The 288358-nt window shown below is 34.7% G+C and overlaps 6 protein-coding genes and 1 long non-coding RNA gene across 10 annotated transcripts; 4 read left to right on the forward strand and 3 right to left on the reverse strand.

Moving 5' to 3' along the window:
- Positions 1 to 2651: 2651 nt before the first annotated feature.
- On the forward strand, positions 2652 to 14917 carry LOC123564852 (uncharacterized). Of its 2 annotated transcripts, none has more exons than XM_053537477.1 (7): positions 2652 to 2703; positions 4361 to 4500; positions 6021 to 6205; positions 9519 to 9642; positions 10314 to 10439; positions 12087 to 12791; positions 14389 to 14917. In XM_053537477.1, the coding sequence occupies exons 2-7, from the start codon at positions 4440 to 4442 to the stop codon at positions 14475 to 14477; spliced, it is 1290 nt and encodes a 429-aa protein (XP_053393452.1). In that variant the 5' UTR covers positions 2652 to 2703; positions 4361 to 4439; the 3' UTR covers positions 14478 to 14917. The 2 variants fall into 2 exon arrangements, with proteins under 2 accessions (XP_053393452.1, XP_053393451.1); XM_053537476.1 differs by having other exon boundaries at positions 2654 to 2703; positions 6021 to 6250.
- A 3779-nt stretch (positions 14918 to 18696) lies between these two features.
- Positions 18697 to 22074, forward strand: LOC128555332 (uncharacterized). 2 transcript variants are annotated; one of them, XM_053537478.1, is made up of 2 exons: positions 18697 to 18917; positions 20259 to 22074. In XM_053537478.1, the coding sequence occupies exon 2, from the start codon at positions 21030 to 21032 to the stop codon at positions 21981 to 21983; it is 954 nt and encodes a 317-aa protein (XP_053393453.1). In that variant the 5' UTR covers positions 18697 to 18917; positions 20259 to 21029; the 3' UTR covers positions 21984 to 22074. The 2 variants fall into 2 exon arrangements, with proteins under 2 accessions (XP_053393453.1, XP_053393454.1); XM_053537479.1 differs by having other exon boundaries at positions 20722 to 22074.
- A 13468-nt stretch (positions 22075 to 35542) lies between these two features.
- On the reverse strand, positions 35543 to 65790 carry LOC123562961 (uncharacterized). The gene is made up of 8 exons (XM_045355540.2): positions 65682 to 65790; positions 59882 to 59941; positions 56688 to 56756; positions 56111 to 56185; positions 44092 to 44160; positions 39772 to 39840; positions 37494 to 37551; positions 35543 to 36381 (listed from the first exon to the last, which is right to left on the reverse strand). Exons 2-7 carry the CDS (start codon positions 59894 to 59896, stop codon positions 37501 to 37503), a joined length of 348 nt encoding a protein of 115 aa, XP_045211475.1. The 5' UTR covers positions 59897 to 59941; positions 65682 to 65790; the 3' UTR covers positions 35543 to 36381; positions 37494 to 37500.
- A 3585-nt stretch (positions 65791 to 69375) lies between these two features.
- LOC123562962 (uncharacterized) lies at positions 69376 to 77912 on the reverse strand. The gene is made up of 5 exons (XR_006688690.2): positions 77812 to 77912; positions 76678 to 76746; positions 74095 to 74163; positions 73425 to 73482; positions 69376 to 71425 (listed from the first exon to the last, which is right to left on the reverse strand). It is a non-coding gene; the product is annotated as an uncharacterized LOC123562962 (long non-coding RNA).
- A 20472-nt stretch (positions 77913 to 98384) lies between these two features.
- LOC123564853 (uncharacterized) lies at positions 98385 to 226373 on the forward strand. 2 transcript variants are annotated; one of them, XM_053537480.1, is made up of 11 exons: positions 98385 to 98714; positions 123324 to 123486; positions 154992 to 155791; positions 157768 to 157926; positions 160882 to 161188; positions 161379 to 161639; positions 161948 to 161992; positions 183001 to 183051; positions 183699 to 183850; positions 184291 to 184507; positions 223667 to 226373. In XM_053537480.1, exons 3-11 carry the CDS (start codon positions 155225 to 155227, stop codon positions 226072 to 226074), a joined length of 4167 nt encoding a protein of 1388 aa, XP_053393455.1. In that variant the 5' UTR covers positions 98385 to 98714; positions 123324 to 123486; positions 154992 to 155224; the 3' UTR covers positions 226075 to 226373. The 2 variants fall into 2 exon arrangements, with proteins under 2 accessions (XP_053393455.1, XP_045214670.2); XM_045358735.2 differs by lacking the exon at positions 123324 to 123486.
- On the forward strand, positions 143912 to 150390 carry LOC123562441 (uncharacterized). Its single transcript, XM_045355078.2, has 3 exons — positions 143912 to 144110; positions 144319 to 144413; positions 144680 to 150390. The coding sequence occupies exon 3, from the start codon at positions 144680 to 144682 to the stop codon at positions 149273 to 149275; it is 4596 nt and encodes a 1531-aa protein (XP_045211013.2). The 5' UTR covers positions 143912 to 144110; positions 144319 to 144413; the 3' UTR covers positions 149276 to 150390.
- Positions 226374 to 259265: 32892 nt separating the features above from the next.
- On the reverse strand, positions 259266 to 264764 carry LOC123564854 (uncharacterized). The gene is made up of 6 exons (XM_045358737.2): positions 264562 to 264764; positions 263400 to 263886; positions 262601 to 262775; positions 262067 to 262235; positions 261204 to 261301; positions 259266 to 259661 (listed from the first exon to the last, which is right to left on the reverse strand). The coding sequence occupies exons 1-6, from the start codon at positions 264604 to 264606 to the stop codon at positions 259511 to 259513; spliced, it is 1125 nt and encodes a 374-aa protein (XP_045214672.1). The 5' UTR covers positions 264607 to 264764; the 3' UTR covers positions 259266 to 259510.
- Between the last annotated feature and the right edge of the window lie 23594 nt (positions 264765 to 288358).

Below are 288358 nucleotides of genomic sequence, written 5' to 3' on the forward strand. Positions count from 1 at the left end.
AGCAAACAGATTTATACAAGATTTGATAGAATATACAGATCGTGAAAATCAGGAGGGGCTTATCGTATTTCTAGATCAAACCAAAGCTTTTGATGGATGCGAATGGCAGTGGATCGACATGTGCGTTAAAAAAATTGGTTTTGGTTTGAAATTTCGGAACTGGATAACGACACTACTTAAAGTCTCAAAATCAGCAATTATTACAAACGGTTTTCTGTCTGGGTTCTTCCCTATTTCAAGGTCTATAAAGCAGGGCTGTCCGTGCGCCCCAATTTTATATATTATTCAAGCAGAGCCAATGGCATGCTGCATAAGACAAAATGAAAATATTCAAGGCATAGCGCTACCGTCAACAGATCTTACATCATCGGCGAAAATAAATCAGTTTGTGGATGATACACAATTTTTTGCTAAAAATGAAACGTCGCTGAAATACATATTCAAAGATTTGACATAATACGAAAAAGCATCCGGTGCTAAACTCAATAAAGATAGAAAATTTGGACTATTTATTGGCAAACTAAAAGGAAAAACGCCGTCTTTCAAGGAAATCATCAATGATGCAATACGGCGGGCTAAAATAAATAAAATAAAAAGCTCTTTACAAGTCTGGAAATCCAGAAATCTGACCGTACAGGGTAAATCTTTATTGACAAAAACGCATGTTTTTTCTGTATTAAATTTTGAAATTGAAAGTAGAGGTATTCCGGAAAAATATGAAAAAGAACTTGAAGATTTGATTTCTGACTTTTTATGGAACGGAAAAAAGTCGCTTGTTGCTAAACTGACGTTGAAAAAAGGGAAATGGCAAGGGGGAATAAATTTATATAATATTTCAGATATACGAGAATCACTTAACATTAAAATGATTTATAAAATCATACACTCAAAGTTAGATAACTGGAACTCAACTGGTAAATATTATTTACAGTCGTTAGATAACATCTATTCACAGACATTCTTTCTTTGCAGATGTTCATACTTAAATAATATCGATTATTGTATATGTTATGTATTGTTTTGAGGGCCTCATGGAAGATTGATGTTGTTCGTCAAATGAGTTTTCCTCGTTAAATAAAGGCTTTATTATTATTATTATTATTATTATTATTATTATGAAAGAAGAGTGTCTTCTTATTATGCACTGGCAATAAAGCACTGGAGTAAACTACTTCAAAAAATAAAACCAGTGACGGTAGAAGATATTTTAGATACTTCCTTATTTAATAATAGAGATATACTTTTTCATATGAATCCTTTTCTCATTAAATCATTTTTAGAAAGCGGTATTACAAGTATTAGACATATATGGGATCTGGGGAAAAAGAAATTTATATCAAGTAATCAGATTTTTCAAAAGCTAAAGAGAAGGGCAAATTGGATATCTGAATGGTCAGTTGTAAGAAGTAGTATTCCAGCAGAGTATTTATCTATTTTAAAGTCAAATGAAGACTCAAAAACAGTAAATAAACCCTTTTTTAAGTTTAAAAATCTTGAACTTTTGACAAATGGATGTAAATTGGTACATCACTCGAACTTGCATGTACGTGATATAATGAAACAGTTAGTATACTGTAATAATAAATCACCATTAAAAGTTGAATTGAAATGGGAACAAAATTTAAGTCTTTCCTCTCCAAGTTGGGACAAAATTTGGATGAACATTTACAAATCATATTGTCCTTCGAGCACGAAATATTTTCAATGGAGATTTGTTCACAATGTTATTTTCACGGAACACAAATTATTCTTAATGAACACATCTAACGGGTTATGCAACATATGTAAAGCGAAAATGGAAACATTAAAACATCTTTTTTGGGAATGCTGTGATATTAAACGATTATGGATTTTTGTAAACGAAATATTCCATTTAATTCTGCCCGAGGAGCACATTACTCTTGATTATTCCAAGATAGTACTAGGTATAAGGACAACTTATTCGAAAAACTCTAACGTTTTAAATACTTTCGTTTTTGAAACGAAATTTGTTATCTGGAAGCACAAAAACGGATTAAAATTTTCAAATGTAAAGCATGGAAGTGCAGTGATGGAAAGAAAAATCATATCAAATGTAAAAGATTTATTTAAATTTCAAACTTTAAACAAAGAAGATATAAAAGTTCTCAACAGAATCAAGTTGATATGATTAAAGGGGTACAACTCAAACAGCTTGACGAGTGCGTGCTATGTTGATCTTACATTCTTTCGGGTATATATACACATGTATCTAACTTGTAAGATCCGTATTTTTATGTTGATCTTGCATTCTTTCGAGTATATATATATTTGTATGATCGGTACTTTAAAACGCAACAGGTCAATATACTTTTTTAAAACTGTCCTAAACACAGAGATCTTGTTTCGAACTTGTTTGAACTCTATGTTAGGGAAAGTTTGTTTGTTTTAGTGTTTTTCAAAAACAATACACAATATAATGCTAGATCTATCCATTTGACGTGTACTAAGACATTTCATTGTAATCTATATATGATTTATGATGCATTGCTGAACGTAAACCCCTTCATATTTTGTATGTCATGTTATGTTACCTGTTGTTGAAAATAAAAAAAAAAATAAAAATATCTGGGAAAGTCTGTGTTATAATTTTAAGCATTGGGAAAATGTTTTGGAACAATCTTTATACTGTACAATGTGTGACGTAAATGTGTGTGACGTCACGCGGCACCAAAGTGGTAACTTGTAAGTACTGCTATGTTTGGGTTTGTTTTTTGTTATTTTGAAACGTTAAATATATAGAATATTGTGGCATTTTTTGTATTTGCTCCATGCAGAAAACGAAAACGGTCAAAATAGAAATAAAAATTTACGAGGTAGGCAAGAAAAAACATGGATCTTCACTGTTTATATTTGTGGCAACAAAAGTAGTCACGATATCCGACGCAGAAAAGTAAAGGGTTGTTTCAAAAGTTTAGAATGGAACTTGTTGCGTTTTCCAGGGCCGTAGCTACACTGAGGCATATGGAAACCGGTGCCTCTCTGTTTTCTGCCAAGATTAAAGAGAAAAAGATACGAACTGTGGAGGCAATTGATATTGAAATTAACTAATAATAAGAAGTTGGGGCACTCTAATTTCGTATTGTTTTCTGTTTACAAGTAGGTTGATACGGTACCAATCTAAACCCTTTACCTTTGTCCCTTCTCTCCCAGAGCCTATCCACACATAACTTACTTTAGCAGCGCTGTTATTATAGCAGCTAGTGTTCCGAACTGAAATTCCAGTCCAAAACTAGCTGTTATTTCCAATGTCTGAAAAAAGCGAACAGCATGGATCCTGACCAGATTGCGCGGATGCGCAGGCTGGTCTGGATCCATGCTGGTCGCAAAGCCACTAGTATGTTGGTTTTCTCATGGCGCGGCTCATATATATATTCATTCCAGAGTCGGTCAAAGTCTCTCAAGAGTTAAAGTAAAATTTGTACTCTGTAATAATGGCAGCTAAGACTACTTTCAAAGTTTTACAGGGATTTCAATGAAACTTTATTATACATGCTGACATTTATGTCGCAGGTAGATGTAAGATATTGTTTTACGTTTCTTGTCGACTATGTGGCATTTAAAACAAAACTTAAAAAAAAAAAAAAAAAAAAAATCTTCCTGCATCTAACAATTTTAGCTCCTGGGTGAAATTACACTGGTGAAAAGAATCATTTATTTTATGCTAACTAATGAAATACTGTCTTCTATCAGTTAAATATTTTCATATTTCATCACTCACACTGTGAAAATATGAAATCTATATTTTCACACTGTGAGAGATATAGCTCCACCCCCTCATTACATTTTGTATTAATTTTAAATTATTTGCTTAAAACAGGATGAAAATTGTAGTCGCACTTTGTTCTTTATAGTTTATTTCCCGATTCAAATTATTTTACTTAAAGATAATTTCATAACGTTATGCAGCAAAGAATAAAATAAAATGGAACTTTATGTTGTATGCGTCTTTATAACGTCACAGCACGTCTGACGTCATGTCTGTTTACGCGCGTCTGTTTCCCGCTCTGAGATTAAAAATAGTTGCAAAATGCAAATCTCAACGTAATTGATCATAAAATAAAAAGAAAATTTGTTTGTTTTCGTGAATATGGAATATATCTCACCTCGAAGTGAGAAAAGTTTCACATTTTCACTCGCGCTACGCGCTCGTGAAAATATTTGAAATTTTCTCACTTCTCAGTGAGATATATTCCATATTCACACAAAACAAACAAATATTCTCTATATATTGGGAAATAGCGATTCGGTTAGAGGACTTATTAGTAAAAATATTGAAACAGATGCAAGCATAATCAAGTTTTGTATATTTGAAAATAAAACAAATATTCACTGTTTTCAGAGGAATCAACAGCTGGAATTAAAATGGAAATATGTCTGCTTGAACCGGACACACCGTGATTCCTGGTGACGACGCCATTATGACTTGGCTTTTGTTGCTTGTTTTACTACAGGCTATTATGTCGCAAGTAGCAGACGCATGTAAGTCATTTGTTTAATTTTCGTTTTAGTAAATGATCTTGATGATACGAGTGTGTGTTGTCCTTGATAAATTTGCATAAACATTGAGCTAAGTTTTCTCTTTAATTTCAAAATAAATTCTACTTATCTAGTCGGATGGATTATCGCCATACTGCAACAACTGTATGTCATATGGCGACTTTCCAGCCTTGCATGGTGAAGGAAAACCCCAGGTGTCCCTCCGACATAGGCTGGCACCTGGGTAGAACAACTGACATTCCGCAAGCCAGCTGGATCGTTTCTTCACTCTAAATAATTCTACACCGAGATTGATTGATGCATTACTTGTCCGATTCCATTCTGCAAAAGTCGTTCAGTTTTGTTATATAAAATTGCACGCGTCACCAAACTTTATCTTTGACATTGATTTTGAACGCAACATTAAGTCTTTTTTGAAAAAAGATCTAGGACTGAAAAGGTAGCATCATACTCTGTACGCATGCATTTTCATTGTTAGACATGTATTCAAGGTTAACGGTACACGCTACAAGATTCAAGTAATATCTTTTGAATAAGGAAAAGAAGCTGGACTAAAATCAAACTAAATCTGTGACATTTTGATTAAAGCAAAGAGCATTAATCAAAAAACCAATTTAGTCACTGTAACATACATGTGCTCAGTAAAGATGTCTTCTGCGTTAGTCACACAGTAAAATGATTTGAAACGGAATGTAGATCAAATTTGTGGATACGTCAAATAATAATGCAAATTTAGATAATATTCATTCTGGGTTTTGATATTTTATAGACTGGAATGTATATGTAGAATAGTAAGAACAAAAGATTAAAATCCTACCGGAAACATTGAGAAAAAAAAGTTCTTAATTTTGTTGTTTTACTAGATCTACCGACTATTTTAGGTAATTCAATTAGAATTTAATAATCAGTATTGTTTCATTAGATGACTTGTAACATATTTTCGTAACTTCCTATTCCTAAACAATAGGACTTTGACTGCTGTTTTGTTCAGTACAGTTACCGCTATATCAACGTGCTAAATTGGCAATTCTAACACGATCCGATTCATTTTCCTATTAAACAAAGAAGGAAGAAAGCAATGAATTATCATACAACAAATCACTGTTCTGACGTCACATTTATTACGTCACGGCGTCAAGCGGCATAGCGGCGCGCTGGAAAAGAAACCGATTGAAAACGGGCAAATATTTAATGCATGTCATCAAGGATGTACTTTAAAATCCTTTATAACGTGTTAGAATCGAAATAATATATCTCATTTAGTGATTTGCTCTTGAATAAATCACTGCTTGTCGTTCAGATGCGTATTATTATATCACTCGGGCTACGCCCTCGTGATATAATTCCTTCGCATCTGAACTCCAAGCAGTGATTTATTCAACGACAAATCACTGGATGAGATATATTATTTCTTAAATATACCATTGGTGTTTTTATTGAGCCTAAGAAAATGTAGAGAATATTTGTACAAATGGAGTCATGTCCTTAAATTACCTTTTCAGGCTTAGATATAGCTGTTAAGGATTCATGTGGTGACTTATTCAGCATGGAAGTGATAGAAGATGCCTGTGTGAGATATAATGGAGGGTATTTAGGTTCCTGTACACTTGAGTTCACCAATAGCGATACACGACAGCAACAAATCTGCATCAAACCAGAAACTTTGCAACTAAGCTGTAGTACTGAAGTGAAGTATTACAAGAACTTTGCAAGCGATTTCTTTGGTGTCGAGGTTTGAATTTATCATCCCTTTGCTTCCTTGATGTTGATGTGTCGGTGTGTCGTCGGCGTGTCGAGCTAAGATACCAGAATGACAAAATAAGCACGCCGACACGACGAATAGAAGACCACAGGCTACTCTCTTTTGATATCAATGTTATCAGGTCGAGGTTGGTATGGGCTGGAAGGGGTGAGGTTCACCTTGCCTCATCCCCTTCAGTCCATATCTGCCGAGCTTGATAACACTAATGTCAAAAGACTATGGAAACGTATATGGTACACACGGATGATGTGTCTATGTAGGAGTATTTATGTCGACGTAGTGTGAAATAACACGGTATGTCGTGATTTATTAAGATGTATTGTCTACATAATTAATATAGCTTTACCAATAAATTTTATCCGACATATCTACATAAAGTGATCTTTTCGACTTAAGTTGTTTCGACTGTGCCATGATTTGTACCTTCAATGACTGAACTTATTAAAGTGTAATTTATCTTTTGATTAATATAAATGTATGCTTAAGGTAATAGAAATTGAAAAGATTTTTTGAGGCAAAATTGTATGTCACCCCTCTACCTCCCTCTGTATATATTGGTGCACTGACTTTAATATGGACAGGGATCATCTACAGATCAAGACTTTAGTCAAATCCAAACGTCGTCGGACCGACGGCCTGACCAACGGACGCGCCCGACGGAGGTTGCTTTTTCGTCGGACAGCAGTAACCAACTAAAAATTGGAGAACCTGCTTTGAAAAAATGTTCAAAAAGTTGTCAAATTTGCATGTGTTTTAGTTCCGTTATACTTTACTTTCACTGATCAATTTAATAATTTTTACTAATCTAGATGTAACAGTACTTAATTAGGCAATGCGTGTCATATTCGTTCGCATTCTGGAATTTATTCCTTTACGTATAGTGGTATATTTCTGCCACGAGATGGCTCACAATCTGGAATTATAGACGGAAGTTCAGACCACCGGATTGTTCCCGTATTTTTACGATAATTAATGACAATCATTATCCATAGGCCATAATAAATGCAGTTACAAGTTGCCCACGTTTCTTTTTTTCTCGAATTTCATAATATCTGTGTCCGGTGGAAGTTGGTCGGGATATCCAGCTGACACAGTTGTCGACTGAGTTAATATTGTCTACTCTGACGATGTTGTCTACTCTGACGATGTTGTCTGTTATGATAATGTTGTCGTCTGTGATAATGTTGCCGACTGTGATAATGTTGTCGTCTTTCATATTGTTGTCGACTGTTAGACATTTGCGAATTAAGACGAAGTGGACTGTGGACACCTAGGACGATCGATATTTTAAAGGGGACATCTCAACATTTAAGTATTATGTGCAGACGACAATACATGCCCATAAATAATGATTAGGTATGTCATATTATCCTCTGCCGAAGGCGAAGGCACATTGTTTTGGTTTTGTCCGTCCGGATGTTTGTCCGTCCGCGCGTCCGTCCGAAAGTGAAAATGCTTATGATTCAAAAAGTGTTAATGCTAGAATTACTAAACCTAAAATATTTATAAAAAGCACGTGACCTTTGCTCAGTCATAGAATTCGCCCCCATGACCCTGTAAAAATAGATTTTCCATTTGATTTGTTTGTAAAAAGAAAATGAAAACGTATTTCGGCTAAGTATTCCAGCTAGAATAACCAAACCTCACATAATTATTAATTACACATGACCTTTGCTCACGCTTAAAATCATCCGACTTGGCCCAGTAAAAGAAGATTTTCCCAAAATAGAAAATGCTTATGATTCCAAAAGTATTTCAGCTAGAATCATCAAGCCTTACGTAATTATTAACATGACCTTTGCTCACACATTGTATTATACCTTTTTACCTGGAGTTTTTCCCCTTGATTTGGAAAATAAATGAAAATGCTTTTAATTCAGTAAGTAGTTTGGCTAGAATCACTAAATCTCACATAATCATTTATTGGTACATGATCTTTGCTCACATATAGAATTACTCCCCTTTACTCTGTAAAAGTAGAGTATTTCCCCTTGATTTGGAAAAAAAGTTATTTCTTATGGTATCTAAGTAACCTATTGAAGGATCTTCATGAAACTCTCCACAAATACAGATCACTATAGGGCAATGGTGCACACGCAGTTTTGTCAGGATGTCATTATTAACCAGAGTTATTGTCCTTTAATTATTTTACAATCCATAAATTCCAACATAGCAAAGTAACTTATAAACGGATCTTAATGACATTTAACACAAATATATATCATTGTACGGTGGTGAAGCAAACGTATCTTTTATCAGAATCGTTTCAGTAACTACAGAGTTAGAGCATAAAATATTTCCATTAAACAAAGTTATCCATTGATAGATCTTCATGAAACTTGTAGATCACTACCTAGATTTTCGTTACATTTCAGCCATACATTTGATAAAGGCATTATTCTGACCCGGTTTCATAAGTTCCAGTAGAAAATATTGAGTCTACAGTATTAACAATGTTCTATTTTCTATAATACAGCCTCGTGATCCCGTTTCTAATCACAGAAAATCAAATTTCAAACTATATCTAGACTTTATAAAGTCAAATATTCTTACCAGGTTTTATAAAGATCGAAAATAAATCATGGCCTCTAGTCTGTAAATGATGTTTTCTATAACTTCACCTAATGGCCTATAGATAATCTAGTTTCAAACTTGATGTAGATTTTATTAAGACACATATTTTGACCAGGTCGAGATATAGATCCTGTAGAAAAATTGGATATATAGAGTTTTAACAACTTTTTATCTACGATCTGGCCTAGTCACAAAGTGACCCGGTGTCAAACTCGAAATATTCTACACAACATTCTGACCAAGTTTCATTGCGATTGAACTAGAATTGCAACCTATAGAATGTAAACAGTATATTGTGAACGACGACGGATGAAGACGGACAACGAACACATAGCTCACTTTGTGCCCAGTTTCGCTAAAATCTTGGGTGCACAACTCTTAATGTTGAGTACATTCCTACACAATTTCTTGACGGTCGTTCAATACTTTTTACAAATTTTCTCTGACGGACAGACGGACGGACGAACAGACGAAGCCAAATCTACATGTTGGCATAATAAGCCAGGCATTTCGCTGTTAACGCAGTTTTCCTACCACACGTAAAATAATAAAGTAATGTTGAAATGGTCCCCGTGAAAATCGACCGTCATAGGTGTTCACCTCTACTTTGTCTTAATTCGCGGATGTCTATTATAATGTTGTCTCTAATTCGAATGCTTTACAGAGAAAGTTTACTTGTGGACAAATATCTTACGACGAATGGTGTGACGATTCTTCGAGTGTTTTTATAAAGTTAAGATCTTCGGGCGGAAGTGATAAAGTAACACTGAAAGTTTATTTAGAAACAGGTGAGTGATATTGACTTTGACTATTCTAGATTGAAAATATGAACAATTGTTACATATAGGTTATGTGATAGCATAAAATTAACATGTTTATATATGTCAACAGTAATAAGAATCAGCTTTTTAATACTACACTCTTAAAACATGTATATTTTAACATTGCATAAAGTAAGAATAATGAAATGATTAAAAGCTGTTATCATCAATTGCGTAGGACAGTTTTCTATGGTCATTTGTTTCCTCTTTGGAAATTTGTCATATGTTTTCGCGATCTCAAACATACGAAAATTACTTTTAAGGCTAAATTGACCCTTTTTGAAACTATTTACTGTTGTTTATTATTCTTTATAATATCTAGTACAATTTAAATGTAGAGTAAAATCTGATTCAGGCTAAATGCCTTTTATTGTTGATGTATTTTTGTGTTGTATTGTATGTCCATATCATTCTGTGATATGTAGTTTGTACAGCGCTTTTGAACGTTTATTTTATGGATGAAAAGAGCGCTATAAAAATCTGGTAAATAATAATAATAATAATAATAATAATAATAATATTGATTGTGAAAATGATAATAATAATATTATAATAATAATGATAATATAGTAACAGAATGAAACTGTTTCGGGATAAATCCCTGAATATTACTATAATTGAGACTTCTGATATTTCAGGCTCGATCTCCGTCGCAATATTGGTGGCGATATGTGTTTCCTCAGCAGTTGTACTATGTTTTGTAATAAGCTGCGTAACCATGGTATGTTGTAAGCGTCACAACCGGAATGTGCGCGTTTCAGCAGGTTAATATACATGTATATATCATTTCAATATTTGTTCTCCGCTGCACAGTTAGATTTACTAATAGAAAAACAGCAATTTACGCCCGCCAGTATGTCTGTCTTTCCCTCTATGTCTTATAAGATTGTTGGAAAGGCTCTCTTCATGTTCACAATGCCCGTTCCATAGCTCATATGACCTATACAGGATTTTGATGACATCGATTGATGTGGGAATGCTGACACACTTTTGTTATGCGTATTGCCAACAGCTATTTTCTATAATATATCTAACTCAGCTACTAAGCTGAAATGTGACTATGTTCGAATTATGATAAAAAAGATAGTGTTTCTCAATTAATTTCAAGTACGATTAAAACACGAGGAATATCTCCTGTTCACTGTATAATATCTCCACATTCTTTTGATTCGACATTGCAGCTGAACTGTTATTTAGAATTGGTATTCTGCTATTGTGATGCATAACATGGTGTTCAGTTGGGACATGTCTGATTATAATGTATCTTGATTACCAAAGTTTTCAAAGTGTATTGAAGTCAAAGCCCTTATGGACTTCTGACATAAACATAACATATCATACAAAAACATGGCATATCAAACAAGATGTCATTATTGTGAACAGTGTACGAAAAGGATGAGAAATGTTATTAAGGTAGTGGACCCACAACCACAATTGGTAAACGATAAACTCCCTAAACAATATACACCCAAATAATGCCGAGCCGCCCAAGAAGAACAAGCAAACACTCAGTTATTACCAAGTTTGATTACGGGTCCATCACACCAAAACTAGCAAATTACTTAAAAGCAGACATTATCAGACGATTATCCTTACATGTAGCTTACTTTTGTCGTTATATTAACACAAACAGACAAATCATTGCACTGTAATTTAATTCATTTAGCCTTACTAGCTATTGAAATGTTGTGAAGAGCCTTATATACATGATAATATCTTTGTATATATACATGTAGAAGTCATATAATTAAAATCTAAACTGACGGATTGTCCTTCTGAATCTGTACTGCAATAGCTCGAAAAGTATGTAGGGTATTTTAATGAGCCTTGGTAAAGTGGCATATGATTTTAAAGAATACTCGCCGCATTACTCACTAAAATTGTCCTAAAACGGCGCCTTTTGGAGGTACATTATATATCCTTCTGTTTGAACGTAAATTGTGATCACTGTGGGGACTCTGTCGCCTGTGGTTAGGACCACAGACTTCGAATAATTTGTATCTTATCTCTGTGGGTTCGAGTGCCTCTTGGATCATCGTGTAAAGGAGTCATTCAACAGGCTTGCAGAATGATAGTGGCTCTACCACGCTCTCTCTTTTTTTTGCCCAAAGTAATTCCCGTACTGGCACCTGGAGGTTTCCTGGACTTGAATCTGGGGTCTTCCTGGATTTATACATGAGGTTTTCCTGGTCTGGCACTGGCTCCTAGTACTGACTGGTAGCTGAGGTCTTCCTCCACTATTAAAATATGTAAACTCTCTTGTGACCTGAACTATGACGGTGTAACTTCACTAAAGGAAATCACTGTGACTACGTTTGCACCACTATACATATATATACTAAGTAGTAAACTAAACGTTATAATACTTGCTTCATTCTGTGTATTTTTTACTTATTTCTGTTGTATTGCAGGTCCAAGAAATGTAACAATGCATACTTCGGCTGGATACTATCGGACGGGATTGTCTGGGAACCAGCAAGCCGTTGTAGGTGGTTACCAGTCATATCCTACAGGTATCCACGCTCCACCGGAAACAAGGCTTCGGCAAACACCCCGTGGTCATGAGAGTATACCGTTGCAGCCTGTCTCCCATATAAACACCTCGCCGCGACAATTTGACAATCAGAAGCAGTCCCCTGTTACCTTTCATACCGCTTCGGGACAGTCAGGAAATCAGTCAAATGTTTTAGTCGCTAGAACAAGTACTAGACACCAGTCTAACACGAAAACACCAATGTTTATCAATCCACGACAATTTGGCAACCAGTCAAGCCATCAAGCCGGAAGTCAGTTACATCCCATGCAGGCCACAAGTCAAGTTCATACCTCTCCGCGGCAATTAGGCAACCAGTTTATCCAGCAAGCCAAAAGTCAGTTACATCCCATGCAGGCCACAGGTCAAGTCCATACCTCTCCACGGCAATTAGGCAGCCAGTCAAGCCATCAAGTCGGTAATCAAATACATTCAAGACAGGCCGCCAGTCAAGCGCGTACCTCTACACGTCATTCACAAGCCCCCTCACCAGTACCAGGTGCCCGGATGAACAGTCAAACTATGGGTTACCAATCTCTTACACCAGGCACCTCAGATTACCAGCCACAGATGTCACCTTCAGGTACATTAGTTACAATTCACTTGCATGGATTTACTGTTCCATCTAAGAATTTATAGGTCGTTGCTTGTAGGTCAGGATTTAATTAAGTAAAAAATTAAGGAAGACAGTGTTTGGTCAACATTTCGAGATTCAAAAGGCTGCTTGACACAAATACATTATCATATAAGTTTCAGGGCTAAAAGGTCAAAGGCCAAAAATATACGGCCTTTCATACAAAGTCAATAAGTGCAATTGCATTAGGTAGGACGATATAAAACTTTCATGTTGACAAGCATTATGTTGTATTCACATTAGAATTAGTTTTTTCTTCGAAACTTCAAAGAACGACATCACGACTTAATTTACAAAAAAAAAGAAACTTTCATTTTCGTGTACAATAAAAATATGACTTATGAATGAAAATCTTACCAATACTTGGAATGAATTTGCAATAATCGATAAATGAGGGACGAATGTAAAGTCGTTTGACAGCCAGTATTTTTTTGTAAGAGCAGACGATGAATATTTTTCGTTTTCATTCTTTTTTAATACGAGTAGATCCAAATTTTGCTTCATTTGATATGAATCATTTCTACAACTCGATGTTATATCGGCAAAAAATTCTTTTGAATTGAAGTTACATTAAATTTCAGGTCGCCAGTTCAACAAAACATTTTGAGCTTTATTCCTTACTTTCATCTTTTCAAAAACATTTTAAAAATCCACTCATGTCTGGTATCGTACTCGTCGGTTCTGAATCACGGCGCTCTGTCCATTGGCTTGCTATACCGGTGATCCTTTCCGCTTTTCTGCGTTATGGTTGGTAGTTATGCGTTCTGCACGTGTCATAAGTTCAAAGCCTTGAGAGAATGGGTTATTAATTTGTACATCTTGGTGATATTTTGGTATTTTTCAAACATTTGTCACATTTATACAGTTCAAACTTTTTTTTAACAGACCTCCCTCATCAACCAAATCAAATGCTTTTCTAAAATCAATTATGATGAATTTATATCTAAACCACAGACCTTGTACATATACATAAAAAATGTGTGGCACGAAAATTAATACTTGATCTGTATGCGTAGACAGGCTTTTGACCGTCGGACTACAGACATACCCTGTGGTTACCATCATTTTTATTTATGAAATAAATAACTTATTGAAAGCTGTCATTACGTATACTTATGAAAAGTGAGAAGTGTGCGTGGCGTTAACGTAACGTTATTAGCTTACTATTCAAGACAAGTTGCGGATTCGAACTCGCTGAAAGTAATATTTTATCTGAAGGGTGTAAAATGGTATGAATATTGTATGGCTGATGTAAGCACGACCGCTTTCTCAAATTAAATGTTGAAATAAAAAATATCTACTTTTCTTTTACATATTTTTATTATGTTTGTGTATTTGTGTAATTTGAAACATAAAACGTGTAGTGAAAGAGTGAAACATTTTTTTCAAATCTGTAAAAAAAGACGGAAATTAAGAGCTGTCTTGCTTAAAAAACGCAACGTTTCACAACACAATAAGTCACAGCTCAACACTGGCGCGGTGACGTGTGAGTGCTGTGACGTGTTGGTACGTCTGAGAAATATGAAGGTGTTTTCTTTTATTGCAGGTGCACCCCCGTCGTACGAGGCTGCCATGAGTTCCACCTATGATGAAAGAATGAAAGAGTACAAGTTGGAATGGGATAGCAAACGATGATAAAAACAGTTTTCTGCTCTCAGATTAAATCAAAATACCAAAACTCCTTAATTTGACTTTATGTGAAAATATCATTTTAGCAGATTAATTTATTTTTATTTCTAATGTGAAATAGCATTTATTAAACTTTTAACCAGACTTTGAAGTCACTTAAAATACAGCTTTGTCAAATTTAGTCATTTCCTGAACCTCATCAAATCGTACACTCTTATAGTGCAAAATTTTAGACGTGTATGCGATATCGGAATTCTCCAGATTTTATGCTCACAGATTAGATTAAGATATTGAACATCTTAATTTGACCTTATATGAAAATATCAGTTTGCGAATTTGTAATGGTGATTTATTTGTGTTATCTAAAATGTGAAATTGTATTTATAAAACTTTTTAACAAACACTGAGAACATACAAAATCCGAATAAATTGTTTGAAATACTGTACTTTATTGCTCATTCTAACATGGCTCAATTTAATTGCCAATTAAACAGAGGAGAAAGTCAAGCTCTGTGTATTCTGCGTATCTGAACCCTGGTTCATGATAAATAAAACGACAAAGCACTCGAAGACCTTGATAATGTGATAATCAAAAGCATAACATTATTTAAAACTGTGGTATCTTGCATACGGCAACTGAAATATCCCCGCATATAAGAAACAACATGTGTTTATAATGAAACTCGCAATTTAAGCTTTTTTGTTTCTTTTGAAAATTAGAAACATTATTTAAAATAATATAAATTGAAGCAATACCTTTTACAAAAGCAGTCGTTAAAAAGATGGGTAATTTAAACACTTTAACCTTTAGCCTGCTGGCGGCAAGTGATTCGTCCTTTGCGACCAGTGCAGACTAAGATCAGCCTGCACGGAAGGCTGCACATCCGTGCAGGCTGATCTTGGTGTTGCACTATTAGTTACACTGCTGAGCCTGATATGGATTTTCGAGACAGCGTATATCCCGTATCCTGTCACCAACAAGCAGTGTAACGATTTTATCTTGCCGACTACCCTTTAAGTACATGCTATAATCAACACATTTTGTAAATTATCAAAGCTACTTACTGCGCAGACTGGAATCCTACAATCATTTGTTTGGTCATCACGTTTTCTTTATAGTTGATTTACACCAGCCATAAAATGCACAATGGCCTGTGTTTTGATTAAATCACAAAACACAAAAGCTCATTTACACAGGTTATGAACTGGTTTAGATCAGAAACACTAGTGACTAAAAAACTTCTTGTTCCATCCCTTCGAAAGTTTCCGCATTCCACGATGTCATAAATGTCTTGATACTTCAGCTTTCATCCCGTTTCCTGTTAAATCATTTATCTTGCACGTAGATTTAATGATCCTACAACAAACAGCTGAGTAACAAATATGTCAGTTCCTTTATTGCACGATGATTTAACTGTTTAACTTCCAAAACAAGATTTCAACTTCCGTGTATCCCATACAGAGTTATTCCGCTTTTACGGCTAACTTTTGGCAAACTTCAAGAAGAATGAAATCTGCAAGAAAACACTAAATTTACTCTCGGAAACGATACTATCGCTGGAGCTAATAAATAATCTGACTTGATTCAATTACGCCAGAAGTTTGGCAGCCATTTTGTTTTAATCAAAATTCATATCTGAAATATACTAGCAGGATATGTCTCCACATTAAACCTAAAACAAACAAACAAAAACAGTTTTGACCAAATCTATTCTTTTTACCAAACTATATGAAATCGTACACATAATAATTACAAAATTTTAGAAACACTCAAAAAAAGAAAAGATTTTAATAACGATTTTTGTGATTGTCATAGCTACCTGTAAATTACGTATTGTCCATATTCGATTTCGGCATTCTCGGGAATTTTACGGAAGATCATGAGCACGTACAGCTATGTTTACGGCCGCAGAATGCCGATGATACGTAATTACAGTGTCATAAGGACTGATTACACCAAACAGGAAGTGACTACTCAGTGTTACATGTGAAGTAGTCCAAAATCTAGTTCCATGCTGTTGATGAAATCTGGTATAATGAGTGATATGAGGATGTGGCAGTAATATTTTTGGCTTAGTTTTAGTGATGATTGTTGTATTGAGAAAAGATCTAGACCATTTTCATTGTGAATTTCCGGGTTTTAGTTTTATTTATAGAGAAAATGTCTACATACTCGTAACTGCTAAACGGCTATTTTCATGAGAGCATTTTCAGAGGGTGATATTTTTCAGAACAGAATTTTTTCCTTAATGAAATATGTGTTAAATAGCATGTCATGCAGTATTTTTCTATTTTTGATAAGAAGACATTTCATACTTAATGACCAAATTTGGTTTTTCATATAATTTAAATGCTCTAAAGTACTGAAAATGATGTCTTAATATTTCATTGTTTATATGAAATTATGAAATAAAGAAGAATTGAATTGGTAGTATGTAACCTAGACGTGTGTGACGGGGGTCGGAGAACGGACGTGGACATCAGAGAGAGGAGTATATTGAGGGGATGGGGATCTCAAAACATTTTAGAAATAAGTTATCGTATAATGAATACCATTTTTAAGCTTGGATGAATAGTTCGGTTAGGAGGAGTATCCATGTCCGAGTGGTTCTTTGAATCACTTGCCACTCACTACTGTGGGTTCAAATCCTCTCTTGGTGAGCAGAACTCTAATGTGTGGAAGCCATTTGCTGACTTGTGAAAGGTCGGAGGTGCTCTCAGTTGCCCGTACATTAATTAGTGCCCGGTGGTCACCTGTGGTCTTATTCCACCTCGAAAAGTTGGAAAGTCGCTATTCTTGCATATAATTTTGTCGTCGAGACGTTAAACCCGGTTGTCCGCTCGTGATGAAATAATGCACAAAGCGGCATTTGGGGATTCCTCCGCCATCAAAAGCTGAAAATTAGCTATAAGGTGTGCATAAATTACCAGTATATGACGGCATTTTGATTCAGAAACCATCCACGTTTTCATTAATTCAGTTCTCCGACCTTCTCCCACTTTTAACAGCCGAAAGTATTTTAGGCTATTTGTTTCCAGCAAGCCGTTTTTCAGTTCAGGAAACAAATAAAACTCGCAGGCGGAAATGCCTTGGCTGTAAGGAGGGTGAGACAATTCTACTGTAGATGAGGCAGCATGAGAGAGGGCATTGTCGTGCAAAAGAAGTACATTTTTCTGGGCTATCCTGGGACGTATTTTTTCAGTTTTTCTTTGAGGTTTTTTTTTTCTAAATTACTTCTTAAAAGTATCAAGCAGTCACAGTTTGACCTTTTGGCATGAAATGAGCCAGTATTATTCCACGTGAATCCCCAAAAAGCAACAAGCCTAACCTTGCCAACAGAAGGTGACAGATTAAACTTCTTGGGCGGTGGGGAACGCCTTTTGGTCTTCTGTCAGCTGTTTCGTCACCCACCTAGTACTTACCTTGCTCACACCTAATTTTGTTAGTAAAATCTGATGTTCAGACGCTTTACCGATTCTAAACTGATAAGCTACTTCCTGCAATGTCACTTGTAGGAATAGCATTTGGTCGTATGTGTAGAGCTATCAATCATTGGCTTCAAAAAGTGATCAAAAGTTAAGCTGAAGAACAAGTACCGGTAATTCTACATAAGCGAAAAAACAAAGTCTTTCGTTAATGCTAGGCAGGGGACCACATTGCATACTGTAAATGTATTTTCTTATAATATTATGTTAGTTTATAAAACAGCCAGAAAGCTGAAAATGGCTATATTTTTGTTTGATAAATTGATAAATTTATCATGTACATGTATACTAATTTGGCAAATTGATAACCTTTGGCGACAGAAAACTTTCATATATACCCCCAAACTACGGAAGCTCCAAGGTGATAAGCATCGAGACACAATCTCGTTTTCGAAAGAAAATATCTTGTGGCCACGTGATAACCAACTTGTGACCACAAAGTAGTATTTCCCGGGAACACAATAGTTATTTCGTGACCTTGAGGTACTAACACGTGGGAACAAGATACTTTTTCGTGGCCACGGGTTAGTTATCTCGTGGTCACATGTTACCAAATCGTGGGAATGTGATACTAACTTTCGGCAACAAGATATTTAACTCATGGCCACGAGATGAAAGAAATGCACACCTAGCTTCCGTACAAAACATTGATAACGTAAATTAATGTTGGAAGATAAATGTTTTTGAAAGTCACTGATATAAATTACAATCTTTAAAGCGATATGATAGTGATGAAAAGTCGTGTGTATTAAACTTACAATTTGAAGTGAAGTTAACAGTTTAACATACAGTTTTGTTCTGTGATGTTTCCTACAAGTGTATGAAGTATTAAGGAAATTTTGTAATGGTTTCTCAAGACCGATTTTTAAATCATATTTTGGAAGGCGGTGTTAATCTAAACTGTGAAAAGAAAGTTCGTAATAGTTGGAAAAGTAAGTCGGCATAACAAAACAATGAAAAGTAAGACATGTTTAGTTTGTTTTTTTTTTCAGTCATAATAAATGCTGATTTCTAGACATAATGCCACTAAAATCAAATTTCTTTGTTGGAGAAACTACAATGTATTATTTACTCTAAATTCATAAAATGTCAACTTTTGAAAGTAATAAGCTTAGCTTTTTTAATAGCTTGGATACCAACATTTTCATTAGATCTTTAATCATTGTTGGTATAGTACAAACTGAATTACTATATTGTAAAACGATGCAAACTTTGCAAACTGTTTATATAATATTTTGCAACATATTGCTATTTCTAAGCCTGCAAGTGAACTAACCTCATGAAATGTAGCGAAAAACGCTACAACATTGTACATGTACGAACAAGGCAGACTGTAATGAAACTAATAGAGGATATTTGTTTGTTTTGAGTGAATATGGAATATATGTCACCTCGAAAGGAGAAAAATTCAAATATTTTCACAAGCGCGGCGTAGCATACACAATGTACAAGTAGATCGGCATTTACAGTGAGTGATATGCAGTGAGTGGTATGCAGTGAGTGATAAGGATTGTATCTCACTGACAAAACTGTATTTCCATCAGTTAGCATAAACATTTTAGCCTTTCTGTAAATAATGGACTTTTCTTATTGGTTTTTATCTATCAATAACAGTATAGCCGTTTGCTTTACTGGAATGGACTTTTTTTCAACCCTGTATCATCAAATGGCAAATAATTAAGATAATAATAAATATGTGCCTATATTTTATTTAATATTCGCATCCGAACGACTGCCCATATTTTATTAACTGATAAAATTATTGGAACATATTTATTATTTCGATTTTAGCTCGATATGTCATTCGGCTGGCCATATGCTATTATAAAAACCTCCCCACGAATGGAAAGCGTTGCATAAAACGGAATTTTCCGATATTCAACAAATTTTAATTAAAGTATTAAGTAGTTACCTCGGTTAAAATGTTATTTTCAATAACATCTAAGGTCGGATATAGAAATCAGAAGTAAATACTTCGTTCAATGTTTATATATGGAGTTTCTAAAAATAGTGCACGTCACCTACATGATGGCACTGAAACATACACGCCAGAACATTGCGGCGGTATATAAACACGTAAACACTTTAGTCTGGAAGATTGGAACATGAATTACAATTTATTTACTGTCAAAGTAGAATCTAGTTGACATTTGTGGTGCATACAGCGCAGAAATTGTAAAATACAGACACGACCAGACATAGATGCACTGGTGTTGAAGTTGAAACTTACCGGGCTGAAACATTTACTTACGGTAAAATTAAAAACAAATAAATTCATCAGTTACAAATTGTTTGTTTCAGAAAATTTGATGTACTTTTTATAACTAGTCTACTAGATCTACATATCACTGAGAAAGTCGAGTATTTAGTCGGTATATAACAGAAGCAGAGTAGAATCTCGCAGTCGTGTGACAATCGTAGGGTGGAATGGAAGAGCTATATTTTATCGTAGATTCATGTATAGGCGATTTCGCTATATGTTTATATAGCAACTGCTGCGGATCGTGTTAGAATATGATATACAAAAGGGAATAAGTATTATTTGAAAAACAAATAAGCGGCGCCATGAGAAAACCAACATAATGCGTTTGCGATCAGCATGGTCAGGATTCATGCTGTTCGCTTTCAAAGCCTATTGCAATCAGAGAAACTGTTAGCGAACAGCATGGATCCTGACCAGACTGCGCAGGCTAGTCTGGATTCATGCTGGTCGCAAACGCACTATGTTGGTTTTCTCATGGCGCGGCTCAAATCTCATTTTCAGAATAATCTCCATGTCAACAAAATGGATGCCCTTACAGAAAATGACACGATTCGTTTCAAATGTTCAGAATCGCTTATAACGTGCCAGATATGTATGGAAATATTTGAGAGTCCAAGAATTCTACCATGTCAACACAATTTCTGCAAAGCATGTGTCATTTCTCTTGTTCGAAAGCATTGCTTGTACGAAGATGGGAGAGCAAATGGAAAGTCTTTCCCGTGTCCCATCTGTAGAAAGGAGTGTAAAATACGTCAAAAAGGAATGATTTGCATAGAGGAACATTTAAAATTTTTCCCGAGAACCTTTTAATGAAATCTTTACTAGAATCGGTTGAAGATGCTGAAGAAGAACCTTTGGAAAAGTCGGAACTTGGTCCTACCAATGCGTATACCCAACACGGTGACGGAACCCAAGGTGTTCTGTATATGTTACCTGATGATGAATACTTTACAAGAAATATCTTCGAGAAATACATTTACTTTTTAAGTACAATACAATATTTTATCTCTACGGCAAACCATAGTCAACCCTTCACGGGACGATGGACATTAAACAGGTTGCGACGTTCGGAACTGACCGACTTGGTGTATGATTTATGCATTATTCCTACTGGGATATATAATACATTCCGTTTCAGAAATCTGCCAAATCTAGATCGAATGACTTCATTTAGTTTTAAGTTATATCAAACGCTTGGAGACAGCAATTTCAGAAGAAGCTGGGGTTGGTATGACGAACCCGAAGGCAGCTTTGATGTGAGAAATGTACAAACACAGACCGAAAACATGTCTGGTTACTATTTCTGTTCATTGGAATTTATCAAAGATTTTCTAGAAGCAGTTATAGCTGTGCTGTCAGGTTACGATGAGCTCCCTTACGGAACAGCTGACCTTATTTTTGCTCTGGTATCTCAGTTAATTACTACAGTTTTGACATTGTGGCTCTTGCTTGAATATACCTTCACATCTTTGATGAATTTGTATGGTGTTTCATTCATTATTGTGCTGTCGTATTTCCTCATTTTTGATCAGAGACATATCTTCAGGCGCAATTTTTTCTCTTCAGCTACATGCATAATTCTATGTAGTTGGAAGTTTGCCATAGGCCTTTGCAAAGTCTATATTCTACGTATTATGCCTTTAAGAGAATATTCACACACTTTGAATTCTGGAATTTATTTAAGGTGTTTTGTCCAGATATTGGTGCAATTATTTTTCAACTTGTGTATAATAGTGAATAAGTTCGCTTTGCATTGTTTTTAAAAAATGAATAAACTTTCTTAAAATATATCAATATAATACTCTTTTCATGGCACAAAACCTTTGAGTATCAACTGAAATAGAAAATAATATCTAAACAACAATTCGAGATATTTTTATAAAACACAGAAATGTAAATTTATTAATATATTAGACATATTCCCATCACTTATTAAGCGTAAAAAATGGTTTATTTCCGGTATCCCGACCTACCCTAAATTTTTGGCCCGACCTTAAATGTTTTTGGAGAATTTTTTTCAACTTTTTAACAAAAAGTTGCAAAACTACACTTTTTATGCTTTAAACATGGTCAGTGATGTTAAAAATCAATTTACTGATGCTCCAAAGTCATAACCCCCTTATTTGTATTCATTTTATGATACAAAAAAAATCTGAAAAGTCTCACTAAATTAAAAAAAATCTAAAAAAAAAAAAAGAAAAATTTCCAACATACCTACCCTAATTTTTTTTAGCATGTTACCGGAAACAAAGAATTTTTTAGGCCTTAGTGTCGTATTTTGCAATGTGTAAATAAGATAGTATTTTATTAGAATTTGAGTATAGTGCATTGCATAGGACATATAAGAACTAGGAAAAGTCGTTTTAACCAACACGCGACCGACAAAACACTAACAGATCTGAGACTGTGTCCACAGGAGCGGTACTAAAGTCTGTTCCATTCCAAAGGTTTACCCCGACTTTGGAGTCATATGACAAAACTACGACACTTACCGGCAAAGTAAACATGGTTTGATAAACTAAAAAAAAGTCACCCTCGAGAAATTTAACGATTTTTTTCTGCTTTGCCAAATATCCAAATAAATGACAAATTTATATTTTCAACGGCAGTCCCCCATTGTAATTTCTTGTCGCCATTGGAGTTTGCTCTCTAAATTTGAAGTATTGCGGGAAAATTCTCGTGAATTTTATCGGGAGCGACTCAAAACTCATTTCGTTCACAATTTCCTACAAGTGAATGCATGAGTGAAATGAAATTTTGTGTTTAAAAAACATGTTATTTAGATCTAGAAAAAAATGTAAATTGACTCACTTTTAACCTATCAAAGTTGTAAACACTCCAAAATTCTTCCAAGTCTTCAATAGCTCTATTCAATCCTCAATGAATCAGTTGTAAACAAACAAGCTCTTTTACACATCGATGAAATTCAGGCATCAATCGCACCATGCCCTTGAAACGATGACTTGTTCAATTTAACATCATTTCCAAGCGCATGGTTCAAAGATAACCTGTATTTTAGCATCCTTAATGAAGTATTTACATTCCGCCACATATCCAATTTCTTTCACAATGAACACAATATTCACGCCATCGAGTCCCAGTTGTGTATGCTTCTTTTTCTTTGAAAGAAACTTATGACGTACGAGATAAATGACGTAGTATTGCTGGCACTATGCAGATTTATATGAGGCGCACAAGGGAAAATTTACATAGGTGTACAATCAGCCGATAGAAGATAGAAATCTTGACGTGTGTCATGCTATAATCATATTTTACTTTTTGAAATTTATAGATCTATTTAAACAATGATTTATTCTTTATCATTTCGTCAACCTATCTGTTTTATTTTTTTTTTATAATGTTGCAGTTTATATTTTTAAAAGCGAAATCGGATCGTGAACCCATTCTCTGTTTTTATTAAATTATTATTATTATCTTTATTATGCGAGATTTACATTTGACTTAAATAACTGGTAAAAAGTCCAGAGAGCAGTCATAGAACGTAAAATATTGTTATTTATAACCGCCGATTTCAATTATAAAAAAATATCCCCGAACTATCATTTATCAACTTTTATTGTCCATCAGAGCTACGATGTCCAGAAACAGATTTGAACATTTACAAACTATTTTCAAATCATTCATGAATAATTAACGCTAATGCGAGCTGAGACTTGTTTTCTTTCCGTTAAAGTTTTGCTTTAGTCTTACATTACTCCAGTCAGGGTTTTTTTTAACAAAGGTTTGATATTTTCTTTTTGTTTCTAATCATTATTTTTATATATCCTATATTCCTGTTGAATTTGCAGTCTGGAGTATGCTTTTAAATTCCACAAAGGTATGAGCGCAATCGTCGCAAGTGTTACGTAACTTCAGATTTTTTTCTGGATTTAACGAGCACAGATTAATTATTGTCTCTGGCACAAAGTCTTGTTAATAAGGTCCACGGAGACAGATTGATAATTCTTTTCTTTTCGGTCGGTGCTCACACGTGTAACATTTGGCACGTGACGAGGCGCGCGATCGAAGAAAATATGATAGAATGATCAAACTGATAAGCAAAAAGTGTAACATAGGCGTAGGAGCAGCGGGACCTGAAGGACACCCGGTGTACAGCATGTATTTTGCCCCCCCCCCCCATCTTACCTCCCGTCGTTTCCCGCACTTTTAATTAAAACAAGAGGTTTTTTCCTAGAATTAACAGAAAAAGCCCATTTGTGAGAGCATTTATATAAGAATTTAGACTGACCAGGGGTGTAAAAAAAATTTTCACATCACTCGCCCTGCAGGACTAGTAGCCAGTAATATCTACTCGACCTTAGTGAACAGCCACTCGCCCTAATAATTGACACTTTTAATACTGTCACTTTTATGAAAGGAGTATTATGTACAATAGTATTATTTCCCGAAAAATATTTATTTTGAAAAGTGTCTAAAAAATTTGGACACAATAATCATCGTCCATCCACCCGTGTTGAAAGAGATGAAAAAAAAAAAAAAAACGTTAAAGATTATCGGTAATTATTCAGTTGATAAACTAAGTAATTGACCTTGTTTTCATGATCAATTTACACCCCCTCAAAGAGCTAAAAGAAGTGTGTCAGTATCTTGACATCTGAAGTGGAGATCAAAGCGGTATTTTTGCTCGAGATTGTCATGGCATTACGTCATGTTTTCTCGCGCCATGTGACACATCACTGTCTGATCTTACCGCATCGGTTCTTAAAGGGAGTCAATCACATTAATTTTGAGGAACATTTTCTGACATTTTTCAGTATTTATATATTCTGTTAGAGATTTATTTAAGGAACGAAAAGACCCATTACATAAAGTTAGATACCTATTGGAAATGTATGATTTATTACTTCTTAAGAAATTTTGTAATTATCTCCCTTTAATACAAAAGTGTTTAAAAAGTGGATTATTTCTTTTAATTTCAATATAATTTCTAGTTTTACATTTGCATTTGATATATATTGGAATATTACAACTATCTGAAACAGAAGGCAAGTTTTGAAACAAAGTGTAGCTTTGGAATTGATTTATTTTAAATCTATCTGGGTTGCGCAACCAAGATAGACAAAGGGAGGTAATAATAATTTTATAAACTTGCATTTCTAATGAATTTGGCAAAATATGTTCTTGTCAATGCAAATCGTTTACAACTCTAATACAGTAGTGCTTATATTCATAACATTCCTTAGGCAATCTATGTTGGTTGGGCAACCACGATAGGAAAATCATAGTTTAAAAATTCTTCCAGTGAAAATCTGATGTGTATTAAGAACTTGATAAACACAAATAAGTGTAAATTATCAGTTGGTAAAGTTTTTTAAAAAATCTGAAAGTTGACCAAAATCTGATTAACCACCTTTAAAATTGCTGAGAAATAGAAATCAATAAAAAGTTTCTTCTTTAATTTGTTATCAAAAGCGAATGTGCAATATCCCGTATAAAAGGTAAATGTCTCAAACGATAGTTACTATAGCGGATATCCTACCTCTGTAACCTATTTGCCCTCAAGGAATTTACATTATTGTTTGACAAAAAAAAACTTTTAAATTGTTGGTAAAAAAAATACATGTACAAAGATTCATTTAAAACTTATTAAAAACCGCAATGACATCACATTGCTTTATTTTAAAATCGCATTTCTATTTACGTTCACGAGGTCACGTAACCTATTCTGCCGCACTAACAGAAATCTGTTTGCCAAAAATCGTTTTACTCTATGTATTGTAATTGCTGCCGCTTTTTCATTATTTAAGTTTTTTTATTCTGTTTTTTGTTCTTTCTGGTCAAAAGTCTGAATTTTATGCCCAGAGTATTCATTCTTTATTTACTTTTCGAAAGAAATAAGTAACTAAGATCGCGCTGTTTGAATATATGAAAATTCGACCGTTTTTATAGAATTTTGCCTACATTTCTGTCGATAGCTTATTAAAATCATTATAGCATTCAAAAAGTATTATTTCTCAAGAGGTGTTGAAAACTTGAAGCGAAAATGTTAAAAAATGAATGCACTACGCACGGTTTTTGTGTACGTGTCGATGTAAATTAGATATTTAATACGACAGGTCGCACGTGCTTGTGGAATGGAAAATTACCGGCATGACGTTTTGATATCTTTACGATTCGCGGGTAAATTCCAGTCAATCCAGGTAGCGACTTAACCATCTCAAAGTTTGTTGAGGTTTTGGAGTTGTAATTTCTGAATTTTGGTAAAGTAAGGACGTAAAAACCCACTCGCCCGATCGGTCGAGTATATAGCGAGGTCCACTCGTCCTACTCAGACTTTAACTCGCCAATGCGAGCGGGCGAGTGGAATTTTACACCCTGTCAGTAAAACGTTAAATTGTTACCTTTGAAAAAGAGGCCATTGTCCGTCCTACATTTTTTATCCACAGTGGTGACTAAAGGAGTTTACATGCAACATAAATATGGAGTCTTAAAGAAAAAATTTGTTTACGTTATTACTTTTCTGTATGTTTTCCGTCACTGGTCCAATATAAAAATTTGGCCTTTCAGTGGAACATTTACATAAACTGATATTTCTTTATAAATTAGATCTGGGTCCTAAATATAACTAAAAAATACAGAAATATTAACAAAATTATTTAGGAAAACCCAATATTTCTATTTCTAAACGGTCAAGATAGTTTTTGTAACTATGAACATATTTCAACGCAAATATTTCGAGTAGTAGACATCTAACCATTTTATGTTTAAAACATTTTTTCCTTGTCCTGTCCGTTCAGATTAATGTGACGTGACTGAAAGGGAATATCCTGACGGACTGCGAAGTTTAGTTTCCACTTTTATTAATTAAATCCATAAAAATACTTCCGGGAGGTAATATCTATCTAGGTCACATCCACAGAAGTTAAGTTATATTATAATTTTCCGGTTTAACAACAGAAAACATAATATAAGAAGAATACCCATGTGTTATCAAAATATCGAGACGCTCGCACGCACATTTGTTTTTAGAATGTCATTGATTTTTGTGTTTGTTTCTTTCTATTTTCTTATTTATTTATTTATTTATTCATGTTGAGGTGGCCTGACATGAATTTCCCAAGAATTAGCATAATACGATAGCAAACACAGTATTTTCAAATATTAACTCGGGCGTTTTAATTTTGAGTTGACCCCTAGTTTGTTGCGCTACGGACGCCGCCATATTGGAAAGTCGACGTAACGTCATATAGCATTACGGCCTATGGGGAAAAAAGAAAAATCCAAGATTATATCTTTAAAATACACTTTATTGAAAAAATGAAAAAAAGGTCTAGAGATATTGATGTATGGTATATAAATATGTTTTTTGGACGATTTTATCGATACTGATAATTCAGAAACGAGGTAAACGTAATAGGTGGAACAGACTTTAGGTAAGGCGAGAAATGGTTAGAAGATGAGTAAAGTCTCTGTTTTGTGTTGATATATGTCATGGTTTTGTAGGAGTCGGCTGATAGGAGTCTTTCAGTTCGGCAGTCTGTATATATTGTTTAAAAGGTATTAAAGGGTCAAACATCACACACATTGTTGATAAATTTATTACGATTTCCACAAGTAAGTTTTATAAAAAACGGTTTTGCGTAATGAACCAAGTAACCAGGATGACACGTGTATATAGATAAACGTAACAAGCACAAAATCAAAATATTTGTATATTATATACACTTCAACCCAAACACCCACAAAAGTACGCTGTTATCTATTATTTACCTTGCGATGTTTAGTTGTATGTGTATTGACACTAGTTTCATAGGATTATTTTCATAATATTTGCATTTAGGCCTAAAAAAATAATTCTTTGTTTCCGGTAACATGCTCAAAAAAATTAGGGTAGGTAGGCCATTTTTAAAGCATAAAAAGTGCAGTTTGGCAACATTTTGTCAAAAAGTTGAAAAAATTATTCTCCGAGGCCATAAAAACATTTAGGGTCGGCCAAAAATTTAGGGTAGGTCAGGATACCGGAAACAAACATTTTTTTACGCCTTAGTTAAGTTTTTGTTATGATCCTATGTAGGATATGATATTAATTGTCACTTGATACAGAGAACATCTTTAGAATGCAAAAACGTGGTGAGAAGGCCTATACGTTTTAAGATTACTTCAGATTTCTACTTCGAGAAATTTGATGACCGCAATCTGTTCACAACATATATCAGACACGTAGCTGGGCATATGTACGCACGGGCGTATCATCTGTTTTCATCAAAAACAAAGGAAATGCCGAATCCAAATCCAAATCCGAAATATGCCTTGAAGGAAGAGGGGGTGAAAAATGACAGTAAAATGAAGATTTAGAGATGGCCACGTTTTGCACTCAGTAAATTAATTATAGTCAATAGAAAAGTGATCGGGGTACCTCATTTGGTTTTATTTGCTAAAACGTAGAAACGTTATTGTTCAGAATAAAAAATACTAGGATAATTTTCTTAAATATGGCCAACGTGTTAGCCTATCATACTTGGCTCTGATACTGGAGCTTATTTGAAACCGAGTAGAGAAGTTGACATAGGTCTGAATCTGTATCCCACATGGACCTCTTTAATTCAATAAGAAGTGCACATAATACTTTTTTCTAGCATGGTCACTTTACAAATTTGAATTTAAGAAATAATTTATAGCAAAAGAGTGTTTTAACCCTATTTTTGCACGACCGGCGGTTATACGTCGGACGTAATAATTTCACGAGGGCGCAGCTCGAGTGAAATTATTTGTACGACGTATTACCGTCCGAGTGTATAAACAGTGTTAAAACACGGTTTTGCTATAAATTACTTCGATTCTAATATGCTCTTAATCTAAAACAGTAGATTAAATATGGCAGCGCTCTTTTTTGGTCGCAACAAAAACATTGACTAACAAAACAAAAGCTATGGACTATTATGTATTGACACATGATAGTGGTAAGGTGAACTCATACCAGGGTTTACATGGTAAGCTTGGGGCGCGGTTTGGTGAGCACGAGTTGCCAGTTGCGGCTCAATTGCAATTTCATCCAACAAAGCATGTTTTTCATCTACTTACCACAGATACCCATTCTATGAAAACGGACGTTCTCTAGCTACTGAGTGAACAGTTTTAAGTCTGAAGATGCGACCTTGACCTTTGACTTGGACTATAGACTTACACCTAAACCCACTGGCGCCAGACCAGAAAGAAAATGCCTCTGTACATGTTATACCCTACCCCTAGGTATTCTATAAGAACCAAAATGCCTCTGTATATGTTATACCCTACCCCTAGGTATTCTATAAGAACCATGGTTCTTACAGAATACCTAGGTATAGGGTATAACATGTACAGAGGCATTTTCTTTCTGGTCTGGCGCCAGTGCCTAAACCAATAAAATTCACCTATCACAGACATGAGCAACGCAAACACTTCCCTAAAATATTGGCTGTCACTTGACATGATATTTGTTTTGTTATGTAAGCTACAAATGCTCAAACTCTCATTAGAAGTATCATTTTCAGGAAAAAAGTTTTGAATAACTGTCAATAGTTCAAATTTCCCTTCACTATTGATTGACAAATCTTGAAAGGTCATGACCTTCCCATTAGTCATCTAGCTCATCATGGACCTTTTACATATGGCGGGAAAAATTAACCAATCTGTTTAGTGTATCAATTCTTACATTTTAACAAACGTTATATGTTATGTAGTGGTGTTATTAAGGCTATTCGTATTTTGCTTAACGGAACGTAACAAAGTTTTAAGCAACTTATGGGTTATAACTGAAATGTTACAAAATGTTGCAGTAATGAAAGTAGTGCTATTTTAACCATGTAATTATCATAACATCTATTTGGACAGCTGTTTTTATCTGTTTTAACATAAAATTTAAAGCCTTATGGGACGTTAACGGAACGTAACGGAACAAGATATATTCATATTCAAATTATTTAACGTACAATTTATACCAACTATATGCCGTATAGTTATACATATTTTTATTGTGAATATGACTTTAAAATGATGGATGTTAAGTGGTTTGATACGTGAAATGTCTATATTATTTCTCATGTAAATGCTCTTCAGCTATGGAGGAAATAAAGGTAATAAGCATAATAATGTAAACATTAACGCTAAGAACGGGCTATCATGTTTTGAAAAATTTTATGTTATCTGACTGAGATTATATATCTAAAGTCACATTTCTCCATCTATTATATTCATGTAAGAAAAATGTATGTTTATGAAGAACGAGTTAATGCTGTGGATCCCAGAAAAAAAAACAATAGGTAAGCTGATCACCAATACACTACTGATACATATTGAATCAAAGTATTCAAGTACTGAAAGGCTGGTTTTGTTTACCACTCTGACAAGAAAACATCTGAAATGAAAACTGCGGAAGACAAATTTACAGCATTTAAAAGAATTTATAAAAAAATTCCAAACTTAGGCTATGGTATTGTGAAGTGTAATGAAACATTCAGTAAAAACATATGTGTATACATATAAGAAATGAATATGTGTCTAGTGAAACGCTTGTTTTTAAAAGTAGTGATGATATCATATGTATAAGAATTAATGGTCTTAAGCTGTCATTAGAGAATGATCTGTTTATCTGCTTATGTTATGTTGTGCCGGACGACAGCAGCAGACAATCTATGATAGATTCTAATGTATTTGATAGGTTAATAGATTATATAACTAGTTTAGATGCAAAATATAAAAATGATTTTAATCTTTTACTTTGCGGGGACATGAATGCCCGTACCTCAGATTATCCTGACTATGTAACAGATGATAATTTTTTACATATGAACATGTTGCCTGATGACTATGTTATTGATACTGAAATGAAACGCTTTTCTCAAGATACTGGTCGAATGTATAATAATGGTACTTTACTGCTTGATCTATGCAAGCATACTGGATTACGTATTTTTAATGGCCGTGTCGGTAGTGATAAAGGTATAGGCAAATACACGTTTGTTGGGAACAGAGGTTCCAGTCTAGTAGACTATGTAATAGGGACACAAAGTCTTTTCAGATTTATTAAATGTCTCAGACCCGAATCTTTTGTCTGATCATTGTGTTGTCTCTTTTACTTTTGAATTTGAAAAGCCATGTGTTCATGAAACAAATACTGAGTATGAAAACGTGAAATACAAATACGTATGGTCCAATGACCTGAAAAATGATTTTATTGATGGTGTTTCATCACAGTGTATTGTTGATAAATTAAACAGTTTTAATGAGCATATAAATGTTGCGGAAAACAATCAAGATATTGATGAGTGTATAGATGAATTTACAATTTTGATAGAAGAAGTTGCGTCCCCTTTGTTTAAAAAGTATATAAATGTCAAATCTGATAATGTCATATCCTCTTATAATAATAATGCATGGTTCAATGAAGAATGTTTTGAAAAGAGAACTGTTTTTTATAGAATGTTGAATACTTACAGTTTAAATAAATGTGACGAAAACAGAATTAATATGGTACGTGCAAGATCTGATTATAAATCATGTATTAGAAAATGTAGATTTGAATACGATAAAGCTGAATCATTAAAACTTGTTCAAGCTAGACATAAAAATGCAAAACTTTATTGGAATATGTTAAAGAAAAGTGCTGGCATTCAACGGTCTAATGTACATATTGAAACTTTTGAACAATACTTTAAAGCTGTCAATAACCCACAGAGTCATTTTTACTCACCAGATGAGGATATTACATATTTTATTGAACGTTACGAAAATGATGAATTTGGAGTTATGTTTGATGAATTAAACATCACAATTAATGAGTATGAAATTACCAAAGCTATAAAGCAACTTAAACCTGGTAGAAGCGGAGGCCCAGATACCCTTTTGAACGAATTTTTTATTCACGGTAAACATGTATTTATGTCATCATTAATATTTTTATTTAACAAAATTTTCGAAAAAGGCTATTTTCCAGTAAGCTGGTCTGAAGGTTTTGTAATTCCATTACATAAAAAGGGCAGCATTAATGACGTAAATAACTATAGAGGCATAACGTTACTAAGTGTATTGGGTAAACTTTTCACCCGCATTCTAAATAATAGATTGTCTCATTGGGCTGAAATATATGGTGTATATGTAGAAGCGCAAGCAGGGTTTAGACCGAATATGGGAACTACTGATAATATTTTTGTATTGCATGGCCTTATTACTCACATGCTTAACCAAGGCCGACAACTTTTCTGTGCATTCATTGATTTTACTAAAGCTTTTGACTACATTGTGCGTGATAATTTATGGTTTAAGATGATAAAATTAGGTGTACGTGGCAAAATTTTGAATATAATACGATCTATGTACTCAACAGTGAAAGCAAGAGTAAAATATTGTAACAAATTAAGTGATGAATATGAATGTATACTTGGTGTAAAACAAGGTGAATGCTTATCTCCCTTTCTCTTTTCAATGTTTCTAAATGACTTAGAAGATCAATATATTAAAAGTGAAATTGAAGGCATTGATGTTAATATGTTTAAAATGTTTTTAATTATGTATGCCGATGATATTGTTATTTTTGCAAATAGCAAAGATGAATTGCAAATTGGTTTAAATGTTCTGTCAGATTATTGTGATAGATGGAAGCTTACCGTGAATACGTCTAAAACTAAAATCATGATATTTAGAAAAGGAGGAAGATTACCTAGAGATATGAATTTTTATTATAAAGAGCAGATTATTGATATTGTTACTAAATTTACATATTTGGGTATCGTTTTTACTACAGGCGGATCTTTTGCAGAAGCACAAAATACAATTGCAGGCCAGGCAATGAAAGCCATATTTAAAATGAACAAATATCTTTATAGATTTGTAAATATTTCTACTTCTCATAGGTTGGATCTTTTTGATAAGCTAATAAGTTTTATTCTTAACTACAGCAGTGAAGTTTGGGGTTTTGTACATGGCAATGCAATTGAAAGAGTTCACATGCAATTTTGCAAACGCATATTATGTGTTAAGAAAACTACTCAAAACGATTTCATATATGGTGAACTCGGTAGATTATCTTTCCAGTCAATGCGTTATTATAACATCATAAAATACTGGGTAAAAATATTGCATACAAATCAGACATATTGCTATTTTTAAGTTTCTAAGTTAACCATATCTCAGTTGTATAAACATCAAACGTTTTTGTACAGATTTTACTAAGTTAAGAGTTTCTTCTCACAGACTGCATATTGAAACTGGCAGATGGACTAAGCCAAACAGTACACCTCTTAATGAAAGGAAATGTTTTTCTTGTGATGTTTTAGAAGATGAATACCATTTTGTATTGGAATGTAAAGTATATAATAATCTAAGAAAACGTTTTATTCCCATGTATTACTGGAAAAGACCAAATATGCCAAAATTTATTGAACTGTTAAATTCTGAAAATGTTTGCATAATACGAAAGTTAGGGAATTTTGTGAACAAAGCTTTTGCTTTAAGAAAAGAAAGGTTATACCCAGTTGCTGTCAACGAAAATAATGTTAATGTTTCTTAATATTAGATACTCTCTTTTATTACAGACGTATGTATTTCGTTACTGTAGTATGTATAGATAAATAAATGATTTAATCAATTTAGTAAATGAACATAAATGCTATATGTACGCCTAGACACGGTATACTGTACGCTTTAAACTAATATTCTAACCTCTCATTTATAGTCATTTTAACTGGTATTTTCTTAAGGCAAACTGCCATAAGAATCCTAGTTTAATTCTTTTTTTGCAGTGTATTTTGTTTAACGTAATAGTATCATGATAAACTATAATTTACAGTTTATTTGATATGTTGAGCTTGTGTTTCGTTTCGGCAAGGTCAACTTTCATATTGTGTATATATAGTATACATATGATGTGTATATGATTGAAAATGTGTATATATGTGTTTGTATAAGCATACAGGATATAACATATCTATTGATCGAATGCTACCGGTACTACATTTACCCACATAGTATAAAACAATAATATAACATATGTATTAGTCAAAGCTATTACATGTATCCACTATTTACAAAACAAATATATATGTAAAATGACGAGATTCTGTAACATGTGTAATATTCAAAATGTGACACTAGTAAGTTCTGTTAAGCACTAATTCATATTACTTTAATGAAATCATTATTTTTGTATCATCATGTGTTCTTAAATGATTGATATGTTTGTAATTGATATGCAATTTATTGTATACCTTCTCCGATGAACCATATCATTGTATACATTTGTTAAACACTGTCCTGCCATGTATTATGTTTTGTTCTTCCTCATGGGCTATTTTGCCTTATGGAACTTTGAAAAATAAAACTATCAAACTATCATAAATATCTAGAATTATCACATATGCTCTGTCGTTAAACAATTTTAACAAGAATGTAGCCTGAATTTTATAACAATTTAATGAATATCAGTTAATCAAAAGCTGTTTATTCAAACAAGGTGCTAACTAATACGACCAATGGCAATGGATCGCCACGACTAACTGCACTCAGAAATCCTACATTGTATCTGTAGAAATAAAACTGACCAGATAAAATATTTCATAATTCATTTATTCATTTATCATCAAAGTAACACATCCAAAATTTAAATATTTGACAAGTCCAACAATGATACATATTTAAAATAAAATAGATAAATAATTACAATAAAGTCTATCTGCATGCAAAATTAATTATTCAGTATGTTAAATTAAAAGCATGACACATTATATGAGTTTTAATAGTTTTTTATTTCTTTTAAAGGGAATTCCTATAGTTTTTTATGCGCATCTTTCTGCACAGCCGACACTTTCTATGGAAAACTGAACTGGTCAACATTTGTTGAAACATGTTACAGACAATCTTAAATATGAGGAATCTTGAATGAAATAACATTTTTGATAAGTTACATCAGTAATCAAATGTTGATACTCAATTATGTTGTATTGACAAATATCATGCCTGACAAGTGTCTTGCTATTTTTGTGGTTGTGTTTTCACACCGCATTTTAGAACAAAGACAGTGTTGTTCATATAATGTAAGATAATTGACTTAGTTCTGATAAGACAATATCACCTTTCAGATTATTTAGTTTTTAATTATAGAAAGAATTAAGAATTTTTAAAACTTTTTTTTAACTTTTAGCAGACATACATGTAATCAATTTGGCCAGGTTCGCGCCATTTCCGTCCGAACAGGTGTTGTATTCTAGCTGTCTTATCATAAAATTTAGCCTGGTGACTTATACATTTTTAGCCATTTTTATGCTCACAATACAATTATCTATACACAAGGAAAACAGGAAAAAATTCTATGAAAGAGTTTTTTCAAAATTTAAAAAAATGTTCTTCACTATGGGTATTTTCTTTGAAAAAAGTTCACGAAAGTAAATATGAAACAATTTGTTTTTTCATTTGTACCCATTATTGTAAGGATAGAGTATTACAAATATGACTATGATATCAAATAAGTATATAATAAAATCTGTAAAAAAAAAAAAACCGTATTGTACTGTCTTGATGTATATTTTGGTTGGTATTTATAAAAAAGCAGAAAATTATGAAAATGTTGAAAAATCGCCGACAGTTTCAGCAACAGTGGGTGTGTTCAAAACAATTTTTCACAAAAACAAGCCTGTTGACCTATTGTTTTTATTTGTTCATTGTTTTCAGCACAAATTTTCCTATCATACATGTGAATTTAAAAAAAAATCTATGAAAGGAAAAAAACTATAGGAATTCTCTTTAATACAGCGCTTTGTTTTGAAAAGTAATCTAAACAAATATATGACATGTAAAGTTAAAGCAGTATACTTTAATCTATAGCTATTTAAAATATGAAAAATACGGGGAAAAACCTTGAATACATTGTCTATAATTTTGACAACAATAAAATTTAGCATTGAGAAAATATATGTTATTGTTGTTTCCTCTTGTACCGCTATACAAGATTATGCGATCAAGATGAAGTAATAAGTATAAACAGGACAGGTAACGAATGATGTAGAAAAGTTAAAAATGTCGTGTCGATGCGAAGTAATGACAAGAAAGGTATAATTAGTATAATGAAATGTAATAGTAATTCATTGTGTCCAGATCAAAATGGAAATCAGTCGATCACGGTCGTCAGTGATTGTTAGCTAGATTAGTCACAAGCTTCCATCCGTTTGCATTCTGGAATAAGAAGAAGTTAACAGTTAGATCTGTGACATCAATATACATGTATTCCCTGTGCGGTAAGTTCATTAATATGAACCAAGAGGTTAGGACTTAAGTCCAAGAGCGAAGTAAGATTTGAAAGAATTTATTTTATCATATATCTACGCATTTTCTGTCTCAAGTACAGTACTATCAGTATTTTTTCTAAGGAATACAAAACCCTGTAGTCAACTCATTGGATACGGAAAATATTCAATCGAAAATTACATAATGACGTCGTCTCGACGTTCGTTATTCATTGAAAATTCTATTCAATTTCGACTGATATAACACTAGAAATAGATATATGTATCTAATAGTAGAGTTGTTAAAACAGTACTTTGATCTGCAATGATGCATTTTTCTCTTGTGAATATTACCAGGCCGGATCACACTCGGTACAAGCAAGCGTCTCGTACGATCCGGCCCTGGCAAATTCCACTAGAGCCGAATACAACATTGCAGATCAAGGAACTGTTATAACAACATTGTTAATTTGTTATGTCTTACCCTTCACATCTGTACCATGGCGGTAAGTTACCAGATGTATGCGGGTGATGTATATCAGTCCAGGATCATTAGTTAGGAAAATGTAATCAGTCATATTACCAAATCATGTTGAAATAATGTCAACCACTAAAAGAACAAGCAAATGCATTACCATCACAAGAAAAAATAATCAGTGTAGGGAAAGTGCATAAATGTTCGTGTTATAACATCTGCAGAATCTCGAGGGATTGGTTTGTTCCCTAACCCTTTTGTAAAAACAGGAAACTAACATGCGTTAACACTGTTCTAGCTGGTAAGTGTAAAAGGCTAAATGCGTTAAGCGTTTAGTTCCGTTCAGACTTGTTTTAATTATGCAGTGTAGGGCCGAAAATACACTCGTGCTTTGCCACGGATTGCGCATATAAAGAGATGCGTTAGCAGACGCGCGTGATCATCCTGTTGGCTCGTTTATTCAACATTTAAAAAGCTCTTGAAAACGAAATAATTTGTTACAGCAGTTTTTGGTCAGAATAGGAAATTATTTGAGATAAAATTTATGTAGTAAAAGGTGTTAATTTCATGAAATGATAAAGCTATACCTTAGTTTTACATTAATCTGTCAGCTGCGTCGTTTCTTTTCCATGAGGAGTCGGACATCTGCAAAAAAATGATTTTACATTATCATAAATATTCTGTTATTTATGTAATCATAATCTATTAAAATCTTCAATATGTGTCTCCTAATACATGTTAAAGAACAAGGACAAAAGTCAAACATTGAGTCTCCAAAAGGCAAAACCTCACAGCAGTGTGTACATAAGTTGTTTGTTTCTTTCTTTCTTTCACCGATGGTCTTTTCTTCTGTCTTCTTTTTTTCGTAGTTTCGTTCAAATACTTCTACTACCGTAACGATAGAGAGACGGTGCCATATCGTCGTCTGCGAAAATTGTTTTGTTTAGTTCTGTCATGCCACATTTCTCTCTTTGGCGGGACGACAGTTCAAAGAAATGAAACAGGGCGAAAAAATAGTGAAATTTCGTTGTGGCATAGTGGCGGGCGATAGGACGAAACTGGCAGATATCAGTCACCATAGCAATAGGTTTATACGGGCAATTCTTGATTTCCTCCAAAAATTCTTTGTAGTCGTTATTTTTAGAGCAAAGTGCGTGATTTAAATAAGGCGCTTTAATTCCAAAAGCTTTTTTTTGCAAATGATTTGAATACGGCGCTATAATTCTAAGAGAAGCCTTGTGAAAAAAACCTGTGACCAGGTCAAATCTGCGAAATCTAACCTGAGTGACTGTCGGTAATTTTAGGCGCAAGATTGGAGACTTGTTTAAGTAGCCGGACCACACTGGCCACTTTATAGTAACAAAATACAAAATTGATACGATCCTATGGGGGCTGATTTCTACCAGTTCCGCTTCGTCACACGTGACGAAACTTCGTTTTTTCGTTTGTTGCAGCTTTTTAGTTTTTCGTGGTTTCATTATGTCAATATTAGACAATAATGACTGGTGCACGATGGAAGATAAATAACCACTTGTTCAGTTTGAATAGTTCCCTTTTGCCGAACTGTGCGTGGGCGATTGAAAGGGTCAGTACATTTCCCGTTCATAACAATGGTTCTTATTGTGTACCTTGGGAAAGAGTATGACATGTCCAGTGACATTTTCTTTCTGGTCTTGCGCCAGTGCTAATTGTCACCTTTCATTTTTCAACAGTCAGTTAATATATAACACATCTAGAAATTGTACATATATAAGCGAAACTTGATATGTGCACGATTTTCGTGATATGTATACAAGAATGTCGCTTGTCAAAAACAAACATTGCACTGTACAGTGAAGTACATGTAATTTTGACATACTGTCTAAAAACATAAACATGTTAACATTTATTTTTGTATATGATTAATAATTAATTCTAACACGATCCGCAGCAATTGCTATATAAACATATAGCGAAATCGCCTATACATGAATCCACGATAAAATATGGTTGGCTGTTACATTTCACCCCCCTATGATTGTAACATAAGATATTCTACTTCAGTTCCATTACATACGAATTATTTCAGGGCCAAACGGTTGAAAACAGGATTTCAAAAACATAAATATAATAAAAAGTCATACTGACTTATGTGTAGGTCCGTAAAACACGTTCTGATCTCTACGAGCGAATTCAATTAGCTTAATTATGATTCAGCGGTGACGTCATAAATGTATGACATAAAGTATGACGTCATAATGATGTGGCGTCATATAAAAGCTAAGCTCGTCACTCGTAACACAGTACACAGGGTCAACTTGCCTAACTTGATGATTCTGTTCATAATTAGTTTACGAGCTGTTAGATTACTAATTTCTCAAAATTCTGATAAAAAAGAAACAAATATCTATACGTTCTATTGGCTATGCAACACTTTCTAACCATAGGAGGTAAATTGTAATAGCATATGACCCGAATGACGTATTACACTGAAAATTTATGTAGTACTGTAAAATGCGAATTATTTGCATTGTTAGAATCGAAATAATAAATCTGTTCCAATAATTTTATCAATTAATAAAACATGGGCAGTCGTTTGAATGCGAATAATTAAATCACTCGTGTTACGCACTCTTGATTTAATTATTACGCATCCAATCTCCTGCCCATATTTTATTAACTGATAAAATATAGGAACAGATTTATTATTTCTTAAATAATTAACTCGGGAAATTTTTAGTGTTTGTTAATTTTGTCATTATTATTTCTATTCCTGAGTCTGTTTCACGAAGTATACTTCTGACAAAGCTTAAACTAAGAAGAAAGATGTTTCACGAAAATTATGTCCCTTTTAATTTTGGCGGTAACTGTAGCCCATAGTTATACCTGGAGCAAAGCAGTTTGCCCTGTCAATCTCTCAGCAGCAGCATTTTGCTTTATTGAATCATCGGAACGCTGGAAATAAATTGATGACGTCATTATCATATCTATCATATATTATGCATAACAGGAAGCTCTAAAAGTCAAACTAAACATCAAGCAACATTAAGTAATGACGTCACCGGTATGAAAAATCTGTTTTTCTTTCCATTATACAACGAATCAATGTATTATATAGGACCGTTGGCTTACTGAAATAAAACCCTATACTTCACACTTTACATTTCAAAATTGTTTTTAATATTAGTCATTCTCTGAATTACAGTAAAGTTGTAAGTTTATTACAACACGTCGGAAATGATCTACATATTACGGAATCCTGTTGGGGCCATTTATAATGTCGCCGTCGCGTTTGCGGGGTCGACACACGACAACGCGAAGTGACATAGCGACATTACGAAGTGACACCCGACAATCGCAAACGACGGCGACAATCCCAAACGACAATGTCGCGGTATCCACTTTGAAATGTCGCCTTTCAAAAGCACGATATATCGCGATGTCACTTCGCGTTGTCGAGCGTCGTATCGCATTGTCGCTATGTCACTTCGTATTGTCGCGATGTCACTTCGCGTTTTCGTGTGTCGACCCTGCAAACGCGACGGCGACATTTTCAAACGACATGCGATAATCACAAACGACGCTCGACAACGCGAAGTGGCATTTTCCAAATGTCGTATCGTATGTCGCGTGTCGCGGGTTTTGGTGAGGGTCGACGCGCGACAATTCCAAACGATACACGACACGCGAAGTGACACTCGACAATACGAAGCGACATTTTCATAATGTCGTATCGCATGTCGCCCGTCTACCGGTGAAAGGGTAAAATAAAAAGCTGTATTTCCGTACTTTGCCGTACGTAAAATGTCCATGTTTTCTTTAACTTCAAATAACTGTAGAATGTTCCAAACACAAGATATTTTAATGAAATAACTTTAATAAATTAAATTCAAACATTGTCTAAACGGATATTTAACTTGTTTAATTTTACCCCGACGATTTCGTCGGAGGACCGTCTCAAAATGTATCATTTTTCGTGAAAATATGCATACTTCTTCATATATTAAAAAGAGAGGTGGTCCTTGTCTGAGGAGCCATATCTTCATAACCTGATGTCCGATTTTAATAAATGATACCTTGTTGCAAAGGGCAAGCCAGTACCTAGAGAAAAGAGGCCACGTCAGGTTCGAACCCGGTCGGCTAGGGGTCATGGTCAAAATCCGGTAATATTCTCAAAATATGAACTTGTCAGAGCAGTCAAGACGGTCCTGAAAACCCAAGCACTACCTTCACTGAGTCCAATGACACCATTGGAGCAATTTTCATGGCTCCCCGGGTCGAGTCAGCTTAGTCTTGGCCAGCACCCTACCACATATAACAAAAGTTTGATCATTGTCTGATACCTGTCCTACTTTTTTTAATTATTATTATTGTAATTTATACTGTATTTCAGTTGATAATGACACTATGTTAGATTTTGACCCTTGTTCGAGTCTCTACATCCCAGGTACCTACCTATACCATATATATATATGAATATGTTCGTAGATGACTTGGCTTTACATTTAAGCTGCTTACAAGTCCATATGAGGCCATCAGAGCTCTGGACAGGTATCAGAAAATGATTAAACTTGTTATATACGGTAAGGTGCTGGCCAAGACTAAGCTGACCCGACCCGGGGAGCCGTGAGAATTGCTCCAATGATGTCATTGGACTCAGTGAAGGTAGTGCTTGGATTTTCAGGACCGTCTTGACTGCTCTGACAAGTTCATATTTTGAGAATATTACCGGAATTTGACCTATGGCCTTGACCCCTAGCCGACCGGGTTCGAACCTGACGTGGCCTCTTTTCTTTTGATACTGGCTTGCCCTTTGCAATAAAGTACCATTTATTAAAATCGGACATCAGATTATGAAGATATGTCTCCTCAGACAAGGACCACCCCTCTATTTAATATATGAAGAAGTATGCATATTTTCACGAAAAATGATACATTTTGAGACCGTCCTCCGACGAAACCGTCGGCGGTAAAATTATATAAGTTACATACCCGTTTAGATAATGTTTGAATTTAATTTATAAAAGTTATTATTTTGTGTTTGGAACATTCTACAATTATTTGAAGTTAATGAAAAACACGGACATTTTCCGTACGGAAAAGTACGGAAATACAGCTTTTTATCTTACCCTTTCACCGGTAGACGGGCGACATGCGATACGACATTATGAAAATGTCGCTTCGTATTGTCGAGTGTCACTTGGAGTGTCGTGTATCGTTTGGAATTGTCGCGTGTCGACCCTCACCAAAACCCGCGACACGCGACATACGATACGACATCTGGAAAATGTCACTTCGCGTTGTCGAGCGTCGTTTGTGATTATCGCATGTCGTTTGAAAATGTCGCCGTCGCGTTTGCAGGGTCGACACACGATAACGCGAAGTGACATCGCGACAATACGAAGTGACATAGCGACAATGCGAAACGACGCTCGACAACGCGAAGTGACATCGCGATATATCGTGCTTTTGAAAGGCGACATTTCAAAGTGGATACCGCGACATTGTCGTTTGGGATTGTCGCCGTCGTTTGCGATTGTCGGGTGTCACTTCGTAATGTCGCTATGTCACTTCGCGTTGTCGTGTGTCGACCCCGCAAACGCGACGGCGACATTATAAATGGCCCCAACAGGATTCCGTAACATATGGCTTACCCGGTATATTATGGAAGGACTTATTTTGCACTTTCACCTCTGTCATTCGGTATATCAATTCATTAGTTGCAAAGTTACTTTGCAGAGAACAATGAATTAAAAATACCGTCATATCAGTATTGACAGTTTTTGTAAAGTAACTGCACGTATTGCTCTGATTTGACAAGTTTATTATTTGGAGGAAGGGAGATGAATTGGATGGGGGAGGGGGTGGGCACAGTTCGTTTAAAAACTCTACAATGTTATGTAAAACTATACAGAAAATACATTCAACATATGAACACCAGACGCAAATATTTTACGAGTAAAATTTAATACATTGTATATGATGTTCATGAGTGAAAGATATTTTGATCTTACACATATAACACTTTTCATATCAGTCGATAAATATAAATATATTACAAAATAGCAAAACTAACAAGAGCTGTCCGTAAGACAGCCAGTGCTCGACTATTCGAAATATTGTCCGAGAAGCAGGAACATATTACCCTAAATTTTAAATATCTTTGAGTTTAAATCCAGTATTTGCATGAGTTTTGGAGTATCTTGCATGCAAAACTTTAACCAGAAGTTTTAAGTTCAAAAGGGCACATAATTTGAACAAAATGCACGTCATAGTTATAGGACTTGATGCAATCAACTTGTTTTATAACCCCAACGGCACAAGTGAAGTTTCAATTTAAAATCTGCATTTGTTCTGCTGATATTAACTTGCATGTAAAACTTTAACCAGGATTTTTTAAATCCAACAGAGGATATAATTTGCCCAAAATACAGGTCAGAGTAATGGGACTTAATGCTATCAATTAGTTTTTTTTACCGCGAAGACATATGTGAAGTTTCAATGCAATATATGCATTAGTTTTGGAGATAGTAACTTGCATGTAAAACTTTAACAAGGATTTTCAAGTCCGAAAGTGGGCATATTTTGCCCAAAATACATGTCAGAGTTATGGGACATGACCCATCGAGGTTGGTGTTTGACCTAGAAAAAGAAAAAAATACGTTTCAAAGCTATATGCCTTTTAGTAAAAGTTGTAAGTACTTGCACACAAAACTTTAACCAGAAGTCCAAAAGGGGGCATAACTGGGCGAAAATGCAGGTCAGAGTTATGGAACTTGGTGCTATCAGCTAGTTTTATAACCCCGAAGACATATGTGAAGTTTCAATATTTAATATCTGCATTAGTTTTCGAGATAAAAACTTGCATGTAAAACTTTAACCAGGATTTTCTAAGTCCAAATGTGGGCATAATTTGCTCAAAATACATGTCAGAGTTATGGAACTTGACCCAGTAAGGTTTTTAATTGACCTAGAAAAAGAAAAAAAAAAGTTTCAAAGCTATATGCCTTTAAAAGATAGCGGTATGTACTTGCATGCAAAACTTCAACCAAAGTGTGACGCCGACGCCGACGCCAGGGTGAGTAGAATAGCTAGACTACTCTTTGAATAGTCGAGCTAAAAAGTCAAAATTTTCTTCAATTCTGTTCCTTATGTTAACGCAGGGGAGATAATCAAACTTAATGTTTTGTCAAAAACAACTTATACCTTGCAGTTATCAGTTTTTCCGACCAGTAAGTCAGCAGCAGTAGACAGAAGTTTTAACGGATTGGAAAACTGAAATAAAAAAAGAGAAAAAATATGAGTTCTCAATATTATATACATGTATTAACATACACAAATGGAAGCCCTAGACAACAAACAAGGCATCAAGTAACATAAAGTAATGTTGACACGGGAATAAAAAAAAATATACTTATTTCCATTCATGATATGACAGAACTAAGCGCATCACAGGGTCGTCGCTTACTTAAATGAAACCTTATAATTTCATTTTGATTTCATGCCATTTTACATAACAACACTGTTTTTCGGCGAACGCCGTCTAAATTCGTTTTCGTTACCTATGCCACGTGACTTCAGTTTGCCAATCAAACTACTTGATAACGCATTATAGATAATTTATCAAAATGGAAGATTTATGCAACACTCTGCCTGATTGGACGGGAGTGTCAATTTCTTCACTCTGTTGATTGTGCTACGCTGAGTGAAATGTAGACAAAGCGTTTATCCTAAACGACGCTGTTCACAGTTTTAAAGCTAACTTTGGCTCAGTATATTTTGCAAGAATATTGATATATCTCAAAATGATAAGTAAGTTTAATAAATATGATAAAAACCTGTTCAAATACCAACATATATCAGATTAAAGAAAGAGCTGAATACGGTCTGCGTATCACATGAATAAGGGTGTGATAAGAGTCTTTTATGTAGAGAAGTGCTTTTTAAAAGATTTTCCTTGTTACAGTTGTCGTCTGTATATGAAAAGGTTTCTTGCTTTTGTGACTTATTCAGATTGCATATTAAAATGAGTACTTGTTTGCTTTGATATATTTGTTATAAATTATTTAACTGATTTATTATATATGAATATTTTTCTTTAGTATGGTATGCAAATATTGAACTCAGTTGAAATCTGTTTTATTATATATATATACTATATAATGACTGAATCTCATGAATCTTCATCAAACTACTGCTGTAATTATTCGTCTAAGGATAAACGAAACAAAATTGCAACCCTACGAAACCTTTGCGAAAAATTAAAAAAGAACCATTTAAATTATTAAAAGTGCGGTGTTTAGTTTTGCAATTTGAAAAATGTTAGATGGAAGATGAATGTTAGATGAAAAATTCTTTCCTTTAATATTACAATTCGCCGACCATCATTTTTAAAGATATTTCTTGTTAATGTTAGTCTGTCATCTCCTGAATTACAGTAAAGTTATCAATCAATCAATTAGAACACGCCGGAAACAGTCTACATACGGCTAACGCCAGACTGTATTTAACCCGGTAGATAATGGAAGAGCCCATTCTGCACTTTCATTTCTGATATTAGGCTCTTTCCGATATAAGCAGCTAGACATGATCTTACGTTGAGTGTTCACACTTGAAAAACATGATCGGACAGATCAAATAATCATTGTATGTACATGGCATATAGTCTTGTTTCCTTTTTACTATCTACTTTCTCTTAAATTAGCAACCAGTCAGACAATTATATAGAATATCAAATGACCAATCAGAAAAACTTTCTCGAAAGATTATAACAGCCAGTCAGTGTTCCGTCAACTGAACGTTTCGTAGTAAAGTTTCTAAAAATTGATAACAATGGCCTTTGTAGCACGATCCGCAAAATCTCTTTAAGTTAAAAAGTATATGACTTATCAGTCCGTAAATATAGAGATTATGTATAAAAAAGCGAAACTAGATAAGTGCACGATTTTTCAAGATATGTATGCAAGAATTGGAGATAATACCTATTTTTTCTAAACATAGATATGAAGTTAAGAATGTTTTAATGAAGGCAAATGTCCATATATTTCTCAGAAATAGATAGATTCACAAAATTTAACCAGAAGTGTATATAGTTGTGAGCATTTAACAATATGATAAAAAATCTCAATCTTCTCGTTCACGTGGTCAGTCCTGCATTGCTTTCGCTACGTATCGGACTTCTGAAAACGATATTTATAGTCCAGCCAATAAAAGCGCTTGTTACAGAATTAACGTAGGCTCGGCTTCCCATTTGTGCTTAACTGTTTTGGAAATAGTTGAAACAAGAAATATCTTTAAAAATGATGGTCGGCGAATTGTAATAAGGAAAGAAGTTTATGAATTTTTCATCTAACATTCATCTTTCATCTAACATTTTTCAAATTGCAAAATTAAACACCGCACTTTAACAATTTAAATGGTTCTCTTTAATTTTTCGCAAAGGTTTCGTAGGGTTGCAATTTTGTTTTGTTTATCCTTAGACGAATAATTACAGCAGTAGTTTGATGAAGATTCATGAAGCGGTTCATGAAAAGAGGTCATTAAACGTGTTTAAATTTTTAGCTAGATTGGTCCCTATCCCCATTTGTAACAAAATAGCAGGAGACCTTACGATATTGTTACACATCGAGTTTGATAAAAGTCCATTACATTTTAGTGGTTAATGCGAAGAAAGGCATATCTACTTTTAGCTATAGTGGTCCCTAATAGGGCCCAAGTTCCTATATAAACAAATTTGGAATAGGACCTTATAATGATGCTCCAGACCAAGTATGACAAAGACCCACCAAGCTGTTCATGAGACGCTGTATAAAGGCATTTCTAGTTTTAGCTCTAGCAGCCCCTAAAAGGGGTCAAATGTCCCAGCTGAACAAAGTTGGCTGTGGGCCTAATAAAGATGCTTCAAATCAAGTTTGATTAGAATACATGAGAAAAAATCAATTAAAGGATTTTTTTATTTATTATTTTTATTTATTTCTAAAATAGGCCAACTGATCCCGCTTTAACAAATGCATTTTCGCTATTCATGAATCTTTGGACAATGACGTCACACCAATAAAAAAGTGAAGGTCAAGCAAAACATACAATTGTAATTATTTCAATATTTCTGTTTCATAGGCAAAGTTTGACCGTAGTCATATCACATAGATAAACTGTATGCAGAGTACCTTCATTTCAGTGTAATGAGATTCAGTCATTATATAGCATATATATAATAAAACAGATTTCAACTGAGTTCAATATTTGCATACCATACTAAAGAAAAATATTCATATATAATAAATCAGTTAAATAATTTATAACAAATATATCAAAGCAAACAAGTACTCATTTTAATATGCAATCTGAATAAGTCACAAAAGCAAGAAACCTTTTCATATACAGACGACAATTGTAACAAGGAAAATCTTTTAAAAAGCACTTCTCTACATAAAAGACTCTTATCACACCCTTATTCATGTGATACGCAGACCGTATTCAGCTCTTTCTTTAATTTGATATATGTTGGTATTTGAACAGGTTTTTATCATATTTATTAAACTTACTTATCATTTTGAGATATATCAATATTCTTGCAAAATATACTGAGCCAAAGTTAGCTTTAAAACTGTGAACAGCGTCGTTTAGGATAAACGCTTTGTCTACATTTCACTCAGCGTAGCACAATCAACAGAGTGAAAGAAATTGACACTCTCGTCCAATCAGGCAGAGTGTTGCATAAATCTTCCATTTTGATAAATTATCTATAATGCGTTATCAAGTAGTTTGATTTGCAAACTGAAGTCACGTGGCATACGTAACGAAAACGAATTTAGACGCCGTTCGCCGAATAAAAAAATAAGTAAAACCAAAAAATGTTGACATTTTCACTAAATAATGAGCGGGGAAGATTGTTTGACGTTACCTTCAATGCGGTCGTCATAAGAATTATAAACGCGTGTTAATCACACTTAAAAATTGGGTGAGGAAGCCATCCAGGTGGCTTACGGAAGGTCGGTGGTTCTACCAAGGTGCCCGCTCGTGATGAAATAATACACGGAGGGACACCTGGGGTCTTCCTCGACCATCAAAGCTGTAAAGTTGCCATATGACCTATAATTATGTCGGTGTGACGGTAATCCCAACAAAATAAATGAAAAATTTGGATCCCAGGCTGTTGTGGCTAAATATAGATTTTTTGGACTTCTACTGTCACTTTCAAAAACTTAAAGGGGGATGTTCATTAGTCATTTCCCAGGGAAACAAATTAGCACTCCAGCATGTCAATAATCAATAGTCATCTGCAAATTGGATACTCAGTTAGTGGTCAGCCAGATATATTTATCTTGCATATTAATTACCATCACATGTGTTTTATGGTTTGGCTTGATATGTTATCAGTCCTTTCTTTTTTCAAGATAAAAAGAGATTAAGGAAACATGATTTTTGCTGCTGTAGTATTATTTTCTTTGCAATGCCATTCTCGCTATTAATTCTTTGAGGTCGTGTAGTCACAGTTAGTAAACTTTATTTTTTTTTAATTTTTTTTAGTATATGACTACTGAAACAAAATGTAAGTACCAAGTTGGTTAAAGGTGCAAATTAAAGACAAATGAATAGACATAAATCTTAAAACAAGACTACACATTTTGAAATATACTACTAAACATTACGATAGCCGTTTCTGTATTTTCTTAGACTGACATGGGTGGTCATTTTTTCCTACTTTCGTGTTTATAGCTTTTCCGTAATCGGTCGGAAATTCTTCGGGATCAAGTGATTTTAAAATTAATTCAAACGAATATTGTTTAAAGATGCGCGACAAAATAACTGTATTTGTATGATGGTAGTTATACACGATTTGCATGAAAAATATGAGATGTACAAAATTTTAGTTTCAAATTGACAGTGACATATATTAGGCCAAGACAATGTGTTTAATGTCTAAAATGTTATTGAATTAATGTAGCCATATGTACATAAATCAGTGTATTTAGGTAAATATCAATCACATTTTGTTTCTAAATTGTAAGATAATTATTCAGTTATATTCTTAAAACTACGCTGAAAAGAGATTAACTGAAAAGGTTTGCAGACGGTGTTGTGGAAACACTTTTATTCGGGAAGGGCCTAAATTGGCCTCCCGAAAACTTGTAGTATAGCTGTTTCACACCCTATAAACGACTGTATTCCCCTCTTCCTCTTGCGAGTGATCAAAACAATAATCTGACAGCTAAAAGTTGAAAAACAGCATTTAAAGTGACTGATTTGCTTTGAAGGTATGTATATTTACATTTTATTGGAAGCTAAACATGATTTGTTTCTGTATATAATGCGTTAGTCTGATGACAGGTAGAATTATAGCAAAAAACTCGATTGATCACTGGTTTTGTCCAGAAATTGTACATTGTCGGCGTCAGAAGTACTTATTTTCTTGCTTGAAGAATGACCTGCATGTAAATTCTACTGTTTCATGGATAAAGAAACAATACTAGTTTGGTAAAATAAAATAAAATCATTGATAAATTCTCCAATTTGTTTATAACCGTAAATGAAAGAAGATTCGGTGTTATTTCCTGACTGTATGCACGCTTGCTTAATTACTGTACAAGTGCTTGCGAGTTTGGTAAAACGACTGTATGCCTGTTTGTGAGTGACTTCTTTATAAAATATCGGCGTTTCCCATGCTCCTGTAGTATTTCTTCATATTTAGAACCCGCAAACAATGTTTGATGGAGGGTGGTATAAAGCAGTCACCACGCGGTCTGTCTGTTCGGTCTGTTTGTATATGTGTCCTCATATATTTGGTCGTGCAATTACTTCAATGCTATTGCACCTGCCTCTCTCAAAGTTTACATACAAACATCGGCCATATGTAGTTAATGTCCATCTTATCATTTTCCTTTTTCTTTTTAAAGAGACACTTAAAGGTGAAATATGGTCTGTTTTTCGTGTCAGTGCCATAACTTCTTTATGCAGTAAGAGATTTTGAAATAACTTGGCACAAATGTTCACCATCATGAGACCGTAATGCGACGATGTATCGCATACAAGATTATATTTTCTAGAATTTCAAACCATTGAAACCAATATATAATCGCAACTGCAATTAATAAGGTGTGAAAATATTAACAGTAAATGGGGTGATTTGGAGTGAAACGGCGCAAGATTGAATCCACTAATCCTTTGTGGATCGCTTTCTTGACAGCGTCGCATAGTAAACAGCTCTATTTTAGTTTTGTCTTTGTATTTGCCATAAACACATGAACTTTAACATGAAACTTGTCTTATTTTACTGAAAATACATTCTGCGAATTGAATAAGTCCCCATTTTACAAGCAGAAGAGCCAGGAAAAAAATGAGGGTTTATTACCTCACCTGAGCAAGAAGTGCTCAAGTTGAGCTTTTGTGATCACCCTGTGTTCGTCGTTGTCGTCTGTTGTCAACAATTTGACTGTTTACACTGGGAGGTCACACTTTCGGTCCAATCTTAATGAAACTTGGTCATAATGTTACCCTCAATAGCATCTTGGACGAGTTCGATATTGGGTCATCTGGGCTTAAAAACTAGGTCACCAGGTCAATCAAAGGAAAAGGTTGTTAACAGTCTAGAGATCGCAATTTGGTCCAATCTTAATGTAACTTGGTCTGAATATTACCCTCAATAAAATCTTGGACCAGTTCGACATTGGGTCATCTGGGTTCAGAAACTAGGTCACCAGGTCAAATCAAAGGAAAACATAGTTAACACTTTAGAGGCCACATTTATGACCATTTATTAATGAAACTTTTTTTCAAAATGTGTTTTGGTGATATTTAGGTCGAGTTCAAATCTGGGTCAGATGGGTCAAAAACTTGGTCACCAAGTCAAATCAAAGGAAAAGCAAGTAAACACTCTAGAGGCCACATCTATGAGCATATAGTAATGAAACTTAATATTAATCTTGATAATCTGTAGGTGACTTTAAATCTGAGTCAAGTGGGGTCAAAAACTAGGTCACCAGATAAAATCAAAGGAAAAGCCTGTTAACTCTCTATCGGCCATAAATATGGCAATATTTCTAATGCCTACCCACGACTACCCGCTGTGATTTAATAATCATTTCCAATACATTTATACTTACCAAATAACATACAGCTTTTGATATAAATGTCGGAATTTGCCGATCATACTGAAACAAAGACGAGGTAAAACTCACGGCATTTTTAAAACCACGGAAGTGGATTGAGCAAGGCCTAGCAATAAAAACGACCAAATCCGCAAGGACAGATTCCCGGCGTGTGTGCGTTATCACTATCAAATATAAATTATTCGTATTAACATGAGAAATAGCGGTAAATCTTGACAGGCAGTAAACACGACGGCTGTATTTGTAACGATAACATGTTTATTTTATTATTGAGGAAGGGGGAATAGGGTAGTTAAACCATTAGGCCATTCAACTATTTTGTACTACTTTTGAATCTTGTTGACTGATTTACCATGAAGTAAACTCTGAATTACTAATAAGGACTTAATCGACTTTTCCGATAATGTTTTCGTTATCATTTTCTATTTATACGTCCATTTGCAGGATACTTGCGGGTGAAATAGTTTTATTTTATTAAATCAGAGGATCATTTTGCTGCAGACGGACAGACAGACGGGGTCAGCCTATAGTCCTCTCCTGTCTCATCTCATCGATGTTTTGAAATCGTAAGGTAACATTTCTTCGTGTGATTTCCATAGGGAATCGACAGTTAATTTCTTGCAAGACATAGTAGGGACCCTGTGTATACATTCAGTTTCTAATTCGTGTTTTATGATAGTATATGTGTGTAAAACCAACACTGAACACTTGCATGTAAACGATGCTGAAGCATTCAATTAATTATTTAATTAAGTAGGGTAGCAAGTCACAGACACTCCACCCCACCCCCAATGGATTAGTACAAGCATCGCATGGGGGGTTCGACATTATAAACATGACGACTGATCAAAAGAAACAATTTTGTATGCATATTTTTTATTTCATTTACGTCTTTTAAGGACATAAATCGCCTATTGTACTCGCAAGATGGAATACAGTATCACTCGCAAATACGCATTCAGATCAAATATCAGAATTGGCAAGTCGGCATACAGTAAATGTTTTTTTTACCGACTAGATAAAAATTAATTTCATTCAAAAACGAAACATTTTCTTTACATATATTTATGAAGTATGCATACTTATTAGAGAAAACATCATGGATAATTGGATTACAAATCAATTTGGCGTGATATTCATCAGTTTCGTGACTTGGTCGAGTGAATTTTCATGCAATGAATGTGATCAGTCAACATTTTTTAAACATTACCTGTCAGTTTCATCTATTATATCACTATATACACATATCTATGTTAGACTTATCATTTAACTTAAATACACATACAGTGTAAAGCCAAATAATGAATTTGAAGACGATTCTTACCTTTTGTGTGTCTGTTTATTGTTTTGATCACTCGCAAGAGGAAGAGGGGAAATACAGTCGTTTATAGGGTGTGTGTTTATTACCTGTATCATAAGAATGATTTTCATGAAGTTCTTGTGAGTTACAAGAATGTTGAATTCCCTGTGCTAAGTTTGTAAAAAACATGTTATCGTTTGGGCATATAATATATGTTGCATCTATTTATAAATTATAGTCTCGTTTTGGATGATTCTTCCGGAAAAAAATCCGAAGATGCGCGACGTGTTCGTAAACAGTCGGAAACCATACTTTCGGTTTGAGATTGGCAATCTTTTTTTGTTGGTTATTCTTGAACATATTCATGACTCTTAGTCAAATCCGATGAATTGGATCATATTTACAGTAAATAGGAAGTCTCAGCTACAAACTTTGGTTTTCATAAATTATTCGTTCGGGTGTTAGTTGTGGACCTTTAAAGTTCAATTTATTATGGATGCATTTAATAAGCATGATGTAATCAATGATTAATTGTATCAATTAATTATGAGATTACTGTATGTATACGCTGGTTAATATCAAATTATAAATGTTATGTGCGCTGTCTGCAAGTGTTCCGTATATACCATTTTTTAACGGTTAAATCAAAATATCGTACTAGATCACTGATAAGTTGACGTATTCTTTTGAGGATGAGAATGGGCGGTTCAAACTTTGAATTGGAATCACGCTGACTGGTAGGCATTTGATTCTGTGTCCATGTTAATAATGCAATACTATTTGGTATTCCTTTTTACAATATTATGACGGCAAATTTTGTATCTTTATAATTAAATGAGTTCTTATGAATTTTATTTCAGAATAAATTTGCAGTATAAAATCCATAGAATGAATTCAATACATTGTACACTCAAAGTGATGTGTTGGAATGAAACCTGACCTGGGATTACAACAAAAATTACTCTCACTCAACACTCGAATTTCAAATATACAAAATGCGCTTATGCAAATGTAGATGAGAAAGACCTATGAAAATGTTATAAGTGTACTGAAAACAAATTTTGGTACCTTTTTGCTAAATGTTTACTAGTCATGAGGTGTCTAGATATAATTATTCAAACTGAGAGCCACATACTGCACTCATATATACATATATAAACACTATATAATTACAATATACTGAACTATACTTAACAAGAGCTGTCGAATGACAGCGCGCTCGACTATTCGAAGAATTGATTGAAGAATGGGGTCAAAATATTTCCATAGATTTTCAGACAAAAGAAAAAAATGGATTAAACAAAAAATGTTCCTGTATTTGTGGATTTCGATTAGTCTTGCACTAAGTTGCAATGTGTGACCATGATGGCAAATATGTTATTAAGTTATATGTTAGGCAAAATATGGACTTGTATGAAAAGTTTAACTAATTTCCAAGTCCAAAAAGGGTCATAATTCAGTCAAAATAGTTGACAGAGTTATGTACACTTGCCTACAAATGGAAATCATGTTGATATACTAGTGTTAAAAGTTTCAAAGCCACAGTTCAAACAGTTTTGACAAAACATGGACATATACGAAAACAGAACCAATTTCCAAGTTCAAAAAGGGCCATAATTCAGCCAAAATAGATGACAGAGTTATGTACTCTTGCCTATTGATAGAGACTATAATGCTGAACAAGATATAAAAGTTTCAAAGCCATATGTCAAACACTTTACACAAAATATAAACTGGTACGAAAAACTTAACCAAGATTTCTAAGTCAGAAGGGGCCATAATTCAGCCAAAATGCTTGATGGAGTTATGTACTCTTGCCTACAACTGGACATGGTGATGGTAATAAAGTGTTGAAAGTTTCAAAGCTTTATCTCAAAAGACTTTGTCAAAATGTAGACTGGTACGAAAAACTTAACCAAGATTTCTAAGTCAAAAAGGGGCAATAATTCAACCAAAATGCTTGATGGAGTTATGTACTCTTGCCTACAACTGGACATGGTGATGGTAAACAAGAGTTGAAAGTTTCAAAGCTTTATCTCAAAAGACTTTGTTAAAATGTAGACTGGTACGAAAAACTTAACCAAGATTTCTAAGTCAAAAAGGGGCAATAATTCAACCAAAATGCTTGATGGAGTTATGACTCTTGCCTATAACTGGACATGGTGATGGTAAACAAGTGTTGAAAGTTTCAAAGCTTTATCTCAAAAGACTTTGTCAAAATGTGGACTGGTACGAAAAACTTAACCAGGGTGTGACGCCGACGCCGACGCCGAAACCGACGCCGACGCCGACGCCGTGGTGAGTAGGATAGCTCTACTTATTCTTCGAATAGTCGAGCTAAAAATGTAAAAGACCAATGTAACAGTCACATATTCTTGCTCTCAAAATAGTGTCATTATGCACCTCAAAAGAGGTAATTTCACATTTTATTCTTGTAGCTGTATTAATTACAGGATTACATGTACTTGATTATTAATGACAACTCCGTAGGTCAATTTGGAATTTTCAAAACTGGGTATTAATTGAAAAAAATGAATAAACTATCAAATAAACAATAATGAGAACAAACTATTTCTGATAAAAACCTAAATATTCGTCTCTGTAGAAATTGTTCTTGAAATCCATAAAATAAAATGGAAATAACTCACATATTAGTGAACAGTTTGGTCCTTGATCCATGCGTTCTGGCTGGGTACATACTGACTACTTTGACAATTACCAGTTAGTATATCAATGTACTTTTGTTGTTCATTGCAAATATATAGTATACATGTATAGTACATATTCCTGAGTGAGAGATAATCACAGCAGGCCAGATGGTCAAGCTGGAAATGGATGGTCATGTTTGCTTCCAGTAATCACTGGGTAATAAAACAAATGAAACGATGATTCTTAATAACCTGACAATTAGCTACATGCTATGACCACCTACCGCTACCAACATCCCCCTTTAAAAGCAAGGCGTAGATTGGTTCGTGAAAAGGTCACGAGAAGGTGACCTTCAACGGGTCACTGTTAGATCCTCATGCTTAAGCGTTTTTGAGGAGATCATTTTAAAAACTTAAGATAAAAGCATTGAATGTTTTCATATTAAAGAAAATTTTGTAAAAAAGGAAATGTAACTCTACATGAACATGTAGAGCAGAAACATCAATGGGACATAATATATTGGATATTTTCTATTTGGATGTATTTCATTTTACATTCAACAGCGATCTAGTTTGCTGAACAATGTTCCATTATACTGTTCGCTAAAAATATAGAACATCTGGAATAGTCTGATAACATTCAAATACATGCCGTAAAAAATGCAAAATATGTAAGCTCTGACCGGGACATGATCCCAGGACCTTACACACGTGAGGCATACACTTCGCTGTCATAGCAGTATCTATAGCTAGGCAGCTAGGCACCCTTTATCTCTACCCGACTACATTACGTGAACTGGAACAATTTTGTGACAATAGCGTGTTCGGAGTAGGCTACTCCTTGACTTTGTTAGCTAATGGCAATTCTTGTGTAAAGAAAAAAATATAATCTAATTTTGCAAACATTTGAAATCTGTCAAAACGGACGTTTTTAGAGTATGAACTTACTAAGTGGCAAAACCAGTGACTTATAACTTACGGCATTTCTTTTATATTTGCTCCTTTAGCAGCAGGCGAACTGCAAAGACTGCGAGCTAGATCCAAATTTTAGAAATAATTTTACAAGTTTCGAGATGATTTCAATCGACAGGAAATTACAGTTACAAGCTAAAATAGAAGTAAACTTTTACTCTTGTAATGTATCTACAGGAGTCAAAAACAAGTTATACCTCGACCAGATTCAGAGCAGTTTTTCCTATCAAATTGTCAGCAGCAGCATCTATAAGTTCTGACCGTTCGGCACGCTGGAACGAAATGTAAGACGTCATTATATCATATATCCATAAGAGCAAACAAAAATTAAGCAACATTAAGTAATGATGTCACTGGTATAAAAAATCCATTCTTCTTTCCATCATATAACGAATTAATATGCATAGGACCGTTCGCTTACTCAAATAGAACCCTATAGAGCTACTTTACACTTTACACTTTACATTTCAAACTTCAGTTTTGTTCGTTCGTTATATTCACGCAGGAGAGATAATCTATGTTTTGTTAAAAACAAGTTATACCTCGAACCGGTCGACTTCCCCTATCAATCTGTCAGCTGCAGCATATTGCACTAATGTTTGGAACGCGAGGATGGGTGCAGGCCTTTTTAAAACAGCAAAATTATCTTAAACCATAAACTTTTCACATCAGTTCATAAATACAGAGATTATATATAAATAAGCGAAACTAGATAAGTGCACGATTTTTCGTGATATGTATACAAGAATGTCACTTTTCAAAAACAAGTTATACCCCGAGGTTATCCGTTTTCCCTACCAATCTGTCAGCAGCAGCATTTTGCGCTATTGAATGTTCGGAACGCTGGAAGGAAATATATGGCGCCATTATATCATATGCATTAGAGGAAGCTCTAAAAGTCAAAACAAAACATCGCACAACATCAAGTAATGATGTCATCGGTATGAAACCTCTTCTCCTTTCAATCATATAACGAATCACTTTATACAGGGCCGTCTGTTTACTGAAATAAAATCCTATACTTTACACTATTTACATTAAATATTAGTCACTTTCTGAATTACAGTACATATATGGCTAAGGACCTATTCTACACTTTCACCTCTATAATTCAGTATATCAATATACCCTCAGATACCAGTGAATTACAGTAAAGTTGTCAGTCAGACATAGCCTACATATGGCTAACCCGGCTAACCCGGTATATTATGGAAGGACCTATTCTACACTTTCGATATATCAATTCATCATTTTATTTTATTATACCTCTCTTTTGTCTGCAATAATAAAATCCCATTACCCGAGAAAGAGATATTTTGACTGTCAAAAACATTTTCAACCTTTTTGACACGTGACCAAGCGAAAATGACTGTCAGGTCATGTGACCGCGCTGATATTTTGAATGTCATATAAGGGCAAATAACTGCTTCAATTTTTTAGCCAAAATGATTGCTTCCCTTGTACACAATGTCATATTGTAATGACGTCACTATTCAATGTGTACACAGGTAATTACCGCGCTAAAGATGCAACTGTTGATTTAAATGAATTAAAAACATTTTTAAAACTTTTTATGTGCTTAATTATGTTCGGTATAATAAAATAAATATCATATGACAGCGTGTGTGACACTGATATTGTCAACCCTCGACACAGAATGTCACCACTCGGCTTTCGCCTCGGGTGACATTCTGCCCTCGGGTTGACAATATCAATGTCACATACGCTGCCATATGATATTTATATAATGTCATATGGCAGCGTGTATGACATTGATATTGTCAACCCGAGGGCAGAATGTCACCCGAGGCGAAAGCCGAGTGGTGACATTCTGCTTCGAGGATTGACATTATCGATGTCGCACACGCTGCCATATGATATTTATGTTATTATATCGAACAAAATTTAATACATAAAAAGTTTTAATGTTCTTAAAACATTCATTTTAGCGCAGTAATCGGCTGTATACACATTGAAAAGTGACGTCGCTACTATATCTGTACAAGGGAGGCAATCATTTGGCTAAAAAAATAAAGCAGTTAATTGCCCTTATATGACATTCAAAATATCAGCGCGGTCACATGACCTGACAGTCATTTTCGCTTGGTCACGTGTCAAAAAGGTTGAAAATGTTTTTGACAGTCAAAATATCTCTTTCTCGGGTAATGGGATTTTATTATTGCAGACAAAAGAGAGGTATAATAATATATAAATATCATATGGCAGCGTATGTGACATTGATATTGTCAACCCGAGGGCAGAATGTCACCCGAGGCGAAAGCCGAGTGGTGACATTCTGTGTCGAGGGTTGACAATATCAGTGTCACACACGCTGTCATATGATATTTATTTTATTATACCGAACATAATTAAGCACATAAAAAGTTTTAAAAATGTTTTTAATTCATTTAAATCAACAGTTGCATCTTTAGCGCGGTAATTACCTGTGTACACATTGAATAGTGACGTCATTACAATATGACATTGTGTACAAGGGAAGCAATCATTTTGGCTAAAAAATTGAAGCAGTTATTTGCCCTTATATGACATTCAAAATATCAGCGCGGTCACATGACCTGACAGTCACTTTCGCTTGGTCACGTGTCAAAAAGGTTGAAAATGTTTCTGATAGTCAAAATATCTCTTTTTCGGGTAATGGGATTTTACAATTGTAGACAAAAGTGAGGTATAATAATTATATAATATTCTCAGATACCAGTATCTGGGGGCTGTACTGGATTTCGGTCCGTGCGTGCGTCCGTCCGTATGTCCGTCTATCTGTAAATGCAATTGTCCGGGCTATTTCTGATCAATGATATCCCAGATATCCATTAAATTTTGTAATTTTTATTAGTACCAAGCCCAGATGTGCATGTGCGAAGCGAGTTCCATTTGGATGATTTTTCACTTAGTTATGGCCCTTCATTAACTTTTTCTTTATAAATATATGGAAAATATTATGGTATTTATTATAAGTACCAAGCCTAGTTATGCATGTGCGAACCCGGTTCCATTTGGATGATTTTTCACTAAGTTATGGCCCTTTATTATCTATTTCTTGATATGTATGTGGAAAAAGGTTTTCCGCGCTCTTCCTCCGTTCTTACATGTCAGACTTTTATCAAACCTTGTAATTATCACTGGTACCAAGTCAAGTTGTGCATGCACAAAGCACGTTCCATTTGAATGATTTTTCACATAGTTAAGACCCTTTATCAATTTTTTTTTACATATATATGATATATGGATAAAAAGCACTATTTCTCAGTCATTGTATACCAAACTTTTATCAAATATTGATATTATCATCGTCGGTACCAAATGTAGCTGTGCATGTGCGAAGCACATTCTATTTGAATGATTTTTCACGAAGCTATGTCGTACGCACGAGATAAGATATCGAGCGCTCGAGATAAGATGTCATGCGCTCGAGAAAAGATGTCGTGCGCACGAGCTAAGATGTCGTACACACGAGATAAGATGTCGTGCGCACGAGATAAGATGTCTGAACTGTTTGTCTATGAAACATTTAGTACGAATGCATAAATTTAATTGCTTACGCCATGTATATTTTATGTACTTTTATCACTGATGTCTGTATATATTTCATTCTCACTGTACGAATATGTAAAAAATTACTGCATACTGTATATAGTCATGATAACGAGGAACTTCTTATGTTCAAGTTATTTATGTATGAAGTACTGTTCAGTTCTGTTCTGTTCAGTTCTGCATGATAATAAAGATAAATTGCTCTCAACAGCGAACCGATTGTTTGTCATTGAAATTGCCGTTTTAGTAAACTGAGCGTAATTTCTTTTTAGTTCTGGGTTTATAGAGCACATCGTTTAGCTATAACTTTCAATTTTACTAACTTCAGACTAAACCATACCAAAATGCCAAAATAATAAATACGAAAATGCGGTTTAGTATCGCCATAATTTTATTTTAATTTACAAACGACCTACCACATCCTTTGACATTTTCCTGTAAATAACGCGACTGAAGCACACAAATCTAGGAGGCGTCTGAAAATAGAAAACAACGATATTAGGAACTTTGTTTTAAAGATTTAAAGATCACCACATTCTTTTATAAAACTGCATTAATTCACCCTCAACTTTTACGGCTCTAAGCTTGATTATTTTGCATCCCCAAAATAATGTAGTCGTGTCTAGTACAATAAGCCGGGAAGCAGAATATATCCAAGCGGCAGGATGTAATGAGTCCACCGACTGGTCACACGTACATGCTTTGGTCCAACGGGCGTTTGCGTTTTATGACAGCCTATTATTGATTATGATAACAAAATGTAAATCAATTACATATATTAAGATTTTATTGAAAATGAAAATCGTTTCAATTCTGACTTTACATATTTCAGTTATTTAATTTACTAGTGTAAAAAATATAAGGACACTTACACCTGTTATAGCAAGCGCACCCCTGAAGTAATGTAATCTGCCAAATAGGTATGTCAAAGGAATTCTTAGACTTATAAGGTTTGTTGAGATCCAATAATCTGTAATAATATTAATTTCTTCATACCGACAATGATACTTTCTCAGAAAAACATTTTCTGTGTAGACTCATCTCAACAGTTAGAGACAGGGGCAAGAGATATTGCAATTTTTTTCAGAAAGTGGTATCAGAGAGGATTGATATTATGGCCAGGTGCTTTGTATTTAATGACTCTAACGACTGATACCAGTCTAAGGAATTCTGTGCTTACGTTGTGGCCGAATCCATTAAGTGTTTTAAGGCGTTTTTTAATGAACAAAACGTAAAAAAACACTTTATACAAATTGAGCAGAGTAGTGTATTATTAGGTTATTTAACATTGTTCTGTACAATAGGGAGATATATTTGGACTCCAGATATATCTCTAGGCTCGTCCAATATGGTTTTCTCAGCTGGATACGAGTCCAAATATATCTCGTACTGTACAGTTCAATGTTAAATAACATTTTTTTTCTTTATCTATTTTATTTTAGTTTAAATTAAAGATTATTCACTGAATATTGTATTTCCATCTTCCTGATTTCAAGACGCATAAGGTAGCAGGGTACACGTTCGAATTTTGGCCCCCGTCAATATTTGTTATAAAGAGAAGATCGTGATTTTGGATGTCTGTAAATTAAGGTGAGAGATAATGATTATTAATTCTTTAGAAAATTTATACAGCCGATACATGTAAAATTCTGATGTCAGTTGGAAAACTAACTGCTGGTAGCTTTGTATGATAAATGAGACACCATTTCGCGGAAAAATTCAATTCACGGAAGGGTTCTGTGCTTGTTGATTGATACTCAGGAACATTTTCGTTATTTTCCGAAAAAAAAAAACGAGCTGGATGGGCCCCCATTCCGTTTATGTCCTGACGTTCAGTAAGGACTATTAAATTAAGAAATGCAATAAAATTGGACAGTGTTCTTGCAGCGGGATCATTGTAGACTGTTCAAAAGGTGCAAAATTGATGATTTTGGCACGCTATTTTTCATGGATGATGTAAACCTTTCGCTTTGATAACTTTCTTTATTCTTGTATGAGAATCCTGATCTTGCCATTAATTAAAAGCACAAAACATGCACGCAATTTATAAAATAGTCACCCAAATTTTGCTCATAGGGGAAGTGCAATATTGCGACTCGCTACATGTAAGACCGTCCGTGCCCAAAATTTTCGCATCTAAGTGTACCTTGCTACCTTAAGGAAAATCTGCCAAAATTAAATTTTGAAAGAAGTCTTAAAATTGTGCAGTTTCAAATAGTTTAGAACCTCTTCTTCGATATTCTAAACTTTCTGGGCACTTAAGGTTTCGATGGAGGCCTTGAGAAACAAAAATCAAACAACACCAAATCATAGAAAGAAAGAGTTGTTTGACATGAAAATTGAACAGCATGTAAAACATGTATATTACTTTACGAAACAAGTGTCAGTATACTAATATAAACATTGAATTCCGGAAAAGGGCTGCCTAAAGGGGCTCCACTTCCGGACAGTTAAACGCCTTTAAAAACTCACCATTTTCAAAGAACTGTTACACATGTTTGTTTTGATGCATTTGCAATAGCGTGCGAGTGGTGAAATTTCACGTAACAAGGTGGAACATAGTTTTCAGCAATTGTTTATCTTTTTTTCTTTACAAATGGCATTCATTTTCAAAGGGAGACAACTTTTTCTCAAAGATTACTTAAAATAATCGAAAAAAGTTGTTTCCCTTTGAAAATGAATGCCATTTGTACTTAAAATAATCGGGAACAGTTGTCTCCCTTTGAAAATGAATGCCATATGTAAAGAAATAATGATAAACAATTGCTGAAAACTGTGTTCCACCTTGTTATGCGAAATTTCACCACTCGCACGCTATTGCAAATGCATCAAAACGAACATGTGTAACTGTTCTTTGAAAATGGTGAGTTTTTAAAGGCGTTTAACCGTCCGGAAGTGGAGCCCCTTTAGGCAGCCCTTTTCCGGAATTCAATGTTTATATCAGTATACTGACACTTGTTTCATAAAGTAATATACATGTTTTACATGCTGTTCAATTTTCATGTCAAACAACTCTTTCTTTCTATGATTTGGTGATGTTTGATTTTTGTTTCTCAAGGCCTCCATCGAAACCTTAAAACGCTACCTGACGGCACAGCAGCTCAAAAATGTTACGGTGAGGACACATAAAAGCATAAAAGTCAATATACACGCATACGATTTTTTTGGATTCTAGCTCCAGTAACAATGTTCTGGTACAGTAAAAACATCTTTTTTATCGTTATTAACCCACACAGCGCATATTTGGCCCACCAGCTATGCAGTTCGTCAATCAGGGGGATGGTCGGACGGTGGAGACCCCATGAAATAAGAAAATGAGGGGTGGAGACATTTTATTTTCGCAAAATGGTGCAGAATTGCCCTTATATCATTCCTAATGACAAAATACGTTAAATCATGTCAGAAAATGGTAAAAACGGATGTATTGTACGTTCTTTGTCTCGTAGCGACGATTTGTAAATTTTGGCTAAATTTGTGCATTAGGGGTGGGCAAGTTTAGAGTCTCTCATACAGACTTCTTTTCATGCTATTGAAAACATTTTTATTTGGTTGAATTGGCGAAAGACATATAAAAGGTCAGAACAAGTAAAACCCTATTTTGTTCATTAACTAAAAAATCTTAAGGTAGCAGGGTACACTTTCGAATTTTGGCCCCCGTCAATATTTGTTATAAAGAGAACATCATGATTTTGGATGTCTGTAAATTAAGGTGAGAGATAATGATTATTAATTCTTTAGAAAATTTATACAGCCGATACATGTAAAATTCTGATGTCAGTTGGAAAACTAACTGCTGGTAGCTTTGTATGATCAATGAGACACCATTTCGCGGAAAAATTCAATTCACGGAAGGGTTCTGTGCTTGTTGACTGATACTCAGGAACAATTTCGTTATTTTCCGAAAAAAAAACGAGCTGGATGGGCCCCCATTCCGTTTATGTCCTGACGTTCAGTAAGGACTATTAAATTAAGAAATGCAATAAAATTGGACAGTGTTCTTGCAGCGGGATCATTGTAGACTGTTCAAAAGGTGCAAAATTGATGATTTTGGCACGCTAGTTTTCATGGATGATGTAAACCTTTCGCTTTGATAACTTTCTTTATTCTTGTATGAGAATCCTGATCTTGCCATTAATTAAAAGCACAAAACATGCACGCAATTTATAAAATAGCCACCCAAATTTTGCTCATAGGGGAAGTGCAATATTGCGACTCGCTACATGTAAGACCGCCCGTGCCCAAAATTTTCGCATCTAAGTGTACCTTGCTACCTAATCAAACTCTGTACTTCACCCGATTTACATTCGGAACATTTTCACGTGTTTCGGACTTTATCGTATGCTTAACATGGGACTTTTTGAACCGTCCAAATACGGAAAAATACAGGTTTTTGTATGCACCTGCGTCCAGTAAGGTAATATATTGTACGGTCACGTGTTGCAAATGAACGTTCACGATTGGATAGATAAAAAAAGATACAGAATAATTCAAATTATTGAACACTAGGTATTTATTCTGGCTTGCGAGTTCGGCCGCAAACCATTCTGGTTTTAGACTGATTCTGTGTTTAGTCATCTTGAAGTCGACTACTTCAGGGTTCGTCGGATTTAAATAGTTACAAACATTCGGAGTATAAATAGAAAACATTGACGACATCCCAACCGAGAGCTATGTCGTCTACGGATGCTTTTACACAATGTTTTCGGTTCTATGCGACCTGTTTTGTTTTGATCATAAGATGCCATACTTGCAGTCTTTAATAAAGTTCCTTGTTTCCTTTTTAATTAAAGGAAACTTAATTGCTTTCAATCAAGGGGTATCAATTCTTACTCATTTTTTTCCTCCTATTATGTCTAGATATTTAGCTTGATAGGTTTGACCATTCCGTGAGTTTGCAGTTCATCCAAAAATAATAATAATAATAATAAAATGTAACTAGAGGAACTGCTAGGAGTGGTCACCATTTTTTTCCGTGTTTAGAATTTAAGTAATTTCTGTAGAATTCTGGCACCAACTCAAACCTATTCAGAATATGTACTATGAAAAAGGTAAAATGGCCAAAACATTTACGTCAAACAATATCATGAAGTCCCTGGTACCCAGCTAAGAAACTGAAATACCACGAATATGAAACAAGAGCTGTCACAGGAGACAGTGCGCTCGACTATTTCGATGCTGGGTAGTGGAACTGGGCACATCTGAGGAAACTAGAGCTGTCACTGGAGTGTTTAATGACTCCATTTGTGGATGAAGATATTGCACAATAGCCTGAGTCTATGTCAAAAATATCAACTTAAAGTAATAAGAGAGGTAAAGATAAAATGTATCAAAACACTATATAAGAATATCCTAAGCAAAAAGGGGCATAATTCATTAAATATTGGTGCCAGAGTTATGCAGCTTGTGTCATATAGTGTGGGTGATGATGTTGAACAACTGTTTTAAGTTTGAATCAAATCCATTTAGTAATAACAGAGATAGAGTGAAAGTGCATCAAAACTTTAACCTGAAAATCTAAGTGAAAAGGGGGGATAATTCATGAAATATTGGTGCCAGAGTTATGGCCCTTATGTCAGATGATGTGGATGATGATGAGGAATAAGTATTTCAAGTTTGAATCAAATCCATCAAGTAATTACAGAGATAAGTTGGAAAAAGAGAAAGTGTAAAAAAACTTTAACCAAGGTGGGGACGCGGAAAGACGCCGACGCCGGGGCGAGTAGGATAGCTCTCCTAATACTTCGTATAGTCGAGCTAAAAATGCTTTAAATAAACTTACACGTAAGTCAGATTACTGTGGAAATGAAAAAAAAACCCACTTTTTGATCAATAAAATCTGTATAAAAATCCTTTGGAAGCAAAGAATGCAACAAAGAATAATAGCAGACTCGGTTTGTTTAAGTCTGTTCATGAGAGGTAATGAAATATGCAACACCTCTCACGCGCCTAGCACCGGCTTTGGTGGAACTCTATTACATATATTATATATATTATATATATTATGTTAAATGGACTCTATGATCCCAAAGGACCAGAAAATATAACAATACTGAATCCAAGTCATTCCTTCGAAAACTTTGTCTTCTCGTACGAGTGATCAAGATTTATAAATTACTTATGAATATGACATCACCTTTGAACACAATATTTTACGATTTCTAAACGGATGTCATTTTAAAAGAATGTACTAAAGATTGAAATAAAGTAATTTCTTACCTTAAATAATGTCAGGAAAATAATTCTTGATCACAAATTTAATGAATAACAAAGCTTAAGTTAAAAAGTCATATAACTGTATAAGTGGTGATGGCAAGTTCCATGTCAAGGTCTCATGGATATAAATATTGAATGTGGTGTAAGCGATCTATTGTATGTGCTACAAAGGGGTAATTGAATTCTATGTACAGTCAATGGCCATATTATAAACACAGGCAATCGGATTTTCATAATGCATTGCCTTCGGTCATCTTACAATAGTGTAGTGCTAAACAAATGAATAAAATTACTTAATAATACTTTAATGCTCTTTGGAATACACACATTTCAATAACATCCATACAAAGGATAGAAAAGGGTATTGTACTATTAACTGTCAAAACCTGTCATATTTATAAGGGCAATTAGCTGCTTCATTTTTTTCAAACTCCAATGCATTGATTTCCCTTGCCGCTTTGCCAAACACAACATTCACGTGACCACGGTTCATCACGTGATGATCGGTTTAAAAATAAACATCTACATCTCCGGAGATACTAATAAACTTTGATAATGTGGCAGTTGAGTCCAATAAGTCCGGGGATGTTCAAGGATAATCCGCCATAGATCTATTGCAAAGCAATTATTGGATTTACCTGTATTGGACAATAAACAGTGTCGATTGTATTCAGGTCAACTGCCACATTATCAAAGTTTATTAGTACTCCCAACAATCAATTGCTGATTATAACTGGGAGGTCAAACTTCTATATAAACTTCTATATTAATAATGATATACCAAACTTTTGACAATAACGTACCTTGGCCATCAGGAAAATATTCAAAAGCCTCCATCTGCTTCTGCTTGGGTCAATGGCATCGTTATAACCGTGAACCGCGTCAAAGATTAATTCGGCACACTCGTTTGTTCACTTTCAGTTTCGTTTCAGAATACTTACCAGTCGTGTAAATAAATAATTTTTTTCATTCAGAATCATTTTTTTAATATGGAACATTCTCCTGTGCTAAAAGAAGTGTAAACTTCGAAAACACTGGGGGAAAAATAACTAAATAATTATATAACTAAAAGTCCTCTTAGCTGAATTTTAGATAAAAACATTGTTTGCAGCGATCAATGAGCGAAGCGGAAAGGGAGATCACTGCGTTGGATTTTAGATTTATTCAAGAACTAGGCCCATATAGGCATCAGCCTTGTAAAGGCAACATTTACATGCAAATACATGTACTAAAACAAAACGCATACATGTAAAAAATACATAGCAGATACTGTATCTTACTGTAGGTATTTAACGGAAGATATATGCATATCTGACGTAAATCAATAATTTCTGACTAGCACCAGATTAACAGATTCACTGAGTAACATACATAACTTTTTGTGTAAATAATGCCAACTTCAGGAGAAGGGTTTCATCACAACTTTGAAACAAACATTGAAAATTATTATCATTTGAAATCCGGTGATGAGTTTGTATTTTTTAGTCATATGATTGCCTCCCTTCGACACATAGTAGTGACGTCACTATTCAAGGCGATTACCGCGCTAAAGAAGAAACTGTTAAATTAAATGAATTAAAAACATTTTTAGGTTAGAGACCACCAATTGTTTTTCCATAGACTTACATTGTAACATTATGGCGTGTACGACCTTCCATACTTCGAAACATGTATATCTAATTACAAGTTTTTCAAGAACTATCTTAGTTCTACCAAAATATCGGACGAAAAACATATGAATAGTGATACTTTATGTAAGTAATTTTCGTGTGAATGAGATGACCCCCTGTTTACATCATTGACATGGCGGGAGAAATTCGTATGATAAAACTTTTTTTCAATACACATAAAATGTAGCACATTTTGTCAAAATGTATAATAAAATACTGTAAATGCAGTGAAAAAATATCAATTTTGAAAAAAAATAATCACTTCCTGGGTTTGTTTACATGACTGACCAGTCAGAACGCACAGACGTTACCTTATTCCCAGGTATACACTTACCTCTTTCCCAGTAAGTTCCCTGTACTTTTTGAATTGGTGGTCTCTGACCTATAGATGAATGTTTCGGATCACATTTTCCAATTTTACAGTGATATTGTGAAACATGATCCAATACCAAATGTCTTACAAAGTTTCATCAAGAAATGTTCAGTTTTAAGAAAGATATGGACAGTTTACTGAGGTCACCCCCTGTCGATTTATATGGCCAGACTCAGTTCCTGTCGTCATCAGATTGCAATTTTTCGTGAAAATTTCAGTTATCTGCATTTGATTTGACTTGGAAGCTGAAATACGATTCATTCCGTAAAAAATACTGATAAGGTCTAATAATTTTGATCATTCTCTAACATTACAGTGATAAAAATGATCCTTTTTGACCTACAAACTCAGATAAAAATGGGCACACCTGTTAAAAAAAAAAAAGAGGCCAAAATTTAAAAAAGAAACCAAATTTCACGCTCATTTTTGCACTAAAACGTCTTTCAACATCATTTACAACAGATTTGTGGCCATTTACATTACCTGTGATGGCTTCCGACGAAAGTAATGTTTTAGCTCTATTATAGGTTTGAGACCACCAATTGTTTTCCCATAGACTTACATTGTAACATTATGGCGTGTACGGCCTTCCATACATCGAAACATGTATATCTAATTACAAGTTTTTCAAGAACTATCTTAGTTCTACCAAAATATCGGACGAAAAACATATGAATAGTGATACTTGATGTAAGTAATTTTCGTGTGAATGAGATGACCCCCTGTTTACATCACTGACATGGCGGGAGAAATTCGTATGATAAACCTTTTTTTCAATACACATAAAATGTAGCACATTTTGTCAAAATGTATAATAAAATACTATAAATACACTGAAAAAAATATCAATTTTGAAAAAATAATCACTTCCTGGGTTTGTTTACATGACTGACCAGTCAGAACGCATACACGTTACCTTATTCCCAGGTATACACTTACCTCATTCCCAGTAAGTTCCCTGTACTTTTTTGAATTGGTGGTCTCTGACCTTTAAACATTTTTATATACAAAATTTCAAGCCTTTTCACAAGCTTTCCTAGGCTAACTGCTAAATCACCGGCTGTTTCAAGCTTTTTCACAAGCTTACCGATGCTAACTGCTTAGTCACCAGCTGTTTCAAGCTTTTTCCCAAGCTTTCTGATGCTAACCGCTTAGTAACCAGCTGTTTCAAGCTTTTTCACAAGCTTTCTGATGCTATCTGCTTAGTCACCAGCTGTTTCAAGCTTTTCACCAGTTTTCCAATGCTAACTTCTTAGTCACCAGCTGTTTCAAACGTTTTCACAAGCTTTCCGATGCTAACTGCTGTTTCAACTTTTTCACAAGCTTTCCAATGCTAACTGCTACATCACCAGCTGTTTCAAGCCTTTTCACAAGCTTTCCAATGCTAACTGCTATGTCATTTAGTGTTATGTCATCAGCTGTTTCACGGTTTTCCACATGCTATTCAATGCAAACTGGTCAGCCAGTGTGATATTACCAACTATTTTATTCTTGATTATAAACCATTCGATGCTGACTAGATATTAAAGTTAAACCACAGCCACTTCATAAATTTTCGCAAGCTACTTGATGCAAACCCGTCATTTATTTAGTGTCACATCTCGAGCGATTTTATGCTTTTCCAGAAGTTATCCATTTGATAACTTGCCGGCTTTTCAACGCAACTCAACTTTCAACAAACCATATACCGTGTTGTTATACATTGGTGCCATTGAATATGACTATATAATGAATGATGTAAGACATTTGTTATGTGTAAATACTCTTAAGCTATAGGGGAAATATAGATAATTAATATAATGAGAATAATGAGAATAAAAATGAAGACTAAAACAAGAAAATCAAATTTTTAACAAATAATCCCCGCAATCCGACTAAAGTTACATTTCACCATCTGTGATTCATGTGAGAAAGTTGTACGTGTGTGGAGAAGAGAAAGAGTTAGTGCTTGTCTGGATTCAAGAAAAATAAGTAGGCTAACCACCATTACACTACTGATACATACTGAATCTATATATATATAACTGAAAAGATACTCATATTATATTTATTCACACTTATAATCAGAGTAATATATATCTGAAATTTAAAGATTTGACAGGTTTAAAAAATGATATACATTAAAACTAAAAATAGATAAATACAACCCAATCTGTCTGTATGCAAAATTAATTATCTAGTACGTTAAATCAAATGCATGACACATATATCAATTCAAATACTTTTTTTTAATTTCTCCTTTGTTTATTACGAATACAGCGCTTTGTTGCGAAAAGTAATCTGAAATTTAAAGTTACTGTAGTTTATATCTGTTTAAAATATGAACAAGAGCCGTCCATAAGCCAGTCAATGCTCGACTATTCGAATTGTTGTCCCAGAAGCAGGAATATTTCCCTAAATGCTAAGAACTCTACAGAGCTTCAATCTAGTGTCTGCATTAGTTTAAGAGATAGTAATTTTCATGCAAAACTTTAACAAGAAGTTTTAAGTCCGACAAGGGGCACAGTTTGGCCAAAATGCATATCAGATTGACGCTGTCACCTAGTTTATAACCCCGAAGATACATGTGAAGTTTAATTCAATATCTGTTTTGGAGATAGTAACTTGCATGCAAAACTTTAACAAATATTTTATAAGTCCAAAAGGGGGCTTAATTTGGCCAAAATACAAGTCAGAAGTATGGGACTTGACCCAGTGAGGTTGTAAATTTTCACAAAATCATCACCTAGTTTATAACCCCGAAGATACATGTGAAGTTTAATTCAATATCTGTTTTGGAGATAGTAACTTGCATGCAAAACTTTAACAAATATTTTATAAGTCCAAAAGGGGGCTTAATTTGGCCAAAATACAAGTCAAAAGTATGGGACTTGACCCAGTGAGGTTGTAAATTTTCACAAAATCATATGCCTTTAAGTAATAGCTATGTTTACTTGCATGCCAAATTTTAACCAGGGTATTCTAAGTCCAAAAAGGGTAAAAATTTGGCCAAAATGCACGTCAGAGTTATGGGAATTGATGCTATCACCTTGATTTATAGCCCCGAAGACACATGTGAAGTTTCAATTCAGTATCTGCATTAGTTTCGGAGACAGAAACTGGCACGCAAAACATTAACCAAGACTTTTAAAGTCCAAAAGGGGGCATAATTTGGCCAAAATACAAGTCAGAGTTATAGAACTTGACCCAGTGAGGTTGTAAATTGACTAAAAAAACAACGAAAAAACAAGTTTCAAAGCTATATGCCTTTAAATCATAGCCATATGTACTTGCATGCAAAATTATAACCAAGGTGTGACGCACGGCGCCGACGTCAAGGTGAGTAAAATAGTTAGACTATTTCTCAAATAGTCGAGCTAAAAATGTGGGTAAAAACCTTGAATACATTGTCTAAAATTTTGACAATAATGTATCTAGCATTAGGAAAAAATATATCATTGCTGTTTCCTCTTGTACCGGTATAGAAGATTACGCGATCAAGTTGAAGTGATAAGTATTAACAAGGCATCTGCGTGATTAAGGTAACGAATGATGTAGTGAAGTTAAAAATGTCGTATCCTTACGGAATAATGACAAATAAAAGTATATAAATAAAATGAAATTTAATAGTAATTCAATGTGTCCATGTCAGAATGGAAATAAGTCGATCATGTTCGTCAGTGACTGTCAGCCGAATTCGTCACAAGTTTCCATCCGGTTGCAATCTGGAATTAGAAGAACTGAACAGTTAGATTTGTATCTATGTATTACCTGTCCGGTTAGTTCAGGACTTTGAACAGAGATGTTGGAACTTCAATCCAAGGGCGATGCAAGTTTTGACAGAATCTGTTTTTATCATATAGTTATGAATATTCAGTATTTCACTAAAGAATACAAACCATATATTCAACTCCAAATATTTTTTTTCAATCGGAAATGACGTAAAGATGGCGTCTCGACGTTCAATGCATTAAAAAGTTCGCCGTTTCAAACGAGTTGTCAGTCTTATTCATCTAAACTTATATCAAATTTTGCGTCATGTAACACTGGAAATAGGAACATGTATCTAATAGAAGAGTCGTTAAAACAGTACCTTGATCTGCAATGGTGCATTCGACTCTTGCGATATTGCCAGGCCGGATAACACCCGATCGAGCGCCTCGTGCAATCCGGCCCTGGCAAAAATCTAATAGAGTCGAGTACAACATTGTAGATCAAGGTACTGTTATAATAACCTGATTATTTCTAACCCTTCACATCTGCATCATGAGGTTAAGTTATTACATGTATGTGGAAGATATTTATCGGTCCAGCAATATTGCTTAGGAAAACTGACTTAGACACATAAATGAAATAATGTTAAAATCATTACGTCAACCACTAATCAAACGAGCTAATGCATTAAAATCAAGAAAATATAATCAGTGTAGGGGAAATGCATGAATTTTTGTGTTTTATTATCTGCAGAATGCCGAGGGATTGGTTGGGGCCCGTGCCCTTTTAAAATAACAGGAAACTAACATGCGTTAGCGTTAGTGTAAAACGCTAAATGCAATAACGTTTAGTTTCTTTCAGACCTATTTTTAATTATGCAGTGTAGGGTCGAAAATACACCCGTGCTTCGTCATAGATTGCACATATAAAAAGATGCGTTAGCACACGCACGTGATCCTCGTGTTAAACTCTTGTTTATTCCACTGTAAAACAAGAGCTGTCTGTTAACAGCGCCCTGGCCTATTCGAAGAACTGATGAAAGCATGAAGTCAAAATATTACCTGAGATTTTGAGACAAAAGAAGAAAATAGATAAGACAAACAATGTGCCTATGTATAAATTTAAGTCTTGCACTTTATGGGCGACCATGATGGTGAGCAAGTGTTCTCAAGTTTCAAAGCCAAATATCAAACAAAGACAAAATATGAAATGGTTTCCGAAACTTAACTAATTTCTATGTCAAAAACAGGCCATAACTGAGCTAAAGTCCTTGTCCTAGTTATGTAGTTATGCCTGCTATGATGGTGGTCAAAATTTCAACGCCATAAGACAAACAGGTTCGGCAAAATATGGACTGGTATGGAAAATTTTTACTCACTTCCAAGTCCAAAAAGGGCCATAATTCAGCCAAAATAGTTGCCAGGGTTATGTACTCTTGCCTACTGATCGAAATCATGACGATAAACAAGTGTTCATAGTTTCAAAGCTACATGTCAGATAGTTTTGACAAAACGTTGACTTGTACGAAAACCGAGCCAATTTCCAAGTCTAAACAGGGACATGATTCAGCCAAAATACTTGACAGATGAAAATCATGATGAAGTGTTCAAAGTTTCAAAGCTACATGTCAAATAGCATTTTTTTACAAAACATGGACTTGTACGAAATCTGAGCCTATCTCCACGTCGACAAAGCCATAACTCAGCCAAAATACTTGTTATGTACTCTTGGTTGAGACTGTTATAATAAACAAGTGTTCCAAGTTCGAAGTAAATATCTTTGATGGTATATAAGATATTACTTTTATATAAATTAACCAATGCCGACGCCGACGCCGACGCCGACGCCGGAGTGAGTAGTATAGCTTTCCATATTCGAATAGTCGAGCTAAAATACCTCTTGAAAACGACAATATCTGATATAGCAGTTTTAATCTAGAATGAAAACTGGTTTGAGACAAAGTAATGTAATTATAAACTACTTCAAAGAAAATTAAAGCTATACTAGTACCTTTGTTTTACATTAATCTGTCAGCTGCGTCATTTCTTAGCTGTGAAGACGTGGAAATCTGCACACAAAAATGATTTTACATTGATATCTTATTCTATAATTTAAATGATCTTATTTTATTAAAAAATTCAATATGTATCTCGTAATACACGTGAACGAACAATTTGTTTTTGTTTTTGCCGGGCTTAACGCCGCACTGGCACAATTATAGTCATAAGACGACTTTTCAGCTTTGATGGCGGAGAAAGATACCAGGTACCCTTCCGTTAATTATTTCACCACTGGCGGGCACCTTGGTGGAACCACAGACCTTCCGAAAGCCAGCTTGGATAGCTTCCTCACATGCAGAATTCACCGCCTCGAGATGGGCTCGAACCCACATCGGTGAGGGGCAAGTGATTCAAAGTAAGTGGGTTCACGCAGCCACGGAGGCCCCGCGGACGAACAAGGACAAAGGTCAACATACAGCAGTTCCCCAATTCACAGCAACTGAGCGAGGACGGGTGCATTTTAAAACAGTCTGCTAATGTTAAACCACATTTTTATATCAGTCTATCAGAGATTATATATAAATAAGCGAAACTAAATAAGTGCACGAAATTTTCGAGATATGTGTACCAAGTCGCACAGGGGAGACAATCTGTGTTTTATCCAAAAAAAAAAGTTATACCTCGAAGTGATCAGTATCGCCTATTAATCTGTCAGCAGCATCATTTTGCAGTATTGAAGGTCTGGAAGGCTAGAAGAAATGAAAAGTTTTACATCATTTTATCACGTTTGACGTCGCGGGAGTGTAATAAAGCCATTAAATAACAAGAGGACCATGATGGTCCTGAATCGCTCACCTGTCCCCACACGACCCAGTTTTAAACTGAGTATGACTTCGTTTTTTCTATAATTTGACACTGTGACCTAGTTTTTGAGCTCATGTGACCCAGTGTTGAACCTAGATATCATCAAGATAAAAATTCTAACCAATTTTCATGAAGATCCATTGATAAATATGGCCTCTAGAGAGGTCACAAGGTTTTTTATTATTTGACCTGACCTAGTTATTGACGGCACGTGACCCAGTTTCGAACTTGACCTAGATATCATCAAGATGAACATTCAGACCAACTTTCATACAGATCCAATGAAAAATATGGCCCCTAGAGAGGTCACAAGGTTTTTTATTATTTGACCTACTGACCTAGTTATTGATAACACGTGACCAAGTTTCGAACTTGACCTAGATATCATCAAGATGAACATTCTGACTTACTTACATGAAAATCAATTGCAAAGTATGGCCTCTAGAGAGGTCACAAGGTTTTTCTGTTTTTAGACCTACTGACCTAGTTTTTGACCACAGTTGACCCAGTTTCAAACTTGATCTAGATATCATCAAGATAAACATTCTGACTTACTTTCATGAAGATCCATTGAAAAGTATGGCCTCTAGAGAGGTCACAAGGTTTTTCTATTATTAGACCTATGACCTAGATTTTGACCGCTGTTGACCCAGTTTCAAACATGATCTAGATATCATCAAGATGAATATTCAGACCAACTTTCATACAGATCCCATGAAAAATATGGCCTTTAGAGAGGTCACAAGATTTTTTTTGTTATTTGACCTACTGACCTAGTTATTAAAGGCACGTAACCCAGTTTCAAACTTGATCTAGATATCATCAAGATGAACATTCTGAATTATTTTCATGAAGATCCATTTACAAGTATGGCCTCTAGAGAGGTCACAATGTTTTTCAATTTTTAGACCTACTGACCCAGTTTTTGACCGCAGTTGACCCAGTTTTGAACTTGACCTAGATATCATCAAGATAAACATTCTGACGAACTTTCATAAAGATCCCAGAAAAATATGGCCTATAGAGAGGTCACAAGGTTTTTTTTTGTTATTTGACCTACTGACCTAGTTTTTAATGGCATGTGACCCAGTTTCAAACCAGACCTAAATATTATCAATATGAACATTTTGACTAATTTTTATGAAGATCCATTCAAAAGTATGGCCTCTAGAGAGGTCACAAGGTTTTCCTATTTTTAGACCTACTGACCTAGTTTTTGACCGCAGTTGACCCAGTTTCGAACTTGACCTAGATATCATCAAGATGAACATTCTGACCAACTTTCATAAAGATCCCACAAAAATGTGACCTCTAGAGTGGTCACAAGCAAAAGTTTACGCACGCACGGACGCACGGTCGCACGGACGGACGACGGACGCTGCGCGATCACAAAAGCTCACCTTGTCACTAGGTGACAGGTGAGCTTAAAACGATAATACACTAGTGTAATAAAGCTTTGACGTCGACGTCGTTTATAGTATAGGAAACGTTGGTCAAACTGACTTGTTTATACAGTAAAAGAGTAGAATTGTTTATGTTTCGGCAGGAAAGGCTAAAATGTGCTAAAAAGAATATTACATTTGTGACTTTCCACATTGAATTTATTAAACTCGTTGAATAAAATTGATAAAATGCTCGGCAGAGCCTCGCATTTTATCATTTTATTCAACTCGTTTAATAAATTCAGTATGAAAAGACACTCATGTAATATCCTCTATATGTCTCATAGTATACGTGCACAAGGGGAAGCACTAGACGTCAAACAAAACATCAGGTAATATTAAGTAATGATGTCATCGGTATGAAAAATCTCTTCTTGTTTCCGTCGTATAACGAATCAAACGTAAATAGGGTCTGAATTACAGCAAAGTCGTCACTTTATTAAAACGTCGGAATTAGTCTACATATGGCTAATATGAACCTGCATTTTACCCGGACCCATTCTACACTTGCTTTGTAGCATTCATGTTTTTCTATTTGATTTGCAAAGCTACTTTGCAGAGAACAATGTAGATAATAACGTAGAAGAGAAGGCAACTGAAAATTAGTAAGGCTTTTGCATTCCGTATACTTCTTCTCCAGTAACCTCATATCAGTATGAACAGTTTTTTTGTAAAGTTACTGCGTTTGACAAGTTTATTGTCTCGGAAAAAGGGAGATAAATCGGAAATAGTCTCGAAGAATTTTTAGTTCTTCTTGCCGTTGCCACCATTCATCTTTCACTTCTCAGTACTTAGATGCATCGGGAGGGGCACAGTCCGTTAAAACATTTTTAATAAATACGTAAACCATAAAATTTTCATGTCAGTCATTAATATAAAGAAGCGCAGTTTTCTCCCATCTTGTACATTATATTTACGTAAGGGAGACAATCTACATTTGTCAAAAACAAGTCATACCTCGTTTGGAGTACTTTCCCCTATCAACCTGTCAGCAGCAGCATTTTGAATTATTGAAGGTCTGGAAGGCTGCAAAGAATTGAAAAGTGTTACATCAATATGTGCACACGAAGAAGCTCTAGACATCAAACACCAAGCAAGATTTAATACTGGTGTTTTATAGAGATAAAACTATACTGCTTTCATCACATGTCCGAATAAAGCGTATGTAGCACTGGCTTCAGGCCAGAAAGAAAAAAAAAACACTGTACATGTGATACCCAACCCCTAGGTATACTATATGAATAATGGTTATGAACGAGAAATTTAATGTACTAAACCATTTCAATCGCTCGTTTTTGACCCGAAACGAGCAATTTGGTAAATAGGTACAACGCATATTGAACAAGTTGTAATTTATCTTCCATCGTGCACCAGTCATATAATCTCAATATTTTACATCGTAGAGATACTTCGCATATTAATGGCAGCGTCCTGGACCAGCAGAAATATCTAAATTTGTCTTACGTACGACTTAAAAATGTACTACATGCGCGGATCCAGAGGGGGGGGGGGGGGGTCTTAAACGCTCCAAAAATGACCCAGATTGCAGGAAATTAAGCTGTGAATTTCAAAATATTCCGGGGGTATACCATCGGATACAGTTAGTATTTCCTACGTAGACCTTAATATCTCCTACATAGGAGTTAGTTTTTCCTACGTAGGACAAACTATCTCCTACGTACGTTTGCTAATGAACGTGTTTCCCCTCACTGCCCCCTGTCATTATCACAAGTTTATTTCATAGGAAGGAAGATAAATCGGAAATCAAGGCTGTTAACTATAAACTTGTTCATATCAGTCTAACATTATAAAGATGATATGTTTAGACAAGCGAAACTAAATAAGCGCACAATTTTCTTTGATCCCATAGGGTAGTCCAAAATATTAGACGTGTACATGCTCATTTTACCTTCAACATTCATTATTTTATTATTTTACATTTTATTTTCAATCTGCATTGTAACGTCTAAAAGGGCCCTAATCAGTAGAATGTAGCATTTTCTCACACGAAAAATATACGATATACGCAGGTTTAGACAGTCCAGCCTACCGTTATTTATCATATTCTAGTAATATATCGTTTAAATTTACCTTTAAAAGCCCTCATATCCAATATATGTCAATTGTGTACAGTTTTCAATACACATTCCGCCATTTTTCAAGCATATTCAGCAGGTTATAATATATTTAGAATCGACTCAGACGAAAACAATTTTCCACGTGAACTATTTGCCAATTGATCCAGAGGGAAAATATTTCGTCTAAAATTGATTCTCAAAATAAACTGTGTTTACACAACATTCGGAATAGACCGGCAATGTTGCACACCATAATACAGATACACGGCAATACATACAGTGGAAAGAAACAACTCGATATTTATATATGAAAAGTAACTTTTATTTTATAATTATTCACATGTGCAGTTGAAAAAAGGATTATTTTCGGTGTAAGTAGTGTTCTTTCACTTCGGATTGGGTTATGTTGTTCAGAATTTGAAGATTAGAGGCGACATGAAGTGTGTTCGCTTCTCACTACATGTTATACATGGCGATCCGATAAGACCTGACATAACCGATAGACGCCAAAATGTTAAAATATGTTATGTCAGGTCTTATTGATAGGACTACCCATAGGGGAGACAATCTATGTTTTGTCAAATACAAGTTATACCTCTTCTGGAGTAGTTTCCCCTCCTAATCTGTCAGCAGCAGCATTTTTCACTATTGAAGGTCTGGAAGGCTGGAAAGAAGTGAAAGGTATGACGAAATTATGTCTTACATGCACAAGAGGATGCTCTACATATCATGCAACATTAAGATTTGATCGTCACTTTACAAAACAACACTTGTTTTTTTCCGTTGCCTATCGTAGAGACCGTACAAGAGTTATTCGCGTACTTTGAATTTTGTAAATATAATAGTATTTATAAGTACCGCACAGTATTGTCCGTAAGTATTGACCTGGCACTCATTAATCTTCGCCAATATTTTCGGGCGTTTTCGTTAAATTACGCAATATTAGTATCCTGAAAGTATCCATATTACTAAAGTAACATGTAAAGCTAATCGATGACACGCTGGCGTAGAGGTAAGGTGTCTGATTTCCATGCACGTTACCACAGGTTCGAAATCACTTACTGAATAGATCTCTTTTTTTCAATTATTGTTCTGCAATGTTATCGTTTACATTATTTTATGTATCATATTTTATGAATTTTAGTTGTTTTCTCTTGTTATACTTTTTTTTGGAACGCTGGCGACAGGTAATTTGTCTTTTTTATCTAAGATACTTTTAAAACAATTTTATTCCACATTTTTACAACGGGAAAATATTATTACTCTTAATAAATGAACCATAAACATCAAGATACGTTTGATCAAATGAGTAGTAAGTCTGCATATAAAATCTGAAGGAAAAAAATGGTATGGCCAGACGTAGGACTCGAACCCACAATCCTGATATTGTGGTATTGACAGGTAAACGCTTTGTCCATACAACTACCTGCACATGTGACAGTTTATCAATTAAGAACGATATATGTAATATTTAGTTATATCGCTATCTATGTTCGGACACCGAAAATTAATTTACGGAAATATACGGAATATTCATGTGTGCCAGGTCAATACTTACGGACAATATTATGGCGTTTTTATTTTTGGCAACATGTAAATAAACAATCAGTACTTAGCAATCTCTTTTAAAAGAGAAGATATTGGGAGAAAGATCAACAGTTGGCTTGATGGCGCAGTAGGTACAGTGGATAGATATGTAATCATTTTGTAGTGATAGTTTTGATGGATCGAACCTTGCATCCGTCATTTTTTTTTTTTTTTTGCATTTAATTTATATTATTTGTGTATTTTTTTCTCTGGTTTCTAATTTTTTCAAGAAAGCCTCTTAAAAAATTAGATCATATTAAAGACGAAGCTTATTTAAACATAATTATGTGTTAACAGTGACATAAATAAGTTAGTGAACAAGTTAGCACTAGATTAACAAACTTGTGTTGTTTTCGTTGAACCGTATTAAAAAAAAAAAAAAAGAAATTAAATACACTTTTCAAAGTACTATTTTACGGGTCCGGGAATCGAACTCCCGACGAAAAAGTATAAGACGGATACCATTACCGCTCGGCCAACGAGGAATTACTATTGTCAGCCTAAACGTTGTTTACTGACTTAAATTTATGCTATTGTTTTGTTTGTTTACATTTCAAAGCGCCTTATTACTGTGCGATACCTATATACACCCGTAACGAGTAAAAAAGTAAACAATGAACTCAGTGTAAAGAATGAATGACATTCGATCTTCGTCATGATACTTATAAACAGCAAATGCTAATGATTTTGTGTGATGCTGAAATATATTTAGTTTGTAACTGTAATCTCCTTTCGATAGAGATCCTCTCAAAACCTGTAGAATTATAGCTGAAATTCGGACAAACCCGTTGTCTTCGCCGTTACAGGGTACTAAACCTACCAAACTGCAAAAAAATATGTAAATACGACGATGCGGTTCACCACCGTGAATTTATTTTAATGTTACAAAAGACTTTCCTTAGACTGGCATCAGTCGTTAGAGTCATTAAATTCATTAAATGTAAAGCACTTGGCCATAAAATCAATCCTCTCTTATAGCACTTTCTGAAAAAATTTACAGCATTTCTTACCTCTGACTCTAAGATGAGCCTAGAGAGAAAATGGTTTTCTGAGAAAATATCAGTGTCAGTATGAAGAAAGAATAAACTTTATTGCAGATTACTTGATCTCAACAGACTTTGTAAGTCTAGACTTACCTCAGATCCTGACATTTTCATGCAAATAACGCGACAGAATCACGCAGATCTAGGAGCAGTCTGAAATCAATTAAAATGGCAATATTAGGTATTTTGTATTAAAGATTACAATTTTTATATAAACTGCATTAATTCTTACTTAATTTTCTTAAATGCTTTCAATCAAAGGACAGCAATTCTTACTCAATTATGTCTATGTAACTTGATAGGTTTAACAATTCCGCGAGTTTGCAGTTCATCCAAAAAAAAAAGTATGTAACTAAAGGAACTGCTAGTAGTGGTCACTTCTTTCTCTTTTTTTCCGTGTCCAGGATGTAAGTAATTTCAGCAAAATTCTGGCACCAACTCAAACCGAGTCAGAGTATGTACTATGAATAGGCGAAAACGCCAAAATATTTTAAGTCAAACAATATTCAGAAGTCCCGATACCCAGTTAAGAACACTATAAAAATATAAAACAAAAATCGTTTAACAATAGTTAGATCAAACAATATTAAGAAGCTCTGGCAAGCAACGTAAAATACTATGAATATGAAGAACTGGTATTTGGAAGTTCTGACACCCAACTCAGATTACTGTGAAAAGGGACAAATGCTTTTGAACAAATAGTATTTAGAAGACCATTATCGCTTCGATCACTAAATTACTTATGAATATGACATCAATTTCCAAAACAATATTGTACAACTATTTCTATACGGATTACCTTTTGAAAGCATGTATTTCTTAAACGTGCTCAGAATTGGGGTTTAAAAGTTAAAATATAGAATCTTCTTACCTTAAATAATGTTGGAAAAATAATTCTTTGAACATAAATAATCCTAAACCACTGCTATAAGTTTATGTTAAAAAGTAATACTGTACAAAAATGTTTGGATAAGTGGCATTGACAAGTTCACCGTCAAGGTTCGGTGGTAATAAATATTGAATGCGATTTCGGACGCGTTTATACTCCAGTAGGGATCTATTGAATTTTATGTACAATAAATGACCATATTATGAAGACAGACAGTCGGATTTTTATAATACATTTCCTCCGGTCATCTAACGATAGATCATACTGAACAACTGCTTAAAATGACTTAAGTTTAATAATATTTTATTGCTCTTTGGAATATACACATTTCTAATTCCAACAACATAATCACACTTTTACAAGGAATATTGGATTGGACAACCTGTTATGATAGCAGTAAAAGAACAGAACAGAACAGAACAGAACAGAATTTTATTTAAGACTTGTACATGGTACATCGTCATGCATAATAAACAACATATTTTGATAATACAATGTCACGTTAACATGATCTTTCAAACATATGATAATTATGAATAATATAATAATTAAACAACAAAAAGTAATGTTTAATGATGGAGGATGAACAGTTATAATATAACATTCATAATATATTTATAATAATTCTATCAACAAGTAGGCTTAAATGTGTTGTTAAAGTTGCTAATAGAAGACGCATATGTTAATATTAATTGTTAGCATTCATAATCATATTTCTAGTTTTAACAGATTCTTTAATATACTTTGCAAGATTTAATAGTATACTCTTTTTATTTGTAGTAATAAGTTCAATGAATTTGTACATCGATGGTCTATTATAATAATACTTCTTAATGTATTTTCTTCGAATATCTATATAACATGGGCATATTAAAATGAAATGATATTCATCTTCAATATCTATAGTGTTACAACATAAACAGTATCGTTCATTACGTGGTATTCTATTTTGTCCGTATCGACCAGTTTGAATTCTAAGAGTATGTGCAGATATTCTTATTCTTGTAACAAAAAATCTATAACTTTTAGGTAATAAATCTAAGTAACATTTATATGTGAGAGTTGTTATACAATTTTTATAAAGATCTAACACGGCACTATTTTCAACAGATGCAAACCACTCTTGCATGTAATTATCAATAAGTCTTTGTTTAAAAATCTTTGGAAACATTTTACAATCTATCAAACTAGTATTATTGAAATATTCAGAAAAGCCATACATATCTAATACGTTTTTAACATTCGATACCCAGTTTTTTTTACCTATATTACAATCAGATACACCTAGTTCATAGACTTTCCTTAATATAATATTATCAGTATTTATTAATTTGCACCAATATTTTATCATTCTCACATATCTATCAATATATAGAGGGTGCCTACCTAACTCACCATAAACACTTGCATTACAAGTGCTACTTCTAACATTTAAGATTCTTTTACAAAATTTAATATGTACACGCTCAATATCTTTTGACTTATTGTGGCCCCATACTTCAGAACAGTATGACAAAATAGAGCCTACAAAAGAATCAAACAACTGACATAATAACTTTGGTTTAAAATCAAAATCTTTACAGTTATACAATAAAACGTTTAAAGCCTTTAATGCTTTACCAATCAAATGTTCTTGGTTTAACACAAAACTCCCTGTATAGTTAAAAACTGTACCAAGATAATTAAAATAATCTACAGCTTCTATCGGTTGGTTATTGTAAAACCATCTTTCTCTAGCGAAAGTAATTCCCCTTTTCCTAAATACAACAATTTTAGTTTTCATAACATTAACTTCTAATCCCCATTGTATACAATATGTGTGTAATAAATCAAGACTATTCTGCAGATCTTCCGGAGTTTTACCCATAATTGCCATATCATCGGCAAAAAGTAATAGAATTAATACAATGTCGTCAATCAATAAACCAGAACTAAAATTGCCTTGTAAGTACAATTCAAGGTCTTCTACGAAGAGAGAAAAGAGTATAGGCGAAATTACCTCCCCTTGACGTAAGCCTATTGCATACTGGAAAAAATCAGAATATGAATTACAGCATCTTACGCATGATTTTACTTTATCATACATATCCTTTATAATGCGCAGAATTTTTCCTTGAATGCCACACTTGTACATTTTCAACCATAGTGAATTTCTACAAATACTATCAAAACAGGATTTTAAATCAATAAATCCTACATATAAGCGTTTGTTATTATTTAAGTAATGTTGTATAACAGACTGCAGAATAAATACAGCATCAACAGTAGACTTTCCTTTTCTAAAACCGAATTGGCAATCAGAAATTACTGAATAATTGTTACAAAATGTTTCAATTCTATTATTTAATATTGTAGTAAATAACTTATACAACTAACTAGAGTTATTCCCCTATAATTATTTACAACTTTGGGGTCACCTTTTTTAAATACCGGTACAATAATACCCTCTGTCCATTTGTCTGGGAAAAAACCAGACTCTAAAATAGCATTAAACACATCACAAAGATGTGAACACAATACGTCTATAGATTCAATAAAATACTCGTTTAAAAGACAGTCTGAACCTGCAGCTTTGTTTGACTTAAGCGACTTTATAGCCTTCTGTATTTCTTCACATGTAATGGGGACATTCAATTCTTCATAACTACAGTCCGAAGAATTAAAATCATGTTCATTACAAAAAGCTTTACATTCATCATTTTGGGACTGAAATACATTGTTCGACAAATTTTCGAAATAATTTTTAAATTCATCTAAAGATATATCATCTTTTGTACCAGTATATTTTTTTTTCTTAAAATGTTTCCAGAATTGCTTGGGATTACAAAACCGTAATCGTTCAATTTCAGAGTATTTCATTTTAATATAAGCTTTCTTTTTTCTACGAATTAAATCTTTATTTTCCTTTTTACATCGACAAAAATATTGCCTACTGGCTAAATTTTTACAACTATTAAAAGCACTCAATGCATCTAAGTATGTATTTTTTAATAATCTACAATCAGCATCAAACCAGTCTGCATCACTTACAGAGTAACTATCTGCAAATGTAACACGCTTTTTACTTATATAAGTTTTGGAAAAAAGTGGATCTGCTACTTCCCTAATTAGACTTGTAAAACTATTTAACATAGTATTAATGGACATGCGATCATTTTTATCAATATCGCTCGTAAGGCGATTAAGGTCAGGTAATTTTGCAATCAGACCTACCCGGAAGGTATTTTGTAGGTCATTTACCCATTTATATCTAGTACTAACACTTTCTTCTAAAACAGGTGTGCTATAATTTGTGTATAATGAAAAAGTAACGGGAGCGTGATCACTCCATTCGTTTATACTTTGTATACAAAAAGAACTTATATTTGAAAAATTAATTTCATTGGTTATAACATAGTCAATAACGGACGCCCCGTTTTGCGAAACATATGTATACATTCCAGTATTACAATCACTACCTAATCTCCCGTTGACTAAGCGGAGGTTATTTGATCGACACAGGTCAATTAATTTAACTCCATGGGTATTACAGGTCTTATCCATTGAGGCCCGGTCTATGTACTTGTCGGGAACATAACAGTCATCATCGAATGACTGATTTATACGATCACAAATAATAAAATCATGTTTATCACCCACTCGGCTATTAAAATCGCCTGCTAAATATACCGAACCTAGGGTTTCATAAAGACTAACATCATTTTCAAGGCAGTCAAACAGATCAACGTTTACTGTATTGTAAGCCGGGGAATCTTCTCCCCAGAGGTACACACCACATATATAAATATCGTTTTCTGTATGAAAAAAAGTTTTATCTAGTTTAATCCAAAGTAGAGTGTCATATTTATTTTCAACAATAGAAATGCCATCAGCAATTGATTCCCTATAATATAATGCAATTCCACCACTCGGTCTTTTTGCTCTACGATGCTGGAATTTTCTATAAAAATTATGAGTTACATAATCAGATAGAGCAATATTACTGTTTTTGGTAGCAAAAGTTTCATACAGAAAAATAATGTCATGTTTTGATAATATATCTACAAGCTCAATACTGTCTCTTTTGGCTTTACCTAGCCCATTTATGTTCCAGGAAAGGATCTTAAGTTCATCCCCAGCGAACTCCTAGTCTCTGACAGGTTTACCGTCGATGTAAAGGGTGTCGTAGGATATCCATGAGGTCTTACCTTGTTCCCGGGCTTCTTTCATCTTTGGGACGAGTTTCTTTCTCTTGTCGACAACTTCTTTTGGGAGTTGTTCGTTTACAAAGTATGGTGTACCAGATAGGGCCTTCCACGTACTAATTCCTTCTCTTTGTACAGAGTGAATTTCGCAACGATACTACGATAGCGTCCATTTGATTTACTGCCCATACGGTGTACTCTCTCAAAAGATATACTGTCCACTAGATCCTGTGCAATTTTAAAATACCATGCCCTTAAGCAATATAAACCAACAAAGAAAATTTTGAATACATAAATGGACAATAAAGACATGAGAATTTGATTTTCTTGTCAAACAATATCTACAAGTACCGTAATAATGAGAGGTCATGCCAATTCAATTCAATAGTTTATTTACGTCTCATCATATGTATGTCACAATAAAACATAATAAAGTCTTATTAAAATACATATGCCATTCTTAACAGAATTATAAGAGACGGGTAAGCATAGCTTACTTTAATTAATAAATATAGCTGCTATTTACATTATACAGGTCATTTTATTTCTAAAACATTTTTAAAAAAATAAAGTAAAATATGTTGTGAACCGATCCATTTCTTGACAACTGGAAAAAGGTAATTATAAACCGAGATCCGAGAGGCATTACCTTGGCTTTGTTCTATAAGACTATTAAGAACAAAGAAAAAAATCCTATCTATTGCTTCCAAGGTAATCAAAATTGATGCGACATTGAATACATTTGACCAAGAAATTCAAATCTTTGTTAAGTACACATAAAGGGCCATAATTTTGTCGAAACGTATGGAAGGATTATGGTCCTTGATCTGCTAACTCATTTAGTGATGGTACACTAACATTAACGTTTGAGAGCATAATTCTTCAAGTTGATATAAACAGAATTCAGAACTAACGCAAATGTTTAAATGTCAACCGCCTCTCGTAGATTTTCATTTATTTCCTCCTGAGATCAGACAAGCTGAAAAACAACTAAAATAGTACTTCTATAATGATTTAAAATAAATTCTCCTGTCAAATCAAATTTGATATAAGATGTCAGATTCACAACATCCTTTTACTACCATGTACATATAAAATATGATAGCCCTACTATAAAATATACATATTATCTACAGTAGACTAAACTTCTTCTATGTTTTAAAGTATTAAAGCAGGGTGTAAACTTAGCAATACAATGGTTTGCAAAGAGAGTATTTAATTTCTCATCATCAGATAAGTTATCAAAATTACTAACAATAGTTCTGATAGATGCATACAACTCTTCCCTAGATTGCATATAGAGTGGACAATGTAACAAGACGTGTTTTTTATCTTCAACGAGATCAATACAGTTAAAACAGCTTCTTTTTATGCCCCCGGCATCTACTGAATCGGGAGGCATATAGTGATTGTCCTGTCCGTCCGTTCGTCCATCCGTACGAGGTTAACCAAATGGGACCGTTTCGTCTAGCATCAATACCCCTTACTAGAATTACTTGATACTAATGCAAATGTAACCTGTGACCATTCCTCATCTTCAGACATCACCTAACTCCAGTTTGACCTTGACCTTGACCTCATTTTGGACTTAGGTTGCTTTATATGGGCCATCTCTTGGTTAACCAAATGGGACCGTTTCGTCTAGCATCAATACCGCTTACAAGAATGAATTGTTACTAATACAGATGTAACCTGTGACCATTCCTCATCTTCAAACATCACCTGACCTCAGTTTGACCTTGACCTTGACCTCATTTTGGACTTAGGTTGCTTTATATGGGCCATCTCTTGGTGAACCAAATGGGACCGTTTCGTCTAGCATCAATTCCGTTTGCTAGAATGAATTGATACTCATACAGATGTAACCTGTGACCATTCCTCAACTTCAAACATCAACTGATCTCAGTTTGACCTTGAACTCGTTTTGGACTTAGGTTGCTTTGTACCGACAAGGATGCCATCGGGGCGGGGGGGGGGGGGGGGGGGGGCATCAAACGTTTATTGAACGCAGCTCCTTGTTTGTATAGGTATGTTTTCATACCTCCCAGTCTCTAGTCGAACTGGTGCTACACCGCACCTAAATAAAGCCATTGCTGTACAATAATGGAATGGTAAACGCTATTTTACATAAGTTTCAGTCTCAAAGACGGACTTAAAGTTTCTATAAGTTCTTAGCTTATTTCTACCCTTTCCTGTAACTGAAGATACTCTGTCTAAAAAAGGTTTCCCTTTAACAATTTCTATCTCAAACAATTTCTTTTCAACATTTTCTATCACTACTTTTGTATTCACCCGTATTCCATGAAAGTAATTGTGATATCCGAGGTTAATACTATTAAGCATTTCCCTAATTCGTAAAAAAAACTATTCTTACATTTGGTGCCTGATGCTGATTTAGACGAATTAAACACTTTTTTATTCAATCTTGTTTCAGGCATATTCAGAAATCTACAATATTGTCTAACAATTAGTGGCTTCAAGCCCATCTCCCCAGAAACGGCGGAATTCGGCGTATATTTCCCAACCCCTAAAAAATATCGCATTGCCCTATTTTGAACTGCATTAATACAAGAATATGACTTCCCTCCCCCCCCCCCCCCCCCCCCCCCCGCACACCCCATATAGATGCTGCATAGCTTATAACTGGCCAGACATTAGAATCATATAGTTTTGTAAAGGTCGAGTACTTGAAGCCACTAAAGGTTTTACATTTAGAAATAACTAGGCCCAGCGCTCTTCCTGCGGACAATGCTACAGTCTTAGCCATTTCAGCAAAATCTAAAAATTCATTTAACATGACACCAAGGTATTTATAACTGTGTACCACTGATATGGGGATTAAACCTATACTAAATTCATGGTCTGTTACAATACAGCTATTTGTTCTAAAATGAACTACATTTGACTTATCACCATTATTAGTCATTTTATTTTTAATACACAAAGTGTTAAGAATATCATGTAGCTTTTGTAACTCCCTAGCAGATTCTGCAACAAGAACAATATCATCTGCATATAGTAGAATACCAATAATATCGTCACTGATTTTAATCCTAATACCTAATACCTGATTCCTGAATAGCAGTAACTAAATCATTGATATATAAATTAAATAGGACAGGCGACAATGAGCAGCCTTGCTTAAGACCGCAATTCACTTCAAACCACGAAGACCCAAAACCATTTAGTCTGATACAACACTGTATATCTTATAAAGTAACACAACAGCACCGAAAAGTTTGCCTTGTAGACCACACTTATTAATTTTTGACCACAACATAGACCTCGCGATGAAATCGTATGCTTTTCTGAAATCAATGAAAGCAACGAACGTGCTCTTTTTCTTAAGTTTCCTTGTTTCTATTATGCTGGTTAAAGTATGTACATGATCAACTGTACTTTTACCTTTAATAAAACCATTTTGTTCATCATGAATTATTTCATTAGACATACACCACTTACTAATACGTTCATTCAAAATACTACAGTACACTTTATACATGGACGAGGCTAGTGTAATACCCCTATAGGACATGGGTCTCTAGGGTCGGATGTTGACGATTTAGGGACTGGTGTAATAATTCCTTTAGACCATGCAGATGGCACCATACTCCTATCATAACACTGATTAAAAAGATTTACCGGTGTGTGCATGGCAGAGTCATTTTTAAGAAGATCTGCGGGTATATTGTCAAAACCAGGAGATTTACCAGATTTAGCTCGTACAATAGCATGGAGTGTTTCTTCAACTGATATAACAGAGTTAAAATGTAAACAATCATCATCTTTCCCATTGATATCAAAATCAGATACTAAAAAATCCGAAACAGAAAGTTCACTCCCATCGTTTGTGTTCAAAAGGCAGGAGAAATCGTGCGCCCATTTGTCTAGGACTTGGTCAGCATTTCTATTTATAGAACCATCTGACATTATAATTTCGAAAGGTATATCTTCTTAATTCTTTCATTTCTGATTCCTATCTTACCCATCTCCTTCCAAAATTCATTTGGTTTTGTACTTACAAGATCTATATCATTTTGTGCCCGAGTAACATATTTTCTCTTAGCCCTTTGAACACATCGATCAAAATGCCTCCTCTTTTCTACATATACCTGTTTAAGCTTCTTTTTTCATGAGAGGCACATTTTAACCAAGATTTTTTCAGCCTTACTCATGTCATTCCACATACCCGACAATTCACTTGTCCACCATGGTTTAGTCATACGTAATTTCTTATTGGTACGCCTAGAAGTGGTAAGCTTTTAAACCGGTTTATGATCTGATCTAGTTTATCTGACATTACACAGTGAAAGATTTCAACAAGGTTTTCATAATTTGTATCCAGCCCCTTTTGTGTATTACTCATACTGTCTAGAGAAATAATGACTTCTTTTAACTTTTGAATAACTTCACTTCCTAATAAAAAAATCCTCAGGACAATTCTTGGTATCATAAACAGTTTTGGCTATAGTAATATTTCTTTCTGTAAAACCATTATCACAAATTTCTGCAAAAATGTCAAAAGACAATTTCCATCGTAAAAATGAATGGTCAGGTTTTATAGTATTTAAGTTAACTTTAGAGAAAGTTTTCGAGTCGGACATTAAATCAAGTGTTTTAATAACTTCAAAAATGTTTAACTTATTGAGTTTTTCATAGGGAACAAGACAAAAATCTACACACGATGCTCCTTGTGGACCAATGAAGGTGAAGTCATTCTTGATGAAATTTCTACCATTTAAAATTCAAAAATTTGTATCAACTAAAAAAATTCAGTTAAAAGGTTACCATAACTGTTAAGAGTAAAATCTACGACATTTCTTTCTTGGATGTTATCTACCCCAGGTATATAATCAAGCTTATCTGAACAGCGACTGTTGAAATCGCCACATATGTACATAAATGAAGAATCAGACTGGTAAGCATGAACTTGTCATAACAAATTTTCATAAAAATCATGTACATCAATCTGCCTTGAATAATATTGGGGATGAAGATAACAAACACATATATGCATATATAACATACTGTCATGTTTACATACAAGTTTTAACCATAAAATTCCTTCAAAATTATTATCTAAAATCTCGTAGTTAAAATCTTTAAAAACAGCATTTCGTATTAAAAATCCCACACCACCAGAAAATGTTTTGGACTTTTTGTGGAGGTTATCTCTATTTTGACCAATGCATATATAAATATCTACATATAAACATTCATCATTTTTAAGGTGAGTTACATTTACAAAAATTTAATCATGTTTCTCTTAATTTATAGTTACCTGATGATTCACTGATGTTCCAACCCTTAACGTTCCAAAAGCCGCATAATAACTCCTAATGTCTACTAGCCCTTGTGGACGATCTCCATCCATTGTCATTTTGCTGTCTGTTCGAGTTTGGTTTTCTCCCATTTGAGAATTGATTATTGTTCTTTTCACCGGAAAACCTATTATTGGTTCTTTCATTTGAATAATTATTACTGTTCCTTTGATTATAATTACTGGTGCGACTAGAACTGTTACCGGTACTCTCATTCCCACTTGTATTTGAAACTACTCTTGAACCGCGCATTTCCAGGTCACTAACATTACCATTTTTCACACTTTCAATAATTCTTTTGAAATTACTTGATTGAATTCTCTCCTCTTTACTTTGATCCGCGTGGATAAACACTTTTGCAAATTGACTATGACCTTTTAAAACATGTTTTTTCTTCATAACAGATGAATTATCTTTATTGCACGCAAGGCGTGCCACAATAACACGTGACCCGGTGTTTCTATCGGCATCCAATACACCCTTCCTTTCTGCTGCAATGGCCTTCACTCCAAACCATTTTAGCTCGACTATTCATAGAATAGTAGAGCTATTGGACTCGCCCATGCGTCGGCGTCCGCATCGGCGTCCGCGTCCGCGTTCCGATTGGGTTAAGTTTTTGTATGTAAGCTGGTATCTCAGCAACCACTTGTGGGGATGGATTGAAACTTCACACACTTATTCACTGGGATAAATTGACTTACATTGCACAGGTTCCATAACTCTATTTTGCTTTTTTACAAAATTATGCCCCCTTTTTTGACTTAGACATTTTTGGTTAAGGTTTTGTATGTAAGCTGGTATCTCAGTAACCACTTGTGGGAATGGATTTAAACTTCACACACTTATTTACTGTGATAAACTGACTTACATTGCACAGGTTCCATAACTCTATTTTGCTTTTTTACAAAATTATGCCCCTTTTTAGACTTAGAATGTTTTGTATGTAAGCTGGTATCTCAGTACTCACTAATTGGAATGGATTGAAACTTCACACACTTATTCACTGTGATAAATTGACTTACATTGCACAGGTTCCATAATTCTATTTTGCTTTTTTACAAAATTATGCCCCCTTTTTTGACTTAGACATTTTTGGTTAAGGTTTTGTATGTAAGCTGGTATCTCAGTAACCACTTGTGGGAATGGATTTAAACTTCACACACTTATTTACTGTGATAAACTGACTTACACTGCACAGGTTCCATAACTCTATTTTGCTTTTTTACAAAATTATGCCCCTTTTTTGACTTAGAATTTTTTGGTTAAGATTTTGTATGTAAGCTGGTATCTCAGTACTCACTAATTGGAATGGACTGAAACTTCACACACTTGTTCACTGTCGTGATCTGACATGCACAAAGCAGGTCCCATAACTTTATTTTGCTTTTTACAAAATTATGCCCCTTTTTCAACATAGAAATTTTTGGTTAAGTTTTTGTATGTAAGCTGGTGTCTCAGTATCCACTAATGGGAAAGGATTGAAACTTCACACACTTGTTCACTGTCATGATATGACATGCAGTGCAAAGGGTCAATAACTCAACTTCGCATTTTACAAAATTATGCCCCTTTTTCAACTTAGGAGTTTTGGGTTAAATTCTTATATGCAGTAAGCTGGTATCTCAGTACCCACTAATGGGAATGGATTGAAACTTCACACACTTCAAGCACTATGCAGGTTCCATAACCCTATTTTGCTTTGTTACTAAAGTATGCCCCTTTTTCGACTTTCGTATTCATTCAATCGACAAGGCTGTTGAATAGTCGAGCGTTGCTGTCGTCCGACAGCTCTTGTTTAATATATCAATTACTTTTTGAACCGTGCTCTCAGTCGATGATTCATGTACGTTTCTTAGCACTAACGATTTGCCACTTTCCATGCTATTAGGTCCTTGCAAGGGTAGTTTGGATATCCTCAATGGATTGTTTTTTTTTCTTCAATGGAGCCATTGACTTCTGCTTGAATGTCTTTACCATTGTCTTCAACATATTATCTTAATTTTGTTATCTCTTTGTTGAAACGTTTATCAATACTATTTGTGATCTTTTGCCCAGCACCTTTAATTTTCTGACTTGCATCCTTTTCACCTGAATCTATTCGCTTATGCACATTGTCTATCATACTTTTATATCAGTGTTAATGCGGTGCATGTTCAGGGACATTAATTTCATATCACATGTCATGCTATATATCATTTGTGCAAGATCGGGTAGTTGTAGATTTTGAAAGTCTGGTTTATCCGACTTCATTCCATTTATTTCAGCAACCACCACTACATCATTTTTAGCAACATTTGGACTCACCTTCTTCTTTTTCACTTGAAGCGAGTGTTCAATGTTCATAATAATATCATCTGGCAAGGAACTGTTTCTTTTCCTTTTATTTGGTGTTGACACCTTATTTACCTGCACAGACATAACTTCATTCACATATGTGTCACTGTCAGTAAGTTGACAACGCAATAAAACATCATTTGTTCCACCTTGAACATCAGCCGCCACCCTCTGGGCTGTATCTGCCGACTCAGACATCCTAAGAGTCCAAAATCAAACACTGCGACTGATTACAAAAGATTATAAACGGTGATCAAGTACATAAACACCCCGCAAGATCATCCGCCTCCAAGCGGCAAAAGTTCAAACGCTCTGTAAACACTTCAGTCAATATTCCGCCACGTTATACTCGGCGAAAATAACAAGTCTCTCATGAAGTCTCTTTTGGAAGGAAAACAAACTCTTCTCTCTTCCTTTAACAGGAAATAATAATGAAATAATTCCATCATGTTATAACAAAGATAAAGAGAAAGTTCATCAAAACTTTAACCAAAGTGCGGACGCGGAAGGACGCCGACGCCGACGCCAGGTCGAGTAGGATAGCTCTCTATACTTCGTACAGTCGAGCAAAAAATTCTACTGGTCTGGAAATAGTCGTTTATGTTGGAAATTCCCTTATTGCTCATGTTTATTATGTAATACCGAGTTTCGTTTCAACCAGATGTAAACTTAAGGAGTTCTGACCACAACGGCGGACGGACAGAAGGACGGACAATAGAACATTTGAAACTGTTAAACATCATATGCCTCCCCGATCTTCGATAGCGGAGGAAAAAATATTCTGACTTGCCTGTGTAAGGAAATGTACTTGTTTAAACTATAATTTAAATATGAAAAGTCCATACCTCTACAATATATCGGCACATCCAATAGTTCAACTTGTGAGCTGTCAATTTGTTTGATAATGGCGGAACTAACGTATTCTTTAGTACTTGGTCATCCCAATAATCCCAGGCTTTAATTCCCCAAACAGTGTTTTTTTTTCAGTGTTCTGCGGAACACTTGACTTCCGTAAAATGTTAGTCTCTGTCCCGCTTGATAATTAATCAAATTTTGCTCGCCGACTTATCAGTTACTAGTATGTCGCTCTGGGAAAATTTATATTCTTGTAGGTAGTCTTTTTCAGTGACAGCTTCCATGTCAAATTGACTAAATATCGGGTCGGTTACAATAGCGAATGCATTCTCGTTTGTCCAACCGCCAAGATCGATTTGACTAAAATAAATTAAGTCTCCCTGTTCGTCAAATATATTATTTGCCATGCATACATGTACAAGTGTCCAGCCATATATATATGTTACAGGCATTTTCTAAATTTAGGTATTTTGTATAATGTCTAAAATTTAAGGCATTTTACAAAATGACTAAAGTTGTTGGTCATTATGTAAATTGCCTTAAAATATTAAGGTATTTTGTATAATGCCTAGAAAATCAATGGCCAATTTAAGATATTGCCTGATAATACTCCGGCAATTTGTTAAATTTTGTTAGATTGACTGTCATTATAGTAAGGCTTATTAAGGTAGTTCTGCATGTTTGATAAACCGGAAGAGATGCCGTAACGTCATTTATCCGGAAAATGTAGAATAAAGCCTGGATTCGGCGTACGGAAATGAAAAACCATTTTATGAATTAATGACCATCGTGAGTACATTTATTAAAATGACACTGTTACTATATTTCTATAGTCAACATAGGACATTAAAACATATGACAAGTTAAACAATTCATAATAATGTCTCAAAATTAGCCTGAAATATTCGGTTCACTTTAATCAAGGTCAAATATCTTAAAAATAAGCCCACGGACCTATACATTTTATTTCACCACATTATAGGTCATATGTTTATTTACAACTGTGAGAAGTTTCATCAAAATCTACATTGTAGAAAAATTACTATTCGCGAAAATGTTATGAAATTATGATTTTCCCATAGACTACCATTATGAAAAATTGCGCGAGGTCCATATTTTTCAAATCAGTCTAGCAAAAAATCAAGCACACGACCATATCCTTTTTAGTTGCTGAATTTTCTAGGTATATTATGAAGTTTTGAAAAATCGGAGATTGATCAAATTCTACATTGTAGAAAAAATTTCGATCCAAACGTGCAGAACTACCTTAATTGGTATCGATAGTATGTATGACCCTTTTTATATCGATTATAAGATTTTAATCCTCGTTAATGACCTTTGTATACCTGCTGGTCATTGAGTGAGATGTTTTCATGGCAGATTTCCCCTTACATGTGCATAATGTAAAATCACATTTACTGTTAAATATTTAATTATACTGTAGTTTCTCATTCTGACATGTTCAGTGCTAAACAAAATGGCACAGGCACAGATTGGTATGTCTAATGAACAAAAGTTTACAATTAATTTATTTAAAAACATAGAGAAAAATAACAAGAGTGTTGTATGGCCTAGGCCGAAATACGATGAAGTTGTAGCAAAACTTCTCACCGGAAAGAAAACTTGTGCATCGGATTATTATCACAGTCAAAAGTAAGTATGCTTCTATTTTGTATTTGCCTAAAAAGTATAAGAGTAAATGTTCTAATTCCAATACCTTCAGTCGATCGCGGTAAGGGTGATGCAAAGAATGTGATGGCTATAATTCTGTCAAAATCTGAAACAGGTTATAAACTTGGTACGAAAGAAGGTCAATTGATTGGAAAATATACTAGGAATCAATTTGATGTCGCTGATAGTATGTTTTTGACGCCTACATCTGTGAATATGCACAATGAAATTTTTCTGAGACAGGCTGTTAAGTCCGGTTCATTATGCGATGGACAAGGCTTTGCTAAATGTGGATGTAGTACAAATATAAAGTCTCGGTGTAACACTAAACGGTGTTTATGTCGGAAGTCAGGACAGCTTTGTAACAGCAGGTGTCATCCTAATTTGTCATGTAAAAATAAGTGACTCTTTAAAAGCAGTATCCAAAGGTCGAGAAATGTGTGTAAACTGTGTTATTTCTATTTTATCTCAATTAGGTAATTTACAAAATGCCTACAAATATTTTCAGGCATTCTGCAAAATGCCTTGAAAATTCAGTCATTTTGTAAAATGACTAAAACTCGCAGTCATTTTACAAAATGCCTAAAAGTTTCAGGCATTATACAAAATGCCTAAATTTAGAAAATGCCGGTAACATATATATATATATATATATATATATATATATATATATATATATATATATATATATATATAATAGAAAATATTAAAAGTTACTCCTGGACAAGTATATAATAAATAAAAAAGAAAAACATCCAATGGGTTTCCTCTATCTGTATTTCTGTCTACCTACCGGTTTCATATCATAATCATCTGGCCCCGGGTGCACGAAACATTTTTCGGACTCAGCTGAGTTTGAGTTGGAAATTTTAATATCAATTTTATTAAAACTTTAGGGTTAAATTCCAACTGCTTCTGACCATCAATACTGAATAGCCACTTGAAAAGAGTTATTAACTTAAAGTTTTGTTTTAAACATGCTATTTAGATATAAATGACAAATAAAGTTTCATTATCAAACTCAACTGAGACTGAAAATGTTTTGTGAACACGGGGCCAGGGCTGACAGATGATTATGATATGAAACCGGTAGGTAGACAGAAATACAGATAGAGGAAACCCATTGAATGTTTTTCTTTTTTTATTTATATATATATTCCTTATAGCCGACGTACAAGTAAGATGCACGTACTCGTTAAGCTACAAAAGTGTCAGTTAACAGTCATTAAACGATCGGCTACGCCTCGGAACGATTTGTTTTTAGGTCAACCAAACTGAACGTTTAACGCCTGTTAACCGACACTTTTGCAGTTAAACCAGTACGTGGTATGGTAAATCTGTAGGCACGCTTCGCTGCCCACAAAAACCATGTAAATAAACTAAAATTAGTCACTTTCAAGTGATCGACGTTATATATTTAACCCGCATCTTAGATACCTGTACTAAAGTTTTCATTTTGTAGAATGTCATGTTATGCCATTGCAATGCAATTCCCACTGATTCTTTTTGTTTACATTTTTATCAAGGAGAAAGATAGCGTCGATCCCGAGTTGAGATGACGGGGCGTGAAATTTTGTACCTGTTTAAGCAAACCTGGTACCTTAGAAAGAAAATCTCAGAAGTACAACATTACTTGTAACATTGCTATTGTATAAAACCTGTTTTTCCTTATACAAAAGCTTAATATTTTGTGTTGGATATACTTTCACGAATACCTCCGTTTTCTTATTACATTCATAGTACCACATCCTAATCCAAAGTACGGAATATAACAGGTGTCCATGAGTATTATAATTATAAATTTAGAAATATGTTTTTTATCTTCCCACCATCAATTTATTAAAACTCCACCCCTTCCTCATTTCTACATGAAGTGTGAAAGTAGCAATATACGTCCCCTTAAAAAAATCAAGATTTGGCCGTGAAATGCGTTCTACTTATATTACATTTATACCCTATACTAGTATGTAAAATCCATGGTGTGATTTACAAATGTTATCAATATCATCTTTCAAGGTAGACGGTTTATTTTATGACATACATAATCAACCATACTATTCAACGAAACGGGTGTTTCGTGGACCCTGAAAAAATCAATGTCACAGGAGTCTGTTGCCTTTTCAAGCATTTTGTACTAGTGACAGTTCAACTTTTACGTACTGTTTGCAAAACTTGAAATTATTTTATGGGTACATGTAACTTTGTCATGGCTTGCGATACCTTGAAACATATGTAAATTATATATTTTTATTTAAACATCATGAAAAATACATTCTAAAAAGTAGGGGTTTTTATGTTCTCGTTTGAAATAGATCTATGATAGTCGAACTATGCATCGAACTATGCATACATGGACATTTGTGTAATTAATGAAGGATGTCCCACACGTAAGAGGATGCTGTTCACAACAAATGGCGTCATTCGACAGAAAGCATTCAAAAGAGACATTCACTAAAATTGAAAAAGAACATTCCTTTCAATTGAAACTAAAACCCAATTTCGACACGTGTATGTATTATCTATTGGAGTCATATATTTGTTTATGAAATATTTGGTATGGGCGTAAATCATACTGAATGTACATCTGTCATTTTCTATGTTTTTCAAAGTAATACTGTATTTAACTGAGAAAGACATTTTACTCGAGCCCCTGTGCTTTTTACATAAAACCGATGTTTAAATGAGTATACATACGGTAACAATCTAATAACATTTTATGTTTGATTTTAAACTTGGGAGTGTTTACGAAGTTGAAAAATGTTTTACCACTGCTATAATTATTTTACTGAAACAAGTAAAAAATGCATATAATGATATATATTTGAATATTTTTTGTAAAAACATAAGTAATTCGTACTCATAACCTTCTATGGTATTCAAACTAAATGTCTTCATACAAACTGCGTTAACATAAGGCAAGTTTTTACGTGTTGTGAATACGTGAATACCTGAAGACATTTATAAAAAAAAACTCGACAATGGATTGGAATTTTTGGAGTCTCAAACAACGGGAATAGACAAACATAGTTAAGGTAATTTTCGTTTTACTTCTATTATATCAATTGACTAATAAATCTGTTTTGGATAGTATTCAATTCAGAAAGTGTAAAGTGTTTCATTGCGAGTGTATATTTTAATTAGACTTTTGAAACCTCATTTCGGGTGAATTTTTGTTTTCGATTTTTTTACGCCACGTAGGCCTTGGTTTATTATAAGGAATACACCATAATAAGTATAAAGAATACACTTCATAGTATTAAAGTAGGAAAATCTTTCAAGAGAGGTTATTTTCTATTGAACAACACATTTTGTCTTATATAACCAGGTCGGAGACTTCCCCTGGATTGAGAAACAGTCTCTCGATCTAAGCACTATCTCGCATCTGTATGACAATTAAGATTAGCCTAAGACTATTTTTGCGGTAAACATGTAACCATAACTTGTTAGAAAACCATTCTTGTCAGTTAAAAAAAAAACACTTTAAGACCGACTTTATACATCAATCACTGTTAATCATTATGATTATACGTCTAGCATATTACCTCGCACAAGCTACAAAAATAGCAGAATAACTCAAGCAGAATAGTAGAACATTAATTTTAATTGTCATATAGATGCGAGGTTAAATAAAAAAATGTTATTCTGCTATTCTGCTGTAGTTATTCTGCTATTTTTCTAGCTTTAGGCTATTGTTGATTGTGCGAGGTAATATGCGAGACGTGAAATGTAAAAAGTCGGTCTTAAAGTTGTTCTTTGACTGACAAAAATGGTTTTCTAACAAATTATAGTTACATGTTTACTGCAAATAGTCTTAGGCTAATTTCAATTGTCATACAGATTCGAGATAAAATGAAAAATTATTCTGCTATTCTGCTCAAGTTATTCTGCTATTTTGCTGGTCTGCTGTTCTGCTATTCTGCTTGTCTGCTATTCTGCTGGAGTTATTCTGCTATTCTGCTGGAGTTATTCTGCTACTCTTCTAACTTAGGATAATGTTAATTGTGCGAGGTAATATGCGAGACGTATAATGTTCAAAGTCGGTCTTAAAGATGTTCTTTTAACTGACAAAAATGGTTATCTAACAAATTATGGTTACATGTTTACCGCAAAAATAGTCTTAGGCTAACTTCAATTGTCATACAGATGCGAGATAAAATGAAAAAAGTTATTCTGCTATTCTGCTGATCTGCTATTCTGCTTGAGTTATTCTGCTATTCTGGTGCTATTCTGTTGGAGTTATTCTGTTATTCTGTTGGAGTTATTCTGCTATTCTGTTGGAGTTATTCTGCTATTCTGCCAACTTTACAGAGACGCGCCCCCTTTTCGTCTAGTCCCATTGCCTGCTTATTTAGAATGATTTGTCAAAATGCATAACATATGCAATAAATAATTACATAGGAATTTAACTGATTGATTTCTAAAATAATGGACTGACCAATTGACATTATTGCTAATTATTCTATACCTATTTTATATATCCAATCGCGAACGTTCATTTGCAACACGTGACCGTACAATATATTACGGTATTTGGATGCACGTGCGTACAAAAATCCTGTATTTTCTGTATTTGGACGCACGCGCGTACAAAAAATCCTGTATTTTCTGTATTTGGACGGTTCAACAGTCCCATGTTAAACATACGATAAAGCCCGAAACGCGTGAAAATGTTCCGAATGTAAATCGGATGAAGTATGCGTCTTGAAATCTGGATTTAATTTGAGTTTTTTTTGTTTGTTTACAACACACAAAAACGATTCAAGGGATAACAATGCTATCTGATTTAGATATTAAAACGTTCGTTAATAATAAAAAACTTAAAAATACAATAAAAAGGATCATCAGATGTTGGAATATTTGAAAAGTCGCTAAAAGAAGCCGTTCAGGACGAAACCTAGAAATTGGTATCAGCCCTGACTGTCTGAATAGCTACCTCAGCAGTTTTCATTTAACGGTTAAGAAACAAAATGGAGAAGATTATGAATGACAGCGGACGGGCGGTCAGCATCCAAAACATGTCTGCTCTATAATTCACTTTTCGTCGGATCTTCACCAAACTTGCTGACAATGTTTGTGGGCATTACATCTCGGCCAATTCCGATAACCAGCCAAATTGTACCAGGCACTCTTTGATTATAGTCCTTTAATTACTAAAAAAAAAAAACAACGGGGAATTTAGCCTTGGCCGCTCTTTTAAGTCGAACAGTTTTCATCCGATCTTCACCAAACTTGCTGACAATGTTTGTGGGCATAATATCTCGGCCAAGTATTATTACCACCCAAATCGCCAAATGGCTGTTGTAGGGAGGTTGCACCATATACTTTTTTTAATGATGATTTGCAGAAAAAAAACCATTCAAATTGAATGAATTACGCATATTACGTATGAAATGAAATAAATATAGAATAAAAAGGTTATTTAAGGTCTAACATTATTCTGTGTAATATATATTTGCACTCATACCAAGCTGGGAAAAACTAGAAAAGGCAGGAATACAATATTCAGTGAAACATTTTTAATTGAAACTATTATTATGATAAGATAAAATAGATATAGAATAAAAAGGTTATTTCACATTGTACTGTACAATACGAGATATATCTGGACTCGTACCCAGCTGAGAAAACCATATTGAACTCGCCTAGCGGCTCGTCCAATATGGTTTTCTCAGCTGGGTACTCGTCCAAATATATCTCCGTATTGTACAGAACAATGTTAAATAACCTAATAATATTATATTAGTGTCGCCTCAAATCTCTGCAGACAAGAATATCCATTTAATCTTTAAACGAAATTATTCATTTCATTACAATATAAAACCATATACATGTACATTTACAGTACAAGTACATGTATTGCGCGTTATCAAGGCAGAATTATTATACATTGTAATCGATAAGAACAAAAAACAAAGCAATTTATTTACCTTATTTTTATAGTGTAAATTGTGTGTGATTTAGACTAAAGAATCCTACTGAGTTGTATTTCTGAATGAACTTATATTAATCAGGTTAAATATAGAAAAGACAATACATCTTGAATCTTAATAAAGTACAAGTCTTAATATATCAGACCAGATGTAATGGCTGCAATAGGGCATGTTTACTTTAAACAAGAAGCATAATGTCATCATGGAGTCTGTACAATAACACTGCAACAACAAAAATAAGTTTATTAATTTTATTGCTTATCATCGTATACCAGTGCCAATTTCTTCAGTGTATGATAAAATAAAAAAGAAATTACATTAAATTGAACATAATCTTAACTTGGTTCCTTAGGTAGTATATTTGAATAAGTTCCATAGTACGTAGTATTGAATTTGTTTCATAAAACCTAATGTTTAATATGCTCCGTTATATTTAACGTTGATTTAGTTTCATTGTACGTAACGTTGAATAAATTATGTTGTACATAATGTTGCATTATTTCTATACTACTTAATGTTGAATTAGTTCCTTGACACGTAACGTTAAATTAGTTCCATGGTAGGTAACATTGAATTAGTTCCATGGTACCTAAATAGTAACATACATTGAATTAGTTCGGATAGTTACTTAAATTGAATAAGTTACGTAGTTATCAACGTTGAATTTATTTCATGACACGTAACGTTGAATTAGTTCCATAGCACGTAACGTTGAACTAGTTCCCTTGTACAAAACGTTGAATTAGCTCTATAGTAACTTACGTTGAATTAGTTCCATAGTACCTTATGTTGAATTAGTTCAATGGAATCTTGCTTTGAATTAATTCCATAGTACGTAACGTTATATTCGCTAAATTCTACCTAAATTTGAATTAAATTCATAGTACCTAACGTTGAATATGTACCGTAGTATATATCGTTGGATAAGTTCTTTTTTGCATAACGTGGAATTAGTTCCATAGTATATAGCGTTGAAGAAAGAACATAGTGCCTTACGTTGAATTTGTTTAACAGTACTTTTGTTGGTTTTAATGTCGCACCGACACAATTATAGGTCATATAGCAACTTTCAAGCTTTTGATGGTGGAGGAAGTCCCCAGATGCCCCTCCGTGCTTTATTTCATCACGAGCGAGCACCTGGTAGAACCACCGACCTTTCGTAAGCCAGCTGGTTGACTTCCTCACATAAAGAATTCATTGCCCCGAGTGAGGCTGGAACCCACATCTACGAGGAGCAATTTAACTAAAGCTGTCGATGGACATAATTTTTTTTTCGAACAAGAGACAGTGATCTCTTTTTTTTATACTATTTATGCCGTGCGCTTGGAATAAGATATCAAGCTCTTGAGATAAGATGTTGTGGGTACGAGATAAAATGTCGAGTGCACGAAATAAAATCTCTTTTCCACGTAAGATGTCGAGCGCAGTTATTAAGATGTTATGCTCTCGAGATAGCATGTCATGCGCACGAGATAACATCTGAAGCGATCTGATCGATAGAATTCTATATTCAACAAGAGTGGCAGACTGTCACAAAATACGCTCGTCATCGAATTTGGTCTAATTCAAGGGCCATAATCCAAGAGTGCCTGGGGCGATTTGGCTGGTTATCGAACTTGACCGCGATATTATGCCCACAAACATTGTCACCAAGTGTGGTGAAGATTGGATGAAAACTGTTTGACTTGGAGGGTGGACAAGGTTAAATTTGCAGATTTTGAGTAATTTAAGGGCCATAACTCATGAGTGCCTGGAGCGATTTTGCTGGTTATCGAAATTTGCCGAGATATTATGCCCAAAAACATGCCGTGAATTCCCGGTCCAATATTACCACTTTGTATTTTCGCAGTAGCGAACTGTGGCAAGTCTATATCTTCATGCAGTTCTCGTGCGGCTATCGGTGTTTAACATTATCGTGTTTGCATTAACTGTTAACCATTTATTTTTATCCATCGGTATTCAAGAAATTAAAAGTGTTAAAGACCCACCAATACCTAGTGGTCTACTTTTTCCTCTCACATAAACTGGGTGCAAATAATCGTGCATACTACTACATTAATTGAATAATATATTTAGACATTAAATACACTGTCTTAGCCCTACATCTGTAACTGTCAAATTGTAACTAGATACTTGTTATTTCTCACTTCTTCATATAAAAAATGTATAATTACCATCATGGAAATACAAAAGATTACAGTTATTTTGTGGTGTGTCTTAAAGGTAACTTAACAATAGCCACTACTGACCTTGACATTTTATAGGGAAAATACAAGTATATACAACTCTCAAAATGTACAAATGTACTAAGTATTTAAAATTAAAGCTCAAATAAGAGCTGGCACTATCAGTGACCAAAACTGCTACGGTTGTCTGTGCAAAATATGCCAGCATAGTTTAGGTATGACTCATATTGCGACCAGATTAAACAAGTTCTCCGAAGGTAATTTTGACCTTGGAGCTAGGGTCTGGGTTTTGAGCATGACACACCAGTCCATCATAGGGAAAAATTGTGACAAGTAATTTCTGATGAATGGCAGAGTTATTGACCGCACAAGATACAATGTTAAGTCTAAGTGTGACTTTGACCTTGAAGCTAGGGGTCTTGGGCTTGTGTCTGACACGTCATTTTAATATAGTGAACGTTTATGCCATGTAATTTTAAAATCTCTTAATCGATGGAAGAGTTATGGAACGGACAAGAAACACACCATGTAAACTGTCAACCTCTAAATGTGACCTTGACCTTAGAGCTAGTGGTCTGTTTGTTATGCATGACACGTTTTCTCGTTATGGGGAATATTTATGCCAATTCTTTGATGAATGACGTAGTAACGAACCGGACACGAAACAAACCCTATTAAACTTTGACTTAACTTCTAAGTGTAAACTTGATCTTGGAGATAGTGGTCTGGTTCTTGAGCGTAACACAGTGCCGCATTATGGTAAACATTTATGCCAAGTTGTTTCAAAATCCCGTCATGGATAACAGATTTTTATACCGGACACGAAAAAGATCCTATTAACCTATGACTTCTAAGTATGGCCTTGACCTTGGAGCAAGGGATCTGGGTCTTGCGCATGACACGTTGTCTGATTATGGTTACCATTTATGCTATGGTATTTCAAAATCCCTTCATGGATGGCAGAAATATGGACCGGACACAAAAACAGATCCTGTTAACATTTGAACTTTAAGTCTGACCTTGATCTTGAAGCTAGGGGTCTGAGTCTTGCCCATGACACGTCGTCTTATAAAGATAAACATTTATGCTAAGTAATTTCAAAACCTCTTAATGAATGGCAAAGTTACGAACCGGACACGAAACAAACCCTATTAACGTTTGACTTTTAAGTGTTACCTTGACCTTGAAGCTAGGGGTCTGAATATTAATACGAAACATTGTCTCATTAAGATTAATGTTTATGCCAAACTATTTCAAAATTCCTTCATGGATGGCAGAGTTACAGCCCGGACAAGAATTAACAAAATTACAGTCGGACGGACGGACAGACAGACAAGGCGAATTTAATATGCCCGCCTTCGAGGAATAAAAAAAAACATACTGTAGTGTAGAAAAGAAGTTATTTGCTGAAACATCGTTAAAGGATGTAAGGATGTTTTTGATAAATAAAACCTAAAATTGTCAACTACTTTTGTAAAATTCTTGAAACAGATATATACTTATTAACTTAATAATAACATTATATATTAACAAAATCTGAAAAGTGGATTCCTTGGAAGCACTGGTGACAAGGCTAGCTAATAGTGAATATTGCCTGCTAGACTCAATTTGATTGAGACCTCATTTGTACACTAGTCAGCAGTGTGTACATGTATCTACTAGATAATTTGCAATCAGGCTTTGCACGGATTGTCACGGATCAGAGGGATAGACTGGCTATATTCATCACTACAACCCAGCAAACTATATGAAATCTAAAGTGGTAGTATATTCATGGCATGACATTGTCACCAAGTTTGGTGAAGATCGGATGAAAACTGTTTGCTTTGAGAGCGGACATGCTTTTGGAAGACGACCGCCCGCCCGCCGCCCGCCGCCACGGGTGTTCACATAATACGCCCCGCTGTTTCAGAGACGGGCGTATAAAAATCATTTGCATGTCCTACACATAGCACTGTAACAAACAAAATTCAATATCTTCACAAAATATTTTCCTTACAATTATCTAAACTATGTCTACGACAAATTAATCATACAATGCACCTGTATGCATCGGTATAAAATTTGTGTTCTTTATTTCGAATCATTGTCGCTAACCGTCGTTGGTTCTAGTCGCCCCAAAAGGCAATTGTTCAGCTCTTGTTTTAAATTAATCGAAGAAGTAAATTATTTCAACTATCTTGGTACTATTTTTAATTACACTAGAAAGTGTGTATTATATTGAGAAAATTTTATTGTTAAAGCGTTAAAGGCAATGAATGTACATTTTACGTTAATGTAGGAATGATCTTAGTGCTAGAACGTTTGGCCAAAAAATAGGTGTGTCTCCCGACCGACCTGAACCATTTTCCCCCGACCTCAAACGTTTTTATCGGTTCTGAGAAAAAAAATGTTTCTATGGTCGCACACGCCGAGAGGCGCTACAGCAGTCGTAGAGAAAGGTACGGTACGGTAGCGGTTACTACGTACACACGTATCATATATGTTACGATACTGTAACGGTAATTATACAGGGATCAAAATGGCAGCACCCCTGCACGGTCATGTTTTGGCAGTAGATTTTCGTTGTGAATCTTGATGTAAAATATTTTTGTCTTTAATAATACACCAGAGGATTTGTGTATCGGTGCACCCCAAAAGCCTGACGCATGTGTAAATTGATCCTGCAGACTTCTGAAAAGTTGAAAAAATCTACCAGTCATTCGGACCGACAAAGCCAAAAATATTGTCGGCCCAAACGAAAATGTTCGGTCAGAAAGTCGCCTCTTATTTGGTTTCCTAAAAATATGTGAGAAGAATGTGTCAGTAATGAGGCATTTGGTAGACACAATTGGAATTCTATCCTGAATGATTCATATGGTATGAGCTGACTGGATTTGTATTCCATCTTTAAATTAAATATTTCTTTCACAAAGCTTCAGACATACGGTCCGGCAGTTGCTCAGAAATCGTCGGACCTAGTGCAAAAACTCCGGTAAGGACCGGTGACTTTCCAGAAGTCTGTCCCGTCACATAAAGTTTTACATTGTTTTCTAACACTATATGTACCCATATAATTAAAATTTTGTTGTGCCATTAAATTATTATTGGGTGAACATTTTTCACACATGACTTGTATGATGTCACCCACATGTTGGACTCCCTGGTCTCATATAGTAGTGGTAGAGCAGTGGGCTCTAAGATCCAGGTTTCACTTGATCAAATGCCACCAGAGAGAGATTTTGCTTTGCCTTTGATTCACCTCAATTGATATTTGTGTAAGGACTGGTTAGACATCAGCAATTTCCAAGAATAGAATAAAATACAGCAGCCTTATTGTAATTTTGGGTTCTCTGCTTTAATGTGAGTGTTGTCTGCAGGGGGCCGAATGGCTTGTCAGGTCTGCTTTTTGATTGTTGCATCTTGAAAATTTTTTAAAACACTAAGCCACTAAAACAGTCACCAAAAACACTAAGATGCGCATAATGCCACTTTAAATAAGACGCTCTGTAATAATATCATACAAGAGTATGCTATGCCACTGTATAAAAAGAATTATGTGCATTTTTACTTCATTTCTATTATTATTCTAGTGTCTATGTCTATATCTCTTTTTCTGGATGGGTAAAATCTTTAAACGGTTTAGAACTTTTAAAATAAATAACCATTTTTATATTGAAGGCCAATTGTCAATTGCATCCATAATTTAAATAGCAAAATTCCGGTTTTTCAAGCTGTATATTATACAAACACTTACAGATGCATGTGTTAAAATGTTTCAATTCAAGTTCTTCTATAAAACAGATTTTGAATATAACGGATTTTAATTTTTTCTGTCTGGTATTAAAATCTGCTACGATGTCATTTTATACACCTAAAAACCGCTAGACTATTTACGTTCAAGTTGTCACGTACCCATAATGTTTACATGTGTATACGCCATGCTATGTGTTAAATTTCAATCCGATTTAGTGTTTAAGCTCGCTTATAAATATACTACCGGTCGCGCTTAGTTGGTCATGTATTGAAAAGCCAGTTTGTTTTGATGCAGGTAAAATTCCCACTGATTGGGGAAAAGGTATAATCAATCCCATACCAAAGTCAGGGATAAAGGATCCTAGAAGTCCAATGTCTTACCGAGGTATAACTTTGGCGCCAGCAATGTGCAAATTATACTGCTCTGCGTTAAACAATAGACTGTCTGAATGGTTAGAAAGTAATTTGTTATGTGGTGAGCAAAATGGCTTCAGAAAAGAGAGAGGGACTATTGATCATTTGTCCAGTTTAACCTCTATTATTGATTCAAGATTGAAAAAGAAACATGCTACATTCGTGGCCTATATAGACTTGAAAAAAGGCATACGACACCATTGACCGATCTCTTTTATGGAGTCGCTAATCCTGTACGAAAAAAGGAACTGTTTTACAGGTGTAAAACGTCTGTAAATGAACTGTATTTTGAAATTACAGCTGTAAAAGACCTGTAAGTGGAAAATGACCAAAAATACAATTGAAATTTACAGGTGTAAAACATGCAGTTCTCAAAAAATACAGCTGTAAAAAAATTACAGTTGAAAGTTACAGCTGTAAAATGTTCATGTCTCAAAATTACAGCTGTAAATGTTTTGGAGGGAAACATGAGTACTGTCAGCCATCTTTAATTAAATTTGGCGGGATATAACTGAAGTTCACAAAGAAACCACATTTTCTAAAATATTGGAATTTTAACTATTATAGAGTAAGTGCAACTGTATTATTATTTAATATAGTTATAAATGGACATATATATGTACATGTATTAACTACTGACACTATATTTGAAGCTGATAAGGTTAAGTGAAATAATTACAAAATTGTCATATGTTTTCATGACAAAGAACGAAAACAAGATCTGATGCACAGTATCTACTTTGACTATCCTACTCATGAATTTTGCAAATGCTATACTGTAAACATATTTCATAACTGTTTTTTTTTTTTTACTTACAAGATCATTTATTTTGCCATTTTTGTAGTAATTGCTACCTTTTCTAGAAAATTACAATTCATCCTAAAACTTTTTGTACCTCTGCTTTCGTCCCTTAAAATAATGTCTTCTTTTTCAAAAAATGTAGTATTTCTACAGCTGTAACTTTGAGGCATTTTTACAGCTGTAACTTTTTCATTTTTACAGCTGTAATTTTTTTCATTTTACAGCTGTAGGATTTTTTACAGCTGTGTCTCATTTGCATAAATCGAACTGTTTTACAGTCGTTTTACAGCTGTAAATTAAAATCTACAGCTGTAAAATCAATGTTGATAATGAAATCTACAGGTGTAAATTTGAAATAATCATGACTGTAATTTTGAACAAAAATACAGGTCTTTTACAGCTGTAAAATTTCATACAAAATTGGCTCATGTGGGTGTTAATAACAAAATGTTGAGAGCCATAATATCCCTTTATGATAATGTGAAGTCTTGCATCAAGTTGAATGGATACATGTCCGACTGGTTTGACGTTAAAATCGGATTACGTCAGGGATGTATTTTGTCACCGGTTTTATTTAACTGCTTCATTTATAAATGATTTGGCTGTAAATATTAATGCTTTAGATCTTGGCATTGATATTGGTGACGACAAAAATATCGTCCATTTTGCTTTATGCTGATGATGTTGTTTTACTTGCTAAAGATGAGTTTAGTTTACAATCTATGTTAAATACTTTGTGTGATTGGTGTGATGTAAACCACATGACTGTTAATATGACAAAGAGTAATGTAATGCATTTTAGAACAACTTTTATGCCTCAGTCACAGTTTGTGTTTAGGTGTAAAAATGATGTACTTAAGGTTCATTCTATTGGAAAAATAGTGGGTCTAAATTATTTAGATTGGCGGGTTTGTTACTGAACAAAAGTTATAAAACGTATATACCAATAGATTCGTCTTGAAACGAAGTATACGACTAGATAATCAAACTACGACTACGACTCTTTCATAAGTCGTACGACGACGAATTTGATAACAAAATTGGTCATGTTTTTTCAAAATCAAGGGCTGCTTCAAAATACATGCGGAGTCCATTTAAAATGTATTAATAGACAGACAAGACATTGTATCTAGTTCCTGCCACCCTTTAAATTACCCAAACTTTTTCTAAAAGGCTGACAATTTACGATTGAAAATATACTTTAGAATGCTTTAGACGATTGTTTTCATTGTGCTTTGTTGACATGACGGACTACATTTTGTTACTATAAATACTAATATTGCACGGTGAAAGCGTGCCCGATTCCCGCCAAGTATAATAAAGGATAGTTCTTCACGCCGTTTACCTGAAGGGAAAGTTCTTTATCCCGATTATCATTCTCGGCAGATTTTATAGATCCAATAACACTATTCTAATAGTACAGTCAAAAAGTATTCGAAGAATAATCAACATTTTTTTTCAAAATATTCTACAACCTGAAATGAAATCTAGATTATCTGCTTCATTGAATATCCAACATTTTTTCAAACGGTCTACTTAATATGATAAAAGCGTTATCGTTCCAAACTTTGTAAAAAGATCTTACATCCATTACGTCTTATAAATAATTTGACTACCTCAGGGGCGGGTACAGTATTTGGTGTAAGAGGGGGCGTAAAATATTTGAAGACTAGAGCAAATAGGGGGGTCCGGGGGCATGATTCCCCGGAAAACTATGAAAATAATGGATCCATCTGGTGCATTCTGGGCGTTCTGGGGTACTTTATTTGTTATTGACAAAGGACAGGTTTTGTGACAAAATCAACAAAAATAACATGCTAATTATAGTCACGTCTTATGAATTGTCAGACTTATTCTTGCGCGAGTATCTCGGAATTTCTTAGCCCGTTTTTTGAGACTTTTATGGGGAGGGTTTACCTAGGACTAAAATAAAAAGAGTTTTTTTCGGAGCTCATGCAAACTTAGTCAGATCTTAAATGTGCCAGCATAGCGAGCGAGAAAAAATGCATTTGTTTTCATAAAAAAAAAAACAAACAAAAAAAAAAACAAGTAAGACAAATTACCTGTGTGACAGAGATAAAAATGCATTTTTTATGTTTAACCCAGAATAGAAGACAAATTACGTTTTCGAGCGTAGCAAGCGAGAAAAAATATGCATATTTTTCAGCCGGAACAAAAGATTAATTATGAGTGCGACCGTAGCGAGCGAGAAAAAATGCATATTTCATATTCTTCAGTCAGAATAAGACAAATTATGTATCTTAAGCCTGACAACTGAACAACTGAACAACTTCATTATCTCTGCCGACGTCGTTGATAAGCTTAAATGTTGTAAAACTTTGCTAGATCCCTCGTCCGACATCGACCTTGAAGGCCTTTTTCATACTTAAGGGCAGGTCCGGATCTAGCCTGGGAATTTCAATCCAGTCTGACAATTTCTAACCATTTTTCTACCTGCAAATTGACAATATCAGAAACTCGGATGAAACCAATTAACACTAATTAGCACAATTTAAGTTGAATCTTTAATGTAGGTAAGATTTCTTCTGACAATTATTACCAACGGCTTCTCAGGCTAGTCCGGACCCAGAAATACCTTTATTTGATGCAGCGAGGCAACAGTTTAGAAAGAATGTGTCATCAGCGAGACACATAGCTCCCAGCGTTAGTAGGAGTCAGGGTGTTCTCCCCCTGCAAAAGTTTGAAATATAGTTATGTAATTGTGGCATCTGATAGAGTTTTTGGTCTGAATTTTGAGAAAATATGTTTAGTATACAGCATCTTCTGTGTATGACTGTGCTATTTACGGTAAAAAGGATGAAAGGGACGACAAGTAAAGTAATCAATGATGACTGTTTTATTTTGCAGTATAACAATTTCATGCATGTTCACACAAATAAAAGTGTTATATATATGAGCAAGACATAATCATGCATAGAAAGTTGTGCTACAAAAGGAAGCAAACTCTTCCCCTTATCGGTATAGTTTGACAATATTCCTTCAAGGAGGTTGCAAAGCGAACTAGAATGGTGTCGACAAAAATGTTTCATTCAATAATTTATAATAACGACGGGTCAATAATATTATTAAGGAAAAAATATATACAAGTTAGGCAACTGAACACAAAACAAATGCGCATGCCTACATAATGTTCATGATGCTTAACAAGTTTTATTTGAAATGAAGAGAAGGAAACTACAATGTAGTTGTCATTCGTCGTTAAAGAAGGGCCACAACTCCAGACAAAATAATCGATCAGTCAGGGCAACATGTACATATTCATTTCATGCTGCTAATATATACCTAGTTTTAATTCAGTTGGATGGATCTGTTCGACTTAAGTTCACGAGTTCACGATGTGATGAATTAGTTCAAGATCAATTTATTTATTTATTTATTTTGGTTTTACGGCGCACCAACACAATATAGGTTATATGGCGCCAAACAGGACTACAAATTTTGGTTTCACATCTCATTTACATCGAAATAAAAACATGAGGTATGGAATCAAAATTTGCATACCTGCTGGAATCACAGAGTTACAGCAAAACTAAGTGTTAAGACCTTATTAGTCGCCTCTTACGATCATGCAAGGGTTAAGCAGTGGTTCCAATTCTTTTCATACATAGATTGTCCCAGAACCACATGGGGCAGTTCAAGATCAAATAGGGCAACAACTCCAGAAAAAAAAACCCCAAAAAACAAGAATTTGTAACAGAGTTAGCAACGTCCCCTGCCTAAAGACATTTTCATCATACATACTCTATGCAAATACAGCATCTTGGCATGAACAAAATAAAACAAGAGTGCCAGGATGTTAAATATATGCTCGTCAGGTAGATGATATAATAAAACATTTTCTGTACAAAACTATAAGTTTGGTAGACAGTAAGCCAAAACAATGACATGTCCAATTCTAACAACCAGGATAAAAAGTTCCAAGAATAATCGTTTTATAGTAGCAACAAAGGGAAGTAAGTTTTGATTTTTTAAGTCCACAAAAAACTCTTTACCAGGAAGAGGTACCTTAAAATACACCTAAAATTTGAAAGTAACACAGAAAAATGGTCTTGATTTTTCCCTACGGTCATAATGTGCTATAGTATGTGTATAATTCTGCTGATTGGCCATGAAGTATATCATGATCCATTTGAATATGATGGAATCTGCAGAAAGAGAGTTTTAATGCATAAGGTATGAAGGAAGCTATGATATGATATTAAGGGGCTTCCATCACAAGACATGAACTATTGGTAAGAATAAGATGTAGTTAATGAAAAGAAGTATTTTGTTTTAAATGTGCGGAGTTTAGATTACATAAAATAGGTCAAAGCTGTGACAATAAAGGCCTATGCTATTTGGACAATACAAAATTCCTACGTAAAACTGAGATTGTCGTAACAACTCGAATAATGCACGGGGAACAAAAAGAAACTAATAATTATAAGAAAATGTATCTCCGAATAAATTATAAAGTATCAATGACACTCAAAAACATGTCCCAACAGTGCACTAGAAGAAAATGCATAGAAATTTTCGGCGTAAGTATTTGGTACCGTAAGTCTCTCATACATATACACTATATATATTCTTCAATCAAGGATATGTCAGTGTAAATGAGCTGAGCGTTAGTTTTCTAAGAAGTCGTCGTTAAACTGTGTTACACGAATCACACGTGCACCGCTCTTTTACAAAAATATGTCCGCCATGTTTTCTTCAGTGAACGAAATAAAAGGAGTATTTTACCTTAGATTTCCTTATTGTAGAGTACGATTGACTTTCTAATCTAAATAAAGCATCACTTTTTTATAACATCCCACTGTCCGATCTTTCTGATCACTTAATGATCACTCACAATTACAAAATAAAACCAACGTGTCATCAAAATTATCACTTTACACGGCTTCATGGACATCACGGCCTACTAACATTACATTTGTAATCATGCGCCAACCAAACAAATGATGAAAGATCAGGACTTTTTCAAAGATATGTTTTATTTCCTGTAATTTTCTGATATTCTAACCTTTAAACAACCGATTTGTATGCACAGAAATAGCGAAAAATTTATGCAATATAGCTTTTAGTTTAAATTTTGGACCTATCTTTTTCCAGCCCAACAACAAACATGTATATGTCACAAACGCGGCCTGTCCTCGAAATCAGTATCAAAGGTTACTAGAACATAAATACAATGAATAAACAATCGCTTACTATATTCTTGTAAGTCCTGTAAGATGAAACGGCTAGTGTTTATACATTCATATATATTCCATATCGGAAACATTGACAATCACATGTCGATCCTTACCAGGAACATGAAAACAGTTACTTTTATGCCTTTGTTTACATTTCAAACATGACGACTCACATATACGTTCAAGAACGTAAATTTCGTGCTTTCCGACCCACATGGTATGTAAACTTTTGTAATTAAAAGTATGGTGTATTCGGTAAACCATTTGTACTTTCCGACGTGGTAAATGTCATTGAGAGTATCAGTTACGTTTACGAAATTTAATTAAATATTTATGTTTTATACTTGCAAAAGAAAAACTTGATGGTCATTGTCGCTGGCTTCGAATTCCTCGCCCATCACCGACGTGGGATCAAAAACTCACTTGAGGTGTAAAACTTTTCACGTAAGGTAGCCATCCTACTGAGGTTAGTGTCTCGATCTAGGTACTAGTCTGAGCCCCAAAAATGTCTGGAGGGGCCCCTGGAGCCTTTCCCTACCATAAAAAACCTGGGAAAAGTTCATTGTGTTGTTTCAGTGTTACTCTCAATCAAACAAAATAAACCTTGTTCCCGTTTTTGTTTGTTTGTTTGTTTATATTTTTATATAAATGAATATGCAAAAAGGGTTTGTTTGTTTCAGTGTAATCAGGGTGCATGTACCATGTGACTTTTTCGCTAATCTGGGGTGCCAAAAACATGGCGGATACCTCGGTAAAAGTGACATTTTCTTAAATATCTTTTCGGCAGCCTGTTCAAATAAAAGGAAACATAGATGAGTGCCGTCTCATATGAAAATCTGACACTCGGCTACAAGTTTTTTTGTTTCTAAGTCCATTCGTTTTCTCTAAGAGTGCAACCGCGCAACTGAAGTGAACAAATTTGATGATGTTAAGAAGGGGGACATTTTCGCAAATTCAATTGATAAATCCTTTAAAAGGCCGTAAAAGACTTTTTTTGCGACACGGATATTTGTACGAGTATTGTCTTGACATATACAATTTAAGAAATTACAAATTAAGAGCCTTCAATAGCTTCCTAGGCCGGATTTATCAAATTGCTAAGCAGGGGTCCGTTTTTCTTGATGCTAAGACGGGGGCGTGATTCAATGATTTGGTAATGGAAGTCTTTTGTATTTCATTAACCCGCTTCATTTAAGTTTTTCCATGTTTATACTGCTTACTATAAGAAAAATCCGGTTGTATGTATGTTAAAATTCAAATGGTCATGACAAATGAAAGCTTCTTACCGACTGTGAACTGTGAAATTTTACCTAAGGTGAAATACTTAATTTGACTGATTTAATGAAAAATTCACCAACTTTCACTCTATGGTGTCGGCCCGGTACAATTTCTCCTTTGCTGTATAGTAAAATAGGCACTTTTGGACATGGATTCAGCGGCGAATTTCACAACAAATTTACAGCATTGAGAGTTCTGTATTTCTGAAGATGAATAATGTCAATAAATCATAAAGAAACACTGTCATCAACAACGAACGTCTTTGCTACATATCAAAGTATTCAGTCACTCTTTATGATTTCCAATCCACATCTGTCATGGCCGCCAGTCTGGAATAGTTTTTAATCCTTCCGCACAGAAATGTTGTCCTGGAAAATACACGGACAAAACAACTGTTAAAGACATAGGAAATGACACAAAATGTTTAACAAGTCAAAGCAGAGATGGCTTTAAATCGGAAACTTCACATTTCAAAGAATTAACTGCTTCCTAGGATACAACGACCTGGAAGTACTTCAATACCTGGGTGACACCCTATCTTAATAGTTTTATTACATTTCCAGGTAGGCTTTGGAAAAATAGTAAGTCTGTTTTTTATCGCATTGGTTTTGTCTTCATTGTTTAAGTTAGTTTGCTTCTTTTGGTTTAACTTTCGATAACCTGACATAACCAACTTCAAACAAAAATGGAAGCAATAAGTTTTTGTATCACAGCGATAAAAGATATATTGAAATAAAGGGCAAAAAATAAAGATTACTTCACGAGGTTATAAAATTTTGTTAAATCACGATAAAAATACGTTTCTAATGTTTGAAATTATTTTTCTAAACAAACCTATAGTAAAACTGTTAATTGATAAAGGTTATCGGGTCCGCGATCCGTGTATATTCAAGGGAGACTACTTTTGCCGAAACTACTGGTCAATGTATTGGAATGTTGGCCATGCTAGCTGAAACAGGTCTCTAAAGTTCTTACTTTTGCTTTGCTTCTTAAGGCAACCACTTAAATGGTTGAGAATCTGCACAGCAATGTTAATCTCATTTTTTTCTCTTTAGATCATAACTGTGCTGTTTTTTATCGCTTTTGTTGGAATACATATCTGAACTTCAGTTTGAAATAAATTATCATACTTTCGAATGTTATTTAGATACATGTATTGAATTATCAGTCTTATGTGCCAGTAATTTCTTCACATGTGTTGTGAAATCATAGTAAATGTTCGAAGGTTAAAGTTTAAAGAACTTTTTTTTTAAGCCATTGAATTACAACAAAAGAAAACATAATTCAGAGCCAATATTTATCATAAAACATAAAATGGTTTGATAGACGCAGTGATCATTTTGATACTTAATCATACTATAAAGAGGTCGACCGCCTCAGTTGTCGAGTTGTAAGATCTCTTTCACAGACGACCATGATTCGAAGCCCGAAACCGACTATGTCTCTTATGAAAGAAAGTGGACATTTCTTTTAAGAAGATCTGAATATGGTGCCGGTTCTTCCCAGGAACAATGGTTCGATAAACTGATCACAATACAACTGGCGTTAAATTTCATAAATGGAAAGTAAATTAAGACAAATAAGTTGTGAGTAAGGTAAAATTATTTATGAATGCATGCAAAAGCGTTAACACTGTCAAGTTTCTCAGTACGTTGTTGCAAAAAATAATGACACAGAAAAAGAATTAAAGCCTTCATGTCGATCTGCAAAAAAAGATGAGTATAAGCTAATCGTCGTATTCGATACAACAAAATGGGAAATTGGGCCCCAAAGCATACTGTATGGGAATGATTAAGGGTCATTGAAACACAGGACCAAAATATCCACCATTTACGGTCTCCTGCAAACCATGGCATATCAGCTGTGAAAGATGTATAGTAATCCACATTATAGTCAAAACAATTTCTAGAAGTAAAAAGGAGATGGACAAAATGAGCAATGCTAATGTAAGGTCGTAATATACTAGTAATAATATTATAATATACATTGTACTAGTAATAATATTATTAGTCTCACCGGAAAAGACCGATTGCCGCAGTTATAAGATCCGTGATTTCTGTCGCCTCTTTCTGGAAATAAAGCCACGCAGAAGGCTTTTTTCTGGACTTATATGTCTTTCCACATTCCTGGCACACAAATGTCTGAAATGTAAATTTATGCACTTTACTACAACATTGATAATAATATTTCATATTTTTTAAACCAAAAAGGACATTCCGAACAAAATGTCGTAAAATAAGAGATCTGGAAATAACATATACATTTTATGACCAACGAAACCAGTACAATTTCCGATTTCTTTTGACAACTGATACTGACGCTCATGTCAGATGCGCAAATGTATTTCATTCAGCCAAAAAAAGAATTCAAAGTTAACGCGACTGAAATAGAATTAAATATGAACAAACTTAACAGTATTTGTAACAAAGGTTACACATGCCATTTTAGTCGACCTAGAAATGTAGTACATAAATGGAAAGTTGGTGCATTTTCAATAAAATCAGTCAAATTAAGTACTAAGTAGTTCACCTTAGGTAAAATTTCACATTTTACTCTCGGCGAAAAGCTTTCATATGTCATAACCATTTGAATTTTACTACACATATAACGAAATTTTACTTACAGTAAGCAGTATAAACATGGGGAAAACTTAAATGAAGTAGATAGACTTTTAATAACAAATCTTTAAATCAAGCCCCCGTCTTAGCATTAAGAAAAACGGACCCCCGCTTAGCAATTTGATAAATCCGGCCTAGGAAGCTATTGTAGGCTCTTAATTTGTAATTTCTTAAAGTGTATATGTCAAGACAATACTCGTACAAATATCCGTGTCGCAAAAAAGTCTTTTACGGTCTCTTAAAGAGTTTATTTATTGAATTTGCGAAAATGTCCCCCTTCTTAACATCATCAAATTTGTTCACTTCAGTTGCGCGGTTGCACTTTTAGAGAAAAGGAAGAAAACTTGTAGCCGAGTGTTGGATTTTCATATGAGACGGCACTCATCTATGTTTCCTTTTATTTGAGCAGGTTGCTGAAAAGATATTTAAGAAAATGTTACCTTTATCGAGCAGTCCGCCATGTTTTTGGCACCCCAGATTAGCGAAAAAGTCACGTGGTACATGCACCCTGGTAATGTCAAAATATAATATTACAATTATGTATCAACAGTAAACGCCACATGCATTATATTTTCACGAGGGGTTAATGCTTTATCTTACAGGTAAAACAAACACATTCCTAATGTATAAAAGGTAAAGGTAAATATATATGTATATGTGTGTGTACTCGTGGAATTAAATGTTACGTGTAAAAAGTATATATTCACAGTGCAAATCATGCTAAATAATACGTACGATATGTTTGCTTTCTCACTGTCTAACATGTCCGAAATTATTTATTCGATTTTTATTATAGAGTTCTAGTTTATTTTTCACCTTAAATTAAAGCAAACATGTTCAATATAATTTTAAACAAACTTTGAAGTTTAGTAGGTTGTAGCATTCTCTAGGTCAAGGGTATTTTATTACCTTCTGTAGTCAGTCATTATCTATTGTAAAAAAACTCTTTTTTAACCAAAGTGGAAAATTTCAGGTACTTGAAAATGCAGCTTTCTCAAGTTAGAATTCTCGATGTCATTTGTCAGACATACCTTGTAATTAAATAATATTATTACAAAATTAATACTGCTATTTCTTTTGTTGCACTTTGCGGACTTATGATAAAGTTATATATATACATTTATCCGAGCAGTACAATTCCTGTAAATGAGCACTACGTAAGCGCTCAGGCCCTTCTCCCACACCATACCTATAGTTCGGACTTCTTTCATGTGTAAAGGCATGTGCACAAAAATGACAAATTTTGCCAACACCTGGTAAATTGTAATGTGTTTTTTAGAAAAGTAATAAACGGAAATAGAAAAATAGCTCTCAGCTCATTTACACGGATAGTTTAGCTTTATTATGTATGTTATAGTTTTTCGCAGTTATGCACGATGACATAAAATACTTACCCCGAAAATTGTGACACGAACATACATTATTTTTTTTTTGATAACTTTTCCCACTTTACTTTTTTAATTTTGATGTATTGTCACATTGGAATAACATTTGTTTTACAGTAACTTCGAAATTTCTCAGAAATAATATCATGTACCCCACCCACCTAATTCATAATTTCAAAATAGCATAGGCCTTAAGCTTGGTTTGAAAAAGTAAAACACAGTTGAAAACTATCCTTCATGCAAAATGTCACACTTCTGGTGCAGAGGGGACGAAATTAGCTATATAATTTAACATAACTTTAAAAATGCTTGAGCCATTCAGCTGAAATTGCCCACATTTCTTGAATACATTGATTTGGATATGATTTGCCCCAAAACACATTCTAAAACTGAACTGAATTAAAGTAAGGTGAAAAAGAAGAGAAAGCTTCATTATTTTGAAAACCACCCATATGTGGAAATCAGCATTATATGGAATCTTGACAAGTGTGGATTCATTATGTATCTTAAAACTACTCATGTAGCTTCATTTCTTTATGCTGATTTTGTAGGTCTACAGCACAGTTTATGTACAAACGAAGTTGGACAATTCATGCATGCCATGTAAAATAAATAATTATGATACCATTTATTAATCATATCTTGGTGTAATATAGGCCTACTGTATGTTATTTCATTCCATTGTATAAATGCATAAATTTGTTGATATTCTGATGCATGATCATGCTTCATTCAGACCCTTGACCTTGTCATCTATGCAGAAGTGTCCTTTCTTTGGCTTACTTACATTGTTCATTTTTTTTGCTAAATTATTGTAGAATATATATAGAATATTGACATTTACCTAACTGTACTGTTGGTCGACATCATGTATTCCTGTTGAATAAGAAATGTCAGTGTACACACCCAACACAGGTTCAAACAATTTGCAAATGTCATTGTTTCCATGGTGCAGGTATTCATTCATCTGAAACAAACAGAAGACAGATTAAATGCACAGTAGACCTTGATTCTAATTAATGTTACTTTAGAAATCTTGATGGTTTTTGCCGGATGATTCAGCACGTCCAATCAGACATGTTTTATGGCATAAATACAGAGTCTATGTTCACATTATGTCAATTCGAATGCAAAAAGTACATCAACGTTTTTTTTCTATGACAATGATCTATTCTGTCTATTCTGATCGATTCACTGTCTATGAAACAATACGTTAATTCTGCATATAGATCTACCAGTGGATCTAATGATAATCTATGGTGACAGTGATACAAGCATGCATATGCTATGTTCTCCGCCCAAAAATAGGCAAACCATTTTCAGATCTTGAAATAGAGTCGACTGATTATCAACCTTACTTTGAACTCGTTGCAAAAATAATTAATTTAATATATAAATCTATAACTTTGCACTTACCATTGTTCCTAGTCCCAGAACAACTCAACCTGTCAAAATATGTAAACACGAGGGAGGCCTTTTGACAGCACAGTCATGTAAACTTCCGAAGGAAATCGTCCAAATTTATTCCAGTTGCTTCCATATGCGATATTATCGTGAATTATAATTATATGCATAAAGTATCGCATATAGAATTAAGCATAAATTTAATGTTTGTGAATCCTGTGCTTTAACTGTTTTCACGTTAAGCGCCGAAAATTATGTAATCCATAAGACCATGTGCTCAGCCTGATCACATTTCTACAAAATATGCTGAAATTTACATTTTATTCTGTCAATAACTTTGTGACTGCAACCATTTCTAAACATAAAATTGACACATCTGACTTTTGTGTGTATTGCCCTTGTAATGATATTATGGATTTTGTCATAGATACGCAAGTTTATCTCAAATTAATCGTGAAATGATGATGTCTGCATGAAAAAAAGAGAAAATAAACATTATCTGAAATTATTGACGGTAACAGGCACTTTCATCAAATTTATTTAAAAATTGATTGCTCGCAGGAAGTAGATATATTATCTAGGTACGTTTTGGTCACAATTTTAGGCAGAATAATGCTTGAATGTAGCAGCTGTCGATTTTGAAAAAATATGACCACCTAAAAATATTTTTTTCCGTCTTCTGTCCGGATTTTCGGGGACAAGTTGGCATTTGTTTTTCAAGATATATACTTCAAAAGAGAGCTTAATCATTTTCAATAGGCGTTTCAGTCATCAAATTGTGCAATTCTTCAGTAAAAATTCGCAAAATGGTTGTAAAGACAAGCACTAAAATGTCGATATTTTGGCTATAGAATGTACCTTAAGTATACAGATAAATATACATATCTCGGGATTACTTTGAACGAGTTTCTAGACTATAATGTAACTGCAAAGTTTGTGTCACAGGCAGCTGGCAGAGCATTAGGACTGCTATTTGCAAAGTTTAAAAGTATAGGTGGTATGCCTTACAATGTCTATACCAAGTTGTGCGATTCTCTTGTCTGGCCAGTAATTGCGTATGGAGCCTCAATTTGGGGCACTAAAAGATTCACATGTATTGATTCAATACAAAATCGAGCAATGCGCTTTTTCTTAGGGACAGGCAGGTACACTCTAAATACCGCAGTTGCTGGTGAAATGGGCTGGGATTGTACGTTTTCTAAACAGTTAAAATGTGTAGTTAATCTGTGGTGTAGATTCTCTAGAATGGATAATAGCAGAACAAATAAATTGGTTTTTAATTACAATCAGGCAATTAATGGAAGAAATTGTAAAAACTGGAATTTTTTTGTAATAGAACTATTTAGAAAATATAATTGTTTTGAATATATAGGTAGAGAAAATGTTCATTTGTACAAAAAGAACTGTTGGATAAAAAAAAAGAGCAGGTTATGAATAAATATGTAGATCAGTGGATAGAATCACTCCATACAGTAAACAGTTCTAATGGAACTGGGCTTAATAAATTAAGAACATACAGAAATTTTAAATTTGCATACGAAACAGAACAGTATGTTGAAATGTTAATCCCATATAAACACAGATCAGCACTGTCGAAATTTCGTTGTGGGGTCGCACCAATTAAGATGGAACGGGTCGATACGAATTTCTTTCTGTAAATGACAGGATCTGTCCAATCTGCAGAAATGGAGTAGAAAATGAAATTCACGTTCTTTTACATTGTCCGGTTTATTTGGACATTAGAAATGAACTGTATGATAAAGCAATATACATATGTGATGGGTTTCCAAATTTATCAGATGAGCAAAAATTGTCTTTTATTCTATCTAATAATGATACTGCCATGACCGCTGCAAAATCCTGCTATTCAATATTAGATTATAGAAAAAAAATGTTTGTATCACTGTCAGTAATCATGGTGTTGGATCTGTCTAAATTAAGCAGAAGATGATTATAGGGGCGTTGTGGTATAGGGGAGGCAACTGTGTTGATGGTGGTAGCCCTTACTCCGCACAAGCTTCTGTTGTTCTGTTTAGCTTGGAAGGATCCCATAGCAAACGATTAATACATCATTGTGTAAAGAGTAAATTGTTCAATTGTATTACATGTATTCCTTAATAAAATTACATACGGTATGACTAAGGAACACATATACGACTACAATGTTGGTATACTTGTTGTTTCAGATGGTATATTCTTACCCTCTTTTAAGTTAATATGAATTTTAGTGTATATAGATGTAAACTACCTCTTTACAGATATATGTAAATGAAAGTTTTTATCGCAGTTCAGATTATCACTGCTAACCAGTTCACCCTTGATCTGATCATGGATGATATCTGCCTTTTTAAGGCATTTTTATAATGCGCACATAGTGCCACGGTTTTCAAATCTCAGTTTCTTAATAGTACATTTACTTAATTTATGGCAGATTTTTAATATAAAGGTTAGCGGAGATAATCTGACTTTTTTTTGCAATGTAATTAGTCTAAAAAAAAAGTGCGCTACTTTTTCACCCACATGAACTTTGTGAAAATCATTCAGATAATACTGGTATAATTCAGTTATCTTGCAAGATGACAGGTGGACAATTTAGGCAATCTCTGAATAAATGTGTTTTCACAATTTAATGTGCAAACGTATTCAGCCATTCTCTTTTTAGTATAAAGGTAAAGGTCTTGTTTATTATAGTGTCACTCCTATTGAAAGGGCCAGCCAATTTGGTTTATGAGACACCTTTATTGTGCGTACCAATTACGTCCCAACTCCTACCACTATGCCAGGCGCCAGGCGGATAGAAGTCGTAAACCATTCATTTTACTAGCTCGCGCTCACGAACCGGCCTTTTCGGAAGGTAATAATTCTATAAACCTAGACTAATAACTATCTTACCCTGTAGAAACAAATTGTGGTCTAACCTCACCTTGATAAATCAAGTACTTTGCATACTACTACATTAATTTAGTAATATTTTAGACATTAAACACATTGTCTTGGCCTTATATTATGTCACTGTCAATTTGTAAATAGAAACTTGTTATTTCTCAATTTCTTCATGAAAAGCATGTAAATACAATCATGAAAATACAAAAGAATACAGTTATTTTGTGATGTGTCTTTAACAAGAGTGTTTATACAAAATAACGTTTTACTAGGTTTTAAAATTGCTGTCGTTTTTTCATTATTAAAGATATTTCTATTCTTTTTTACTTGTATTTTAAATGAATTCTCTGTCATCCATCAACCTATTTATACCTTAGCAGAAGTGAGCTTTGATTGGTGATATTTTTAAAACTTGTTTCCAAATTACTACATAATATTCAACAACGGGTACTTGCTTTAACAAATATAGTTGGTTCCCTCTAAGTATTGTATAAAACATAATGCGTGATGCTGGGATCCAGCTATCGCCATAATTACCCAAATCAGCCTTAAATGACCCTAATTCTACTATTTACAACAAATCAACTATAGTTAAGCAATGATACACAATGAAAAAGGAGTCCAGCACTACTCCTCTGTGCTTATTTGTTACCTCAGCTTAGTCTTGGCCAGCACTCTACCGTATATAACAAGTTTAATCAAACTTGTTATATGCGGTAGGGTGCTGGCCAAGACTAAGCTGACCCGAACCGGGGAGCCATAAGAATTGCTCCAATGGTGTTATTGGACTCAGTGAAGGTAGTGCTTTGGTTTTCAGGACTGTCTTGACTGCTCTGACAAGTTCATATTTTGAGAATATTACCGGAATTTGACCTTGAACCCTAGCCGACCGGGTTCGAACCTGAGGTGGCTTTTTTCTCTAGGTACTGGCTTGCCCTTTGCAACAAGGTATCATTTATTAAAATCGGACATCAGGTTATGAAGATATGGCTCCTCAGACAAGGACCACCCCTCTATTTGATATATGAAGAAGTATGCATATTTTCACGAAACCGTCGGCGGTAAAATTATACAAGTTACATATCCGTTTAGACAATGTTTGAATTTAATTTATAAAAGTTATTTCATTAAAATATCTTGTGTTTGGAACATTCTACAATTATTTGAAGTTAATGAAAAACATGGACATTTTACGTACGGAAAAGTACGGAAATACAGCTTTTTATCTTACCCTTTCACCGGTAGACGGGCGACATGCGATACGACATTATGAAAATGTCGCTTCGTATTGTCGAGTGTCACTTCGCGTGTCGTGTATCGTTTGGAATTGTCGCGCGTCGACCCTCACCAGAACCCGCGACACGCGACATACGATACGACATTTGGAAAATGTCGCTTCGCGTTGTCGAGCATCGTTTGTGATTATCACATGTCGTTTGATAATGTCGCCGTCGCGTTTGCAGGGTCGACACACGACAACGCGAAATGACATCGCGACATTACGAAGTGACATAGCGACAATGCGATACGACGCCGCTCGACAACGCGAAGTGACATCGCGATATATCGTGCTTTTGAAAGGCGACATTTCAAAGTGAATATCGCGACATTGTCGTTTGGGATTGTCGCCGTCGTTTTCGATTGTCGGGTGTCACTTCGTAATGTCGCTATGTCACTTCACGTTGTCGTGTGTCGACCCCACAAACGCGACGGCGACATTATAAATGGCCCCAACAGGATTCCGTACAATACAAATATCATGTCTTAATTGCTGACAAACATATTGACAGGTGCGTAGCAAGTTTGGCATTTTGTTATGTTAATATCACCCGATAATTTACAGCACATGGTGTTATTCCTTCTTTTTTGTTGTTTTCAATGATTACACCATCCTGGACTGTTTAAGGCCTATGCTATTTTGAAATTATGAATTCAAGTACCTGAAATTTTGCCACTTTGGTTAAAAAAGAGTTTTTTACAATAGATAATGACTGACTACAGAAGGTAATAAAAATACCCTTGGCCTAGAGAATGCTACAACCTACTAAACTTCAAAGTTTTTTTAAAATTATATTGAACACGTTTGTTTTAATTTAAGGTGAAAAATAAACTAGAACTCTATGATAAAAATCGAATAAATAATTTCGGACATGTTAGACAGTGAGAAAGCAAACATATCGTACGTATTATTTAGAATGGATGATTTGTACTCTGAATATATACTTTTTACTTTTACACTTAACATTTAATTCCACGAGGACACACACATATACATATATATTTACCTTTACCTTTTATACATTAGGAACATGTTTGTTTTACCTGTAAGATTAAAGCATTAACCCCTCGTGAAAATATAATGCATGTGGCGTTCACTGTTGATATATAATTGTAATATTGTATTTTGACGTTCCACTGAAACAAACAAACCCTTTTTGCATATTCATTTATATTAAAATATGAACAAACAAACAAAAACGGGAACAATGTTTATTTTGTTTGATTGAGAGTAACACTGAAACGACACAATGAACTTTTCCCAGGTTTTTTATGGTGGGGAAAGGCTCCAGGGGCCCCTCAATACATTTTTGGGGCTCAGACTAGTACCTAGATCGAGACACTAACCTCAGTTGGATGGCTTCCTTACGTGAAAAGTTTTACACCTCAAGTGAGTTTTTGATCCCACGTCGGTGATGGGCGAGGAATTCTAAGCCAGCGACCATGACCATCAAGTTTTTCTTTTGCAAGTATAAAACATAAATATTCAATTAAATTTCGTAAACATAACTGATACTCTCAATGACATTTACCACGTCGGAAATTACAAATGGTTTGCCGAATACACCATACTTTTGATTACAAAAGTTTACACACCATGTGGGTCGGAAAGCACGAAATTTACGTTCTTGAACGTATATGTGAATCGTCATGTTTGAAATGTAAACAAAGGCATAAAAGTAACTGTTTTCATGTTCGTGGTAAGGATCGACTTGTGATTGTCAATGTTTCCGATATGGAATATATATGAATATATAAACACGAGCCGTTTCATCATACAGGACTTACAAGAATATAGTAAGCGATTGTTTATTCATTGTATTTATGTTCTAGTAACCTTTGACACTGATTTCGAGGACAGGCCGGGTTTGTGACATATACATGTTTGTTGTTGGGCTGGAAAAAGACAGGTCCAAAATTTAAACTAATAGCTATATTGCATAAATTTTTCGCGATTTCTGTGCATACAAATCGGTTGTTTAACAGTTTAAAGGTTAGATTATCAGAAAAGTACAGGAAATAAAACATATCTTTGAAAAAGTCCCGATCTTTCATCATTTGTCCGGTTGGCGCATGATTACAAATGTAATGCTAGTAGGCCGTGATGTCCATGAAGCCGTGTAAAGTGATAATTTTGATGACACGTTGGTTTTATTTTGTAATTGTGAGTGATCATTAAGTGAACAGAAAGATCGGACAGTGGGATGTTATAAAAAAGTGATGCTTTATTTAGATTAGAAAGTCAGTCGTACGCTACAATAAGGAAATCTAAATCTAAGGTAAAATACTCCTTTTATTTCGTTCACTGAAGAAAACATGGCGGACATATTTTTGGAAAAGAGCGGTGCACGTGTGATCCGTGTAACACAGTTTAACGACGTTTTTTTAGAAAACTAACTTTCAGCTCATTTACACTGACATATCCTTGATTGAAGAATATATATATTGTATATATATGAGAGACTTACGGTACCAAATTCTTACCCCGAAAATTTCTATGCATTTTCTTCTAGTGCACTGTTGGGACATGTTTTTGAGTGTCATTGATACTTTATAATTTATTCGGAGATACATTTTCTTATAATTATTAGTTTCTTTTTGTTCCCCGTGCATTTCTCGATTTGTTACGACAATCTCAGTTTTACGTAGGAATTTTGTATTGTCCAAATAGCATAGGCCTTAAGGTACTTCCGCCATCTTGAATTTAGAGTGACCTTCATTTGAGGTGTGAAAATATAGTGAACCAAAGCTTTCAAATGCAGCTGTTCCGTAGCACAAAAACAGCTCAGTTTGCAAGACCTGAACTAAAAGTAGCTGTATAAAAAGTGATACTAAAATTTGGAAATAAACAAAGCAGATATTTTACCTGTATTTTTCCAAATTTTTGGTTAGATTTATAAATCCTTTCAAAATACTTTATTAAAAATTCATGAATGGCAAAAGTTAGTTCAAAGTTTCAATTAGTGCATAGGAGAATTGTCTTACTGAAAAGAACTTAACTTATTACAAAATCTGTTTTCAAATCTGACCACTTCATGTATTAAAACGAAAATACATTTGTACATATTGCTATTTTCAACATACATAAAAGTAGTGCAATGTGCGGACAATGATTTTTCTATGTATGGTGTACCAAACTGCCTAAAATTGTAAGAAAAGTCTCCGACTTAATGCGACCAAGATTTGGCAATGATCAAAAATTCGTTTAAAGGATTGTGCAAGTATAAGAAAGGTTTAATTTATTACAGTGGAATTTATGTACTTACACACTGCTTATCTCAAGGAAAATTTGGAGCAAATAGAATTTTCGAAACTTCCTGCGGTAACTACCGAAATTACTTAACGTAACTTTCTCACACATACGTGATTTTATATTTATTAACTATAAAAACAATCGAAATATTTGCTTATGCAAACATTTTAGACAATCTTGAAACATTGGGCCACAGTATTTCCGCATACTGGTCCGGGACAAGTTCGATATGTATAGAGATTCCTTATTAGATGTTTCATGCGTCGTAAACTAACCAGTTTTGATCTATCGACTTTTTATACACTATGAGAATTTATGCAGCATGTTTTTAAAAACGCAGTGAGAACAAGTGAATGAAGTATTGCCATGCAATACAAAGTCCCCTACTGGAAGGCACCTAATTTTTTCTACTGCAGTATAACATGATGAACTGATATCTGTCAATGATGTATAAACAATTTTGTACTACATATACAATATGTTATAACATTATAACAACACACTTGGATTAAAATGTGCATATATAAAAACCCACAGTTGTTTTCATATTGAATTTTTTGGGCTGATTATAAAAATGTTATCATGTAAGTTATTTATAGTAACAACAAAGGGAAATTAATCTTAAAAAAAAAAAAAAAAAAAAAAAAAAAAAAAAAAAAAATAATAATAATAATAATAATAACATAAGTCCACAAGAAACTCTTTACCAGGTAGAGATAGGTCAAATACACCTAAAAATTGGATGTAACATGCATGCTGTACCACAGAAAAGTGGTCTCGATTTTTCTCTACCGCCAGTAATAAAAAAGTTACAATAAAATCTATTTATAGTAACAACAAAGGGATGTAATTCTAAAAACAAGGGTGCCTCATGGTGTTGAACATTTGGTCCAAGTTACATCAAAATCCCTCCATGCATGAAGAAGAAATGTCCGTACAAAGTCATTCTTGAATTTGACCTTTGACCTCTAAATATGACCTTGACCTTAGAGCTAGGGACCTGGTTCTTGCGCATGACATGTTGTCTCATCCAGGGGAATATTTGTGCCAACTGATATCTAAATCCTGCTTTGCATGACAAAGTTATAGACCGGACAGGAAAAAAATCCTCTTGACCTTTGATCTCAAAGTGTGACCTTGACCTTTAAGCTAGGGTACTGGGTTTGCGCATGACACATCGTCTCATCATGGGAAACATTTGTGCCAAGTAATATTAAAATCCCTTCATGGATGGCAGAGTTATGGACGGGACAGGAAAAAAACTCTGTTGACCTTTGACACCCAATTGTGACCTTGACCTTTGAGCTAGGGGTCCGGGATTTGCGCATGACACGTCGTCTCATCATGGGGAACACTTGTGCTACGTGATATTAAAATCCCTTAATGAATGTCAGAGTTATGGACCGGACACGAAACAGACCCTATTCATGCTATGTTAACATTTGACTGCTAAGTGTGACCTTGACCTTTGAGCTAGGGGTCTGAAAGTTGTGCATGAAACATCGTCTTATTATGAGGTACATTTGTGCCAAGTAATATTAAAATCCCTTCAGAGATGGGAGAGTTATGGACCGGACAGGAAAAAAGCCTTGTTGACCTTTGACCTCCAATTGTGACCTTGACCTTTAAGTTAGGGGTCCAGGTTTTGCGCATGACACGTCGTCTCCTCATGGGGAACATTTGTGCCAAGTAATATTAAAATCTCTTCATGGATGGGAGAGTTATGGACCGGACAGGAAAAAAGCCCTGTTGACCTTTGACCTCCAATTGTGACCTTGACCTTTGAGCTAGGGGTCCGGGATTTGTGCACGACACATCATCTCATCATGGGGAACATTTGTGCCAAGTAATACTAAAGTTCCTTCAAAGATGGGAGAGTTGTGGACCGGACAGGAAAAAAGCCCTGTTGACCTTTGACCTCCTATTGTGACCTTGACCTTTGAGCTAGGGGTCCGGGTTTTGCGCATGACACGTCGTCTCATCATGGGGAACATTTGTGCCAAGTAATATTAAAATCCCTTCATGGATGACAGAGTTATGGACCGGACACGAAATTGCGGACGGACGGAATGACGGAATGACGGAATGACAGAATGACGGAATGACGGAAAGACGGAATGACGGAAAGACGGAATGACGGAATGACGGAAAAGAGCATTCCTATAGTCCCCAAAACTGGTTTTCAACCAGTAGGGGACTAATAAATCGCAGACAAAAATGTACAGCCAAATATGTTAGGGGGTAATACAATTTGTATATAATTGTAGATAACTACAAAACAAACAAAATGCAATCAGTTGAACTTTTCAGGCGAAAACCTGATGATTAAAATCAGAAATATCTCAAAAGTTACTGTTCTTCGTTTACTTAAACAATAATATTTGTTCACACTTTCATAGATATAAACTGATAATAAATGTGTATTGAAATTCCGGCATAGAAATGGACACTGACTTTATATTACTGCGGTGTTGACAGCGGAAGCAGCGGTCCAGTACTAAGACTGTCTACGAAACCACGGATAACGAGTACAAACATAAGGATCAGTGTTCAGTATACACCTGAAAATAATAGACTTGCTATTTGCCGAGTGCACATTTGTTTTCTATAGTCGTTAATATAAAGTAGACTTTGAAATATGCGCACACATGCATAATCTCATAAGCACTTCTTTAATGTATGAACCGCTTCGGTAGCCTAGTGGTATCTAGCGTCCGCTTCGAGAGCGGGAGATCGTGGGTTCGATCCCCGGCCGCGTCATACCAAAGACGTAAAATATGGTACTAGTAGCTTCCTCGCTTGGCGCTCAGCATTAAGAGGATAGTGCTAGGACTGGTCAGTCTGGTGTCAGTATAATGTGACTAGGTGGGGTATCATGCCACGTGTCTACGGCGTGATATTCCATTGAGGCAGCACTATAAAGTTGGGCATTGTGCTCACTACTACAAGTAGACACCGTCGTTTATATGACTGAAAAATTGTTGAAAAAGACGTTAAACCCGAACACACACACGTACGCACGCACGCACGCACGCACGCACGCACGCACACACACACACACACGCACAAACACTCTTTAATGTATGTTCTCTGAAATTAACAAATAACTGGCTCAACTGAGACACCATACTTTAAAGTAAATTCAGTTTATTCACCACGAGGTTCAAAATGCACGGGAGTCTCGTGATAGTACATACCTTTAATTTCACATGGTTAAAGTGTAAACAAATAGTTAAATTTGCTTCGTTTTATTTCTCACGGAAAAGATCGGACGGTTTTTGATATTGGAATAATTTTAGAACATATATGCATTTAAAGTTGAAAGTTGATCGTTTTCTACAGGATGTAAAACTGAAACAAGTAAGCACTTTTACTTTTTTCAGCAATGTCCCTCAGGTGAACTTTGACACTGTTTACAAAGAGAAACCAGTTTTGTGTCATCCTGAAATGCGTTGTTCGGCTGAAACTTATAGTTCCCGGAAAAGTTCTAAAATGGTTTATTTTGGGGATTTTTGTTTTATTTATGTATTCAACACAATGTGCAATATTTCCAGTTTTTGAAAATGATTGAAATTTAACTTTATTTTAGAAAAAGTTCCGATCTTTCAATAATATTTTGCCAGCGGATGCTTACAAATTTTAAGTGAAACGCCTTTCTTGTCCAAAGGTGGTGTGTAAAGCGAAAAACTATCATTACACATTGCGTTTATTCTTTAAATGTAAAGGATCGGTAACAGATTAAGGAGATCGGGCAGTGCTAAACTATACTAAATGGATATCTCTAACCATGAATAAGGAGGCATATATATTTCAGTAAGGAAATCTGAGGTAAAAGAACAATCATATATTTAATTCCTTGAAATAAACATGGCGGCGAAATATTTTAGAAAAACTGTGCACGTGTTTTGCGCATTAGAATGTTTAACGACATTTTATTGAAAAAGTAACGCTCGTGTGCACTATTTTGGCATTTCTTTGATTTGAAAATAAATATTTTATAGCAATTTAGGTTGCATACGATACCGAAATTTTGCACCAAAAATGTTCACTCATTTTCTTCCAAAGCACTGTGGAGATAGGGTTCAGCGTAGCTTTCATGCTCGCAAGTTTACCTACAGATATATCTTTTCAACTTTTATCATATATTTTTTGTGTCCTTGCATTTCGAAAGCTGTTTCGAGGATTCTGATTTTTCACATGAATTTCTAATTTCAATTTGCGGAAGTACCTTAAAACAGATAAGCAAGTAGGTAAGTCAGTTATCATTCTCGGAATAGATCTGCATGGTATTTATAGACCATGCAGACCTATTCCTCGAACACTAACTATTACTTATATTCAAGTCTTAAAATACTAAATATAAAGTATTCCGTATGTCATCTTTATTGTCACGTTGACATTAAATATGTAAAGAATATGTGTTTGTTGTAGACGGTGTACTATGAATAAGTCTTTATAAAGTACCTTTTCTTCTCTGTTCTGTAAAACGTTCGTTGTGTATATATGCATGTGGCCTGGGAAGTCGTCAATAAAATTTTCCTGCTTTGTCAGACGAAATCATACCTAAAATCTATGCGTTAAAAATCCCAACAAATTTGCGCTAATTAGTCTTAATTGGCATTCAACAGGTTTCTGACATTAACATGCAGGTAGAAAAAAGGTTATAAATTGTCAGACTGGATTCTCAGGCTAATATGCATCTTATCGTGTGAAGCATGCATATTGTAGATTATCGGTGATAGCAGCATTTTTATTTTGCGCAGGTCTGGTACCAGTGAGATTTTCAGTCGCAAAAAGATGCGAATTGGAGAAAATGAGTTGAGAAAACATGTATTTTGAGAATTTTGTAAAAATTAAATTAAAAAGTAATTACGAAACTGATGCATAACAACAGAAACTGCTTCATTAATGACTTAAAGAGACACAACAAAATAACTGTATTCTTTTGTATTTCCATGATGGTAATTAGTCCCCTACTGGTTGATAACCAGTTTCGGAGACTATAGGAATGCACTTTTCCGTCATTCCGTCCGTCCGTCCGTCCGCAATTTCGTGTCCGGTCCATAACTCTGTCATCCATGAAGGGATTTTAATATTACTTGGCACAAATGTTCCCCATGATGAGACGACGTGTCATGCGCAAAACCCGGACCCCTAGCTCAAAGGTCAAGGTCACAATTGGAGGTCAAAGGTCAACAGGGCTTTTTTCCTGTCCAGTCCACAACTCTCCCATCCTTGAAGGGATTTTAGTATTACTTGACACAAATGTTCCCCATGATGAGATGATGTGTCATGCGCAAATCCCGGACCCCTAGCTCAAAGGTCAAGGTCACAATTGGAGGTCAAAGGTCAACAGGGCTGTTTTCCTGTCCGGTCCATAACTCTCCCATCCATGAAGAGATTTTAATATTACTTGGCACAAATGTTTCACATGAGGAGACGACGTGTCATGCGCAAAACCTGGACCCCTAGCTTAAAGGTCAAGGTCACAATTGGAGGTCAAAGGTCAGCAAGGCTTTTTTCCTGTCCGGTCCATTACACTCCCATCTATGAAGGGATTTTAATATTACTTGGCACAAATGTACCTCATAATAAGACGATGTGTCATGCACAACTTTCAGACCCCTTGCTCAAAGGTCAAGGTCACACTTAGCAGTCAAATGTTAACATAGCATGAACAAGGTCTGTTTCGTGTCCGGTCCATAACTCTGACATTCATTAAGGAATTTTAATATCACTTAGCACAAGTGTTCCCCATGATGAGACGACGTGTCTTGCGCAAATCCCAGACCCCTAGCTCAAAGGTCAAGGTCACATTTGGGGGTCAAAGGTCAACAGAGTTTTTTTCCTGTCCCGTCCATAACTCTGCCATCCATGAAGGGATTTTAATATTACCTGGCACAAATGTTCCCCATGATGAGACAACATGTCATGCGCAAAGCCCAGACCCTTAGCTCAAAGGTCAAGGTCACAATTGGAGGTCAAAGGTCAATAAGGTTTTTTCCCTGTCCGATCCAGAACTCTGTCATCCATCAAGGGATTACAGTATAACTTGGCATAAATGTTTCCCATGATGAGACGACGTGTCATGCGCAACACCCAGTACCCTAGCTTAAAGGTCAAGGTCACACTTTGAGATCAAAGGTCAAGAGGATTTTTTTCCTGTCCGGTCTATAACTTTGTCATGCAAAGCAGGATTTAGATATCAGTTGGCACAAATATTCCCCTGGATGACACAACATGTCATGCGCAAGAACCAGGTCCCTAGGTCTAAGGTCAAGGTCATATTTAGAGGTCAAAAGTCAAATTCAAGAATGACTTTGTACGGAACATTTCTTCTTCATGCATGGAGGGATTTTGATGTAACTTGGACCAAATGTTCACCACCATGAGGCACCCTTGTTTTTAGAATTACGTCCCTTTGTTGTTACTATAAATAGATTTTATTGTAACTTTCTTATTACTGGCGGTAGAGAAAAATCGAGACCACTTTTCTGTGGTACAGCATGCATGTTTCATCCAATTTTTAGGTGTATTTTGACCTATCTCTACCTGGTAAAGAGTTACTTGTGGACTTATATTATATAGATTTTTTTTTTAAAAATTAATTTCCCTTTGTTGTTACTATAAATAACTTACATGAGAACATTTTTATAATCAACCAAAAAAATTTAATATGAAAACAACTGTAGGTTTTTATATATATAAATTTTAATCCAAGTGTTTTGTTATAACATATTGTATATATAGTACAATATTGTTTATACATCATTGACAGATATCAGTTCATTATGTTATACTGCAGTAGAGAAAATTAGGTGCCTTCCAGTAGGGGACTTTGTATTGCATGGCAATACTTCATTCACTTGTTATACATGATTTGCATGAAAAAAAAGAGATATACAATTATTTAGTTGACATATATAAGGCCAAGACAATGAGTGTAATGTCCTAACATTTTATTGAATTACTGTAGCAATATGTACAGAAATCAGTGTATTTAGTTAAAATTCAATCACATTTTGTTTTTACAGTGTAAGATAGATATTCATCTATATTTTTGAAACTATGCTGAAAAGAGATTGACTGAATAAGTTTGCAGATGAAGTTATCAAAACACATTTATTCAGGAAGGGCCTAAATTGTCTTCCGAAAAACTTGTAGTACAGCTGTATATTACCTGTATTATAGGAATGATTTCCATGAAGTTTTTGTGGGTGAAAAAAGTAGGTCACTAGATCGTGGCACAGTCAGTTATTCTAAATACAGTTGTCTGGACTGAAATATGTAAAGAAATAAATTCATTTCTCTCGTATGATTAATATTTGCCAGAGTTGGGAAGATTATGTCAGTTATTGGCGATTGAGAAAAGGTCTGTTTATCAGACCCATTCAAAGGGGAACATGGCTAAACAGGCATATATATATATATATTTACACAGCCATTCACCAATTTTGTTCAAAGCAAAACCTTGTAAGCAACAGTAAGGTATTGACAATGTAGTAATGGTAACATTAACTGTTGTTTGTGCCTGAATTAAAATGTATGTTAGAATATTTTTTTAAATTTTTATCGGTAGTATACATAAAGGAGTAAGGCGGGTGCCAGCTTGCAAGCAGAAACGTCAGATTACCAAATGAGGTCAGCCAGATATGAAACTCTTCATCAAACTTGCTCTGTAGCATCATTCTTATCATCCACTTGAAGGAGTTTCCTCTTATATAGCCTGTAGCATCATTATAAGGTCCTCTCCCAATTTGTTCAAATGGGGTCAGTTGGCCAATTTTTGGGCCGCCACAGCTAAAATTAGATATACCTTTAAACGATTTCTCATGAACCGCTCGAAGGATTTGCATCAATCTTGGTCTATAGCATTATTACAAGGTCTTCTCTTCAGATTGTTCAAATGGGGGACACCTGATCCCGTTAAGGGGCCGCCAGAACCAAAATTAGAAATACATGTACCGTTAAACGACTTTTCATGAACTGATTGAAGGATTTCATCAAATTTAGTTTGTAGTATCATCATAAGGTCCTCTCCCAAATTGTTTCAAATGGGGGCACTTGACCACTTTTAGGGGCTGCTGGAGCCAAAATTAGAAACACCTTTAAACGACGTCTTCTCATGTATCACTAGAAGGATCTTCATCAAAATTGGTCTGTAGCATCATTATCATAATGATGTTCTCTGCCAATTTTGACCAAATGGGGGCACTTGGCCTTTAAAAGACTGCTTCATATGAACTGACTGAAGGGTCTTCCTCAAACTTCGTCTGCAACATCATTATAATGTCTTCTTCAAAATTTTTTCAAATTGTAGCACTTAGCCTCTTTTAGAGGCCGATAGATCCAAAATAAGAAATACTTTTAAACGACTTCTTCTCGTGAACCGCTGGAAGGATCTTCATCGAAATTGACCTGTAGCATTATTTTAAGGAGGTAGGTTACCTTTATATTTGTATGTGCGCATGTCCGACCGGAAGCTAACGTGACGATTTACGACGGCGTTTACGACAAACTAAATGTGTTTGTATATTCATTCTTCTGAAAACAAATCATAGACCTGTCTTCGATCTGACGCTTTATGGTTTAATAATGCAGAAATAGTGAATAAATTGCCGCAGAAACGCTTCAAAACAATGTTGCCTTAAAATGACGTCATTGACGTCATGACGTTACGTGTCAGTTACCGCGCAAAATTTATAACTTTTATCTTGAAAGTACGTAATTCTGTGCATTTTCTTTATTCAAACTATTTTCAAATAACTATTATTTGCAGAAATATTTTTATGAGTCTTTTGCTCTGAATAATAATCAATATTTTGCCTCTTTTATGTAGTTATATTGAAATGTTATGCGGAATGTAAGAAAATGGATGATGGTAACCAATGTTATTTGGAATATAGTTGGATGAGAGGTTACTTGTTACGGCCATTTTCAAATAAAAAATCTAGCAGTTTGATTTGTAATACCTATTTTTCAGGTTCCGTTGATAATTTGTTACTTATATACTAAAACTAAGATGTAAAATTGTTCATATTTCAGTAGAAAATTGTGGTTTCTTGAATTGAATTGATGTTACCATGGAAACGAAGCCCGTGACCTATGTATCTAAATGTAAAATTCAAAAGCGTTGACACTAGTCTATTTAAGAAACACAGCTTCGGCTTTTTATTTTCATTTCAACAATATCCATGAGAAAAATAGTAGCATGCTGAACGATTTTTCCATGAAAAAAATGCCAGACGAAGGGTACTGCTGTAAGTATTCTAAGCATAGAAATTTATTTGAATATATGCAGATAACACGAAAATATAACTTACGTTAGAAATAATATGTTTTAAAGCTACATCAACTAGAAAGATAATCTTATTCAATATTATTTTATGAGAAATTATGACAAAAAGCAAGATATAAGCCATTTTAAACATCTCTGTTGCCATGGTAACTTTAAACTTTAAGAAAAAATAGGGTACCTTGTAAAGTGCTTGGTATTTTGCTAATAATATTACCCAAATATTCCATGTTGGTCATTAACAGAATGGTAACAAACAAACTGACAAAGTATGCATTGTAGGTGATGAAGTGAAATCAGTGAGCTTTATTCGATATCTAGGTGCATTCCTGGATGAAAACTTGAATCTAAAAGAACATGTAAAACGAAAGTGTAGAACAGCAATGCTCAACTACTTCAGAATAAAATGTATCCGGAAATATCTTACCAAAGAGGCTACCGAAACCCTTGTCCTGTCATTGGTGATATCCCATTTAGATTATTGTAATGTCATTCTGTATGGTATTGCTCAAAGCGAAGTAAACAAAATGCAACGAATTCAGAACATGTGTGCAAAACTTGTCCTCAATCGAAGAAAATATGACAGTTCCAAGCAAGCGCTGTATGACCTTCACTGGCTACCAATCAAAGCCAAAATCACATTCAAAATGCTCACCTACATATATAATTGTTCAGTTTGAAACTCTCCAGAATATCTTTCTGATATTCTCATAAAACAAACACAGACAAGGAACTTGCGTTCTTCAAATTCCGTTACTGGGTGTTTCGTTGTTCCTTTCAACAAGCGCAAAACGTTCAGCGACAGAAGTTTTGGTACTGTTGGACCTAAACTCTGGAATGAATTGCCTCTCGAAATAAGGAACTCAGACACAATAGATGTTTTCAAAAAGAAGTTGAAAGCTCATTATTTTGGAAATTACTTTGCACTCTTTTAGAGACTGTGACTGTAATTTTTGAGAGATTGAAGTAGCGTGAACTGGATGATTTTGTTGTGTAAATACATTCAAATATGAACTATATTATAACAAATACAAAATACAGTTGTTTGTACAGAATCGCAATAACCCACTTATTCTTACTTAATAACAAACAGCTGTCTTAATGTATCTTAATATTCTGATATTTTATTAATCTTATCTGATGTCTGATCTTTTTTAATGCTTACTAAATAGTTTATTTACAATGATATTTATGCTCATTTATGTTATATGTCATTAAATATCTTAATTTTTGTCGAATATGTTTTGCGTAAAAATAGGCGTTTAATCAAGTAAAACAGATATTGTAACAGAATGGCACTGAAGCCGTCGAAAACCCCTATTTTTATACATAGTTGTTAAAAAATGAGAGAAAATGCGTTACCATGGAAACACGAGCCCCGCGACATATACATTTTAAAGTTATATTAGAAAGCTAACGTGCATACTTGTAAAATCATCAATTATGCAGACTTCTACGGATATCAATGAAATTAGAATACACTGAAAAGTGTTAAATATCAGTATTTTACTTCTTCTTTCAATATGAAATACCTTTGGAGGGTCTTGTTCTTCAAACTTTGATAAAAATTGAACTTGAAGGGACAGAGACAAACGAAACTGAGATTTTAGCAGTTAAAACTTCATATTACACGAAATACAAAAAGATGCTGCGGTTCAACTAATTTGAATTTACCCTTGTAACAAGGTAACCTACTCCTTAAGGTCTCCAATTTATACAAATCGGGGCAGTCATTCCCTTTTATGGGCTACTGGAACTAAAAATAGAAATGTCTTCAAAAGACTTCTTCTAAAGATCTGTCGGATGGATCTTCACCCAAACTTGATTTGTAGCATTATTAAAAGGCCCTTTACCAAAATTTTGCAATTGGGAACACTTGTTCCCTTTTAGGGACTGCAAGATCTAAAACTAGGAATACCTTTTAAACACCTTCTTATGAATGGCTAGTTGGATTCTCATCAGACTTGGTTTGTAGGGTACTTGTAAGGTGCTCTCTCCGATTTTTTAGCTCGAAGAATAGTAGAGCTATTGGACTCGCCCGTGCGTCGGCGTCCGCGTCCGCGTCCGCGTCCGCGTCCGTGTCCCGATTTGGTTAAGTTTTTGTATGTAAGCTGATATCTCAGTAACCACCTGTTGGAATGGATTGAAACTTCACACACTTATTCACTGTGATAAACTGACTTACACTGCACAGGTTCCATAACTCTATTTTGCTTTTAAAAAACATTATGCCCCTTTTTCGACTTAGAAATTTTTGGTTAAGATTTTGTATGTAAACTGGTATCTCAGTACCCACTGATGGGAATGGATTGACATTTCACACACTTGTTCACAGTCAGTCATCATCTGACATGCACTAAGAAGGTCCCATAACTCTACTTTGCATTTTTTCAAAATTATGCCCCCTTTTTCACTTAGCAGTTTTTGGTTAAGTTTTTGTATGTAAGCTGGTGTCTCAGTATCCACTAATGGGAATGGACTGAAACATCACACACTTGTTCACTGTTATGATCTGACATGCACTATGCAGGTCACATAACTCTGTTTTGCATTTTTTCAAAATTATGCCCTTTTATCGACTTAGAAAATTTTGGTTAAGGTTTAGTATGTAAGCTGGTATCTCAGTACTCACTGATGGGAATGGATTGAAACTTCACACACTTGTTCACAGTCATCATCTGACATGCACTATGCAGGTCCCATAACTCTGTTTTGTATTTTTTTTGACTTAGGAGTTTTTGGTTAGGTTTTTGTATGTAAGCTGGTATCTCAGAACCCACTAATGGGAATGGATTGAAATTTCATACACTTGTTCACTGTCATGATCTGACATGTCCAAAAACTCTATTTTGCAATTTTTCTTAAATTATGCCCCTTTTTCGATTTTTGTATTTATTTAATTGACAAGGCTGTTGAATAGTCGAGCGTTGCTGTCCTCCGACAGCTCTTGTTTCAAATGGAGGAAGTTGGCCCCTTTTAGGGATTGCTAGGGCTAAAAGAAAGAAATATCTATCATAAACCGCTCAATGGATCTTCATCAAACCTTGTCTATAGCTGTTTAGTTTGGGCTGTTTGGCCTCTGTAAGGGTCAGATGGTTAAGGTCCATTTGGGCCTCTTGTATTATATTATTATGCCCCCACTAGAAAAAAATCTGAGCACCACAGCTTTACAGATATTTTCACAAAATTTCATACAACGTTTGCATCAGAAGTAACTTGACTGGTGCTCCATTCAATAAATCCATATTTAAAAAGTAAATATTACAATCTTGTTCACTATAGACTATATCTTGCCATAGCACTACGAACGGGCTGAACATGCTTTAATTTTGAATAACAAGGCATATTTACTGAAATACACCTTAGTGTCAAAGGCCACTCTCATATAAATGCACACTTCTTCTTTTTACCAAAACATATAAAAACTTTTTTCTTTAATATTGTTAAAGGGAAAGACAATGTTGTTCTTATGTTAATTTCATCTGCTAGGATTTGTTAAATCATTTAAAGAAGTGACAGAATTTCGGCTTAAATCGGCTTAAAAATGAGAAAGTTATGATCATTTAGATATTTGATACAAATGGCGGCTATTTTGTTTCCATGGTAACAAAAAAATGGCTGATTTATTGAATTTCTAGATGCATATTTAAACTGTATTTACTTATTTCTGTAAAACAATTTCTCTACATTTTCCAGCTACAATGAAAGAAATTACCATGTTTTACATCTTACACTTAACTTCAAACTGCCACATCTTTTTTAATAGTGCTCCGATTTTAAAATGTATAACAATATATATATATATATATATATATATATATATATATATATATATATATATATATATATATATATATATATATAACCAGTACGAATGTGTAGTACAATTCGGGCTCGTATATAAAGCAGCATCGAAACTAATCTTATTGGGTTAGTGGACTTTCTGTAGCATATGCGAGTTCGTTTGTACTGCTAGGCGCTTTGCCGTAATTGGTCTGGTATATTGTGGTGGTGATTTAGTTCGTATAAATTCTCTCTACTATATATATATATATATATATATATATATATTGTCAGGATATACATATACTACCGTTTACCCAATTGTAATCACCACACAAACGCTTGAATACAGGAATTCCCTCTCCTGTTTGTAACAAAACAGTGTTTTTTTTCCATATTATTGATATATAAATGCACAACTGTATACCAAAATATTGTTGCGAGCCGGTGCACGGGAAAATTAGGGCTTTGAGACGGACAATACGCAATCACAATTTTAACAATTACTTCAGTCAAATCAACACAGACATTTTACGGACACAGCTCGATCAAAATTACACTTCCACCTAGATCTAGTGTTGAAGATTTGAAACTAAAATGGACTCCACTTTAAAGTGAAATAAATAAAATGTAAATCTAGTGAAGGGATAACAGATAAGATGCTCTGAGCGTTTCTGCTACTTTATTTTGTTAATGGGCCTTAACAATTATTAAGTGAATGACATAGGACCCAACGTGAAATAAGAATGAATAAAGAAAATACACAGCTTATGAACAAGTCAAAAATATTACAAACATATTTCACGTTTCTTTACCTAATTTCAACAATCTTAAAATGCCGAAAAAACTGCGATGGCAATCAAGATACTCGCGAGCGGTGCTACCCGAGGTTTCGTGACCACTAAAGCAAGCAGTTATATAAGTCTAACGTAGATCTATTAAAACAATGAATAAAAAAAATCTAAATCTATGTAGAGCTACCTTTGCATTACTTTCTAAATAGTGGATAAAAGCTTAAGATTATTCTTATCGAAACCTACAAGCTTTCAGAACACTTACTTTTAAGTGTTACTTACAAAAAGTGTATAACAAATTATTCTTGTATACCAGACGGGGATTTCCGGTATCTTTACCGGTTCTGGAAAAATCCGTCTTACACCCCAGGGTGTAAGATGACTCTCATGCTGTAAATGACGTATAACGAACTACATAATATGTAGAAGATTTATGTAGTAATTTATATTTTATTTAAGAAACGGAATAAAAATTCAATACCTAGACAGTTCCTGTTGGTTCCTGATTGTATATTTCTCGATTCAAATCACGTTATCAAAAATTCATAACGTTACGCTGCAACTGATAAAACAAAACCGGAACTTAACATTGTTGTTTGTTTTGAAACGTCATGACGTCTTTCCTGTTTACGGACGTTGGTTTCCCGCACTTTGTTTTAATACACTGCCATAAGAAATAGTTCTTAAAAGAAAGCCGATTGATTTTATTTTTATTATTATTTCTTGAAATCGGTATGCAAGAAAAGATTCTGTCACTGGTTATAGATGCAGATGGAAATTTCCGGCTCTCGGGTAACTGTTTAGGCGGTAACTCGGCAGGGAGCCTCATAGTCTAATAAGGGAAGGTCCGAACCTAGACAAAATTGCAAAAGAATTTCTTTGTACATTTTTGAAAAGAGTATACTCCCATATATTCACAGAAGAAAATCTCCATTAATAGACTTTGCCATTTTCTCGCATTTGATAAGAACATATTTTGAAAAAATGTGTTTTTCATTCCCTGTTTATATTGTGTAGACGGCGGCCTATACTTGCATTTGTGACGTCATAATGAAAAGTTAAAATGGCGGACAATTTTCGAAAATGTATCTGGCCGAGATTAAATTTATAAATAATACGTAATTCGGATGGATAAAGTTTAAATCTAAGGTAAGTAATCAATTTCAATATACATTTGATCAATTTAGCTTGCCATGATCATTCTTTAAACTGTATTAGTATAACTTTGACCATCGTGTTGCATGCAAAATGACCGATATTCATTTCGGATAAAAATCGCATTTTAAACAAAGATTTGAGCCAAAGATGCTCTGATATAACATAATATAGTAATTGGTAGTATAAAATTGTCATACAAAGGAATAAAAACATTTTAAAAGACATGTTAAGTCAAGGTCACGCTTGATTTTTTTTTCAAATATGGAACGCAGTTTCCGTCAAAATGCAAATTAAAAACTGTTCACTGCTAATATTATTTTTGACAGTTATTTTTGTAATGAGAGGATTTTTTTTCAATGTATGCAATGAATAATTGTAATTCTTTGTTTACAGAGATAACAGATCTCCAGATCAGTTTGTAGAGAAAGGAAACAAGAAGGATATGGCTAGTTTCAAGTCAATAAATAGCTTAACATAGGTAATTAGGTACATATTATTCATAATTTACAACAAAATTATAACTGCTTAAAGTCAAAGATGATAGCTTCTAATTTGGGCACCGTTTCTGCTTTTATATTTGAAAGACAAATAATTCTTGTATGGATACTTATAGTGTTCTGAACTGTTTCTTTTCAGAGCTTTAGGTTGCCTTGGTCTTGGTGGTTGTTTGAGAAAGGTTTGAGCTGTTCTAAATATAATATGCAAGGTAAGCACCCTAATGTCAAAAATATCAAATGCCGATGGTTTTTAATTGTCTTATATTGTATTGATTTTGATTGTATATTATTTCCATATTTCTTTCATTATTGAATGTAGTATTTATATATTTTTTAAGATGATTTACTCATATTTCATTAATCTACTAGCGATAGGTATATCATTCACGTAGTGATATTTAGTTACGTGATTTGTTTCTTTTCACAGAAGATTCATGTTGCTTTGGTCTTATGGCGTGGTGATGTTTAAAACAGTGAAAATGCTGTGGGTATCCAATATATATGTCATAAACTTGGATAAACTCATAGATAAGTCAGGTCAGTTTCAGTGTCCTATCATGTATTTTTTTTATCTGGATTGAAGCAATATATATTACATGCTAATGATTTTTATATACCTTCTATCTCTGTAATAATAATCTAAATGATGTCATTTTCTAACGTATATGAAGGGGTTGTGCTCATTAATGAGGAAAAGACAAGTTATCATTTTTATTTTATAATGTTTTGAAATGTTTCTTTTCAGATACATGTTGGATTAGTATTTATGGTGTTTGAAAGAGTTACATGTAAATGCTGATGTTGTCCAACATATATTCCCTATAGCTATACCCTACTACAGTAAGTGAGTCCGTACACCTACAGTACAAAATATTTGTTCTCAACTGCTATTTTTATAGACTTGTTCTTATTTGTAAACATTTGGTAATGCATTTGGTTATGCTAAATACATAGAAATCATATAAATACATATAAAGATTTAAGGTTAAAATTTAATGGCTTAAATGAAGTTATTGAAAAAGATATTTCTTCTTACACACATGCTTGACCAGGCATTTTGCATAAGTAGTCATAGCTGGCATTTATTTTTCTTGTGTATGTTTCAGATGGAAGTTTGTGCTATTTGTGAAAAATCTTTCACTGACACTGATGATACTGCCGTTTTAAGAGAAAAGGGAAGCCACGGCATCAACCAGATAAGTGCTTTGAAAAAGGATACAGTAAAACCAACTGCCGGACAAAAAGTACACACAGATTGCAGAAAGAAGTACGCTGACAAAAGACATGTATTGACTGAATTAGATGCACATACTAATGAAACTAGGTTACTAAGATCTGGTAATGATTTTGATTTTAAGCATAAATGTCTTTTTTGTGGAAAAGATGCAAAAAACTCATCCAGAAAACGTGGACATGATGTATTTCCAGTGAGAAGCACTGACTTTCAGTCAACAATAAAAGAAATATGTGCACAAAGAAATGATAAGTGGGCCGACATTGTTGCATGTAGATTAGTATATGTCATTGATTTGTTTGCTGCAGATGCAGTGTACCACCAGTCATGTAATGTTAATTTCAGAACCGGTAGACAAATTCCAAAAGCGTTTCAAGATATTCCTGCTAAAAGTCCAATAGGAAGACCATATAGAGAAACAAATGATAGATTTATGGCTGTAGTTGAGTACATAGAAGATAGTGAAGATGTTGTTACTGTAACAGAACTTGTTCAAGTGATGGAGAAAGAGTGTGGAGAAAATGCATATTCAGCGAAGCATATGAAAAGGAAATTAGTAGAGTATTTCGGTGACGCTTTAGTTATTAGCAGTAAAGAAGGACAGGTTGACAAATTTACTCTAAGGCAAACAGCATCTTCAATTTTACATAGTTTTGAAGAAAACAAAAGACAAAGAACTGAAGAGGAAGAAAAAACAAGACTTATCAAAACAGTCCCAAAGTTGATTAAATCGGATATTCTAGACATCCCTGCTGATAATAATGTCTATCCATCACCAGACTCAATTGGTTCAAGTGACAAAAATAGATGTTTCATTCCACAGAGCTTACTTTTACTTCTTAACTTGCTGTTCAGTGAAAAAGACAAAGATGTAAAGATTGCATCTATAGGACAAGCAATTATACAAAGTTGTAGACCCAGGAGTATCCAAGCCCCTCTACAGATTGGTCTAGCAGTGCAATTATACCACCATTTTGGTTCCAGATTTTTGATTGATAATCTGAATAGTATGGGATTTTGTTCGTCATACTGGGAAGTGCAAAAGTTTGAGTCAAATTCAGCTGCTATGTTGAATACAAGTATGCCATCTTTCTTCCCTGGATCATTTGTTCAGTTTTCTGCTGATAATGTGGATCATAATGTAAGAACATTACATGGAAGCAACACCTTCCATGGGATGGGAATTATTGCATGTAATACCCCAGGTACACAAGTTCATGCGCGTATTCCTCGCAGAGATATAAGTATGGATGAAGTAGTGGAACTTGGAAGAATTGAAATCAAGTATTTTAAAGAACCTGAACACGAATTTAAAGCAGATGTGTTTCACAACCTTGCAGAGCTTGATGCGACAAACACCCACAGTAAAGATAGAGTATTTGACATATTTTCAAATATTGTACATCCAATGCGACCAGCTAGACCAAATTTGTCAGGATTTATGCACCTGTATGAAAAGAAACAGAAATTTTTTCCAAAGTCAACCACAACATTCCTTTCTATGATAGGTATGCCACCTAGTGATTTGTCTTGCATAACTTCTACCTTACACTTCGTTGCCAAAGTAAGTAGGACGTATGATGTTACACCAGTGCTTACATTTGATCAGCCATTATTTCAGAAAGCTACATATATACTTGATACTGTACAACCATCAAGCCCGATTAAAAATGTTGTTCTTCGTCTAGGTGGTTTCCACACTCAGATGAGCTTTCTGGGATGCATAGGACATTTGATGAGTGGTTCAGGTTTGAGAGAGGTGTTAGAAACTGTATATTCTTCCAATGCAGTAGTATATATGTTGACCGGAAAAGCAGTAGCAAGAGCTGTAAGAGGACATTTCATGGTTGATACAGCACTGCACACTCTTTTACTATCATCTGCTTTAAACATTCACTACATTTCACCCATCCAAGAAGACGAAACACAAGTATCTCAACATACAGGACTTGGAAATGTTTTCATGAAACACAATGCTACTCTCACACTGAAACAGTCGGAAGATGAAATGATATCTGAAGAGTCTTCGCTGTCAGATGGAATTCGGAGCATTACAAAGATAGACATAGATAATTCTTCAAAAGAGTCGAGTTTTTCATTTTGTGTTGCTAATTCAGAGCAAGACACTTCTTTGGTATCAGTCAGTGAAAAGCAGCAGTCTGGAAATGAGCAGTTAATGCAGAGGATTGTAGAATTGTATGACAAGATGGAGTCAAAACAAATTCTAAAAGATGCTATATGTGAAGATGATAGTTTGCAATCTGTGTGTGAAATACTGACACTTAAGACAGATTACCTAAAAGGATATCGCACAGCAAGACTCTGGATCCAGTACATGGAGATGATTACAATATTGCGTGATTTCATAAGAGCTGAACGGACAAGCAACTGGTATGACCATTTACGATCTGTCTTCAGAATGCTTCCATTCTTTGCTGCATCTGGACACAATCTTTACTTAAAGTCGGCATACATATATCTACAAAAAATGTTGCAGTTGAAGGCAAGTCATCCTGAAGTACATGAAGCGTTCGTCTCCGGCTTCCATTCTGTGCGGAGAACAGACAAATTTTGGGCTGGATTATCAACAGATCTAATTATAGAACAAGTATTAATGAGATCTCTTAAAACCACAGGAGGACTGACAAGAGGTAGAGGCATAAGTGAGAATCAAAGAACACTCTGGTTGATGTCTATGCCAGCCAAAGCAGAAGTGAATAATGCCATGCTAGATCTGTTGGGCATGAACAATCCTAATGATGGGCACAAAGAAATTCGTAAATCTAGAATTGACAAGGACGCAAAAGATACCAGTACCATAATGTCATTTTTAAAGGAGAGAGATCCCTTTAATAGCTCTGATTTATCTTTACGTAACATTGAAACTGGATTAACAGCAGGGAGTAAAGTAACTGCTGATCAGGCCAATGATATTGGTAACAGTATAATTCAGAGAATGATGGGAAAACCCCTGAATGACTTTTCATTCCAGAGATCTTGGCAAGCTGTCACATTGTCTGAAAAAACATCAATTACACTGTCAGGAGAAAACATCAACATAGATACCCAGCTACTTTTTCAAAGATTAATCACCGCTGCAGGAAGATTAGTGGATGACACACAAGGCCTTTTTACATATGAGTTATGCAGTGTTCCAAGTTCACTTTTTGACAATACTGGCATGCCAAGGCAACCTACGAAATCTCTTCTTGCTAAAAGTATGTGGAAATTGGGGGACTGCAGTGCAACAAACATTCCGAATTCAGGCGACTGTGCTTATGTCATTGATGGAGGTTCTCTTTTACAAAGGATTCCATGGCAGAAAGGCATGTCATTTGGATCTATATGTGAGGAATACACCAATTATCTTAAACAGAGATACAGGAAACCTGTTGTTGTTTTTGATGGTTACAGCAACAGTCCATCTACTAAAGATTTAACACATTTAAGGAGACAGAAAGGTGCAGTTGGAACTAAAGTTCTTTTTGCAAGAGCAACGCCATGCAAAACAAACAAAGAAGTCTTTCTGCGGAATACTGACAATACGAAAAACTTCATTGCGCTTCTCAGTGAAACATTTGCCAATCATGGAATACCTGTAAAACAAGCCACAAATGATGCTGATTGCCTCATTGTCAAAACTGCAGTGCAGTCAGCTGAAACAGACACTACAGTGGTTGTTGGAGAAGATACAGATTTGCTTGTGTTACTGTGTTACCATGTTGATGGAATAAAACATGGTGTGTATTTTCGATCAGATTCAAGACCGAAACGAGGGAAAGGCAAAAGGGTATGGGATATACAGAAGACAAAACAAATACTGGGACAAGATGTCTGTAGTCTACTTCCCTTTATTCATGCACTGACAGAATGCGACACAACTTCAAAAGTACATGGCATCGGCAAAGCCTCAGCTCTTAAAGTTTTGTGCACAAAGCAGAATTTCAGGGATAATGCATTAATGTTCATCAATGCAGAAATAAAAGACGATGTAAAGAAGTTAGGTGAATATGCGATGATCTGTTTGTTTGAAGGGGGAACTTCTGAAAGTTTGGATCACCTTCGTTTTCAGAAATTTGCTAGGAAAGTTTCATGTAGCACAAGCTTTGTGGAAGTGCATAGTCTACCTCCCACCAGTTCTGCTGCGGCGTTTCATAGTATGAGAGTTTATTGGCAAACCCATACATGGATGGGAAATGAAAATCTTGATCCTTTGGAATGGGGTTGGGAGGTGTCTGACAACATTTTAAGCCCAGTCAAAATGACTTTGCCGCCAGCACCAGAATATTTGCTTAAAGTCATCCGATGCAGCTGTAAAACAGGATGTGACAGCAAACGTTGTACTTGCAGGAAACACGGTTTAGAATGTTCTGTGGGATGTGGAATTTGCCGTGGAGTCAGTTGTTCAAATTCTCCTACATTAACGGAACTTACTGCAGAAGATGAAGACAGTTATGATGAAATGTAAATAATTGTGGAGTTTTATTGCTATACTTTGATTATTTTGTTGCAGTACTGAACTTTGGTTTTAGTGTTACAGTACTGTAATTCAATGGTTATCATGTTGCAGTACTATACTTTGAGTATGGTTTTGAAGTGTTGCAAACCTATACTTTGATTATGATGTTGCAGTAATGAACTTTGATAATGATGTTGTAGTACTTTACTTTGACTGCCACGTTGCAGTACTATTCTTTGACCATGGTTTTCCAGAACTAAAACTTTATGTTGTTGCAGTACTGTGCATTGATTATGATCTTGCAGTACACTGTGCATTGTACTATAGTTTGATAATGGTGTTGCAGTTATATACTTCGATACTTTAAGTGTTGCAGTACATAGTACTATACTTTGATTATGATGTTGCGGTACTATACTCTGATTATGATGTTGCTCTTCTATACATTGATTATGCTGTTGAAGTACTATACTTTAATTATGGTGTTGCAGTACACTGTACACAGTATTATACTTTAATTAGGGTATTGCAGTACTAAATTTTTATTATCTTGTTGCAGTACTTTACTTTATTATGATGTTAAAGTTATATACTTTGATTATGGTACTGTAGTATTAAAGTTTCATTATGGTGTTGCAGTACTTTACTTTGATTTTGCTATAGCAACTGAACTCAAATTTTCTTGCCGTCAATTTTGTCTCATTGAATAAGAATTTCAGAAAATCTGTAACATACTGATAGTAATGTTGTTATGTAATATTAAATAGCGGCTTATCTTTTGTATGAATATGTGTAATATTTAATCATTTTATAGATATTATATCCTTAATGCCATTTTGTAGATTAACATTAAGCACATGCAAAGAAAACAGTGTAGTTTAAGAAACAATGTTATTTCCAATACGCAGCACCACTCTCTATGTAATTAAGGTAGAATTGATTAAACATTATATTGTCTTATAGTAATGAATTAGTTGTATTAGAAATGAATAAAAATAGGTATGTTTAAACATATTTACCTGTATAAAGAAGATTTATGTAGTTATTTATATTTTATTATGAAAATCGCGTGCGGTCCAATTTTTTCAGATCAGTTTATCAAAAATTCAAGTACACGAAGCTTTCGTTTGATTTGCTGAATTTGCTAAATATATTCTGAAGTTTTGTAAATCAAAGATTAATCAAATTCTACATCGTAGAAGAAATTCGACCCGAACGTGCAGAATCACCTTCGGGGACGTCAACCACAGTGGTGAATGTACACAACAGTGTGTGCACCAGATAAAAGTCACAAAAATTCAGAATAGAAACGTGAGATAATTTTACAATAATTAAGTACGACTAACATTATCGAATGCAAAAATAAAGTACAAACATTCATGCATTAAAAGAGAAAATATCAAGTTAAACAATTTAAATATTCGCGCTGAAAAACTTCAAGAAGGGCCTAGCTAGAACTGATATATGACGTAAAACAGTAAAGAGCGTGCGTGACGTCATCGCTACAGTGCGAGCACCGGAAGGTAATGGCGGACTAATAACACTTCCGGGTTTAACAATTGGCAACAATTATCAATATTTACGATCATAGCAAAGGATTAAATGATTTTAAGTCTAACAGTAAACGGTCTAACAATGTTTTACATGAAAATGCAATAAATGAAATGAGCAAACAATTTTACAAGAGAAATATACATGCACATACACGATGTAGCGGTTGCTAAAAAAGTGGGAGGGGTACCCGGGCACTACACTATGAACGTACTCCGTCCTTTTAACTGGAAAGAAAACACACACAAAACTCTGTATTGTTACAGAATATCACTGTACATACATTAATACTGAATACCCTAGTATATATTGTCAGGCTATATCATAAACCGAGGTAGAAACTCTCTCTTTTCTCCATATGAACGCACCCCATCGTCTTTATCTTACCGGTATTTGTAAAATATTCATTTGCAAGAAATGGAAAATAATAAAACAGCATTTTGTTTATATTGCTTATATAAATGTAGGATATACATATAAATCTGTATACCCCAGTTTAAACCTTTCTTCCCCTAATAAAGGCATCCCCGCCTTTTATACAAAAACAAAAATCGAAAACATTTTTTTTTCATATCATAAATACATGCATGTGACACAATATTATGAAACTATACATGTTTTTCCATATACCTCAGTATTATTCATCCCCATGTCCTAATAAACATCTCCTTCCTTGTGCCAAATATGAAATGAAATATTTGAATGTTTGGATTGAATATGATCGGACATGTTCAATTTGCCGATCCCGTTCTGTCGTTCATTTCGCATGAATTCAAAAAAAAAATAATAATTTCTTATATTTACATTATATTTCTTGTCAATTTATGAACAAGGTTATATTATAGATTGCACACGTTTTGTTGCATTTAAGGTAGTTCTGCACGTTTGATAAACCGAAATGTTTATCCGGAAAACGTAGTATAAAGCGCGGATTTGGCCTAGGAAATGAAAACCATTTATTGAACTAATGGGAACCTATGAGTAAATTTAAAACAATGGTACTTTTTCTGTCAGTGTACAGTTAAAATATGATATTAAAACATCTGGCACGTAAATTAATTTTTAAAAAAAATGTCTTATAACTAGTTTGAAATGGGCGGTGTTCTTTGATCATGGACAAATCACATGGACCCATACATTTTATTTCACCACATTATAGGTAATATGCTTATTTACCCCTGTGAGAATTTTTTTATTAAAATTTACATTGTAGAAAAAATATATTTGCGAAAATGTCCCATAGACTCTCATTATGAAAATCGCGTGCGGTCCAAATTTTTCAGATCAGTTTATCAAAAATTCAAGTACACGAAGCTTTCGTTTGATTTGCTGAATTTGCTAAATATATTCTGAAGTTTTGAAAATCAAAGATTAATCAAATTCTACATCGTAGAAAAAATTCGACCCGAACGTGCAGAATCACCTTAACATTAAAATCAGCTTCCCGACCATTTTGTTTACTAGAAGGAACACCTGCGACGACCTCTTTAACTATACGCGGATATCGCCAAAACAGTGGCCTGTTATCACTAAGCAGCGTTGTCATAACTTTCGCGCCTTTTCTTTTGCTGTTCATCCAAAATGAATGTCATAGTTTTTAATGGAAAAGGAAAGGGGAATGTAAATACCAAAACATTAACAAACTTCTTTTCTTTTACATAGTCGATATATACATGTATTACCCTATATTTATATTGTCAGGATATATATGTACTACAATATAACCAGTATGATCGCCGCCTGTAATGAAAGCATCCCCTTTTTTGTTTGCCACGAGACAGTAGTATCTTTTTCATTTTGTTAAGATATAAATACACATCTTTATAACCAGGTAGAAACACCTCCATCTAACATGCCTAATAAACACATCATTCCAGCTCTTATTAACCAAAATAAAAATAAAAAAACACTTCTGTAATTTAATTTAATTTATAGCAATATTTAGTTATTTACTTTTCAATAATTTAATAAATAACTACAGTGGGTCCCTAAAAATGAATGACCCCTTTTGCCAAATATAGCTACAGAATGAAATTCAAAGGTTCTTGTACTACTACATGTAATAACATATAAACAGTCACACTAATTATCCCCCGCCGATGAAATCGGGAGGGGGGTATTGAAATGGCGTTGTCCGTCCGTCAGTCCGTCAGTCCGTCCGTCCGTCCGTCCGCAGCCATTTCTCAGTAACTATTTGGTAGAATTTCATGAAACTTGAAATAAACATGAACCAACATACTGCGATGATGCCCGTCAAGTTTTTTTTTTGATTGGTCAATTTCCCTCAGAGTTATTGCCCTTGATTTAATAAAAAATGTCCGTCTGCAGCCATTTCTCAGTAACTAACAGGTAGAATTTCATCAAATTTGAAATAGACATGAACCAAGATACTGCGCTGATGCCCGTCAAGTTTTTTTTTTGATTGGTCAATTTCCCTCAGAGTTATTGCCCTTGATTTAATAAACAAGAGCTGTCGGAGGACAGCAACGCTCGACTATTCAACAGCCTTGTCAATTGAATGAATACAAAAGTTGAAAAAGGGGCATAATTTTGTAAAATACAAAGTAGAGGTATTGAACCTCTGTACTGCATGTCATATCATGACAGTGAACAAGTGTGTGAAGTTTCAATCCTTTCCAATTTGTGGATACTGAGATACCAGCTTACATACAAAAACTTAACATAAAACTGCTAAGTCAAAGGGGCATAATTTTGTAAAAATGCCAAGTAGAGTTATGGGACCTTCACAGTGCATGTTAGATCATGACAGTGAACAAGTGTGTGAAGTTTCAATCCATTCCAATTAGTGGATACTGAGATATCAGATTACATACAAAAATTTAACCAAAAACTGCTAAGTCAAAAAAGGGGCATAATTTTGAAAAAAAAGAGAGTAGAGTTATGGGACTTGCTTAGTGCATGTCAGATCATGATAGTGAACAAGTATGTGAAGTTTCAATCCATTCCCATTAGTAAGTACTGAGATACCAGCTTACATACAAAACCTTAACCAAAAATTTCTAAGTCGAAAAAGGGGCATAATTTTGTAAAAAAGCAAAATAGAGTTATGGAACCTGTGCAATGTAGATCAGTTCATCACAGTGAATAAGTGTATGAAGTTTCAATCCATTCCCACAAGTGGTTACTGAGTTACCAGCTTACATACAAAACCTTAACCAAAAATTTCTAAGTCGAAAAAGGGGCATAATTTTGTAAAAAAGCAAAATAGAGTTATGGAACCTGTGCAATGTAAGTCAGTTTGTCACAGTGAATAAGTGTGTGAAGTTTCAATCCATTCCCACAAGTGGTTACTGAGATACCAGCTTACATACAAAACCTTAACCAAAATCGGGACGCAGACGGCCGACGCCGACGCCGACGCCGACGCATGGGCGAGTGCAATAGCTCACTATTCTATGAATAGTCGAGCTAAAAATGTCCGTCTGCAGCCATTTCTCAGTAACTAACAGGTAGAATTTCATCAAATTTGAAATAGACATGAACCAAGATACTGCGCTGATGCCCATCAAGTTTTTTTTTTGATAGGTCAATTTCCCTCAGAGTTATTGCCCTTGATTTAATGAAAAATGTCCGTCTGCAGCCATTTCTCAGTAACTAGCAGGTAGAATTTCATCAAACTTGAAATAGACATGAACCAAGATACTGCGACGATGCCCTTCAAGTTTTTTTTCGATTGGTCAATTTTCCATATAGTTATTGCCCTTTAATTGTTTAAAAATCCACAGATCTGTACATAACAAACCAACCAATTGGAAGAATTTCATTAAACTTCTTTCATTCTTTTCCATGAACATTTATTATAAACATGTGATGTTGTGTACCTACACCTGGTCACCCCCCTCCCCCCCCCCCCCCCCCACCCAATTTTTTTTTTTTCATTTTTTTTTTTTTTCATTTTTCGTTTTCTATCAATATTTATAGTCAACATGTAAACTGTTGTATCCTCACCACCCCACCCCCACACCCAAACAAACTATTCATTTTCTTTTAATTTGATTTTGACTAATGAAATTATTTGCTTCTTGGTAACATTCTTAACTTTTTGCTGGAGATATTTTTTGCCGTTCCTCAACTCTGACCCTTTCGGCGGGGGATTCCAATTCATCGAATTTGCTTGTTGTACCACTAATATAGTTTGTTGATTATTTTGCAGGTTAATGAACGCTTAAGTAAAGTTCATGCCTAAAAGTGACCATTCTAGTAAAGGAAGCGATATGTAAAATTGGCCGATTATTCAGTTAAAGACTTATTCTGGTAGGTATTCTGGTAGGTATTTTAACTGATTCAAAATCGAAGAGGTAAAAAGAATAACAAAGGTGAAAAAAAAGAAGAAATTTAGTGTAGATTGAACTATTCTGGCCCAAATAGACAGCTATTAATATATACATGGCTGCCGATATCTACAGTCATAAACTATCAAAATCCAAATTCAAGAATTGGATCAAGGCTACATTGGGTGTTCTATTTACTAAAGAAGGTATTGAGCCTTTTGTTTATGATGAAATACAACAGTTCCAGCAAAAATGTTTGAGCGACATTTGCAACAACAATGAACTTCCTTCTGATACCACATGTTCTAGTTGTTGTACAGAAAATGTTTGTCCTACAGATAGAATTTGTAATGTAGGACGTGGGAAGTGTAACTTCCATAGAAATACTGCCACGCAATATCTCCCATCTGGATGCCCTAAACAGATATGTCATAATTTTAAAAGCGAGATTCAGCGTGCTCATCGATTTTACGGGCCATCCTATAAAAACACTGATGCCACCCAGTGGTGCAGCAATTCATGGGAAGTTGCTAAATGTTTCATGCCGTCAGACGGTTACAAGGATGTGAGGAGGGCAGCAGAGACTGATTTCAATGGTATCAGCAGTGTTATCATCAACTTTAAAGCATTTCAGTCGAAGATTCACGATGACCTAAGCAAGAAAAACAGTATCTTTTACAAGGTATGTCAACGGATCTCATTATACGTTGTCGTATATATATGTAGCCTATAATGTCTGATTTATGCCATTTCGCTGCGACAGAACTACAAACGTCGTTATTGCGCCCCGCTGAATGTCGCTAGGCCAAACGTAGTTTTTTCGCCTTCCGGAATGACATGATTGTAGTTATTAAACTGGAAATAAAAGCTGGCAATAATTGTGAATAGTTATGATATATGAGCCCCCGCCCACCCCAACCTTCAATCCTTCTGAGACTCCATCAGTGACATGATGTGTAATGATGTGTAACTTTTATATAACAAGCTTTTTCATGACATATGGATACAAGGCCATACGCGTGCGTGCGTCCATGCGTCCGTGCTTGCGTCCGTAGGTCCTTCCTTTCGTCTGTTTATCTGATTATAACTTTGCAATACATTTGGAAAGTATGCTTTTTGCTTTCCACAGTGAGACTGATTATCGCGAGCAAACATGAGATTCTCTTTCCGAAAGTTCAATGTCATACTTGGCTGAGGGTGTTGGACAAGGGTCATGTTCCAAGAATCCATCTCACTTAGGCCAGCATATAGTATTTTCCCAATGTAAGACAACAAACATTAGATGGATGGAGAGGCGCATACACGCATATTGCCCGCTATCTTTCTATATGCCATAAAAGGTCCAGTAATTTACAATTATCACTGTTGGACTCACTGATGGATATAAGATTGGGGTTACGGCTGGGGTTAGGAGGTAAAGTTAAGAATGAGCGTTTTCTTCTGGTAACACTTCATTCGGGACTAACAAATATAACTGTTAATTCTTACTAACTTTTATCTCCAATTAAATTCATAGTATAATGTTATACCAGAAGGCGAAAAGACGAGGTTCGGCGGAGCGACATTCGGCGGGGTGACGTTCGACGGGGCGGCATTCGGCAGGGCGACGTTTGGCGGGTCGACGTTTGGAAGGGCGACATTTGGTTGGGCGACGTTCTGCGAACGCAATAACGAGGTTCGGTGGGGCGACGTTCAGCAGGGGACGTTCAGCGGGGCGCCATAACGACGTTTGTTGTTCTGTTGCTGCAACTGAATAACATTCCCCATTTGAACAACTTTTATGGACTGCAGATTTTTGTTTTGTCATTCATAAGTCCATTAGTACATCATTCCGACAGTAACTGTTCGTCCTTATAGATGCCATCCTGTGAGACATTTTAAGAATATAATTTTGCACAAGTGTTCCTCAAACTTAGGCGACGTGTCGCGCGGAAGACTCCTGATGAAAGGTCAAGATTACTCTTACAAATTGAAGGTTTTATGCCATTGTCTGATCCGGTCAGAGAAATGGAGAAAGAAAATAAACATCTCATAATGGTAGGAGGCATTAAAAGCGCAGAGCGAAAGAGCCATTATTATCGTGACTTGTCCTTTTGTCCAACCCTTTGACAAAAATAAGACAATTTTATTGTAACTACTTAAGTGTTATTAATGAAATTCTCGTAATGATAGATGTCAATAAAAGAAATAAAATAGAAAAAGTGGAAAACCACAGGTCGCCCAACATGACATAAACGAAAATGTCGCAGGCTCGGTTTGATTGAACCTGTTCATGGACGGTAGTGGAAATGCAAGCTACCGTCCATGCCCTCTAGTCCCGGTTTGAGCAGAACTCAACATTTACACATGTTATGTTAGAAATATCCGCAACGCAACTCTATCTTGAATATCGTTTTATTCATTTCCTGTTTTACTGCATTTTGGAAATGATTGCAAGAGTTTTGGAATACTTGAAGAGTTGTTAGGTAGCTAGGTGCAAAATTCTTTATTTGCAAATTGATTCAATTCAAATGTGTTATTACGCTTATCCAAGATAAGATTATATGTTAACATGTATGGTTATGTTTCGTTAGACATTTCTGTCTGTATAATTTACCTTGTATAATGTCAGTATGTCTAGAGATATCATTGCTGCTGTTTTTACATTTTTGTTTGCAGGCTAAAGAGGTAGGCAAAGCTATTCGACATTCCTCATATTTAGGAATTGAAGATGTAGATTTACAACAGTACTTCAGCACCTTACAAAATCTACTGTCAGATCCTGGATATTTGGCTTCTAACACAATTTCACATAATGCCAAAAGGAAATTATCACAGGTGCCTTTATTGTAGATTCTTCGGTAGCGAGAATATATATGTTCTTAGTTTCATTAATAATTTTATAAGAACAAAACAAATAATCAGTTTTTATTCTCACCGTATATAGGGATACATATTAATTTTATTTCTGTCTGTTGGTCTTTCATACTGTATTTTATCCCTCCGTCACAAACGTATGTGAACTACTCCTTGCGAGTTATATGTTGTGTTTTAAAAAAAGATAAAAGTCCGGGTAGATTTCCCGGAATCACAGAGCACCCCAGACACCACATCCATGTATTGACAAGTTTTGTATTTTACTAGATTTCATGTGAAATGCATGTTTGTTAAAGTATCGTTACTGCATTTGCCTTTCTTGGTTGCGCAAGCAAGATTCAGAGGGTTGGAATATCTAGCTGATGCAAAATTGTTGTAAATTGCAAATTATATTGAAATCAAAAGAAATAGTCAGTTTTTAAATAGTTGATATTAAATAGGATTTATCACAAAATTCCATAACTTGGACATGTGTGTGAGTGGGTAGGGGGTTGTCAGGGGGTTAACGTTTTTTTCAAGAACTTTTCAATCACATAAATGACGGTATAAGCACAATGTCAAACTGTATAGTGCTGCCTCACTGGAATATCACGCCGTAGACACGTATCATGATACCACATTCTTGCATAAAAACTTTTTTTTTTACTTGATCCACCCATGTATTAACGGGAGAAAAATCGTGTGCAAACAAGGCAATTCACGTGCTGTTAAAACATGATTTTTTTTAAATGCTTTGTCATGGATGTATATATGTATTTCTGCGCAGATTGACATCTGGTATCCGCGTCTTGATTCTTCCATAATATTCTCTTCTTGTAGCATAAAAGATGCAATCTAATCCATAGTATCATATGTTTTGCTGTATCAGTTACCAAAACCAAACGCACTATCCCCAAAAATGTACGTACTCGCTCCACCCTTGTTTACACCCCTTTTAGAAGTCGGAGTCGATTCATTTTTTGTTGATAACCGTGAATGTATAAGAACTGCGTGTAACTTGCGCAATTGTTTGTTTTTAGGAATCATTTTAAAGATTTTTGTTAGTATCAGTCGGATTGTTTTTATCTAATTTCGCGAAAAATTAGGATAAAACATTTGAAAGCTTGTCACTACGTTTGTACTCATCCGTACTCTAAATGTGTTCGTACTCAAAATAATTCGAATGTAAAGTTATTACTTTTGAAATTGTGTTCCTGTTCACCAAATTTTTAAGTGATATGTAATAATTTGGATAATTTTATGTTTGTCATATTAATGACAGATTACAAGAAAATGGTTAAAAACCTTCATTACATGCTTTTAGAAGTCTGGGCCCTGGTTATGGATATTTAAAACATGTTTACCGTTTCCAAAAACAACAGAACGGTAATTAAAAATTGTACCGGAATCGTAAAGTCATCACATATGGAAACAATGCATTTAGTCATTGCGTGAAGTTTTTTTATGCAAGAATAGCGATAATATACGTTTGTTTCGTGTATTAACGTCTGCAAAAGCCCTTGGGATAAGTTTGTGAACTCGACCTTCGGTCTCGGTCACAAACTATCCCGCGAGCTTCTGCAGATGTTAATACACAAAAAAGCGTTTTTCCCGCCAACCAGTAACATTATACAATCCCCAGGCTGACCTGTCGTAGCACTATCCTCTTAGCGAGGAAGCTACTAGTAGTAACACTTTTTATGTCTTTGGTAGGACGCGGCCAGTGATCAAACCTAGGACCTCTCGCATTCGGGGCGGGTGCTCTACCATTAGGCTACCGCGGCGGTCATATCAAGAACAAACATACATTTCTTTTAGGGATCTAACTTTATGTAACGGAATTTTGTTCCTTAAATAACTCTGTAGCAGAAAACGAAAACTATAAAATGTTATAAAATGTTGTTTAAATGATTGATTGACCATGTGAATAACGTGTGTTCGGACAATATATATACATCCCTCTCCTTAACTTCTTATACCTGAAGGGGCTGAATACTAAGCATACATGGAATTGCGCATAGAGTACGAGCTTTAATTTTAAACGATATTTTAGGAACTTATGGGTAATTGAAATAATATTATGACCTTACCAATGCCTGCATTGGCCTATTATCCGAAACTTTAAAAGAAGTACTTATAATGGTCCCCGATCATTTTTAGTTTCACATATACTGAACAGAACAGCTAAGACATCATTGCTGTAAGCATTGCTAAAAGTTATGTTTTTGGAAAAAAAGGATTATGTTTCAATGATATATCAAAATTTCGAATAACTCTGAAAGATATAACTACAACAACCTAACTTATAAAATTAAGGTTACACATAAAACTTGTACTTCTAGCGTTTATAAGGATAAGAATTCAAAACTGCAAAATTTGATTTTTCCACTAGTAATGTTTAAACATCAATGAAAGATCAAACGATGTTATTGAAGGGGAACGACAACAACGATGGTTTGTGTTTGTTGTCGTAACTTTTATCGATAGTTCGAAAATTCTGGATATTGAGTCTATCTATTGACCTTTTGAAAATAGCGTATAATCCTGAAATGTATAAATTTATATTATGCCACTCTTTGATATTACATGTAGTAGAAATTGTGAATTGGTATCGGCAACATTTATTCTAAATATATACTTTTAATTTCAAGGAAGTATGTGTAATTATATTTTAGAAATTGGCCAAATAAGCAATGGCTGATTTGTTGTTTTTATAAGTATATATTCATCAAACTGTTCTAGAATCCCAGTGTGGTATAGTTTAACACATATCCTTTATGACTCCCAATTCATTTCTTGTGGGTTAAATATTGTAACATAAAATATCCTGCCTATGACGATTTCATTCTCTATGTGAAAATCAACCACAAACATCTTGAATGAAATTAAGTCATTATCTCAAAAGGCTTGTCAGTCAAAGAGGAGGTTATTTTTCAGCTTCAAAATGATACGTTGGACATTGGTATAGACGATATCCAGAAAGTGCTGGATAATGTTGTCAAGGCAGTTCATGATGAACTAAGGACTGAAAAAGATGAGCACAAGAGGGAAGCTGAAAAACAAAAATTAGAACTAATCAAAATCATAAACAAATCTGTTAGTGCCTTTGAAAGTCAGGAAAAATTGTCAATGTCTGAGCTAGATAAAGTAATACAGTCTGCAATTGATGAAATAGAAGTGCATACAAAGGAATCGATTATGGAAGATCACTCAACACAAAAGAAACACCACCATGAAGCAGAGGGTAAACATTTTTACTTTAACCTGTACCGGTATGTAAAATACATTTAGTTAGAAGTGTTTAATTAAATAATAAAGCCAGCCTTTCATAGTTAACTCAGTGCAAAAGATAATACTTCAAAGAATATGCTCAAAGTTGACTTCTAGTACTGCTATCCGTATTTATATTCAGAAAATGCATGTATTGCTTCCAGATTTAGACACCGTTCCTTCTGATGTGGATCTAGGTGAGATTGCACGGGCAATAGGACTTAACTGGGATTTACTTGGACCTCAACTTGGACTTACTACAACGATTATTGACCATATAAAAATGGACAATGATACTTCGCAAAAACGGATATATCAAATGTTATACAACTGGCGGGAAGATCAAGGACCAAATAGCACTAAACGAACCCTTTTCACAGCTTTTAAAAATCAACCGTCCACGGATATTGACTGGGAAATACTTGGTATACTTTCCACTGTCATTAAGATTTTCATATGTTCTTAGTAGTACGTAATAATGTACTTTTACTTCTACAAATATTGTAATATCTTTTTTTAACACAACAAAACGGTTTGTATAGATATTGCTAAAATACATTAAAGCAGTTCCATGTCCTGTCTATTGATAAATGATAAAATTGCAACCTTTTTTTATTGTATTTCTGATCTTTAAAAACCAGATGTAATATTCATCTGCATTTGTGAGTTTATTTTCTGTTTGCGCCGTAAAAGTAAACGCAATCTTTAACTAAATATTTATTATACACTTCAGGACAGTCTTTCCCTGATGCTCGAAAATACAAGCCAAAAGAAGAAAGTAAGTATATATTATCAAGGGCGAGTAATTATGGACTTTAAAGAATGTCAGTAACGTTTAATTCTTCTTTACAGACTTTTAAGCGAGAATGTATATATCTTTTTAGATAGTAAGCTTTTAAATTAAATTGGCGACTCGTAACCCTACTATAAATAGTTAAGTAGCGTTAAGGCTTTGCCACAGTCACAACTCGATATCAGTTCATAATTTCAGGCCGAGTATTTTTCTCTTGAAAATTGCACTGAAGCCTTAACGATTGTGGTCAAATCATCATCAACATAGAAGCATATGATGATTTATAGTACATATGCCGCTTGTAAAATGTTTGAGTTTCGTTTAGACCGAAAGTTTACTCCAAAATATTGAAATCTTACGCGCAGTCAAACTCCATTATATACCTGCCCGCTTAGCTCAGTAGGGAGAGTGTCGATCTACGGATCGCGGGGTCGTGAGTTCGATCCTCGGGCGGGGCGTATGTTGTCCGTGACAATTTGATAAAAGACATTGTGTCTGAAATCATTCGTCCTCCACCTCTGATTCATATGGGGAAGTTGGCAGTTACTTGAGGAGAACAGGTTTGTACTGGTACAGAATCCAGGAACACTGGTTAGGTTAACTGCAGTAGTATAGGCAGCGGTTTGATTGTAAACAAACGGGCGCCATCTTGGATGACCTAGTTACTATAAATAGTAACTCATTTGCATATAAGAAATAAATTCACTGCACATGCGCGGCGGCCATCTTATTTTTAGAATGACATCATCTTCCTATTTTAAGAATGACTTCACTCTGCTTTTTATATCTCCCAGAAGTATATAGAGCTGACGTATATACCTATCTAGGGCGTGTTCGCGCACATTGAGGGTCAGGTGCTCAGCCCTAGACGGGGAGATAACTTTAAAACAAAATATTTCAAGAAAATCAAATAAATATTAATTATATTTGAACATATAGATTTATCTATAACCTAAATGAATAAATACATTGTATGGTAAACAAAGAACTAATTAATGATAATTTAAAGCAAAATATTTATTATATTTTTTAATTAAAACCATTAATCTTTATTTAAAATAGCTACGTTAGAAGTAACGTTAACTGGAAATAAAGTATTACATTTTTGTCAACGATGTTTGCTCCTTGGCGTCCACTGACAAAATGACTCCAATCATAAGCGTATTATCCCTAAATGCGCATGCTCGGACCTATTTTTACAATGACTTCATAAGCTATATTTAGATAAGGTCATGAGTGCATCAAACGTGATCATGGTCAGAATGTCTAGCATGTGTTGATTTAAGGCCGGATAGACGGACAATAAAAAGTAAACATGTCAAAGTTAATCCCTTTAAAGTCGCCACAATGTCTGGCGTTTATTTATTTAAGAGCGGATACATTAACAAAAGCGTATTCAACTGTCAAATTTAATCCCTTTAAAGTCGTCATAATGTCTAGCGTCTGTTGACTTATGGACGGATGCATTAACAATAGCCTATTGATCTGTCAAAGTTAATCCGTGTATTGAGTACGGGAAGGGAGGCGACATCAGGCCTGGGTCACATATGGACCGAAGTGCCTCTTTCATACCATCAATGATATGATGTTAAAGAATATTTTTCTTAAACAATTGCCAACATTTTTTATGACCATCCAGATTTTTAGAACCGGTAAAGGACTTTTTAAGAAAGTTGCTAAAATCATCAAAATAAGACGTTTTAGGGTCCATTTTTACATTTTGGGTATCTGACATTTTTGAAAAGCCCAAAGAGTGCATTTTACCATAAACTAGGTGCCAACCGGAAATAAAGTCATTAAAATTTCAAAGTCATCGTACAGGCTCGGGACCGGTACCGTTAGAAAGATCTTTTCGAGTAGGTTCAGAAAATATGTACAATTACGTGTCTATCTCTATCCGTTTTCCAGATATTGAGGTTTAAGCAAGAATCATTCATCCGGAAACACCCGGCTTCATGCCTTTATTATTAAAGATAACCTAGACATGTTGGGTATCTAACCGAAGGTCTCGACTAGTACTATAAGTTGGTAAACTCAAACCGGAAGTGAGATCAATCACGCGTAAAATTCATATATTCTGCGCGTTCTCGAATCTGCACAAGCACAAGCACAAGCACACGCGTACACACGAGAACACACAGACACACACGCACACGCACAGACACACACACACACACACGCACACACGCACACACACACGCACACGCGCAAACACACACACACAAGCACACGCACACGCGCATACATGCACGCACGCACACACGTACACGCCATTAAACAATATATGTAACATCATCAAAATATTCAAAATTATCAAAATCATTCGGGCCTATTACCCTAATACACAGATTGTGTCTGCAACTTCATTAACAGGTATCATTAACAGGTATTAACAGGTATCACAATAATATCTTCCTTTGTAACTTTACATTTGTCATCTATAGTTATTACAACAACATCATAGTCTCCGAAATTGAACATGCCAGTTCCACTACGGTGTAGATACTCCAACACATCACACAATATTTCATATATATAATTTGGAACATTTTCCCAGAATTTTGAATTAACAGAGTGTACACTTCAGTATAATCGTACAAGTCTATGCATGAAATTCAACCTTCAGCGGATATTAAGTATTAATATTTTTTGACTTGAGATCGACTTAAGATAATGTATGAAAGAGAACTGGCCAATGTTGACACTAATACTTTGAAAACTGTAAAAGCGGATTAAATTTCGGTCAATTTTATGACTTTTAGGAGAAACTTATAGAAAAGAGTATTTTGTGTTAAAAAACTTTTATAGTCCTTTAGGATACTGTCTTAAGTACAGATAGGTTCTAGAAAGCCTATTTCGACAATTCTAGGAAATCGTCAAGAGTTTTAATGAATAGAAATACAGTTAACATTGAACAATCAGTTTTCCCCATTTCGTGACACACTTTCTATTCATCAATTCTGAGATGTTATTTCATGTGATAGAATTCATAAAAATCTTTCATTTACATCCCCCATTCTCGATTCGATTTTCAACGGTTAACGCGTTATGACGTAACAGCGATTTTTAAACCTTTCTTAAACTTTGCAATAAACTCTTGAAACAGGTAGCATTAGAAAGATCTCGTCGCATAGGTTCAGAAAATGTATAGATATTTACCTCTATGTAGATCCGTTCTCAAGATATTGGCGTTTAAAGATTGAAGTGACGTCACCTTTTGGCGGTAAATTCAAATTTCGCAACCAAAATTTTCAAAATGTAATTTCTCCTCTATTTGTGGACGATTTAATGATCTTGGTGTCAGACCAAAACGCTTGGCGAGACCTAAGTGTTGGTAGCAAACAACCGGAAATGAAATCACTCATGCGTAAAATATCGATTTTCTCCTTTATTACTCAACCGACTATACCCGTGTTTGGTATCCTACGAAAGGTTTTGACAAGTACTATTCCATTGTTTGCACTAAAAGAATATGGGGTCACTCACGCGTAAAATGCGTCAAAGTAAGCTTACCTGATCCTTACACTTTGAGATCGAAAATGACAATGAACGAATTCACAGGGTAAAGTAAAATAAATAGAGCCGAAGCAACGTTCTGATTAGTCAGTATAACTTATAGCAATGCTCTGATTGGCTAATGATATGACGCATTCTGATTGATCACTCAGGGATCACACGTCATATATAAGTCGTAAAGTAAATTTAACCATGATTGAAGGTGTTACGAGTTACTGTATATACCAACAACTCCTCCTCCACATCTCCTCCTCCTCCTCCACCTCCTCCTCCTCCTCCACTCCTCCTCCACCTCCTCCTCCTCCTCCTCCTCCTCCTCCTCCTCCACCTTCTCCACCTCCTCCTCCTCCTCCTCCTCCACTCCTCCTCCTCCTCCACTCCTTCTCCTCCTCCTCCTCCTCCTCCTCCTCCTCCTCCACCTCCTCCTCCTCCTCCTCCTCCTCCACACCTCCTCCTCCTCCACTGCTCCACCTCCTCCTCCTCCACCACCTCCTCCACTCCTCCTCCTCCCCTCCTCCACTCCTCCTCCTCCTCCTCTTCCTTCTCCTCTGCCCCAAGAAAGCGTAAGAATGGCAAACAGAATAAAGCAGTGTCTTTTTGATAAAAGATACTTACATCGGTTTCACAAATGCATCAGTGTCCTGTTTGCCATCAGTCTTTCTCTCGGATTGACAACATGCGGAGACATCAACGTTATGTCCACGGAAATGACGAAGCAACTGACAGTTTTTCACCGCCATTACAAACATGGGACATCTCAAGAGAAACGGCGTTTCAACATCCATTTTTTATGGTCGTTCAGGACCAAGTGGTAGTGGAAAAAACTGAATGGACAAGAAAACTGCTATCATCAAATCTTGTAAGACCTCAGCCTCAGCGTATCATATGGTGTTTTGGACAATGGCAACCATTGTATGATGAACTTCAGCGTGAAATCCCCGGTGTCGAATTTGTACACGGTATTCCAGACTACTTGAATGATTCCCAATATATAAATGTTAGTCAAAGGAACCTGCTGGTCTTTGACGACCTGATGACTGAAGCTAAATGCGACCAAAGAATTGCTGATCTATTTTACGAAGGGCAGTCACCACAGGAACATATCTGTCGTTTATCTCACCCAAAATTTGTTTCCTCAAGGTAAAGCCTGCAGAGATATCGCTTTGAATACGCAGTATCTGGTGCTATTTAATAATCCTATTGATAGACAGCAAGTGGCTACATTGGCAAGAAGAATATATCCTTCGTCTAGTAACATCTTTATGAAACGGTTTGAACGAGCGACATCAAGACCTCACGGTTATTTGGTAATAGACTTAAAATCCAGCACCCAAGAACAACACCGTTTACGTGAAAACATTTTCGAGGCAAACACTCCAGAAAAGAGAAAACGAACAGATGATGAATATAAACAAGAAGACTATTTCAATGGTGAAGGATACTTATCTGATAAAAATGATGACAAGGTTGAAGATGAGAAGGAAGATTCTGATGACCATGATGATGATGATAGTGATGATGAAACAGAAAATAGAAATAATGATACTTTTGTAAAGAAATGATCTTTGATCAAGGGACCTCCAGGTAAACGTAGAAAAGTTGAGATTATAGAACAGCGATCACGCCGTGAGATATGGGATAAGCGTTTTCAGGATCCTCTCAGACAATCTATTAAAGAACAATTTAAAGCTAAAGTTAACAACTATACAGAACAAGGGCTCTCTTTTAAAGAAGCGTACCGTCGCACTGCTAATGATGAATTGCCTCAATTAAGAAAGAGACTGAGACAAAATTATGCCCGATTTCTAATTGACTTTTATGAGCTACAAAACGACCGTACTCAGCAGCAGATTCTACAGTCGGCTAAGAAACTAAGAAGTCAGCACGGCATGACTGTCAAAGAATCTGTTCGGCAAGCCACTGCCCTTAGAAAAGACCTATTTGATGAGTTGTGGCCCGATCATAAAAGCAAAGAAGAATATTTAATGGATGATAATAAAGAAAGTGATGACGATGAAGAATCGGATGATGATGAATGAACGTTGTAAGAAGGATTGGCGTGCTTTAACTTTTCATCATGCAAAATGGGTACCATAGAGGTATACGATTATAAACAAGAAAAATGGGTACCGGATAAACCGGACCCGGAAAAATGGATACAACACTTCAAAGACTTGAGGGACGGATATGTGTATCCTGATCATATGGGCCGTTACATCGTGGGTAGCGGTGCTCATCTTAGAAAAATGGCTGAACTAAAAGAGAAACAAGAAAGAGAAGCACAAGAACAAAAAGGGGAAGATCTCCCCGTAGTAAAACTTGTGACACCCGTAGCCCAAGCGGTTGATATTGCTAGGTCGGAAATAAGACGGTCACGAAAGCATAGTGATCTAAAGCGGCATAGGAATACATTGGACACACCTATGAGTCGTGATTTAGACAGCCCACGACGTAAGAAATATCGCCAAAATATGACCCAAGATACTATGGATTGGAACACCTATACATTTTAAAATGAATAACTATGAACTCGAGGAAATGTTAAAAGAGTACCCTGTGACAATATGTGCTGCGGATCAACTTCAGATACGTAGAGAACAATACTTCATCTCAAATACAGACACGAGCCAGGGATCAGGAAAACATTGGGTGGCCTTTTATTTTCCAAAAAGGGGACACGACGAATTTTTCGATTCACTAGGTAATAGACCAGAGCACTACAAAGTTCATTTTGAGCAAGTGTTAAAGAAGCGTTACTGGATGAACTTCAGTCAAATACAGGATACAGATTCAAACATATGTGGGCTGTATTGCGTATATTACATTATGAACCGATGTTCTGGACGAAAAATGAAGGACATTGTAAAACCGTTTGATGTGTATTGCAAGAAGTTGAATGATGACTTTATTTTGTCTTATTTTAGTTGATACATGTAACCTGTATTAGTGATACAAGCTTTGGCAATAAAAGATTAAAAGAACAATATGTCTTTTGTCACAAATTGACATACGGGCCTTATTTTATCTGTAGTGTAAATGCAGGTATTGCATCATCTTTTTGTAAATTTTTGAGTTATTGAGGTAAATGTCAGATTTCACGCATGAAATACCTCTAATGTTTTTCTGTATTTCATAACTTAAATTTCCATGTAAATTTCATTAAATTCTGTTCAGTAATAAGAAAGTTGATATTTTATAAACTTCAGTAATTTATGTTTTTATCCCCAAAACCACTATAATGGGCCTCAAATTGTCAATTTAAATTCGCGCCAAAGTAGTTAGATTCCCCGGCTATATCGTGAATCCCGTGAAAATGACAATAGTCATAGCTCACGGCTTAGCCGTGAATCCCATGAAATTTAGTATTTGGCGGGACATTATCCTTTAAATAGACTGGACTAGATATGCCTTGCGCACACCACCTTACGACTTTATAGACGAATCTATGTCTGAATTATTTTCTTGCTAGAAATTTATGCTCGATCGAGGTAAGAAATTTATTTGTTAGATTTTTGTATGATTTTTGCATTACGATTTTTATTTGGTAAATTTTTGTTCATTCTACAGAATTCTGTAACACTTACTTTTCGGCATGTGATTTTGGCTAGTTTCGGTATGTCAGGATAATTTATTAAATTTTTCAGACTTTTGTAAATTATTTCGAAAGAGGAATCTAAAATGTTTCATTTATATAAGATGTTAGATTTATACTGAAATTTGTATCGTGATAATTGTAAAGCACTGTTTCAAAAACTTATGTCAAACATTTTGTTAATTATGGAACGCCATTACTGCATTGTATTGTTATGTATAAATCTATATGGCAAGTCTAGCACCATGTATGTAATATATTATTGTAATTTGTAATTGTGTGCCAGTCTATAGCACATCTAATTAATGTCCGTTGTAGTGTATGGCATTAGATATTATATGGATGCCAACTCTCATATAACGTTTGATTTACATTGAATTTTGTTAATTTGTAGTTGTAAATAATAGCTGCAGTTTATCATATCCGTATCTATAATGTTTCATCATATACTTTTCATATCTTTTTCATACTTTAACTTTAGTCTTTTAAGTAAGTAATCTTTGTAATAATGGAAGTAATTAGTGACGTATTTTTAATCATGTGACGTCTGAACTTAGTAGCACATATGTTTTGTATAAGTAGCACGTATTATTTATGGGAGCCTACGGAGGTATGGTGTACCCAAAGGAGCAGTTTTATGCCCTGACTTATTTGTTTTGCTATGGTGCTTACCATATGTTATATATTTTAGCTTCTTCCGCCAGACGATTTTACCTGGTGATGTCATAACCCGGAAGTACAATGCCCGAGGTTCACTTGTCTTCACTCGCCTGGATGTGATATTCCCAGCGCAGAGCTTTCGTCCCATGGTTGTGCCGTAAACCGCAAAGACGATGATTTTTGTTATCCTCTGAAGTCAGCTCAGGGATGCAATCACCTACCACCATAGGGAGCCAACACGGAATCAACGTATTCACGGTTTAAAGGGACTGTATTTTGAATTTAGAAGCTATGTTTTGTTTGTGCTACTTAAAGTTCACAATTACATTAAAGACCTGTGTCACGTCAGATTAGAATGGACTATAAGAACTTTTGTATCTAGAGATACTGAACTTTTTTTTTTCTTTCTTATAATCAGTTTTTTTTTCTTTTCACATCTATTCATTGTAAATAATCATCTTTTGTAAATAAATTTGTAAATATTGTAAAGGGTGTTGATTTGTTCTGATGGTTACTGTCGCCGGTACGGCCTTTCCTGTCACATCTTTGTTATTTATAATCCATACGTTTGAATTTGATTTGAAAGAAAAGAAGAAGCGTCAGTAGGTGTTGTGGTGTACACAAATAAAACAACATATTCGTTTATTGTATTTTATTTCTCCAACATCGCTTCACAAATTGATATCATGTTTCGCAATAAGCGTTTCTAGCAGTTCTAAATGACCCTGTGAATTCGTTCATTGTCATTTTTGATCTCAAAGTGTAAGGATCAGGTAAGCTTACTTTGACGCATTTTACGCGTGAGTGACCCCATATTCTTTTAGTGCAAACAATGGAATAGTACTAGTCAAAACCTTTCGTAGGATACCAAACACGGGTATAGTCGGTTGAGTAATAAAGGAGAAAATCGATATTTTACGCATGAGTGATTTCATTTCCGGTTGTTTGCTACCAACACTTAGGTCTCGCCAAGCGTTTTGGTCTGACACCAAGATCATTAAAATCGGTCCACAAATAGAGGAGAAATTACATTTTGAAAATTTTGGTTGCGAAATTTGAATTTACCGCCAAAAGGTGACGTCACTTCAATCTTTAAACGCCAATATCTTGAGAACGGATCTACATAGAGGTAAATATCTATACATTTTCTGAACCTATGCGACGAGATCTTTCTAATGCTACCTGTTTCAAGAGTTTATTGCAAAGTTTAAGAAAGGTTTAAAAATCGCTGTTACGTCATAACGCGTTAACCGTTGAAAATCGAATCGAGAATGGGGGATGTAAATGAAAGATTTTTATGAATTCTATCACATGAAATAACATCTCAGAATTGATGAATAGAAAGTGTGTCACGAAATGGGGAAAACTGATTGTTCAATGTTAACTGTATTTCTGTTCATTAAAACTCTTGACGATTTCCTAGAATTGTCGAAATAGGCTTTCTAGAACCTATCTGTACTTAAGACAGTATCCTAAAGGACTATAAAAGTTTTATAACACAAAATACTCTTTTCTATAAGTTTCTCCTAAAAGTCATAAAATTGACCGAAATTTAATCCGCTTTTACAGTTTTCAAAGTATTAGTGTCAACATTGGCCAGTTCTCTTTCATACATTATCTTAAGTCGATCTCAAGTCAAAAAATATTAATACTTAATATCCGCTGAAGGTTGAATTTCATGCATAGACTTGTACGATTATACTGAAGTGTACACTCTGTTAATTCAAAATTCTGGAAAAATGTTCCAAATTATATATATGAAATATTGTGTGATGTGTTGGAGTATCTACACCGTAATGGAACTGGCATGTTCAATTTCGGAGACTATGATGTTGTTGTAATAACTATAGATGACAAATGTAAAGTTACAAAGGAAGATATTATTGTGATACCTGTTAATGAAGTTGCAGACACAATCTGTGTATTAGGGTAATAGGCCCGAATGATTTTGATAATTTTGAATATTTTGATGATGTTACATATATTGTTTAATGGCGTGTACGTGTGTGCGTGCGTGCATGTATGCGCGTGTGCGTGTGCTTGTGTGTGTGTGTTTGCGCGTGTGCGTGTGTGTGTGTGTGTGTGTGTGTGTGTGTGTGTGTGTGTGTCTGTGTGTGTATGTGCGTGTGCGTGTGTGTCTGTGTGTTCTCGTGTGTACGCGTGTGCTTGTGCTTGTGCTTGTGCAGATTCGAGAACGCGCAGAATATATGAATTTTACGCGTGATTGATCTCACTTCCGGTTTGAGTGTACCAACTTATAGTACTAGTCGAGACCTTCGGTTAGATACCCAACATGTCTAGGTTATCTTTAATAATAAAGGCATGAAGCCGGGTGTTTCCGGATGAATGATTCTTGCTTAAACCTCAATATCTGGAAAACGGATAGAGATAGACACGTAATTGTACATATTTTCTGAACCTACTCGAAAAGATCTTTCTAACGGTATCGGTCCCGAGCCTGTACGATGACTTTGAAATTTTAATGACTTTATTTCCGGTTGGCACCTAGTTTATGGTAAAATGCACTCTTTGGGCTTTTCAAAAATGTCAGATACCCAAAATGTAAAAATGGACCCTAAAACGTCTTATTTTGATGATTTTAGCAACTTTCTTAAAAAGTCCTTTACCGGTTCTAAAAATCTGGAAGGTCATAAAAAATGTTGGCAATTGTTTAAGAAAAATATTCTTTAACATCATATCATTGATGGTATGAAAGAGGCACTTCGGTCCATATGTGACCCAGGCCTGATGTCGCCTCCCTTCCCGTACTCAATACACGGATTAACTTTGACAGATCAATAGGCTATTGTTAATGCATCCGTCCATAAGTCAACAGACGCTAGACATTATGACGACTTTAAAGGGATTAAATTTGACAGTTGAATACGCTTTTGTTAATGTATCCGCTCTTAAATAAATAAACGCCAGACATTGTGGCGACTTTAAAGGGATTAACTTTGACATGTTTACTTTTTATTGTCCGTCTATCCGGCCTTAAATCAACACATGCTAGACATTCTGACCATGATCACGTTTGATGCACTCATGACCTTATCTAAATATAGCTTATGAAGTCATTGTAAAAATAGGTCCGAGCATGTGCATTTAGGGATAATACGCTTATGATTGGAGTCATTTTGTCAGTGGACGCCAAGGAGCAAACATCGTTGACAAAAATGTAATACTTTATTTCCAGTTAACGTTACTTCTAACGTAGCTATTTTAAATAAAGATTAATGGTTTTAATTAAAAAATATAATAAATATTTTGCTTTAAATTATCATTAATTAGTTCTTTGTTTACCATACAATTTATTTATTCATTTAGGTTATAGATAAATCTATATGTTCAAATATAATTAATATTTATTTGATTTTCTTGAAATATTTTGTTTTAAAGTTATCTCCCCGTCTAGGGCTGAGCACCTGACCCTCAATGTGCGCGAACACGCCCTAGATAGGTATATACGTCAGCTCTATATACTTCTGGGAGATATAAAAAGCAGAGTGAAGTCATTCTTAAAATAGGAAGATGATGTCATTCTAAAAATAAGATGGCCGCCGCGCATGTGCAGTGAATTTATTTCTTATATGCAAATGAGTTACTATTTATAGTAACTAGGTCATCCAAGATGGCGCCCGTTTGTTTACAATCAAACCGCTGCCTATACTACTAACTGCCCGCCGTTACATGACTGAAATACTGTTGAAAAACGGCGTTAAACCCAAAACAAACAAACTCCATTATAACACACATTACAAAGACAAAATTTAGTTCTTTTGAAGTAAAATATTTATACTAGAAACTCCTACGGTATTTTTGCTGAAATTGTTCCTGGTTATTGCCTTAGACACAAAAACACGGGGGAGGAAGTGTCACACGAAGGATGGAGTTCTTCTGAAACCTGTCATGTTTTCTTCTGATAACTGTTACGGAGTTCCTGGAAAACGTTACGGAGTTCGTCTGATTTCTGAATGACGTGCCAAGGAATCGTAGAAAAAAATGGTAATTATTTATCTTTAAATAGAGAGAATGGGGTGTAAAACTAAAGTTTGATGATCAAGGTTGCCTGATGTCTTGTGCTATGCGTCAGAAAAAACTGTTTAGTCTAATAATCAGCCCCACTACTTTGAAAAGAAGACATTTTGAGTAAAATATCGAAATCGTTTGCTCATTCATACATATTATTCTTCTTATTCACGTTCTTAATCCGCAGCACATGCAATAGAATAATTTTTGTGCAAAGTTGCAAACATATACCACTTTCTAACAATTTTATGCCCGATTTTTCAAATGTTACGGAATTCCGGTGATAACTCTGAAGATGTCACAGAGTTCTTATGATAACTTTTATTACTGCCAGGGTGTTTCTTGAGCTATGTTAAGATACTTTTTAGCTAATGTTATTATTTAAAAAGGGTGTTAACGATGTTCTAACGTAATATATTTATCCAAGGCACAGTATTGTGGTTATATAATGTACGGTATGAGTCTTTTGTAAAGTTTAAAACTATATGCAGTATAATAACATATATAGTAAAATACGAATAGATAATAAATGCAGTAAATTGTATTTTTTCGTTCTGTCAATGGATGTGCTAATGTTCGCGAACAGCGATTTATTGGTTTCCGTTTTGATTGATCACTGAATTGAAATCAAATCCGTTATCTTTAAATTAGGGTACATCTATTTGCTGCATTTGCAGAGGCTGTCTGTTTCTGAAGTGGTTGATCGGATTAATGATAAAAAATAATGCTATATAGTATGATTTACCATGATAATTATAACTTTACCATCATAATTTTTTAAATCCTTCATATAGTTGACACTGAAAAAGTACAGTCACAATGCGACACTACACAACACATAGAGCGAGCTACCGCTTCATGTGTAATCAGTTGACATGAGTCATATGATGCTATAGCATATTTACCACAGATTTGAGGCAGATAACCGACATGTTCGTAATGTGACTGGCGTTAATACTGCAGTATTGTCATTATATCTGACAGAATGCATATAATTTTCGATGCGCTGAATACTGCGTACCAAATAGGCGGTTGTCATCCTCAAACGTGCATATACTATTTGTCATATAGAATATCATAATAAGTGAATAATGTGAATTTTAAAGTGCTATCTAAATGCTATAAAATGAATAGAATGGTATTTTAGAGTTTAGCTGGAAATATTATAAAGTAAGAGGATTCTGCACTTTCTTACAATAGAATTCACAATGTAATTTCCAAGCCAATTAAGAAATAATAAATATGTCCCTATATTTTATCAGTTAATAAAATATGGGCAGGAGTTCGGATGCGTAATAATTAAATCACGGGTGCGTAGCATTCGCATCCGAACGACTGCCCATATTTTATTAACTGATAAAATTATTGGAACATATTTATTATTTCGATTCTAACCACGCAAATTCTGCGCATTTTACAGCACTACATTTTAGCTCAAAATGTCATTCGGCTGGCCATATGCTATTACAAAAACCTCCCACGAATGGAAAGCGTTGCATCAAACGGAATTTTCCGATATTCATTAAATTTTAATTAAAGTATTAAGTTGTGAAAATGCTATTTTCAATAATATCTAAGGTCAGATATAGAAATCAAATGTAAATACTTTATTCAAACCTTATATATATATATGCAGTTTCTTGAAATAGTACACGTCACTACATGATGGCACTGAAACATACACGCCAGAACATTGCGGCATATAAACACGTAAACAATTGAGTCTGGAAGATTGGCACATGAATTATAATTTTATTTTAGTAATGTCAAAGTACAATCTAGTTGACATTCGTGGTGCTTACAGCGCAGAAATTGTAAACTACGTACACGACCAGATAGATGCACTGATGTTGAGGTTGAAACTTACCGGGCTGAAACATTTTCTTACGGTAAAAATATTAACAAATAAATCCATCAGTTAGAAATTGTTTGTTTCAGAAAATTTGATGTACATTTTATTACTACTGCTTAGCACTGAAAAAGTCGAGTATTTAGTCGGCATATAACGGAAGCAGAATAGAATCTCACAGTCATGTTACAATCGTAGGATGGAATGGAACAGCTATATTTTATCGTAGATTCACGTATAGGCGATTTCGCTATATGTTTATATAGCAACTGCTGCGGATCGTGTTAGAAATGAAAATAAGAGTATATTTCTGTAACTGTTTAACACTGTACATCATTTATGTGCAATTTGTATTTAAAAAATTAACCATAGTTAGCCAGATCATCATTATTAGCGTACACAGTCCCTTTAAAAGTAACATCTAGTCAGAATAACAAATATAACACTAAAAACTTATCATTGGAACTCAAAAACACACATACCGTACATTATATAACCACAATACTGTGCCTTGGATAAATATATTACGTTAGAACATCGTTAACACCCTTTTTAAATAATAACATTAGCTAAAAAGTATCTTAACATAGCTCAAGAAACACCCTGGCAGTAATAAAAGTTATCATAAGAACTCTGCGACATCTTCAGAGTTATCACCGGAATTCCGTAACATTTGAAAAATCGGGCATAACATTGTTAGAAAGTGGTATATGTTTGCAACTTTGCACTAAAACTATTCTATTGCATGTGCTGCGGATGAAGAACGTGAATAAGAAGAATAATATGTATGAATGAGCAAACGATTTCGATATTTTACTCAAAATGTCTTCTTTTCAAAGTAGTGGGGCTGATTATTAGACTAAACAGTTTTTTCTGACGCATAGCACAAGACATCAGGCAACCTTTATCATCAAACTTTAGTTTTACACCCCATTCTCTCTATTTAAAAATAAATAATTACCATTTTTTTCTACGATTCCTTGGCATGTCATTCAGAAATCAGACGAACTCCGTAACAGTTATCAGAAGAAAACATGACAGGTTATCAGAAGAACTCCATCCTTGGTGTGACACTTCCTCCCCCGTGAAAAAGACAACCCCATGTAAATTGAATTTAAATGTCGTTTATACATGCATTACTGACTACAGCTAGCCAGGTAAACCAGCACAGAAAGTCCTGTAATATCACCTGTTTAAGTACATGTAAATTATGTGCGAACAGATAAAACAAATTGGATAAATTGATTCTGTTTGGATTTTTGTGTATAATTCAGTAACCAGGTAAAATTTCAAAATGATTCCCTAAAACTTTGTTCTTCAAGGTTTCCTTTACAATTGGCTGTAATTATTTTTTACATGACTGTATTGAATATACATTGAGTTTGACAGCAGGTAAAATTGCAAAATTTTATAATTTTGGCCAGAGAAAAATATCGAATAGAGGCGTAATACAGGTAGTGAAATACATATCCTTTTAATTGCATTTGTTCACATAGATATTTAGAACATAATTATGACAAAATTATTGTTACCATTTAGTCATCTTTTATTTTTATGAAAATTTGCTTGTAAACTTATGAGTGAAATGGCCGTATGAATGTTTGTTCTCTGACATATTTTCATTCTTTTCTAAAATACATTTATTAGTGTGACTTTTAAGATAACGGAACCGCTAGCACATAAAGTGATGTAAATGTCTGCAAAAGCTTGCAACATGACGACTTTCAGCAAAACGAGGTGGATATGGACTTGAATCTCTCTCTTTCGACCCATATCTGCCAAGCCTGATAACATTGATATCAAAAGACAGTAGTCCTTATTCTTTTTATGATGAAACTTGTATATAACCGCCCGAGAGCAATATAAGTCCTTGAATAATTTCATAAAAAAATATTTCTGAGGCAAGAATATAAAACATTATATTTAAAAATTTACGAAATTGAAAATTCTCCCATGTCCCTAGCGCTTCCATTTCCAGTCAGAAGACTTTTTAATCTCTAAATATACACTGTTCCAAGAATTGTAATTAACACAAAAAAACTTTTGTTTCTACTTACCAAAGTTAAATGCCTTAATTCACAAATCAAGGATGCAAAATAAGTATATTATAAACTTTTCGAAGAATCGATCCATGTAAACATTGTGCTGTCATGATGTACATTACACAGTGACGTCATTACGTACTATTGAATGTGCGATAGAAGTGGAGACAGACAGTCAGAAAAATTATGTTTTAGTTTAGATTACAGAGTATGTTTGGAAAAAAGTATTGCATCATTACAATCTGACTAAAGTACATCTCCAATTAACGCTACGCTTTGGATCTGAAGACGTGCTATTGATAGACTCGTTCTGACGATCCTTCCGCTAGCCAATCAGAGCATAGCTTTCAACATTTTGAAAGTGAAAGTAGAAGTTTAAAAAATCTATATTTGGCCTGGGTTTTTCATGTTTATAATAATAATTCTTATGACGACTACATCATGACTGCGCCTTCGTGTTTTGAGATGTATCATATGTCACGGTACGGACTATCGCGTAAGGGGAGAATATGTGTCAGGCAGCCGGTGAGCTCTGTCGGTAAAGCGCTCGCCCTGTAAGCGATGGGTCCCGTGTTCGACCTCCGTACTGACTGCACAGTTTTCTCACCATGTGACTTTCGACGTTGTGTTGATATAGTTCAGCCAAATGCTTGTTGCAACGAGTCGTCTGATTGGCCAACGGTTCAAATAAAAATAGATTTGCGAAAATAAAAATAGCAATATCGGAAATCCAAGTATACAGAAAGATTAATGTGAATATGTCATTCTCAACTCTTCGTTTAGATGACCAAGTACTTTAGTCAGATTGTGCATTATTAAAACTTGACTCTATAATGAAATTGAATCTTGAATGGAAAAGATGTAAAAAAAAACTAGTCCGTCAGTATGATCATGGTCAATTTTTGATATCAGGTCATTGATTTGAAAACAAAAACAAAACTCAGGCGAGCGTTATCGTGCAGTTTCATAGTAGTTAAATGATAATACTCGATTGCATTTGCGCTCCCTTGAATTTACACCCCTCTCCTTCTTCTTTGATTATGAGTAAGTTACCGTGCCCATCATAACTTTGTCCGGCGGTGTCCGACTGTTGTTTTTTCCTACTTGTTTGTGTGTGTGTGTGTGATTGTGTGTGTGTGTGTGTGTGTCTTGCGTGGTGCCCCGCAGTGTTGTATTTTCTTACTTGTGTGTATGTTAATTGTGTGTGTTTGTCTTTTGCGCGTAGATGTCTGCGCTGGTTAGCGTTTAAGGAATGTGGCTTTCCCTTTAAAATTTCATCCTTACTCCACTTTCCCCCAACATCCGACCCTTTATCTTTTCCTTAGCTTCCCTTTTTCTGTATTTTACATACAATTTTAATGTACTTCTATCAAACTATCAAAAGTTTACATCTTATAAATCTTGCACCTCCAATCATCACAACCTTCTATTCATACACCTAAAAGAAATCGCAACCCTAGTCACTTTCCCCACAATTTTCAGACACTTAAACGCATGCACTACTAATTATCTCAATCTTAAACTCTTGAATCCAAAACTAATACAATCTTAATCCTTTGCACTTTAAATTATTACAACCATAAACTCTTTACCTCCAATTATCACAACCATATACCCTGAATCTCCATTGTTACATGGTCAAGCTTTAATTCTTTCACATGCAACAATCACAACCTTGATATGTTATACTGGTATTTCCAATTATCACAGACTTAAAGTTATGGAGTGCATGTTTCGTCGGGCAAAGGCATTGAGTAAATGCGTTTTAGATGCATATGGATTGCGTTTTATTTAAATATACTGGACTATTTTTGTGTTTTACATAACACACCTGTTGCCAATACGTATGTTAAGGTTTTGCCTTGCGGGGATAACTTTTCTTAAACTGTCGTGTGACTTTTGAATATGATGGGGGGAGGTTGGGATGGGTAAGATTGAGGTTAGGTGCACCATAATCCATTTTAAGCTCCCCAGTGGTAGTTTTGCCACTGACCGTTCCAAGGCGGTGCCCCACTATGTCCCTTTATTTGTTCGTTTTGTCCTAGTGTGTTTGCTTTGTGTAAGAGTGTGTTGGTGTGTTTGCTTTGTGTGTTTGTGTAGGTTCGCGTGCTGGGTTAAAGTTTAGAGAGGCTGCGTTTTTGGATTGTGGCTTTCCCTGTTTGATATTTATCCTTGTTTTTTGAACCTCAAATTATTAATAACGGCCTTCACCTCTTGCTCCTAAAATTATCAAAACATAAATCTCTTGCATCTCATACTTGTAGACCCTTCATCCCATGCGCTTCCAATCTCACAACCTTTAATCCTTGCACTATGATTACTTACAACCTTTAACTCTTGCACCTCCAATAATCACCAGTTTTAACTCTTATACCTGCAATGATCACAGACTTAAACTATTCCACCTCCGGATATCGCAATCTGTAACTCTTGCACATTCAAATGTGACAACTTTAAAACATTGTACCTCCAACTACCACAACTTTGAACTCATGCACCTTCAGTTATCACAGCCTTCAACTCATGCACCTCCAACTATCACAACCTTCCAACTAATACAATCTTACCCTCTTCCATATCAAATTCTCAGACATTCAACACTTAAAACTTTAATGTATAACAACATAGAAATCTTACACCTCTAATTATCATAACCTTGAAACGCTTGCACCTCCAATTATCACACGTTTTACACTTGCACCTCTAATTATCACAACCTTCAACTCTTGCAACCCTGATTTTCATAACCTTAAACTCTTGCACCTCCAAATATCACAACGTGAAACCTTTATTACTCGATTCACTAAAACTTCAAACTTTTGCACCACAAGTAATCACAACGTTACACTATTGCACCTCAAATTATCACAACCTTTCACCTTTGCACCTCCAATTCTCCCGACCTTGAACTCTGTTTCCTCATGTTATCACAACCGTAAACACTCGCACCTCCAATTATAACAACCTTCATCTCTTGCTCATCTAATTATCAAAACCTAAATCTCTTATACATTATATTTCTAGACCCTTAATCTCATGCGCTTCAAATCATCATAATCTTAAATCCTTGCACTTTGATTTATCACAACCATGAACAGTTGCACCACCACTTCGAACTCCTGAACCTGCAATTATCACATTCTTAAGCCCTTGCGCCTCCTGTTATCGCAATCTTTAACTCGGCACATCCAACTATTACAGCCTTGAATGCATGCATCTTCAATTATCACAACCTTAAACACTAGCATCTCAAACCAACACAATAAGTGCCACAGGCAGCATAGAAGTAAGGCCTAGACAATCTGTATGGTATATATTTTAAAAAAATGTCACATAAAAATGTGATCTAACAAACTGCTATGGTATACATTTAAACAAAGGTAACATAAAAAAGTATTCTAGCAAACTGCTTTGGGGTACATTTAAACAAAGCTAACATTGATTTTAGAGCATATATATTTATTTATTTACGCATACACATTATTTTATATATCTTAAAACGTGACAGTACGGTTGTGGTACACATGAACAAGCGAATACATCTATTGTCTAATAATACCCGGAAAGTATGTACATGAAGTTTGCATATCAATGAGCAGTCGAAAAGTATGAAAACGTGGAATTGGCAGTAGCATACAAATGTATTTACTTTTACTATGCGCCCGCCCGCTTAGCTCAGTAGGTAGAGCGTTGGTCTACGGATCGCGGGGTCGTGAGTTCGATCATAGAGCGGGGCATATGTTCTCCGTGACTATTTGATAAACGACATTATGTCTGAAATCATTAGTCCTCCATCTCTGATGATTCATGTGGGGAAGTTGGCAGTTACTTGCGGAGAACTGGTTTGTACTGGTACAGAATCCAGGAACACTGGTTAGGTTAACTGCCCGCCGTTACATGACTGAAATACTGTTGAAAAACGGCGTTAAACCCAAAACAAACAAACAAATTTTTACTATGCAGTGTGTATAGAAAGAAAATAAATTATCAATAAATGTTAACTTTCTTATATTAAACATTGATGCAATGATATCTAGGGCGACCTCTTTGCACCTGTAATCTGACGTCGTTTGCATAGAACGTAAACAGATGGTGTCGTTCGAAAAAAAACTTTAAAAATCGGCAATAAAAAATACAAAAAGAATATTAAAATTTAACTGGAACTCATTTCTCTCACGGTAAAAAAAATAAGCCTTAATCATTTAATTTGATTTAAGGATACTTTAAACTGAAGACAGAAACTGTATTATTCATCGACAGGCAAATAACAATTTAAGGGCTGTTCTTACTATTTTTATAATGGTCGATAGATTCATTGCGACTTTCTTACATTTTTTTGGATAGAAAACTCGTTTTGTGGGGGGTTTATTGCAGTAAACGACCACGAAAATATAAAAACACGGGTTTTTTTTTGTATTTTGTGCGTTTATATGTGTAAACTACAGTGATTAGATGAAATCATCGATTCATGGATTTGCCAAAGTCCCAATGTGCTTTATGCTCGTAAGAAAGCATGAATTTAAAATTCAGTCCTTGGGATATAAGGCGTGTACAATGAAATTATATTTTTCAGTCTAGCAGCCGATATCTTTTTTAGAATTACCGTAAAGCGAGATTCTATAACTTTGACGTTTATGCGTGAGTGTAGTGTTTCCATATTAAATATTAATATCAAATTCCCCCTATAATTTCCCAGATACTTTAAATCAAATTTTGCTCTGCTTGCACATCTACTCACTAAAAACTCAGAAACAATCCAACTTGTATTAAGCAGCCTGTAAAAGAAGGGTCATAATTTGGCTGCTTACTGTATGGCTGGTGTCCGGAAAAAAGATGGCTTATCCCGTGTTCTGCAACCAGGTGATCAGTGCTGGCATATCTACCTTGGTTCCAAAAGTCTGTCTCAAGTGTCTATCATATTGCTGCATAAAACATAACTTGAATAATTAAACATAAGAAGAATAAAATATAAATGTATGGAAAAATACTAAAATTAAGGCGCTGTCTGCCCTTGTCCGTTTTCGTTTGTAACAAGTCCAAACTTTATGCCGTGGAGAGGGCATCGTTGCGAGTTGTTGATATTTTGTGTCATGTTTTTTATGAGACCTGACCAAACACGTAAAATACATATGGCGTCTTTGTAATTAACATACAAAGTTTGTAGTTACACTTCTAACTACTACAGGTTTTGTATTGTTGGCATGGTAGAAAAAAAGTGATATAGATCTTGTTTTCATGATTTCGATTGCAGACAGATGATAGTAACGAACAGAATGATGTAATATTGTTTTTTACTTCATTCCAGAAAGTACCGATACAAATCCAGCAGAAGATGCATATATTCAACATAAAGAACGTGAGTTACAATATTGATAATGATCACTTGCAACTCTATTCCCTATCTAATAACAGCCTGCACTGAATATTTTAATTATACACACAAGTAATGTCATTTGTACATCATAAATATAGCCAGATTTAAAGTACCGAAAGCCCGCCGGCTTAGCTCAGTAGGGAGAGCGCAGATCTACGGATCTCGGGGTCGTGAGTTCGAGCCCAGTGCGAGGCGTGTGCTCTCCGTGACGGTTTGATTAAATTCTTTGTGTCTGAAATCATTCGTCCTCCACCTCTGATTTATGTGGGGAAGCTGGCAGTTACTTGCGGAGATCAGGTTTATACTGATACAGAGTCCAGGAACACTGGTTATGTTAACTGCCCGCCGTTACATAACTGAAATACTGTTGAAAAACGGCGTTAAACCCAAAACAAACAAACAAACAAACAAAAATACCCAACTGTCAAAGAATACGCACAAAAATGTTATTCTGTATGGTATCATTGGAGAGAAATTCACACTTGTTCACACAATCTTCCTTATTCCATGATAGATATATTTTATTTACTCCGTCGAAAGGCCGACACCTCTAGTTATTATCCTAGTTCCCTTTTTATATATTCTTTGTTAATGTTACTTCAAATGTATACTTTTTGTGTCTCTTTTAGATGAAGAGGTTACAGAATTGGCAGATACTAAAGAGCTAGATACATTCAAAGCTTACATAGACAAAGCTTGGGGAAAACTTGTAGATTACATGATTCCAGATCCTATACTTGATAGTTCATTATTTAATTTTCGAGAAACAAGAGATATTATGGTAGGATGTATATACTTATATTACATTGACATATCATTTAAAACGTCATAGCATCTATTAAAGGGAAATTAGAACATTAGATTTGAATATTTGTAAGTCGCTAATAATTGGCTGAAAAGTATCTATGAAAATACTAAACATTTCAAATTGTATTGTTTCGATGACAAACATAAGAAATTTCGACATCTATTTTGCAGATCGTTCATGCTTCTAAACACATTTTCATTATCTTATAGTTTTCTTTTTTCTGATATATTTGTCAAACACATGCATAAAGTCAATACATGAACAAATATTTAGTTACTAATGATGTGCGTGTTTTTAGTTACGCATATAGTTTTTCTATTCAAGACAAAACATAATATATATTGTATTAAATAGTTGCCATAATGACATGTGGAGACCCGTGTTTTTATATATACAGTTATATATTTAAACAGGAAGAAAAAAACACATCAGAAAAGAACAGGGGTATTTTGAAAACAATCAGATCTAAGGATGCAGTTAGTTATAAGAACCTAAAGTCATGTCTGATTAACACAAAACAGACGCTGTTGGTTAAGTTACTAGAATGTATTGAACAAGGTGAAGACACAAGCCTTTTGGAGAAACAACTTCAAGATGAGGTGATGAAAACAACGCATAAAGATATTAAAGGTTTGTTTTAATATGTCATATTGTAAATGTTTCAAATGTTGTTAGAATCCATCTGTCATGACTAACATATTCAAATACATTAACGAATAGCATTTTTTTTCTTTCAGCTGAACACGTAAATCATTCAGAATTTGATAAAGACACGTTTATATTTGTACTTTTAACACAGAAAAACATGTCATAGTAATTATTTGCGATTTTACGGTGTGTTTTTTTTCAGTCGTATGTTTTCCTGATGAACCAAGCGTCACTTAATGCAGATTACTTATATTTTTTCTTTCTCTAGTTCAAAAACAGGATCAAGTCCCATAACTCTGACATGTATTTTGGCCATTTATGCCCCTTTTGGACTTAGAAATACTGGTAAAAGTTTTGCATGCAAATACACAAAGCTATTATTTAAATGCATATAGATTTGAAAGTTATTTTTTTACGCCCGTCTCTGAAAGAGCGGGGCGTATTATGTGAACACCCGTGGCGGCGGCGGTGACGGGGAGCGGTGGGTGGCAGGCGGGCGGTCGGCGTCCAAAGTATGTCCGTTCTCTAAGTCAAATAGTTTTCATCTGATTTTCATCAAACTTGCTGACAATGTTTGTGGGCATAATATCTCGGCCAAGCTCGATAACCAGCCAAATCGTCAATGGCACTCTTGGATTATGGCTCTTGAATTACTCGAAAAACAGTGAATTTAGCCTTGTCCGCTCTCTAAGTCAAACAGTTTTCATCCGATCTTCACCTAACTTGCTGACAATGTTTGTGGGTATAATATCTCGGCCAAGTCCGATAATCAGCCAATTGACCTAAGCATTCTTGGATTATGGCTCTTGAATTTCTCGAAAAACTGCGAATTTAGCCTTGTCCGCTCTCTAAGTCAAACAGTTTTCATCCGATCTTCATCTTACTTGCTGACAATGTTTGTGGGCATAGTATCCCAGCCAAGTTCGAAACCAGTCAAATCGCTTAAGGCACTCTTGGGTTTTGGTCCTTGAATTACTCAAAAATTGCGAATTTAGCCTTGTACGTTCTCTTAAGTCGAACAGTTTTCATCTGATCTTCACCAAACATGCTGACAATGTTTGTGGGCATAATATCTCAGCCAAGTACGATAACCACCCAAATCACCCCGGGAACTCTTGGATTATGCCCCTTGAATTAGGCCAAGTTCGATAACGAGCGTATTTTGACAGTCTAGCACTCCTGTTTTCTATTTCTATGACAAAATCCAACCTCACAGGTTCAACTCCCATAACTCTGACGTGTATTTTTGCTTCCTTTTGGACTTAAAAAATCCTGTTTAAAGTGTGCGTACAAGTTACTATATCCAAAACTATTGCAGATATTGATTTGAAACTTCACTTGTGTCCTCAGGGTTATAAACCTAGGTGATAGCATCAAGTCCCATAAAACTGACTACGTTTTGGCCAAAAAATGCCCCCCTTTGGACTAAGAAAATCTTGCTTCAAATTTTGCATGCAAGTTTCTGTCTCCAAAATTAATGTAGATATTGAATTGAAACCTTACTTCTGACTTCATGGTTATAAAACTAGATTATAGCATAAAATCCCATATCTCTGACATGCATTTTGGCCAAATTATGCCCCCTTTTGGACTTAAAAATCCTGGTTAAAGTTTTACATGCAAGTTAACTAATGCAGACACTGGATTGAATCTCTCTATATATATTAACAATGAGGGTAATATTCCTGACTGGGACAAATGATGAACTGATTAAAAACGTTGTATAAATTTTAATTAACTTTATACGTAGCTGTAAATTATGAACTCCAGCATCTGTCATTTGTTTTCGGTGGAAATAAAATTGAAAATAATCTACTGAATTGGTTTCATCAAGTACTGGCCGTAGCTGAAGTCATCTCACTGTCGATCAAAACAGAGCTCAGGGCGCTAAGTACTCCAACATCCCAAGCACGCTTCATTTTTTTCTTTTGTTTAATAACAAAAGATTTCATATACAATACTAAATTTTCTCCAGTGAAACAATAATCTTTTGAAACTTCTATTAATGACAGATATGACTTTGGCTTAAAAGTCAGCAGAATGTATGATTTAGTATGTTTTTTTTTGTTGTTTTCTTAAAACACAAAAATATTTTAGAATAGGGTTCCCCTTCGAGCAGTCTCTCCACCCTGCAACACCTAAGTATACATACACACATATATAATACTGCGAATGCAACATCTGAGTCAGGGGTGAGCCCAACGCACCATTGTTTCTAACATCTGCAAGCATACCTGTTTTAAAGCCAAGAATTCAGATCCCAGAGTATCTTTTAAAAAAGTTTGGTCGCTACGCTTACAAGTCTGGTATCAGTAGTATTATATTAAGCTGAAGTCCAGGAGAGAGAAGAAAATAAATCCACTGTCTTCTAGTTTATACAATATTTTCTGATTCTTCACCCTTTCTCTACCCATCAGACTGTTTATACCTTGTATAAGGTCTAGACTGTCATCTGTGTTTTACCTAAAAGCAATTATTATTCAAATATATTGGTGAACTTTTTTTTTTCAGACATTTCTGCTTGCATGCAATAATTTATGGACGTGCACGCGTAAATTTATAAGTGCACAGATATATACACGCGCACGTCTTTAAGCCTACACTAATATAATTACGTGTGCGTATATAAAAATATACACGTGGACGTATATATTTAAGCGTGCACTCAGATTTTTCTACGTGCACGTATATTTTGAAATGTGCACGCACGCAAAGCAGACTTTCAACCCAAATGGTACACCATACGCTTTATTAATGTCATTCATACCATATATCACTCTATTTTTACCTCAGCAATATGGAAGCGATCTGGTGACAAGCAAAATTCTTCTGCGTACATGTTTATATACATATTTATACAAGTCATAAGCATCATACATGTGGTTTTGAACGCATCCGTAAGAGATTGAAAAAGTCAAAAACCGTTCTTTTAAATTCGTAGGCTTGACTGAAAGATATATTACTTCTTTTCCTTGTCATTATAACGCTTCCATATTTTATTCACACTTGACAAACGTCACTTTTTATAAACCTTTATCAGGGGGTCGAACGTATTTTGGCTCGATAAATTTTTAAGCGAGAGCAAAAGGCTCGCGAAGCATGAAATGGCGGACATCAGTAGGTAAACAAGATACAAGGTCAGTATTTTTTAAAAATAAGTTTTTGCAACATTATTGCGGTTATTAACTGCGCATCGAGTGGATACATGTAAGATGTGTAATGCCGTTTCTACAAGGAAGAACTTTATCGGTATATAAAAATTTATTGAGTGCAAACCGACACCTTTCGCCTTCTCGTCTAGGAAATGTTTTAAAAAATCAAAAATATGGATATGAATTTAGTCAGGTTTATTTTTATTCATCATAAATGAATCCGCATCGCCAATAAAAATGTAGTGTACAAATGCACATATTGACTAAATGTACGCTCAAAATGGTTGGTTTTAGATTAATTGTGTGGAAGTTGAATGATAGCAAAATCAATTTATTTTGCGTCAGCTTCAGAGATTTGACGGGATTCAAATTCATTTGTGATTACTTTGTGACAGGTATTCCATTCTGTTGTAGTTTTGACTTTTCCCTTTATTTCTCAATTAATTTTCTTTTGCATTTTTTTTCCAGTTCAGATATATCACGTTATCAGAAAAATATAGAGTAGAAATCTTGTCAAGGATGGCGCATTTCCAACAAGTAACATAGAATTTAAATTACTTCTACTTTACCATTAAGAAGGGAGGTAATAACAATTAATATAACTCATTTTTGCACAATGCGTAAGTAAAATTAATGAATAAAAATTGAGTATTAAAATTATATGTAATAACAGTATAAAAATCAATAGTAGAAACTTAAAAAAGAAAAATGTACTCGATCTACTCACTTGTCACTTATGAAAACGGTGATGTAAAGAAAATTCATAAATTTCATCAAACATTAAAGTTCCATATGACTTTCTGTATTAAAAACAGATGAAACAGCTATCCAAATAAATGTTAAGCATAATGATTATGGAAGGGGATATCCGCCATTTCACACATTTTATTAGTTAATATTTCAATATGCCAATGCATTTCCCATGTTGGTTTTTATAAGTGCATTTTCCCTACTTGTATGTGCATAAACATTATAACATTTTAATAATGACACCAGTCAGTGTTTTTTAATGGAATATTAAAATGTTTCTGTTATAAAGTAATCAAAAAACTTCAAATGCAGATATTTTAATTTAAATTGAGTTGATTGTTTTACAGTTGCAAAATTCAATTTCTTGTTACATTTTTGTTGTTTTCAAAACATTGTTTTTATTTAGATACATCAACAGTACTTTAAAAAAACAGAGGCATGAATATTTGTCTGGCAAAAACGAACATCAATCGCACAATGAAATGTTGAATATCAAATATGTAATCGTCCTCATAATAATGACTTCAACAAAAGAAGATTGTTCCCATAATAATTTTGACGTTATAAAACAAAGCCAAGAACCAGTCCTCATTACAACGACAGAGGTCGCCGTATAATAATTAACTGCTCCCTCTCCGGTACAACGTCCATTTTCACCTCGTGAAAAACACAGCGACGAGGTGTTCAAACTTGCGAAATATGACAATTTTGACCATGTTTGAAAGGGTGTAGACCCTGCTCGAACCCTTATGACCATGATATATACAGGTATCATACATGGTCTTGTAGGCATAGGTCCTAGCTAAAGATTGAGATCCTGTTATGTTGCCTAGGATACCGAGGGGTCAGGGCAGGTCGTACAAGGTCACAAGGTGGTGTTCGAACTTAGAAAGTCTGCCTATTTTGACCACGTCGGAAAGAATTTCAATAAAGTTCAACCTTGTATCACCAAAACATATACCCGTATCAAACATTGATGTGTAGTTATGGATCCTGGCTATCGATTGACACCATGTTCGAGTACATTGGATAGCCCTAGGGGTCGGGGCGGGTCGTAAAAGAACATTATTTGTTCTTCTAACTTCGAATTTGACCATGTGTAAAAGGTTATCGACCGGGTTCGAGCCCCTATGCCAAAGAAATATATTATACATGGTCATAAAGGTATCGAATGAGACCAAGTTAGAGTATCTGACGCACCATAATGGTCAAGGCAGGCCATTTAAAAGAAATAAGTCAATTTTGACCATGTCTGAAAGGCTTCAAACCCGGTTCGAACCCCTGTAATCATGATATAAACATGTATCATATATGGCCGTGTAGGTATGTAGGGTCGAATAACGACAACGTTTTGTCGTCTAGTTTCGTATTTTGGCCATGACTAAGCGATTTTCGACCAGATTCGAGCCTTTATGCCAAAGAAATACACATATATCCTACACTGTTGTATAGGTGTAAGTCTTGGCTATTGATTGAGACCATGTTTTAGTACCTAGAATAGCCCTAGAGGTCAGGGAATGTCATATATGGCTACAAGATATGCCTCCAATATTGAAAATACGGCTTTTTACCATGTCTGGAAGGTTTTGAACCCAGTTGAATCCCGTTTTACCAAAACATGTACCAGTTTTATGCATCGTCGACTAGGTATGGGTCCTGGCTACAAAGCAACACGATGTTCTGTTCAGTACCTGAGTTGGCCATGGAGAGGTAATATTGGAAGTACAGAATTTCAGTTGATATTGACACGATGTTAGATTTTGACTTTTGTTCGAGTCTATGCATCCCTGGTACCTACCTTGGTAGATGTCTAAGCTTTACATTCAAACTACTTGCAAGTTCATTTGATGCCATCAGGGCTCAGTACAGGTCTCAGAATGTGACCGAACTTGTTTCATGCGAAAGGGTGCTGGCCAAGACTAAGCTGGCCCGAACAGGAGAACCGTGCGGACTGCTCAGATGGTGTCACTGGTCTGCCTTACCTGCTTTGAAAAGTTTATATTTTGAGAATATAACCGGACTTTGACCTTTGACCTTGACCCCTAGTCGTTAGGGTTCGAACCCGATTTGGCCTGCTTCCTGTACCTAATGGCTTGCCCTTTGCAACAAGGTATCATTTATTAAAATCGCACATAAGGTTATGAAGATATGACCATCCCTAAATTTAATATATGAAGTATGCATATTTTCACGAAAAATTGTACATTTTGAGACGGTTCGATGGTAAATACACACACATTACGTATCTTTCTAGACAGTGTTTAGATTTATTTAAAAAAGTTATTTCATTAAAATATCTTTGGTTTGGGACATTCTACAATAATTTGAAATTAAAGAAAAACACGGTATTTTTCCGTACGAAACAGTACGGAAATACAGCTTTTATCCTATATAACGCACAGACGGACGAACAGATTTTTTTGTTACAACCTTTCAGATATTATATTTTTTTATAAAAATAAGTTTTAAGTTTTTATCTGCAGTCATTAACGCAAAATCAATAGATTATATAAGCACGTTTTCCTTAATTTACGGCTAATATTTTAAAAGCCAAAAATGCCAAATCTCAGCAAATGTTCCCGACGGCGTGTCCGTCGGGGGAAAATGATTTTCATATTCGTTTAAATGATAGTTCCAACTACTTATTAAAAGAAATTTAAATTTGATATCTTGTTCTTAACTCTATAGCAAGCTACAGATCGTACAGACTGACAAAACTTACCTGAATCTATTTATTTCCATGGAGATAATAGATATGAACCAAACCGTGTTACTTTAGTTGTTGAAAAATATTTTTTAGATAAATAAGGTATATAAACGTGTTTCTTTTTACTTTTGAACCTGGCACCCATGTTCGATCCCTGGTGACCCTTAGGACCGGGTTTAAACCTTGTACTATACCTTTGTGAAAATTCTACAAATACACGTAACTTTTATTAAAATATCTTTATTACTTTTGTCGTAATGTTTGATTGAAAATGACTTTAAAAAAAAAGTTGATTTCATGCCCGGGGCCCGAACCCCTCTAAAGACCGGTCTGAACCAACCAGGGGGTTCCGAATGTCTTTATTGTGTAGTATTTAATACTGTCTAGCCAAAAATGTCAAACCCTACGAGAAAAATACAGGTTTTGACTCTAATTTTGATTTCAAAACTTTGATATCGGGGACATATCCGACACCCGAACCTTAGGGATGACAGGAAAAATAATCGAATCTGACCTTAATCTTTTACATACCGACTGCGTAACCCCTTCGGGATTTTGCTTGGGTGTGTCCATCTTTTTAAGCCCTTTAGAAAAAATTCATGATTTTATTTGGTAGTCTAAGAGCTGAAAAATGAGATGGTGAAAAGTGAAAATCTAAAAAAGTGCATTATTCTGGGAACTTGGAATTTTCGACTTCCTCACTTTTTGCGGTTGATTTTTTAAGGTCAGGGTTAGGGGTTGTGTCAAGGCCAACCGTTTGGTAGATCTATTTGGGGACCAACCAGTGTCCGTCGGAAAATCCCGATCGGGTTCACTTTCTAAGTCGAAAATAAAGACATCAGCTTTGACCCGTTTGAGCTTTGACTGTTTCTTTGGTTACTACTATGTATTTTGATACCGGGGTCATCATTTAAATGTTCAGAATTACCTAAGCTTTATTTTTAGCTCACCAGAGCACAAAGTGCTTAATGTGAGCTATTGTGACCGGTCATTGTCCGGCGTCCGTCGGCGTGCGTCGTCTGACGTTCGTCATCATTTGCCTTGTGGACACTCTGCAGGCCACATTTATGACCCAATCTTTATGAAACTTGGTCAGAATGTTAGTCTTGATGATCTCTAGGTCAAGGTAGAAACTGGATTATGTGGGATCAAAAACTAGGTCAGTAGGTTAGATCAAAGGAAAAGCTTGTGAACACTCTAGAGACAACATTTTTGACCAAATCTTTATGAAGCTTGATCAGAATGTTAGTCTTGATGATCTCTAAGTTAAGTTTGAAACTGCATTATGTGGGGTCAAAAACTAGGTCAGTAGGTCAGATCAAAGGAAAAGCTTGTGAACACTCTAGAGACCACATTTTTGAGCCAATGTTTATGAAACTTGATCAGAATGTTAGTCTTGATGATTTCTAGGTCAAGTTTGAAACTGGGTCATGTAGCTTAAAAACTAGGTCAGCAGGTCAGATCATAGGAAAAGATTGTGAACACTCTAGAGACCAAGTTTGTGACCCAATCTTTATGAAACTTGGTCAGAATGTGTGTCTTGATGATTTCTAGGTCAAGTTTGAAACTGGGTCATGTGGTATCAAAAACTAGGTCAGTAAATTAGATCAAAGGAATAGCTTGTGAACACTCTATAGACCATATTTTTGACCCAATCTTTATGAAACTTGGTCAGAATGTTAGTCTTGATAATCTTTAGGTCCTGTTTGAATCTGGGTCATGTTGGATCATAAACTAAATCAGTATTTCAGATCAATGGAAAACTTTGAGAACACTCTAGAAACCACATTTGTGACCCAATCTTTATGAAACTTGGTCAGAAATTAGTCTTGATGATCGCTAGGTCAAGTTTGAAACTGGGTTATGTTAGATCAAAAACTAGGTCTTCTGGTCAAATCAAAGGAAAAGCTTGTGAACATTTTAGAGGCCACAGTTGTGTCCCAATATATATGAAACTTAGTCAGAAAGTTTGGCTTGATGATTTCTAGGTCAAGTTTGAATCTAGGTCATGTGGGATCAAAATCTAGGTCATCTGGTAAAATCAAAGAAAACACTTGTGAACACTTTAGAGGCCACAGTTGTAACTTAATCTGTATGAAACTGGGTCAGAATGTTTGTCTTAATCATTTCTAGGTCAAGTTTGAATCTAGGTCATGTGGGGTCAAAAACTAGGGCACTAGGCCAGATAAAAGGAAAATCTTTTCAACACTCTAGAGACCACAATTTAAGTTTGAAACTCATGAGATTTTGTCAGAATATTTGTTTTGATAATCTGTAGGTCAGGTTGGAATCTTGGTCATGTGGGGTCAAACCACTAGGTTACCTGGTCAGATCAAAGGAAAAGCTTGTGAAATCTCTAGAGGCCACAGTTGTAACCAAATCTTAATAAAATTTAGTCAGAATGTTTGTCTTGATGATCTTTAGGTCAAGTTCAAGTCTTGGTCATATGAGGTCAAAAACTAGGTCAGTAGGCCAGATCAACTCTGGTGAGCAATATATAGGGCCATCATGGCCCTCTTGTTTAATGGAACGGTTGCAGGCGGACTTATTTTCTTAGTATGAACTATTGTCGACACCGGTACGGGGAGCGTTTATTATTTTTTACTGTTTTACCAGTTATTTCCCTTTACTTAAAAGGGTCCATTTTAGCGCAAGGAAACGAATTTTGCTTGACAACACAATTGAAAGGCTCAGATGTCATTCATATGACCAAATGAAAATAAAATTGAAAATAGGAATAAGAAGTTTATCAATGCTATTTTAAGCATACTTAAAATGAAAAGGTTAGCAAATAAATTCTTAATGGTAATTAAAATAATTGCATATAAAATCCTTTAAATTAATTTTGACTCAACGGTTTTTATACGCCCGGAGGGACGTTTTTTGTTATACCCCCGGTGTCGTCTGTCCGTCTGGCTGTGCCCGCGAAATGATGGTTAAGTGACTGCATAACGGTACTTTCTCTTTGATGTCATTCATTCCGTTCTGTTTATGTGACTATTTTTCTTTTTATGTGATTGTTAGAACAATAGAGAGAACAATGGGGGAGTCACATAAAGATCGTTTCGTTAGAACGTCCGTCTGTCCGTCCGTTAGCAATTTCGTGTCCGCTCTGTAACTGTTGATCCCTTTGAAGGATTTCAAAGAAACTTGACACAAATGTTCACCACACTGAGACGACGTGCAGAACGCATGTTTTGGGTGTCTCGCTTCAAGGCCAAGGTCACACTTAGGGGTCAAAGGTCACATGAGTGTGTTTCGTGTCTGCTCTGTAACTCTTGAACTGCTTGAAGGATTTCAAAGAAACTTGGCACAAATGTTCACCACACTGAGGCGACGTGCTGAGCGCTTGTTTCAGATGACTAGCTTCAAGGTCAAGGTCACACTTAGGAGTGAAAGGTCATGTATATGACTTTGCTTTGTCCGCTCTGTAACTCTTGAACAGCTTGAAGGATTTCAAAGAAACTTGGCACAAATGTTCACCACACTGAGACAATGTGCAGATCGTATGTTTTGGATGTCTCGCTTCAAGGTCACACTTAGAGGTCAAAGGTTATATGAGTGTGTTTCGTGTCCGCTCTGTAACTCTTGAACTGCTTGAAGGATTTCAAAGAAACTTGGCACAAATGTTCACCACACTGAGGCGATGTGCAGAGCGCTTGTTCTAGATGACTCGCTTAAAGGTCAAGGTCACACTTAGGGGTCAAAGGTCATATATGACTTTGCTTTGTGTATATTGCTCTGCATTGCAGTGCTCTTGTTTCTATTTGGCAGATCCCTTTTTTGTTCTCTTACAATATTTTTTTTTGAATTACTTCCCATTTTTGTTACAATAAATAGCTTATTTTGAAACTTTTTTATTATTGGCCGTAGGGAAAAACCGAGACCACTTTTCTGTGGTACAACATGGATGGTACATCCAATTTTTAGATGTATTTTATCATAACTTTACCTTGTAAAAAGTTTTTTATGGACTTAGAATTTTTTTTGGCATTTCTTCTTTTTGTTGTTCCAGTCTTTTGGGCTTCAACAGTCAAGTTCTTTAAATTTTGCTCCCATCATCTGATGTAACCCTTCGGGCGTATATTGCCCCGCTTAGCGGCGCTCTTGTTATATTGATGACATAGTTAGCAAATTGAATACTTAATTATCATTAAAATATCTGCATATGAATTCTTATGACTGATTTATAAAAATCATTTTAATTTTCGTTGGTTACAATATTAGAAGTAATGTTATAATTAAAATATCACAATTTACGTATAAACAGGGATAATGCACTTCTATACAGCAACATGGGAAATGATTTGGCATATTGAAATATCATCTATTATAATGTGTGAAGTGGCGGATATCCCCTTCCTTAAATGATATGGTTACAAAAGCGCTGCTTCTAATACTGTACATGAACTTTTACAATTAGGGTCATAGAGGAAGGTAATCAAAACCAATAGATTCAACGAAACTTTCTGCTTTGTTCATCAATATTCAAACCTTTGATAAATATTGGAGAAAACAATTAAATTAGAAAAAGGATTTAACACGAAATTAATATATTTTATGTTCATAACGGAAAAGGTGAGCAAAGGTATTATGAGCCTTTAAACATAACAATGGCCATCTTCCACTATTATGGTTAATAATTAGATATTAACTGCATTTATAGAAAATCCTCATCAAATATGTGTATCATATTAAATATATAAATTTACTGTGTATACAGTGCAAAATTTATAATTAAATGTAATGCATAAATGGTTTATTATGGAAAAAACTGTCAGTTTTTTTTAGTGGGGTGCACACTTAAACGTGTCTCATAACACCGTTAATACACATAAACTACATAAACTATATGTATATGTAGTAATTTTCTATGTTTTCAAATATTAACTATTGGCCTAGTATACCTTGAAAGGGAGTTAATCAAATTTTTCAAAATCAACGGTCTTTTTAAGGGAAAAATGGAACCAAAATACAAATGACAAAAAGATTCACAGCCTTAAACTTACATACGAAATGGTAACATTAAATTTACCAAAACAAAATACCATTTGTATTCTCTATTTTAAGGCGCAAGCGAGTAATCATAAAAATTGGAATTCCAAAATGCACATCATTAGAAAATATCATTTCTGTTTAAAAAGCCCGCCGAAGAGGAGATATAATTCTAGGCTAATTAGTATATGTATAAATATATGCAACAGAATAGCCGGCTGATACCCTAAGCAGTGTATCTGGATTCTGTACAAGTACCAAGTAAACATGTTCTATGCACGTAAGGTGGAGGACGAATGAGGTCAGACACGGTGTCGTTTTGATCAAATCATCTTATCCAAATGGTGATCGTTATGAAGCAATTCTTCTTTCAATAAACTTTGTGAATGGCACATAGATGACTTTGTTCTTTCTCGTTGTCGAATAGATTATACCCGTTTTACTCATTCCTACTTTCTGAACAAAGAATATCAACCTGAATGTGTACCATGTCAAACACTGCTTACTATTAAACATGTTTTTATCGACTGTGTGGACTTCTATCCACTGCGCAGTACATACTATGACGTTCAATCTTTGGAAAAAAAACCTGTTTTAAAAAGAAATATGCATTTATCACAAAATCTGAACATCATATGTGACCATGACTGAGAAAATGGGTCCAGATGAGGAATTTTGACATTTTCAGGTTTTTGCATATTTAGAAAGTATATTCATTCAGAAATAAATCCTGAAAATTTCAGATGAAAATCTTCAAAATTGTCAATTTTATGACAGATTTTGTAACATAGATATTAAAAATGAAAACGGTACATTTCAGTTATCCTTTCTTTCTAGTTTATTTCTCACATACTGGTAATGGCTAACAATTCTGAAATAAATATATCTTTTGTTACAATTGCATGATATAAGTAAGATCCCTTCTTAATACACAAAATGATAATCAATTAAAATCTACAACAATTTCTATAAAAATATTTCTAAAATTGTGTTACCATGGCAACAAATATATTAAAATCCCTTTTCTATGATAAAACTTTAAAAACAAACATGTTCGCTTGAAATAAGGATTTTAAAAAGCAAAATATTTTAAGGTATATGTATTTACAAAAATAAACTGAAAATTTCCCATGAAAATATTTAGAATGTTTGGTTTTATGACAGTTTTTGTAACATGGGTAATAACCACAAGAATAAGATAGATTTGTCACTGTTTCTTCATAACTTGTCTTTTACATGCTTGTAATAAATGACTACCTTGGAAAAAAAGAACCTTCTATTACTATGAAATTTTATTTTTGTGATGCTTACTTAAAACAGAAAAATACAGCTAATTTAAATCTTTCATATTTTCTATGAAAACATTCAGATTGCGTTACCATGGCAACATATGCAATAAATTGCTTTTTCTACCATAGTACTTAAAAATAAAAGCTTAATTTAAAATAATGTTTCTTATAAGTTGAATATTTAGAGGTTTATGTATTCAAAAGTAAAATTTGAAAATTTTATGTGAAAAGATGTAAAATGTTTGGTTTTATGACAGATTTCGTAACACGGGAAATAACCACAAGAATAAACTATTTCAGTCGTTGTTTCTTCAGTTTGTGTTTCACTTATTGGTAATCACTGGCTATTTTTAAATAAATGAATCTTCTTTTACAAAGAATATTTAGATATTCACTTAAAATGCAAACATCTAGCTGGCTAAAGTCCTTCACATTTTCTATAAAAACATTATTAAATTATGTTACCATGGCAACATATGCATTTGATTCTCTTTTCTACAATAATACTTTAAAAACGAGCTAAATTTGGAAAAGTGTTTCAGATAACTTGAATATTATAAAGTGGTATGTATTCAAAAATATTATCTCAAAATTCCATGTTAAAAAAATTAAAATGTTTTGTTTTATGACAGTGTTTGTAACATTAGTAATAACTATAAGAATAAGACATTTCTGTCATTTCTGTCATTGTTTCTTCATAACTTGCCTTTTACCTGCTGGTAATAAATTACTATTTTGAAATAAATTAAACATATATTACTATTGATTTTTTATTATTTATGCTTATCTGGAATACTAGAAAGTACAGTTAGCTAAAAATTTTCCACATTTTCTAAGAAAATTGTGTTACCATGGCGACATATGTTTTAAATTCCCTTTTCCTACAGTAATACTTAAAAACAAGAGCTTATTTTAAAAAGTATTTCTAATAAGTTAAATATTTGAAAGTACAAGTATTCAGGAAAGAAATCTGAAAATTTCACATAAAAGCTTTAAAACAGTCATGTTCTGTAACAAAAGTAGTTATCGTAAGAATAAACATTTCAGTCATCCCTTTCCTCATAATCTGTTTTTTTCACTGGCTAGTTATAACTGACAATACTGAAGAAAGTGAGCATTCTTTTACCATTACATTATATACTGTAGATCCCTTATTGAAATACAAATCCATAATTTCAATGAAATATAATCTGAATTATGTTACCATGGCAACATACATACTAAATTCCTTTTTCTAAAAATACTTAATAATTAACACAACAGCTTAACTTTAGATGAAGGTTACACTGCTACAAGCTCTAGTGAAAAGTATTTATTTCCAGCCAATACTTTAATGTAGGTAACTGAAACTACAACCTTTACTTGATGTTTAACATTAACAGCTAAACACATCTATATGAACAGCAAAACAGGCTAAAGTGTTGTATATTAAAACGTTTGAATTCACCAACAATTTCTATCTTTTATATTCACTTCCTTTTTTCAGTTCTCAGAAAAATCCCCGACAATCCAATTTCAGTTCAAGTGGTTTGGGACAAACAGAATCCTTTGACTTTTCAGACAAATACTATTCTCTTATGAATTCATACAGGCACCATTGTCAGGCTTGTGTCATTCCATGTCAATAATATTCGTTTGGCAAGGGGGAGTAGATTTTAGTAAGATAACTGGACTGTCACTTTTAAGACTAACAATCCAGGTGTTTCTGCAGACATGATAAAGTGGTAATACTTGGTTATCTTCTTCAAAAGTTACAAATATTGTGATAAGATATTTCTCCACTGGTAGAATGTGACAGGATTTAAATCACTGTTGACCAACTGTGTTGTTATGACATTTCTTTGATGACTGACACACTGTGTCAGCAATATCATGTATTATTAAAGGTCTCAGCATTCACCCTCCTCCACAGATTCTTCTAAATTCAAAAGTGCAAGTCAGATTCAAATTTTGCATGATCTGTGATCATTGTTGAATATTCAATCGATCTGTGATATCCTGTAACAAATAAGTAAAACATTTTAAATAATTAACCTGGGAGTCGCTTTATTTAATAAAAGCAGGGTTATCAATATTTGATAATAAATGATTATTTCAACCAATGCTCTAAAATATTGACAAACAGACTGAAAACAGCGTGCTGTCAGTATATAAAATGTACTTTGTATGTAGATTTTGGTTACTGCAAATAGGATGTTCTAAAACACATTTTTTGTGTGAACCCTTAACCTGCTAAATTTGTAAAATGGACTACTCCATCTTTAAATAGAGACAGTACCATTTATAGCTTATAGGGGGTTCTAATAGAAAATTTGCTAAGTATCAAACACTGCAGATCATGATCAGACTGCACAGATGTGCAGGTTGATCTTTATCTGCACTGGTTGCAAAGGCAGATATAGCTGCCTCATGCAGCCTAAGGGTTAAAAGTATACACTGTTTTAACAGCTATCAAAAATGGTTGTTACCTAGTAAAACTCTCCACAGACCATACCACAGCAAGATGTTATTTCTATTCTAGCTAGCAGCATTGTCAAAATGGAATACCAATACAGATAGTGATGTACCATGCTCACAAGTTGTCTTCCCCTTAACCAAATGAGTTGCTTTCATAAACAAGAGGAAACACTTGCCTTCTTGAAAAAAAGATTTAAAAGTCTTTGGTAAAAGTATCTGTTATCTTCATGTATAGTATCTCTTAAAACGCTTACGTAAAAACGTATATACATACAAATAGTTAAAATATCATTCTCAAACAACAACATTGCAAAATATGTGACTAAAATATATTTTAGTTCATAACGGAAAATGTGACAGTCACATTTTAAACAAAGGTATGGTGAGTCTTTAACCCAACTAACGTGTCTTCATTTTTTCTATGGATGTCATCATTCTTGACTTGCTGCATGGACTTTTTAACTTGCATTGTCTAACTTTCAACCTATCTTTTTCCGTTCTGTTAGCTTTACTTTGAGTTGTTTTCGTATACTGTTTTAGTGAGAGCATAAATACCTTAAATTCCGTAAATTTCTAGTCTTGGAGCGATAGGTATATATATAAGCGTTGATAACACAATCCTTATTTCCACCGACTTGGTTATAATACGAACATTGATTTTTCAGCTGTGCAATATTGGACACAATATTACATGCATTTGAATATGATTTAAACAGGTAAAGCCAATGCATAGCCCATCTGACCCTGTATAAGAAAATCAGTGCCATTATGAAACCACCAGGGCCGATACGAGAAATAGTGTTAGCAACGCGAATTCAAGCATTTAGGCAATTACAAGTGTGACTAAGTAATGCAATGTCGATCCACCGTATGGATATGGACTGACATGTCCGTTTGATAGTAAAATCGTGTACATATTCAATTAATTCAATGTTTTAGCTTTAAAATAATACCAAAAACATTAAAATTGATTGTAATTTAGACCGTCGCATCTTTATTTTAAAATCACTAGTAGTCTAATTTTAGCACGTGTCGGGCTCTTGTAAGCCGCTGCGGACAAACTCTCGTGCAAAAAAATTAGTGTAAAAAGATCGCCAATATCTACAAGATTGGTTCTGTGTTTGAAAAGATTAATAAATACTCAATTAAATGTATAAATCTGAACAAGTTGATGCAAGAATCGGGAATTATTAAAGCCAGAGAATCGAAACATGTATGAAAATTTCCACGGCGTTACGATCGTGCTTCTGATAAATTTACGAGTTTTGGATAGGTAAATTTAGGATGTGAATTTGAAGTCGACTTTTTCAATCAAGAAAATTTGTACTCTATTTAGAATTCATGGCAATGACAATAATAATGCAATATTCAATTTCTTTTTGTAATGTCAAATAGATCTAATTAAAAAATCATGTCTATGAAATGCTAAGTTTGAATGCTAAATTTAAAGAAAATAACCGTCGTTCATATGACTGAAAAATTGTTGAGAAAGACGTTAAACCCGAACACGCAAACACGCGTAAAGAAAATAATGGCACTGAACTACTTACTGAATTTAGAAAAAAATTCACCTCAGCCATTTTTAGCAAACTTTCTAATTTTTGAATGTAATTCTCATATTTTCTTGACAACATTTTAAAAGTTTTCATCATTTTTGTATAATGGAGAAAAAAAGTAAACCAACTGTTGTTTTTAACTCTGTATGAGAGTGCATGCTAGTTAATAACTTTTTCATTCAAACTGTATAGCATTCATACAAAAATAGTGTTGTTGTTGTTTTTTTTTTTTTGCAAATGTGTGAATTATTATTTTGTTTTTATCTATACCTATTGATACCGAAGAAATTCACAAAAATGATTACATGAATGAAAAGAGCAGCAAACATTACATTGGAGCACAAAATTTGAAAAAAGTACATCAGAAAACGTACATAAAACAGTGAAAAATTACCAGAATGGGTTCCGTCGTCTCGCGACATCTTATCTAGGATTTCTGGGAGGAAAAATTCTTAAAATTGGCTGAAAATAACAACGCTTAGAATGCTGTAACTTTTGTTCTAGAAAAGCTATTTTGATAATTCAAACTGTTCTGAAAATGTCTCTTCATGCTTTTAGGTGAAACTTTATTGGAGAAAAAAAAGTTTAAAAAGAAAACGATTTGGGGTTGCTATTTTTACGTATTGACGAAACGCTTTATCAAGGGTCGAATCAGAATGATCAAAAACAACAATTCAGTTCTGTTCTTTTTAATATTAATATTATTTCACAGATTTGTAAATGCACGATATACATATACTTTTTGTGCCCCCCATGAGTGGTGGGGGCATAAAGATTTGGTCTTGTCCGTCCGTCCGTCCGTCCGTCTGTGCGTCCGTCCATCCGTCCGAAGTTCGTGACGCACCTAGCTCGAAAAGTATTTGATATAAATTGATGAAACCTTACATGAGTCTTTATCATGATATGAACTTGCGCACCTCCTATTTTTCGTCTGGCTCCACCCCCTATTTTCAGAGTTATGGCCCCTGAAATAGTCAAAAATGCACATTTTGACCTTGTGACATGCCTAGCTCAAAAGTATTCGATATAGATTCATGAAACCTTGCATGAGTCGTAATCATGATATGAACTTGCGCACCTTCTATTTTTCATCTGGCTCCACCCTCTATTTTCAGAGTTATGGCCCCTGAAATAGTCAGAAATGCACATTTTGACCTTGTGACATGCCTAGCTCAAAAGTATTCGATATAGATTCATGAAACCTTGCATGAGTCGTAATCATGATATGAACTTGCGCACCTTCTATTTTTCATCTGGCTCCACCCTCTATTTTCAGAGTTATGGCCCCTGAAATAGTCAGAAATGCACATTTTGACCTTGTGACATGCCTAGCTCAAAAAGTATTTGATATATATTCATGAAACCTTGCATGAGTCTTAATCATGATATGAACTTGTGCACCTCCTATTTTTCATCTGGCTCCACCCCCTATTTTCAGAGTTATGGCCCCTGAAATAGTCAAAAATACCCATTTTCACCTTGTGACACGCCTAGCTCAAAAAGTATTTGATATAGATTCATGAAACCTTGCATGAGTCTTAATCATGATATGAACTTGCGCACCTCCTATTTTTTATCTGGCTCCACCCCCTATTTTCAGAGTTATGGCCCCTGCAGTAGTCAAAAATGCACATTTTCACCTCCTGACATGCCTAGCTTAAAAAGTATTTGATATAGATTCATGAAACCTTGCATGAGTCTTAATCATGATATGAACTTGTGCAACTCTTATTTTTCATTTGGGTCTGCCCCCTATTTTTAGAGTTATTGCCCCTGAAATAGTCAAAAATGTACATTTTCACCTTGTGACACACCTAGCTCAAAAAATATTTAATATAAATGGTTGAAAACTCGCATAAGTCTTTATCATGATATAAACTTGCACACCTCTAATTTTTTGGCTGGCTCCACCCCTTTTTTTTAAAGTTACGGCCCCTGAAATAGTAAAAAAATGCACTTTTTCACCTAATTATATACCTAGCTCAAAAAGTATATTCAGGAAACCTTGCTGGAGTCTTTATCGTGATGTGACCTTGCACACTTGGCATTCTTCTTGAGAATCTTAGCTTTTATGGCCCTTGAAATAGCCAAAATAGTGGATTTTTTGTTTGTGATGCTCATAGCTCAAAAAGTATAGCGCCTAGAATAGTGAATCCTTTTCATAAAATGTTTGTTGAGGCTATACCCCATTAAGACTGCAAACATTTGAATTTTTGCCACTTATTTGTGACAGATGTACCAGTGGGGGGCACACCCTGTGTCCTACAGACACATTCTATTTTGGTTTTATAACAGTCAGTTCATGCTACAAGAGTGCGGGAGATAAAACATTGAACACATCTGAAACCACAAGGGTTAACATGTAGATATTTCTGATGGCCTGATTATCATACCGGCATTGTAGTTCATGAGATGATTTCTTTACAGAAATATATAATACTAAAATTACAAGTTCCAAACATAATTTTACCTTTATATTTCTTTGTTGTATCCAAATCGATAAATAGTCTGTGGCAAATTGTAATCCTGTGATTTTTTTCCTATATTTTGAAAAGTTATGTTTTAATGAAAGCTTATGTGATACTTTTAAAGAATTCCATTGGCAACTTTTTTTCCGGCCAACAGTGTGGCGGCCATCTTGAATTTCATAAAGGCTGCTATATTTCAGTTATTATACCCTTATATATTCAATCTAGCCTTCAAATAAACCCGTTTTTCTAATTAAGAAATGGAACTTTATATTTCTTAATAGTAAAGGATTGTATTTATAAGGTTTCTTTAAAGTTTTAATCAAGTATTGATTTTATATACATGAAAAACATAATTTTCAAATGAAATTATTGGAAGAAAATCGTCTTTTTTATACATCTAATTTTTAAATGGTAAAATGTTGTCAATCTGTAAAAGAAATAGTACATTTATCCAAATACATGCTTAAAACATTCATCTTAAACATAGTATCAATTATCTAAAGACATTGTATTTATAAATCTGAATTGACACGGTGTAGAAAAAGTCCCTGCTGCAATGAATACCTATTGTAGTGTAAGAAAACACTAATATGGATAATGGTGATGAAATTAAGTGTTGTTGTCGGATTTTCTTTTCAATTAAACATCATTGTCACTAGAACACTTTATACATGTAAGAATACAGCTTTTTCAAAATCTAATACAGGAAGCCTGCTATAAATAAAATATGATAGTGTCATAAACTGGGATACTGTTGTACACTGCGAAAAAAGAGTTAAAATATGGGAGTGTATTACCCGTGTACGGGAAGAAATACGGGAAAACTAAAATACGGGCGTGTACGGGGCTTGTATATTTAAAAGTCCGTATACTAATAAAATACGGATGTCCGTATACTATGAAATACGGAATTCTTAGTATAAGATACCCCGTATATTATTAAAATACGGGAAATTCTAAAAAGGGGTATTCTGATCGTATACAACACCGTATATTCCCGTATATGTCTGGTGTACGGGAATACATAAATCCGTATATTACGAAAATACGGGACGTATATTTCCCGTATATGTTTCATATACAACCCCGTATATTTCCCGTATATTCTGGATATACGGGATATGTATAGTTTGTATATTTCGAAAATACAGGGATTAAATTTCCCGTATTTTCTTCGTTTACAACTCCGTATATTTCCCGTATATGCCGGAAGTACGGGATTTAAATAATTTGTATATTTCGAAAATACGGGACGTATATGTCCCGTATATGCTTGGTATACAACTCCGTATTATTCCCGTATATGTCAGAAATACGGAATTCAAATAATTTGTATATTTTGAAAATACGGGACTTATATTTTCCGTATATTCTTTGTATACAACTCCGTATATTTCCTGTATATGCCGGAAATACGGGATTTAAATAATTTATATATTTCGAAAATACGGGATGCAATCAATATGTGTAGTGAAAATTATATTCTCCGGCCACTTCAAAGGTCAAACGTTTTGCATGTTTTCGAACTTGTACGTGTATGTAGAATGAATGCCAATATTGAAAGAAATGTTTAATACTAATATGTCATGAACTGAAAAAAAGCATTCACGGACCAAAACAGGTATAAAAACAAACATGAATGAATTCATCATTTCATCTTGTGCGTTTCCGATTTATTTTAACATTTAATCTAAATAGCCGATTGAGGGAAAAAAGATTAATCAATTCATCCCTATTTATATATAGTGATAAATACATCCGTGGATCATCGCCATTGTAAAAATCAAATGCAAGCATAAATTAACTCTTTTTTCTGCACATTTCCAACGCTTGTGCATACAATGCAAATATTTATAGAAAAAAGATGAACTAATCCATTTCTGTTTTTGTACTGAAAAAAGGTATAAAAGACATGTATTGATATTTTACTTATGAAATCAATTCTAATATTTTTACAGACGCAAAATAATCGGTATGATGTGTCTGCGTCCAAAGATTCGAACAAACGCCCTTCGTTCAATCTAATACCGTATCGTCTGCTACCGACCAAGTAGGTCGTTTTTGTGTTTTTGTTGGGATTAACGTTGCGCTGACACACTTATAGGTCCTTTAGCGACTTTCCAGTTTTGTTGGTGGAGGAATACCCCAGGTGCCCTAACTAGCATTATTTCATCACGAGCGAGCACCTGCTAAATGTCTTCCTTACATGGAGAATTCAACACGCTGAGTGAGGCTCGAACCCACATCGGTGATGGGCAATTGGTTTGAAGTCATCGATCTAAACCACTCGGCCACGGAGACCCACTCCGAGTAGGTCGGACCTTTAAACCAACATGTAAATTTTGGTTATAAAGAAAGCACATAATTAACCGAAGTCATTCAGTTTAATATAATTCAAAGAGCTATAAAAAATGTATTTTATACTTTTTAGTTCAATGTTCACTTTCAGCTGTTACTTAAGGTATTAGGCCCATAATAGAGTACCTCCTTTTTGAAGAGTATTCAATTCCTACCATAGACCTACTTTGACTGCAATTTTCAGGGGGGGCGTAGGTTCCAGCCCCACTGGGACCAAAATGTTTTTTCTTTATTTTCCTTTTTTTCTAGTAAGTATTTACTTCTTTCAAGACTTATTGATTTATTGTACAAAAGTGGAAAAAAATTTCATTTGATATGCGAGTTCTTGCTGTTCAAAGTGAATTTACCTCTGAAACAGAAGGGGTAGAGTTAGACATCTTTAAAAACACTGAGTTACATGCGGTAAAAGTTATCTATTTTGCCTTCATGCTTTAGATTACATATTGTGGAAGAAATGTAGGTAGGTTTTACTTCTGCCCCAAGGTTATTGAGCAAAATTCAAAACAGACCCGCAGGATTCGACCTTAATTTTTCAATATTGGAGTTGGAACTCTGTCTGATTAAAACCGTTTACTCGAGGCACCCTAGAAAAAATGATATTGACAGTTTTTATTTTAAGTTTTATGATTGTTTACCAATAGTTTGATGTTTCTTTCATAAAAAATAATTGAATAATGAATTCTTTGCAAACGTTTTGGATAAAGACCACTACTTTGAAATTTGTCTCTACTTGAGCTTTAGGAAATACCATAAATTACACAAAATTTATAAAAAAACGGCACGGTAAAAGTTTTTAAAAATTTGCATATAAGTGCGAAGCACGGTCAACTGTAAGAATATACCAAGCAAATGCCATTTTTTAAACATTACTACACTCAACAAAATTCCTAATTGGTCAGTTTATATTGTATTACTATTTTGTTAATAATGCATATATTCATACGAAATTTCACATACCGGTATTTGAATAGGTACTGCAGCTAATTATTGATTTAGTTTTGGCGACTCACAGCCAAAGTAATCGCATTAGGCATTTTGACTAACATTACATATTTTGCACGTGCAGGGCATGTGCACCAACATGCACGTGTTCGTTTACACTTTTGGTATTACTGACGAAAGTCCTACTAGAAAAACACATATCATGGTGAAATTGACACAAAAGCAACGCGATCGAGCTGTCGGAATGTTGCTAGCAGGGTCACATTTACGACACGTGTGTAATTATTTTTGCAATTTTAAAGAAATTTTGATATGTTTTGTTTGTAGCTGTTACTTTTATGGTTATTTCTATTTTTGACTTTATTTCCGTTTACAAGAACCTTCAATCGTTGGTTATCTACCATCCGCGCTCTTTTGGCAAAATTTAACCCAAGGACAATTCATTGAAGTGACCAATTTTGAGTTTTGTTGTAAAATTCCGACAGCCCGGGCGCGTTGCTCTTGTGTCATTTTCACAATGATATGTGTTTTTCTGGTAGGACTTTCGTCAGTAATGCCAAAAATGTTCACTAACAAGTGCATATTGGTGCGCATACCCTGCGCGTGCAAAATATGCAATATTGGTCAAAACGCCTAATGCGGTTACGCTGGCCGTAAGTCGGCCAAAAATAAATCAATAATTAGGTGCAGTACCTATTCAAATGTCGGTATGTGAAATTTCTTGTAAATAAATGCATTATTAACAAAATAGTAATTCAATATAAACTGACCAATTAGGAATTTTGTTAAGTGTATTAGGGACCTAATACCTTAATTATAAATTATTAGGTGAAAAATATTTTCATATCCGTTGACTTTTATTTCGAAGTAATTCCGCAGATGTTCTATGTATAGTACGGTGGCATAGCGAGGACATAGGAAATATTTTATTTTTTCCGTGCGCAGGTGTTAGCTACCACGTGCGTATATGGTAATTCACACGTGCGCGGGTGATAACTATCACGTGCGCAAGAGACAGCTATCACGTTCGCACGTGTTAATCAACACATTCGCACGTGGTAGCTAACATGTGCGAATGTTGTGCTAACACGTGCGCACGTGATAAATAAAATGTTTCCTATGTCCCCTCTATTCCACCGTAGTATACACTGTTCCAAGACTATTTTATTTCTCTTGGATGTAGTGTCCTTTAGCATTGACCTAGCACATATGAATATTTCGTATATTTCCGTAAATTCATTTTCAATGTCCATATATAATTCTTAGTTGATATTATACTGTCGCAGGTGCAGGGAGCTGAGCGGCAAGGCGTTTAGCTGCCAGTATCAAGGTAGTGGGTTCGAGTTTTGGCCATACCTTTTCCCCTAAATTTTATTTGCAAACTTGCCACTTATTTGTCAAACGCACCGTGATATTTATGGTCCATTTCTTAATAGCTATCATATTGACCCGTTGTAAAAAAGTCGACTATTAAAAATATTCTAGACAAAAAGACACATTACCTGTCACAAGCGTACTAGAAAAAAAATACTTTAAGAGAAAATAATTAAAATTCATAAAAATAAAACAGGTAGCGATAACATTACATTACTTTACTTTAAAGAAATGATAACCGTGGTAACTTGGGTGGAAGTCCGACCCACCGTAACACTGATTAACTGTATAAAATACAAATATCGCGTAAATTAACGAAAACGCTCAAAAAATATTGGCAAAGATTAATGTGTGCCTTTCATTAAATCGAATGATATAAGCATTTACACTGATACCCATCTCCACGAAAATAAACTGTACATATAATTTCTGCGGAACAGTTTAACTGCAACATTAATTGATAATAATTGTATGCATATTAACTAAATTTAAGAGTTATAAATAGATAGACATAGCCCATGTACCCTAAGGTATAAGGACTGTTATGAGAAAAAGCTGCTAAATACAGATGCACTGACGAACTTTAACTTAGTAAAAAGTGCTGAAAACAGGTTATCTTTATGTAGATACAAAAGAGAATACAAACAATTATTAATACGTAAGAAACGTGTGTACACACGTGCCAAAATGAAGGAGATTGAAAATGTAAAATTTAAAAAAACCCATAGAATTTTGGAAATATTTTTCGAAGACAAAGATGAAAAAAGGACAGAATATAAATGTAAACAATTTTTATGAATATTTCAAAATGTTAGTAGACGAACTGAATGTACCCACTTGCGATGAAGCAAAGAATTTTTGCGAAAGGAATTTAGAGCCAACAGATCATATTTTTGTTGAACTAGACTGTAAGATAAGTAGCAAAGAAATTGAATCGGCTTTGAAATCACTGAAACGAAATAAAGCTTGCTCAACTGATAACCTTATAAACGAATTTTTCATAGAATATAGCGACATTTTGATTGGTCATTTAACAGACTTGTTTAATTTGATTTTTGACAGTGCTTACTTTCCGGAAAAATGGATGGAAGGCTTAATTATCCCCCTGTATAGGAAAGGCGACGAAAATGATACAAACAGTTATCGAGGCATAACACTGATAAGCTGTTTAGCGAAATTATTTTCATCGGTAATTAAAAACAGGTTAAGTGAATGGTGTAATAGACACAATATCATATCAGATGCGCAGTTCGGCTTCAGGAAAGGGTATTCTAGAGTTGATGCTATTTTATGCTTAAATAACTTAATACAAAATATGCTTAATGCTGGTAAACGTTTATATGTAGCTATGGTGGATATGGAAAAAGCCTTCGATTCGATTGACAGAAAGGTATTATGGTACAAACTTTATAAAACAGGCATTTCAGGAAAAATTCTGAAAATAATCAGATCTATGTATGAATTGGTAAGATGTAAAGTTAAACATTGTTCAGAATTGTCAGACTTTATCAATGTAGCGGTCGGATTGAAACAGGGAGATATATGTTCGCCTTTGTTCTATTCTCTATTTATAGAAGACTTAGAATTATATTTACAATCTAGTCCTAACTCAGGTTTTAGTATTAATGAGGTGATGTTAATATTGTTGATGTACGCCGATGATATGGCACTATTAGCAGAGACTCCGGAAGACCTACAGTGTAGTTTGAACTCTTTGAAAGAATACTGCGATAAATGGGGATTAACGGTTAATGAAGAAAAAACTAAAATTATGGTGTTTAGAAACCGAGGCCGTATAAAAGAAAACGAGAAATGGTTTTATAATAATACACCTTTAGAAATGGTAGAAGAGTTTAACTATTTAGGAGTCGTGTTTAGCTCTTCAGGAACTTTCAGTGTCAACCAGAATATGCTCGCCGGTAAGGGTTTAAAAGCAATGAACATATTATTATATAATTTGAAATACTTCGATCTGAATCCGAAAATATGTTGTCAATTGTTTGATGCATTTGTTGGGGCTGTTTTGAATTATGCATGTGAAATATGGGTCAATACCAAGTCGAAACAGTTAGAACGCCTGCATTTGAAATTTAGTAAAAGACTGTTTTCTGTAAAAATGTCTGCTAGTAATGCAAGTATATATGGTGAATTAGGCAGATATTCATTGTATATAAACAGGTATATCAGAGTAATCAAATATTGGATAAAAGTATTCAACTCAGATAATTGTATTATGAAGTCATTATATTAAGAGGCTTTAAAAGACTGTAATAATGAGAAAAGAAATTGGGCATATAATGTTAAATCATTGTTATACAGACATGGTTACGGATATGTGTGGGATAATCCTTCAGCAATAGATCAAAAGCTATTCTCTGCTCTATTTAAACAAAGACTAATTTATATGTTCAGACAAGAGTGGCATGAGAACCTACAAAATAATAGAACATTATCGCTATACAAACACTTGAAGAAAGATTTTATGTATGAAAGTTATTTATGTTCAATGAACAATAAATATTACAGAAGTTTACTAACAAGACTTAGAACATCGGCACATACGCTTAGAATAGAAACTGGCAGATATGGTAGAAACAGGATAGAGAGAAATGAAAGACAATGTTTAATATGTGATAACAGAAGCTCTGACATAGAAGATGAATACCACTTTGTTTTAATATGTACAAAATACAGCGCATTAAGAAAACGTTATATTGCAAAGAGATATAGAAGAAATCCTAGTATGTGGAAATTTATTGAACTATTGAACTCAACAGATAGAAAAACTTTGAACAACTTAGCAGCCTTTATCAAAAATGCCATAAATATACGATCTGCCACTATTAAAGACAAAGAAAATCTCCTATATAAGTGACCCCCCCCCCCCCCCCGCAATACCAGACTTTTTAATCCCCAATATGCAAGATACTGTCTGGTCATGTCTGATAAGGGTCCATAAAACCCCTGTAGACTTGACATGTAGCCTAATTATTGTCAGAGAATCATAAATTTTATTGCCTACAGGTAAATTGGTAATTTCCTGTGTTTTGCATTTTATTAATTGAAATGCTGTTGTTTTTTTTAGTCTTTTTTCAGCATGTACACAAAATTTTAATTGTTAAGATGCTAATTTTGATTGCTCAGTCATGTGAGTAATGTCCCGGCCAATTAAATTATAACTCTTACAGCAAAGCAATTCTCACTATAAAATAATTATTCAAAACTTAATAAGAGAAATTACAAGTTTGTTTATTCAATGATTATGATCTTTTTATCAAAAGTAACAAAAAAAAAAACGAAAAAAAAAAGATAATTGCTGGATTTTATTAGAAATTAAAGAAGCGTTCAGTTGCATTTTTAATAGATAGAGAAGGTATATAAACAGAAGGATGTTATATATTAAACATGCTTAATTCCTCTTGTGTTGTTTAAATAATGTTAACTTTCTTTTATGTATAATAAAATCCAGCAATAAAGATATATCATTGTTCAAAATACACAATAATTTATTACTTCTAAAAGCTATGTGCCTGAATGCATTTTTTTTATATTTTTGATAATAATAAACATGATAAAACACTATTGTATCTTATCACTTTGTTTATTTAGCCCTAATTCAATCAAGCTTTCTAAACTCGTTATAAAGGTGAGAACTGATTTGTTATAAAGGGGAGAAATATCACCTGCAATTTATTTAATGCACAGTAGCTATACAATAGCTTATTATGATAAACAGAAGCAAGTCTACCAATGGTCCCGACTTGTGTATTGGCCCTTATCGCCAATACGCAGACCTTATCATCTCCATAGGCCACATACCAGGCATACCAGAATCAGTGTCTTTAACAATATTTTGTGATTATGAGATAGAAATATGTTTACTATGTTTTATCTTAATATGTATTATATATTTGGGTACTTCTACAAAAAATGTTTTATGAAAATGTATTGTGCAATGTGCATTGATGTAGACAGCAATATTATTTTGATATTATTTTTGTTCATCCTCAATACAATACTTTATAACACTATACCTTCAGAACGTTATATGATATTATGTATATATGTTTTTTTGACCTTGTATTAGATTGTAACAGATTTGTGGACGAGAAACCATAATGGCTCAAGTCCTTAATTAGTGAAATAAACTATTCTTCTTCTTCTTCTTCCTAAGCCTGGTAATCCAGTCTGACAATTTCTAACATTTTTCTACCTGCAAATTGACAATATCGGAAACTCGATGAATGCCAATTAACACAAATGAGCGCAAATTAAGTGGGATCTTTAATGCATAGATATTAGGTATGATGTCTCCCGTCCAATTAGTGGGGAACACGCTTCGCGCGTTCATGTATCCAAAGGCGATAACATCTGACTTAAGTGACCGCACGCGATAATCTGTACATTGCATATTTCAGAGGGAAAGGAAGTCACGGGTAAGTACTTATTTGATTTAATATGTTTTAGTTTTTAATAAACTGAATTTGACCGATTTTTTCTCAATATGAATTCTTTTTGTGACAATCCAGACCATGGATTATATTTCAATTAATCGGAAACACGGGCTGCTTCCTATTAAGTATGTCGATTTAAATGATACACTTCAGAAGAAATACTCTTTTATTGCTTAAACGAATTCAGAAGCGTCAAAAAAAGTCAGTTTAATAAATTTTGTAATCTTTATATGAAAAAAGAAATTCAGAATAGCCGTTAAATAGTATATCATTCATTCATTCATTCATTCGATTGATCTTTTTTTCACAACTCATCATTTAACTATTATTTCATTCATTCTTTCATCCAAATGTCAGTCATCAAAAGTTGAAGTGCAAGTGTTTGAAATAAAAAGAAAATATCGTGCAGAAATCATTTGATTAATACTATTGGGATTAAACGAGATTAAAGTTGCAAGGACAAAAACAACTCCTGATAGAAGTTTTATTTCGTAGAAGCTAAGTAGCCAAGGCTAGCTTCTTTAAGAATGAATAAGGCGGCACGTAAATTCATTCATTCGACCAAAACTGGAATCTCGGAAAAGCATTCATGAAGTTAATAATTACAATCTTTTATCTTTAGAAAATGGGTACAGGTCATCTAACTGACAAAATAACGCTTTTTTCTAGACTGAAATGTAAGCGGTTGTGATGCGTATTATTTTTTCAAAGTATTATATCAAAAAAGGTTGGTTATAATAAAAATTCATATTATGTAGAATTTGATTATTAATATGGAAGTGTTAAGTATTTTATATTGACCTAAAATACGGAAAAATACATACATACTATAGATCTTTTGCATTACCAACTTTTAGTAACATCTTTAAAACCGATAAAGCGGGACAGATTTACCTATCATAAAAGTAAATAGAACAAATAATCCAATTCGTCGGTTTCCGTACTAAGTGTTGTTGTTGTAGTAACACGGGGGTGGGGGTGGGGTGAATCGATAACTAATAGCTTTGGTCATTATAATTTTATCTGATGCATTTACAGGCGGGCGGTTTACTAAACGATGAACTTGAATGAAGTTTAAATTAATATTAAAGTGAAATGCGGAACAATATGTATATAATACTTCATTTATTGTCAAATAAAAGTAATATTTAGTAATATGAATATGGTATCTAACATATTTAAAAAGCGTTACATATTATACATCTAACACAAACATTTACTTTCAGGACCATACATGTACAAAAAATAAGTAACTGCTCAGCTAAGTCTGTTATTTTAAATATGCGCCACCGATCGATTTTCAACGGACCATTATGAAGTTTTCACAAATTAAAGTTGACGATATTTCCGATTGACTGGTATCTTTTCAGTTCTCTGTTTTTCTCCATTTTGCAGCTGTAAAATCTTCAAATATGACCACAAACGTCTTTTTTACAGCAGGGCGCAAAATGATGTACTTAACAAGTTTTCTAAGTAGCGTTTCTATATACAACAAAAGTACGGCAAAAATTGGTTGTGTTAAAATTATCTCTCCAATGATATATAATTTGTCAAGTTTAATTAGACGTCACATTGGAGGCAAACGATTTTGAACGCAAAACACGTAAAACTGACGTCGAGTTTCACCCAAAATTTTGCGTAAAGACGCCTGTATTTATTGAAACTGCCCGATAGTTTTTAAACAATTTTGAAAAAGCGTACATAATTTCATTCACTATCGATTCCAAAAATAAATAAAAAGGAGAAAAATGGGGGTAGGGGGTGTCACCGTTTAAGATTTCGATCTATTTACCATTGCGCTTCCCCTACCCCAGTAAAAATAATGATACCTTAAGTTTTTTCGTGAAATTTGGGCCAGGATCTTTACTGTTCGATATTCACTCAGTATATGCAACTCTATTAACATGTCCATTACGATAACTTATTACTGTTAATTCTAAGGCTGGGTAATAGTTTATACTGATTCCTCCGTCTGTCATAAGATTTATGACATGAGTGTAAAAATCATAAAAAACTAAATCCCCGAGAGAAAGAAAAATGACGATATAAAGACAGAAGAAGGAAAGTGATATGTATATATTACAACGCAAAAACCATAAAACCATAAAGTACCTATCACTTGTAAGTGGGGTGACATATTTTTATGACCCAGCTTGAAACAACACTGACCGGATATTTCTTATCCCCAGGCAATATTGTAACACACAATAAAATTTAAAGGGTGATTAAACATTTGACACAATTAAATTATTTTATGTTTAATGTAACTATATAACTATATGCAATACTTAAAAAGGTACTGGTCTCCAGATCGTTTGACAAGAACAAAAAATATATATATATATATATATATATATATATATATATATATATATATATATATATTTATTTATTTATTTAGATATATGGAAATTAATGGTGTATATGCTACATATACTGACAGACTATAATGATGCGGAAACACATGAGAATTAGATGTTTTAACTAATTTTTATGATGAAATTTGTATATTTAACGCGCATTAAACACTAAACCCTCCATAGCGTTATTAAACATTTTTAAATAGTTTATAGAAACGAACATTCCTATTTTAAGTTTCATAATGTGACAACTTCTGCTTGAAAGATATCCTTGATGAACTGATAATTCTGCCTTTTAATCGAACCTCCTTTCAATATTTTATTCCGTATTCATAAATAACAGATGTCATTTGTAGAATTTTATCATCATTCATTCATTAATTTTATTGGCAAATCGGTAAAATACATTACCTTTGGCCATTTACAAAATTATTTGACAAATATGGCCAAGATAATTAACATAAACCTGAATACAACATAAGTTACAATACATATAAATTCAATTCTTAAGGATAATATCACAACTAAAAAAAGAAAAATCAATTCAAGAAGCAGTTACATGGTCAAGAGACTGTCGCCTTATTTTAAAAGCCTCCTTAACATAGTGAGCACTCTTAAGCATTAGTTTTTTGCTACTTGTTGACAATGTATTTGCAAACTTTTGCAAATGGAACCATGGGTTATATCCTAGATATTTATTTCTTATATCTACATATTTTGGACAACAGAGAAGAAAATGATATTCTGATTCAACAGCGTTACATGTACATAATTTGCATTTGCGATCATTTCGTTCCATATTTAAAAATCTGCCAGATTCTATTTCTAAGTTATGAGAACCTTATCTTAAACATGTGAGTTCTTTCCTCAACGAACTATTGGATACAACATCTAAATATTTTTCATAACAGAATTGTGTTTTGAATTTTCTGAAATAATCAAGCTTGGGCATATTCTGAATACAAGTATTCCAGTTTTGAATATATTGATCTCGTAGACGCTGCTTAAACAAAGGCAAATAGTTAACATTCGTATCAAAGTTTAACCACGCATCACTAAAACCTAGACTATCTAGTAGACGTTTTATATTTTTTGCCCAATTAACATGCATATTACTACTGCATTGATCGACAAACATTTTATACATGGGTGTATCCTGGTTTTTCATTACTTTCAGCCAGTATTTCAAAACCCTCTCTTTACAAATAACAGAAAGGGGAAATCTACCTAACTCTCCAAAAACAGCTACATTTGGTGTTTGTTGGCGTACGGGGGCCTCCGTGGCCGAGTGGTTAGAGTCGTTGACTTCAAACCACTTGCCCCTCATCGATGTGGGTTCGAAACCTCATTTGAGGCGTAGAATTCTTCACGTGAGGAAGCCATCCAGCTGGCTTACGGAAGGTCGGTGGTTCTACCCAGGTGCCCGCTCGTGATGAAATTATGTACCGAGGGGCACCTGGGGTCTTCCTCCACCATTAAAGCTGGAAAGTCGCCATATGACCTAAAATTGTGTCGGTGCGACGTTAAACCCAACAAAATAAATAAAATAAATTGTTGGCGTACGCTAAGAATATTTTTACAAAACTTTACATGGATTTTATCAATTTCTTTATAATCATAAATGCCCCATACCTCAGCGTTGTACAACAAAATTGGTAACACCATAGAGTCAAAAAGTGATAATTTAGTTCTTATATCTAAATTTACCCTACTAAATAATCCTTGCAAACAATTATATGCTTTCAAGGCTTGATCGGACAATGACTTCATACTTCCAATGTAAGTAAAGTTAACGTCTAGATAACAAAAGTGATCCACCACTTCAATTGGTTCGCCGTTTACGAACCATTGAAGGTCGTGTCTCTGTTTACGTTTCTCAAATATACATATTTTGGTTTTATTAACATTAATATTCAATCCCCACTTTAAAGAATTACTATACACTGAATCTAGTTGTGAATAACGCTATATCATCTGCAAAAAGTAACATATACATAGATAACTTGTTGAGATCATTCTCTGTTAAAGCATTGGAGTTGATGGTGTCACATATATCATTAAAGAAAAGGATTAATAAAATCGGCGAAAGTGGTTCCCCTTGTTTTAAGCCGAGGGTTACATCGAAAAAATCAGATAAAGGCATTGATGAAGAAAGTTTCACACAAGAGGTAACAGATGCATATATCGCTTTCAACATTATTATCATCTTAGAGCTAATGCCTGATTTCGACAGCTTTAACCACAATGCATCCCTAACAATAGTATCAAACGCTTTTTCATAATCAATAAAGGCTAAGTATAATTTAGATTTACAATTAAGAACATTTTGAATAATTGAGTGGAGTAAAAATACACAATCAGTTGTGGTTCTATTATCTCTAAAACCAAACTGTGATTCGTTTAAAATGTTCTGTTCCTCACACCATCTATTTAACCTATTTCTAAGAGCTAGTGAAAATATTTTAGCAAGTATACTGGCAAGGGTGATCCCCCGATAATTGGCTGGGTTTGAAGTATCCCCCTTTTTATGTATCGGTACAATAATACCTTTACACCAAGCCTGTGGGTAGATTCCCGAATCAAAAATTTTGTTAAAAAGTGTTACAAGATTTGGTGAAATAAATGCATTCGAATCAATGAAAAAATCCGCTACTATTCTACTATAATCAGCACTTTTATGTCTCTGCATTGACCGTATAGTTTTAGAAATTTCCTCAGTTGTAAATGCGCAGTCTAATGTCTCAATTAAAAGTGGTTCAGATTGTATATTGGGTTCTACTTCCTCAAAATAATTACTCTGCCGGCTATTCGAAATATTTTTAAAGTGATCTACAAAATCAGCCATATTGACATCAGATATATTTCCCGTCCCAGTATTCCTAAATTTATTAATGTATTTCCAAAATTTTCTCGGGTTATTTTTGCTCATAGCAGATTTACTTTTTCACTGTAATTAAAACTACGCTTTGCTCTCCTTTTTATCAAGTATATCCTGTGCATTTAATGAATATTAATTAAGGAATATTAAAGCCGGTTTGCCTAGTGTCTATATATTTCGAATAAAAACAAACTGTGAGAACAATAAAGATCTCGCGGGAAGGTCTATCTTTGCATGTCCACCGTTTTTCTGTTACTCTAGCCAGGCCAGTTCACGTGCACGAATAGACATGCACTTGTGCAAAACCAATCATTCTGAAAACAAAGTGGTCATTTGTTAGGAATGATACACATATGTTACACCCAGTAACAATAATAAACGTATAACACCACAAAAAACTTTTGATAATAATAACGACAATTTATCTTAAAATTACTTCCCGGTATTTCCTTTTTATTTTATTCAAGTTAAAAGTTTGATAATAAAGCATTGTATATCATAACTGAAGTCCCAGAATGGAGAAAAATTGGTACAGTGTGAATGTTCATTCTAAAATATCTGGATATATTTCTCACATTTTGTAATTATCTCCCTTTTAATTAAACCAAAAGATAAATAATGACAACAACACACAAAGTTTACCTTGACTTATTTAATGTAATAAATACAATCGCTTTGCTGATAATTGAATAATTTCAATAATACAGGATGCCAAGAAGAAAATATACATTTTTGTTTTTACCTCCCTTTACTTTGTCTTTATTATGTTATCGCTATGCTTTAAATTATAAAGATCAGCTTAAAAGACATACAGTAAGGTTGATTTAGACATATTTGAATAAAGAAATGTATTTTGTTCATGTCATATCTGTATTTTGAAGATATTGCAACTTATACTAAATTTATAACATTACAAGTGAATTATCTCCCTTTAAGCACCAATTACTCCACTTTAAAAACACAAAATAGAATTAAATATTCCATTTAAACTTTTGTTTAATACACTCTAGCATTTATGTAACATATAAAGTGCAGAGAGTATATTTTAGAGAAATTTAAGTGATAAGAAAATGTAAAATAGCATAATTTGAGGCGGCCATTTTGAAATTAAGTGTTTAAACTTTCAAAAAAAAAAAAAAAAACTTCGTAAAATATAGCGAAAAAAAATCACAAACTCTTCTTTTCAGACAATTCGACACAGACTAAAATCTTTGCTGCTTTGCAACAATTCTTGAAAAAATGTCTGGATAGGGAATTGAATCTTTTTATTGGACTTTCGTTTTATTCTGCTAGCACCCCGTGAAACTACAAAGATGCTGTTTTTAATTATCTTTTATACTATAGAGAAACACTTGAATAAATTCTAGATACTGAAAAAGGTTTATGAGAGGATATTAACAAGAATCTTCAAGTAGTTCTCAATGGTTTGATGCCAAACTGAAAAATACAAATGTTTGCCTACCTACCCTATTTTTTCAGAGCCGTAAGCTCTGGTGAAACGCTTTCAAAGTTCCATAAGGGTTTAAAATCTATGTTAAAACAGATGAAGCAGTTCTCCAAATAGATGCTGTATATAACTACATTATCAAGACAGTAATACTTTCAACATTGTACAGGACCGCGTACGATCAGATCAACAGACACTTGGGGTCAGAACCCCAACCCATCCTACTTTTATCCACCCCTACCTAAGTTTAGTTAATATATTTTAAATTTTAACATGTATTGAGCATAGGTGACGATCGTCACATTTTGTAACAATTTCAGCGTATTTTAAAAATGCATTTTTACCATCAATACTCTTAAAATAAGAAAATATGCATCTGTAAAATTGACACAAGAAATCAATAGGCGATTTAGACTTTAAATTACCTATGAAAACCTGGTATCAATCAACGGTTCTTTGACCATTCTGTCACCCGGTTTATGATACGCACTGTACAAAGTGGGGTTTCAAGTGCAAACAAGTGTTCCCAGTGTCATTTTCACAGGTGCACGTCTTCTTGCTTTAAGAGCATTGAATGTAAAAATGCATTATTAAAACACACTGAAATTGTTACAAAATGCGTTTTATATGCTCAATACATGTTAAAATGCTAAAACATATTCGCTAAACTTAAGCAGGGACGGAGACGGAGGTCCTGACCAAAAGTGTCTGTGATCAGATCCATACAGCGAGTTACTTAAAAAGAAAGGGTTTTTATAAACCTGTCTACTATGAACCACCTTGGTTTAAAAATGAATTGCGATATATATAAATAAAATTGTCTTCGAAACAGTACTGCCAAAATGCAATTAAAGTTTCGATATCGCATAGACGTCTTATTGTGATTGTAAATTCTGTAATAAAAACTATTTACAGCGAGCAAACAAAAACTTTTCATACAAAACTGTACACAAGTAGTATATACATCTTGAACACCATGCGTAAATAATTTTTAAATGGCAAAGGCTTCATAAACCGATAAAAATTTCGAAACGGATCAAAATATTGTTAATATTATTGTGAATTGAGGCTCAGTTGTACTAGACAGAATATCAGTATATACAAATATACCTAGCGCGATCTTGGTTTAAAAACGATAAGATTTATATATTATAGTTTTATATGTCAGCTAAACATTTCAATGATATGACTAACTAGATATTGTAATTTATAAAACTATAGACAGGCGTCTCTTAGTATTAGATGTAGATGACTGACCGAAAGGTTCAAAGCCAAATAACGTTTATGCATAGCACTCATGCACTAGTGCTGTATTTGTACTGATTTTATAAAACAACAATGCAGTAAACAGTCAGCATTTACAATTAAGCAAGAACTGGTCAATACTTCAAAATGGACAAACATGTGAAAACGATCGTGTAAAGAACTCCATCAACAAATAGACGTATTGACTTCGTGACAATACTGTCAAAGGTATAATTTTTTTCAAAAAATATTCTAGAAAAGTAGTCTTGATGAGAACTAGTTACGAGTACGTTACTCTGCCTGAACACCTAAAATGAAAAAATATTTTACGACGTGCAAACAAAATGAGTTATGATATCACTTAGACTTAAATGTGTGCATACTGTTTCTGATATGCAGTACTTTACAACGTATAGCGAAAACACAGGTAAATATGCGTCTACACCTTCAATGAAAATATTTTACTACGTACAAACAAAACGAGTCTTGATATCACTCAGACTCAAATATGTTACACTATGTGCATACTTCTGCATACTGTTAATAACATGCAGTATTTTCGAACGTATAGCAAAAAAAAAAAAAAAAAAAAATACAAGGAATTATGCGTATACACCTAAAATGAAAATATTTTACTGCGTACAAACAAAACTAGTCTTGATATCACTCAGACTCAAATATGTTACACTATGTGCCTACTTTTTATAATAAGCACTAATTTACAACGTGCAAACAAAAACACAGGTTAATATCTATCAACCAAGACCTTATGCAAAACTTTACACAGGTAGATTATACATATATATCAAATAAAAGCTCTAAGCGTATCAATCAATTATAACGGTCATGGTTTTGACCCAAAATTTAATGTTCCGTTACACATTGTGACTATGGTATGTACTTAAAAAGTTTCAACAACACTAACTTTTAGCAATGTTCAAAATTTGCAAGATCATCACTGCTTGTTACACGGTGAATGTTTTCATAATTGTCCTTCACTAGCACTACACCATCTGATGTCCAGCAACTGTTGAGTTTCTTACGTTTGACCAAAACCCGCGCAGTGTAAAAGGCGAAGCTGCGCTGTCTCGTAAGATCCTCGTTTATATAGGTTCCAGTTAGACCATTGGTTTTTAGTGAAGCCCTTGCCGAGTACATACGCTGCCTGGCTCGGTACGAGATAAATTTAACGATAATAGGTCTTGGACCTCCAGTTTGATTGGGTTTGCCCACACGGTGACTCCGATCAATTTCAGACAGGTCCATAGTAACATTAATTTTTTTACAGGTGTCCAGGTTTATTTGATCAGTATTTTCGTTTTTTGTTTCGGTAATTCCAGACACTCGACACTCGAATATTGTTACGACGACTGTACTGCTCAGAGGAGTCAGCGGCTAGTTTCAGTTGTTTCACACTGGTTTTCAGATGATCATTTTCTTGTTTTAATTTAAAATTTTCGGTTTCTAGGGATTTTACTTTCTCTTGAAGCCCAGAAAGAACACCGTCGACTATAGCACTAACGGATGAGCTTACTGCTTCTTTTACCATTTCAGTAATGTCATTTTGAAAAGAAGATTTTAATACTTCAGCGATTTTCACTAGGTCATCCTGGCTGAAGGAAACATTTGTTGTGCTTGAATCGTCATCCATTGTTTGCGATACAGTGCGGGATTTTTTCGAATCAAAACTGTCCAATGGCGACGACAAAAAACGTTTTTTATTTGTATTAGGCTCGGGAGTAGAATAATTATCTGACATATGTAAAGTTTTTTTGCACAAAACTGTATATAAAGTTTGTCAAAGGTATACATGCATACTGTGCTGTGACCACTGGCGCGTAAAGTTAGCGTGAAAATATTTTAGCTTCAAAAAGCATACATCTCAAAAACATAAAGTCAAATCATGCTTCTCAATTTTTAACTTAATTTCCTTTTATATATCCAGCACAAATTTTCAACCTCCAAAACTGACACTAAATCACATAATTTTCAGTTTTCAAGTCCAACTCAGAAAAAACACAACTTGCCGCCATGATCACGTGACAAAGAGCATATATAACTTTCAAACAAGATTTTAACGGCCATGTTTTCCATACAGCGTTATTGTCCTTCTATTGCCGCTTCTTACTGCTAACTTCAAGAGCCTAAACCAAGTAGGAAAATGAAAACGGCAAGAGAACACTAAATTTTATCTTGGAATCAATGTCTACAGCTGTCTACAGCTGAAGCTAATAATCTGACTTGATTCGATTATTCTATGCGGCAGCCATTTTGTTAAAAAATTTATATCGGCATATTACTAGCAGGATATGAAATATATCCTGTCTGCAAATGACGTCTGTTGACCAATATAAATGCAAGAAACCTGTAGAGGGTGAGATAAAAACAAATATTTGATTTATTTTGTGTTGCATTGGCTCTTTCTTCATAATTCTTTTTCGTTCCCAACTATTCATACTGCAATGTACCTATTTTAGAAGTTCTTGCAGGACGCAAATTTTGAAGAACAAAACAAATTTAGGACGTTTGCTTTGCTGGACTATATTTTTCACGCGTATGTTTGACATTTTCTGTGAATAAGCAATGATATTGTGAAATTGTGATATCATAAATGCATTTAAGATATCAAAAAAACTATGAATAAGTAATTAAAGTGCAACCAATAGTAAGATAAATGATGAACGTCGTTTTTTTTTTATATTTCAGACCTGCAGGAGGATTTGATAGTTCTCTACAGGCAACAGTACGATACCCTTCCCCTGTCACCGTTAATGGAAGAAAATGACACGCATCTCCTTGAGTTCTACGTCATGCCAGACATAAATTCGGTGGAAATTCAGAGGTCGCGTGGAGGTTGCAAAGAAGACAGATCAAAGGTTACGTCATTGCATGATATGTTCTACAAGGAAAACAAATCGTGTCGTGAAATTTACATTACTGCAGATGCTGGGTTCGGGAAAACAGCATTAAGTAAACGGCTCGTTTTGACATGGTGTCAAGCAAAAAAACGTTTTAGCCATGAACAAGAATACTTTGAGAAGCAAGATATTACCGCAATGTCAGAATTTGAATTTGTGTTCTTGTTGTCATTACGTGATTGTTTCAGAGAATGCGACATTGATGAGATGATCATAAAACAAATAATCCCACGTCTTGCACACACGTCTGTCACTATTAGCGACCTGGAAACCATTCTTTCTGAGGAAAAATGTCTGGTAATTCTCGATGGTTTAGACGAGTGGACACACCCAGAGCCTGTTTGTAAACAAGGAAAAAGTGACATTCCACACAGGAAAGCTAGGAAATGTACAGTTCTCACAACAACTAGACCGTGGAAGTTTGGCGTTAGTAAGATACGTTCAAGTGAAATAGAGCGAAAGTTGGAACTTGTCGGTCTTAGTAAAGCGTCTGCTAAAAGTTTAAAAAGGAGTGTGATATCACTGCTGTGCGGTAAAAATGACATAGAAAAACATATTCAAGACTTTGATCTCGCTGTCAGTGATAGAGGCATTTCAGATTTGGAAACTATTCCGCTCTTACTGATGTATCTTCTGTGTTTATGGTGTGATGGAATAGATCTAGGAAAATCTAAAAGTGAGGTATACTGTCAAATTGTTGAACTGCTCCTTAAAAGAACGTTTGAAAAATATCCGGGCATACAACTTTCACACAAACAACCCCAGAGTGATATCCCACACTGCTTCAGTGAACATGAACATTGTTATGAATACAGCACTTATTTGAAAGCTTTAGGACAATTAGCATATGAAACGTTATTCAGTGTGAAAAAAGAGAACACACTTGTTTTTGATAAATCAATGGCTGATAAGTACCTGTCACCAGACTATTTGAAATTTAGTCTTCGCGCGGGACTATTAACACAAAGTACAGAAAAGAAATTAACCAAACAAAGTTCTAAGGTTTCGTTTTCCCACAAAACGGTCCAGGAATTTTTTTGTGCATTGTACATTTGCTGTCAAAATGAACGTGATATCAAAATAATCGTTCTAAAGGAATGCGAAAGTTTGCAAAATATTCTTGACATGTCGACAGTGTTTGTTTTCATCAGCGGAATGGTGAATGCAGAAATCATTTCTTCAATATCACGCGAGTTGATGTCTGTGATCAGCGAAGATAAGATAACGAGCGAATACAGATCTACGACTGACTGGTACTGTAAGCCTCTGAAAGACATACAAGACATGTATTTGTCTTGTATGAAAGAAAACCCTTACAAGGATATCAAACTTTCCTGCCAAGATTTTTTCTTTAGTAAAGATGGTAAAGAAGAAAAATCCTTTTCACATTTAACACTGCTCGCAGTACATAATAAAAACAACATGGAGTCAATACATATCGACACATCTAGTGGTTCTAGTTTACATGAAATTATTGATTCAAGCACACTTAGTGAACTGTCCAGCATCAATAAAATATTCTTCTGGGGTAAATATGAAGAAGCGCAACTTCGTGTACTGTTGAACAGGACACCAAAATGTGTTACTGTTAGATCGTTTGATGGGTTTTGGACCCGTGAAATGTGTGAAACGTTACAAAATAATTCCTTTCTACAAGCAATTGATATCTCACGTTTCAAGATGAGTCATGATGTACTGACTGACTTTCTGAATTATATTATAAACAGCAAAACATTGACGGAAATTAGATTGGGGTACTTATCGTGTACCGAGCACGAGGATTCCAGCACCGAGCACGGTCGTTCATGTACTTTCAGTTTAGATTTTTCCCAACATTCAGATCTAAGGACGTTAGTATTGGGCTGGATACCTGAAGTGTCACAATTGAAAGTTAATAGCCATGTGAAACACGTTGTGTTGGGGAAAATCAATCTAGGTAAAAGGTCGCTGCCTCCTGAAATGGTAAATATTGAAAGTGTTAAGTTGTTGGAGGTAAACATGTCTGCTTCAACATTCCGTGATCTCGTGAATGTAGTGGAGAAACTTCAACACAAAGTCTCAGTAAAAATAGAAGATTGTCATATAGAACCGGAAACAGAGTTTGCAGACACTATACAATATACACTCTCATCTCAGAATTTCCGAGTCACGGATGAGTGGTGGGGGATTTCGTTTGAAACAAAAGTTGCTCAATAAACTCGGACTGACAGTGTAAATGTATACTTACACTGTTCATAAAAAATATGTCACACGTAGCCTATGCACTACATAATGACATATAAGACATATATTTGTGTAGTCCTAAATATAAGGTCTGGCATAAATCATATCACTTTATATGGTCATTTAAATTGATATTTTACATATTCAATTTTCCATGTAAAGTGAGGTCTTAACAGTTAATTGAAATAACGTATGGCACAAAACAATCGCTTCAGATGCGAATTTTTATTTAAAAAAAAATTTGTTATGGCAGCAATTAAAAGTAAATTTTACCTTTAGGTTTTTTGTTTTTAATTGTCCTATTAATAAATCAAATAACCAAGGGTGTCCCTGATGTAAACATGATTTGTATATAAAATCTTTTTTTTGAACAAAATATATCTTTTTATCCACCCTATACAGAGAACTTACAATTGACAATAAACTTTCATTTTTCAGAAGACACATTTAAAATTTATAAGGATACGAATACAATTATGATGAAAATTAATCAAAGTAACAATGAAAATATTTGGCGGGGAATAATTTCTCGTCCACTACCGATCAAATTTAATTGGTACTTTAAATTTCGAAATAAGATGGTGGCACAGCAAATGTAAACATTCGATGTAAAAAATGAAGCGACATTTCGTGGATCATAATGGTTTGAAAATCATTTTAACCATGCAGAATTTAAGTATTTATTTCACCGACTTTATAATGTTTATAAAAATTAAATAAATGATACACTTCTTTCATAGTATCCGTTTAGACGTCAAAACAAGAGTTTAATAACAAAAATGTAAACTATCAGAATATTAAATGTTGAACGTCAAAAGACAATTTTTTCACGTCTTATTATTTGGACTAGTATTTGTGTATATAAATAAAATAGTTATGGTGAAATAAACATAATTTAAAATAAGTTCTTTGATGGAAAGGTAGCCGTTCTTCTACATGGATTTATTACACATTGTGAAGGAAGTCGTTTTAAATTTAGAACAGAACTCGTTCATTCATCTATGCCATCAAATTGACCACAGTTATTATATTAGTTCTTGATAAATTGAATGGGATATATATAAATATTTATAAACAAACCCCACCCATCCACCCCTCAAACTTCATAAGATGATTGCCTGTGGTGAGTATATGACCTCTAATGTTTTTTTTATTTAAGTAAGGTAAAGGTCAAGGTCGAGACTAGAAACGGTTTCTAATTGATAAGCGGAGAACGCTTTTGCCTTCAGGCATCCTACGTCATACAATGATTGCATGTGGTCTTTGAATGATCTCACTGTTGTGTTTAGGGTCAGTATGACAAAGTTCATGGTCGCATTGGCCGTGAAATTGAAAAAAGTTTCCATTTGATAACTGAAAAAGAATTTGGCCTACAGGCGTCAAACATACTGTGATGATTGCCTGTGATATGTAGATGACCTCTATTGTTTGTAATGTCTATAGGTGGAAGTTCGAGGTCGCATTGACCTTGAGACTGAAAACGGTTCCAGATCCATACTTTGGTAAGGCTTTGGATTACAGGCGTCAAACATCATAGGATTATTGTCTGGGTTTAGTAGATGACCTCAATTTGTTTTGATATCAATAGGACAAAGGTCAAAACGCAATGATCTTGAGACTGAAAATGGTTTCCAACTGGTAAGTGAAAAACAACGCTCTGGTCACAGACGTCACACTTCATAGGATGATTGCCTGTGGTTGGTAAATTGCCTCTGTTTAGGGTCAATAAGTCAAAGGTCAATGCCGAAGTGACTGTAAAATTGAAAAACATAACCTATCCTAGGGCCAATAGGTCAAAGGTCAATGTCGAAGCGACTTTGAGATTGAAAATAGTTTCCGATTTATAACTGGGAAACGCTTTGGCCTTCGGTTGTCACACTTTGAAGGATGATTGCCTTTTGCTAGTATATGACACCTATAGATAAAGATCAATAGGTCAAAGGTCAAGGTCACGGTGACTTTGAGATTACAAACGGTTTTTGATCGATGACTAGAGAACGCTTTGGCCTACAGGCGTCAATATACATACAATGATTTTCTGTTGTCAGTAAACGCCCATCTATTATTTTGGAGCGAATAGGTCAAAGGTCGTGGTCGCAGTGACATGGAAACTGTAAACGGTTGGTTTTCTGATATCTTAAGAATGCTTTTAGGACATAGCTTGGCAAATTACTAAAACAATACTGCATTTGGTAATGCAAGCATGAAATTTGGCATGTTTACTCGTCTGAGACTACTTTATTTCAAAAAGCCCGTTAACCACTTAAAAATTCAAAATGGCGGCCGTTTTTCAAGATGGCCGCCATCAGAAGTTGATTTTTGACTTGAACAGACCTATATCGAGTTCGTTTTTTTGAGGGAAAACTATCTCTTAAGATGTTTTGAGTATGCAAAGCCTATGTTTGATACAGAAAAAAAACTGGTTTCAAAATCCAAGATGGCCGCCGTTTCATGTAAAAAGTACTAATTTGCAATTCAAACTGACGTTCCTAGTTAAATTATTTTTTATGTTATAGTTAAATAACATATTTAGAGTGTTGAAGGACAGTTTTTGCCTCGCCTTCGACTTTCGGAACTGACGGCGGACTAAGGCGTAGCTTTTCCGGCGGCGACGGCGATGACGATGGTGGTGGTGGCGTCAAAGTTAAGTTTATATTTTGTCTTTTGCTCGAAAACTACTATATTTATTGGGTTGAAACTTCACACATGCCTTTGTGGTCATTAGGCGCTGTACCAGGCCAAGTTTCAAAACTCTGAAATACATTTTAACAAAATTATCCCCCTTTCTAATACCCCAGTCACACATACGGCGCGGATAGCTACGTCTAACCACGGATAGAAATGTAGTAATCCGTATCGATCCGTACCTGAGCCGTACCTTAAAGTAGTAACCCGTATCAATCCGTACCAGTCCACACGGCTCAGGTACGGATCGATACGGATTACTACGTTTCTATCCGTAGCTAAACGTAGCTATCTGCGCCGTATGTGTGACTGTGGTATAACATAGAAATTTCAACATGAAGTCTTTGTTTTAAGTCTTTTTTCTCAGAAACTACTAAGTTTGTTGTAATGAAACTTCACACATGTCTTCATGGTTATTAGGCACTGTGCCATGCCAAGTTTCATAACTCTGACCTGAATTTTAACAAAATTATCCCCCTTTTTAAATTTGAAATTTCAACATGAGGTTTTCGTGTCTCTTCATGGAATATTTTTTAATTATGCCCTTTTATGACCGTCACTGCTTGATTTGAACTTGTAATCAAACTTTATATAAGGCGGACGTTTTTGAAATTAAAATGTATTTAGTAATACACGTAGGCATGTCAATTTTGATAAACAAATGACCTGCTTTGTGTCATGGGTAAAGCAATGCAGATCTACTGTACTTGTTTCCTCTGCAAGGTATGTCTCAAGAGATTTATATTTTGGCCAATGAGTTGTCAAATTTGCAGCTGCATAGATCTGTACACGGGAGTCAAAAACGAAAGTATTTACATCTACCACAAGAATCTATTTTACTTGCACATTCAGTCAGTTCTTTACAGCTACCTGCAACTGGTGGAATCGTTGTCCAGTGTATCTGCCAAAGGTCACCTTGTTTTTTCCATCCCCACTTAGCAGGATTCTCGACTTCCATTTGGCAAAACAGTGCCTGTCCTCATATGCAACCAGCTCGGTATGCAGTACGCTTTGTGTGTTCGGCAAGGGCTGCTTGAGTTTGGGGAAGAGCATCATACAAAAACCAAAAAAAAACTAACAAACAAAGCATCATATGATCTCTGTTTTCGGGCAAACATGTCCAGTCTGATGCTATAAGTATCTGCTATAGGACTTCACCTGTCATACATAAAGATGACAAACTTTTCAAGAACCCTCTTATCTTCGTTAGATATCACTGGCAGATATACACTTAGGTTATTAAATACATTTGCCACCTCCGGACAAACATTCCAAGTTTGCCAAAAAGCCGTTTTACCTTTTCCCCGGAAGCCTGATACCACATCACAATTAGTGCATGTCAATTTGTGGGAATATGGGCCGCCGTGAGAAAAATATTGAGAAATATAGAGACCTATACCACATTGTAGATTGAAGTGAGTTATCGTAATTTCCCATGTATCTCTTTCCAGACACGCGACTGGAAAAAGTTATGACGTCATAAATATAACGGCTTAAGAGAAAATAACAAAACGTAGGCTGCTGAATAATTACAGGTGACAACGTCTTTGAAAACTATGTTATGATTGCAAAATTGATATATTTAGTGAAGGTAATGTTTATTCTAGCAGATAAAAAACACTTTTATGGAAAAGGATGGAATTCATTATGCTTAAAATGAAAAAAGAATATCCATAAATATCAAAAATAACGAAAACGACTGAATAACGATATTAAGTGAGCAAATGTCTACTTAATGGCGCAGTATGTTCGATTTAAAATAGAAATAGTCTGATAATCTATCACTACAATAGTCGATTTGCATAATTATATGTATCTATATACCCCTGTTATCTGTATGAGTGTGTCAGATCAGCTTAATGCCCCGACACTGTGGTCAGAACACAAAATCAATAGAAAAAATATCTGTTTCAATTTTAAGAATGCTTTTTCTAATGCATTTACACCTTGTTGTAAACTATTTTGCAGTGCAGATTCTCCTATTAAAATTGATAAATCCAATCAATTTATACATACTTCCCAGTAAAACTAACTTAAAGACATCTACGAAAGGAATCAGCAGAAGATTTCTCTAAGAATGTTTCTGTCCAGCATACTAGTGGTCTATGATGTCATCGTCGTTTAGCGCTACAGTATATTTACGTTTTACAGAAGAAAATTTATAATACTAAAAACTACACCTTGAGTCCTTTCAATTAACAGGATTTGGTCACTAATCACATCCCTTCATTTTGTATTTTCAAGCAAAGCTCGCATATATGATCAGCAATATTATTTTCGATTCCTTAATTGCATATACAATTAGATTTGCTCGTTTCATAGATATTTTAACCTCTAATACATGTACCACTTCTAATTTATTAAATCATATAACTTCATGTCGAACTGATATTTACCTCATGTGAAAAAAATATTGCGACAAAGTATATGCAGACTCTGAAAAAAAAACATTCCCAGAAAAATTAAAATCCAGCAATTACAGGATGTGCTGTTCCGTCGTTTCATATAATTCCTTTACTCTTTACACCTACTTATCAAATAATCCAATGAATTAGAAAGGAACTGCTTTAATTAAACACCTTTTCTTGTGTATTTAATTTCAGTTAAGCCTTTTTCTGCTTGTAACATTGCTAAAAATAATTTCCGTGTGAACCTGTGAGGTAGTTTGTCAAAGCATCTCCTTATTAAACGATTTCGGTAAGGGAATGCAGTTTTCGGAGAGATAATAAGTAATCCATGAGAACTATTTCTGCCTAGATTGTCGTATGATTTAGAAAACGTTAAACACAGTTATGTGTGGCTACTATATGAAAACTAATTCACGCATTCTTGATGAAGTTTTCAAATACAAACAATCATTTGTTGCTCGAATAGTTGACATTTTTTATGTCAGGGAGGTGTAGTTTTTAAATGAAACTAACAATTCAAAGACTACAATACTGCATCGCTTGGGATTGATATATCTCCATATCTTAAATTTATTTACACTTTCAAGTGAGTTTTTCTCTATTCAGATGGGGATGTTCCCCATACAATCTTCTGCAATATATTAGCTTAGATAACTATCTATTACTAGATACGTAGTTTGTCACAATCAGTTGTAGGTCATATTGTTTGTCGGTTATATGCGACGTTTAATAAATACACTTTCCTTAACTTTTATATAATCTTCATATATTTGCAAGAGCGACTTTCAAGAATTCAATGAACGTTATCAATATGTCCTTTTGCAGATATACTGCTATTATCAAGTGCAAAAATATTCTACTAAATTTCACGATTGTTATTCAGACTTGTGTGGGTTTTTTCTTTTTTTAAAGTTTAATAGCAATTTATAAACACTTCTATTACTAAGTGTATTGAAACAGTAGTTATCTATCAATTTCAGTCAAAATTTTCACAAATGATGAAATGTTTTATCATATGCGGTTCTGATCCTCTTATTTGGAGATATGTTGCATATTCGGTGTTCATTCTTTTGTCAGCTGGATGCTACACTTTCCTCTTTGATCGTGACCAACGAAAGAGGTGGACCACGCCATAACTGGTGGTTCTTAAAGGCCATTGGGACTGAGCTGCTTTGATATATTTCTACTTTCCTAATTTGTCGGTTCCTTAATAATGTTCTGCTGGTATTCTGCTTTCTGTAACGGCATGGGGAACATAGGCAAATGATTTGTTAAAAGCTTTAAGAAGATCCCTTGAAAGTATAAAACGCAAATAATCAAGATAATAGAAGACTTGGTTTGATTAAGTTTGTTCCTGAGAGGTTTAGAAAGGTGAAAAAAATCTCATGCCCTTTAGCACCAGCTTAAGCTGAATTATAATATAATGATATTTAACGAACTTTATAAAACTAAAGGACCAGAGGTTATTTACATATTTAATGTAGATATTTACTCGATCATTTTTGTGTTTCAATTAATAGCGTGCCCTCAGTTTCCCTTGCGTGAATAAGACACTCAGCAGTCGGGGGATTAAGTTTACGTATAATGTTCTATAACATTAGAATATGGTGTAGATAGTGTGAGCATTATTGCAAAAACTACTGTTTAAGCACACCAGCATTGTTTTGCAACTGACCGTTCCAAGGCTTTGCCGCACTACGTTCCTTTATTTTACGTTTTAAGCTTTCTGTCTATTGGCTTTACTTAGTTCATGTATTTATCATGTTTTTACCTATACATGCATTGCTGCAGAGTTTTACGGTTCAAAGATGCGTTGCATTAACATGTATCAGAATTTATCACAAATCGGATCTGTTGAGAAATATTTTCAGTTTCAGAGAAAGAATGATGAAAGAAAGAAAATGAAATGATTATCCCCTGCCCCTGATGCCCCTCCTCCTGCAGTTAGCAAAACATAATTACTTAAAGCCGATAATAAACGTTTAAATGCAGGTTTGATAAATAATATTGTTTATAGATACTTTTGTTACCGCTGAGCTGAAGACGAATTAAGTAAAACGCTTTCAGTGTTGATGTCAAGTTTGAATGCATATGATTAACCAGTAATTCTGAGTAATAAAGTCGACTATTATGAATCTAACTTGAAGAAAATATCTGTTAAATTTCCATCGGCATAGTCGTCTTGATCGTACTTAAATCTTGTTTAAATAAAATTGAAAACAATACATGTAATATGCACATGTTCTAATAATAACAGCATAGACAATTACTTGTGCCGACATTGATTTGTATTGCATTTTCGACAAAATCCTTTCCTTCTAGGTACTGATTAAAACCAGATATTAATAACGTATTTTCCCTTATTGTATGTTATATTTCTTGTAACGTTTGGAAATAATCTTATTTCAGATTCAACGTCATAAGATTAGTCGAAAATATTTTATTTCAAGAGGTAGAAGCGACATGTAAAAATGCATTGTAAATTAGGTGGGTGGGGTACAAAATAAACAATTAAAATAACTTAAATATACTTTCTACAGAGAAAGTGCAAATATAATATATTTGATATGTCCAATTGGCTTGTTTAATAACATCATATCCGATATTATAAGTAATTTTACTAATATTTTCAATCATTATTCAGCGGTATTAATTTCGTAAACGGTCGCCATATTGATGACGTCATTTCCGGATCCAGTCGCGGTCGCCAGAAGAGATACATACATATTACTTTTGTCTTGGACCAAGGAATAATTTGGTATATGTGGCTATATTTCTCAACTACTTTCGAGCGGGATTACGAATGGCCGTGGACTAAATACCTTATGTTTACTCATGGCCAATTGATTGAATGACATTATGTATTGGAATCTGCCTCAAATTTGTTCCCTGTCGGAAGGCTACATACAGCTGTTCAAGGCCAAGATATTTCAATTCAGAAAATACATAAATAGCGATGTCAACAAAATCTGTGTTTGTAGCTTTAATGACAAGCTGTTAATGCTGTTAATGACCCTGCACAACAGCATGCCCTGCATGCATGAACATCCGCGTATCGGCTTCCGTATGATTGCATGGCGTCAGACCTTCAAGACTGATTTTCTGATTGCTTACAGTCATTTCCTCTGTGGTCACAACTACAGTAGTTCGTCAATGTATTCTGAAGTGTGAACAAAAGAGATCATGGCGCTAGACGAAGGGTCTTGAGGGATAATAATAACAAGACTGATCTTTTTTAATTTTTTGGCCGACAGACATGTTGAAATGCACACACAAAGTACTATAATTGTGACCAGAGAGGAAAAGGCTGTATGCAATCAGGAAATCAGTCTCGAAAGTCTGACACCATGCCGTCATGAGGAAGCCGATACACGGATGTTCATGCATGCAAGATATGCTGTTGTGGAGGGTCATAAACAGCTTGTCATTAAAGATACAGACACAGATTTTGTTGTCATCGTCTTCATGTATTTTCTGAGCTGAAAGATCTTAGCCATGAACAACTGTTGGGTAGTCTTCGGACAGCGAACAAATTTGAGATGGACTCCCATATATTATGTCATTCAATCAGCTTGAATCGGCTATGAGAAAGCAAAAAGTGTAATTGCTTTCTTCCAAGCGTTTACAGGTTGTGATGTAGTTACAGGTTTCCGAGAAAAAGGTAAAAGGCAAATTGGAATGTTTGTCCGGTAGAGACAGATGCCTTTAATAACCTAATAAAGTGTATATCGGCCAGTGATATCTAATGAGGATAAGGAGGTTCTTGAAAAGTTTGTCATCTTTATGTATGAGTCCTATAGCAGATATTTATGGCGTCAGATTGACATGTTTGCTGAAAATCAGAGGTAATATGAGGCTCTTCCTCAAACGCAAGCTGGACACTGGACAACGATTCCACCAGTTGCAGGTAGCTGTAAAGAACCGACCAAATGTGCAAGTAAAACAGAATGTTGTGATAGGTGTAAATGTTATCGTTTTGGACTCCCGTGTACAGATCTATGCAGCTGCAAATGTGTCAACTAAAATCTTAAGACATGCCTTTCAGAGGAAACAAGTACAGTAGATCGTTGCATTGTTTTACCTATGACAAACAGCAGATCTTTTGTTTATCAAAATTTATGTGGCTGCGTGTATTGCTACATACACTTTAATGTTAAAAATGTCCACCGTATATAAAGTTTGACCGCAAGTTCTAATCAAGCAGTGACGGCCATAAAGGGACATAATTAACAATATTCCATATGGAGACATGAAAACCTTATGTTGAAATTTCTAATTTAAAAAGGGGGATAATTTTGTTAAAATTCACGTCAGAGTTATGTAACTTGGTTTGGTACAGTGCCTAATGACCATGAAGGTATGTGTGAAGTTTCATTCCAACAAACCGAGTAGTTTCTGAGAAAAAGACTTAATACGAAGACATAACGATGAAATTTCTAAGATAAAAAGGGGAATAATTGTGTTAAAATGTATCTCTGATTAATGGAACTAGGCCTGGTACAGCGCCTAATGGCCACAAAGGAATGTGTGAAGTTATAACCAAATAAGCATAGTAGTTTCTGAGAAAAAAAACTTAACATTTAAACCTACCTTTGACGCCACCGCCACCGTTGTAATTACCGTCGCCGCCGGAAAAGCTACGCCTTAGTCAGCCGTCATTTCCTAATGTCGGCGAGACAAAAACTGTCCTTCAACACTCTAAATATGTTGTTTGACTATAACATTGATATTATTTTAATTAGGAACGTCAGTGTTAATAGCAAATTAGTACTTTTTACATGAAACGACGGCCATCTTGAAAAAAGACGCCATATTGGATCTTAAAACCAGTCTTTTTGTGTATCACACGCAAAACATCTTAAGAGATAGCTTTTCCTCAAAATTGACAAAACAAACTCGGTATAGGTTTGTTCAAGTAGAAAATTAACTTCCTGTGGCAGCCATCTTAAAAAATGTCGCCATTTTGAATTTTCAAGTGGCTAACGGCCTTTTTGAGAAAAATAGGCTCAGACGAGTAAACATGCCAAATTTCATGCTTGCATCAACAAAAATAGCATTTTCCCGAATAAATGATTTAATCTGCCCAGCTAACAGGCGTCAAATTGCACATGATGATTGCTTTTGGTCAGTAGATGAACTTATTCGTTTTCGGGTCAGTAGGCCAAAGGTCAATGTCACAGTTACATTAGGTCCTTAAACGGTTTCCCAATGATAACTGTGGAATACTTTTGCCTACAGGCTTCACACTTCATGATTCCTGTTGTCAGTAGATGATCACTTTTGTTTTGGGTGTCTGTTTTTGTGTCAATAGGTCAAAGGTCAAAGTCACAGTGATCTTGAGACAAAAACAAACGGTTTTGATCAATACGTGGAGAACGCTTTGGCCTACAGGCGTCAAATATCATAAGATAATTGCCTGTAGTCAATAGATTACCCCTAATACTCCTATTGATTTCGGGTCAGAAAGTCAAATGACAAAGGTCTTAGTTATTAGAAAATGCCATCTGAGGTGTGTTTGTGGGGATGGGGGCGGTCATGTGTATTTTACAAACACATCCTGAATTCTTTGCGCACACATCTTTGGTATTATTAGTTGACCGCACTGGGTTAGCAACATTACTCAAGCTTTTATTGTTTCAACATCTTCCCCTTTTTAACTTCAGAGAATTGCATGTATGCACGTTTTTCTAATACTACTGGGCCAACTGCTTTCAAATTTTATACAAGGTATCATAACACTAGCTTTTATTTTGTCAAAATGGTCCCTTTTAGCTTAGAAATTATGGTTAATTTAATGTAAATCCGGATTCATTTCAGGTTGATTTTACTTGATGTCTCCACTTCTTTTTTCTATATGTAACATTTATTACATTTTTTTCAGCCTTTCACTTCTTGTAACACTACCCTTTTCTTTTAAGTGTCTGTAGGCAATCAAAAATTCCAATGAATATGGGGTTAGTACTTAATGCAATGAAACCATGGTCACATGACTAGAACACGTGATGTAAACGCTAATTTTGCATGAGTAGACATCAGAAAATACTTACTTTCACTTTAGTTTTACCAAGCAGCTTCAGCAAAAGTTGTAAAGCATATAAACAAAGCTTTAAAGCATCCGCAGACGTTCTTCTTTACAATTAAGCATCAAAAAAGCTTATATCTGCCATAAAATTGACCTTTTCAAGGCAGCAAAATGGCACTTAAATTGATATGGACTACATTCGAGAGGACAACGGAGGCATATCCGGCGAATTACGTCCATCGTACCCTTGAACAAGAACTACTTCATTTTCTATGATATCAGATTGTCACATATTCAAATGTATACAAGGAAATTCACTGATGCAAGCATCAAACACGCCGCCAAGTGTCGTGTCTAAAATACATTTACTGCAATATGAGAAATTACCTGATCTTTACTGTGTTATACTGACTGGTTACAAATTATCATCATTAGCACATAATACAATAAACTGTTAAAAAACAGTCAAGAATAAACATGATAAATAAGTATTACCCTCTACCTGCAATGACCTTGAAATTGTGAGTTGGCGGTCCCTTTACATACAGAATTAAAGTTATTATTTCATCAACTAAGGTCAGCACCTGTGGAAAGTTTTTATATGCAGGTGCATGTGTATGAAGTTTCACATAAATGCAGTTTGTTGGGAAATAAGGAAATACTGAATATTAATTATTTCAAAGTTGTTGTTCACAGAAACCAATCTTTTTTATGCCCCCGAAGGGAGGCATATAGTTTTTGAACCGTCTGTCGGTCTGTCAGTCTGTCGGTGTGTCCGCAATTTTCGTGTCCGGTCCATATCGTTGTCATCGATGGATGGATTTTCAAATAACTTGGCATGAATGTGTACCACAGTAAGACGACGTGTCGCGCGAAAGACCCAGGTCCGTAGCTCAAAGGTCAATGTCGAACTTAGACGTTAAAGGTCATTTTTCATGATGTGCATTCGTGTCCGGTCCATATCTTGTCATCCATGGATGGATTTTCAAATAACTTGGCATGAATGTGTACCACAGTAAGACGACGTGTCGCACGCAAGACCCAGGTCCGTAGCTCAAAGGTCAAGGTCACACTTAGACGTTACAGGTCATTTTTCATGATAGTGCATTCGTGTCCGGTCCATATCTTTGTCATCCATGGATGGATTTTCAAAAAACTTGGCATGAATGTGTACCATAGTAAGACGATGTGTCGCACGCAAGACCCAGGTCCGTAGCTCAAAGGTCAAGGTCACACTTAGACGTTAAAGGTCATATTTCATGATAGTGCATTGATTGGCTTGTCCGGTCCATATCTTTGTCATTCATGCATGGTTTTTAAAATTATTGGGCATGAATGTGTACCACAGTAAGACGACGTGTCGCGCGCAAGACCCAGATCCGTAGGTCAAAGGTCCTAAACTCTAACATCGGCCATAACTATTCATTCAAAGTGCCATCGGGGGCATTTGTCATCCTATGGAGACAGCTCTTGTTTCATTATCATTTTCTATTTTCTGATAAAGTTTCATGGACATTAGTCACCTACATAAAAGATTTCAGTATTCAAATTATGCACAGTATTTTGCTGTTTCCGTTGCCAAAGCAACCAAAATTTATGTCCAAAAAAAAAAGAATGATATATCATGCATAATCTCTATATTGCCCCTACACACAAAGCAAATGTAATGAACCTTTCCTATAAACTTTTTGAATATCATAGAATTCAGTTTTCTTTTTCGGACGAACGGTGAACCTGAAGTCCTCTTTGGTTGAACTGAAATGTTACTAGAAATATGTCAGAGTCTGGTTACTTAAAAATATACATGCTGTTCATCACATTTCGAAATTTCAATAAATTTAAATTATGCGATCGTAAGATTTCTTTTTACATTCACCGGTAGATCTATTAAATTTATAAACACTTAAAACGGAAGATTTTTTTTACAAAAATATAATATTAATATATTACGGTAGCTAAGAAGAACAATTCGGATCTGTGAATACATTTTTGTTTTAAATAACGCTTTCCATTTGGTATTAATACATTTTTTCCGAGTTATTCTATTTTCTGTTCTAAATATTCTTTTTTAAAACTGGATTTGTCACAAAATGAACAGAATAATATAATAACATCATCCATTTATACATATATATTGATGAAAAAGCGGTATGTTATTTCTAACATGGATATAAAATAAAGAGTTTCTCGGCTAGTTTATTGAAATAAAAAGTGAAGAAAAAACATTTGTTTGTGATGTGCAGGCTAGAAACCTGAACAAAAATAACGAAATAAATGCAAAATCTATGGTTTACTTACGTTATTGTACAATGAATGCACTGATTGTCCGCAAATTGAGTCCTGTGCTATTTTTAGATAGCAGACTTTATCGGTGACATCACAGATCCTTACATACGGAAGTGTATTAGTTAGCAAGCATAATAATCCACTGCTAACTGTGGTATATAAATGCCATTGTATCAGGTAAGTAGGTTATACTAAGGTCAGAAATAGAAAACTTGACTTACAGTAACCTCCCTTATCAATAAATCGGATCAACATTTTGACGAATTTTTTAAATAAAAAGTTTCCTTTTAAAAAGGAAAGGCTTGGCTGGTTTTGGCATAGTCTACATAACTGGACAAGTGGGGGTAGGGGTCATAACAAAAGATTCTATGCAAAACATGATTGCGATTTTCTACTGCTGTTCCCATGGGAACGCCAGTCTTAACTTTAGAGGCAAGGGTATTGAACAATTCTTGGCAGTTTACGTTTTGAACTACTGGTGTCCAACCTCCATATAAAATTTTAAGACTCTAGCGCAAAGCGTTCTAGTTATTGGGAGGAATCCAATTTCCTTTACTAGGCCCCTGTGACTTCGACCCAGTGACCGCCAGAACAATAGGGGTTCTCTACTCAATGAGACCAATTATCCTATGAAATTTGAAGACTATGGGTTAAATGGTTCTATAATTACCAGGCTGAAAGGTTATGGTCTATGAGCCGGACAGTCTCCCGAAGCACTTGTTCTGCTCTTTACCGCCATTTTTTTCAAAGGGTATGGTCTATTCCTTACAAAAGGGTGCACGTACGAAAAACAACCCAGATGTGCCGTGACATTCACCAGTAATTGCAATACGAACACAGAAATATAAACACTGATATACAAAATACGGTGGTATTGTGAAAAAAATGGTTTAATATACCTTGCAGAGCTACTTCCTTAAGTTGTTTTAATAACACCCCTACAACAATAATCGAACCAAGCATAATAGTCCTGTCAAAAATTGGCGGAAAAATGTCTTTTGAGACACCTTTTGGTAGGTTACATCCTTTCAGGGGGGTGTTCTCTAACAAATTTCACAACTGCCTGTTAAATCTTTTTAACAATTATTACAATGGATAAATGTAAACTCAATCATGAATAATGTAAACGTCAAAATTGAGAAGTTGTCAGTTTATCGTACAGATTTACGTTTTATAGTTATATTTATATTGCTGTACACCCCCATTTCAATAATAGACAAACAAAAGAGCAGTTGCAATCGGACAACTTCCAATATTTCCGCATTGCGCAGCTTACGTCACAGGTCACTTGTTCCTGCAACCAATCACTGAATTCGTAACATATTGATCTCGGTTTGCGGCAGCTTCCCGGCTTCGTATCATACTAACACACACTTGGGTACAAAAAAAACAATACATAGGCTTGGAGCCGTAGCTCCAAGCCAAAAAGTATTTTCTGCTCTTCAAACAAGGAGAGGAACAAGTCGAAAGATTTCCTGCGGCCAGAAGTTATACAGACCAGAAATTGTTGATAGTAACTTATGGGTGAATAACGTACTTGTTTTGGTTTTTATTATACCATTACGCTTTAATGTAAGAAATATTACTCCATTCTACATGATTTACAAGTAGAGATATGAACTTTGTATTTCTTAATTCTGAAAGTTATTGTTTTGAGCAAAAATAACTATATATTTCCCTTTCATGTGTAACATTACTTTTAGCTCAACTGGTCGCATTCCTTGACTATTGAAATACTTTACTAGAGCTTTCACAAATGTGATTCATGCCTTCACCTGGACTTGCTTGACAACACAGGACCATAATCTAGGAAATTGAAGAGCAATTAACATAAAAACCCTTATGCACAATATTGATCATTGCTGAAAGTTTGAATAAATTATATGAAATAATGAATGAGGAATTCAGGTCACCAACATTTCTCTATCTATCATATAGAGTGGTAGCTACATTGCAAAAACGGCGTTCCATAAATGCGATAAGCCAATCGCATATCGTTAAAAAGTCACGTGAAATCACCCAGTCCCCATGCGCTATACTACTTGTTGCATTCAGGCCGCAGGTAATGATAAATAACATCGTTTTATATCTCATGATAATTAGCTTAACATACATGTTTCTGATCTTTTCTTTTTGCCATTTTTTGTTTATTCACTAAAATCTATTGTGCAATATTTTAGGCCCTTTAACACACTATTCACTGTGTTATATTTATCGTTTCGAAACTATTCATAACTATCTTTACAGGGTCCAAAATAAATGTGTATTCCATGAATATTTATACAAGAGGAAAGGCAATGGTGAAAATGCATGACGCAATTAAATGCGGGTCTTCGCGTTGCTGAAAGAACATATTAACATTTTATCATATTCAGAAATGCTTTTTATGTTATACTTGGTGATCATTTTCTTTTATTTTACAAAATTCAGTTGGAATTGTTTTAGATGGACGAAGTATGCATTAAAGCAATCTTATATGTGCAGTTACATTGCACGGCGTGGAACACTTCAAACCCATGACCACCCGTTACATCATCAGGTAAAAACTCTTCCGTATGATTTAGCTGGGTAACCGTTAGGGAATCCTATATACCAACAGAGAGTTTGTTAGACATGTATGATATTCAAACCAATTTCCTACAATATCAGAATATACTACATTCATTGAGAGCTGAGCTGGACAGATTGCATTTTACACACCTAGCAGTTAAAGATACTAACCCAATCCAGACACTATTATTAAGGCTAATAAATAGTAGTGAAAATGGTTGTCGTAAAATATATGACACAATATTAAAAAATGAAACAGCACCAACTTCCAAAAGTAAATGGATTGCAGATCTGAACTTGAATAATAATTTTGACTGGAAAAATACTTATATACTGCCATTTAAAATAACTAAGAATTCAAAACTCCAGTGGTTTCAATTCAGAATCAACCATAGAATTCTGGGGACAAACTATTTATTAAAAAAAAATGGGACTTAAACCAGATGATTTATGTTCGTTCTGTAAACAACAGCCAGAAACACTAGCTCATTTATTTTGGGACTGTAACACAACACAATTGTTTTGGCAAAGTGTCAAAAATTGGATAAAAAGAAAATATAAGATTATAGAATCAGACTGGTCAAAAACAAATGTCATGTTAGGAAATAGAATAATCCAAACTGCCTTAAATAAAATAATAATGACAGCTAAATATCATATTTATCAAAGTAAAATGAATTTTTCTGACCCAAATATTCAGGATTTTATAAAACAGATTACACTGCTTTTTAACATGGAAAAGTTTCAAGCAAAGCAATCAATGTCAATGACTAAATTTAATAAAATATGGGGCGGTCATGCAGTATTATTTGGAGAAGACAACTAACATAAAAAGGCATATTATTAATAACCTTGTTGTAAAATAAATCCTACTATTATACACCATTCCCCCTTTTGTAATGCTGGTCTTTGAAACACTAACCAAAGACTACCTTTGTACCTCTATATATTATAATTTAACATACATTTTAGATAATAGTGACTTATTACTATACTTGCCAAAAAAAACACATATACAATTTACTTAGAAGATTGGAAGGAGCCTGAATATATTAGTTTTTTTTCTTATGATATAAAGTATCAGTGCAAGGGAGAGAAACCCTTTAAATACATTATTGAAAATGCCTATAAGTTAACTCCCTTGTTTGTATGATGTGATCTTGGTTTCATTTTCAACTTTCCAAATTGTGGAGTCTTGCCGTTTCGAATTTCGTGCAAGACACACAATTATTTACCTATCCTGAAATTAAGATTAAAATTCCTAAAACTATCCTATATCTATATTCAGAGAAGTATCGGACAGAAGTATGCAAATGGATTTGTAAAATGGATATAAATGCAAGATATCCTCGTAATTATTCTTAGCTTGTTCATTTATTTACTGTTTTTGTTAAAGTCGCAAAAAAGGTTTGGTTTATTCCAACCTTTTTATATTGAATAGTACGATCGAAATTTCTTGCTCACAAGTATATACAGTGCTATATATATTTTTCTTACTTATGTACATTTACAGGTATTCTCTAATTAAAAAGAAAAATGTTAAGGGACTTGTCCTGTTGATAAAAGGCTGGAAAGCTTGTTTGTATATTGTAAGTGTGGTTGAATAATAAAATGGTAAAAAAAAATATAAATTAAAAAAAAAAAAAAATGTGTATTCCATGAATATTTATACAAGAGGAAAGGCAATGGTGAAAATGCAAGACGCAATTAAATGCGGGTCTTCGCGTTGCTGAAAGAACATATTAACATTTTATCATATTCAGAAATGCTTTTTATGTTATACTTGATGATCATTTTCTTTTATTTTACAAAATTCAGTTGGAATTGTTTTAGATGGACGAAGTATGCATTAAAGCAATCTTACATGTGCAATTACATTGCACGGCGTGGAACACTTAAAACCCATGACCACCCGTTACATCATCAGGTAAAAACTCTTCCGTATGATTTAGCTGGGTAACCGTTAGGGAATCCTATATACCAACAGATAAATTCGACTGCTTTGTTATCGAATTGCAGACAATTTCTAAATATCCAACAATGTACACCGTTTAAGTTGAAACTGTCCTATCATATCTTGGAATATTCATTTTAGTATAAAGAGCCGTCATAATTAAATAGGTATAGTTGTTTTTACAGAATATTAACTGAATGCTTAAGGATGTACGATCGAATTTTTTCTAACGTTAAGAATTTTTTCATACTCTGTGAGCTTGAAGAACATTATTTTTCAAGACAAACAAAAGAAGAAAAAACATAGGTCACCGAACTCGTTTTAATTTTATAGGGCATTTACTACACCCACTGTTTAAGAATTTCTGAAATTTTGTAAAATTGAAAAAATGGTTGTACTTTATAAAACATATAATATCCCATTTAATGTCATAGGGATTTCATGTCTTACAGGTTAATATGAATACAAGGTGATGTCAGTATTATATAAGCATAAATGTCACAAACAAATCTCTTTCATTTTTACATGTTGACATAATTACCCCACCCACTTTATTTTCAATGGAAAAATATATTTCGATCTACAAAAAAAATTCTGACGGTAAGATTTTAAAAATATTTTGCAGCTTTAATGACGCACAAAAATGCTTTAAAATGGAAAGAAAAAAGGTAGGGGTCACCGTGCATCTAAGAGATTTGTTAAGAAAAAACGGTCAAAAACTGGTGAATTTTGATATTTTGTGTTCTTTTTTATTTAATTAATATTTTCCAGATAAAATAAAGAGATATCTTGAAATTTTTTATTTCAATTATAGCTTATAATTATATGTATCAGTCAGGAAAATATCAAAACGAAACCTGATCTACTTTCATAGATATTTAAAATTACCTACCCCTACCCCGTTGTAAAACTTACGTCAATTTTAGACAAATGCCAGCCAAAAATAAGGGTGAAAATTTTTTTTTCGCAAAAAGCAGAATCTATTTGTTTTAATGGTACTTTATTAGCCATATTTTAATAATTTAGCATTAATTTTCGGCAAAACTTTTGTTGGAAGGCAATATTTAAAGAAACATTTTTCAAAATGGCGGATATCCTGAAAAAAACGCTCGTACATCCTTAAGTAACATGTTTTCATTTGTCATCAAATTGACTTCGCTAGTGAAGAGTGCGAGTCTAGTAAGGAACGCGAACCAACAAACGCCTGAAAACAATGAGGCCCGAAGTGTGTACCCACACACAACGTGTTAGCAGTTATCACTTTTTATGCCCCCCGAAGGGAGGCATATTAGTTTTCAACTGTCCGTCCGTTCGTTAGTTAGTTAGTTCGTTCGTTCGTTCGTCACAACGTTAACTTTTTGCATGAAGGCACTTTACTCGCGAACCACTGCACCCAGGACCTTCAAACTTCACGTGCTAATAGTACTTATTGAGTATACTACCCCTACTGAATTTGGGGTCACCAGGTCAAAGGTCAAGGTCACAGAGGCCAACGTTAACTTTTTGCATGAAGGCCTTTTACTAGCTAACCACTGCACCCAGTACCTTTAAACTTCACATGCTGATAGTACGTATTAAGTACATATCTCTACTGACTTTGGGGTAACCAGGTCAAAGGTCAAGGTCACAGGGGCCAACGTTATCTTTTTGCATGAAGGCACTTTACTCGCGAACCACTGCACCCAGGACCTTCAAACTTCATATGCTGATAGTATTTATTGAGTATACTACCCCTACTGAATTTGGGGTCACCAGGTCAAAGGTCAAGGTCACAGAGGCCAACGTTAACTTTTTGCATGAAGGCCTTTTACTAGCTAACCACTGCACCCAGTACCTTTAAACTTCACATGCTGATAGTACGTATTAAGTACATATCTCTACTGACTTTGAGGTAACCAGGTCAAAGGTCAAGGTCACAGGGGCCAACGTTATCTTTTTGCATGAAGGCACTTTACTCGCGAACCATTGCACCCAGGACCTTCAAACTTCATATGCTGATAGTATTTATTGAGTACACCAGCTCTACTGATTTTGGTGTCACCAGGTCAAAGGTCAAGGTCACAGAGGCCAACATTAACTTTTTGCATGAAGGCTCATTACTCGCGAACCACTGCACCCAGGTCCTTCACACTTCACATGCTGATAATACTTATTGAGTACACCACCCTTACTGACTTCGGGGTCACCAGGTCAAAGGTCAAGGTCACAGGTGCCAACGTTAACTTTTTGCATGAAGGCACTTTACTCGCGAACCACTGCACCCAGGACCTTCACACTTCACATGCTGATAGTACTTATTGAGTACACCACACCTACTGACTTTGGGGTCACCAGGTCAAAGGTCAAGGTCACAGGGGCCAACGTTAACTTTTTGCATGAAGGCTCATTACTCGCGAACCACTGCACCCAGGACCTTCAAACTTCAAATGCTGATAATATTTATTGAGTACACTACTCTTACTGCCTTCGGGGTCACCAGGTCAGAGGTCAAGGTCACAGGGGCCAACGTTAACTTTTTGCATGAAGGCTCATTACTCGCGAACCACTGCACCCAGGTCCTTCACACTTCACATGCTGATAATACTTATTGAGTACACTACCCTTACTGACTTCGGGGTCACCAGGTCAAAGGTCAAGGTCACAGGGGCCAACGTTAACTTTGTGCTGAAGGCACTTTACTCGCGAACCACTGCACCCAGGACCTTTAAACTTCACATGCTGATAGTACTTTATGAGTACACCAACCCTACTGACCTTGGGGTCACCAGTTCAAAGGTCAAGGTCACAGGGGCCAACGTTAACTTTTTGCATGAAGGCTCATTACTCGCGAACCACTGCACCCAGAACCTTCAAACTTCACATGCTGATAATATTTATTGAGTACACTACTCCTATTGACTTCGGGGTCACCAGGTCAAAGGTCAAGGTCACAGGGGCCAAGGTTATCTTTTTGCATGAAGGCACTTTACTCATGAACCACTGCACCCAGGACCTTCAAACTTCGCATGCTGATAATACTTATTGAGTGCACTACTCATACTGACTTTGGTGTCACCAGGTCAAAGGTCAAGGTCACAGGGGCCAACGTTAACTTTTTGCATGAAAGCACTTTACTCGCGAACCACTTCACCTAGGACCTTCAAACTTTACATCATGATAGTACTTTATGAGTACACCAACCCTACTGACTTTGGGATCACCAGTTCAAAGGTCAAGGTCACAGGGGCCAATGTTAGCTTTTTGCATGAAGGCACTTTACTCACGAACCACTTCACCCAGGACCTTCAAACTTCATATGCTGATAGTACTTATTGAGTACACCACCCCTACTGACTTAGGGGTCACCAGGTCAAAGGTCAAGGTGCTGTGGGGGCATTTGTCACCATTAGTGACAGCTCTTATTCACATATAAAATACACTGAATTGAAGCATCCAGAATACGTAATATAAAATATAATCGTTCGCGTTACAGGAAGCATTACAATTTTGAATGTTACTCATGCGCTTTTAATTATAAAAATAATTCATATTATTCAATGTATTTATATAGACCTTTTTACAGAGAGCTACTTCCTTAGCAACAGGAAACAATTTTCGCGCATGCGCACTCTATGTAGGCCAAAAAGACATGACTGCACAATATAAATTACGTTAGAGTTATATTGTATTTTAATCTATTCGATCAATAATGAGTTTGTTTTATAGTAAATATTCACCGAAAGACAAAGGAAAATGTATGTAGATCTTAGCAAACCCACAGCTTTAACTTAAGCACATAATCATTAATGATTTTAGATTAATAGACTATTTATTCGGCAATTTTGATCTCGACAAATTTAGGTTAAGAAAAATAAATAATGATATTTTCCATGAATTAATTAGGTAATAACAAAGACTTTGTTTTTTTTCCTAACGTGATCTCACATAACTTACTACATGTCGCAGTTAGCCTACATGATACTTAAAATATAATTAAAAGTCGAGGTTGAAATTAAAATGTTCAATTAACAAAGGTCAGCCTTTGGTTTTGTATCCAATTATACTCAAATAGGGATCAATTCATTCAGTATTCAAAAATAATAATAATCATCTTAAAATTGTTGCAATACATTTTCGATATGAAAATGATCCAGCATGTAAACATAAGAAACAAAAAAATAGAGATTTATGTCAGGTATTTTCCTTCAGTGTGTAGCAACAGTCCTTGATTTGATTCATATCTTACGAATTTCGATTTTTTTGTAAATGCACTTTCATCGTTTTAAAAGGAAATGTCCATTAAAGTTCCAACGTATATTCTTATAGATTTTAAAATACTAGATATCACGTGAAATGTTTATTTTTTGATTCACAAAACAGCTCCGCCACGTGATATATTAATCCGAGTACGTTCTATTAATGGTATTAATGACCCAAGCCGTTTATGTATATCACATCAAAGTCATCTTATTTGCTTCAATAACTTTTATGATCCGCTCTAATTAGGGGATACTTTAGAAATTAAGTTACGGTCTTGATTACCCAGGTGACCATATGTTTTATCATGCCATTTGCATAATAGTTACTCAATGATTTCCGGTATATCACTTAAAATAGCAACCGTTCAGTGACATGGAGCTGCGACCCCAAAGTATGTAGATGTCATTCAAGACGGAGAAAAAGAAATATATAACAACTATTTGAAGTTGTGGGAAAATGTAAGGAACAAGTTTTATATTTGTATGATGTGTGGAATAGACTGGAAATGCTTGTTCTTTTCTGACCAAAATAAGAATAAAGCAGGCTTTTTTCAGGTAAGATATGATTAATTAACATGCATGTCTTTAATCAAAGTATACTGTATAATAAATTACTTTACTGAAATTATCTTATTAATGGCAAAACAATTCGTAATAAAATGATAATTTTATGGAGGTTTTCTTATCGTCGAGAGTTCTTTTGCCACACGTAAAGAGCGCATGCGCGTTAAAATCAAAACATCCGCGGGTTAGCATAGCAACCAATAACCCGTGTAAAATCATCTATAAGGTTATAACACACTAAATAGTTTTTGTTCTTTATTCTATATAAAATTGACCTATTTCCAATGGCCGCAGCACACACCAGGACCCATTTTAAATGTCTGTAACCTACATTTTCTTGAAGAATATTGTTAGTGCTAAAGAAAAATCAAAAGAAAAGTGGGGGTCATGTTTGATGCGGGAAAAATAATTTCAGTCAAACACACAAACTGCAAAATCAGCTAAGAAATGAGACCCCAAATGATACTAGTGGTGTATGATCTAAGTTTCCATGAAAAATTTTGTCTTGTTGTTATTTCATTACGAAAATGCTACCTACATGTCAATCATAGATCTGTCATGTGATTTTAGCAAAAAAATTGCAAAGAAAATAAGGAAAATAGCTCTACAGAGCCAAAAAACTGAGGACTATTTGTGTCCGCCATTATGCGACTACCATTTTTTTTCGCGTCATTTTTCTATTTAGTGTCTGTATACCTATAAGAAAAACTTTTTTCTCTGACACTGTGCCAGTTTCATTTGAAATGTATAAGAAACCTAAATGCAGGAAAAAATACAAGGTTTAGCATGATATCAATAGTTTCTAAGGTTTTATGGCATTTTCAGTACCACAAGACAAAGCGTCAGATTTTATCAAAAATAGCTGTTGCGACATAATTTTGAAGCAGTTACCCTAAATGAAGCCTTGTTTTGCCCTGTTTTGACTTTTTCTACTCTGATATGCATACAAATTACACATTTAAACTGTTAAATATGTTCACTTTTACCTCTGATGGCTAGAAAATAGCAATCAGTAGGCTATGAATATGCAGTTTTTGAAAATAATACACTCAAAACAGTGAAAGTGTGATATTTTGGAGTTTTATCCTCATTTTCAACAAAATTGCAATAAATTTGTCATTTTCTATCAAATTCTAATCAAAGTAGCCCATTTCCACCATCATCTGGCCAGATTTCAATTTTTACCAATGTCGTCTTATAAATGCTGCAGCATTTTTAAGGATTGTTTCCAAGAAAGGAAGTGACTACTCAATGTTACATGTGTAGTAGTTGCCATGCCGTTGAAATATGGTAGGTATAATGAATCGTATAAGATGTGGCCTTATTTTTTATTGTTTATCGTATGTATAAAAGATCTAAAACACTCATCTTGAATTTGCAGATTTCATTTTTATTCTTTGAGAAATGTATACACACGCATTTTCTGAGGTTGTTGGGTGTTGTTCCTTAAAGTATTATTATGTATTTAATTTAACATCTCAATAATTTTGCTTTTGAAAGAAGAAAAGTTACTGGCCGTATAATTATGGTTTTAATGTTCTAAATTACCGAAAATGAGGTTTCAAATTTCAATCGTTTATATCAAACAAACATGGCACTGAATTAGTATATTGAAACCTAGATATTATTCACAACATCCAATTTTGTACGTAATATACTAAACAATCAACTTTCAATTACTCATTGCGACGTACTGATAAAGTGTATGTATGTTTCATAACAGGTTTACACTTGAAAGGAAAATTATAAACCAACATCATGAAGCTAAAATGAAAGAAGACGGCACATTACTTTACGGAAACAATTGAGTTATACCACGTATCAAAACATATAGAGAATATGTGTGTGTTTCATTGAAAGATTAGCTATAGTAAAATGTTTATCCCCCACCCCATCCCCTCCCCTCTTCGAAGAACGAGGGGTATATTGTTTTGCTGACATCGGTTCGTCGGTCTGTCTGTCGGTAGGTTAGTCCGTAGACCAATAGGTTACCGGATGATAACTCAAGAACGCTTGGAACTTGGATCATGAAAGTTTATTGAGAGGTAGGCCATGACCAGCAATTGACCTCTATTGATTTTGAGATCAATAGGTTAAAGGTCAAGGTCACAGTGACCCCGAACAATTAAACCGTTTCCGGACAATAACTTGAGAATGTTTGTGCATATGATCATGACATTTAATATAGAGGTTGATCATGACCAGCAGATAACCCATTTTGAGATCAGTACGTCAACAGTAGAACCTTCTTTGCCAAATAACTAAAAAATTCTTTGGTCTAAGATTACTTTTGATACGGAGGTCACTTATGAATGGTAAATGACCAATAATTATTGATTTGCGGTCAGTAGTGCACAATGTACAAATAATTTCTGTTCATGTGCAGTTACTGAATGCATCAAGGGGGAATTTCATGTTCTACGAGCTCTTGTAAGTATGCTGTTCAGGAGTGAACGATATGTCGATCTTACGTGTATTTTAAATGGGTTTTACCAAATTATGTCAGTTTTACGCACGCAACGTAACGCGCGATGAGTAGCGTCATAAGCAGCAACTTGACGTCATAATGCAAATATGGAAATAGCTACCTAATCCTAAGAAGGTGTTAAACTTCTTTTACATTTGATACTGTGGAGGGCGTACCTTTTATTTAGGTATATATATAAATGTTCTATATCAACACTATAAAAGGCCAGCGGCGTTAAATATGGTTTTTACCCAAAAAACGCCTCTTAATCTCTTGTATTTTGATGGAAAGACCCCGGGGGTCACTTGTTATATGAGTTATATAGGAACAAATCCTTCAAAAGTCATCGGATCATATTTCCTAGATTGTTTAATTATAATTGACGGTGACCTTTACCTACTGACTTACTTTCTTGTGTTTGAAATTTGGATGACAACATCGATCTTAAAACTGACTTTCAGTGACCATGAATGTGACCTACTGACCTACTTTCTAATATTGTAGCATCAATTTGCCATTTTAAACATGTGGCCCATATTACTCAGGTGAGCGATTCAGTGTCATAATGACCCTCTTGTTAGTTTTATACTTTGATAACTTATTTTTAAGTTAAGTATTTATGTGTTTAATGTTTCATACGGATAATTATAGTCAAACCTTTAACAATGTCACCTAACAATAAGGCAAAAAACTGGCCTTTGAACCAAGGTGACTTGCTATACTATCTCAATGTAGGTTTCTTACAGGCTGGCCTTAGCAATATCAGAACAATGGTCTTTCTTGAGAGGTGGCTGATTGCACAACATTAAGCGTTTGTCCTTCCAAAATACCAGTTGATCAGTAGCATATTTCTTCATTATCCGTTGGAGTTATTTTCATACGATCATTCAACGTCAATAAGCTATATGTGCCCAGTTAGTAAATTCCACATATGCAAATTCCGGGTAGTATCCATCAGTTTTGCCGTTATTTCTTATTTTATCGAATGTCTTGCTGGAAAATATTTACTGTACAGCAGTTCCGGAAGAAATGAATTTTGGGTAGAAAACAACAGGGACAAAACGGTGATTGGTTAAAAAATGTTCACAAATCGAACAGCATATAGGTTTACTTTGAAATATGTATACATGTTTACTTTAAATGAACTATAGATGAGGAAGCCTTCTCTTCATATTTAAATTTTTAAAAGTGTTTGTAAATCCAACATTCTTATTCTAACCCTATCCGTTCCCTAGTACTAAACGGTATACGTGCAACTATAACGTGTAAGCGAAGTTTATTTTATGTCAACTTCGTGACACGAAGAAACAGTGAATCCAAACTTACAAAGTGTCTGGTAACAAGAAAGTCACCGAATTTTAACTCAGTTTTTGGCAATGACAAACTGTTCTGTAGAGACTAAAAAGTTACCAGAGGTAAGTAAAAAGTAAAGTAAAGTAAAGTGTCTGTTTATTATAGTGTCACCCCTCTTGAAACGGCCAGCCAATTTGGCTTATGAGACACCTACATACCTTGAGCAGCATTACTTACCGATTCCTATTTTTCAATTCCAGGCACCAGGCAGATAGGCAATCGATAAACCATTATTCAACTATTTAGTGGCTAACCAGCCGGTCTCTCTTCAGTAATAAGACACGCCTCTGACAGGGCTCGAACCTTCGACCTCCTGATTGCGGGGCAGATGCCTTATCTATTAGGCTATAAAAAGTCACTTAAAACGGAAACGATTATCCATCTATCTATATTTAGCTCAAATTTGTGAAAAACGCGAACGTTTATGAGACACTTTTCTCTTAAGTATTATTTACGTCTGGTCTAATGCTATAAAACAGACGTTTAGGTCAGTTATCTGAATGTAATACGGAACAAGTCGCACTAGGATTGCTGTTTTGACCATTGTTGCCTTAAAATTATTTCGTGTCATGCAACATAGTAGCTGATCAAACTAGGAGGAAGATCAATGTGTAGGCCTAAAACGCATTTATACATGTAGTTTTAAATGTTCAAGTTGTAGATTTTAATGAAATACAATATTGCATTTAGTCTTTCCAAACTATTGATCAAACACTATGTGTTTATGCAGAGAAACTGCGATTTTTTTGAAAATCTAATGTATAGTGTTCACTGATAGAAATACTTTATTTTATGTGTTTCGGACGGTTAAACCAACTTTTCATATTTGAATATTTGTCTTGACATTCCGCTTAACGTTAAACATTCAAATATTTAGAATTTTGTTTGAATGTCGATTCCAAATAAATTCTCTATATTCAAAATTGTTTTACAAACGCTATTTGACTTGCATTATTTTGGAATCTTTTTGAATATCAAACAAACGTAACATACGACCTTTGACATTCAAGAATTTGTATTTTAGCTCATCTGAGGTAAAGGCTCATGGTGAGCTTTGTGACCGCTCAATGTCCTTCGTCCGTCGTGTGTCGTGTGTTGTCGGTCCGTCAACATTTTCTTTAAAATATCTTCATCTTGAAAACCACTGGGCAGAATTACACCAAACTCTACCGGAATGATCCTTGGGTGCCCCCACTTTCAAAACTGTTTAAAGAATTGAATTCCATGCAGAACTCTGGTTGCCATGGCAACCAAAAGGAAAAACTTTAAAAATCTTCTTGTCCAAGACGAAACTAACTCCAGATGGTAATTCAGTCCCTACTGTGCCAGATATTAGGTTAGGCACAAATGGTATTGAGAAACTTCTCAGCAACCTGAACTCCCATAAGGCCAGTGGTCCTGACAAAATCAAGCCTATAATACTTAAAACACTCTCTTTAGAACTATCCCCCATCCTTGAGGTCATATTCCAGAAATCCCTGAAGGAAGGATCACTTCCATCCTAGTGGAAATCTACATATGTTGCCCCCATTTTTAAAAAAGGTGATAGGTCAAATCCAGTAAATTATAGGCCAGTTTCATTAACATGTGTCCTATGCAAAGTTCTTGGACACATTGTTTCCTCATCTATTGTTAAGCTCTTCACCAACCATGGTATTCTGTATGACCTACAGCATGGATTTAGGGGGAAAAGGTCATGCGTTACTCAGTTAGTTATGTTAGTAAATGATCTGGTCACTTCGGTCTACTATAAGAAACAAGTAGATCTTATACTACTCGATTTTAGTAAGGCTTTCGACAAGGTTAGCCGTAAGAAAGTCCTTCTAAAGATGCACGAATATGGAGTCAGAGGTAACACCCTAAGATGGGTCAAAGGCTTCTTAGATAATAGGATCCAATCACTAGTCCAAAATGGCACTACTTCTGATGAAATCCCAGTATCATCAGGTGTCCCACAGGGGTCTGTACTTGGTCCCCTGCTCTTCCTAGCTTACATAAATGACCTCCCACAAAACGTCAATTCCAAAGTCCGTCTGTTTGCAGATGACACGGCAATATACCTACCTTTGTCATCTGCAGACCAATCTGTCACTCTCCAAAATGACCTAAAACTTCTAGAATAGTGGGAGTTGGAGTGGGATATGGAGTTCAACCCCTCCAAGTGTCAAGTGATCCACGCCACTAGAAGGAAACATCCTATCCCTACACAGTATTACCTTCATTGAGTCCAACTTGAATCGGTCAGCTCAGCTAAATACCTAGGCGCGGATATTTCAAATGACCTATCATGGGACAATCACATAAACAGGTCAACCAAGAAAGCTAATCAAGCCCTAGGGTTCATACGAAGAAACATAAAGGTCAAATCCCAACCCATTCATTGCTTACCAGACTCTAGTCCGACCCCAGCTCGAGTATGCTTCCGAGGTATGGTCGCCCCACACCCAAACTCAAATAGACCAAATTGAAAGCGTCCAAAGAAGAGCCGCCCGTTGGATCAAGACCGACTACGGCCGTACTTCCAGTGTAACAGATATGCTACACTCCCTAAACCTTCATCGACTGGATTTAAGGGGTATAGATTCTTCACTCTTCTATGAGATTCATCATAATCTGGTTGCTATCCCAATCGTAGATTACCTGACCCCACTGACCCGTTGTGTCCGCTATGGCCATTCCCTAAGTTATAGGTTAATTACGGCAACCTCTGACTATTACAGGTTTTCTTATTTTTCGAGAACAGTGTACCATTGTTATCGCCCTAGTTATCAAGTTTTAACCTTTTTATATCACCAAAGTTATTTTTAGCTTCTTTCTCTCTAAGTTTTAATAACTATATTCTTTCTCTTTTTGATTTTGACCCGCAAAACATCTACGTTCCCGCAAGTGGTTTGACGTCAACAGCAGATAGATAGATAGAAAACCACAGGACCTAGGGCTTTGATATCTGGTATGTAGCATCATCAAGTGGTTCTCTACCAAGATTGTTAAAATTAACCCTTTAGGGCCAAATATGGCCCCGTCCTGGGTGTCACATGGTTTATAAAAACGTATCATTTTCGCAACTGTAACGTAATAAAACGTATTGGCGTCTGAGGGCCCTTTCACGATTCCGTAGAATAAACTTTTATTTTAGGAAATTCATTTTGAAATTATTTCTAAAATGTCTAAATATGCAGCTCACAAATATGGAAATATCTTACATCAGAAACATACACTGACAATTTCAGATAACATCAAAAACGTCCTTTTGAACGATTTGACGAAGTTCCAAAACTCTTCATATACACTTGCGTTACGGATCCCTGTGGGATCTGTGTTTATTCCGAGGTCAAATATTTGTTCGTAGATAACAAGCTAACATGTCGAGCTAAAGCCCATGTATTTCAAATTTTCAGAAATAGATCAAAATGTATCCACTTTTAGCCAAAAAATAGAAGAAGTCCACGCGCATACATTTTGAAGGGGTGACCCCTGCGCGTAACCCCTTACTGTTGACCAACGCAAATTCGACCTTGGTTTTCAAGTTTAGTATGTCTACTTTCATTTTCTTTACTTCCGGGAATAGCTGAGGATCGATTGAGGTTCTTTTCTGTGTTGTCAAACACATACTTATGCCGGACGAGATTGCATTAAAATGTGCACGGTTACCTAAGGGTATAGGAAAAAACTTTAAAAATCTTCTTGTCTGTAACCACAAGACCTAAGCCTTTGATATTAATATGTAGCATTGCATTATGGTCCTCTACCAAAACTATTCAAATTATCTCCCTAGGGTCAAATATGGCCCCGCCCCGAGGGTCTCAAGTTTAACATTGACATATATAGGAAAAGAAGTTTTAAAATATTCTTGTCTGAAACCAGAAGACTAATGTCTTTGATATTTGGTTTGTAGCAATGTCTTATGGTCCTCTACCAAAATTGTTCAAATTATACCCCTTGGTGAAAAGAGGCCCCACCCTGGGGGTCCAAAGTTTTACATAGACTTATAAAGGAAACACCTTTAAAAAATCTTATTGTCTGAAACCACAAGACCTAGGCCTTTGATATTTAGTATGTAGCATTGCCTTGTGGTCCTCTACCAGGATTGTTCAAATTAAAACCCTGGGGTGAAAAGAGGCCCTGCCCTGGAGTCCTAAATATTGGAAAAAACTTTAAAAATCTTCTGCCTGAAACTGCGTGGCCTAGGCTTTTGATATTTGTTATGTTGAATTGCCTAGTGGTTCTCTACCAAAATTATTCAAATTATGCCCCTAGGGTGAAAAGGGGCCCTGCTCTGGGGTCTCTAGTTTAACATAGACTTATATAGGAGAAAATGTTAAAATCTTCTTGCCTGAAAGTTCAAGGCCTAGGCCTTTGATATTTGGTATGCAGCATTTCCTATTGGATTTCTAACAAGTTTGTTCAAATTATGCCACTGGGGTGAAAAGAGGCCCCGCCCTGGGGGTCACTTCTTAAATGAGTTATATAGGAAAACATACTTCAAAAATTATCAGATCATATATCCTAGACTGTTTAATTATAATTACCTGATGGCCTGATGTGATAAGGGTCACCTAACTATGACCTTGGCCTACTGACCTACTTTCTAGTTTTTTAAGATACAGCCTTGAACTTTGGATGACATGTACAGTTTTGTACACCGATCTTAAAACTGACTTTTATTGACCATGAATGTGACAAACTGACTTTCTTAATATTTTAGCATCAGTTTGACATTTGAAACATGTAGCTCATATTACTCAGGTGAGCGATCCAGGGTCATCATGACCCTCTTGTTTTATTTGCTGATGTTTGTTTATTCTCTTTAATATTCGTATAATTATGCGAGTGTCTGTAGGATGGATAAATGGGAAGCTTTTACACTGATATATTGATCATTGATACACTTTTTATATGATTTGTGAAATTGTTAATGTTTAGTTTAATCATATTTTATTGTGTGTGTGTGTGTGTGTGTGTGTGTGTGTGTGTGTGTGTATATATATATATAACATTTAATACAAGCATCATTTAAAAGATAAAGACGAATTTACAATGCGGTTGGTTGCTAAGTAGTTTCGACGGATATTGTTATTTTCACGCGCATGTGCATTTTACGTGTGGCTGGTTGAAGGTCAGTAATTCAAATCCTTTGTTTCAAATAAAAAAGGATAACTTCAGGTCGTATTTACGTATCTTTATAGAACATCATTTTTTCCTACACCTTTTATTCGTGAAAGTTCTATCATAGATTAACGAAAACCTGAAAAGAAAATAGGGTGTTGAATAGTTCCTAGTGAAATGTCTGACAGTTGTGGTCCGCTACCCCAAAAATGACGCATATTTGCTCTTGTCCGCACAATAAACCCCTACTTTCAGGAGGTATATAAACATAAACAACGCCTCATTTCACGCAGAATGTATTCTAGCCGCTGAGCGAAAACGCATGATTAAAGCATTCATTCTACTCGAATCTGAACACACAAAAAATGGGGATATTAGGATCTATTTACTTTGGACTTCTTTCTACTACAACACGGAAGCAAAGTTTCGAACCGAATTACTGACCTTATTCCTATAAAGACCGCTGAACAATATGTAAACCAACATTAATCATCATTATATTACGAACAGCACTTTCTCGTGTTCTATAAATAGAACACACAGAAGTTATACCATAACGCAATGCGCGAATTGAGGACAAGGACAATCTCAGGGAATTAGAATAATGTAACATGCCACCTGTATTGTCTCACCTGTTTACAGAATGAATAAAAGAAACAACAACTAATTAAAAAAACATATTGGAACAAATGTAGAAACTCACTACACGTATTTCATTTTAAAGTACTGATTCACAAAACACACGACGCAAACATGATGATGATCCTCAATGAGGCGGTTGAGATGTCAGCTGTGGTCGGTGTCCGTCAAGCATTTCGTTATCGAAAATACATATTTATGCATGATTTGGTAGAAAAAAAGGTGCTGCATTTGATTAGCAAAATGTTTTATCCGATAAACATCTAAATATTACCCCCGAAAGTCAAATATCTATATGTCACACTAAGGGGTCATTTGTAATGAAACACAACATAGGGACCTATATGTATATCACAGAGGTGTTAATTGTTTCAGCGAAGAACTGAACATGTGTCCGAATATGAAATGTGTATGACAGTTTACTTTAAAATATACATGTTGTTCATCACATTTCGAAATTTCAGTAAACCCAATAAAGCGATAATAAGATATTTATTTCTTTTACATTCTCGGAAGAAACAAATTACAAAAATATACTGTTGACTCTGAACCGTGATAAATTAGACGATAAACCATTCGAAGGCTTTGATTTATTATTTGCTAAATATATCATTCTACGATAAAATGTGTTAGCTGTTACATTTTACCCTTAACGTTTGCGGAAACCTAAACCTCAGTTCCACGGTAAGTTGTATAAACGAACTATAGTTCAGTTCTAAACGCTAGTATATCATTTCACAAACATAATTATTATTTAAAAATCGCATTGACTCATTTTTGGAGTCATTAACACGTTTCGATATTTGCGAAATTCCTAACGAGCGAACTTGCTCGCATGGTATTCAACAAATACGTCAAAAATTTGACACTGGGCCAAATAAGAAAACTTGAGTATTTTTATTTTTATCTTTAATATTTTTTTTATTATTCATTTTATAATTCTCTTCACAAATCCTTTGACTAGTTCACAAATACTCCTCAAAATACCATAATGTACTTTTTTCCAGTAGTAACAAAATATATGCTTTTTTATCTTTCTAACAGAAAATAATACTAGCCAATCACAAAGTTCAGAGAAATATATGCAGCAACCAATTACAAAGTCTCTTATTAAATCATATTAGCCAATGAAATCGTTTATGGCAAAGTATAACCATCCATTACAGCATTTGTTTCAAAGTCGTATGTAGGGTTTTCAACACTGTAAGGTGGGGGTGGACACTTCTTTTCCGACTTTGCACCAGACGTAAAAGGCCTTTTCTTTTCTAATTTTGTTGCAGATGAAGATCTGTAAAAATATTGTCTGTCATAAATTGATATGGTTGAACATTTACAATTTAGTAGCGCAAGTAATAAGAACACAATCAGTTTTGAGAATTTAGATATACACTATTTATTCAGCTTAAAAGAGTGGTTAATTTTGAAACTTGTTTCATGTTTTGCTTTGACTTCATTAAGTCAAGCAAGAATATCACTAGAATATAGTAACAGAATATAACATTTTAATCTGACATTCTTTTAGCTCAACTGTTTGAAGAATAAGGATAGCTGTTGCACACACCACGGCGTCAGTATTGCCTTCGCCGTTTTATTTCATGTTCAGTTTCTCAGTTTCATTATTATTTTCTAAACTACTGCCTATATTATCACCACATTCTCATAAAGAATTGTTTTTGAAAAGGGGAAGAAATTAGGTGGTTTTGTCCAGGTACCCCGAAGAGCATTGTTACTTGAGTTAGATATTGTGATAAAGTTTTATGGCAAGCTTCTCAGTTTCACTACATGTATTTGAGCCGCGCCATGAGAAAACCAACATAGTGGCTTTGCGACCAGCACGGATCCAGACCAGCCTGCGCATCCGCGCAGTCTGGTCAGGATCCATGCTGTTCGCTTTCAAAGCCTATTGGAAATAGAGAAACTGTTAGCAAACAGCATGGATCCTGACCAGACTGCGCGAATGCGCAGGCTGGTCTGGATCCATGCTGGTCGCAAAGCCACTACGTTGGTTTTCTCATGGCGCGGCTCATTTCCTTTTACCTACAGCACCTTTAGCCATAAAACTTCACAATGCTACGGGACGGGCATCATTTGGTTTAAAGTCAGGTACCCAAAGGTAAAGGTCACTGGCGTAAGATTTTATAATCGTCGGTTAAAGTTTTATGATATGCTTTTCGATTTCTTTGCGTCTTCTTACATTACCACATCTTATATTGTTTCTTAGCAGACCTCATATCCTTTTACTAATTTATATCTCAATTATTAAATTGTTTCTTAGTATCCTTTATGAACCCCCCCCCCCCCCCCCCCCTCCCCACCCAGTTGTTCCATCCTTCCCCGCCACTTACCCCATTACACACTTAAAATTACACGACTCCCTTTCCTCTCCAAAATATATATTTCTCGCACTAATCAATATCCTATATCTTATATCGTTTCCTACTATCTCTCACCCTACCCCGCCCCTCTGACCAAAATTTATACCCAATCCACAACACACGTGAATAAGTAAATTGAAGGGTACGAAAGTCACATCGAAACTACAGAAACAAATATTTTAATTCTGTTTCAAATTTTAGCAATCCTTTGAAAGCCGTCAGTTCTATTCATAAAAGCGATTTGAGCTTGCAGTTTGCAGAGCTGTTAAAAGTTATATTTCAATATCACTACGGGGTTTTCAGTATGTGAACGCCTCAGTTTCCTAAATTTGGCCTACCAAATTGTAAAAATAAACTATTATGCTTGATCTCATGAAATATCACTTTAGCTTTCATTTTTTCATCAAGTAACATTGGCATGTTGTCAATTTCTAAGACTAAAAATTTTGTGTTACCTTTTCCTTGCAACAACTACAAAGATAACGAGAATGATCAGAACAAAAGCAACACAGGATGGTATCACAACAGCAGCAACATGCTGATGAATCCAACTCTGAAAAAAGCATAATAATAAAGATAATAATAGAACAAAATCAACACACGACAGTATCACTACACATGCAAGAAGTTATGAAAACAAAATATAGCGAGAATGATCTGAACAAAAGCAAAATACGACAGTAGAAGTACAGTAGTATGACGCTCTTAAAGCAAAGAAAGCAAAAATTATTTGAACAAAAGCAACATACAATAGAATAACCACAGAAGCAACATATGCTGGTGAATCCAACTCTGAAAAAAAAAGACAGCGAGGATTATCAGAACAAAAGTAACATGCGACCGTATCACTACAGCAGCATGGTGCCGGTATACCAAACTGTAAAAACAAAGATAGAGAGAATGATCAGAACAAAAGCAACTTACAACTTTATTGCTAAAGTAGACTGACACTGGTAAATCCAACTCTTAAAACAAAGGTAGCAAGAATGATCAGAACAAAGCAACATACAATTTTACCGCTACATAAGCATAACGCTGGTAAATCCAACTGTATAAAACAAAGATAGCAAGAATAGCAAGAATGATCAAAATAAAAGCAACATACAACTTAACCGCTACATTAGCATAACGCTGGCAAATCCAACTTTGCACATCCGTGCAGTCTGGTCATGATCTTCTCTGTTTGCCATTCAGTCAGCATCTACTTTTGTATACACTCCCTCTAACAGATAATGGTACAGTCCAAACTGAAAGATGGACATGTTCATTATAGCAGAAATTTAGCAGGGTAAGGGTTAATTTAAGACATATGATGTACCTTGTTTTGGATAGGCTTTGCTTCCTTGTATTGTCGGAAGTTTTTCCCTTCCAGTTGTTTTTGAAAGTGATGGTGCACTTTGGGCGAACTCATAAGCCTTGTTATGACCGTAGTGTGAATCGGTTTCCCATTGTAGCTAACAATATACCTTATATGCGTTACTTTGTCCCTGAAAAAAAAATAATTAAGAACGAACTAAGTTTGCTATACTCAGTTTGCCCTTGTGCCATCAAGTTTTCTCCAGTACAAATTTTATAGATGGTGAATTGTTAATTTATGAGACAGGATCATTCTTAACACAGCATTTTAAGTGCGTGTGATATATTTCTTTAGTAGAACAATAACAAACTGCGAAGAATTCGGGTGCCTATTTTCGTCTTTTGTGGTAATATGGAAACGACTAATTGAGAAGAAACACGCACCCAGAAATTTAATAATTTGAATATTGCTTCTTTTAATATGAATTACATTTGTATTATAAAAACTATCGTCCATTTTTTTCAATATCGTTTAGAAAATATATTGAAATTTTACCCTTCGTAACCCATTTCTTCGTACGAGTTTGCCAAAGGATCAACTCTTAGCGGGTCAACCGGAACAAAAATATCACCAGACGACAAAGCATCATGTATCATAGACACGAGTTGATCACGTATGCCGAACACATGTCCCTCCAGCATAATGGTGTTGGAATAGTCTCCGATAGGATCTAAAACATACGGGAAGCGGTCACTCATACGAAAATGCATCAACTAGTGATTACAGCAATATCTTATAAGAATAGTAATGCTGTTCAGTGAGGTTTAAACCACATCGCCAAAGGTTCTAATCATACGACGCAACTTGCTCGCCGAAGTTATGGAGGAAGACCCTAAGTTAGTGGACCCATAATGACAATCGGCGATTTCCGTACGTTTACGTATTCTCCGAATGTGAATTCGGCAATTTCCGGTTCTTATGAAAGAACATTTCCTAATATGGCCGAGGGATGCCGAAATCGCAAAGGAATGATACGCAATTGCACGGAAATTGCTGATTGTCACAACTGGTCCACTACTTTAATTGTGCCATCTTGTATTATTTTATGCACAGGCGTAATAGAATTAAATACCTTAAAAAGAAATCTTGACGTAGAAAAGGATTCCAATATCCAGTCAATATATTCAAGATGGCTTTATCTTTTTATATTTTTATGTGAAAGAATCTACCTTGTGTTTTTCAATTTCTTTATATATATTAGTGTTTTAAAAAAAACTATGGTTTAATCAAATTCTACATTGTAGAAATTTTTATTTGAACATGCAGAACTACCTTAAGAAATACATGTTCCTACCTGGGAAAACGAAATTTTTAGTTTTATGCTCTGTTGATTTCTCTGTGACCTTTTCAATATCGGTGTCGACGGTTGTAGCGGTATACGCCATAGATGGATCTACACTGACATCACTGGCGTGTTCAGCGGAATGCTTGGGTTTGCCAGTAACTTGGTCCGAGTCAACATGATCTGTTTTCAGTTCGGATACTGACGCTTTGGTTGCTTTGATTTCGGAACTGGACTTGGTGTATAATATCTCACTGACACTTTCTTCAACTGCCATAGTCGCTGGATTTTCTTTACCACCTGCGGTGTTAGCAATTTTTGACATTTGCAGGTCGTTTTGTCTCTCTACTCCGGGACCAGAATCTGTTTGAACATTGCCCCAGTGCTCTTTTGTAAAGCCTGGTGCATTAGTACGGACAAGAGAAGATGGCAACTCTTCTTTTATAGTTCTGTTGTCATCAAGGTTCAGTACTTGACCATGAACGATTTGTAATACAACCTACGAAATATACACACATCTGTTTACAGAAATAGAAGTATATGTTCACAGAAATATGTGTTCACATAAGTGCGCCGGAAACGTTACTCAAAAATTTCTCCTTATTCTTTTTAAAATGCATAGGGTTTGTTTTATTTCGATTGCAGAAGTTCAGCCTCAAAAGGCGTGCGTTAAGAAGACAGAAGTAAAAATTTGGAAGTTACTCATCAGCTTTCTTATTTTAGGAAATATTTCCGTATATATTCTAAACGCAAGGATACAGTTAAACAAAGTTTATATTCAGACATCGAGAAATAGTTTTACCTGTTCACCGGCAAACCATTTAGTAAGTGTTTTATAATATGACATCAGAAACTAATTTCAAAGTTGTTTTTTTTTTTTTTTTTTGAGTTGTGATTTATATAATGAGTGATATAATAATGATTGTGACGTGCGTTTTAGTTCTTATAAAATCAGTTTGAATGTCTTCTCCGTCATATCATAAAATACGTAAAGTTCTTCTCAATTTTTGTGAACATTTTCCGTATTAGGCTTTTTTAAGAAATTACAAATATTTGAATCATAAGTCATAAGGAATCGAAATGATGTACCATTTAAGTCATAAAAGATTTGTTTAGAAATAGTTCAACATTTTATGTTATGCGTTTCTTTATACGTTTAGTTAAGACACGTTACCTGCAGGACAATAAATAATAATCCAGCTTTAAGCAACAGCTGCATAGCTTCTTCTGGTGGCAGACAGTTACAAGTTTAGAGTAAAATTAGTATTAAAACGTATTCCAAAGGACAGTAAATTTAATCAAAATGCAAAATTGAGAATAATTTGTAATTATCATTCACATATTATCAAAACTTTATCAACTGATAAATTGTCATATGTATAATGTTGACAGATAATTTAATGTACCATTGATCACGTGGCGCTGAGATCAACAAATATGTAGAGCGTATGATAAAATGATAACATATCAAAGTCACGATTAGGTATGGTATATATGGGGATATCGGTACTTGTTCGTATTTATGTAAATGACCACTGATAATAATGGTGTGATAAATGATTATTTATATACCTGACATACATTTCTGTATCATTTTTTTTCTTTTTGCTTTGTGGGTCCATCTTCTGCAGTGGCACATATTTAAGAAGAAAAAGACCTGAATGCACAATTTCACGTGCTGAATAAGACTTCTTGATACAAATACGACACGAACTTTAAGGCCTTTTATGCATATGTTTATGTTACGTTTACTTAAGAAAAATAATAATAGTAAAATTAATAATAAAAACAGTAATAATGATAAAATACTGTTTAACCTTTATTATGCTGGGCATAATTGATTCTGCCATTTGCGACCAGTGAATATCATCCGTGCAGTCAGATCATGTTCTGCACTGATCGCTATTCAGTCAGTATCTCTTTTGTAAGCCCCGGGCCCTCCCCCTTTTGACAGTTAATGGTACCGTCTAAATGGAAAGATGGCCAATTTCATTATAGAAATAGCAGGTTAAATTAAACCAAAATAAATTAGCGCAATTTCACATGCTGAATATTATCCCTATAATGTTCATAACTTTAGGTAAATTACTTTTGAGATATATGCGACATAAACGTTTAGGCCCCTTTTGCATGTTTTTTAATAATAAAACAAACGCCATAACCATGGCCTGGCTAAATTAAATCCCAAGCTATTATCCAGGTGCACAACTTGAATGATATATAATATTCCTATAAAGTTTCATGAATCTAGGTAAAATACTTTATTAGGTAGTTGTAATACAAATTTTTGAACACATTTTGCATATTCTGGAATAAGTCAAGCGCTAAACTCGGGCCTGGCTGAGTGAAACTCCACATGCTGAATAAAATGTCTAAGATGTTTAATGCCACTAGGTAGAATGTTTTACATTTGTTTGATTTTATTCTTTTGTTATGGCAATATTCGATCTGATTATGAAAATAATTAACTTGAATACATGTATAAATATTTTTTCCTGTGAATTGTTTCGATTATGTGGCTCGTTCCTACACAGAATTTATGAAATAACCACACAGCGATTAATATTAATGCTACCAAGATTACTCTCCCTTTAGTTTACCCTGCTCAATTTCTATAATCTATAATCTCTCATTCAATTTATTATACGAAGTGGAGTTCACTGAAAATTTACTGACTGGAGAGCATGATCAGACCGTACGGAAGTGTAGGCTAATCTTGGTCTACACTGCAAATCACTTTCTACGAGCAGGCGAAAGGTTAAACTAATATTTTGTACATGTCATACCAACATGTTGCAGATACTTAGGGCCAGGACTCCTCTCCACCCCACCCATCCGCCAAATCTTCACCGCCCTTGCCAACATTTAGTCAATATGAGCCGCGCCATGAGAAAACCAACATAGTGGCTTTGTGACCAGCATGGATCCGGACCAGCCTGCGCATCCGCGCAGTCTAGTCAGGATCCATGCTGTTCAATAACGGTTTCTCTAATTGCAGTAGGCTTTGAAAGCGAACAGCATGGATCTTGACCAGACTGCGCGGATGCGCAGGCTGGTCTGGATCCATGCTGGTCGCAAAGCCACTATGTTGGTTTTCCCATGGCGCGGCTCATATAGTTTAACATTTTTAACGAAATGAGCATATGCACAGCATATACATTTATAGTAAATCTGCATTTTAAAACAATTTTGACCCCAAGTGTCTGTGGTATCGAACGTCGTTTTAACTACACGTGTATTTGTAACATGCATGTCCATTTTTCCTTTTTTAAGATAAACATTTTATTAGATAAACAGCAAAAAGTGTACTCTTCCACTTCCATAATCAAACTGAAGGCTGTTTTTCATTCCAAATTTTATTGTATAACTGAGAATACCGCAACTGTTTACGTTTCGTATTACGTAAACATGATGGTCAGAGGAGGTGATTGATTAAATGTGTATAATATCAATAATCAAACTCAGCATTAAAGTTGGGTGAGGTGTGTGATATAAAAGTCGGCTGGAACATTTCATGTCTCTATATCAACAACAGGGGTAAGGCATGCCATCTACACAATTTCAGTTTAATGATATTTTCTTTCTGGTCTGGTGCATAGATGTAACCATTTCAAATATTCTCATGCATGCATGTATCTCTTATCAGACATTCCAATGTGTACGTGTATATCTCATCAAACGTTTTATTGTACACATGCATTTTGTATAAAGCATTCTCATACATACATGTATTTCCTATCATACATGTCCTTGCATACGGGTATTTCTTATAAAAATATTCGCATGTTTACATGTATTTCTTACAAACATTCGCATAGGTGCGTGTATCACTTATCAAACGTTCTCATAGATACGTGTATCTCTTATGAAACATTCTCATACCATACGTGTATCTCTTATAAAACATTCTCATACCATACGTGTATCGCTTATGAAACATTCTCATACGTGTATCGCTTATGAAACATTCTCATACGTGTATCTCTTATGAAACATTCTCATACCATACGTGTATCTCTTATGAAACATTCTCATACCATACGTGTATCTCTTATAAAACATTCTCATACCATACGTGTATAGCTTACGAAACATTTTCATATTTAAGGGTAAATCTTATCAAACATGATCTTGCGTACTTGCATCACTTGCGAAAAATTCTCATGCATACATGAATTTTTTATCAAATATTCGCATACGTACGTGTATCACTTATCAAACATTTGCGTACACTTATCAAACATTTGCATACGTACGTGTATCGCTTATCAAATATTCGCATACGTACGTGTATCACTTATCAAACATTTGCGTACACTTATCAAACATTTGCATACGTACGTGTATCGCTTATCAAATATTCGCATACGTACGTGTATCACTTATCAAACATTTGCGTACACTTATCAAACATTTGCATACATACGTGTATCACTTATCAAACATTTGTGTACACTTATCAAACATCTGCATACGTACGTGTATCACTTATCAAACATTTGCGTACACTTATCAAACATTTGCATACGAACGTGTATCACTTATCAAACATTTGCATACGTACGTTTATCTTTTATCAAACTTTCTATTGTACACAATCAGCCATGTATTTTATATCAAACATTATCATACATACATGTATGACTTATCAAACATTCTAATGCAAACGTGTATCTTTTATCAAACCTATCAAACTTTCTATTGTGTACGTGTATGTCTTATCAAGCATGCTCATGCATACATCATGATGTATTTCTTATAAATGCATACGTGTATTTCCTAACAAACATTTTCATGCAAATATGTAATCCATTTTGAACAGTTTTATGCGGCCATGTCATACATACATTTTTCTCTTATCAAATAATTTAGAATATGAAAATATAGTGTCGACATTTTAAACACTTTCATATAACTACCGCCAGTGAATGTTATGAAGGTCTTACAATATTTGTATTATCTTAAGCAACGATACAGTCAGCAAATGTATCCTAGGTTCGATTCTAGTTTGTCACAGCAGGACGAACAACTTGCAGTTTTCAACACTGATATTTTGTTCGCAAATCGTTTAACTGATACTTAGCATTTGTTTCATAACTTACTATAATTATGAACTATTAGCACTTTCATTTTACAATACTAGTATTTATGCGCACCTAGTACCTTAATATTTGAACAATTACTGAATGAAATCAACATCGCTTCTAACTATCCCTTGGGAAATGGGAACGATAATTTCATCTAGTTATTCAGAATTTCATATGTGACGTATATCACATTGAGTTGTATCAAGTGATTCATCTGTCAGTGGAATAAAATATTCTGTTTATTGTTCGTATCGATTGAGCGTATTTTTTCCACTTCTTTATTAATACCTTAGTCTGGAAGACCGATGATGTCTCCATGATTTTATAGGTTCTGTTTTTCGTTAATTAGAGGACTGAATTATTTTCAGACGAAGGGTTAAGAGATAGATTTACATTTGCTTATATTCGCAAACAGAGCAACACGACACGTAATTTCAAAACACGCGAATATCATGCATCATTATCCCCAAAAGCGTAACCAGCATATGGACCTTTGCCCAGCTAAATTTCTAAATGGACTGGTCCATCATTTAATTTTGGCAGTACCACTTATTACTGAAAGGGGTGTTCACTGAAAATTTACTGACTGAATAGCGAACAGTGCAGACCATGATTATCCTGCACGGATGTGCATGCTGATCTTGGTCTGCACTGGTCGCAAAGGCAAAACGATTTGCCGCCAGCAGGCTAAATGTTAAAACGTAAATAGTATGCCATCGTAATGTGAAGAATAACTCGAACATTATCAGACCAACACATAATGATTTTGTGTGATTTACGATTTTATTTCTTCTTTTTTCACTATTGAGGAAAATCACTTAGAAGAATGTCAGTCATTGTTTGTCGTAAATGACATACAACAGTACATTTCTAAAAAAAAAGTCATTTTCTTGCCTGGTTATCTCTCTAGTATTTTTAAAGAGATGCTCAATATAGAAGTAATTATCTATACGACCTCGTATTATTGTTCTACACCCCCTAGCACCGGCTTAAGCGGAACTCTATTACACATATGTTGAATTGACTCTATGATCCCAAAGGACCAGAAATATAACAACACTGAATCCAAGTACGGGGCGCCACACGGCACTTAAAGATACTGTTGTGATACATGTAGTTAATAAAATCTTGGAACCAAAGAATGCAACCAAAAATAATAATATCACACTCGGTTTGATTGAGTCTATACATGAGAGAATAGAATAATGAACTGTGCAGCGCCTCTCACGCCCCCTAGCATGTCATATTGGTGAGATGTTCTGAATGATGTAGGTTTGCCATTGATGAGATGTTCTAAATGAAGTAAGTTTGCCATCAGTGAGATGTTGTAAATGAAGTAGATTTATCATTGGAGATATGTTCTAAATAAAGTAGTTGTGCCATTGGTAATATGTTCTAAATGATGTACGTTTGTCATTGGTAATATGTTTTAAATGACGTATGTTTTATGCCATTGTTGAGATGTTTTAAATGAAGTAAATTTGCCATTGGGGTGATGTTCTAAATGAGCTAAGTTTGCCATTGGGAAGATGTTTAAAATAAAATGTTTGCCATCGGTGAGGTGTTCTAAATGAAGTAGGCTTGTTATTGGTGAGATTTTCTAGTCACTGGGGAGAATTTTCTAAATGATGTAAGTTTAACATTCAGTATGACATGCTTCTCTTGTAAAAGAATTACAAAACACATTGTTATGCAAATTATCGCTCAAAGCTGAACTAATATCTATAGTATATAGTCGTACTGGAGTATTGTTTGTTGTTTAGTCTATAGTATTTCAATATGATTATAGTGGTGGCCTGTTAACCAAATACGTGTTCCTTGATTCTGTTTTAGTTCTTACTTTTTTCTTTGTAGGGAAATATCTCCTCTACTTGGACGAGTGGCTTCAGAACACATTCTTTTCTGCCAGATCGTCACAGATAATATACGCCTTGCCCGGGGATCGATCTTCCGATCACCCGGGTCCTAGTCTTGCACTCTACATACTGAGCTAATGGAACGGGTTTTATCTAAATGAGAAATAACATTACATCATTATCCAACATCAAACAGCTAATGACCTGAACTGAAATGCTGACTGTGGTATTAATTCAGCTGTCTCTCTGAGATTTAATGAATCAGATTCAATATGGAAATAAGGAACACAGTGTCATATTATCTCACTGATTTAGAAGAAATAAAAGTCAGTTTAACGTCTAGGAAAATTTTGTGTCTTCCAATCTCGGCAGATTGATATTATACTGCTACACTGCAATACGTTTTATGATAATGCATAAGTTTGGTAGGCCTCTGCTGTGATTGCAAGGTATTTTATTGATCACAAAGTCAAACAACAACATTCTTCCAATGCTACTGTGAAAGGGGAAAACTTTCAAGTTTCACGGTGTCAGGAAATTAGCTTTGCCATAGATTTCCTTAATAAATTTTCTTTACAACACTTACCTGTTCTAAAACCCCTTTTCTACAAATTTTATCGAAACTTGTTTTAGTCAGATGTCCGCGTAATTGTTAGAGCATACTGTAGTTTTAAACCGACTGATTTTTTTTTCAGATAATTAAAATACATGAACTATGTTTAGAGAAATAGATCCTTAACTCGTTGAATAAAATATTTTGACGATACTCAATAGACATATGGCATTTAGCAAGTACTATATGACATGTATATATAATTATATATGAAGTTTACTTTCAGAATTTCCATAATGACGTAACTATCTATTTAGTACTCGTAGTGTTAAAAGATTTGAGTGACAATGACATTACGCTACTTAAAACCTTGCTGAACTATAATTTATCTTGTTAAAGTTTGTTCTGCAAGGCCACAAATTCACCATCATACAGAGGTCTTAGAGACCTATCTTCCTAGGGTGGTCACTAGATTGGCATTCTATCTTTAGCTGTCAACTGGCCTTCACTTATTTTTGGTGTTAGTAAGAGCGTTCTTTACCGTTAGAGTGTGGCTTCGTCGGCCGTTCAACAGAAGTCCCGGAGTGACTGTCACTTATTTTGAGCAGGGTTTATCAACTCCTCCGCCAATTGATCAATGATCTGTTGAAAGTTCAAAATGTGATGAAGTTGTAGGTCAGTACTTGTACTACGTATAGAAATATATTTGTGGATCACTTTGTTACAAACCTATAACACCTGGATCTGTTGAAACAGTCATGACATCCCTGTTTCTTTTGTTGAGTATGCAGTCATTTGATCAGTTGGTTTGGCTTTGCTTGGCATAAGTTGCCCGGTCTAAACCTAGCAACCGAGTCTGCTATACAAAAATTACAATAAGAGATGAAAGATAATGTATAAAATACAAATACTAGTTTTGTAAACACAGAATTATAAAATTCTATTCTCCTGCACTTGCATTGGATTCATATTTTATTTCCTTTTAAGACATCATCATTATGTTGAAAATTCTTAGTGTATTTATCCTCGGATTTCCCGTAGCTGAACCTGCCTAGCACTTTGCATTCACCTTGCATTGTCTAGAGCATGCGTGCTTATCATGATAGCTTCAGCATCAGTGATGTCGGTTTTATTTTTATGAGTTTTAGGTAGAAACTTCCATTCACACTTCATTTGATGCCATGATATCTTATTAATTTTCTGTAATAATATTATAGTAATAAAATCACAACCTTATCCCATTTAATCAGCGTCAATAGTGGGAAGTGACAGGCCACTACTGCATATCATTAAAATCTAGGTCACTTCTCATTATGGTTAAAACAGAAATTCAATGCCTTTAAGAGTGGGGATGAGTCTACCGCTTCTTATTTAGTTAACTTTACTATATCTTCTTTCTGATAAAAGAGAAAGCTTAAACCTACCGTCGTATAAACATCAGGGTAACGATTTGAAAAATGCTTATGGGTAAATTAATGAAAGGTCAAGGCCACAGCGTACATGAACTTATCTTATTTGTTATAAAATATCTAGATATGAATCAAAATTCTGACATTAAAAAACACTGTTCACGCACAAAATCATGATATGATGAAAACTGACCCAAGAATTTTTTGAGAAGGCATTCTTGCCGTTTTCATTGGAATGTAATGTCAAGCTGCAATAAATTATTAGGTATTTTCCTGATTTTGTCTTGTTAGTTAGGTTAAATTTAGCATATCTGTGAAGTTTGGTTACCAAGAATTTGTCAAATACCCGGTAGTTGCTAATTTCTTATAAACGAACATCTTTTATTACTGACTGAATTCTTTTGGAAGGATTGAGGGCACATTTAAATCAACTATATACATACCGTTTTCTTGAATTTTAACTTTAGTTTTTTTTCTCAATATCGTCCAGAAAATAATTTTGAGATGTAGATAAATATGTGTTCATGAATTGTGCTTCAAAGTCAAAGAATGCATAGAACTGAATTTGCTTTTAAGCTGACTGCCTGAAACTTGAAATGCTTCCTTTCCAAAATGAAACTGGTGTTGCTTACTGTGGTAAGCAATCACATACGGTTTACAAGCAATTGCCTGTTAAATTTATTTGTTATATACCGCATTGCAGTATTAGAATAATAAAACTGATTCTATCTTTGGCAGATACAGGCTGTCCTTGAGATGTGATTGCCGTTATTTGCTTTAAATAACTGAGATGATATGGCATTGTTTGACTTATTTTCATATTCAATCTCATTTAATAAAAGCCAGAGAGACTGCTTGATCAATACCACAGCCAGCATTATCATTCTGTTTAGATATTTAACCCTTAGCCTGCTGGCGGCAAGTGACTTTGCCTTTGCGACCAGTGCAGACCAAGATCAGTCTGCACATCCGTGCAGGATAATCATGGTCTGCACTGTTCGCTATTCAGTCAGTAAATTAACACCCCTTTTAACAGTTAATGGTTCTGTCCAAATTGAAACATGGACAAGTTCATTATAGAAATTTAGCAGGGTAAGGGTTAATGTTGTATCTGATGTATCAAAATTAATTTAAAATCAGTATTTATAGTCCTTTCAATTGGTCGAATCACAGGCACATGAAAACTAAAACAAAAAGTCATTGAAGACAAATGTGAAATTGGCTGAGTGCCCTTGGGCGGAGGGCAATACTACGAGTCGAGAGGTCTAGTATTCGATCCCAGGGCGAACTGAACTGAACTGTCACATCATCAATGTTTATCAACAAAAGTGTACTACTTTCTGACCTACTGTGTCATAGTTATTTAGTGCATGAATAAATTCAATAAGCTGACAGATCTAAATCTACTTACATGACGATGTGATATCACCTGTCTTCTGTTAATCCTAGCAGACGACACAAGTTATAATCCATCCTATTATTTTACTTGTAACACTTTATTAATAATTCCACCATTTATGTATTTTTTTTACCGTTTAGCTTCATGAGTTATTTATTATTTGATGTTTTTTTATTCTTTTTACCAGTCTTTAATATAACACTTTGCAATACATTACTATAAACCGCGTAATACAGATAAATACTCGTATTCCCGCACGCTTTCCACAGTTTATATGTAATTTGGTCCGTCTTCTGAAGTTTTTAGTACATTGACAGGATTGTTTTTGTTGCCAGATATTGTCAAATACACATAACGATAGTTTTTTAATAATTGCGCGTAAGTGTAATGAATTAGATCATTTTTAAAGTTGATACACTGATGTCAAATTATTCTTTGAAATGTCTACTTCATAAACTGACCTGCCACACAAAGGTCATTTACCTGTTGGGTAAAATAGTAAAGATTTTCTATTACCAAAACGTAGGGGTGTATGATGTTCATTTTGCGTGTATTTATTATGTATTTATTGAATGGTTAATCCTGTAATCACATGCAGTCCACCTATAGTCAGATATGTATCAATCGCTAATAAACAGGCGGACAACCTTTGTCAAAGGTCATTAAACTGTAAACAAACGCCGTTGAATAATGGTCGACAAAAATAAAGGTGAAATCTATATTGCCTTATTTTCAAAAATGATATTTTGAGCTGTTTCTAGAAATTGGTACAGCTGAGTTTCGAAACTGTCGTATGAGTACTTTTTATGAAAATGCCGATGTTTTTTGTCTGTATAAAATAGTTACAAGAGTCAGTAGTACTAACTTCATGCGTATCAATATTGATATCTTGTTATGTAAGTTATGTGTATGCACAATTTATTTTATATAGCTGCCGTTTATTACACTCGCAGCGCCAAGCAAAGCAAATTTCTAGGCACTTGAGGTACACTTCCTAAAATCACATGATAATACTAATTAAGAAGAATAATATATTTAGTATACAATCTATATCGCAACGGGTATTTTCCGGTTTTAACATTACTCTATAACAATAGCTATTTTTGACAGTGGCGGTATACACTGTCTACGGGGAATAACCCTAAAGAGATCTTGTTATGTGTATATATGGTTTATCTCTCTTGTAAAAACTTGAATTTTGTTATATCATGAAGCTTGAAATTTGTCATGTAGTTTGTTAGTGAAATAGCTGCAGCCGTTATTTCCAGCTATATCTTTTTTGTTTTTGTCTGTCAGCAAAGTCTACATGTTTTCTTGCCAACAGTACGGACTTTATCCCTATTTCAGTCTTGTTTAATATACTTAGTTAAAAAAGTAAATATTTTCTTACTACGTTTTTTTTTTGTGTTGTAAGATCTTTGTTGTCACAAAATGATTGATTTGCAAAACTTATTAATGATAATGAAGCTCGACTGTCTTATAACTCCTTTTTGGGTATATCTATCATAGTCACTGTGTCAGTTATTTGTGTTTGTCTATTAATTTGTTTGTGTTCCAATGATTTGTGTAACTTTATTTTCTTAAATGTGTTGATCCTGTTGGAAATTGTAAACATGTATATATATATATATTTTGTGTGTGTAGTTTCCTCGTTTGTATATGAGATGCTACCGATGTTTGTTTATCTTTGCTGCTCCCTTCTGTTGAGTGTCTGCTCTGACTTTCTTTCATTCACCTTGCCCAGATTACACACGCATGAAATAGCCCTGTGGTCTCTCTCCTTGATCAATGACGTGATTTTATTCCCCAATAGGTAATGACTTAACTTCTTGGAGAGCGGCGGTGGGGCTATTTAACTGTAGAGGACTAAGGATTGCGAAATTGAATTTTATATATTACCCATTTAAATCTGTGAATGCTTTTGTAACAAGAAGCTTACAATATCTGAGATTAATAATCGTTACCGTACTGCAGTTCAGGCCATACATCAATTTCGTTATTACATATTTAGTATGTTTTGACATTTTTCTAGTTCTTTCGCACACAGAAAATAATCACACACCTTACTTTAACGGTTGTAATACAACTCTAGAATTATTTTATTCCAATATCTATTATATACTGACCCTAATTAAATTGTTACTATTATCAGGAGATGTTGAGTTGAACCCTGGTCCGGATGAGAACTCGAATCACTGTTTATCAATACTCCATCAAAATATACGTAGCATACGACATAAATTAGAATATATTTCAGATAATTTCTTAGATTTCGATATTTTATGCTTCACTGAAACTCATTTGTGTGCCGAAGTAAATAACGACAGTTTACAATTAGAAGGTTTTGATACAATGTTTCGTAAAGACAACACCTCTTATTCTGGGGGATATCTAGTCTACCTTTCATCCTTTTTGAGGCCAAAAAGAATATTAGAATTAGAAAATATATTACCTGAATCTCTTTGGATAGAAATTAAAGATCGTAACAATACTTTCCTTATTGGCACTATTTACAGACATCCTCATTATACTGCTGATTTTTGGGACAGATTGGCTGTATGTATTGATAAAGCTACCGAAATATCAAATAACATTGTTCTTGTTGGAGATGTAAATGAAAATCAACTTAGTGACACCAATACAAAATTAAACGACTTGCTCATGATATATAACATGACTAATTTTATTACAGAAGCAACTCGCGTCTCAAATAACTCTAGTACCTTAATCGATCCTATAGCCGTTTCAAATGGCATTTCGGTGTTTCAGGCCGGTATTTTGAAAACAGAAAATTATATAAGCGATCATTACGGTACATATGTACATACTGAAATTAACCTTCAAAGTAATATACCTTTTAAAAGAAAAGTATGGAATTATAAACGCGCCGATTTTGAAATGTTTAATAATCTGATACAAACAACTGAGTGGTCCTTTTTATACGACAATACTCTTAATAACGCCTGCGACTCCTTTGTTAGCAAATTTCTAGAATTAGCAAGAACATGTATACCGTCATCTTTTGTTACTGTCCGTCCTAACGACAAGCCTTGGTACAATTCAGAGATACGTAAAACCTCGCGACAACGTGATCGGCTGAAAACCACCGCAATTCGTTCCGGAAAAGATTCTGATTGGCACAAATATAAATGTACACGCAAAAAAGTAAATAATATGATAAAACATGCAAAAGAGCTATTTTACAGTAATATAGAATTTACCTTGAATGACCTCACCAACACAGACCCGCGTCAATATTGGAAAATTGTTAAAATGTTAGTCAAAGAAAACTCAAAAGGAAGTAACATTATCCCAACTCTTATAAATAATGACCAAAGTTTTTCTGTGTCTGATACTGAAAAGGCAAATACTCTGAATAATTATTTTGTGTCTATTTCAAATTTAGATGATTCGAATGTTTCTCTTCCATCTTTCATTGCCAAGACAGACTCTTTGCTAAATGATATAACAATTTCAGAACAAGATATATTTGATGTTATTTCTAACCTGCAATTAAACAAAGCGTCTGGACCCGACGAAATAAGCCATCGTATGTTAAAAGGAACAGCATCCACAGTTAAAAAACCACTTACTATTCTATTTAACAGGTCCGTACAAGAAGGCATTTACCCAAACTGTTGGAAACAAGCTAATGTTATGCCACTTTTCAAAAAAGGAGAAAGTAACACCCCATCTAATTATAGACCAATCTCTTTAATCAGTTGTGTGGGTAAAGTCATGGAACGTGTTATTTTTAAATACATGCACAATTTTTTAATGTCAAACAATTTAATATACAAAAGTCAATCAGGGTTTCTACCAGGACATTCCACAGTTTTTCAACTCATAGATATTTATAACCAAATCTGCAAATCTTTTGACGAAAAAAAAGCAACATGTATAGTCTTTTGTGATATATCAAAAGCATTTGATAGAGTTTGGCATAAGGGTCTTATTTTTAAACTTAGACAACATGGCTTTTCAGGCAAACTAATTGACTGGATTACTCACTATCTTTCAAATCGCAGCCAAAAAGTTTTCGTTAATTCCTCTTTCTCAGACTCTAAAGAGCTTAAAGCTGGTGTTCCTCAAGGCTCAGTGTTAGGTCCTCTTCTCTTTCTAATATACGTTAACGACATCGCAGATTCACTTATAAGTACGACACGATTATTTGCAGATGATAGTTCTCTAGCCGCTTCGTCTTCCGATATACACGAAATTGAACTTTCTCTAAATTCTGACCTTATAAAAATATCAGAATGGTCAAAACAATGGCTGGTTACATTTAATCCTACAAAAACAGAAGCTATGTTCTTTTCCCTCGCGCGTAGACAATGTCCTAATCTATTATTTGAAAATACTCAGTTAAATTTTGTCGATTATCACAAACATCTTGGCATAACACTCTCTAAAGATGGATCTTGGCACGAACATATATCTAATATTGTAAAGTCGGCAGCAAAAATTCTAGGATCTATGAGAGCGCTGAAATTTAAACTTAGAAGGCACACCTTAAACAAAATCTATATAGCTTACTTGAGACCAGTTCTAGAATATGCCTCTGTTGTTTGGGATAACTGTGCGAATTATGAAAAAGATCAATTAGAAAAGATTCAACTTGAAGCAGCGCGTATTGTAACTGGGCTAACGCGTTCAGTATCAATAGAAAGACTTCTTAACGAAATTGGATGGGTTTCTCTTTCTGACCGCAGAAAAATACAAAAATTAATTTTAATATACAAAGGAAAAAATGATGATCTTCCAACATATTTACTAGATTTATTTCCATCGATCGTGAATGACTCAAACCAGTACAATTTAAGAAACAATGCCGATTTTGAAACTTTAGCTAGGCGTATTGAAATTTACTCCCAATCTACTATTCCCTCTGCAATAAAATTATGGAATGATCTGAACATTGAAACTCGTCAACTACCAACTCTTTCGGCTTTCAAAAGTAAACTTAAAGAAATTTTCAAGCCTCCACAATTCCCTACTTTTTACTTAATTGGTGACAGACGATACTCTGTGTTTCATGCTAGGATACGAAACAAGTGCAGTAATCTAAACGCCGACTTGTTTAATAATCACATCAGAGAAAATCCAAACTGCGACTGCGGATCCGAAACGGAAGACGCAGAACACTATTTCTTTAAATGCACTCGTTTTTCACATCAGAGAAGAGAACTTTTTACTAAAACAAGATTATTTCACCCACTAAGTGTCAATAAGCTTTTATATGGCAATGATAATATTTCTATAGAAGATAACACTACTCTTTTCACAGAAGTTCAAAACTATATCAAACATACAAGACGTTTCGACAGTACATAATGTATTTCTTATGTCCTCTTGTCATTATTACATTACTTTGGGACAGGATGTTTGTGATTACTGGGTAGACACTCGGGGATATAGAGCAGCATATATTTCTTTTTCTTTTCTTCTCTAGCTCAACTATAATGATTACAACCATAACTTGACTAATACTAAAATTTATTAATTATCATTGTGTAATTATTATCATAAGTACTATTATTGTTATCATTTTGTTACTACATCACCGTGTAATTATTATCATAAATACTATTATTGTTATCTTTTTGTTACTACATCATCGTGTAATTATTATCATAAATACTATTAGGGTTATCATTTTGTTACTACATTGATATCATCATTATAATATTTCCCTTCTTCTTCTTCTTCTTTTTCTTCTCCTTCATCTTTTTATCTTTGTAGTTATTATCACTATCATATATCTTTGTATAAGGAATGCTTAATTAAACTAATACACTCGTTCATTTTTCATTTGCTATTAATGTTACGCACTTGGGAAGGGCTGACTTCTAATGTTGCAATAACTTGTAGCCCAACCCATTTGCTTTTGTTACTTATTATGTATATGTGCTATGTATTATGTGTTCAGAAGCAATAAAATATGATTAAATCAAAAAATAAATCCCAGGGCGAGGTGTTACATTTAATCACGATTTTCAGCGGGTAATGTTGTTCTTGTTGGTTCATGTGACATTTAATTGTGTATTACAATACTAGTACTTGAATTAACGCAATAACTATAAGGGAAACAAACATCAATACATGTACTGTGGCCAACATACTGATTATTATGATTATGTTCATTAGAACCCAAAAGTTGTTTCAACTGCACAGATTCCAGCAACATACCTCTTTCATCTATTGTTCCAATCTCACACCATACAAGGAACAAAAGTCCAACCTATGTCAACAAATAGCTATCAGACTTGAGCAGGAATAGATTGTTTTGAACTGAACATTTTTTATGATTTCTAAATTGCTGAGACAATATGCCTCATTTCCATACAGAACCTCACTCAATGGCAATCGGATCAATACTGTGGCCATCAGCGGTATTCTGTTTTATTGTTTCTCATTTACGACAAGTGATAAATGTTGTTTCACTGGTGCGAGATGATATAATCATTTAACCTCGTTCTAGTTTGATGATTTACAAATTGGTTCATTGTAATGACATTTTAGTATTTTCGGATATAAGTTTCAGTCGTATTGTTATAGACTATATACTAAACATATCATAATATGAGCCGTGCCCTGGGAAAACCAACATAGTGGCTTTGCGACCAGCATGGATCCAGACCAGCCTGCGCATCCGCGCAGTCTGGTCAGGATCCATGCTGTTCGCTAACAGTTTCTCTAATAGCAATAGGCTTTGAAAGTGAACAGCATGGATCCTGACCAGACTGCGCAGATGCGCAGGCTGGTCTGGATCCATGCTGGTCGCAAAGCCACTGTGTTGGTTTTCTCATGGCGCGGCTCATATATTTGTAAGGAAATCCGTTTGATACTAGAACGTAACCATGCAAAATGATACCAGACTTGGTTTGATTTAGTCTGTTCACGAGAGAAAATGAAGTGTGAAAGACTACCAACAACCCCTTAGCCAGTCGCAATGGAACGCGAGGAGCTGTATAATAGTAGAGTATTAGTTCGGCTCTATAATCCAAACTTGAGTCTTTTATATTCATCGAAAAGAAGATATCGTAACTATAGTTAAATTAAATGAATTATTTACCCGTATTAGTAGGACAGGAATATAAGCAGCGACAGACTCACCTCCACTCTTGAAGCCATTTTGTTTTAACCATAATGAGAAGAGACCTAGATTTAATCCACATGTCAGTATAAGAGGTCTGACATTTCTGATTACTGATGCTGATTTAATGGATGGGGCCGTGACTACAATATTATAAAATTGTTACAGAAAATTAATACAATATCATGGCATGAAATGAAGTAAGAAAAAGATCCTAGCTGAACTGGAGACAAAGCTGGCAACGCAGTGATGCTAAAGCTATCATGATAAGCACACATGCACTAGACAATGCAAGGTAAACGCAAAGTTATGGCTAATCAAAATCCTAGGCTGAATGCAAAAAGAATTTTAAACATAATGAAGATGTCTAAAAAGAAAAGTCAAAATATGAATCCAATGCAACTGCAGAAGAATACTTTTTATAACACTGAATTGTGTTTGCAAAACAAATATTTATACTTAATTGATATATTTTGTTTTCATTGTAATTTTTGCTTAACAGTCTTGGCTGCTAGGTTTGGATCGGGCGTCTTTTGCAACGCACTGCTAAACCATCCAATCAAATGACTGCACTAGCCTGCACACTAAACAAAAGAAACAGAGCTGTCATGCCTGTTCCAACAAGCCCGGGTATTAGAGGTTTGTAGCAAAGTGATTCACAAATATATTTATATATATTGCATATGTACTGACCTACAAGTTCATTACTTTTTCAACTCTCCACAGATCGATGGAAGATTGATCAAGTGTTGATAAACCCTGTTCTAAATAAACGAAAGTCACTTCGGAGACTCCTTCAAACCGCCTTCCATTTTGGTCAAGAGTCCTCTAACAGTCAGAAAGGCTCATCCTTAACACCAAAAATAAGTAAGGCCAGCCGACCGCTAAAACAATATATGTCTATCTAGTGACCTACGTAGGGAATGAGCTAAGAATGTTTCAATACAGACGCTATATCAAAAGCCATTCAAAGGCATGTCAATTTTGCAGATCATAAATAATTAGAAGCTCACACGTAACGCACGGACAACAGTTTTTGTTTAAATTAGAACAATGTTGTCAAACTGGAAATATAATAACTCCTGTACTCTTTCTTGGGCCATTTTTCTCCTACGTTCATGCAGTAGGTTATTAGCAATGATGAGAACAAAAGTCATAACTGTCAGTTGAAACTAAAATTTTTAGAATGATATTGTTTAAGGATGATGAGGTGTTTCAGTGAAAATTACAACAAGTGTACTGCTGCACGCGTGTACACTGAAGCTCCCGTGAAAGAAGATTGTATTTGTATTTATTGAACGTTTTTGATATTCAGTCTTTTTTGTTGTTCAAACTCCATAACAATGCCTTTATACACTTGGAATTTCTTTGCACGATAGATTGACAGAAAGGCACTGTATATCAGTGTGGCAAAATGTGGCATGACCTGGTGTGTTGACGCTGAAAATATATGACAGGGCAGCGGAATTTCTTTTAAAAACGTGTTTTGGTGAGAAATATGGATACTTTGTACACTAAGTGTTGAGTTGCCTTCTGAGTTATTAGCGAAGGAATGAATCAGGCTTAGATATAACGCCTTTCTCTTGTCTTTATGGTTCATATCTCAACTTAATAAGGAAATACAATAAAGTTCTTTTAATGAATATTTAAAATTAGTGAATTCATAAATTAGTCATTAATTATGTTATTTGATATTGTATTTATCATTTATCCTCTGAATGTCGCATTTGCCTAATTAATCATTTAATATTCCCCACAAGAAGGTGATATTGACCACAGCAATTGCGTTCTTCTCATGAATATCACAATCAATATTCAACAACTAAATAGACAATAATTGCATAATATCAAATTACTCAGTAAATATTTACAAGAAGTAGACTATTCAAAAACAAAGAAATTGGAAGAATAGAAACAATACCAATTGTTGCAAGACAGTAATCTTTAAGATTTTCCAAACGACTTCAAAACACGATCCAAGTTTCAAATACAAATACAGCAAAATACATCATACTAAGACGTACTGCTCCGTACTTATCCATGTCCGCCCCCACATAGACCAGTCCCATCCGCACCGTACCTCAACGCACGGGCATACCCGTATGTGTGACTGTAGTTTAAACTAGGTTTTTCAAACGTAAAACAATGTCTTTCGAATACTAACTTGTATTTTCGAGTGAAAACAGAAGATAACGGGCGTAAACCATAGTTACGCTCATGAACCAAGGTTTACGTTCGATAAACTAGGTTTCTCGATTGAACTATGAATTTCAGTCGTTATCCTAAGTTCACGAGCGTGAACTTATATTTATAGGCGTTAACCTGGGTTCACAGGCGTAAAAAATAGTTTACGAACGTGAAACTATGTTTACGACCCTAAACTTGGGTTTACGAACGTGAACCTACGTTTACGAACGTGAATTATGGTTTACGACGTTATCATGCTTTTTGGTTCGAAATACCTAGGATTTAGATCGTTAAACCTACTTTTTCGTCTGTAAACCTTGGTTCACGTAATTATTGGACAACTACCATACACAACACGTCCGTAAACTATGGGTCACAGTCATAAACCTAGGCTCACGGTCGTAGACATGGGTTCACGTTGGTAAACGTAGGTTCACGCTCGTAAACATAGTTTCACGGCCGTAAATCCATGTTCACGCCTGAAATTCATAGCTGATTTTATAATCCTAATATATCGACCGTAAACTATGGTTTACGTTTGATAAACTAGGTTTCTCAATTGAACTACGTATTTCGGTCGTTATCCTATGTTTACGGCCGTTATCCTATGTTTACACTCGTGAACTACGGTTCAGGCTTCCGATCGTGAACCTATGTTTACGACCGTTAACTTGGGTTTACAACTGTGAACTATGGTTTACGGCGATATCCTATGTTTTCGCTTGAAAATATCGGTTAGTATTAGAAAAATCTGATTTTACGTTAAGAAAATCTGGTTTAACGATCGTTAATCCTAGTGTGAATCTGGGTTCACGTAATTATCGGACAAATGGCGTGCCATAGACGCTTCATTATTCTGCAAGTTTGTGTGAAAACAGCTCAAGATAGCTGATCGGGGTCCATGCTGGACGCTATACTTCAACGTTGGGTTTCGCACAGCGACGTTCAGTATTCCCAAGCCAATCAATATCATGAGACTAAAGCTACTGTATATTGTAATAGGTTAGGTTTTGATTGCAGGAATACATGATAAACTCTTTTTGATATTAGCTTGTCTGATACTGTGTTTTGCTATTGCATTATGATGCAAACTTAATGTATATATTTTGTAAAGTTAAATACATTTGTTGAGACTAATACATTTGAAGTAAATATGTAAATATAAAATATTTTAGTGAAAGATGGTCAGCAACTCAGTCGAGGACGTCCCTGTTATGTTAATATCAACATGTGTGTGCTTGTGAGCCTGCGTACCTTCGTGTGTGTGAAATTTAATTAGAGTCGCCACCGATTACACTTTTAAGGCTAATGCTCTGAAAGACTACTTTGTAGAATATTTCGAGATACAGAAAACTTTCCAGTTCCATAAACGTTCTCAACAGTAATGCAAGTTGTGAAGCACTCATATAGGGCAACGATTTCCAGTCTCTTTCGAAAGAATGATACTACTGTTGGTAGGAGGAGGTGAGGAGTTCTGGTGGGACGAACTTCCTACACCTAGTCAGGTGTGTTACCGCTGGACCAGGTTTTCCACTAAATAAGAGTATTTATTGCTACTTATGCCTTTTGATAGGGTAAAATGTAAAAAACGCCTGTTTTACGGGCGTTGCTTCTATTGTTGATGAGCACTCCTTTTATAAAATACGACACACAAAGCATCTGGCAATCCGCCAGAAATCAGAACGACATGAGCTTTACTTTCAGGTAGTTTTACACACGTTTGGATCAAAACTTTTCGGACAATGTTGAATGTGATTAAACATTGATTGATCAAATCTTTAGAATGTACTTAGAAAATCCAGCCAATAGAAAACATACGGTCATGTTCTTGATAGTTGCTAGACTGATTTGAAAATTTTGAACCTCACACAAGTTCTCATAAAGGTTCCAAGTCTATGGGAAAATCACAATTTTGATAACATTTTCGTAAAATGATTTTTTTCTACAATGAAGATTTTAATGAAACTTCTCACATTCGTACATAAAGAGATGGTCTATAATATGATATATAATATGCATAGGTCCTTGAGTTTATATTTGAGATACTTGTCCATGAATAAAAAGCATCCGTACATTTCCAGTCGATTTTAAGACATTATTTTGACTAATAGCACAATCATCATCTCAAATTTTAAATCCAGAGAAATTTGATGAATTTCCGTACAGACATTGGCCCCCGCAAAATTTATGCGCCACTCTCACCCTGTCGCCTTTTGTAAGGACCATTATCACAGCATCTGTAGCCATCTCGTGTCCAGAGTTATCAGCAGCATATATTGGAACCATTTGCACTCCATTTTTCTCGATATTAGCCTCGAAATCACCATTCAAGCATGTGAGTATTGAAGCTATAAAGACGTATGTCCCGTCTTCTGGTGCAGTAAATTACCCGCTTGCACTTGAATAATGGCCGCCTTCGTTCGTTACGATATCAGTAAATTTTATTGTGGCACCATATCCAATGTTGTGGTTTTCTGACGATGGAAGTCTTGCTGTAAATGCAACTTTTTTCGGCGTTTGTGGTGGGGCTGTTGTAAAACCTGTGTAAAATGTAGCATGTGAATTAGATCTGAAAGTGCAAAAGTGAAGCAGTAACTATTTTTAAATAAGGACTTAACTAAGAATATCCCAATGTATTGTTCTTAAAGATGTAGGTGCAGTAGAGGTATATCATTTTATTACGGCGTAAATAAAACATCTAGTTTAGTTTTTAGACACCAGCAACGAAGTTTTCTTTCAAAGAAATATAATCGAGTTATGATCTGCGTTTTAAGACCAAGTCCTCATTTTGTTATGTAAATCACCACTGCATCAGATTGTTGTTGTTAATATACTGTTGACCAAGAAAAGTAACATTTTGAGACCCATGAAACTAGAAACAGCCAATACCGTAATGAAGCATGTACATAAAATAAGATAAAATTAAAGAATTCGTGGAGGTTCTTGATGATACAGATTGAAGAGTAGGCTTCTCACTTCGTTTTATATTAACATATCTGGTGTCTCCGTTTATCGTCTGCTCCCTTTCATTGATGTCACATGTTACTCTCATTGCTTCAACAAGTTTCTTTAGTCCCTCATTATCGTCCCTAAGTTTAAGAATATCTTCATGTTCGCTTCTTTGTGTAAGTTCCAACATTTCAATTTTACGAAATATTTCGTCGTTCAAATGTTCCAGTTTGTGGATGCCTCCGTAGACATAATTGCTAACGAATCAGAAGATTTCGCTGTCGTAATCGCCGCACAGGAGACAGCAAACAGTAAGAAGAAAAACGTCTTTCCTTTCATTTTCATTCGGAATTTGGCACTAGTTAATGTGCACTATCCAAGTCCTTTATATAGGCACCTAATAGCAACAGATAAGGAGCAAAATATATAACGATCTTCGGCCAAGATAAAACTATGACCGTTACACACCGGGAGATGTACGTTCCAACGTAAGCCATGTCTCAACGATATCATGTGACAACATCTCAACGATGGCTGGTTATGTTATCGCTCAGTATGACACGGTTGATAAAATTTTCATATATAATAATTACTTTGATTACATTCACTTGTGTCTTTATATTAACATGTATTCAGATTCTAAATGTAATCGCATAAATTGATTAAAACATTTAAATTTTTAAAAGATTCGTCCGTTTTTGAGTAAATATAAATATTTTGCTTTTTTTCCAGAGCAAAAATAATTATATTACACGTTTTCAAAAACAATAGTTATAGACAGTCATTGATAAATTAAATGCAATGTCTCAGAAATATATTACTGCAACTGCTTTATCAAAAACACTCCATATTTATCTAATATCATGTTGCTCACTCTAACCGATAATGTTGCAAACTCTAAATACAGGCAAGCGTTAGTGACACTCATTAAAGTATTGCGGCTAAACACATTACTTATATTTGAGTTAAACATACCAGCAGGTCTAAATATGGTTGAAAATTTTGATTTTGTTCAGTGTTTAGTAGTTTATTTTGATCTCGTTTTTCCATTAAACGGTTTTCCCAAAATATCGTAATCAAAATAAAAGCAAATCTTAATTATAATACGGTCTGTAAAAGATCCATTTGAAGCATAGGAAGCAAATAAGAAACATAAAGTGAGCAAGTAATTATAGGTTATTAGATTTGTATCGATAAATATGCACCAGTTATGCAGCAGAAATATTGCGCGACTTTAGGAGAGATTTCAAATCAAATATTTGAAGTAAGTTGTTCAAAGACGCCTTACAATGGTACAACTGCAAAACGATTTCTGAAATGAGGTATTTAAAAGAAACTATGCGGTGGTATAGTGGATAAGATGTCGGCCGCTCAATCCGGGGATCGTGGGATCGAGCCATACCGGGGTCACGACCATGAAATCTCATATGAAACCAGTACTGGTTTTCCAAGAAGCGGACTCGAGAGTGGTTCCAATAAGCTTAAATTTCGTCACAATCGAGCTAAAACAAGTAAGTATAAACTAAACTAACCAAAATAAACTAAAGAATTCTTTTGGACATGCCAGAGATTATGGGGAGGACAATTTGTCAGATTCAAGCCTGGCTTTGCCCACAAATGAATGCACTTGATAGTGCTGAATTTGAATCAGACAATTTAATAGAAAATGATGAAATCTATGGGAAAGCAACGAAAGATACGTCATTCACAATTATGTTTGATGTGAAAAAATAACACCAAACTCAAGCAACATTTCTATGTTTTCTTTAAGAATGTCTAGTTCCAGTTTATCGGTAGCATCTGTAACTGACTTTGGGCTGAAATCGTTTAATACTCTGTCTGACGGAATAGGAAGATTGATGTCAGATGATGGTGAATTGTAGTAAATTACAGTCGCTTTTCTTCCCTGAACAAGCCCCTGATGGGCAAATTCCATGCATGAATCAGACAAATTGTCCTTCCAATTATCCCTTTCCTGTGCAAAATTTTTCTTTACTTTCTTCAGTAAGCGTCAATTAAGAAATCGTTTTGCAATAGTTCCATTGTAAAGTATCTTTGAACAACTTAAATGAAATACTTATTGTAGAATATTTCCCGTATCAAAACAGAACTCGCCTAATCAATTTTACCAAAAGGTTGTTGATATTTTTCACTTTTATCATCGCTGGTATATGTATGATTGCTTAATAAAGGTACACTATCAACAGTTAAAATTTCTTCTTCGTCGATCTGATTTGAATGATGTTCGCTCCAAAAAGGACCTCGGACATTTTCCTATTCAGATTGCCTAACCGATTAAGGAAAAAGTGACATAGGGATAGACTTCTGAAATTGCATAGTTATGATAGTTGAAGACCATTTCTTGATAAATGCGGCTTCATTTTACAAGTTTATGAATAAAAAAGAAGACTTTGTAGACATTTCTCATTCTCTTT

The sequence above is a fragment of the Mercenaria mercenaria genome, chromosome 2, assembly GCF_021730395.1.
Source record: "Mercenaria mercenaria strain notata chromosome 2, MADL_Memer_1, whole genome shotgun sequence".
In the NCBI taxonomy this organism is placed as follows: Eukaryota; Metazoa; Mollusca; class Bivalvia; order Venerida; family Veneridae; genus Mercenaria; species Mercenaria mercenaria.

Bases quoted from the DNA above. Each gene is read 5' to 3' on its own strand.
- LOC123564852 (XM_053537476.1), top strand. From the start codon at position 4,440: ATGACTTGGCTTTTGTTGCTTGTTTTACTACAGGCTATTATGTCGCAA. The intron at 6,251-9,518 runs GTTTGAATTTAT...AATGCTTTACAG, and splicing joins GCGATTTCTTTGGTGTCGAG to AGAAAGTTTACTTGTGGACA. The intron at 9,643-10,313 runs GTGAGTGATATT...CTGATATTTCAG, and splicing joins GAAAGTTTATTTAGAAACAG to GCTCGATCTCCGTCGCAATA.
- LOC128555332 (XM_053537478.1), top strand. From the start codon at position 21,030: ATGAAATCTTTACTAGAATCGGTTGAAGATGCTGAAGAAGAACCTTTG.
- LOC123562961 (XM_045355540.2), bottom strand. The intron at 56,186-56,687 runs GTATAACTTGTT...ATTTCGTTCCAG, and splicing joins GGAAAACGGATAACCTCGGG to CGTGCCGAACGGTCAGAACT. The intron at 37,552-39,771 runs GTATAACTATGG...ATTTTTTTGCAG, and splicing joins GGCAAACTGCTTTGCTCCAG to ATGTCCGACTCCTCATGGAA.
- LOC123562441 (XM_045355078.2), top strand. From the start codon at position 144,680: ATGGAAGTTTGTGCTATTTGTGAAAAATCTTTCACTGACACTGATGAT.
- LOC123564853 (XM_053537480.1), top strand. From the start codon at position 155,225: ATGGCTGCCGATATCTACAGTCATAAACTATCAAAATCCAAATTCAAG. The intron at 157,927-160,881 runs GTGCCTTTATTG...GTTATTTTTCAG, and splicing joins CCAAAAGGAAATTATCACAG to CTTCAAAATGATACGTTGGA. The intron at 161,640-161,947 runs GTATACTTTCCA...TATACACTTCAG, and splicing joins TATTGACTGGGAAATACTTG to GACAGTCTTTCCCTGATGCT.
- LOC123564854 (XM_045358737.2), bottom strand. From the start codon at position 264,606: ATGCAGCTGTTGCTTAAAGCTGGATTATTATTTATTGTCCTGCAG. The intron at 263,887-264,561 runs GTAACGTGTCTT...TATATTTCGTAG, and splicing joins TATTATTTATTGTCCTGCAG to GTTGTATTACAAATCGTTCA. The intron at 261,302-262,066 runs GTACATCATATG...TGCTTTTTTCAG, and splicing joins CAAAGCCTATCCAAAACAAG to AGTTGGATTCATCAGCATGT.